The 246202-nt window shown below is 39.1% G+C and overlaps 28 protein-coding genes, 2 long non-coding RNA genes, 2 other non-coding genes and 2 pseudogenes across 38 annotated transcripts; 16 read left to right on the top strand and 18 right to left on the bottom strand.

Annotated features, from left to right (window-relative positions):
- Positions 1–1032: 1032 nt before the first annotated feature.
- LOC102699457 (boron transporter 1-like) lies at positions 1033–5732 on the bottom strand. The gene is made up of 12 exons (XM_006664046.3): positions 5318–5732; positions 5024–5106; positions 4705–4897; positions 4459–4597; positions 3632–3797; positions 3324–3490; positions 3059–3232; positions 2846–2941; positions 2634–2771; positions 2215–2534; positions 1755–2019; positions 1033–1610 (listed from the first exon to the last, which is right to left on the bottom strand). The coding sequence occupies exons 1-12, from the start codon at positions 5419–5421 to the stop codon at positions 1320–1322; spliced, it is 2136 nt and encodes a 711-aa protein (XP_006664109.1). The 5' UTR covers positions 5422–5732; the 3' UTR covers positions 1033–1319.
- Positions 5733–26944: 21212 nt separating this feature from the next.
- On the top strand, positions 26945–31231 carry LOC102723003 (protein NPG1-like). Its single transcript, XM_006664045.2, has 5 exons — positions 26945–27302; positions 28478–28733; positions 28838–30048; positions 30363–30510; positions 30674–31231. The coding sequence occupies exons 1-5, from the start codon at positions 27081–27083 to the stop codon at positions 30988–30990; spliced, it is 2154 nt and encodes a 717-aa protein (XP_006664108.1). The 5' UTR covers positions 26945–27080; the 3' UTR covers positions 30991–31231.
- A 138-nt stretch (positions 31232–31369) lies between these two features.
- LOC102722726 (disease resistance protein RGA5-like) lies at positions 31370–36659 on the bottom strand. Its single transcript, XM_015842696.1, has 3 exons — positions 36636–36659; positions 34509–35317; positions 31370–33635 (listed from the first exon to the last, which is right to left on the bottom strand). The coding sequence occupies exons 2-3, from the start codon at positions 35315–35317 to the stop codon at positions 31700–31702; spliced, it is 2745 nt and encodes a 914-aa protein (XP_015698182.1). The 5' UTR covers positions 36636–36659; the 3' UTR covers positions 31370–31699.
- Positions 36660–40209: 3550 nt separating this feature from the next.
- LOC102709135 lies at positions 40210–43295 on the top strand (annotated as a pseudogene).
- Positions 43296–45101: 1806 nt separating this feature from the next.
- Positions 45102–53019, top strand: LOC102708859 (nuclear export mediator factor NEMF). The gene is made up of 14 exons (XM_006664585.3): positions 45102–45291; positions 46141–46253; positions 46354–46450; positions 46552–46676; positions 46859–47462; positions 47620–47805; positions 47888–48181; positions 48707–48859; positions 50136–50290; positions 50452–50557; positions 50638–51567; positions 51641–51725; positions 51984–52340; positions 52445–53019. The coding sequence occupies exons 1-14, from the start codon at positions 45187–45189 to the stop codon at positions 52636–52638; spliced, it is 3504 nt and encodes a 1167-aa protein (XP_006664648.1). The 5' UTR covers positions 45102–45186; the 3' UTR covers positions 52639–53019.
- A 112-nt stretch (positions 53020–53131) lies between these two features.
- LOC102722446 (psbP domain-containing protein 1, chloroplastic) lies at positions 53132–57011 on the bottom strand. Its single transcript, XM_006664044.3, has 3 exons — positions 56853–57011; positions 54270–54679; positions 53132–53461 (listed from the first exon to the last, which is right to left on the bottom strand). The coding sequence occupies exons 1-3, from the start codon at positions 56956–56958 to the stop codon at positions 53243–53245; spliced, it is 735 nt and encodes a 244-aa protein (XP_006664107.1). The 5' UTR covers positions 56959–57011; the 3' UTR covers positions 53132–53242.
- Positions 57012–67015: 10004 nt separating this feature from the next.
- Positions 67016–69388, top strand: LOC102708580 (transcription factor JAMYB-like). Its single transcript, XM_006664584.3, has 3 exons — positions 67016–67600; positions 67743–67872; positions 68658–69388. Exons 1-3 carry the CDS (start codon positions 67336–67338, stop codon positions 69184–69186), a joined length of 924 nt encoding a protein of 307 aa, XP_006664647.1. The 5' UTR covers positions 67016–67335; the 3' UTR covers positions 69187–69388.
- Positions 69389–73828: 4440 nt separating this feature from the next.
- On the top strand, positions 73829–76600 carry LOC102708301 (putative pectinesterase 63). The gene is made up of 5 exons (XM_015843041.2): positions 73829–74323; positions 74455–74644; positions 74775–74981; positions 75623–75867; positions 75974–76600. Exons 1-5 carry the CDS (start codon positions 73908–73910, stop codon positions 76137–76139), a joined length of 1224 nt encoding a protein of 407 aa, XP_015698527.2. The 5' UTR covers positions 73829–73907; the 3' UTR covers positions 76140–76600.
- A 2749-nt stretch (positions 76601–79349) lies between these two features.
- LOC102722168 lies at positions 79350–80525 on the bottom strand. Its single transcript, XM_006664043.3, has one exon. It carries the CDS (start codon positions 80398–80400, stop codon positions 79756–79758), a length of 645 nt encoding a protein of 214 aa, XP_006664106.2. The 5' UTR covers positions 80401–80525; the 3' UTR covers positions 79350–79755.
- A 5436-nt stretch (positions 80526–85961) lies between these two features.
- Positions 85962–91563, bottom strand: LOC102721886 (intermediate cleaving peptidase 55, mitochondrial). Its single transcript, XM_006664042.2, has 13 exons — positions 91458–91563; positions 90050–90154; positions 88979–89242; positions 88808–88900; positions 88447–88653; positions 87782–87885; positions 87593–87659; positions 87415–87522; positions 87226–87318; positions 87049–87139; positions 86886–86956; positions 86555–86683; positions 85962–86440 (listed from the first exon to the last, which is right to left on the bottom strand). Exons 1-13 carry the CDS (start codon positions 91503–91505, stop codon positions 86324–86326), a joined length of 1497 nt encoding a protein of 498 aa, XP_006664105.1. The 5' UTR covers positions 91506–91563; the 3' UTR covers positions 85962–86323.
- A 1136-nt stretch (positions 91564–92699) lies between these two features.
- LOC102708021 (rhodanese-like domain-containing protein 6) lies at positions 92700–96177 on the bottom strand. 2 transcript variants are annotated; one of them, XM_015843323.2, is made up of 9 exons: positions 95664–96177; positions 95419–95580; positions 95216–95321; positions 94935–95136; positions 94747–94828; positions 94539–94621; positions 94307–94439; positions 93996–94167; positions 92700–93658 (listed from the first exon to the last, which is right to left on the bottom strand). In XM_015843323.2, exons 1-9 carry the CDS (start codon positions 95844–95846, stop codon positions 92934–92936), a joined length of 1848 nt encoding a protein of 615 aa, XP_015698809.2. In that variant the 5' UTR covers positions 95847–96177; the 3' UTR covers positions 92700–92933. The 2 variants fall into 2 exon arrangements, with proteins under 2 accessions (XP_015698809.2, XP_040385758.1); XM_040529824.1 differs by having other exon boundaries at positions 92701–93658; positions 94935–95133.
- Positions 96178–97793: 1616 nt separating this feature from the next.
- Positions 97794–99466, bottom strand: LOC121056007. Of its 3 annotated transcripts, none has more exons than XR_005812943.1 (3): positions 99215–99466; positions 98545–98933; positions 97794–98379 (listed from the first exon to the last, which is right to left on the bottom strand). It is a non-coding gene; the product is annotated as an uncharacterized LOC121056007 (long non-coding RNA). The 3 variants fall into 3 exon arrangements; XR_005812944.1 differs by having other exon boundaries at positions 98707–98933; XR_005812945.1 differs by having other exon boundaries at positions 98712–98933.
- Positions 99467–100304: 838 nt separating this feature from the next.
- On the top strand, positions 100305–102967 carry LOC102721603. The gene is given in 5 exon segments (XM_040529492.1): positions 100305–100640; positions 101341–101472; positions 101474–101546; positions 101677–101754; positions 102246–102967. Coding segments are annotated over 5 exon segments (1065 nt in total). The 5' UTR covers positions 100305–100355; the 3' UTR covers positions 102743–102967.
- A 1612-nt stretch (positions 102968–104579) lies between these two features.
- TRNAG-UCC lies at positions 104580–104651 on the top strand. Its single transcript has one exon. It is a non-coding gene; the product is annotated as a tRNA-Gly (tRNA).
- A 1008-nt stretch (positions 104652–105659) lies between these two features.
- On the bottom strand, positions 105660–108339 carry LOC102707737 (probable glycerol-3-phosphate acyltransferase 3). Its single transcript, XM_040529879.1, has 2 exons — positions 107512–108339; positions 105660–106765 (listed from the first exon to the last, which is right to left on the bottom strand). Exons 1-2 carry the CDS (start codon positions 108337–108339, stop codon positions 105869–105871), a joined length of 1725 nt encoding a protein of 574 aa, XP_040385813.1. The 3' UTR covers positions 105660–105868.
- A 12203-nt stretch (positions 108340–120542) lies between these two features.
- LOC102721323 (probable prefoldin subunit 3) lies at positions 120543–124902 on the bottom strand. Its single transcript, XM_006664040.3, has 6 exons — positions 124689–124902; positions 122177–122234; positions 121978–122049; positions 121129–121248; positions 120947–121048; positions 120543–120853 (listed from the first exon to the last, which is right to left on the bottom strand). Exons 1-6 carry the CDS (start codon positions 124859–124861, stop codon positions 120785–120787), a joined length of 594 nt encoding a protein of 197 aa, XP_006664103.1. The 5' UTR covers positions 124862–124902; the 3' UTR covers positions 120543–120784.
- A 3784-nt stretch (positions 124903–128686) lies between these two features.
- LOC102721035 lies at positions 128687–135662 on the bottom strand (annotated as a pseudogene).
- Positions 135663–141541: 5879 nt separating this feature from the next.
- LOC102707456 (probable serine/threonine-protein kinase SIS8) lies at positions 141542–149152 on the bottom strand. Its single transcript, XM_040529424.1, has 13 exons — positions 148222–149152; positions 147003–147444; positions 146254–146878; positions 145021–145061; positions 144864–144932; positions 144383–144483; positions 143888–143966; positions 143344–143442; positions 143192–143260; positions 143074–143123; positions 142909–142990; positions 142285–142379; positions 141542–142181 (listed from the first exon to the last, which is right to left on the bottom strand). The coding sequence occupies exons 1-13, from the start codon at positions 148629–148631 to the stop codon at positions 142052–142054; spliced, it is 2292 nt and encodes a 763-aa protein (XP_040385358.1). The 5' UTR covers positions 148632–149152; the 3' UTR covers positions 141542–142051.
- A 7341-nt stretch (positions 149153–156493) lies between these two features.
- LOC102707180 (phosphoinositide phospholipase C 2-like) lies at positions 156494–160709 on the bottom strand. Its single transcript, XM_040529556.1, has 8 exons — positions 160158–160709; positions 159726–159922; positions 158690–158825; positions 158376–158612; positions 158061–158284; positions 157607–157724; positions 157079–157318; positions 156494–156973 (listed from the first exon to the last, which is right to left on the bottom strand). The coding sequence occupies exons 1-8, from the start codon at positions 160491–160493 to the stop codon at positions 156680–156682; spliced, it is 1782 nt and encodes a 593-aa protein (XP_040385490.1). The 5' UTR covers positions 160494–160709; the 3' UTR covers positions 156494–156679.
- A 4695-nt stretch (positions 160710–165404) lies between these two features.
- Positions 165405–169900, bottom strand: LOC102706904 (pentatricopeptide repeat-containing protein At2g31400, chloroplastic). Its single transcript, XM_006664579.3, has 4 exons — positions 167585–169900; positions 167110–167323; positions 166281–166465; positions 165405–165926 (listed from the first exon to the last, which is right to left on the bottom strand). The coding sequence occupies exons 1-4, from the start codon at positions 169546–169548 to the stop codon at positions 165653–165655; spliced, it is 2637 nt and encodes an 878-aa protein (XP_006664642.2). The 5' UTR covers positions 169549–169900; the 3' UTR covers positions 165405–165652.
- A 2097-nt stretch (positions 169901–171997) lies between these two features.
- Positions 171998–176525, top strand: LOC102706622 (solute carrier family 40 member 2, chloroplastic). The gene is made up of 14 exons (XM_006664578.2): positions 171998–172334; positions 172979–173183; positions 173270–173333; positions 173566–173690; positions 173762–173851; positions 173968–174147; positions 174347–174421; positions 174504–174605; positions 174686–174794; positions 174878–175024; positions 175100–175206; positions 175291–175404; positions 175495–175799; positions 176216–176525. Exons 1-14 carry the CDS (start codon positions 172195–172197, stop codon positions 176217–176219), a joined length of 1767 nt encoding a protein of 588 aa, XP_006664641.2. The 5' UTR covers positions 171998–172194; the 3' UTR covers positions 176220–176525.
- A 5405-nt stretch (positions 176526–181930) lies between these two features.
- LOC121056066 (probable N-acetyltransferase HLS1-like) lies at positions 181931–183965 on the top strand. The gene is made up of 2 exons (XM_040529877.1): positions 181931–182197; positions 182970–183965. Exons 1-2 carry the CDS (start codon positions 181931–181933, stop codon positions 183963–183965), a joined length of 1263 nt encoding a protein of 420 aa, XP_040385811.1.
- A 3420-nt stretch (positions 183966–187385) lies between these two features.
- On the top strand, positions 187386–188273 carry LOC102706347. Its single transcript, XM_006664577.3, has one exon. It carries the CDS (start codon positions 187386–187388, stop codon positions 188055–188057), a length of 672 nt encoding a protein of 223 aa, XP_006664640.2. The 3' UTR covers positions 188058–188273.
- Positions 188274–188332: 59 nt separating this feature from the next.
- LOC102706065 lies at positions 188333–191011 on the top strand. The gene is made up of 2 exons (XM_040529876.1): positions 188333–188384; positions 190334–191011. The coding sequence occupies exons 1-2, from the start codon at positions 188333–188335 to the stop codon at positions 190951–190953; spliced, it is 672 nt and encodes a 223-aa protein (XP_040385810.1). The 3' UTR covers positions 190954–191011.
- A 3777-nt stretch (positions 191012–194788) lies between these two features.
- LOC102705778 (eukaryotic translation initiation factor 5B) lies at positions 194789–197854 on the top strand. Of its 4 annotated transcripts, none has more exons than XM_015842936.2 (7): positions 194789–194956; positions 195128–195709; positions 196066–196666; positions 196775–196875; positions 196962–197042; positions 197126–197253; positions 197347–197854. In XM_015842936.2, exons 2-7 carry the CDS (start codon positions 195155–195157, stop codon positions 197471–197473), a joined length of 1593 nt encoding a protein of 530 aa, XP_015698422.1. In that variant the 5' UTR covers positions 194789–194956; positions 195128–195154; the 3' UTR covers positions 197474–197854. The 4 variants fall into 4 exon arrangements, with proteins under 4 accessions (XP_015698422.1, XP_015698420.1, XP_015698421.1 ...); XM_015842934.2 differs by having other exon boundaries at positions 195147–195709; positions 197347–197853; XM_015842935.2 differs by having other exon boundaries at positions 195131–195709; positions 197347–197853.
- Positions 197855–198129: 275 nt separating this feature from the next.
- TRNAP-AGG lies at positions 198130–198201 on the bottom strand. The gene has a single exon. It is a non-coding gene; the product is annotated as a tRNA-Pro (tRNA).
- Positions 198202–198352: 151 nt separating this feature from the next.
- On the top strand, positions 198353–201113 carry LOC107305469. Its single transcript, XR_001551670.1, has 2 exons — positions 198353–198413; positions 200639–201113. It is a non-coding gene; the product is annotated as an uncharacterized LOC107305469 (long non-coding RNA).
- Positions 201114–201900: 787 nt separating this feature from the next.
- Positions 201901–203227, bottom strand: LOC102705493 (ocs element-binding factor 1-like). The gene has a single exon (XM_040529920.1). It carries the CDS (start codon positions 202629–202631, stop codon positions 202173–202175), a length of 459 nt encoding a protein of 152 aa, XP_040385854.1. The 5' UTR covers positions 202632–203227; the 3' UTR covers positions 201901–202172.
- Positions 203228–210674: 7447 nt separating this feature from the next.
- LOC102720566 (DNA replication licensing factor MCM7) lies at positions 210675–215846 on the top strand. Its single transcript, XM_006664039.1, has 15 exons — positions 210675–210815; positions 210932–210999; positions 211112–211171; positions 211280–211509; positions 212059–212236; positions 212627–212749; positions 212853–212942; positions 213167–213309; positions 213400–213577; positions 213681–213872; positions 214205–214377; positions 214474–214677; positions 214839–215004; positions 215089–215310; positions 215416–215846. Exons 1-15 carry the CDS (start codon positions 210770–210772, stop codon positions 215518–215520), a joined length of 2178 nt encoding a protein of 725 aa, XP_006664102.1. The 5' UTR covers positions 210675–210769; the 3' UTR covers positions 215521–215846.
- A 211-nt stretch (positions 215847–216057) lies between these two features.
- On the bottom strand, positions 216058–218391 carry LOC102720288. Its single transcript, XM_006664038.3, has 3 exons — positions 218057–218391; positions 217098–217213; positions 216058–216571 (listed from the first exon to the last, which is right to left on the bottom strand). The coding sequence occupies exons 1-3, from the start codon at positions 218165–218167 to the stop codon at positions 216223–216225; spliced, it is 576 nt and encodes a 191-aa protein (XP_006664101.1). The 5' UTR covers positions 218168–218391; the 3' UTR covers positions 216058–216222.
- A 2185-nt stretch (positions 218392–220576) lies between these two features.
- LOC102720006 (RNA pseudouridine synthase 1) lies at positions 220577–223260 on the top strand. Its single transcript, XM_006664037.3, has 2 exons — positions 220577–220947; positions 221977–223260. The coding sequence occupies exons 1-2, from the start codon at positions 220593–220595 to the stop codon at positions 222660–222662; spliced, it is 1041 nt and encodes a 346-aa protein (XP_006664100.1). The 5' UTR covers positions 220577–220592; the 3' UTR covers positions 222663–223260.
- A 7-nt stretch (positions 223261–223267) lies between these two features.
- LOC102719722 (DNA-directed RNA polymerases II, IV and V subunit 9B) lies at positions 223268–224802 on the bottom strand. Its single transcript, XM_006664036.3, has 4 exons — positions 224531–224802; positions 224358–224433; positions 223753–223911; positions 223268–223659 (listed from the first exon to the last, which is right to left on the bottom strand). The coding sequence occupies exons 1-4, from the start codon at positions 224557–224559 to the stop codon at positions 223579–223581; spliced, it is 345 nt and encodes a 114-aa protein (XP_006664099.1). The 5' UTR covers positions 224560–224802; the 3' UTR covers positions 223268–223578.
- A 5019-nt stretch (positions 224803–229821) lies between these two features.
- LOC102719441 (GTP-binding protein SAR1A) lies at positions 229822–233428 on the top strand. The gene is made up of 3 exons (XM_006664035.3): positions 229822–230089; positions 231080–231211; positions 232745–233428. The coding sequence occupies exons 1-3, from the start codon at positions 229961–229963 to the stop codon at positions 233063–233065; spliced, it is 582 nt and encodes a 193-aa protein (XP_006664098.1). The 5' UTR covers positions 229822–229960; the 3' UTR covers positions 233066–233428.
- A 3492-nt stretch (positions 233429–236920) lies between these two features.
- On the bottom strand, positions 236921–237965 carry LOC121056017 (expansin-A26-like). Its single transcript, XM_040529672.1, has one exon. It carries the CDS (start codon positions 237937–237939, stop codon positions 237151–237153), a length of 789 nt encoding a protein of 262 aa, XP_040385606.1. The 5' UTR covers positions 237940–237965; the 3' UTR covers positions 236921–237150.
- Positions 237966–246202: the final 8237 nt, after the last annotated feature.

The raw sequence follows: 246202 nt of genomic DNA, 5'->3' as shown, positions 1-246202 counted from the left end.
TACTTCCATTCCACATTATAAGATTTTCTGTACTTGGGGCTAGATTTATTTATGTGCTAATAAATCTTGACACATATACAAAATGTATACATTGATACATGGATTAATTTAGACAGACCCAGAAATTCTTATAATATGAAACGAAGGGAGTAGTAAAATGAACAAGTACAGTCAGAAACTGTATCCAGTAGCAGTGTAACCTTGCAACTCAATACAAAAGTAAATACACAATATATCTCACACCTAATGCCTTTACCAGCAAATTACTGCAGTGGATGTCCTGTAAGTAGACTCAGACAATTGGTATGTCCCTATGCAATGCAACCATCTTTCTGTCTGAATCAGTCAGGTGTCATCTTATCTTGTTTTTTTTTTCTTTTTTTTTTGCATGCGCCATTGGCGGTGAAGTTCTTGAGCCTAGAATTTGTTTGATCAACTCTACATTGCATTATTGCCCCAACTCACAGTTTATCATTGGATTTCACGCTGTTCACATCAGCACTGAACTTTATATTCTGAAATAGATCAATTATTCAGTACATGTCTGAGAAACATGTCATGATCAGGACGCTTAAAGAGAAGTTACATATCACATTATTGCGATGAATCAAGGCGAAAAAAATCATCTAGAACCTAGTTACTTCGGTAGCTTGAGATTTTATAGCATAACTTTATTTATTGGTTACATAAGGCTCAATCCAATCAAGCTAGAGGTTTTCCTGAGTTCAGAAAATGAAGAAAGCTACTGAATTGCTCTTTAAATATCAAGCTTAAGCTTGTTACTACTCACTAATGTAGACAGCTAACAAAATGTTTCCAAATTCTAGAGGAAAATAGGGCTAATAGAGTTGCATATGCTCTCAAGAAGCTTTCATCTTTTATACAAGAACAAATATACACCACACATATCTCAGCTCAAACAAATGGACAAGCACAAAGGATTCCCCCTCTAAACCTGTTTCTTTTAAAGAATTAATGAATACAAATAATTGTCAGTATGAATGAAAGATCATCCACAAGTTCCAATCGAAATGTAGCAAATGAAACTCCAAAGATTTCCAAGTAGTCACTCTAATATTCTGGTCGTTCAGAGATTACACATATGGTGCTCCCTTAAATCAGGAAACACATGGAAAAAAGGGGAAGGCTGATATGCTAATGCTAGAGATATACATAAACATTCTCATAGACTCTCATACTTGATACTTGCTCACAAGACATCTCATATAGCCATAGGCCATAGTTATACTGAAATCATTAGTATAGCAGCTGATTTCAAGTAGTTGCATAGCTTATATGAGCAATGTAACATCATTGCTTCACTTTGGTGTTGAGCCTTCACCCAACTTCGATGGTCGAGTTTCGCCAGTCCTTGGGCTGCTTCTTCCCCCTAGAGGGCTGCGGTCATGCCTCAACTCGGTGATCCGAGGGCTATATGTGTTCTCAGAGATACAAGGGCTGCGGATGCCTTTAAGTTCTGACACTGGTGTGCCACCTGAGCTGGTGATCTTAGGACTGTTCAGGCGCTTGATTTCACCGCGGCTTCTAGTGACAATGTTGTCAAGGACTTCTGCACTCTGGGTGCGTGCCAATGCAACATCGATATCTTGCTGAAATTTAAAATGTTTTAAGTATTTTAGTTTCAAGTATGTCCACATATAAAGATCTACTCATCAGCTTAAAGCCTAGAAAATTTCATGTTTGTGAACAAGTCTGAAATGCTTGTCAGATAGATTACGAATTCCACAACTCACCGCGGCAATGAATGGTATGGCTGGTGACTCTTCGTACTCTGCTGCATCCAGATCAGTCAGATGTGCACCTTTGAAGAGCTTTGGGAGGATGTACTGCCTGACTGGAACCAGCAGCATGATCATGAGGGGGAAAAGAACCCCGGCAATCGGGATCCATGTGATCCCAAAGCAGACGAGTAGATATGTTGTCTGGAAGAGTGTGAACATGGCTATCGTCTTGAATGGCACAGTCTCGACAAACGTTGTGTGGTACTCTTCTAACACCCTGTGAATATTGGTATATGATAAGCATTTTAGTCAGGTCCAGTACAAAACTACCTACTGCTTGCAAGACTAGTTTATACATCTGATTGTATATGCATGCTTTCTTGTGTTAATTAGATCATGTCCTACTCTGTACATTTGTGAACGTATGCATGTACAGTAATAGAGTTAATTTGCTGAATCAAGATGAACTTACTTGTATCTTCTGCTGGGAGCAGTGAAGAGCAGCAATATCCTCTCCCAGAATTGGTTTCCAGGCAAACTCTCAATGGCCATGAAGGCAAAGTAGCCCCATAGGACAGAAGTTGGGATCTTTTTGAGCAATGGCATAGCAGCGACACAACCCCCAACCATCATGGCCTGGAGCAAGTTGCTCAACCTTTGCTCCTTGACCTCAATAGGCAGCAGGTCATCGATTTCTTTCTCTATGTCAAAGATCGTCTCATCAATTGGCGCATCAATGTTGCCCATGCTTGAAGCCATTTGGACTGTTGAGTCCTTGAGCTCATTTAAACCCTACATTTTGTACAAATTGAACATTAATCTCACTAACAAGAACTTGATTTCCTTTACACAGAACTATGAGAAAATAGTCCTGTCAGATTTTGTGCATACCTTGACTGACTGTTGCTGGTAGATCAGTGGTGTCTGCATCTGCTGGTAAGCTTCCTGCATGCTGCCATAAAGTTGGCTCAAGCTCACATTCTGGCGCATGCTTTGTCGGGCTGTGGCTACTAGTTGGTTGCGGAGTAGCTGCAGAAATACGTCATGTCATGCAAATGAGAAATCTAACTATACTCTATTAACAGAATTTTTTCCAGTCTTACTTGATGTTTGAGAGTAGCCAAGCTCTTCGTGTGCATTGGAGACTGCGGAATGACACCATTCGCCGGAGGGATACCAATAAGGCCACACAGTAATGTCTGTTGTTCAAGAAAAGTGACTGAAATAAGATAATATGCAAGGGAATTTAAACTTGTTAATAAAAATTATGGTCACATCCATTATCTAAAAAAAATTATGGTTGCATATGTGCATACCAGGAAGCCCAGGAGAAGCAAGTCGTAATGAAAAGATGGGGGCTTCCTCAAATTGAACTCCTTCTGCTGAGCAAGCTGAGAAGCGACACTGTGATCAAAGTAGTACAGGACAGCTATCATCGTTGCTGGTATGAAAGCACCAAGGATGTAGAGGAGTGGTACATTTGGCATGTCCTGCTCATTTTATTGACATTACATTAGAAAACAATTGATAAAGATTGATGTTTCAACTGAAGACTGAATGTTTTTTTCAGTGTCAATATACCTTAATGACTGTCCAATTATCATATGCACCAGGGGACCATGGGTTAGGGCTGAAAAGGCGCCGCGGAATTCCTTTTGGAACACTACTATATGGTATGTAGGAAACTCCTGTCCATACTAGCACCATCAGTGGGACACCGTAGTCCGCGATGAAGCCACGAAGCCAACCTAAGGTAGAATTCATGTGTCATGAGGGATTCAGAACTGGACCAACTGAAGTTCTGAATATTCATAGGCAGCACAAGTAAAAAAGAAAATTCACATGGCATCTGCAATTCTGCAGGGCTAATAACCGTTCCAAATGCATACCTGTCCCATAGCGCCATGATCGAGCCTTTCTGCTCCGCAGTGCAGTAAGTAGAAGGCCAAACGACAAGACAATAGCAAACATTCCATTGGCGAATCTCCAAGACGGAATAAACTCTAGTGCCTTTCTGTTCTCCCTCTCAGGGATGCGGAACTCATCAACAAGCCCCTGCAACCAACGAAATGTGAGCCTCCATATCCAAGTGTCTACTGTCTACAATGAATTCAACTAGCAAAAAAGTAATTCTGATACTAGCTAATTTGCAAGTAGGCATTCATATTGTTCTATACTTAAATTGTTTGGACTTTAGGACAAGAATATTCATTTGCACCAATGACAAAACATTAGAATCACTGAAGCCGGAATTCGGGGACATCCCCATTGACTTCCATGTGCTCCTCAGCTTCTGCACATGTATTTGACCAGAACAGCATATTCCCCACCTAGTTGGTTGATTCAGCTTGGCTAGAGTACTACACAACTTATTACGGTGATTGTTTAGTGATAATTAGCATATTTTGTCATTAACTAGTAGTTACAAATTTTAAATTAGTCTTAATTAGGGATAATAGATATATTTTGTTTAATTTGTACTAATTATTATAAGATCTATGATGATTAATTATATTATTATTTATTTGTAATTCAATATGCTCATTCTATCCAACCAAACAGAAAACTGGATCAACGTATCCCTGAAAAATATGGATGGTAAAGCAAGCCATACCGAAGAACATATCTTCCCAAAAAAGTGAAAAAAAAAGAAACTACACGGCTTTCTAGCCCAAAAAGTGTCCTGAGACTGAAAGGGCTGCATGCAAGCACCAACCTTGATAGCCTGCTGCATGAAGAGCATTGCAATCAGGAGCCCAAACAGCTCGCCCGCGATGCGGGTGAACCGGTTGATGATTGAGGCCGCGCCGAGTATCGCCAACAAGAACAGCAAGATTGCAGTCCAGACACACACCCTGCAAAGACACACACAAGAAACCAAATGAAACATGATACAAAATGGACCAATTTCACATCAATAATCTGCAGCAGCAGCAGCAGCACTGGGACAAGGATGACCTACCAGCCGGTCCAAGCAAGGAACAGCCCCCGGCCAAGGTCAGGCCTGTCCTTGGCAAAGTTGAACATGAATGTGTACATGAGCACCGTCGGCTCGGCGACTCCGAGGATCAGCAGGGGCTGCCCTCCAAGAAAGGAGTGGATTATGCCACACAGGGCTGTGGATGCCAATGTCTGCACTGCTGTCAGAACTCCATCTGCCCACAAGGCCACAACCATTAGCACCAAAAATAAGCTTCCTTGTTTTTTCTTCTGCTCATTGATGTCATTAGGAGTAACCAAAAATCAAACACAAGAAACAATTTTTTTGCTACTCCATTTACCAGTGTTCCTCTCCAATTGCTCTCCGAACGATATCACCGGTATGGCCGAAGCGAAGAATATGTAAGTGGTCGGCGCAAGGATCCTAAAAACAAAAAAGCAAACCAAACAAAAAATTCTTCATTTCAAGATCTTGGGCAGGAACCTAGTGCTCAAACAATGAAAAGATTATCTCCGTTTCAAGATCTTGGAACCATGGGCATATAAAAAAAATGTCTACTCCTCAAGAACACAATGCAAGCTGAGATTTTGCAGCTTTCTGCACAGAGCTACAGTGGTGGCAAACTCGTTCGTACCTGATACCGGCACGGAACCCTCCGGTCCAATCCTGCCTGTAGCACTGGAGCCTCCCATGGAGGTCGTTCTTGATGCCCCGGAGGGGCACGAAGCTCTCCTCCATTTCTTGGACCCCAAAGTGCTTCCTTTTTTTTTTCTCAGACAAACCAAAGATCTGAGAGCTGTATTCAGATGTCCAACCCTGGGTGTCAAATGAGGACCCTGCTTACATGTTGCAGCAGATGCAACAGGGATGAAATGCTACCAATTTGCAACCCTGCAATGCATTTAGCGTGGATCCATGGAGGAGGAAGCTGGAGCCAATGCTACAAGGGCAACAAGAGCATGGGGTGTGCTAGCATAGGAAGAAGCAAAGATTTGAGTGAGCAAGGCAAAGCTTAAGACTTTCAGAGTCTCAGAGGGCAATGGATTGAGGTCGAGGGCAGATATATAGGCAGTGAAGTGGATGGAGTAGAGGCAGCTTCACTGTCAGTCCAGTGACCTCTAGAAAACAAGTCATGGCACAAGAAAAGTCTTAAACTTTTGCAGCTAAAAAAATTTGTAAAAGTGCAGATCAAGAACTGCTCAGGGGAAAGCTTGAAGAAAAAAAAAAAAGCAAAAGCACGACACAAGAGGGAGTTGTCGAAGCTGAGTGGGATGACACGCAGCAAGTACCAATGTAGCAAGCATGGCTTCAATTCTTTTCTGTGAGAGATGCAAGTGTTTTTTAAATTTTTTCTAGAGGTGTTATCAGTTCAATTGTATTACCTTAATGCAATTGACTGAGTTTAATAAAACTTACATGTGTTTTTCTGGAGAAGTGAGATTTGGAGATGTAAGCTGTAACTGGTCCTGTATCAACTGTAACAAGGATAATAACAAAAAAAGGGTTAAAAAACCATTTCTTTTAGGGTTTGGGTTTGGTTTTGGTTGCATTCGGAGGGAGGGCAGTGCCAGTCCAGCTCTAGCTGTCCGTCTGTCTGTCTGAGAGAAGGAGCCAACCAGCTTCCTTGACCATTTTATTAAACAAAATAATTAAGGAAAAAAATTAACTTCTACATGTGCTTTTGTTCCTAGGTATATTTGTTTTTCGCTCAGCTATTTAAGTACACATTTTAGTTTTTCAATGAATTTCATAAGAAGGTCTGAAGGTGCGAATATTTCAGTTTTCCAAAGTAGTACTGACAATTCTTTCTTTCAGGTTCAGAAGTGTGCTCCGGGTTGTTTTCCTTTTCTGCGTTTAAGGTAGAAAGGAAGCAGCTTTCTGAAGAAAGTTCATGTGCGTTATTATCTTTCCACAGCTAAAATTTATGTATTTATGCTTTAAAAATGGCTACTAGTAAACTTTCTTTTGGTAACTGAATGACAGCATGAGATCACATGAATATTGTTGTGAATTACTACGTATGAAGTTACCGTATATACATGAGCTCGGTCACAATCTGATTATTGACATCTGAAGAATTGACCAAGTGACAAATGTTCTTTCTCACCAACATTCTGAAACGACATTTCAGTGGATGCATGCAAGTTCAATCACTAGTTAATTTTTCTGATGTACCTCTGAAACAAGTATAGTATAAAAAAACATGCTTTTACCTATTACCTGACATTATGATGAAGTTTATGACCACAACATCGTACTATTCAGATACAAACAAATAGAAAAGATGGTGCTACTATAGTATAGTAATATAGTAGCATGATTCTGATCCTACCAACTGCTACCTGATCAGTCACAAGTCATAGTTGGCTTCAGTATGCCACATGCATTAGTTTTTCTAATCCAGTACTTACAGCTCATAGAAAACATATATACAGAGGTGGTGACTGTACTGTAGCTTGATTCTGAACCTACAACTGCTACATTGATCAGCCACAAGTTCAGAGTTGGCCTCAGTATGTCACATGGAATAGTTTTTCTAATCTAGTACTTACATCTCATAGAAAATAATGTGCACAACATGGCAGTGTGACATAGGATCTCCTTGAAACAAGTATCCTGTTCATGGATGCATGTGTATCCCTCCATTAAGAAATCAAAGTTTATTTTTTTTTCAGACCCCCAAAAACTGAAGCTTGATTCATTTTGTGGATCACAATGAGTTGACCTTAACTTTGTCCCTGCATATGCATGTACAATTATATTACTGTTGCTTTCGTGTGCAGTCACGGAGCATGTTTTTCCAATCACATTAACTTGGTTTTATTTTTTTTTCTGAAGTAAATTAAAAGCAGGTAATTACTGTTGCCTGATGAGGAACTAATCACTGTGTCCACTGTGCAGTCAAATGGTGCTACCTTCGACCAAATATATCGAATATATATACACTGTATGGTTTGAATGTGCAGAAATTGTACCGGTCAACTTCCCATGGAATTCTTTCAAATCATTATTGTATTTTTATAAAAATATTTTGTATATTGCTAAAATTTTGTGGTCAAAGTGGCACTTCTTGCAAATAAATAAATAAATGAATCTTCTTGTTAAAATAAAAAATAAAAAGTATATTCTTATTATTAAAGGAAGCTTTTTTCAAAGACAAGCAAGTAGAACTTCCAGCCTCAGCATCGATCGGTTACCGAAGAAGAAATTACCTATGGATAAATAAATTGAAATATGAACTTTTTACTTCAAATCACTTTGAAATATATTACCAAAGAAAGTGCCTATGGATATACAGAACCAAAGTACACTTATTCCAACTTTTACTTCTAAATAAATCTTGTGCCAAGTACAATTAACTAGTGGGGGTTCTCTAGTGATCAATTGATCATGTCACTTTGGTTAAGTCCAAGCCTGACGTGTGCTTAATTAACACAGAGTACAGGGGGTACAAAATATTGCTACTCCTTCTGAATTTTTCTGATGGTGTAGGGTTGAAGTACTTTGTCTGACGGTTTCTGAGGTCATGAAATATGGTACTTGTTGACAATAAACCTACATTATTTTAGCATTAGCTAACTACTCAACTTGTAAAAGTAACTGACAGTAGTCTTGTTTTTTGATGGGTAGTGACTAACAGTAGTTATCTGAAGAACTAATTTCTTAGAATAATAATAAGAGCCAATTGCAAAGGTATGGGCTTGATGATCTAGAAAATAACTAGTACCAAATTAAAGGTAAATAAGTATAGTTTTCTGAAAAGTTAAGTAGGTCATATAGCTTTGCTTGTATCCTAATCCCTCCCAAGATATGCACACCTCACCCTAATTAAATTGCTCGCGAAATTTGCACCTAAAAAACAATTTGAGCCCATGGTTTTCTAAAGAGAGAGAAAAAGAAAACTAAGAGCTCACTTTAACAGCATTTAGTTTTAAGAGCTCACTTTAGCAGCATTTAGTTGGCAATATCCTGCACACGTGCAAGTGCTTTAATTGAGTTTTCTTTTCTGACAGGAGGCCTGTAGTTAAACTATGATTTTCAGGGTCTTTCATAAAAAGTGCATCTGAACTTTGTAAAATGCTACCCTAATTCTTAAGAATGAAAAATGCAGCTTCCACTGACATGAAAAAGAGCTGCACTGGCATGGTTAAGCATGATATCAGCAAGGCTAATTAGTTCATTTGGTGAAAATTTTCATATTATTGTCGTCTATCATGACACGATCAAACTAACTAAGCAATCTCAATCAAACTGAGCAATCAAAAACCTCTTTTTAGGGGAGTAATTTAGTTAACGATCCCACTACAATAGAATGTAGGGGTGAAAGTGGTCACGGAAATTCCTGATCTACCGTCTATCATTTTCGAAAATTACCGACCGAAGAAAATGGAAATGGTTTGGCAGAAACAATAAATGGAAATGGTAAATAATACAGAAATGATATTATAAATGGTTTTGCTATTTAACGATTGTTTATTGGTAAACAATATTATTCTGGTAATTATCGTTTATGAATATGGGAAAATACTGTTTTCCCCAAGGCCTATGCCCAAGCCAAAACTCAACTGCTCAACTATGGTTGATAAAATGGTGAGAACTCGAGGGACTGAATGGCTGGCCATATGTGGCTGTGAATCATCCACTATGCAATACAGTGACTATTATTGTCTAGTATCTCTTATATACAGTTATATCTTGCGTACTTTTTTTATTTACGTATCTTGTTTTATCATGGTTTATGGACCTATCTATCGCTTAAATATCGTTGGATTCTTGAAGTTATTATTAATTTAATATGAATTTACTTTATTTTTCGAAACGAACTACTTGTTTGGTGTATTCCGACATGTTTCTGATCGAATAATTTTATTTCCAATACTGTTTCCATCCCCGGCTTACCATTACTGATTCCGTTCCTGAGAAATAATACGGATGTGAAATTTGTTTGCCTGTTTACCGATTGTTTCTGACCATTTTCATCAATTTGACTATTTATTTAGGAGAAGAGAAGCCTTCAGTTATAACACTGGTACTGCATTTGTTTCATGCAAAGTTAGATGTCTACAGTATGATGCAATGAAGGGCAAAATTTTCTTTCATCAAAGAAAGGATGCATGTACAGTGCTAAGAGATATCTCATAGACAAAAAGGAAATGTTACCCCATTTTTCTTTCTGTTGTTCATTATAGTCTGTACCATTGTCAAAAGCTAGCATTAATTCTAGGTCTGTATCAATGCCATTGTAGTGAATACTGGGTGCTTACCTGCCAGAAATATCAGTGCTTACAATCTTGCATAGTTGGATGGATAAACTATTCCATTCTTGTGTTACCTACTCTATTTGTTTGGCAAATGGTTTTATCAGCTTAAGTTGGCATTCCATATGGAGTGAATGCTCCTCATCTGAGTGAACCACTACACTCCAAACTTCTCTGATGCAAACCCAGCTCCATGATTGATAGATAGTTCAGTTTGCTTCTGTTTCTGTTCCTCCATTAAGATCCACATGGGTTCCACTTGCGCTATGAAAATGCAGAGTGCAGAGCAGTTCATGGATCATATATATTGTCTTCGAGTGATTGTATCATCTTGATGTAATCATCTGAGATTAATAAAAGCTTCCTTTATCTTAAAAAAATATATTGTCTACTTCAGGTGCCTACCAAGCATATACCAAGTTAATGGGGGGCAACCTTGTGTTATTATGTAAATGTTGATTGCAAGACTGGACAACTTTTGAAGTTGTAAAGCTCTCTTTCTTTGTCTTATATGATTACTGAACAATCTGCCGGCACACTTTCATATTGGAAAAAAAATGTCCGGGAAATCGAAAGAACGACAGCAAACACTGGGTGCACAATTTTTTTGCATTTTTCTAGCAATTCTTTTGAGTTTTGAGGCCTATTTTTATACTGATTCTGAAAGCATGACAAAAGCATCTAGGATACCAACTCAGGATTCCACAAACCAAAAGTGTGTTAGTAATTTTCACTTTTCAGGCCGGTCCATTTCACCCTTTCGGTCAGATAAGACATTGGGCCTGAGGTAATTGCTGATCTTTTGGTGGGCAAGAACATAGCAGCATGCAGAAAAATCTCTGATCAGGAGCTCCATGGAGAAACTAGTATTTCAGATAAAACGATGAACCGCACCATAGCGGTTCATCTTGCCCAAAATAATGCTATTCATCATTTTTCGTCTCTGCTTTATCACTATAGGAGGAAGATTCATCGACAATATTTTCCATATATGAGGCTAACTTGACGATCTGATATGGATTTGGTGTGAGATATTAACTTCTCCTTCTTGGAAAGATATTCATATGAACCATTAGAATTTCACAAGTACTTACACTAGTTACTTTGATAATTGGAAGTTTTCAATCAAAAATTTGTGCTTACAATGAAATACTTACATTTGTATCCTAGTATGGGATCAAAATTTGTTAGAAAAACCTTTTATATTTAAGTCAATAATTGAGCTAAGGTGGCTAGTGGCCTATCTGTCAGCAACCACCAAGTGGTGTTCCTGTCATTCGTCCTCATCGCCTAGCAAACTAAAAATTGAACAATCCTTCTTCTAAGTGATAAATCTAGCAGAACAAGCAGGCTTAATAAAAAAGATCATATTGCTTGTACCCTTATCTTACTTTGGAAAGATGGCACAAAACAATTTTTTAGTCTCATATCTTTACTATCTAGAGCAAGCTAGGTGGTTACTCAACTTTATACCTAAAATGCAATATGTCCCGAAAAGGTGAATGAAGCAAAACAAAGAGTAAGTGCCACAAGCAAGGATTGATGGTCGCAAATCAGTTCAACCCAAATCATGAACAGATTTATTTGTATTTCTTGAATTATTATATCTATTTGCCTAACCATTACAATTTGATTGTGATATATGATTACTGCAAAAATCTTCCTTCTTGATAAATTGGTATGCGAGGCATTGTGTATTTTAAAAAATGATATATATAATGAAAACAAGACTCCTTAAGCAAATTCATGCTAGAGAAATATATACATCTTCGTTCATTGGATCGACAAGGAAGTAGGTACAATCAACCTAAGATATGGTTGTAAAATAAAATGCCCTCATAGGATCACCTAAGCCTCCCTGCATATCCTATGAGCAAGATAATATATTAAAGACTATAGATGATGTTCAATGTCCTTTAATAATGTTTATTTCCAGTTGAGAACTTGAGAGGTTGTACGTAGTATCCAATAATGAAGCTTTGAGCTGGACATTGACTATTACACACATCACTATGTCTATGAGCATTGCTGTTCATCATTAGATTAAGAGCATTTTTCCCATCCTTAAGGAGGTACTATGTGGTACCACTGTTTTCTATATAAAATTTGTTACCTTCTAGTATCTAAGGTACAAAGAGGTACCAAATTTTACATACTCCCTCTGTTTTATAATGTAAGATGTTTGACTTTTTTGTTTATAATGTTTAATTATTTGTATTATTTAAAAAATTAGACAAAATATCATTTATTTTGCTTGTGACTTACTTTATTATGAAAAGAACTTTAAGCATGACTTGTTATTTTTTTATATTTATATTAAATTTTTGAATAAGACGAATGGTCAAACGTTGCAACCAAAAAAGTCAAACATCTTATATTATAAAACAGAGGTAGTAAAAAACAGTGGTACCTCCTGGTACTTTTTCAAAGATAGTAAAATTGCTCTTAGATTAAACTGCTGTCAAGTTAAAAGTATTGCATCATCTTGTAAATTCAACTTGATCATGTGGTACTGTCAAATTTAGAAGAAATTTCCCCATGATGATGAAGGAGAGATCAAAATATTGACCTATGGTGATGTTGATGCAACCGTTTACGTTTATTTGTCTTCTGTGTACAAGGTGTCTATAATGTTCAGATATGTAATGTAGCACCGAAAGATAATTCACTCAACCCCTCCCACACAGCCAAAAAAAAAAAGGTTTTTCCTGGAAGAAACACACAGCTCATCCCTAGTATTTTCTGTAACCAATCCAATGCCCATACCTTCCAGACATTAGAGGAATATTTCTGTCTAATAATCATTTATCTAATGTCTGGAAGGTATGGGCAGTGGATTATTCCTCTAATAATCATATGATTGTCAAAGTAAACAATATTTTCTTGGCAAGACTAGCATATGCCATCTATTTTACAGTTCTTGGAAGAAGACCTTTAGGTATCTGTCATATCAGGTAGCATAATGACATAGAGTATGTATGCTGCCTCTTTTTTCTTGCTGTATAATGCACTCCTGAAACCTGTGGGTAGGTTCATGCATAATTCGGTGATCTGTCTGACATCCATGACCAGCTTCATTGTTTTTCCCTTCTGTTGTCAGATTATTGAGCCATTTTCGCTAACTCTACACAACCATTTGTCATGAGTGACACAGTAGTATACCAGTGCTATTGTCATTTCCATGTAGGGTAATACATGCAGAGCCTATGGCAATCATGTGCTTTAGTAGAATTTCCTTTTTCCTTCGGCTTCAGAGATCAGTGATAAATTGACAACAACCTGAACAGACAGGCAATTCTGATGTGAATCAGATTGACAATTTAGAAACAATCTCATTTGCTTTCTACGAAATATTAATACTCGGTCTCAACGGTACGACACTGCTTTTGTCTGATATCTGGTTTGTCGACAAATCAAGGCAGATGTACAAGAGCAAATGTCTTCATTACACGGTCAGTTGGTAATGATGTGATACTTTGTGCATGAAATGGTTTGAATTATTTTCCTATTCTCAACACCTAAACTAAAGCCTAATTTACTGCAAGCTTTTTTGGCAGTGGCTGTAAATGATGGCAAATCAGAAATCTGACGAAATCAGTACTTGACAAGAAAGAAAGCTCAAAGCAGTTCTTTTTCTGAAAGCGAGTAAAGCAATATCTTCTTAGGATACTTATCTATAGGCTTTTATTTGTTGATTGACACATCCATAATCCAAAGATCACAGCAATGTAATCAGGAATTGCTGTCACTGAGTACTATGATTTGTTATGATATCTGGAATTTCGACAACGAAACAGTCTAGTCTTGAGTGCCAGGAAACTAAAGCTGATAGTTTAAATCACTCACACAAGACATTTCAAGTCCCAGGGCGTGACAAAATTCAAGATGAATCCCATCCTAACCTAACAGTGTCTCCGTGAGATTATTCTGAATTCTGATAAGACACAGATGAAGCCAAAATGGAGATGGAACAGGCCGGCTGGTAACCGATCAGGCACAGGGCCATGCGTGAATGATCACTATATGTCATCTAACCCAATTGTCTGGTTCTTCATCCAAGGAATAAATAGCATATAGGCTTTTGATTCTTGCAATTGCCTGACCTAACGCTACTATGCGTTTATCTGTCGCCCCTGCGAAAACTGTAGAGGTTGTCGCTTTAAAATGCAGCACACCAATGCAGAAAAAGTGATCAGTCCTTCATTCTAAAAAATTCTGATCTTTAAATGCATTGAACTCTCTGGCATATGAACTGTGAAAATTGTTTAGATGCCATCCCCTTTGACAGTGTTGCTTCACTTCAACCAGCTGCTGCAATGTAAACGAAATTCAGGGTACCACTTCTTATTTACTTATTCAGTTTCCCCCTGTGATATCTCACTTGAAATTAAGTTCTTGGGCTGCACATATACCATGTATGTGGTAGTTATCCTACCTAATTAAACCACATCAGTATCTACTAGCTGTATTTAGGAGTAAAAAAACATGAAAAGTATCCGGCTTGATCTAACAAACAAACAAGTCAGAGGCGTTCATGAATATAAACATGGATGGAATGACTTGAATGTGTTTAGCATGATAGGGACTGGCATCCTCGTGCAAAAGAATGCATAGACGAAATGGAAGCGTCTCCATTATCATTTTTGTCAGTTTATTTGCAGATGGGAAATTGAAAACTTGAGTAAAATGCAGAGATGGAATCTGACCAACTTTGATTGAACATAATGCATGTGAGAGTATATGGTAGCTAGAGTCATATTAGGATAGGGTTGATTTGTGCGGGCTCCTTTCATATTTGTAATCCTTCCTTATCTTCTATATTTGTACTTCTATATATATCGGTCTTCAAGGCTCAATACAATGCATGCAATATTCGCAGTATTTTCTCTCCTCTACTGTCCAACGGTGCGATTACTGAGTAAACTGCATGCCCAGGACGAAGCCTGGAGGAGCAGATTGACCATCGTCGGCGCCGGTTGCCCCTGATGCGATTACATTACAGAGGAGAGAAGAATGGAAGGTCGTTTCTTGAGAAGGGCTTAATCAGTGTTACAGAGTCCTGCATAAAACGTACTCATCCGGGCACATCGGATGGTTAACGGCAGTCACCACGCCAAAAAAAAAAAGAAAGAAAATGATTTTTATATCAAGTCATAGAAACAATAGTACTCTTCTAGTGCAAACGATACTGATTTATATTTGAATTTAATTTTACTTAGCTCTTATCCCTTATCGTGTCGTGTCTTAGATGTTGCAAGATATGGTTTACTTGGCTTTCTTTATTTAATCACATGCCCTACTTTGGATAAGCGAAAACGGTACTCCCTCGTTCAAAAAATATGGGGTGTATTAGGCTTCATAACGACTAGGACTTTTATTAACTATTACTTTGTCAGATTAAACTTTTTATGAAATAAAGTGGACGTTATTAAATTCTTATTCAAAAGTACTTACTTATGATTAGATTTTTCCCACCAAATGGATCTTAGTAAAGTAAATTTTGGTCAAAGTCTTATCCTAACGAAACCTAATATGAATTATATTTTTAATGGGGAAATTTATGGTCCTTAAAAGGTATTTTGAAGTAAATTTTTAGCGTAAAATTTTGGTTCCTTAGGTTACCTAGTACTCATAGATACTAAGTTAGTTTTTACATGGTACCTAAGTAACATTTCAGGAATAGTAAAGAAAATCTTTTGAACAGGTAGAGTAGTAATAACATGTAAATTTGTAATAAGGGCAACTGATTTTTTATTCAAGCCGTGTATAATCAATTGCACGGACAGGGAGGGAGAGAGAGGACAGTGTTTGAGACGAATGCATGCAAACGCCAACATACAAGAATATGACAGGCTCATCTTTTCATTTTTTATTATGCCTATAAGCTGAAATTTGAATTTTTAACTTTAAATTTAGAGTAAATTTTGAGATTTTTTCATCGCAGTTTATTTTCCAGCATTGGCTTTTAGATTGCTAATAACACACTTAGAAAAGTTTTTGTTCATAAATTATATTTTATTTACAAATTCATTTAGCATTTTTTCTAAATAAGCTAAACAATCACCCCCTGAGCATCCCAATGCAAATGAGTTTGTGAGAGGGCACATGCCTATTTAGATCTGAGATGTTGAAATGGGACCGGTTGCTACACTAGGTCAAAGGCATCAAGCGACACATAGTTGATATATGCATCGAGGCTAATGAGCAGAATACCATTGACATTTAACTAGTTAATACATACCATTATTGAGTAAATTGCTTCATTTTTTATACTAGCTAATCAAAAGTTAATATTAATGGAACTGAACATTTGCACCAAGGTTCGTCCAACCTGTAATATAAGGCTAACAAATCAAGCCACCCTTTAATATGCTTTAGACATCTCTCTAGCAGTTTTGTATAGATATAAATTACTCAGTATCTTATTTTCTCGATAGATTCATCGAGATTTCTTTTTAATTTATTTATCAATATTGTTTTGTGGATGAAGCATGGTTTCAAACATGTGGCAATGTTGCTAGTTTTTACTAAAAATGTTGACCAACATTCAATATATGGATCATAGGCAAAGCATTCTGAAGCTATGTGTTTACAACGAGATGAATCTTGTTTGGCCTAAAATAATTGAGGGTGATTGTTTGGCTTAGGTAAACAATCAAATGACATATTTACAAATAACAAATTTATGAGTAAAACTTTTTTTTTATACATGTTCTTGTATTTGGCCTTTTCATACATCGGTTAGCTTCTTTTCTTAACCGAATATACTTGGTCTTCTCATTTGGAAAGTATATGCCACTTTGGTTAGTTCTTATGAGCTTCATCTGTTTGATTTTCGTTGCTAACTAACCTTAATCACACATTACACTGTTTATTGGATATGATCTAAGTATCAGACCATTCTCACCGGTTGCATCGTGCTTTCCCTAAGGTATCATGCTATGCCAGTAGGAATCAAAGCATGCAATTTATGCTTAAGTCTTCATCATATCTATCCATCGCTTCGTGGTCTCGACTACGACAAAGTCTTCTATCTGTAAACCAAATTTTTGTGTTAACAAATACCGTATTGTTTATGTATATAAGCACCACACCCATAATGGATATGACTCCAATAATCTAACTGAATACATTGTTTAGTATATTATCCTATCAATAATTTTCTGGCATAAATCACGCTCCATTTGGTTCATTCCAGTATCCCACTTCACATCAATGTCAATAATTTCACAACTTGTGTTGATGGTATATATGCTAGCAAATCAACTATTACACATAAATAATTTATTCGAGCTTAATTAGTTGTACTGTAAGAGTTGCGAAGAAGGTGTACAATACACAAGAGGAGGTATAAGTATCCAATCCAATCTATCGCCTGGGTGTGGTTGTTACTGCTGCATTCATTTCCAATGAATTCTTGTTTTGGTTCTACAGAAATGATGCTAACAAATTGAACACTTCATCGAACAGTTCATTCATCCATAGCTAAAATTGATGTGAGTTCTACATGCATATGTCGATGCGTGCCCCCAATATTTTATTATCAAGCAATGTTTGTATGACTTGGTTGAAACAACTAACTACTATTTAATTAGTATCACTGGTATGGATAATTAATTTAGATCCTCGCCTTATTTTATAAATCTACGTTATTTGTCGAACATTATTTTTTAATTTTAGAATTAAACCCTCCAAAAAATTATTTTCAAATCTAAATATTTTGGCAACTGACATCTGGCTAGCGTGACAAAATAAGATTACCACACTAGTCTAGATGACACGACAATATTATTTGGCCACGTCAGTCTCACTGGCATGATAATGCAATTTGGCCATTCCAGACAGGGCGACATGACCAAAAATGTTCTTATTTGTCAACCAGTTTTGGAAGGATTTGATTTTAAAATTAAATAACAAGGTTCAAAAAATAATAAAAAATCCTGCTTTACCCCAGGACCAATGTCTCCCCAAACTAGGTACTTCATTTTAGACTTTCAGATGGTGCTTGCATTCTAGATTCATTGATCTCTAATAAATATTAATATGCTAGATTTTTTTAGTCTTTTTTTAGAGAGAGGATATAAATACATTTCCTTAAACCTCACCTGCATTACCATAGCTACTGCAGAAGTTGTTGATTACTTGAAGTCACATGCTGAGGGCGTTTCAGATCACTGCAAAGAAATTGAGGGATCGATATATCGTGTAGTCAAAAGATGAGAATTTTTTACGGTATTTTTATTTTGAATTAACTTACCATGTGGTATAGATAAAAATCTTTCCTGCAAACATATATCGCTCCAATATAGTACACGTTAATTTGAGTGCCCATATGAAAAAGAAATGTTTTTGAGCACATGCTTGTTTAGATTCAATCCAGATTATCTAATGAACATTAAATTATATTGGTCATTGGCATTGAATTGTCACTGTTATTTAGGATTCGCTTGTTCTTAAACGAATATGAGAATATCGATATACAACTTGTAAGCAGTATGCTTAGAACTCCTCCATGCTGCAATTTTGTATGGATCTTTAGTTTAGTTAATTCCAATATCTCATTTTTTTAATACATTACATTACTTACTTCTCATCGAATTCATCGGTGTCATCTATTGATGCTTAATAGAACTCTATGCTACAAACTTGTATGGATATTTAGTAATTTGGTTTATTTCACTCCAATATCTCGATTTTTAATACATTACATACTTTGCTTATCAAGGAATTCATCAGTGTCTTTTGTAGATCGATAAGCTAGGGCAAAGTTGGTCATGGTTGAAAATGTTAACAAGCACCCAATCCCCAATGGTCATTGGTTTCAGAATAAGCAAGGCAGCTGACCATGTGTATTGAACGAGGGAAATTCTATTTGGCATAAAATGGTAAAAGCAATGAGGCTAAAAAATACGGGACAAACTTTAAAAGAAAAGTTCACTAAAATATATAGAAAAACTAGAACAGATGAGTATTATTGTGTCACTAGCAGAATACCCATGCTTTTCTATGGAAATGTATTACAAAATATTATAGGATTTTTTAAAGTAGGTTGATAAAACTTGCTATTATCTAACATTTATAGACACTAAGTACACAAAGATGGTTACAGATCTAAGAGGTCTATCTGTTATGCAGTAAATCTCCATGCTTATTTCATAGTCTGCTTGGTTCACTCTAGTGTCTGACATGAAATATCAGTATTTAATTTCACCCACCAACCTCAATGTTTTTTTATTATCTATGAACTGATAAATTATTATTACACAAGAAAGAATTTTGTATTATCTAAGAACTGATAAATTATTATTACACAAGAAAGAATTTAGTCAGGTTTGGTTAGTAGAAGCATATACCACAAAGTTTTGGAGGAGGTGACAGTGTTACTAGAATGAATTAAATATCCAATAATCGAGGGGTTGTGGCTGAGTTAAGTCTTGCCTCCCCTCTCTCCATTGCCTCTCTTCCCTTTCTAGACCCTCACCTCCCAGTCCTCTACTGGAGGAGGAGCAGCAGATTCAGTTGTGAATTTTTCATTGTGGATTTATGCTGAATCTGTGATTGTAGTTTTGGGAAGTTTGGTGAATTGTCAATTTGTAGGCTATGAATTTTCGTGAATTGTGAATGTGAATATTTGTAAACGTGAATATGGAATATTTATTTTTGTGTGTATGATCTGATTGGATTTGAGATTGTAACTGGAACTTTTTATTTTTATTCTTTTTTTGGGGAGGGGATTGGACCAAAAAATTGATGAGTTTTACAGGTCTTCCATGGTAGGCAGTCACGCCAAACATGCAATTTTTTTTGTTACCTGCAGAAACCCATTTTGTAGCAGGAACAGCCTGCCGGCCATCAGTTTCCTGCCCACCTTCATGTCTGGATGAGCACCACAATGCATAGTGCAGCAGGTACAATGCCTGAGGCGTGAAGGGCACACCGTTAAGTCATGCCCCCTCTCTCTCCCTCTCAGAATGCAACTTGTATTTGTTTTATTAGTGTAAAACTTTCATCAACAATTACTTTCCTAATATATCATTTGTGTGACATAAAAAATGTACATAGTTTCTCAACACAAATCTAATGACATCAACTTTAGGCCATAAAAATTACATCCTAATAAAGTAATTATTAATAAAGCCTCATTTTAACAAAACAATATATGTTTATATTTTGAAATATAAGTAGCACAGTAGTACTGATATAGAATTTCTCTTAAGTTATGGTGAGATAATTACTGTACAACTAATCATATTATTCGCCAACCAACGTAGCGCATCTATAGTACTAGTGAATATCTTTTGCTTCCATCGCTAAAATCTTTTTAATTATGCATCGGATTTGAAATCAATTTGAACCATCATTTTTTATTTGAAATATATAACAAAAATAAGTCTAACATTGAAAATGTTTATAAATTAACTATTATTTGAATATTCTAGTTCTAGCCATGGTAGAGATGTGCATCAAACAATCACAAACATTATTCATAAATTAGCTATTATTTTAGTATTTCAGTAATAACTATTATGAAGATACACCCCGCAATCACAAACATTTTAATTGTCTATATGGATAGTTCAATAAGCTCAACCAGCATATTCATACATAGGCTGTTATTTAAATTTTCTGATACTCCCATGTGTCATAACACATGTTGATTTAGATGTCTGAATAAAATCAAACAATTCAACTAAACTATAAAATATGACTAGCAATCTAATATCCTGTATTAAAACGGATACTTGGATGGGGTGTGTGGCAGTCCATTTCTATCATCCATGATTTACTTAACTATCTGGCTTGGTTCACTCCAGCATCTCACTCATTACTCCACCTCACCTTAAACTTCAATTTCACCACATGTAGTATATTTTTTGTCACTAATCATCTAAATATCTTTCTCACTAATCATCTAGATAACTTTCTAATTTATTAATACACCTGTAAGAATTTATGAAGCAATAGTTCAAAGTTCTATGAGCATAGTGTTCTCAACATGCTCTGAATGCATTGTGTTAATATAGGACTGAGAGGAGGGTGTAAATACATCCAATCCACGGTTGCATGCATGTCCCATGAATTATCATTTCCTTAGCCACAACGCCGTGCATTGCATGGGCTACTATTACTAAAATTATATTTTTTTTATAATTAGTTACTAAATTTTATTTATTTTATGTATACACATTTTATATTTCAAAAGACAAAATAAGTTTCTTATAGTTCCAAAAGTAAAATTAGTAATCCTCATACACACATATAAAGTCCATCCTAATTTTTTTTCCATTATTGTATATGTTTTAATTAGAAAATTAATAAAATAACCCAAAATTACTTGTTGTGGAGTCTCGATCTAGTATTTTCTATGATTTAGTTTGGATTTTTATAATTAATAAGTATCGACTTATACTCGACTTGAAATGTGGATTACAATTTTTTCATGATTTAATAATGTTGAGGTTCAAATTAATAAATATCAAGTCATACATGGTTAAGATTGACATTACTCAACATTTGCTAAGTTTTTTTCATGATTTAATAAATTCTAAATGTAACATCCTCGAAATTTTAGGGTAAAATTTTGCGAAAATATTTTAAGTTGTTGTTCTTTGTTTTTGTCAAGTTGAGCTCTTAAAACTCATTCTATTTCTATATTTATCTTATGTAATGGTATGTAATGCTATTAGCCTTTTCAATATAGCTCTTATGTAATGCTATTAGCCTTTTCAATCATTGTAAAGGTCACTCAGAATGCAATATATATAAATTTTATATTTATCTTAGGATCTTTTAATTGTTGTGTACGTATGATACTATAATGACACTTGCCGTTGAATCATCATCATCACCTAGTTTTACTTCTTCACTACATAATCTTGTTCTGACTTTTCCATCTCTGCATACATTGAGGGAGCAAATTATTACAGCCAACACTTACATATATTAATTGATTTTTTTAATTGAATTAGTAGTTCCGGATCATCCCTTCTCATGAATTTCCCTTATTCCACCATTTGTTTGTGTTTCATCAATCTGTAAATATAACTTAGCCAGTGGCATCTGCAAAAGCTGGTGTTGATATGAATGAAAACAAAACTGAAGCATCTTTGTCAAATAATATTTGCAAATGGAGATATTTCAGGCAAATTAACACTCCCAGTGTTGTCCATGCAATGAAACAGGAAGTCTGATCTTCTTCTTCCATCACACGCTCTTATTTGCTCTTGCTGACTGAAGCTCGAAACCTTTCAGGCCTGATCTCATTTGTATATGATCAATTTTCACACAGCCAGTTATCTTTGTGAATTAGCAATTCTAGCCCCCCAACAAATAAATCTGCAGCAAGCATTAATTCCAAGATAATTTCTCAGCTGAGTACTCAAGAAATGTCCTACTTTAGCTTTGACACAATTGAAAGACACCTCAAATAACAATGTCACTCTTACCCAACTGAGCCCCTAAATACGATACAAATCAGTGTTTTGCTAGACCATCACCTTCAGCTAAAAATAGGACTCTGTGTGGCCAAATGGTACGCCTTCGTAAACAAGTTATAGCACGAGTTGTTTTAAAAAAAATAAATATAAAGAATGCAAGAATTTTTTGTTTTTAAAAAAGAGTAAAGTACATGACCGGTCCTTAAACTTATGGCGCGGTGCCACTTAGATCCATAAACTTAAAAAATGCACGTTTAGGTCCATGAACTCATTTTAATATCTAAAATCATAGATATGGATGGTACATTAAAACGAGTTCATGGGCATGTATGGTACATTTAAAACAAGTTTATGGATTTGGATGATACAATTAAACAAGTTTATGAATGTGAACATATATTTTTTAAATTTATAAATCTAAATGATACCGTATACCAAATTTAAATACCGACCATATATCTTACTCTTAAAAAAAGACGAAAACTCTGCTTGTTTCCTTCCACACACACCAGAGTAGAAAAGCAAACCACTGGATGGGCCTCGCACCGGCCCAGATGAAACCCACGATCTGAGGTGGCCCCACTCACCCAGGTACTGACACGTGGGCCCCAGCATTTCCAGCGGTTCAGACGCCTGCTCAACGCGTGAGTCGCGTGACATGTCAGCCTGCAGACGTGTTTGCTTCACTGGCGCTGAAGCATGTTGTACTACGAGCAAGTTAGCCAACTATAATTTAATAATTAATTCATATAATATATCAATATATGGTCTCATATGCCATATACATATTTTGTCTCAGAGCTCGTGTGTAGCTGGCTATAAATTAGTAGCTCACCTCTCTTCTTTTTTATATCTTTAAAATATACTTATATTTAGCTTATAATCTGAACCTGCTCTACTACCTGTGTAGCCTGTGTGCACAAATGTCGAGGCTAAAAAGAAATGCCAGCATCACATGTTTAAAACGGTTTGAGAGCCCATCTGTGTGCACATGTTTATTCATAGCTTTTTTTTGAACCGCCGAACGACATATATTTTATTAAAAAAATTATACTAAGGTTTATCATCTCATATTCTTAAAATACTTATTACTAACTCTGCTCCAAAATAAAAATCATTTTTCAGTTTTTTGATACAATGTTTAGACTCTCCATCTTATTTAAAATTTTTTACGATTAATATTTTATTAGATGTAAAACATAAATAGTACTTTATGCGTGACTAATTTTTTAAAGTTTTCGTACAATTTTTTCAAATAAGACGAATAGTCAAACTTTCAACATAGAAAAATAAAAAATAAAGTTATTATGGGACGATGGTAGTAATTATTTTACTGTGATTTAATTTATTACTAAATATATTTTAAGTATGCATATAGTCTTTTATATGTTTATAAATAATTTGAACGAGACGAACTTTCCAACGTACATCCAAAACTCAAGAATAGCGAATAAAAACCAAAAAAAATAATTATAGTCCTCCATCCAAAAATTATAGCTACATAAAATAAAATTAATTTACTCTAGACCTACTAATCAAAATATAAGTTAGCAAATTTTAGGACAGAGAAATGATCAAACAAAACCGACAATTGCCTCCAAACAAAATACTGGCCAAAGAATCACTTACCTTAATTAATGCCCCCAATAATAACCTCATTTGACACATTTCCATTTCACTGTGGCCTTTTTCTCTTGCCTCCCCTCTGACAACACTCCAGGCTAAAACCTGACGTTGCCTGACGCATGGGACCCTGTACTGAAAAGCTGGGAGAAGGTGTGTGGGACCCACCGGCCTGTCTCACAATCTCCAATAAAGCGTGTGGACCGTTTAGCTGGTGGGGCCCACCCTTCTGCGATAGAGAGAGAGCTCCAGCGAACTTGCACTTGCCCCATCCAGACAATTTGTTTGCTGTCCTCGCCCCAAGAAATGCTACATAACAACCCAAATTTACCCAGCAATATCACATGGTTGACTTGCCTCGGTGATGTATGAGAGATTTGATTTTTTTTTTGTACTTCAGAAGTATTCTAGATGGTCTCATATATCATACCCATGGGTATTAATATAAATAATTTAATGATAAAAGAATTATCAAATGATCAAATTTGTAAGCTAATGTTCAAAATGAACTACTGTGACGACAAAAAAACACTTGAATGTACTTTAAATTTTAAAATTCAAAATTTTCATTATAAAACATAAACCAAACGATAAGGAGAGTTGTTGTGATCAAATTTTTGCACGGTGTTAGAGTGGATTTCCATCCATAAATAATCATGTGCTTGCCTCTACCCACTAGAACATTCATAGTTGCTCCCATTCTCTGGTTCTTGCTTTTCTCTTTTGCTTATCCTTTTAAGTTAAAATTAAAATTTTTAATCTTAAATTTATAGTAGATTTTGGGTTTTTCCATCGTTTATTTTTCAATCTTAATTTTTAGATTTTAGATTGATAAGAACATGTATATAAAAGTTTTATTCCCAAATTATTTTTTATTTGTAAATATATCATTTGATTTTTCTTAATAAACCAAGCAAATCACCCCTTATGGTCTTCTTAATAAAGCCTCCAATGTTTACAGAGTGACTTCTTTAGAGTGTTTTGTATTTCCCATCGCAGGTTACCTTGTTTGTGATGTATCAACAAAGAATTGTCTCTTGGGTTGTCAATGATCTAAGTTGATCAGCAGTGCTGAATTTGAGGTCCAGGTTACCGGTTTGCTTAATGACATTGGTTTGCTATTCTATCATAAGAACACAAACGATGTCTGTTACTCGTATTCTATTATTTTTAAAAATAGCACAAATAGCTACCAACTTAGACTCAGCAACTACATATCACAGAGTTCGTTTTTTGTTTGCTTGTGGCGGTTTGCTGGCAGTTGTGGACTGTCAGAAATGATATGGTGTTTAGAAATTTGATTACTAAATCTCTTATTTCCATCCCTGAGAGGTGGTTTGTTTCTTATTAGAGTGGAAATCCTTGCTGAAGGAGGGCGAAGTCAGTTTATTGGAAGGTTGATTGAAGCGCTCCAGTTTTTAGTGAGAAGATTCAGGGAGACTGGGACATGTGTTGGCTAATGCTTTGTTGTTTTTCTATAGTTCTGTTGGTGTAAATAGATGATCGTTTTGGCCAGCTTTTACTGCTATGCTTTTGGATTGTAAAACTGGTAATCCCGGCATACTCTGTGTATTTTCCTGAACCAGCTTTAATGAAAAAGCAGGGCTACGACTTTTCTCTAAAAAAAATCTTAACCCAGCAAAATCATACACAATTCTCTTTTGTTAACGGAGATGCTTAAAATCTGACATTGGTCTAACTGAAGCGATCACAAAAAAAGGAAAAACGCTAGAAAAAAAAAAAGAAAAACTATACGCATCATCTCCGGATGGAGGGAGGATGCCAGAAGATAACAATGAAAAAATGACAATGTTGACACCTAGGCTGAAGCAAGTACTACTTGAGAAAATTTACGTGTAAAACGCAATTACAAAGTCCACAGTAGAGACCACTAGAAACCTACTCCACCACGGGTATTTTTATTTAATGCAATTGATTTAATATAGGTTTATTATTATTATTATTTTTAAATTTTGCATAATTACACTGTTTGGTCAAATATATGGAAAGATAGTATTGCATATGACACATTCTAATATTTCGAATTTGAGTATTAAATATTCTATTGTATTTATTATTATTATTAAATATATTTTAAGTATAACTTATAATTTTGCATATTTACACATTTTTTAAATAGAAAATGTTCAAGCTTGTATCAAAAACAACGTCAAATAAAAAAGAGGTACTATATTTCTTCGCCTAACGATGTATAGAAACATTTTTTGAAAAAATTACTCATCCGTTCTTAAAAACTAACAATTTTGACTAATAGTTGCCCTTAAATTGTTATACCAAAGTAAACAAAATACTTATCCTCATACTTTAGACATATGCTATTTTAAAACTATAGCATCATTTTTAGTGTAAATATTAAAAGAAAACACAAGTGCTTACAGCATCTACAAGATGTCTAAAATTGATATCTAAAACCAAATTTTGGAAATTGGACTAGAAGATTTATCTCTAACAGGTTGCCAAATGCATTTCTAATATTTACTCATGTCTAAAATTACCTCAATTGTATCATAAATCTAGAACAAAATATGTGTTCCTAAGACAGGTTATTTATTTTTAGATTTTTGTTGGAAGAGTGTATAATTTTTATGTCTAATATTTTTTAGATGAATCCAATACAAGTTTTTAGATAGTAAAATATTAGTATTATCTACTCTTAAAGTTCAAAAGAAATTCAAGAAACGGAGAGAGTATATAACTGATGTGTTTTTGGCAACAGAAATATCCTTCTATTTATCATTTTGCAAAAATAAACCTAGTGGAAGACACAGTTTCAATTAACCGGCAAATTTCTCGCAGACGGTTAGAAAATGTACAACGTGCCGGCCAAACTCGAAAAAAAATATACAAAATCTAAATAAAAATATAATTAAAAATTAATTTAAAAAAATTGGAGCTCCAAGAATAGAAAAGCCAAGGAGCCCCATGTCCATGGATCTCGCCTTCTCCTCCTCCTCCGTCTCCCTCTCCTAGCCAAGAACGACCCACTCCCCCCCGCATTGCCGTGGGGATGCTCGCCGGAAGAGGCACTGTGCCGCGGCGTTGAGGCGGGGGAGCGGTAATGGCTGCGGCGGCGGCGGAGTCGGACAACGGCAGCGAGGCCAGCCCCACCGCCGCCGGCGCCGGCAGGGACCCGGTCGCGTCGCCGGTGAAGGCGAAGGCGAGAGCTTTCCTGGAGCTGGAGGCGACCAGCGCGTCGGAGTCGTCAGAGGCGAAGGTCGACGACGGCAACATCCAGGAGGCCGAGTCGTCGCTCCGCGAGGGGCTCTCCCTCAACTACGAGGTTCGCCGTCGAAACCGAACCGAATCGAATCGAACTCGACGCTCGCTTCTTCTTCTTCGCTTGCTGGTTTGATCGCGAGGCGAAATCGTGCTTCTCCTGGAGGAGAGGGTGGGATGGGAGGATCGAATCCTTGGGTCAATGCGTCCGTGTTGGGTTTGTGGGGGGGGGGGGGGGGGGGGGGGGGAGATCGGTGGCGCGACGAATGATAGTTGCGCCAAGTTTTGCAGAAATTTCTCCCATTTCCGCGACCGCTTCGAGGATTTGGCCATGTGAAGGGCGTGATGCCCATTTTGATGCGAAAGCTTGGAGGCAATACGGCGTTGATTTGGTTGAATTTAGTAGCAGCATTTTGATCGAATAACGAGGAAATTTCTTTCTAGAAAAAAAAATATGAGCCCTTTTCTTTTGATGTGATGTAGGGTTTGTGATGTTGTGGAAATGGTTTTGTATGTCGCTACTTCTGAATGTTGGGTGGAGGACGGCTATATGGATCTTCTTTGAGAGATATTGGTCTTGAGAGCTTGCAGTAAGGGATAGCTTTGGAGAAAAAAAAGAATATTTACTTTGGAGACAAGTAGACAACATCGTTGGTTGATGGTGTAACTGTATTTCGTGGATCATGGATTCATGGTTCTTTCAGTGGGTTTTGGGGGTAAAGTTGAATTGCTGCAAATCTATTCTGACATTAACTAAAAAATATCAATGCTTTGGATGAATTGATAAGAATTATGTAGCATGGACAATGTGTGAATTGATTGTGAAAATGGTTCATCTGGCCGTGATATGTTCTCTGTTTTAGTCTTGTTGGAGGCAAAAAGATGTCATTTATTTTTGTAAGTTAGGATGACCAACTGTGTGCTCATTTCAGATTCTAATGTTGAGGTAACCTTCTTTATGGTAAAATTTCTGGTAAAATATTGTGCCCGGCGCCCTGGTAGGGATTCAATTGGACATATTTTGTTTGTATCTTTGATAAAAGTAGGGTCTTGGCACATATCTTTATGGACATTGGCCATGATTTGTTTGTCCAACACATACTACAATGCTTTTGTCCACGATGACCAGAAGCAAAAAAGAATAAACTCAAAACTTTTTCTCAGCAGCTCTTTTAAGATTCAGTTTTTTTTCTTGATATTTGCTTACTCTGGGTTTTGTTTGTATGCTTTCAATTCTAGGAAGCAAGGGCTCTCCTAGGGAGACTAGAATACCAGAGAGGCAACGTAGAAGCTGCACTGCGAGTATTTGATGGAATAGATCTTCAAGCTGCTATCCAGCGCTTTCAACCATCCCTATCAGAAAAGCCACCCTCAAAGCGAAGTAACAAATTACGTTCAGATTCATCAAATTCAGGATCACAGCATGCCGCTAGTCTTGTCCTTGAAGCCATCTACTTGAAGTCAATGTCTCTTCAGAAGTTAGGGAAAGCAATGGGTATGAAATGCTAATGCTTTTTGACCTAGATGAAATGCTAAATTTCACTATGTAATAATTTCTGTCCATGCATATCTTGACCTTTTGAATCCATTTACTTGCAGAGGCTGCTCAACAATGTAGAAGTGTCCTTGATGCTGTTGAAAGCATTTTCCAACGTGGCATACCTGATGTCATGGTTGAACAAAAGCTTCAGGAAACTGTAAGCAAATCTGTAGAGCTTCTCCCAGAACTTTGGAAGCAAGCTGGGGCCTGTCAAGAAGCGCTTGCTTCTTACAGGCGTGCCCTTCTTAGTCAGTGGAATCTTGATGATGACTGCTGCACAAGGATTCAGAAGAGATTTGCTGTTTTTCTGTTGTATGGTGGCGTGGAGGCTACCTCCCCAAGCTTGGCTTCACAAACTGAAGGATCGTATGTCCCTAAGAATAACTTAGAAGAGGCAATCCTTCTGCTCATGATAATATTGAAAAAATGGTACCTTGGGAAGACTCACTGGGATCCATCAGTGATGGAGCATTTAACATTTGCATTGTCACTTTGTGGCCAGACATCCATTCTTGCCAAGCATCTCGAAGAGGTTTTACCTGGAATATACCATCGAACTGAAAGATGGTATAGCCTAGCTCTTTGCAATTATGCATCTTCACATAATGAAGCTGCATTAAATTTGTTAAGGAAGTTGTTAAACAAGAACGAGAGTCCTGGTGACATAATGGCCCTGCTGTTGGCTGCTAAGTTATGCAGTTCAGATTATTCTCTTGCTTCTGAAGGAGTAGAGTATGCAAGGAGAGCTGTTACAAATGCTGAATCATTAGATGGTCATTTAAAGAGCACCGCGCTCCATTTCTTGGGAAGTTGCCTGGCTAAGAAGTCTAGAATTGCTACATCTGATTACCAAAGATCTCTCTTGCAGACTGAGTCTTTGAAGTCACTCAGTGAAGCAATTTCTCTTGATCGTCACAATCCAGAGTTAATATATGACATGGGGATTGAATATGCTGAGCAACGAAACATGCATGCTGCTTTGAAATGTGCAAAGGAGTTCATTGATGCAACTGGTGGATCTGTTTCTAAAGGTTGGAGATTACTATCGTTAGTTCTTTCTGCACAACAAAGGTATTCAGAAGCAGAGGTGGTGACTGATGCTGCATTAGATGAGACCACAAAGTGGGAACAAGGGCCATTACTTAGAATAAAGGCTAAACTGAAGGTTGCTCAGTCATTGCCAATGGAAGCAGTTGAAGCATACCGTGCCCTTCTTGCCCTTGTTCAGGCACAAAGAAAGGCTTATGGTACCGTGAAAAATGGCACAGAGGTTTGTATCCTATAATACGAAATAGTAGCATTTAATTCCACACAAGTAATGTGTACTTTAGTGTAAACTAGTAAGATTTATTTGAACCATGTTTGGTAACCTTGTTATCACAAGATAATGAAATTCTCCAGATACAAAACCCTTATCTTTTGCAGTTTGTTTGCTAGAATAAGAGTCTGATATTCCCCTGATGCAAAACTCTGTCTGCGACCATAACAACTTCATCCTTCAAATTGTCTCATGTTTTTGCACAGTACTTTTCATCAACATGCCCTATCTGTTTTGCCATCTCATTCTTTTTCAAATTCTTTCAGGAGGTTGATGATAAAGTGAGTGAGTTTGAGGTTTGGCAAGGTCTTGCCAACTTGTATGCTAGTCTTTCCTATTGGAGAGATGCTGAGATATGTTTACAGAAGGCCAAAACCCTCAAATCATTCTCTGCCACAACGCTTCATGCAGAAGGTGAGAAATGTTTCAGTATGTTGAAATTCCTAATCTACTTCTTTTGGAATTTTCATGACCATGTAATCTAGGAATCTATAAACTGAGAAGTTGGAAATATACCCCAAGTCCTTATCATCATACATCCTGGCACCATCATCATGATTCCCTTATTCCCATCCAGGTTACACACATGAGGTGCGCGAGCAGGTACAGGATGCCTTGGCAGCATACTTCAACGCAGTCTCAACCGAGCTAGAGCATGTGCCGTCGAAGGTATCCATTGGCGCCCTCCTCTCCAAGCAGGGCCCCAAGTATCTTCCCGTGGCGCGAAGCTTCCTCTCAGATGCGCTAAGGCTCGAGCCGACGAACCGGATGGCTTGGTTCTACCTAGGGAAGGTCCACAAGCATGATGGCAGGCTAGCTGATGCTGCTGACTGCTTCCAGGCAGCCTCAATGCTGGAGGAATCAGACCCAATTGAGAGCTTCAGATCACTCTGATGGGTCATCTTACTGCAAGAACATTGAGGTTTTCTTTTTTTTTTCGCGGGTTATTTTTCTCTTCTCATCTTCTCATATTCTACCCTTTTTGGTACATAGCTGGGTGGAAATGGAATGCCAGCTACAATGTAACTTGTATCCGTTAGGTGCCAGTGTGCTTGTCACGCTGTTGTTGGATATTTGACAAAATGTTGTAATTGACTGCTAAATCTGAGTATATCGGTATATATAAGTTGCACTAGAACAGTATTGTTGATTTTTTTTTGGCAGATATTCTCTGTTTCACATTATAAAATGTTCTGTCACTTTCTAAATTTAAATTTATATGCATGCTAATGAATTTGGACACCTATATAAAACTTATTCATTGATCCGTCGATAAATCTAGATAAGTGCAAAACATCTTATGCATTGATATAATCCATTGCTATATAAATACTAATGATCCGTATATCCACGACGGTAGCGTCGCTCCTCGCCGAAAAGATGCTCTTCAAGAATTGTTTGGTAAATTTATACATGTGCATAAAAAAAAAGTACATTTTAGCTTCTTTTAAACAAAAAAAAAGAAGAAAAAAAGATTGTCATCTCCTTTTTCCTTTGGTACTGATGACAAGAGACCTGAACTTCAACACCTTGTTTGGATGTCCTCTTGTCCCATGCCATTCTCCTCCTGTTCCTCCACCACCATTTTTTCCTCGTCCCATGTTCAAATTTCGACCGTGGGGCGGTGAGGAAGCAGGTCGGCCGTCTTCCTGATGGCCTTCTCCAGTGACTCCACCTGCTGGATCGTCGCGCCGCGGCAAATGATCTCGACAACAAGCTGTCTAAGGGAAGAGAGGTGCTGGATGCCAAAATCAGTGCCAGTGCCAGTGCCTGCATGGAATGGAAGATGAAGCTTCTCAAGCTTTGGCATGGAGCCCCCTTGGAACATCAGCCCTGACTCAATGCTCCAGCAGGTGAGGTAGAATTCCTTCAGGCACATAAACATGTTGGTGTTCATGATGAGTCTTTGTTTCGGAGCAGCCGATTTCGACGTCAGCCAGAGGCACAGCAGTGCAGGTAGGTTTCCCAGGATCTCCAGTGCTTCCTCTTCTATTGGATTGAGGTTGATATCTAGGTAGGTGAGGTTGTCAAGTGATGCAATCCAAACTGGGATTCTAGGGAAGTAGTACCACATTGCCATCTGAAACTTCTGGAGGAGATGTGGGGTGGGGAACCAAGAATCCAGCAAGAAATCTATGGAGTATTTGAAACCACTCTCAATGCATAGAGATCGAAGGTTCAGTCTGCCCAGCTTGCAGAGCGATGACACCAAGTTATCAACCAAAGTTTCAGTCCCGCCATGAATATCAGAAGAAATGCACCAGCGCAGCCCAAGAATCCTCAGTTTAGTCAGACTGCCCAGCTCCTGCAAAGAAGACACCATGCTATTCCTGCTAATTTTGATCTCTGATAGCTCCTCCAGAGCACGCATACGCCCGATACCTTCAGGTAATTCCAGATTACCGATACGCAAACATGTCAAATTTTGCAGTCGAATTATACTTTTGGGTGATTTTCTAAGTTTTGTTGACACCAGATCTAGAGTCTGCAAATGTTGCAGTTCTCCAAGTTGTTCAGGAAGTGCACCAATACTTCTTACATTCAGTCTCAGGTACTTCAATTGAGAAAGCCTCCACACATGCTCCATAAAATTGCTCTCCATATCTTCACCATGTTCTATATCAAGTACCCACAGAACCCTGAACTTTGAAAGGGAAGGCATTTCTTCAGCATACCCAAAGATACTGAGTGACCGACAATAGGAAATGATTGCTGTTGGTGGAACCGTTATATTCTCTTGGGAGTAATAGCTGAGAGAGAGCCGGCGAATCTTACCTTGCAGCACTGATTTCTGGTTTTGGTCACCAAGGAAAGTGGAAAAGTTTTCTTTAATAGACTTGGATGTAAGGAGATCAAGAATCATATCATGGATTCGGCATGAATCGACCCGGCCATCATACCGGAATTTCACTGGTTGAATCATGCTTCTGTTCACAAGGTCATTAAAATACGACTCACCTATTTCCTCCAAATCTTGCCCACCTTCTGCATTAATGAATCCTTCAGCGATCCATCTCTTTACCAGATGGTCTCTCTCAATCTCACAATCTTCTGGAAATATACATAGATATAGTAAACATGTCTTCAAATGGTGAGGAAGATCGTCATAGCTAAGAGATAATATCCTTCGCATCTCTTCTACACTGGGATCTTTTTCCAGTGTTGAACCAATCGAATTATGTACCCTCTCCCATTCTTCTTTGGTACTAGCTTTATTAGTCAATAAGCTAGCTATGGTAATAATCGCCAATGGTGACCCACTGCATTTTTTCAATATTTCGTAGGAGAGTTCTTCCAAATGAGGAGGGCATATATCTTCTGTGCCAAATATTCGTTTCAAAAATAAATTCTTTGCGTTGGCTGTGCTGAGAGGCATTATTTCATAAACATGGTCATGTTGAGGAGAGCAACATGACTTAGCTATAGTAACATTGCGTGTTGTTGTCATTATTCTGCTTCCAAAATTATTCATAATCAAAGCACACTTGATAATCCTCCATGCTTGAATGCTCCAAATATCATCAATGACAATGAAGTACCTACCATATGAAATTACAAGTGCATGCTGTTTAAAGTTATTATGAATTAAAGTGTTACAAAAAAGGAAAATGGCCACCTCAGTGCCAAATGTTATATATTATTAGGCATTTGGATATATGCCGTAACCAGTAACTTTATAAAAGTATAATACTTCTGTACCGCACAAACAATAAATAAAACACTTATGTAATTCACTTATGATATATGTACTATCTCCGCTTCACAATATAAGACTTTTTAGCATTATCTAGATTCATATGAATGTTAATGGATCTAGACATATATATATATATATATATATATATATATATATATATATATATATATATATATATATATATATATATATATAGATGAATCTAGGTATAGCCAAAATGTCTTACAATATGAAACGGAGGGAGTAGTCGTTAACAATTAATGCAATCCAATTGAGGGGAGCTTTGAAATGCATGTAAAGCACAACTACAAGAATGTATATGTTTAAGTATAATATTTCTGTACCGCACAAACAGTAAATACAAGACCTATGTAATTCTCTGTTAATGGAAAACAATGGCACCTCACTTCTGATTTGGTTCTATAAACAAGTGAAATTGTGGACTTATGTAGTAGTTAACAATTAATGCTCCAATTAAGGGAAGCTTTTAAATTCCTGTAAAGTACAACTACAAGAGTGTGTATGTTTTGCATATTTCTAGATGCACAAAAGCACCATTATGTTTTATATTTGATTCGTAAAATATAGTACAAAAGTAATAGAGTATCTTATCTACATACACCCATTAAATCAAACTACTGTTTTAGCTGTTAAATGAAAAAGGATATTGAATAAAAGATGATGCACTATCAAATACAGAGAACCATTAATGTACCTCTTGTTCACTAGAAATCCTCTGATTGAATCAATAAGCTTTTCCTCATCCCATATATTTGTGCTATCATACCTTTGCTGGCTAATTTGAGAGAGTATGTTCCTCAGAATCTTTTTAACATCAGGCTGCTGTGACAGAGAAACAAAAGCTTGACACTGGAACTGACCTTCCAGCTTACGGTACACCTCGTTTGCAAGTGTAGTTTTACCGAGACCACCAGGACCTACGATGGATATCACCTTTAGTTGCTGAAATGATGCATCTTTTCCTTCCACTATCAACTTGACAAGCACAGCCCTCGGCATCTCAATACCAACAAGCCCTTCTGACTCAGTATACAGTGAAGGCAAACGAGGGTCAATTGCCCTTGTGATGCCAGGTTCAAAGGTACGCTCATCAAGCTTATACCTCATCCGCCGCTTGCTTGCATCTTCAATTCGTGCCTTGAGTTCTTGGATTTGGTTGGCGATTCGACGGCGCACCCTCAGCGCCTTCAGTCGTTGAGCCACCCTGTGGACAGGCCCTGCAGCCTCAGCTATGCCAATACGGTGCAGACGATGCATGAAATCGTCAATACAATCCTCAATATCATAAGACATCTCCCGTACTTGGTTTCTCCACTCCGTTTGCACATCGAGGACAGAGCCTTCCTCTGCCAGCCTCTGAAGGAGGGCGTTGATGCTGCTCAACTCATCTTTCATAAACTCCACCTCCCTCTGTAACCCTTTCAGCTTTGTGTACTCCTCCCCAAGAAGGGCACTGAGCTTGATGATGACAGAGGTCATCACCCCTGTCAAGGCACTTGCCATCTGTTGGAAGTTCAATCAGTTTAATAAAACCCATTTTCATAGGACTAACTACAAAATAAGAGCATGATTGAGAAATACCCCAGCAGCAGCAAGTAGCACATGTATGCATGATCATAACAAGATTACCGGAGAGCTAGATCACAATGGAGATCTACAGTTATGCATTTGTCATCAAGGGTATGAATAATAATAGAAACAAAAATAACCTCAATTGTGCTATAACCTTGTGTCTACCACTAAGCCGGAAATGGTTGCAGAATTTAGCATTTCGAAAAAAAAGCTAAGATGGAAGCATCTGGTAACTTGTCTTAGGCCAGATGTACTGTAAAGATATATGTTATGCTATTCTTAATGAATAGCATAAGGGTCAGCCTTTTCTCAAGTATGGTAAGGGCAGCATATGGTATTCTGGTCCCTATTCAGTGATATTAGCATGTGCAGCTTCGTTTTTCTCCTTTTTGGGTGGAGTTCAATTTCTGGCATGAAAACTTGGTCCCTCTGTGATATATTCGGCAGCTTAAGAGATGAGCTAGATGGATGATCAAGTTTAGCATCATGGACTATACCTCATCCAGCTTGTGCTTTGAGAAACATGATACAGGGAATCACCTAATGGTTTCTTAACTGGCCTGGAGGACCATACCCAATGCCTCAACATGGCAACTAACTCTCTGAGATAGCAGAAAAGGAGGTTATTATCACTAATTATCTTGACAGTGTGTATTGAGAGTCAATCAGGCACTGTCCAAGTGTACGCATCCACCATCGCAATTGGAAGCTGTCGATGAAGGTTACAATGTTATCATCAGTTGTTTATATCAAACCATGTAATGTGCTCCTTGTTTTCTAGTGTAATTATACGCAGCACATCTTAGGGGGGAAAATATGAAACACCAATAGTGTTCAGAGTTCACTGTGCTACAAACCCACATGACCCACCTGCATAATTTTAGCACCAAAAGGAAAATCTCTTACACATGCCAAAATGAGTGAACTAAATATGCAAACACAGCATTGCATCGTGTACCCAAAATCGGTTGCCATTCAAATGTCCATTGCAATGTGATGAAGACTACACAATCAGAGCCAAAGTGTTGGCCCAAGACTATACACTACACAAGCATGTCATGCCTGTTGAATAATCTTGGAGTAGTCCAGACTCCAGACTAGGTAAGGCATGGCATGCGCTGTTGGCACCAATCAAATTTCAGTAAATTCAATCGAGATAAACACCATGTTTCAGCAAAATTCCATTTTTGAGATGAACATCAACAGCACAGAGTACTAAACGCATATTAGCAGTCGAGAAAAGCCTCACCTCCAAGAGCTAAGCAACCTCCCAATCCACTGAGCACACGCAGGAGTCGGTCAGGCGAGCCGGCCCGGCATGAACGCGCAGGCAGGAGCGAGCCGCGCCGGCGGCCGGAGCAGGCGCCGCGAGGGGAGAGGAGGCCGCCGTTCGGCGCGGCGGCGAGGACGGCGATCGGAGGGAGGAGGTGGAGGGTTTTCTTGGCGACCCCCTGCCGCCGCCCATTGCAGCAGTGGAGTGTTGGCAGGCAGCAAAGTCAACCTGCCCACGTTGCCTTGCAGCTCGCTTTGACTTTGATTCCCTTTTGGGAAATGGGGTTATAGGCGCGTTCGAAGCTGACTAAGCCGCCCCCCTCTAATCAGGGTAAGTAAAACGAAGAAAATCGTTACTACATTCAATTATTAATTTTTATAAATTTAAAAAATAGGTTAATTTGAATTTTTAAACAACTTTCATATAAATTTTTTTAAAAAAAATATCATCTAACAGTTTGGGGGAAGCGTGCGTACAAGAAAAAAGGAAAAATTTATTCTCCCTGGTTAGCTGTGAACGGGGTTTAAAAAGATACTGTTTATATACTCACTTCACTCCGGTTACTTAATTTCTTATACAATAATGTGAATATGTATGCTCAAGTTACAAAATATAAAAACCTTATCAAAATTAATATTATATTCTTTAAATTATATCATATATATATTGTTCGATAGTATCCTGAATTTCTGATCCTACTACGTTAACCAGATTAGTAATATGTATAAGATTTTCTGCTATGGTTTAAATTTATATATCTGCTAATAATTTAGATATATATATATATACATATATATATAAACCTTGAAACTCTTAGATGGATGAAGGATAAAAAATGATCTTGCCGAAAATCCCTACTGCGATTACCCTGATAATCCCTACGTTCTATAAAATTAATGTCATTGTCTCTTCTCTCATAAAGCCACATCACTTTAATTGTTTTAGATACATCAGGTATAAATCAAGCTACATCATCTCAATTGTTTTTAGCCTTAGAATGATACATCAAAGATGTAAATTAAGCCAAATTATCTCAATTGTTTTTACCCTTATGATGATACATCAAAGGTGTAAATTGCATCTCTTTACATAATCTTAATTGTTTTTGTCTTTCGATGATACATCGAGAGTTTAAATTACATCTCTTCCCCAAAAGACACAACATACAACCCAACGATTTATAACATATGGATAATAGATAAAGACATAAAAATATATAAACACATAAAAATCATATATATCATATAGTAGGTAAGAAGATTCTTTTAGAATTCATATCTTCACATTGTTTTCCCGCAGCAATGCACGCGATAATAATAATAACAATAACCAGACTAAAATTGGTTCAATATACAAAAATGGGCCCATGAGTCGAGAGTAGCCCAAGCCCACCCAATGCGACTTACCGGCCCACTCTTCTCGACTTCTCTCTCACTCTCCGGCGAGCCCTCCCCCGCCGGCGCCGGCGATGTGCCACCCGCCTCTCCCTCACTCCCGCTCCACCACAGACACCAGACGATCGGTTGTACCTACGCGCGGCCCCTACACCACCACTACCCAACCCCTCGCCTTCCCCCCAACTCCACCGCACCGCGCGTACGTTTGTTCCGTGAATTTGCCCAGGTCCGTGGCTCCCGTCTTGCCGCGTTCTTGGGGGTGTTGCTGATGGCGGTGGGCGGCTCGGAGGAATCGGTGCATGCATACTCCCCTACCACCACCTTTTGTTTGCTGCCGTGGATGTGGTGATTTCCGCGTGATGATCTCCTTAGGAGGCTCCATTGGCTGGTCCTGAGGTGGGCGGTGCAAGGAATCATTAGGTTTCCGCATTGTTTGTTTGTTAGATTAATCCGCGTAGTCTTCTCGCCAATGGGTGGATTCTCTGGATGTTTTTTGACTAGGTAAGTATAGGTGATTGGATGATGGTGCTGTCATGCTTTCTTGTTGACGGCTTGACTGTCCCTGGATCTGCACATCTTATGAAATTTCACACTAAGATCAGTGTAACATACTTTATTTCTTTCATCTTGACAAAACTGGCAAATCTTGAAATATACTTTGCCCAATTGTACAGCTTATTTTAGTTTTTATATGACTAGAAGTGGTTCTGCTGAAGAGATTACCTGCTCACGCTGGTCAAGAGATTTCCTGTCTGCAGTCAGTCATCTTGATTTTCCTGCATGTGTGCCTTTGGTTGAGTAATTTATTTATTTTTTATTTTTGCGGAAGGGAGGTGAGATCTCCCCCATTTCATTAACGAAATGAAAGTAGATTGACAGGCTGCTGAACACCGACCAGAATTACTGCTACAGCAAGCACTAGAAAAGAAAACATCACAAAAGAGACTAGTTCCTCCCTACAGATTATGATCTTTCAAACGCCACTAGTAACCAACAAAAGCTTCAATTCTTATGTAAACATGTACATAGCTAGATTTTTATGCTTGACTTTCATGTTTTTCAGTAGAGGAATTAGGAATGCACAATCTATGTGCGGAAGCTAAGTATTAATATTACCAATGTGAAGGACCGTGCCATGTTCCTCGAAGATGAGACTGACCAGCTAACCACTGGTATGGTATTGGGTTTTCAAACGGGAAATTTCTAGTGTCTCTTGTCTTGCTCTACAGAAATCCATATCCTGTTTCCTTTTCCTATGTATATATTTGCTGACTTCCTTTTTTCTTTGATGTTCAGTATGTTAGACACTTGTACTAAGGTTGTGTTCGTTTAGGGTGAGAGGGAGGGTTAGTTATCTGGCCCAGAAAACGTAGTAATAGATTAGTACATAATTAATTAGTTATTAATTATTAAAAAATATAAAATAGATTAATATGATTTTTAAAACAACTTTCATATAGAAAACTTTTGCAAAAAATATACCGTTTAGCAATTTGAAAAGCATGCGTGCGGAAAACAAGGGGGATAAAATAACTTAGACCCTCGGCCGAACACGGCCTAAGAGAGCCAATTAGTGTGACCTAGACCAACCACCACAGAGGTAACTACTTCTTTCCAAGTATGAACTTTTGTTTAGGGTTGTCCATACTTATACACATTAGACCATCACAGTCATTTTAATTGACTACACTGTTAATTAATCTTTTGAAGTCTGCTCCAAACCTGCCCCTTTTGTTTAGGTTATTTTTCTATGTTCTTCGGTTTGTTCCAAAGAAAACTAGTACAGGTAGACGTTTGGTCACATCTCTGCCTTGAGAAGTACTAAGGCTCTAAGTGATGCCAACATATGTATTCACTAGGTAGACTGACTAGATAGTTTTGAATGATGCATGGTATGACATCATTCCTCCACTTGACTAATTTTCTAACCATGCATTTCTATTATAAGCAATTCACACTTGATTTCTCCTTGACAAGTTTTATGATTTTTTTTCTAGTGAACAATCTGATTTTGAAATTTAGTCTGTCCTGTTTCTGCACTTTTGTGCCATAACAATATAAGATGCTCCAGGCACCCCACCTGCTCACTCCCTCCATGCTGTTCACTTTGAACAGTCATCCTAAGTATGTATAAGAGACCTCATTGCCTGGAACATTCATAGTTGAGAGGCATACCATACCCAAAAGCAGAGAGGGGATGGAAGCTGTTGTAGGCGCATCACATGGAGCTATAGGAGCCCTGCTGTGGAAGCTGGGTGCTTTGCTCTCTGATGAATATAACCTTCTCACTGGTATGAAGAGTGATATCATATTCCTTAAAGCTGAGCTTGAGAGCATGGATGCTTTCCTCAAGAAGCTGTATGAAGTTGAGAACCCTGACGAGCAGTCTAAGTTCTGGATGAAGGAGGTAAGGGAGCTGTCTACGATATTGAAGACATTATTGACATTTCCATGGTCTCCCTTGGTTATGAGTCCAATTGCAAACTCAGTGGCTTCAAGGGTTTTACCGGCAGGTGCATGGACTTCTTGACAAATGTCAAGACACGCCATTGGATTGCCAAGAAAATCCAATACCTCAAATGTTGTGTTATAGAAGCTAGCAATCGGCGTGCAAGGTACAAGTTCGATGGTTATGTCTCCAAACTGAGTAGGACAAGAATTGACCTTCGGTTACCAGCATTTTACACAGAGACAACAAGGCTTGTTGGAATTGATCGGCCAAGGGATAAACTCATCAAGATGCTAATGGGAGGGGACGATGCATTGTTGCATCAGCTGAAGGTGGTCTCCATCGTTGGATTTGGAGGCCTTGGAAAGACTACTCTTGCAAATGAAGTGCCAGGAAGCTTGAAGGACAATTTAAGTATCAAGCTTTTGTGTCAGTGTCCCAAAAACCAGACATTAAGAAGATTCTAAGACATGTGCTCTCTCAGATCTGCTGGCGAGAGTGTATCAGCGATGAAGCATGGGATGAGCAGAAACTCATCCACATGATAAGACAATTTCTCAACGATAAGAGGTATGTGGAATATTTTCATCACATGCCTACCCGTTGCTCTATGATATAACACCATCAATAAGTTATGCATTGGTCTCCTCATGTTAAACCCAATTGATAAAGCATCTGATCCTTAGGATAATTGCATGTATACTTGCTTATTACTACTACCCGCTTGGTTGTCGCTTTAGCAATACCTATTTTAACTTTAAAATTTGTGATAGGTATTTCATTGTAATTGATGATATATGGAGCACTTCAGCATGGAGAACAATCAGATGTGCTTGTCCTGAAAATAACTGTTCCAGTAGAATATTGACAACAACACGTATCATCTCAGTTGCTAAGTCTTGTTGCTCACCTCACCATGACAATGTATTTGAAATAAAGCCTCTTGGTGCAATTCACTCTAAAAGCTTATTTTTCAAACGAACATTAGGTTCTGAAGATAAATGCCCTCTTCATCTGAAAGATGTTTCTAATGCAATCTTGAGAAAATGTGGTGGCTTGCCATTGGCAATTATCACAGTAGCTAGCTTGCTGGCTAATAAATCTAGTACAAAAGAAGAATGGGAGAACGTACATAGTTCTATTGGTTCAGCTCTTGAAAGAGATACAGATATGGAAGAAATGAGAAGGATATTATTTCTTAGTTATGATGATCTTCCTTACCATTTGAAGACATGCTTGCTATATCTAAGTATATTTCCGGAAGATTATGAGATCAAGAGGGATTGATTAATAAGGAGATGGATTGCTGAAGGTTTCATCCCTACAGGAGGGGTGCATGATATGGAGGAAATTGGAGAATGCTATTTCAATGATCTTATCAACAGGAACATGATTCTACCAGTTAAGATCCAATATGATGGTAAAGCTGATGCTTGCCGTGTCCATGATATGATTCTTGATCTCATCATATCCATATCTGTCAAAGAAAATTTTGTTACCTTATATGGTGATAAAAATCACAAAATGATGCAACAACATAAGGTTCGTCGCCTATCCCTCAACTATCATGTTCGAGAAGACATTATGATACCATCAAATATGATTGTTTCTCATGTTCGATCCCTTACTATCCTTGGATATGCTGAACACTTGCTTCCTCTTACAAATTTGCAATTCCTGCGAGTGTTAGATGTGGAAAATAAAATGGTGTTGGAACATGATTATCTTAAACATATACATAGGCTTTCTCAATTGAAGTACCTGCGACTCAATGTAAGAAGAATAACAGCACTTCCTGAACAACTAGGAGAACTACAGAATTTGCAGACCTTAGACTTAAGATGGACACAAATAAAGAAATTGCTAGCTAGTATCATTCGACTACAGAGATTGGTATGCCTAAGGTTAAACAGTTTAGAATTGCCTGAAGGGATTGGAAATATGCAAACTCTACAGGAATTATCAGAGATTGAAATCAGCCACAATACATCAGTTTATTCTTTGCAGGAGCTGGGAAATCTGAATAAACTAAGAATTCTTGGGCTGAATTGGAGCATCAGTGATTCAAAATGTGATATGAAAACTTATGCATATAACTTAGTCATGTCCCTCTGTAAACTAGGCATGCTCAATCTTCGATCTATACAGATCCAAAGTTACCATAGTCTGTCCCTTGATTTCTTACTGGATTCTTGGTTTCCTCCTCCTCGGCTCCTTCAGAAATTTGAGATGTCCATAAACTACTACTTCCCCAGAATCCCAAAGTGGATATTCTCACTTGACTACCTCAATTACCTAGATATCAATATTAACCCAGTGGATGAGGAAACATTCCAAATTCTTGGAGATTTGCCGTCCTTAATATTTCTTTGGATATCTTCAAGGGTAGCAACCCCTAAAGAAAGGTTAATTATCACCCATAATGGATTTCAATGTCTGAAGGAGTTCTACCTCACCTGCTGGGAAAGCGGGACGGGCCTGATGTTTGAATCAGGAGCCATGCCAAAGCTCGAAAAGCTTCGGTTTCCATTTAATGCATGTGATGTTTGCCATTTGCATGGTCTTATGGATTTTGGCATTCAACACCTCTGTTCCCTGAAACATATCCATGTTGAGATTGTTTGTCATGGTGCGAAGCTTCAGGAGGTGGAGGCCTTGGGAGTGCTGTCAAAAGTGCAGCTGACCTCCTTTCTGATGAGCTTGCTTTTGAAGTAAGTAGATGGGATGAAAAAGAGATCATCGATATAGACCATGAATGGGCTGAAGATGATTTTTGATACCATTAATTGAAAGCATAGCACAACACTGAGGTATATTATTTCTTGTGTTAGGCCATAACAATTGGACTTCTTTTATTATTAGTTTTTGGGGATAATTGAATCCATGCCATTATAACTTGTCTGTTTTGAAAAATATCATTACTATTCGACTAATTGGAAGGATGTCATTACAATTTTCCAACTATTCGAGATATACCACTGCGTACCTCTTCGGTGCACTTTTTTTAAAAAAATGGACCATATTACCCTCTGTGTTGTTCACCACTCTCTCTGGAAGACTGTTGCAAATACAAAGGGTAATTTGGTCCAAAATTTTTTCTAGTAATTTTTTTGGTCACATTTCAGCATGTCTTCTCTAATTAAATTATCCTTAAATCCCCTTTGTCCTAAGTACTGATACCTGTTTTTTTTTTCAGTTTGTAATTTGAAATCCTACCATTTTGGTAAGAGGATCATTAATTCTTATACTACAGACTTAATATGTGATATTCTTGCATCATCCATTTGAATTTCTACTTCGGACTGATTTGAAGGTAGTCAGAATGATGAAGTTGGCTGTACTACTAATATATCGTTTTGCCCCAGGAAACACCCTCACGCCGAAAGGTCTGCTATTTCTTCGTCTTTCTTCACTGAACACAATTGGTAGCAGAAGGGAGACTAGTGCGACAAAGTATAATTCAAGGGTTGTATGCTGCTTCTATGTCAGTTCTTGGTCTTTGTTGCCCCTAGTTACAGTCCTGAAGCTGCTTGAATTCAATCTGCTGTAATGAGCCTTGTAGTTGTAATCATCTTTACTTTACTAGTAGAAAGTATCACCTTAAGCTGCTTTTGAATTCAAGCTGCTTTCAGGTGTATAATTTGGCTTAGCTTTGATCATGGACTGCTAGTTTCACTTTTATCTGCTTGTGTCTAGTGCAGCCGTTGTTTGGGTTTTGCTAAATATTTTGGGCATGTTGTAGTAACTTGTAACAGCTATCATGGTTGATAGCGTCTTTTTTCCCCCTTCATTCCATGTAATATTGGGACAAAATTGCTTGGAGAACTGTCCTGTGAGCATTATTTCTTCGTGTGAAATATATAAAATGCAGTGTTCTGTATCTGCATTCTACCGTCTATTTAACTAATACCATGCGCTATATCTATGTGCACAGAGAAATTACTTCTCTTTTTTTTTCAAGTAAAAAAGGGACCTTTCTCTTGTGCAAATAATCCCGCAGTTTTCGGACATTAATACCAAAAAGACCCTATGATGTGACTTATTATTTTTATGAGAAAATACATTATATTTATTTTCTGAGATTACATCCATACAAACATATACTACGGTCGAGTTCTTTCTTTCCTGTTACTAATCTAGATTTATCTGTTTTTCGCACACATGCTTATTGAACTGATAACTTATCCGCTGCCGAATGCGGTCTACCTCTAGCTGAGCAGCTACAAATAAGTGATGTTTTGGACATCGACATACTCACCGCAGATAAAATCCATACAAACACATTCTACCTCTAGCTGACCAGCTACAAATAAGTGATGTTTTGGACATCAACATAATCACCACAGATAAAATCCTTCAAAAGAAATAAGTAATATTTTGAAACTACATTTTGGAGAAAATTCTACCCCCACTTTCAGAAGTTGAATTGAAATATCGAAGGTGATATTCATCTTCAAACTTTTTTTTTTGAAAGTATCAGATGTGGATTGGGCCGTGAATGCTTTGAGATTCGGGCTTGGTGGGCCTGGGCCGTCCAGATAGATAGCCCACGAGCGAACACCAGACGCCTCGGCTACCCGATCACGGCCGGCGGAAAGACGAGGAAAACCTCGCGACGCCTTCTCTCTCTCCCCCACGGAAACCTCGACGGCGGCGGCGGCGGCGGCGAGAGGCGGCGGAGATGGTGAAGGCTCGGATGAGCACGGCGGACGTGGCGGCGGAGGTCAAGTGCCTCCGTCGCCTCATCGGGATGCGCCTCTCCAACGTCTACGACATCACCCCCAAGGTCGGTCGCCCGCTCGCCTCCGGCCGGTAGCTCCTCCACTCCCATCTCTCCACGGTCCTACGGAACCCTAGGCGCTGCCGAGTAGATGGAATCCTTTACCCCCTCGTCGGCACCCGAGTAGATGCAGCGCGGCGATCAGGCTCGATGCGATGCCTCCAGTTCCTCCCTAATGGGGAACTCAAAAAAAAAAAAAAGTTCCTCCATAATGGGGGTGATTTGGGAGCTGCTGCTGCTGAGGCGGCGGCTGCTCTGGGCGTCACGCTTGCGGGCTTTCCATTCCGGCTGGGACTCGTTGGGGTTGGATTGCTGGCGGCCTGTCTCCAGCTCTGGTGGCACTGGGCTGAGTTGCAACAACATAGGGTAATATCAGGGTAGGGTACATCTCTGCTCGGCGTGCTGCGTCGATGCCCGTTTTTTTCGGGTGTTCTATGCCATTTCCTTGTGATGTTGGCTGGTGGTAGTGTTTGATGCTGTCGGTTCATTTCCTGCCTCGCAATATCGCCGCAATGTTGGGTTCGTATGGCTGACTCTAGTAATAATTTGATGAGATAGTGCTGTTGTGTATGCCCTAGTAGTTTGGGAGATAGCATGATTCTTTGGACTAAATCAAGACTTAGCTACGACTTGTTCATAGAACTGTGGAATATCATTCCAGCAAACCATTTTCTGCATATACCCTAGTGTTCTGGGAGATAGCATAATTCTTTGGACTAATTCAAGACTTAGCTAGTACTTGCTCATAGAACTGTGGAATATCATTCCAGCAATACATTTCCTGCCAAGCAACTGCAAAAGGTTTTACTGCATTCCACCAACCTGTTTTTAACTATTATTTATTTACTTGGGCAGACATATCTTTTCAAGCTGATGAATAGCAGTGGAATCACAGAGTCAGGAGAAAGTGAGAAGGTTTTGTTGCTGATGGAGAGTGGCGTCAGGCTGCACACCACCCAATATGTCCGGTAAGATGTTAGCAATGCTCTCATTGATGTTTGCAGTATACCCTGGTGTCCTTGTTTGACAGCAATAGTGTCTAAACCCTATGTTTTTCTATTTCTGCAGTGACAAGAGCACCACACCATCTGGTTTCACTCTCAAACTACGAAAACACATTCGTAGCAAGAGACTTGAAGATGTCCGTATGCTTGGATATGATAGGGTACTGTCCTCATTTCTATTATTTTAACTTAACCATTTCAAGCTTGCAGTGTTGAACTTCTATTGGTTGGCATACTTAATGATCTCATTTCAACTGGGCAGATTATCCTGTTTCAATTTGGACTTGGCAGTAATGCACATTTCGTCATTTTAGAACTGTACGCGCAAGGAAATATACTTCTCACAGATTCGGAATACACAGTGATGACACTACTCCGTTCTCACAGGTCCATCTTTTAATTTGTACAGTAATAAGTTAAATTACTCTATCATGGAGGAACTACTACTTTATTCTGTTGTACTATAAAGTGCCAAAAGAGTAACAGTAATTCCATAACCCTTCATCTGATCCAATTATTCTGCCTACTTTTGTTGTATTTATACTTACCGTCGATTTTATAAATTGCAGAGATGATAACAAGGGATTGGCTATCATGTCACGCCATCGCTACCCAGTAGAAGCATGCCGTCTTTTTGAAAGGACCGACTTTACAAAGTTAAAAGATACAATGATGATGTCTAATGCAGTTGATGACAAAGGATCTTCTCAAGCTACATCTGGTTCAGTTGATGGTCAGGAACCTTCTGTATCGCCCAATGGAGTGCCAATTACTGATAAATCTGAAGAACCATCTACGACAACAGGAAAGAAAGCTTCAAAAAATAAGCAGTCAGGTTCAAATGCAAAAGTTAGCAATAATGCTCAATCAAATAAATCTACTCTAAAGACACTTCTTGGGGAGGCATTGGCTTATGGACCTGCGCTAGCTGAGCATATCATATTGGATGCTGGGTTGCTTCCAAGTACAAAGGTTGGGAAAGATCCACAGGGCAGTCTTGATGATCACACTATTCAGTCTCTGGTAAAATCCATTTCAAGGTTTGAGGACTGGCTTGTAGATGTCATGTCTGGCCAAAGGATCCCTGAGGGGTACATCCTCATGCAGAATAAGTCTGCTGCAAAGAAGAATCTCGCACCCTTGGAATTTGAGGGGTCTAGTGCTAGTCATAAGGTCTGCCTGTTATTTTCACTATGCTTCTTTTAGTACTGTGGAATTGATTGCAGATTGCTTTCTTTTGTTTAGTGTATAGTTTGCTTATGCAGTAGAACATGAGCCTATGGTTCATTTTTTCAAGATATTGTTTTATTTATCAACATCTTATGTGCAGATATATGACGAATATTGCCCTATCCTGTTGAATCAATTTAAGTCAAGGGAATACAATGAGTTTGAGACATTTGATGCTGCTTTAGATGAATTCTACAGCAAAATAGAAAGTCAAAGGGTGAATCAACAGCAGAAATCAAAAGAGGAATCAGCAGCACAAAGGCTTAATAAAATTAAATTGGATCAGGTTTTTGCATTCATAACTTGGAATTTGTTCTTTATTCCAGTATCCTCATAGCCTCATGTCCATGGTCCAATCTGTCATGCAGGAAAATCGAGTACATACATTGAGAAAGGAGGTTGACCATTCCGTCAAAATGGCAGAATTAATTGAGTATAATTTAGAAGATGTGGATGCAGCAATTCAAGCTGTTCGTGTTTCTCTTGCAAACGGAATGAGTTGGGACGCCCTTGCTCGCATGATTAAGGAGGAGAAAAAGGCTGGAAACCCAGTGGCAGGCCTAATTGATAAGCTTAGTTTTGAACGAAATTGCATCACTCTACTGCTAAGCAACAATCTTGATGTTATGGATGACGAGGAGAAAACTGCACCTGTTGAAAAGGTATGCTGTGCAAACTCCCTAGTTTGCATCTGTAATGTTGTCCATATTGTATTATGTAATCTGAAAACATACTTTATTCATTTAAATTGATGCTTCTCTTGGTTAACAGAAATAGATTGAAATATCTCTATTTCTTGGCATTCCATTGTATGAAATAACATTATTTGTTTTTAATTGGACTACTTTTAATTGAAATTCCATCTACAACATAGTTTCCTCTACTATTATATTAAAATATCATTCACTATTTTGTGTTGCCTAGCTAAAACAAGCAAATTGCAAGATCCTTATCCTGTTTTGGCATGCCAAAGATTAATTGGATAGATAGTTTACTGGTATTCAAAGCTTTAAACAAGAGATTGAATGTGGGAATGGATGGTAATGGATAAATGGATGATGATTGATGTATGCTTTATTCCAATCTCGTTACAATTTATACTTTTATTTTAGTTGTGTTGACTTTTTACTTTTCTGAGCAATGTCCTTGTGTTGTCTTATCCCAACGTCATTTTGAACTTCTTCTAGGTAGAGGTTGATCTATCATTTTCTGCTCATGCAAATGCCAGGCGGTGGTATGACCTAAAGAAAAAACAGGAAAGCAAACAAGAGAAGACTATCACAGCACATGAGAAAGCATTCAAAGCAGCAGAGAAGAAAACACGCCTTCAACTTGCTCAGGTTTCATATAATATACTCTTGTAACAAAAAAAAATATTTAAGGACATTTCCTTCTATTAGAACATGTGGATTAAATTTTAGGTTGTTTTTGGCACTGGGGCTATTTAGTTGGTGCCAAACTTTTCCATACCTGTGGCAGGCAAGTCTGATCAACTGAGGCGAGCATTTGGTTCTGTGGCATGGTAAACTTTTTTAAGACAGCTGGGCACTTTTGAACGCCTTTTTTTTTGACACAGCTTGCCGCAGTTGTGGCCAACAAATTTTTGATTTTAAAAAAAATATTTGGCATACAACACTTCGTCAAAAGTTTTGTGGCAAAGTGCGGTTGCCATGCAAATTGCCCGTCAGCCCATAAGTACTTAAGTGTGTGTAAGCTAGTCTCATGATGTATCCATGGTTGGCATGGCATCACCGAGAGGGCTGAGGTTAGGGAGGATTGCTCTAGAAATACCCCCTCGCCCCTTTTTTTATTTGATGCTGTTGACTTTTGGATCTATGTTTGACTATTTGTCTTATTTAAATCTTTTGTGCAAATATGCAAAATTATAAGTCATTTTTAAATTTCCTTTAATAATAAGTCAAGTCATAAAAAATAATTAATAATTATACATTTTTTTAATAAGACGAATAATCAAACGTAGATCAAAAAGTCAATGATGTTAAATAAAAAGAAAATATGAGGGAGTACATGAGAGGGACAAGAGAAGACACCTGGTATGGATGATGGGAAGGGTTTTAGGAAATGAACAAAGCAAGTGGTAAGAGGGAGATGTTAGTGGGGGGTGAATGTAGTGAATTGAATGGGGCATCAATTTTCAGAATTTTGTTGCCCAGGAACCCGTTTCAGAATTTTGTTTAGCTACAGGTCATCAATTTTCACCATGTATGCACCCCCATAAGTTTAAACATAGGCACCTGCAGCAGCCCAAACTTGGTTGGAAACAGGGTAAAGCAAATGAGTGACACTCCTCTCCATTTCCTTCTATCTCCGCCCCTTTGAGAACTATGAATGTATATTTCTCTAGAAACAAGGCAAAACTAAATTGTTTGTCTGTTTTTCGTCTTGATACTTGATAGAATATATGCAATTTTCATAATAAAAGGCCAATGAAAAATTTATCGCCTTTGACCTGCCCTCCAAACCATGCATTCAGATGTCTTGCTTTGTTTAGACTTTGGACTGTTGTTTTATATGCCTGCACATTGAAAATATTTCATCACGAAATTGAATTACATTATTATTTCATAAAAATAACTCGATATGCTGATATTGCAGGAAAAAACTGTAGCTGCAATCACTCATATGCGCAAAGTTCACTGGTTTGAGAAGTTTAATTGGTTCATCAGCAGTGAAAATTATCTGATTATCAGTGGCCGAGATGCTCAACAAAATGAGTTGATCGTCAAGCGGTACATGTCTAAAGGAGATCTGTAAGTACCCTTGTCACCCACAGTTGCAAACAAATTGATTGTACAAAAACATAACCTCCATTGTTATGGCTCTACGTTTTATAATTCAGTCATATCATATTTGCATTTAGTTCCTCGAAGTCCTCGTGAAAGCTGCTTATTTACTTTGCATCTTTGAATAGGTATGTGCATGCTGAGTTACACGGAGCTTCCAGTACAATCATCAAGAATCACAAACCTGATAATCCCATTCCACCATTGACATTAAACCAAGCAGGATCTTTCACTGTGAGTCCAATATATTATTATATTATTCCTAAAGATCATGTAAGATTAGGCCTGTTGATCCTGCTCTTCTGTTGTTACAGGTTTGCCACAGCAAAGCATGGGACTCAAAAATTGTTACCAGTGCTTGGTGGGTGTATCCTCACCAAGTTAGCAAAACAGCTCCCACTGGCGAGTACCTAACAGTTGGTAGTTTTATGATCCGTGGCAAGAAAAATTTTCTCCCACCACACCCGCTTGTTATGGGTTTTGGTATTCTGTTCCGTTTGGATGAGAGCTCGTTGGCATCCCATCTAAATGAAAGGAGGGTCAGGGGTGAAGATGAGGAGGCCATTCCTGATGTTGAAGCAGAGCCACAGAAGCTGGAAAGTAATGCTGAATTGGATGACGAACTTGACAGTGATAAGGAGACAGGCCAGGAGAAACATGATGATGAATCAAGCTTGAATAATACCAATGTTAACAAAATTGACAATCCTATTCCTGCTAATGCTTATATTACAGATAAGGTTGACTCATCTGAGCAGCTTTCTGAAATCCAAACAGTGGAAAGCAGCACTACTTCCACTTCCAAGGGACAAACAAGTGATTACTCTGTTTCATCACAACTTGAGGATCTGCTTGATAAAAATCTTGGTCTTAGCCCAGCTAAGGTGTTAGGTAGAAGCTCTTTGCTCAGCAGTAGTCCTTCAAGTGTGGCAGAAGACACTGATGATCTTGATACAAAGAAAGCATCAATAAAAGAGAAACCTTACATATCTAAAGCAGATAGAAGAAAACTGAAGAAAGGCCAGAATATTGGTGGCTCTACCAGCGATTCTCCAAATGGTGAAGCCATAAAAAAACCTGGTAATTCACAGCAAGAAAAAGTCAAGACAAACGAAGACAAGACAAACACTAAGCCTGCTAATCCTAAAGTAAGTCGTGGACAGAAGGGCAAGCTTAAGAAGATTAAAGAGAAGTATGCAGAGCAGGATGAAGAAGAAAGAGAAATCCGGATGGCTTTACTTGCGGTAATTGCATCTCCTGTTTTCTTTCCAATTTTACTCCTTACACTGTTGCAATGTTTAACTTTTCCTATGATAGTCCTCTGGAAAGGCCTCACAAAAGGACAAACCTTCAGAAGATGTAGTAGATAGTTCCACTGCAGCACAATCAAAACCATCAGCTGGTACTTTCCACATTTCCTCATTTTACACGTCCTTTACTGATGGCTCCAATAATCTTGTGCTTATAATCTTATTACTGAACTGATCCTTGTCATAGTTGACCCATCTTTACTTGAGATATTTGTAGTTTATTCATATAATATTATTATATTATTTTATATTTTGAACTGTAAAGGCAAAAAGAGACTGGTCCATTTATCGTTTTTTTCATTGTGTAGTCTCATGTCTCAACTCTCAACCGTTGTCTTTTACTCCGTTAGGTGAAGATGACAGATCAAAAATTTGTTATAAGTGCAAAAAATCTGGACATCTTTCTCGTGATTGCCCTGAAAGTACATCCGAGATGGATCCAACTGATGTCAATGTTGGTAGAGGCAAAGATGGTAAGGATAGAAGCAGTGCCCCTGCTGGTAGCAGCGTTACCATGGATGAAGATGATATTCATGAGCTCGGTGATGAAGAGAAAGAGAAATTGATTGATTTGGATTACTTAACTGGAAATCCATTACCAAGTGATATTTTGCTCTATGCTGTACCAGTCTGTGCCCCTTACAATGCATTGCAGGCATACAAGTATCGTGTAAAGATTACCCCAGGCACTGCAAAGAAAGGAAAAGGTACATACCCATATCTGAGGGAGCATGGTTTTGCTGTTTCGATTTTTCTGTCTTTCACTCTTTTCCACCTATGGTGTTTTGATGCCTAAGTATGTTGACTACAGCTGCCAAAACTGCAATGAGTTTGTTCATGCACACCACTGATGCCACAAACCGTGAGAAGGAGCTAATGAAGGCATGCACGGACCCTGAATTGGTGGCTGCCATTGTAGGGAATGCCAAGATCACCGCACCCGGCCTCACTCAATTGAAGCAGAAGCAGAAACAGAAGGGGAAAAAATCCGCGAAAGAAAACTAGTTCAAACCACCACGATGACCAATCACCAAAGTTTTGAATCACCTCAGTTTCTCTCAAGAAAACATTTTTCTCTGAAGATAGTATGCAGATGTTATGATATGTTGTCAGGTGCATCTGGAGGGAGGCAACATATGGATTATCTTTCGTTCTTGTAAAGTTTCAACATCTCTTCGGCATTCATAGCCATAAGACAGGATGTAATGTAACAGATACGGCAGCACATTGGAGCCAATTAACAAGCTCATACGGAGGTACGCTTACAAATGGATGTCGAGCCCCCTTCTGGAGTGTCTTGTGACATACTAAAAAGCTACAAAAAAAAAAAACTGTAAATTTCACCTGAGAACAGCGGCCAAATTATTTGCCAGAATTTGACATGCATTTTACTGATTTTGGGTTTCAATTTTTGTTCCTCACATGAGCGTCTTACACACAATGTACAATATCAGGATGATCCAAATTATACAAGACAACCAAAAAAACGAAAAGGTGAAAGAACAATAATAGAAGGAAGGAACAAAGAATCTGCTATACAAAACTTCCTGCTTTCCACTGGACAAAGCACACTGCCTGCTGATGTTCTCTGTCTGCATCTTGCTGCCTGCTAGGCCGTCTTGATGACCCTGAAGGAGTCCATGACTCTCCTCAGGTCACCTTCTTCCTCCTTGAACACCTGCTCCGGCGACTGCAGCCGGAGCTCATACAGCCGCTTGTTCTCGACGCCGAGCACCGACAGGTAGCGCCGGTCCCATTCCAGCCGCTGCACCCTGTCCTGCGGCATCACCGCCAGCTCGTTGTTGCTGGCATAAGACTTTATGTTCACCTGCAAAATTCAGTTGTCTGAATGTCCATGCATGACAGGGGGTGTTTAGCTAGGGAAAAAAAAATTCAAAGTGTCACGTTGCATGTTTGATCGGATGCTGAAAGAGATTTTTGGACACAGATAAAAAAATGAATTTCATGCTCGTCTGAAAACCACGAGACAGATCTTTTGGACCTAATTAATCCGTTATTAGCACTATAACACTTATGGCTAATCATGGACTAATTAGGCTCAAAATATCCGTCTCACGATTTTTCCCAGAACTGTGCAATTAGTGTCTTTGTTTAATCTATATTTAATGCTCCATTTAGGTGTTCAAAGATTCGACGTGATGTTTTTAGGAAAAAAATTTAGGAACTAAACAGGGTCAGAACAAAGAGTTTGGGGGGGGGACTAGTCGGATTTTTTTATTAAATAAACCTTTTTAGCAAGTAATTTTATTACTAAACCACTGGACAAAATTGTTTCAAATCTAAACCTTTTGGCCATGCTAGTATTGCTGGTGTGGCAAGACAACGCTGAAATACAGCCTGGTCGACGTGACAGTCTTGCCACGCCAATGTTAGTGGCGTGACAAGACTGCTGTCATACCACCGATAATGGCGTGGCAAGCCGTTTTGCCACGCCAATGTTGATGGTGTGGCCAAAAGATTCATACGGTGAAAATATTTTCTCTAGAGGTTTAGTAATAAAATTATTTATTAAAAATGTTTAAAAAAAGAAAAATTCGAACTAGTCATGTTTGCAGGTTGATTCTGTATTTCTGTGCATTATGTGAATGGAATCTTGCATGGTCTGTTTGATTCACCTCAACCTCATAGTAGAGCTTGCCATCATCGGCGACCTTCGATGACGCCGACAGGATGTCTGAGGTCCGTCGAACGCCTAACCTGGTTGACATGAACTCTGTCAGGTACTGCTGCAGCACTCTCTCCGCAGCCTTCTCCGGAGGGCCAAGATCTTCGACCGTCATGTACTTCGACGACGACGGAGACGATATCTCGACCGACATGTTCTCGTCGAGGACGAATGGGTCTCTGAAGAATATGTCGGCGCCAGCTCCACGGACCTGGATCCAGCTTCTGGGGTAGAGGAAGGTGTAGCCGTCAAATGTGTCGATGTACTCCCTGAATGTGCCACCGGTTGTCTCAGCCAGTGCGATCTGTTTTGATCCGAAGAGGAAGACTGCTGAAGTGGATAGCACATTCCTCCTGGGAACTGCAAGAATCTTTAGTTGGGTTGCAGTTTGCAGAAGGGGAAAAAATGATTTTATGATGATATGCAGTAATCAAGGCAAGGATAATCATATCCGAAATTTCAAATTTTGAGATAGTTTCATTTTGTACTAATGCCAATCTGGAACAAATTTGCAGATAAAAGATAGTAGAAGACAGATTTCAGATCACAGGAAGATCATTAAGAACAGGGTTCTAGACAAGCTACTACAGGGTACACTAGTTTACTTCAGCATTTAGTATGCAGTAATAAAGACAGGCATAGAATAGTGACTTATGTCGTATCACCAATTTTCTTATGTAGGAGTATCATGATTAATTTATTAAGAAATTTCCTTATGCAGGAGTATCATGATTATGCTTACAGCTAACCAATGGAATCTGTTTTCATCAATCCTATCAGTAAACAGCCTGGCATGTTGTCTGCATAAGCCTACATACACAACAGTATGCAAAATTGTCCTAGGAAATACAGTACTATGCAAAACTGAAAATAAGTTCACGAAAGAAACACAATAACTTAAAACTGTCAGATTGCTATGGACGGTGATTAGAGTTCAATCGTCTGAACATTTCAACAAAGGTGGTACTTAGTACATGATTTTCAACAACAACGTGTTGGGTAACAAAAGAAATTGTCACAGTACAGCTCGCATCCTAGGATGTACAGCCTTACACTTAAAGGTGTCGCGATACGGCTACTAGAGTCAGACTTTCAAACACGCAGGCTCCTCTTTTGAAAAACACAAAAATATCTTGATGATAATCAGTCTACTTAGTCTAACTCATGAGCTGTAACAACCCATCTTAACTAAGAAGTGCTGAACCTGTCCTGGTCAGTTCACAGCAAATCAACGGCACACCAGTCATTTTCAATTGCACTCTGAACTAAAGCGTGCATTGAGAAGGGTCTTTGCAGAAAATCTCAATCACAAGCATGCTGATTTGACTCCATAGTTCTGGTGACAACACATCCATGTGTAAAATTTTACTATCAAAGAAAGCCCATCATAACCATGTGGAAATTCCATTCAGAAACAAAGTCAATCATAAGCATGTGGAAATCACATCCAGTAAAGAAGTCTATCATAACCATGACAAAAAAAAAAAAATCAGCCATGAAAATAGCCCATCAAATTAGAATTGCTTCAGCACACTGACAGTAGTGCACCTATTCCACAACTTAACTGTGCAGATGTTCCAAAACTGTTGGTGGCGAGCCATAACCGAACAGGAAACAAGAAAGCTAGTATTGACAATTTCAACACTGATGCACTGTCAAGGAAGCAGCAAGGCAGCTCACAAGGCAGTAGTTTCAGTTTCAGGAGCCAGTAAACATTTAGGGAGGACGCACATCGCGCAAGAAACAGCAATAATAAGCCAAAGCAGCGACCAAGAACACCCTTGATCAAAGCTGCCAACCGTCTAGACGAGTGATGCATGGTGTAAAAGCATCACATCAATCAATGGGGGCGACCATTTGGTTTTCTTAGGAAAAAAACCAAACGATATATTTGCAACCGAAAAATAATTTATGAATATACCTTTTATACACGTGTTCATAGCGATCTATAAGTCAATGCTAAAAAATAAACTACGATAAAAAACCAAAACCAAAACCAAATCTAAATTTAAGGTTAAAATCCATTTTTTGACTTATAAGTATAAGCAAAATCGAAAAGACCAAGGTGAATATCTGTGGAAATTTGACATGAATTCCAAGCTTAAGCTTGAGCTTAAGAAGAACCAGCATCAGGACTCAATGATCATGATTCCAAGTCCAAACCGGTCAACCTACAGTTACTGTTCAGACTTTGTGAGTGCCCTTTCTCTTGCCAATTTCTTCTACTCGTTCAAGATTAACTACACCACCTGAGATTAACCTCGTGGTTAAACCAAGACCAAACTGAGACTCAAAGCTCGCGAATAACACCATCTACGCTCGTTCCACTTCAGCCACAAAATCAGAGAGAGGAAAAAGAAACCAAGAATCAAGACTACATCGTCTGCTCTTCTGCCACTTCAGTCAAAGATTCACAGAGAAGCAAAAAAAAATCCTAGTAAAGATCAATTCTTGGGAGCTGAAACCCTCTCTCTCTCTCTCTCGCTCGCTCTCTCCACGCTGTTCTTCCTCGCGAGTCGCGTCACATACGTACCGGGGCGGCTGGCACAGCGGCAGGAGAATCTCGCCGCGGCGCGCGGGGGCGCGCGGGGGCAGGGAGGGCGCCGTCCTCCGCCGGCGATGGCGGCGGCAATGGGCATGGCCGGAGCTGAGCTAGGAGTGTGGAGTGGATAGGAGGCTGATGATTAGGGGAGGGAAGCGGCCATGGCGATTGGTGGATTTTCGGGCAGGTGGGCAGCTCGTAGGAGATAGGGTTTGGGCCTTGGGCTCTGGGCTTTGGGCTTTGGGCTTTGGGCCTCAGTTAGGATATAGGTCCAATTTGGTTAATTACATGTTGTCAAATCATTTCTCCTCTATTATACAGCAGTATCTAATACTCACTTTGTTTCGTATATTTGCCTATATAAAACTTAATTTTGTCTAAATTTATATGAAGATTAATGAATATATAGATTGATTAGGTATGTGTTGACCCAAAATTTGTACCAGTGTGATGCAAAAATCATGCTAGCACGCGAAGGCCTTGGAGATATCAGTCAATTTGACCTATTCAATTGACAAGAAATATAAAGTGAATAAATTAAATGGTCGATCGGCCAATGGGCCGATAGGACTAGTTGATTGACCTATGAAGACTGTTGTAAGACAATTAACTATGTTATTGATATAAACGCAGTGAGTGCGGACTGACAAAGATCATTAGCTATAACTAACTGATAATCGATTAAAATCTATAAATTATCTAACCTATCTTACTAGGAGTAATTTTGATAGGTCGGATAAAACCGACGTAGCTTCAAACTACATTTAACAATGTCAGATTAGATACTAAATATACTAGAATTTATTTTTTTCATTGTAAATATGTCGTTTGGTTTTTTTCCGTAAAAGTATATATATATATATACACACACTTGATTCATGGATGAATCTAGTAGGGAAAACATCTTTTAGTATGATACGGTGGAAGTATATATATAACACATAACATTAATGAATGAATCAATCCACACTGGATCAGTCATTCTTACACCATGTAACGGAGACACTAGCACATTTGAGTCGATCGTCGACTAGACAAATTTACTGATAGTGAAGAGTGAAACGGCCGGGGAAAGAGAGAAACTTACCGCGTGTTCTGTTTAATTAGTAACCGGCGTGGAAATCGTAGCTTAGATTCACACTTTATCAATTAATTATTAACAAAAAACTTAAAGATGGTATTGATAAGAATTTTTAAAACAACATTTTTATAGAAACTTTTTATAAATAATATACCATTTAGCAGATTGTGTGCACGAACGCATTGTTTCGATTAACTAAGGCTTAATAATGACTCGTAGAACGGAAAACACGTCAGTCAGCCTTCGAATCAAATTGTGATTTCTTAGCATACATGCATGCAATGATCTAATTAGCATGGATTAACGACAAACAATTGGTTCAAGAAATAATATTTTGTACAGGTAGGTGTTTTTTTTTTGACGTGAAAGCACCTAAAACCCCACATATATTGGACTCTATATTTAAACATACTCTTAACACATGTGAAGTAAAAGGATCAATGGAAAGGCACTCTTAATTTTCCTGTCCACTTCGAGTATTTATTAGGGTGACAATCTTGACAAAAAAAAGTTGAGCAAGATAAGTACCCAAAGCTTCTTGCTTGAGGTGTTGACAACTTCTCATACTCTGGTCCTCATTTTTCTTTTGTTTTTTAATAGTTGAAATGACTTAGCTAGTAATGATTACAAAATAATTTGTAGATAAAAAATTTTATATACGTGGTCTTAACGATCTAAAAATAAATAATAGAAATGATAAAAGCCTAACATCAACTCTAAATTTAAGTTTAAAAAATTTTAGTTTTGGCTTATAAGTACGAGTACAACAAAAGATGAGTGGCTCTCCATCTTGAAACAATTTAGCACTTTAAGGTAGATAAAAACCGTTTCCTATGTTTAAATCTGTTTGTTGTAATGAGTTTGTAAAATTATAAGGCTGTTGGACTCCTTATTCTTAAGTCGTTATCAAGTCAACACGTGGTAACAGAGTTTAGGCTTAGTTGGTTTGTCATGGGAAAAGATTTCCGGGCAAGTAAAATGAAATAGTATATTAACATATGACTAATTAAGTATTAATTATAAAAAATATAGTAAAATAGATTAACGTGGTTTTTTATAACTTATATATTATTTTTTAAAAACTATCATTTAACAATTCGATTAGCGTGTGCACTTACGTAAAATAAAATGAGAAGTTAGCAACGCCAGCAACCGGATGCAGCCTTAGAAACTATTAGCTCCGTTTAATATTATAAAAGTTTTATAATATGGTAAAAGCTTATCAGTCTGGATCGATCGATGCAAGGACCGACCAGGAGAAATATCTATCGACTAGAAAGTCCAGAAGGTTATGATTCGAATTTTGACCTCATCGATTAATTGTTACCAGTCAAATTTTAGATTTTTAATTTAATATTTCTTCCCTAACTAACCCCTTATCTAGAGATATGTCATGGAATGATTTCACTCAAGCGAAATAATTGAAAACAAGAGTGTTAGTGTCTAGCTAGTTACTCATAGACATTCTAACCAACTTAATAGTTAATACAATGTATCTAACTAGGTTCTAGAATATTTAGTTGGTTTGGTTGGACACACATGCAATGTTGTACTACATAAACAAAACATTCAACCCCTAATGATGTTTTGCTTTTTGACAACATCTGCTCATACAAAACCCTCATCGGGCACTAGACATTACTAGTCTACTCCAACATCATATACAATTAATTCCTAAAGTTGAGTCAAACTGATCAGCAAAGCAATTAAAGAAAGTAAAATGTTTATCAGCAAAAAAAGGTGTTACTTAGAGAATTAATCTAGCTTACCAAGTAGAGCTCATATCGAACACAAATTAGGTCAAATTCTGGAGCTGTTGCTTCCATAGAGGACAGGAGATATGGTTGGAAGCATATGCTGCATGCATGCCTGCCGTTCTTGCTTTCCTGCGTTTCCACTGTTAAACTAATTAAGTTCAAACTTATCGTCTCCAGACAGTGACTGATGTGTACTAATTGAGACATCGTACTAATTAAATTGATAAATAAACAAGATATTTCATCACTTCCATAACCACTCTAGCAGGCATGTTAATTATTACAGACTATACAGACATACTTTAATTCCAAGCATCTGAACAGTATGTTTTAAACAGAAACTCAACATTTATTGTACAATTTTCTAAACGACCTTTTTACTTTCTAGTATTTAATTTATTCATTTATGTCATTTAATAGTTATCATAAACTCAATTTAATCTATCGTGCATAGGCACTAGACTGCGTTCTTTCTTTCGAGCAGATGAAGATTTTCTAACTAGCTTGTGTGATAGATATTTAATGATATAAATAGAGAAATTAACGGTTACAAAACTAAAAAAATCAATTTAAAAAGATGATATGATAAACTTAGCACCATTTAACAGTTCAGAAAATATGAAAATAAAAATCAATAAAAAAAACCGAGAAAATACGTAGAAAGAGCACAAAACTGGCCTTGCATCATTAGTTAACCAACTTAGGGTGTACACATTTAATTGATTTAATCCATGCATGCTAATTAAAGCACGCGCACATTGAATTAGCTCGCGTGCGTGCTTCAATTAGCAATAGAAATGGCGGCCGTGATTGATGGCCGGCTAGATTATATATATTACCTAGCTACCTAGCTTAATATATCTTGTGTGCATTGATCATCTTGCAGTTCTACACTATATTAATTATGGATAGATCCTGGGCTAGCTAACCTATCATCGCCAAAAGTTTAGTTCAATTTGTAATTAACAAAAGAATCTAATCCAGTTGATAATATATTGCTTCACTTGTCTCAAGCACGCCAGGTCTGAATTAGTGTCAAATATAATAGTACTCCTATATGGTTGCAGAGTACCTGCCAATTTAGGTTGTTTGTGCCTCGGTCGGAATTAGTATATGATTTGAAGTCAAAACATTGGAATTCAAATCACGGATGTACGGATGTACGGATGATGTTATGTTTGTGTTAATTAGTCCATAATTTATTTAGGGCTCGATTTGGACATGATTAATTCCTTCCTCTCTGTCTAATCGAATGTTCTTAATTATACACATCACCTTTGTGTTTCAACGGATGACGACTTTGACTTTTTCATATTTAACTATTAGTATTATTAGAAAAACTTATATAATTATTATTTATTTTATGATGATTGGATTTATTACCAAATGTATTTAAATGTTAACTTAATTTTTTTTACATATGTACATACATTTCTGAATAAAATAAACGGTCAAACTTATAATAAAATAAAAAGAAGGCGTCGTCATTTAAGATAATAAGGAGGGAGCATATGTCGCAATTTTGTGAGTCATGGTATATTATATACCTTGTGACGTGATAGATAGTTTCTTTTATAGAATGGAAATCAATCCAACCTCCTAGTAATTGGTTAATTTACTGCATTATCCAAAGTTTAATTTTATAGATAGTACAGCTCGATCGCAAATACATCAAGGGCTTCTCCGTTTGAATGAATTTTAAAGAAAATTGAATGAATTGTGCTGTTTCCAGTGAAAGTCCTATATGAAATTCTCCCAATTCCGAAGAGAGGAGCACATGTATAGATAAATCTAGACATAGTCTGAAACGTCTTATAATATGAAATGAAGGGAATAGTCACATTAAGCAAAAGGATGCAGTAAACTATAATTACCAATATTCATGCTCTTATATACTCATTAGAGTGATTCCACGAGTTTTGTAGTTATACTGATGTATATCATGAGAAATGTATACTTCGAGAATGGCTAAAAGTATAGTCAAACTTTATCTAAAACAATAACAAGTTAGATTGTACTCCCTTTTATAATTTGAGGTCTTGTGCTTTTATTATATGTTAAACTTTTTTAAGTTTAATTGAGTTTGGGGAAAAACATATATTAAATTTTGAGTAAATTTTAGAAAATTATTGATACTTTGACTAAACCACAAAACTAAAAACACTTTACATTCTGAAGAAAATGGTTACCATTTATAAAATTTGACCAAGGAACCATCTAGATTGCCTTTGCTATATGGTCAAAATGATATTTTTATATGACTAATTATTTTTTAATTATATGTGGCGTACCCATTAACAGTGGGACATCATTGATGACTTCATTAAGGTTTAAATATGTTGGCTCGGTCTTTTAGGGAGTTCATCCAAATAGGTTTACTTAGAATTGAAACACAATAACCAAGCTTATTACCAGAAGTGGGTGAATGTTTGGAACACTAAAAACCAAATCTTTTTAGTAGAAATAAAAAGAAATCTCTAACCTGATGAAACCATCGCCGTCGCCAAAAACATGACCCAAAGATGCGCTATAGGTAGATCAACTTTATTGCATTAAGTTATGTTTATAAAGTGCATACACAACACTTCTTTCAAACTCTAATTTCCTCTCTTACAAAATTTATTCCTCTAGGGCCCAACCCGTCACGCACACCAAAAGCTCTATCACCAACTCGGAGTAAAACTCCTAGTCTAACTAGGACTCAATCTCTCAATTTTCAAATCAACCACAAATATACAGAATCCGAATACGGTAGCACACACCTTCTTTTTCTCTCATTTCCTCTGAATTTCTACATGATTTTTCTGTTGTTTACACACAAAACATGTGAATCTCATTACGATTCTATACCCACACGGTATCCATCCTCTGTATGTCACCTTGTATTAAATACCATCACTTGGTATCTTTGACCATTCGAATCTTAACTCATCCGTGAGCCTAGTCCTGATCCCATCGTTGATCGATATTGATCTTCAAGATTCCTGACTCTAGTCTAATCATATCACATAGCATCCCAACCGTACTAGACCTTGGTTCCTCGCTGAAACTAGTCCTGGTTCTTACTATTGACCACAAGTCTTGCACACATAGAGATAAACTAACCGTTTCTGGATATAGATATCGCAACGTAACATATATCGGTTACACACAACCATACCAACATCACAAATATTTTTAGGGCAATTTTATTAATAAATCAATTTGCAAACTAAGTATTCATCCCAAAATATTAATCATGACTATGATCTTACAGTTTGTATGTGTGTAGGGATGAGTGTTTGGGTGTGTATATGAATTGCATAATTGTAGTACATTGATCTGTCATAGTTGCCCATTTTGATGAATAGATGATGGCAGCGGAATCTTAGCCTGTGGCCAGCTGCATATTGATGTGTACTCAATCAATTTGTGCATGTATGTAGATTGTAGAAAGTATACTTTGGGTAGATAAGAGAAAGCAGAGGAGATGCAGCCTTACATTGGATCATTGGATTGGATGTGGGTGAAGCAATAACACATGCCTTCCCATAACTCAAAAGATGAGAGCATTATTCCCTTGTGATGTGACATGCATTCAATTTCATGCCTTTGTATATACAGGATTGAAATCAATTAATTTATTTGTTGGTGTATATACTTCTCCTATGATCATGCATGCTAACTTACATATCCAAAGGAAACAACTAAATATCTTGGATTTGAAACTTAAAGGCTAATTGGATAATGTAATTGTTAAACAATGCAAGCACATCTAGCTTACCACTTATGGAAAATATAATTAACTTGTTGGCAGCCTAGTTTTGGATCCAAGTAATAATGTCTGGCCAGCTAACATTATTGAGTTAAATTCACAATCAACTAATTGAAAATAGGGTTAAGCTAAGAATGAATACATTACCCTCTCGCACGTAATTTCTATCAGGTTTAAAGGATCAATGAGTATTATTGAAAAATTCAAATAATCCTGCACTACAAAAGTTAGTCACTACTAAATCTTAAACACAATTAAACCATATATACTAATCAGCTCCCAACTATATGGAGCCATTTCAATAATCAGCCCCCTAATATATATATGGTTTTAAAAATGGCAGTGGCAATATAGAGCCCTATCTTTTCGCTTACTTATTTTTATAAGTAAAAATTTGAATTTTTAAACTTAAATTTAGAGTTAATTTTGGGGTTTTTTTATGTCAGTTTATTTTCTAGCTTTGGTTTTAGGTCAATAACAAGACATATATAAAAATTTTATTCATAAATTATTTTTTATTTACAAATATATCATTTGACTTTTTCTCCAAATATACCAAACAATAACCCCACTTTGCTTATCCGGATCCTCTCCCATACTCGCTCTGTGCCACAAGAGATTGTATCATTTTACAAGAAAAAAAAGAAAATAGAAAATTAAAGCAAACCATTCTGCAAAAGGTAATAGTTGAGGGAATAATACAAAAAATTATAGGTCGCAAATAAACCAGTAAAAAATTGGCAGGTGGAGAAGAAATGAATACAAAAGTTGCTAGATAGAGAATAGAATATTATTTTGGGATCATAATTTTTTTATATTTTCGGATAAATTAGAAGTGTAAAATCTCTTCCCTTGAACGGAGGGAGTAAATACCTACAGGTGGATAACGATATGCGTTTGCTAGCTATTTTTTCACCACTAGATCTGGAATGTGCAGCTCAGATCAAAGCACTACATGTTCTGTCGTAGAGTCCTCTCTGGTGCATTCTAATGGTAGTATTAACTAATCTTAATCATTGATTAAAAATAATATTTTTATGCTTTATTAATTAATTGATTAGTAGTATTTTGTATTTTTTTTTGCAATAAAGATCACAATAAAAAAGACAATATTAACCCTTCATATTTCTACTACATCTAATATTGTTGTTAGTATAATTTAATCACAGTTATCCGATAAAAATAGATCAATGATGTGTCGATTAAATTCTTCAGCCATTAGAATGCACCAGAGAACACCTGTCTATTCCATATAGTCAAATTAGACAATATAGCTACACTAGATTTAATTTGTACCATTATTTGGACTAAATCACTCTATCAGACTCAGTTTAATGTTGATATAGTGATTCGTTATGCTTTACAGCAGAGGATCTGCACACACATATTACATACATATTACATATAAGGACGAGTCACTTTAGAAAAAATATTGCATCACTTTTATTCTCTCCTAGCCCCTCTATAAAAGCAATAAGTAACCAACCATTTATTGAAATCGTCATGATACATATCAATAAAAATAAATTATAATTATTAGCAGGCAAGCTATATAGAAAAGCATATGAAACACTTTTGTTGTTGTTATGGCTGCAACCAGCTGTTCTTGATGTATTCCATACACATGTGGTAGTTACTATCTCCTAGCTGGCCGCCATGTGTCTCATGCATCCAAGAAATGTAAAAGTTGTTGCCTCTCCTATCCATTTCTAGCATCTCCAGAAACCTAGCTTTTCCCTTGTGTCCAATTCATCTCTCTCTTTCTAGTCTCTCTCTATATAGATCTCTCTCTGTCTACGGCTAAAAATTGTCATGGGCTAGTTGAGAAAAATCATTTGACATGGCCGTGTAACTGACTGAATTGAAAGGTATTGCAATATGTGTACAGCTAGTGCTCCTTAATTGCATTGTTCACGTGGCCACTCATATGTACATCGATGGGCTAATTAAAAAGCAAATAATTAAGCTTAGAAGGTGTTAGAACATCAGTATGATGTGAGGGGGTGAAGTGATTATGTTTTTATTACATGGCAATCGTGTTCGAGAAAAAAATTAAAGCACAGCATGTGCCAAAGGATGAGATGTAGTGGAGAGGGGGAGAGAGAGAAAGAGAGGAGTGGATGTGTGGTTTGTGCTTGGTTGCTCACATGCATGGGCAAGGGGTTAATTGATACTCCTATAGCAAACCTCCTTTTTTGAGTGGTTGCAACATCTTACCAAAATGGTTTGAGCAGAGCTCACATGCAACATCAATTATTATTGGTCTTTAGTTTTATACTTGTATTATGGAAGAGGTAAATATGTTTAGTAAATTAATTATGTGCGATAGTATTATCTTTAATGAACTCGTGGAGTATATGGATATCGAGTAACCATATAGAAACATAACCGGCTATGGATAGGGATAGGATGGATCTAGGATATATGAAATAGACTAGAACCCAATAATATATTATCTTGTATCCCATGATAAGGTATAGAGTCTCAATCAAATAATAATATCTAAAGATAAGGAATCTGAACTTGTATTCGGTTAGGTTCTTTGACTGGTAACTCTTCTCTTTCTCTTTTGCATACCATCGTATACCATCGTGCTTATGGTCTTATGTGCCACCTCTAATTTATAAAACATCAATAGTTGGCATGCATGCTAGGTATAGGGGGCAGTGCTAAGATAAATTTTGACAGGTATGATGAACCATAGACGACATTGTTGGCACCGCTTTCATCTACTACAAAAGGTCACGGGTTCATCACCATGGACCGCATCTGCCTTCGCCATTTGGCTTCATCACCTTCACGATCAACTGCACTTGCCACCTAGTGATGGCCTGGTTTCTATGCTGATTGCATCCACCAACATCGTCAGGCTCCATCGTCTCCACGTCGTCTGTCTCCCTCGTCGCCACATGGTGAACTCACTGAAAGTGTTTTATAATTAGAATTTATCGTGTCCAATTGGCTCGCTTGTTTTTTTAATAGACGTTACAATTTGTACAAATACATATTTATTCTTATAAGTATTGTGCATGTGCGTACAATGTGATATTAGATAGATTATCAATTGTTTTATGTGTTTATTACAAATGGTAAGGTATTAGGACTTGAAGTAAAAAAACTGTTATTTTTTAAAAGATATTTAGGAAGACGTACTGCACACGAGAAGAGAGACAGAGATTATACAAACAACCTCGTTTATGATGGGTAGGTAAGAGAGAAAATAGTACTTCTGTAGACACCGTTGACTTTTTTATCCATGCATATTTGATCATTCGTTTTATTAAAAAACTTATGTGATTATTATTTATTTTTTATAATTAGAATTATAACCAAATATATTTTAATTATAAATTAATTTTTATATATTTACATAATTTTTTAAATACGAAAATATGCAAAAATCAATAACATCGTGTGTTAAAATTGTTAAAATACGATGTGAATACATACATGTGATACGACAGTTCTGAAAGCTTATCAACTCAACTTGTAAACAACTTCCAACTTATAATGACCCATTTTTTTTGTTGCAACTACACTAGCTAGTTATCGATGATACCGATATGCAAATATGCAATACGTCAACAATCCTCTCTCTCTCTTCGAAGACTATCTCTCTCAACACACACACACTTCCATCACATGCTCATTCTTTCTCTCTCACACTACACAGCTTTCTCTCTCCATCAACACTATAAAATGACAGTTGCCAAGTGCCATTGCTCTCCCTCTAATCCAACTTCCTCTCTCTCTCTCTCTCTACAACTTCTCAGCTAAGCTAAATCTTAGCTAGCTATAGCTGCTGCTTCTCTCTCTCTCTCTCTCTCCTCCCAGCTCTGCTACTGCAACTGCAGCACGTACACCAGCTAGGTCGGGCCGGCCATGGCGTCGTCGCAGAGGAGCAGGAGCGTCGTGAGCAGCAGCTCCACGACGGCGCCGGTGGTGATGGTGGTGCCGCTCGACGACGACGGCCCCGCCCAGGACCTGCTGATGCGGCCAGTACAGGATCAGGAGGAGGAGGAGGAGCAGGAGTCGGCGGCGGAGGAGCTCCGGCGCGGGCCGTGGACCGTCGACGAGGACCTCACCCTCGTCAACTACATCGCCGACCACGGCGAGGGCCGCTGGAACTCCCTCGCCCGCGCCGCCGGTACGAAACCAAATCAGTTGATCGATCGATCGATCTGACCATGATCATCATGAGCTGCATGCAGCTAATCGAAATTTGCTGCTTGCTTAATTGATGATCGATCTTGATTTTCTTTGAATCAATTTGGCATGTTTGATTGAAGGACTGAAGAGGACGGGGAAGAGCTGCCGGCTGCGGTGGCTGAACTACCTCCGGCCCGACGTCAAGCGCGGCAACTTCACCGCCGACGAGCAGCTGCTCATCCTCGACCTCCACTCGCGATGGGGCAACCGGTAATTATTATTATAATAACATAACCCATTACTATTCTAAGTTTATATATATAAATAAGCATCATGGAATTGGCTAGATTAATTAACTGATGCACATATATATAAATCACTAATCTAAGTTAGTTTAACAAGCAAAAAATCCTCTAAAAATTTAGTGGAAGATATCAAAAGGTTTTTTCTTTAAAAAAAGTATTGTAACTAATTAGATTAGTTAGTTAATTTATGCACATATAAATCACTATATCAGGTGTAATTTAATCATAGGCACACACTAGCTGATCTTGATGGCCGTCAATTGTGGACCATGCTGGTGTATGCACGTCACCTGTCACATGCTGTATTTGTACATGCATATACATGTGGCCACACATACACACATACTTTGACACAATAGATATGACACTGTAGTACAAGAGATTTATACTAGGCTAGCACAGTTCATATGGTACAAGTCTCTTCTAGCTACAGAAGAATATTATGCTTATGCATGCAATGAGTTAATTTGCAAAACATGGGGAGAGATATATGCATCAGGCTTAGCTAGGCCGGCTAGCTAGCATGTACAACCAAGATGCCTCTCACTTTCACTTAACAGAGTGCATGAAAGCTGTACAGGTTTTAAAGCTGCACGTCTCTTCCTTCCTTCCACCTCTCCCTCTCTCTACATCTTCACTACTCTAGTGCCACACATACCTTAGCTTATGTTAGCAATTGTTTATTTTGTGATTCCCTAACATGGATTTTTTCTAATTACATTTTGACCTCTTTGGAAATTCGTTCGTTAGGTGGTCAAAGATAGCGCAGCACCTGCCGGGGAGGACCGACAATGAGATCAAGAACTACTGGAGGACTCGGGTGCAAAAGCACGCCAAGCAGCTCAACTGTGATGTCAATAGTGCTAGGTTCAAGGACGCCATGAGGTACCTATGGATGCCTCGTCTCGCTGATGTAGGACAGGTTGGTGATTACCATGGTTACACCACTACCACGAGTGATGTTCATGGGATGCCAGTGATGACACCATCGTCATCAGACTCGTTCGCAACATCAGAGTCATACGATGGGGCTCTTTATGCAAATGTGCATAAAAATGAGATCGTCAATGGTGGGGACTACCAGGTGCAAGGAGCTACTCAAGGATATTGTAATTCTGAGTCAGCTACCCAAGGATATTGTAACTTTGAGTCAAAACAACTTCATAATCACGGACATAGCCAATTTCAAGACCCGGATCTTGTTGGGTGGGTGCAAGGCTTTTCTGAGGGTCTTTCTGAGAATTTTTGGAGCTTAGAGGACATTTGGAAGATGCAGTGAATTTTGTGTTCATACTGCAGCAAGCTGTATACACAAATATATACATACAATTTATGTTGTCAAAAGATAACTTGTGTGGAAGAAAATTTAGAGTTAGTTTATTCTAACTTCAAAAGTTAGAAAGTAAAGTTTTTCTTTTTGATTTTTTGGTGTATCGATGCATGTCAACGGAATATGTCTGTATGTTGCACAAGAATGTAAAACATATAAAATATATATTGTTATTAATTAATTAAAACTTAATTTGAACACTTACTATTGACTGCTTTCCCTACCTTTTTCCTATCAGTTTTTGTATGTCAAGGAAAAAACTTATATATTGTATATCCTAATATTGAGTTAATATATATTTTTTGATCTCCCTGCCGCCCTCTCCCAAACTCTACGTGATATGTGCTAAATCTCCATCCCTCTGTCTTTCTCATGCACTTATGCAGTTCAATGATCTAATGTTTTTATGTAGTAGCAACTAGCAAACTATATTATTATTGAGAAATAATATGACTCTATTTATCTTCAACTTGCATGAGCAATATATCATTTTCATGAAAACACAAGATACAGATAGGGAACACACTATGGCTGCATTCGGATAGAGGTTAGTTATCCGGCACGGAAACATAGTAATATATTAGTATATGATTAAGTAATTATTAGTTATAAAAATATAAAATAGCTTGATATGATTTATAAAAACAATTTTTCTATATAAAATTTTTGTAAAAAGACACCGTTTAGCGGTTCGGAAAGTGTGCACGTGAAATACGAGGAAAACTGGGTTGGTAACTCGGAGAAGAATGCGGCCTATATCTGCATGCGGTGAATGCATGATCCATGCATCTTCCCACCACCTTCTCTTGTGCATTCCTTCTCACATCAATTATCTATTAAAAAATTAGCAAAGGATAAGATAGGCAAGACTTTTCCTTAATTTGAACCTACAGAGACTAGATATATATTAACATTTATTTTGTTTGTATATATAAACACATGACTTGTAGCTAGTCCCAAAGCCAGCTGCATTCTTCAGTTAGCTAGATTCTTCTAAGATCATCATCATCTGTTCAATCTCTACTAAGTTCCATTCTCCAACCACGTGGATGGATCCCCAACCTTAGCCTTTTGGTTCTAAGATATCAAAAGGTTATTTTCCCCAATTTGTGCAAGGCACTAGGCATGTGGTGCAAACAAAGAATAAGCTGATCTCTCTAGTGACATCAACTATAGATTAATTTGGGAACAATAAAGCTTACTTTATGGGCAGCTTTTAAGAGGCTTTTTTCATGGGCCAAGAAAAGGAAATATATAATAAAAAGAAGAACCATCTCCATTCATATGGAAGCATCAAAGCATGATGCGAGCTGCAATTGCTGCTTGAAAGACGGCTGTTGTGTTAGGGTTAGGCACATGGATGTCATGCACTTGTCTTGTGCTTACGTGCTTCATCACCGATATCGTTACTTGACCTATAATTGATTATTCTATTTGCTTCATATTAAAAAATCACTTTGGGTTTATTCTTAGTTAAATCTCTTTAAATTTAATTAAGTTTCTAAAAGTATAGCAATATTATCAACTTTAAATAATTTTACTAGAAAAATATATTCAACGGTAGATTTAATAAAAATTATTTAGCATTATAAATGTTAACACATTTTTCTATAAGTTTGGTCAAATTTAAACAGGTTTTCATTAGGATAAACACAAGGTGACTTACAATATAAAATGGAGTGACTAAAATATAAATATGCGCACAGCCTTATCATGTGTAGATTTCATCAAATCATCGTCATTTGAATAAATTTTGGTCAAGCATAGGATTCACTGGGGTTGTTTCAAACATAGGATTTTGGAGAACTGTTATGGTTCATGTGCCCCATAAGAGAATTTCCCAAGCATATATGTGGAAGGAAAATGCAAGATTGATTGGCCATGGTACATACTCTAGCAGACTTGAGCTGCAAAACGTTCAACTTTTCTTTTGATGAGGACTTTGTTCTATTTTTTTTCCTTTTATAGCGCTGATTTTTCTATAGACTAGTTGAATGTCTCTGTGTTTTGCAAAGGATAAAAACATATTATGTTATTCCTAGAATAAATAGAAAAATATTTTTCATAAAATATGTGACCATCGTTTTTATATAGAAAATATCCATATCAATTTGATTTTATGTAAATATCCATCTAGATTTGATTGATTTTTAACATTACGAAGTTAAAGGGGTAAATTATAAAAATACAATGGGAGTAGACGGTGGATGCTTTTATAGTAGTAAAGATGAATGTATGTGCTTTGGAAAGGATAAAAACATATTATGTTATTTCTAGAATAAATAGAAAAATATTTTTCATGAAATATGTGACCATCTCTTTTTTACATAGAAAATATCCATATCAATTTGATTTTATGTGATATCCATCTAGATTTGATTAATTTTTAATATTACAAAGTTAAAGGGGTAAATTATAAAAATGCAAGGGAAGCAGTTGGTGATGGCAGTTCCACTGCCAGCAGAGGCTTTTACGGTAGTTAAGAAAATTTTCGTGTAATAGCAACCCAACAACTACATGAAAAATGAGATAAAGGTACGTAAATAGTGAATGACAAGGAATAAAGAAATATTTTTTAACAACGATTCATGTAATAATCTAAATGATGATGCTAAATCATTTGCATCTCATATTTTCCTTCTGTTTATACTTATAGACTAAGATTTAAATTTTAACCTTAAATTGAATTTGATCTTAGTGTTTTTCATCATAGTTTATTTTCTAGCATTTGTTTTTAGCTCGCTAAGAACAATGACGGATCTAGTCAACGATATTAAAGGGTCTAAATAAGTTAGATATAGTTTCAACCCCTTTCTATCGAGGTTTGCCATAAATTTTGGGGTCTTCGTGGGTTCTAGTGGCTTTAATGGGTTAGTGGGGTCTCGAGCCCCTGCCGCCGCATGCCAAATTCGTCCCTGTCTAAAAACACATATATAATTTTTTTTTATAAATTATTTTTAAATTATAAATTCGTGTTTGAAACAATCACCCTCTCTGTAATCTCACATCGATCCTAGATCCGTACACCCTTTGAATTCATGGGTCTCATCAAGGAGACCACTATAGCTCATCATTTTTTTCCTTATATTAGTCGTAGTATTTTCTTCATTATTATAATTAACCCAAAAGTTACACTACGATGTTGATAAAATTCTACAAGTATACATGGTCGTTGCGTGTTGGTGCAGACGTGTGGGGCCCACACACCTGTAATCTGACGTGGGAAAAAAGAACAGCACGTGCGTAATTAAAAACCCAAACCTCCAAAAGCACACACGGCGACGTCTCGATCGGTCGGCGGTATTAATTAGTAAGTCACTTTGGCGAGAACAAAGATTAATTAATGACGCTCGGCTTGCCACGTCACCACCCCCTACCCCGCACATCGCGGGCCGAGCTGGGCCCACCAGCGGCCGCATCGGCTGACACGTCAGCCTACGTCGCACGGTCAACGGTCAATGTTATATTATTGTTTTGTGTGACCTAATTAACGTGCTCCTGGTTTAATTATTTTGTTTAATTCATTAGGTCATTCTCAACCCAATGACTATAACGTGTCCATGACATTAAATAAGTTGTCACGTAGGATGAAAAATGATATGGCAAATGAGTAAATAAGAAAAAATAATAAAATCATGTCTTGCATAAGACATGATTTCTACACAAAATATCATATAAAATAAGTAGCATTAAATTGAAGTATAAAAAAGTGGTATTTGTATTTAGAAGAGTAGTGTCTAGTACTAGTTTTTTGATGATGTGCATGCATGTTCTACGTCAGTTGTAATGTGTATATATACTGGTGGTAGTTAGGCTAATTAATTATTATTAGTTAGGAGCTTCTAAATGAGGAAGCGTTAATCATTGGTCCATCAGCCACGTCATTAGGACTAATTGATGTACCGGCATAATTATCACTAATAGTGTCGTAGCTTGAGGGCATGTACAACACCTGCCTGCTTTGTAGACGGTAGCTTCATGAAAAAAAAAGGTCCTCAGCTCACCTCGTAGATGATCGTTCTGTTGTCTCGCCGGGCGATGTGACAGCTCATGCTCTAAGGCAGAATAGACTAGTATGACTATGTTGTACAGCTTGTCGACAATGAATTTTTAATAATTTATTTATCGTTGATCTTAACTGCAAAAGACATTAAATAACTTATAGACAATTAATAAAACAGAGTATGGGTTGTATGTCTTGTTTTTTTACCTGTCTATATGATAGATTCGAGACGCTTATAGATAACCACCACCTGTGGATTGAACATGCCCTAAGTTAGATTTGTATTGGCAATTTTTAATGTGTTTGATTCATCTGTATGCAGTCCATGTACTTAATATTGATATTCCTAAATTTTGTCCCCATACCTGTCCAAAATAACACATATTCAATCATGGGCCATAATTTTCTCTTACATATTGGGCCCATTTTAGGCTGCATCCTAAAATTAAGCCATGTGAAAGGCACCGGCCTACAAGGATTAAGGAGAACCATTCCAATGACAACTCCCAAGATAGTCACACAATCATGAGATTGCACTTATACAAACCATCTACAAATTAACCATTACATCACAATTAAGCTAATCAATGCATCAAAAAAATAAAAAATAAATAAATTTATACTCTTCTTTTCCTTGAGAGATTAATTTGAACAATCTCTTGGTGAAATGGAGAAGGGTGTAGGTATTAGTAGTAGTAATAATTATTCACCTGTTCTTGCAGTATTTGTTGTTCTTGTGGTGCTCCTAGCATCACCATGGCCGGCCTCGTCGCAGAACCAGCAAAATACCTTCACCGTCAACCCCGCCGCCGCGAGGAACAAGGCGGCGAGCTCCGGCGCCGCCGGCAGCTTCAGCGAGTTCATCACCGAGAACGTGCAGCACTACGTCCTCAGCGAGAGGAAGTACGCCAGCAAGGCGAAGGCGTTGGACGCGGAGCTGTCGGCGGCGGAGGCCGGCGCGGCGAGGTACGTGGTGAGCGCCGACGGGAAGGGCAGGTTCAAGACCGTCGGCGACGCCGTCAGGGCCGTGCCGGAGAAGAACAAGAAGAGGGTCATCCTCGACATCCGGCCTGGCACCTACAAGTAACTAATCCTCCATTGATGACAAAAAGATTGAGATGAGACGACTTTGGATCATCGAAAGATTCATTAATTCGAGCATTTTGGTGAGTGAGATCGATGGTTTCGAATCATGGCGTACGTGATCGATGCAGGGAGAAGGTTCTGATCCCGTACACGAAGCCGTTCATCACGTTCGTGGGGAACCCGAAGAGCCCGCCGACGATCACGTGGGACGACACGGCGGCGACGCGCGGCAAGGACGGCGCGCCCGTCGGCACCGTCGGCAGCGCCACCGTCGCCGTCGAGGCGGACTACTTCATGGCCTCCGGCGTCGTCTTCAAGGTAGTACACCTACAGACGCATATATTCCTCTGACGTCCGATCGATCGATCGACCGTACATACATGCATGAACTCACGCACGGGCACGAACGTCGACGACGTCGTCGTCGCCGGCGACCGGAATGGAGTAGAACCACGCGCCGATGGCGGCGCCGGGGCAGAAGGGCGGGCAGGCGGTGGCGCTGCGGGTGTTCGGCAGCAAGGCGGCGCTGTACAACTGCACCATCGACGGCGGGCAGGACACGCTGTACGACCACAAGGGCCTCCATTACTTCAAGAACTGCGTCATCAAGGGCAGCGTCGACTTCATCTTCGGCTTCGGCAGGTCCCTCTACGAGGTAGCTCTCTCTACGTATAAATATTTGATGCAAAATATGCAAATTTATGCGAACGGGCTTGTAGCCTACTTGTTATATAAAACCTTAGTAGCACCTGAGATCCTGGGTCCTAATGGCTTTGTGCTTTCAGTGGGAGACGATGCATGCGTTGATCATATCTTTTTTTTTTGAGAGGGTGCATGGGGTAGTGTATTTTTTTATAAAAATTTTCTATAAAAAAGTTGTTTTAAAATTATATTAATCTATTTTATATTTTTTAATAATTAATTAATAATGTACTAACATATTACTATGTTTTCCGCACGGGGTAAGTTAACTTACCCACCCCATCACCGAACGTGGCATGAGGTCAAGATCCTTATTACTGTAGGCATGAACGGATCTAACGTAGAGGTGCTGGAGGCTCGAGGCCCCACTATCCCATTAGATCTACGAGAGCATCCACTAAACCTTATTTAAACTTTTACTGACACTAAACCAACCTCTAACCTTTTTAAAGTAAACCTCTTGTATTCCAAAAGGAATTATCCCCAAATCATTTCACCGTCCAGTCCTTGCTAATTAAACGTCCGTGAGGTAAACGTAATCATAATAACGCTAATCAAAACTCTATAAATAATTATTTATACCATATTGTGTAGGATTGCACGGTCGTGTCGGTGACGAGCCAGGTGGCGGTGCTGACGGCGCAGCAGAGGAGCAAGAGCATCGCCGACGCCATCGACACCGGATTCTCCTTCCTACGGTGCAGGATCACCGGCATTGGGCAGATCTACCTAGGCCGGGCGTGGGGTGACTCGTCGCGGGTCGTCTACTCCTACACCACCATGGGCAAGGAGGTCGTGCCGGTCGGCTGGGACGGCTGGAACATCCAAAAACCTGAACAGTAAGTCACAATCTCTCGACCTGAATAATAACCATACTTTTCTAGTGACGGTTTTCTTATTTGAATTTTGGAAATTTAATTACTTTTGTTGCGCGGGAGCATGCAGTAGCGGGATATACTACGGGGAGTACAAATGCAGCGGGCCAGGGGCGCTGTCGAGCAAGAGGATCGGGTGGTCGCTGGTGCTGAGCGACGTCCAGGCCAAGCCCTTCACCGGAACGCACTTCGTCTACGGCGACTCCTGGATCCTGCCACCGCCCAAGACCACCTAGACAGCTATATATATGTATATTTTGCCTGAGCTAACATGTATAGGGAACCAGTCAAATACTGCCAAGGCTATAAGTGGACCAGTCTAACAACCTGTTTATTTATAGATTAATTAAGCGGGTAACCTATCGAATAGCCCACTTAATTAGCCTATAAGCGGGTTGATGGGTATGTGCACTTATACCCCTAAATACTAGTACTCCTATTATACGGGGCTGCCCCCCTACAAGGGTGAGACGAATTTTTCTCGCTGTTTGTGATAACCGGACTTACTGCTGGAGCGCGGTAGCAAAAACCGCTCGAGTTCGGAAGTAATGTAAAAAAAGAGCAAAAGTTTTGGTAAAATCCATCCGGTTACCATGCTTAATGCACAGAAAAGATAACCCCTAGCTTGTTGTTAGTAAAGGAGACTTTGGATATGAGACAAACTTCTCTATCAAATGAACCTCTAAGTACTATGGTTACCAGACTTGCTACATTGAATATGTCGTTGTGAAGTTTTTTTATTTACCTAAAACCCATGAAGTTTCCTAACTTTTTTATGGAACAGCACATGTCATTGTGCATCACAGAAATATTATCTCCCGCTTCCCTGGGATGAACTTCTTCAACCCAATCGGGGGAGGCAGTTTTTAGCACACGGGTGTAGGTACACCCGTTGCTTGCATGCTATCTAAATAGTTATAAAAAAATATGAAAAAATTTAAGAAGATAGTTTAATATGAGTTATATCACTCTATCAATATGCAAGTTTAAATTCAACTTCGTAGAAAAAATAACAAAAACAATTATGAATATGCGTATATTTAGTTTCAGTTTTGTTTGTTTTTTTTGCTACAACCTGTAGAAGTTGAATTTAAACTTGCATGATTGTGGAGTGATATAACTTATATTAATCTATCTTGTTAAATTTTTTTATATTTTTTAATAACTATTTAGATTGCATGTAAGTACACGGATGTATATACATCCGTGTGAGAAAAACTATTTTCCCCCAATCAGGAGCTTGTGCAGTCACATATGTAAGGCCTCCTCTCCGGCTCATACTACGGCCCACCAGACCCATAATATCTGACTCTCCCCCTCCCTCCGAAAGCTAGGAGGAGGTGAAGTGCTCTGCCTTATCTTCTTCTTTGTCTCTAGCGTATCTCCTACTAACAACATTGTTGTCCTCGGTCTCTAAATTACTCTGAATGTCACGTCCCTATCACTAACTCCACAACACTGACGTGGTCAAAAGGTTTATATGGTGAAAATATTTTTCTCCGAGATTTATTAATAAAATTATTTATTAAAAGGTTTAAAAATAAAAAAAAATCTCACCACTCTCCCTTCCTCGAATGCTATGGCTGGGGAAAGAATGGGAGGGATGTGAGGGGTTGGGGGATTTTTTAGGGGTTTCTAGATAGGTACTGTATCGTCAAGGATTAAATTGTAATTATTTCAGCATTCTTTATCATGGAGGGGGTAAATTGTAAATGTTTTGCCTACGTGGATTGTCACGTCGGGAGTCAACCTAGGTCAAATAAGATTTGGACCCGCTACAAATCATTAAACGAAGATTATGGACCTAGATATGCAGTTTTCAAGTTCATGGACCTAAGTGACACTCACTCTCAAGTTTAAAGACCGCTCGTGTATTTTACTTTTTGCTAATTATGGATTAATTAGGCTTAACAAATTCATCTCGTGGATTAGCTCTTATTTATGAAATTAGTTTTTTCATTAGTCTATATTTAATACTTTAAATTAGTATCCAAACATCTAATATGACATGGGGCTAAAAAATTCAGCCCCATCTGGCTATATCACTCCCATGGCTTCGGAGCACTTCGGTTAGTATCCCCAGTTCCACATTAGGGTGATCATGATTATGCTATAAATACTTAGATTAGTAGATAATATAATCTACACATCCCTCTAAACTGGACGACAAAACCCTCTCTTCCACCCCCCCCCCCCCCCCCCCCACTCCGAGACACTAACATTTAACGACCTAGCCAGCGTCACCATGAATCAAATTCAACTAAAATTACTAGGGTTTCTTGTGACCGAAAACCTTACAACTCCCATTAAATATTGTACCTCGTCATTATAACAATTAATAAACATGGCAGCTTGTCAGTGTGACATGTGAGGTGTATAAACTCCCAAACATATTCCTCCAATACATCTCTCCTACCTCCTCTCGCTCCAGGGGATGATTGTTCAACTTATTCGAAAAAAAACCAAACAACATATTTATAAATAAAAAATAATTTATGAATAAAACTATTATGTATATGTTCTTATTATCTAAATTACAATCCTCCAAAATCTATTTGAGCTTAAGGCTAAAAGTTTATATTTTAGCTTATAAGCATAAGTATAAGCGAAAATACGCAACGAATTTACAGCGCCAAAACTGTAGCCAGTACAGAAGTGAATTTCTGATTTTTCTGGTAGAACAACTCTCCCAACCGAGTACTGACTACTGACTGGACTACCGCCGAGTACAAACAAAGAGAGGTATATATGAACACTTTGGCAAGTACGTATAGACAGTCTGTAGAACAGGTCACCTGCATGTGTAGCAGTGGCACATAAAGGGAGTAGATCTGTATATATGTACAAAGTGGCCCAACTTTTCGTGGCCAAATTTTGAAGTCTAAAAGTTAATTTTACAGGTTTTTTCGTATTTTATTTTACCATAGATGTTTTTAAATCATTAAAAACATGTATATAATAATTATTTTTATTAAAATTAAACCGTAGCTAGGGATAAACATACGCATGGGGTGATTGTTTGTTTTTTATATTTGAAAAAAATAATTTATGAATAAAAATTTTATATATGGTTATTAGTGATCTAAAAAGTCAAGACTGGAAAATAAATTTCGATAAAAACTTTAAAATTAACTCTAAAATTAAAATTAATTATTTAAAATTTGACTTATATGCACGAACAAAAGAAAAAAAAACGGGTTGAGAATGTATCCCTGAAATCCACCATGGATGAGCAGTAGAACAAGGCAGTGAGCGAGACATTCATGCATGACAGCAAAGATGAGGAGGAAAGTCCAGGAACACATTCAATTCAATGGTCACCTAATAAACACCAAGTTCAGAAAGACAGAGAGATCTACAGATACAGTCAGAAAAGGAGAGGGAAGAAACAGCATGCAATTAAGAAGATTATAAATTGAGCTGACAAATTACTGTTCCAATTTATTTCCATTTGCTTGCTGCTGCTACCCTCGAGTAAATGAAGCTGACAGTACGTGTACTGCCCAGTGGTAGCTGACGGCATTAATTAATTTGCCTCCTTTGAGTACCAAAATATAATTAAATAATATTTCCATTGCTCATATCAAAATATAATCTCACCAGATGATGATAATGATAATACATGTCTCCATCGATCATTTTCTTCTATATATAACAGCAGCAAGAAAGCAACAACTTCTTATAATTAATTAATAAGGCAGTGCATGCATGCAGTTGCAGATTATTCAGAACCAAATAATGATTAATAGTACTTAATAATTTAGCATCTCTGCTCATCTGAATGTATGAGATCAGTGTGATGATCTTTTCTGACGATGGTGATGAGCCTGAGATGTGTCGTGTCGATCATCTTCAGTTCTTGGCTGTCAGTGCCTCCGCTTGTTGCACCACCTGATCCTTGTTCAGCTCCTTCATCTTCTCGTCGATCTCGTCGACGGCGGCGTCGCCGGCGGCAACGTCCTCCTTCTCCTCCTTTGCAGCTACTGGCTTGTCCGTGCCGTTGCTGTCTTTTTTGGCCGCTGCCTCGACGGCGTCGCCGCCATTGGTGGTGTCCTTGGCGGAGGTGGGAGCAGGGGGGGCCTCGAAGGCCTCGACGGGGAAGCAGCGGGAGAGGCCGCCGATGGCCTTGCAGGTGAGCTTGCCGGTGGGCGGGTCGTCGACGCAGATCTCGTGGAGGGTGACCCAGATGAGGAGCTCCTTGGCCTTGACGCCGGTGATCTTCTTGAGGCGGCCCTTCTCGGCGACGGCGGAGACCTCGGCGGCGTAGGAGACGTGGCGGCCGGCCTTGGCGAAGTAGTGGTCCACCTTCTTCTTCTGCTTCAGCCACACGAATCCGGTCTCCTCCACGTAGCCGCACTCGACGATGTCCCGCAGCGGGAGGAGCCCGCTCGGGAGGCCCGTCTCCTCCAGCAGCAGCCGCGTCTTCGCCTGCCCGGCCTCGTCGCCGACGTACACCTCCGCCTTCGCCCTCACGTCGTCCGGGATCGTCAGCGTCATCCTCGCTCGGTCTCTCTCTCTCTTTCTCTCTCTCGCCGGCGCCGGAGAAGAAAGGCTGTGTTTTTTGCGTGTGTGGTTACTTTTGCTTGCTTGCTTGCTTGGATGGTTTGAGAGCTGGGGTTGTGTGTGCTTATATAAGGCTACCTCAATAACACCTTCTCTCTAGTAGCCTCTCACTCTATGAAGCATATTATTTTTAATTAAATTTTATTGGAAATAAAAATGTCAATGTGGTTGGGAGTTGGCACAAACTTGTTGAATGTCGTTTTATCATTGGATTTTTCTTTTCAGGGTTAATAAGGCATTGTCTTAGCCACTTGATATGTCCACAGGTAAATTCGAAAGCAATTATGCGTGTCTAGCACATGCATTATAGAAAGGTTTGCTATAAGAAACTTGACTATGCTATTTTCATTTGTCTGATAGTCTTATTCTATATAATAATTATGGCAGAAGTTAATTTATATGATTGCCGACTATAAAACATTGTACTGATTTTCTTTAAAAAAATAAAAGGTATATGTGCTAAGTCATCTACTCCCCGTCCCAAAGTAAACCAATCTTTTACTTTTTACCTATAATGTTTGATTCTTCATCTCATTAAAAAAATTATGATTAACATTTTTGTTTTTATTAGATGATAAAACATGAATAATACTTTACGTGTGACTAATTTTTTTAATTACTTAGCAAATTTTCAAATAAGACCGATGGTCAAATGTTGGATACGAAAACCAAAAGTTTGCCTTATTTAGAGACGGAGGGAGCACCGGCTAAAAAGTAAGTTATATTGGTTAACTAAAAAGATACACTAACGATATTCTTATACCTAGAGGGAGTGTATGTGCATTAAAATAATTTAAATTACCTAATAGTTGTTTTGATATCAAAAAATTAATATATATCGAAATTACCTGTAAATCTATTTTTTTTTCTACCTGGAAGCTCATGACAGTAACACCTAAAATGCAGTGCATATGTACTGTATGGTTGCTACGAATGGAATTTAGATTGCGCAATTAAAACATCTATAGTCCAGTCACAGTAATACATATGCATTTAAAAGGATCAATTTTCTCCTTGTAGGTGCTATTCGTCTTAAAACTCATATGTTCTATCGATCACGTTTGGACAACCCATTATCACCAAACAGTTGCGAAAATAGACCTAATACATTCAATTAGGTTCACTATAAAGGAGAATGTGATGTAACCGTAGACCGTAGTACGTTCTTAACTAGATGATGCCCAATGATTAATTTAGTTGACTAACAAACCCCAAAATGTTAAATCCTTTTTAAAAGAATCAAAGTAATATTGCTACCTACCAATGTAAATGCTCTGTTCTGACATTTTAACCACTCATCCTTTTAAAAAAACAAAAATATAATTGGAAAAAACAAAAACAAAAGCATTTTTGCTACACACCTCAACACAGAGATGTCTAGAATCATAATTTGAAATACTTATAGTCTGACGGAGATAATATACATCCTAAATATAAGTACGAAGTTTTTCGTTATGACTGGACATAGTTTAACTTTTTTAAATTAATAGCAGTAAAAAAACTAATCCGGTTGTCCAGAATCATTAGTACCCAAATGATCCGAGGAACTTGAACAGATGCATTCGAGTCCTGAGTAAAAGAAATTGTATAACGGATTAGCAATATTAAATCCTGTTCCAAATTAGAATGTTTCCGTGGTATGATACCAGCAAGAAATACCAATTGCAATACTTTCATTTTCTTCAACCGTGCAGTCCCATCCAACGAAAAAAAAAGAAGTCCAATCGATAGCAGTATTGATTTGTGATCGGACGGGTAGCATTGGTTTCAATTGGTTGGGAGGGTGTAATGACGACGGCCTGTGCACACAGCTAGCTACCTTCGCCCTGTAGTTTCCAAAAACTTTCATCACATCCAATTTTTTAGACATATAAATGAAGCATTAAATATATATGATTATTAAAATTAATTATACAGTTATACGGGAAATCGTAAGACGAATCTTTTAAGCCTAATTAGGACATGATTAGTCATAAATGCTATACTACTAATAACGGATTAATTAGACTCAAAAGATTCGTCTCGCGATTTTCAGATAAAATCTGACATTTATTTTGTAATTAGAGTACGTTTAATACTTTAAATGGATGTCAAAAACTTAATTTAACGTTTTTGCAAAAACTTTTTGTAAACTAAACAAGACCTTACACTGTCCCTTTCGCTAGCCAGGCTTCATATTATCGTAGAGGTCTTTGAAACTGTCGTCTGGCGAAACACGATTATCCCACGAATCATGAATTTTTTTGACAGTTTCTAGTGACAATTGTCGTGGTTTTCACGGTGGTCAGACATTTGGCTTTGCAAACCCTACTAATGCTAGCTACCATAGCTTGAGCAGATTATGTTATCGTGGAGATCTTTGAAACTGTCCTCCAACGAAACATGATCACTATGTGAATCATATTCTCGTGGTTTTGGCGACGGTTCCTACCGCCGGTTTTGCAAACCCTGTTAATGCTAGCTGCCCTAGCTTGAGCAGATCATGTCACAGCAAAAAAAAAAAAAGTACACGTCGTCTTGCCCTGATGAACGGACAGGACAAGAGGATGGTGATGCAACGGACGGTTGGATGAGAAGACCTTTTCCAGATGCTCATGAGCCTCACAAAAAATGGCTCATAGTTAAGTGGAGTGGTACTGTTGCCTCCCCTGGTGTTTCAGTCTCAGCAGCTGTCGTTGCAACCGTCTTCTCTCAACCAACAAGCGCATTGAATTCAGTTGAAACCGTTTCTTTGCCGAAAAGGAAGCATATGTGTCCGAAAAAGCTAACAATCTTTTCCAAGTTTGCGGCTGTTTCCTGTGAAATTTCTTTCATTTCAAGAGTGTCAAGGTGACTTTGATTTTGAACACCATTCTAAGGCCCTAGTTCCCAAAAAATTTTCTCCAAAAACATCACATCGAATCTTTAGACACCTAAATAGATCATTAAATATAGATGAAGCGAAAAACTAATTGCACAGTTACGTGAGAAATCGTGAGAGGAATCTTTTGAGCCTAATTAGTCCATGATTATTCATAAGTGCTACTGTAAACAACATACATTAATGACGGATTAATTAGGCTCAAAAGAATTGTCTCGCGGTTCTAGGCGAGCTGTGAAATTTATTTTTTCATTCATGTCCGAAAACCCCTTTCCGACATCCAATCAAACGTCTATTATGACACCAAAAAATTTTCATTTCCCTAACTAAACACCCTCTAAGGTTATCGGATTGATAATAGTCGAAATCTTAATCATTACGATTGTAAGAGCATCACTAATAATCCCCTAAATTTCTTCCAATTCCCAAGTTAGAGAACTTTAGGTGAAAAGTCACCCAACAGATTCTCTAACCATATTCCTAAGGACTGGGGTTCTTCCCCGTTAAAATCGATCTCCACAAGTAGAACCACCCTCGCTAACTGCTTGATCTAGGCGCATGTTCCAAATGTTACCGTCTCCACTTGGTTCATCGCACGGTGGGAGGTGGAGAAAAACAGGTTTATATTGGTAGTTTTATCACGGCCGCACCTTTTTAGTTTTACAAATTCAATTATAGATTTTTTTGAAAATTTCAGAAAGCCTTACGTTATGAAACGGAGAGACTAACCAAATCTGTCCAAGATATCCTTAGGAGCATGCCGTAGCCCTAATAATCCTAATGCAAGATGCAGCAGGTGAGAACAGGGGAATAATTCCAGTGCATCAAATGCAACCCTCTGAATTCTGGTGCTGCAGGAAGAGGCAGGCATCACAAATTCAAGAGGAGAGAGATGCATGGATTATACGTAGCAGACAATACCTGTTAAATGTTACTGCCTTCTTTAAACTGTGGCAGTGAAGCAGAGAGATTCATCACATCTTTTCCAGTGTTTCAACTAGCCATATGCTATCATGTTGACCACCCCATCTGTGAACTGTCCATGGACCATGGTTGGTATGCGTACTTGTAACTTGGTTACTATAAGCTGTTCCTGCATTTGTGGCCACCGGTGGCCGGCAGCTGCAGGAGCTAAACCTAAATAGCTTAAAAGTTACTCGTGATTCGATCCACGTCTATCAGGATACCATATTTTCTTAGCATATTACCATAATTTTACAAAGAGTTTACCAGATTTTTATACAAATCAGTTTAAATTATACATATAATTAGCGACTTATGACTTATCGGGACACCCAGTAATTTATTTGCGGTGGACGTGGTGGATTGAGAGGCCCATGACTGCTCACATGGATACAATTACGAGAGCATGAAGCAGCAGGTGGTGCTAGCAAATCCTGCATGCGTTTTCGGACAACGCAATTTTCTGCGTGCCAAATTTAAGGCACCATGCTCAATAACAGCGCCAACGTGCCGCTGCCATCACCTGCTGTTTCCTCCATCCAACATGGAGCAGCCAAAGGCCCTCTTATAGTTATGCATTCACCCGTTAAATCAAATCTTTAAACATATGTATAAAATACTAAATGTAGTTAAAAAATAACTAATTGTACAGTTTAAAAGAAATTTGGGAGACGAACATTTTGATCCTAATTAGTTTATGATTAGTCATAACTGCTAAAGTAACTCACATACGCTAATGATAGATTAATTGGGCTTAAAAACCGGCTCGTGGTTTCATGACATCCTATGTAATTAGTTTTTTAGTTAGTCGCCGAATAATCTTTTGACATCTGATATGACTCTCAACCTAAGAATTTTGGCAGAATAAACAAACCCCAAAGAAAAGAAATTAAAAGACAAAAAGAAAAGAAAAGAAAAGAAAACCTAACTAACCAGATACTGATCCATTCATGGCTGCCTTGCTGTTGTTCAACTGCCATCTCACAGCTTGATGGCGTCTCTCTCTTTCTATCTCTAGGGTTTCTTTCGGCTAACCGCACCTGACGACGATGGTTAACCGTGCAAAGGTCCAGGCAAACCTGCACTAATTAATTACTTTGCCTCGTCTGAACGGTGCCTAGCCGTGTGGAGATTGACCACTGATCTTCTTGTTTTTCTTTTTAAAGAAAATAAATTGTAATTTGGAGCCTAAATTATTGGCCAATAAACGATTAATCACTCACGAAAGATACGAGATTTAACGTGAAAATCCTTCTAAAATAGAAGAAAATCATTTTGGGAGAAAGAAAATCCCAAGCATTAGCTAGTAAATATCTTCACCATTACACTGTATCGGATGAGATTACAGTGCTCCTGCCCAAGCCGCTTTACTCCAGCGAAGAGACCTTTATACAAGCGGATCACAACTCAACATGTTTCACCTTGGTATATATATCATTATTAAGGTTTGGATATTAGCCAAGGCTAGAAAAGTCGTTTTGGGTGGCCCGAGCCACCGCTTGACAGATTTACCTCATCCAAAGTAAAAGAAATAATAGCTTTAAGGGTACCCAAATGCAAATTTTAGATGATAAAAGATGACGCAAAGTGTAATTTAAAAATTTAAGCAGATTCTCAATGGCATTATTGTCGTCTGAATTTTTCACTTGTATTTTGAGGTGCCAATATCATGGACAGAAAATGGGTCTCTTTAAACCATAAATTTCGTGCTTTTGTTTCTGTGTTCACGCTTTTGATTCTGTGACCGTCTGAATTTGTACATCATCTGATAGTATGTTACAAATTTCGGTTCTGACATAACTCAAAAAATATTTGCAAACACTGAAAACGGTTGGTTTTTCTCATGAAAACCAGTGAAAAATCCGTCCCACCCTGAGACAAATATGGCGGTTCAGTTTTTATTTACCAGTTGAGGCCTGATAGTCCCGGTTCATCTCCCAGGTTTGATGAAGAATGAATGTCAACCGGAATTGGATGTGAAGATCCCCGGTGGGAATAGGGAAGATCAAATCCAGACAGCATTGTCTGAACTTCTCAACTGTAGGAGGCAGCTCTCAGCTCATGGGCATCCATCATGGAGTTACTACTACTTCCCATGTTCATAAGGGTGGTTATGTGAGAGATCTCCTTCGGCACCGACGCCGTTAGGACCTGCAACCAAAGCCCAGGATGATGATGATGATGATCCTTCAATACCTGATGGAAGCATTTACCAATCCAAGGTCCAATCTGTACTAAAGATAGAAGATTGGAGAGAATAAGTACCTCGTGGCCGGACTCGGTGATGAGGACCTCATCCTCTATCCTGATTCCGATGCCCCGGTACCTATCCGGGGCATTCTCTTTCAGGATCGGCACCGGTGGGATGTAAACCCCAGGCTCGATAGTTATTATCTGTGCGCATAACAGGATTTCTCGTCAGCATTAGAACTTGGAATGATGTGAAAAGTTGATGATTTGGTTAATTTTGGTAGAACACAGTGCTTAGGAAAATTGGGTTGGGGGTTAGTTGGGAATTGTATCCAGTTGCACGCAAAGAATAATCATTAAGAGGATTAAAAATAACTAGACAGAAAGGAATGAAGCATCTACTCACAACGCCTGGCTCCAAGGGCTTGTCCTTGCTAAGCTTGACAGAATCATGAATATCCATTCCTAACGAATGACCTGGAAGACAGCAAGACAGAGAGTTAAGCTGGTCCCCAGGGCCCAATCCCTTGCATTCAAGGCCAAATGTTAATGGACAGAGTGGTAAGAACCTATTGCTGTTGGATTCAAATAATTGTATTGGATAGATTTTCCCTTCTCTAAAATTCCAAGTTCTTGGAAACCCTTAATCAACATCCTTACCTGCACCCAAAGATTAGAAAGCTTGGATCTTTTGAATTTTTGTGAAATATAAAAAAGTGAATTTACAACTGATGATGTGATAATACCGAATGATCATGTATCTCGTTAATGCTTGCACCTGGTTTACAAAGCTTTATGCATTCCTTGTTTGTCTCCAGTATCAGGCTGTATAGTTCTTCCTATGGTCAAGGTGTGGATTTAGAACAAGTAGAGAAATATAAATTGTTAACTGCTGTATACAGATCTAGCACATAAATATAAACGTGAAAACTTACCTGAGCAGGTGAAAACCTGCCACAGGGTGGCCATGTTCGAGTCAGGTCACTAAGGTAGCCATGATACTCACAGCCAACATCCATGAGCAGTAGTTCACCTGATTTGACCTGTCAAATAGCTAAAATTAACTTCACAAGAAAATAGCTCTCAGATGTGCAACAAGAAAAGTCTGTTTACCCTTCCATCGTTTCTTGAGTAGTGTATAACACTGCCATTTGCTCCACCACCAACTACAGGATGGAACCTAATGCATGCAACAAAAGTAAAAGGTGAATCATCCAAGCAGGGACCTCGTATTTCTCATGCTTATGAATTTAATTAAACAACATGCAGTATGTCAGCCACAATATGGTAATATATGCTTACGCCATTCTCTGGGCACCCCTCATTTTGCACTCATACTCAATCTTAGCTGCCAGCTGGCTTTCCTCCCTGTGGGTCCTTGATAGCAACATCGTCTGTAAAAGAGACTGGCCCGGTAGAGAATATGATGTCAGTACATAGAACAATTATGATGGGCCAGCGATAGAGTATGTCGCTTGCAAATTTAGCTGCTTCGTCTTATTGTACAGCTTGTGTATTGCATATTGTCAGCTTGAACTAGAAACTCTAAATGCTAATATATCAGCACACCTGTTTTTAAGGTGGTCTAGTTGTAATCCCAAATAATGGTGTGGGCATATGATGTGGGGGTAAAGGAACAAATGGAGCCATCCAGAGGGGCAGGGGAATAAGTGCAATATGGTGTCATGCACAATCATGAAGAACTTGTATGTCCTTACAAATTACTCCATGTGTATCACACTGTCAGCTATCACATTGGCTAAGGAGTACCGCATGTGCCTATCTAGTTCTGTACCAGCAACCTTGTACCCTCATCTGCCACAACTAGCAGCACACTTCTCTACATGAGATATCAGAAACATTTTACTGTTTTTTTTTCTATCCAAGATTGGACTCATAAAGCAAGACCCTAAAGGCCTAAACTCCTAAGCATGTGAGAAGGATAAAATAAAAGGTCAACCAAATACCTGAGAAACAATAGCTGCTGATTCTCGCATCAACCCAATTTCTGATTTTGACTTGATCCACCGCAGTTCATCAGTGTAATATGCAATATCTTTTACTTTATTGTTGAGTAATGCCCTACGGAAGCATTCCAAGTTCTTATAAGATGGCGAAAGCGTCTTTACATTATGATATACCACTTTTGACTGCTCAACCATTTCAGGGAGGATCTGCATGTTAATGGTAGTTGTGTCAATAGCGCGTCATTCAGTGATCAACAGAAAACATCTAATAAAGTAGTACCACTAGAGGAAGGTAACGATTAGGAGGTAATAACTACTGCTTAAAAGTAGTAGGGGTAAAATAATGGTAATAAGAGGTTACCTTTTGCATCTCACTAAGTGGAAATGCTTTGTCCGCCTTGAAGAAATTCTCAGCTGCCTCAACTCCAGCCGTCTGACCTTGCCAAACTACATCCTAGCACAAGATTACAATTTCTAAGAATGATGCAGCTTAACTAGAAATGTTATTGAGGAAATAAGAGCTTATCACTACCTGCTTACTTGTATCCGGCATGAACATACATAAACCAGTTCCCTCACTTAAAACTGCCACACCACCAGGTTGTGCACAACCTGTAATGTACAGATATTCACCATTCTGTCTGAATGGATATGGCACTACATCAGTCATCATCTGCGGCTCTGCAGACGCAATAATGGCCAAGCTCTTCTCAGGCAGAACCTCCAAAAGCTTTTTTCTTCTGGAGATGTACTCATCGCTAGTGATACCTGGTGTAATCTCTCCTTCAGCTAATAACTGGTTCATATTGTTACAGCATTTTAAAATAACTCTTAAGTAGAATTATCTTGGGATTCTTGCAAGCACACTACCAAACTATAAAAGCAATGGAAAATAGCATATATATTGTTTTGTTTGTTGCAACTGGGAAGACAACAAGTATAAGCCTCATTGGACCTAATAAGGCTTGATTCTAGCCATTGAGACTTGCCAAAATAGGTTAAGCCAGTTTATAAGCATCTATAAAAATTATAATCCAAAGAGGACACATTCCCAAAAATTCAACTTCTCAGTAAATAGGACTTATGAATAAGATCTATAATCAAGGAGTAGCTTTATCTGACTAAAAAAAATGTGGAGGATATTCTTTATTATTGTGCACTAGTGATTATAAATAATTTTTACCAAAAAAAATAAATAATTTTGTAATATGAACGTTGTCATAGGTAATAAGCATGCCAACAAATTGAGTTGTATCACCTCGAAAAAGACACTGAATTAGCAATAGCAGGTTTGGTTTGCTTAGCCTTACCACCCAAAACATTAATATTGTAATAGTTTCTTAGATGACTGTTTGGTTCACTGTCACAGTTAGGGTTTCACATACTTACTTATCCCCATTGGCACAGTACTTACTGCTACTCTTAATTTTTGTTTCCTAAAGTTAGCCAGAAACCAAATAGGCCAGGAATGTCTAAATATCATCAAAAGAACTGTCTCCAAGCTAAAATTGTCAACTATCAAAGTAAACAAACAAATTATAATGTCACCATAACAATTTAACACGATTGGCTAGTGCTATTGTGTTATCCAAGAAGGAAGTACCTCAGGATGTGATTGGGGTGTTGGTTGCCCAACATCGACAACTCTGGTGTTATATGCAACTCGTTGAACCAAATTTTGAGAAGCCGATAAAAACCGAGGCGTTGCCTGCATGCCAATTCCGGTGAAGCATAAAACACATTTCAAATTTTGAATATTGCACCATGTAAAATCTTCTTTTGTTCATACCACACACGAAATAATCAATGAAATCAAATCAAGTATTAAGGTCACAAAGGAAATTCGTCAATTATCATCAGGAAAGGAAACCGATGGTCACAAGCAATTTTCATTTTTCTAATGTCGTTCCTCTTAATTAAGGTGACAATAAGGCTAAGGCTGCATTCGCCAAGGGGTGTGAGTTAACTTAACTCCCTTATTTTCCGCGCGCACGCTTCCCGAGCTGCTAAACGGTGTATATTTTGCAAAAATTTTCTACATGAAAGTTGTTTTAAAAAATCATATTAATCTATTTTATATTTTTTTTAATAATTAATAATTAATTAAATATATACTAATCTATTACTACGTTTTCCGCGCCGGAGTAAGTTAACTTACCACCTCTTGGACGAACGCGGCCTAAGGAGATGCCAACAGAGCTAAAAAAGGAGGGGTAATAATATCCACTATATTCTGAAAAGAACAGGATGAGACACATGCGATTAATCTAAAGCAACCATCAAATCTCAAAGCATTACTAACAATTTGACACGGTACAGTGGATTTCGCATCAAGAACTCATAAAACTGAAGACTAAAGCACCTCATAATATATCATCTCTAATATACTATCACTACTTACTTACCTACCAGTTACCACTTACTACCCATCAAAAGAAGTCAATACCAATCCAGCTACAGGCACATCTAGTCATCTAGCTAATAATCTGTCATGTCATGCAATGGAAAGAAGTATAACAATTTGAGCATAATGTTACACTAAACTAAGGAGTACAACCCAGAAAAATTAACAGACTGAAATTATCACCTACCCAGGCGCCAACCCTTTAGGCTACTCCCAATCCAATTCAGACATAAGGCCATAAGCGACTAAACAAAATCAAAGGCGGAATCAAACGAAGTGAGCCCCAAAATCGCATCTTTAAGCTGCTGCATCCTCAGCCAACCCCGCACAGGGCCAAGAGAAGCTCACACGAAAATAGCATCGTCAAGTAAAGGCGACGCCGACAAGCAACGGCTACCTACGACGCTTGGCACTTGAAAACCCTAAAAAACAATCTCTAAACAAAATCAAGAACAAGTTTCTTATTAAAAAAACAAGAAACGGGGGAAGCAGCAGCCCACACAAAATCCCCACCTAGAGAATATCTAAACCACAGCAAGAACAAGTAAATAAAAGAGAGGAATTTCGGGGGGGCGTCCGACCAAGAGTGGCTGGGCTGAGTACCTACCTCGCTCGATCGCAGACTCCTCCGCAGGAGTCGCAGCGCCGCCACCATGGCCGCCGCCGCCGCCGTAAACCCCTCCTCCCCTTGCTGATGCTGGCCGTCTCGTCTCGCCGTGTCCGAACGCTTCATAGCCCAACCCGACCCAACCAAATCATATTGGCTGCTACTAATTGGGCCAAATTTACGCGCATTTTGGGCCGAATTTGTTCTGGATTTTGGACGTAATTGCGGGCCGAGCTCGCCAATTCTTTTGGGCTGGATCAATGGGCCGAATTCAGCTGCATTTTGGGCCGAATTTACAACCACTTGAGGAAAATTTTGGGCTGAATTCACACGCACGTCTACTTTTGTACTTTTTGGGCTAGATTCATACAAGTGCTTTTGAGCCGAATTTACGTACACTTTTGGGCTGAATTCACAATCAGTTTTAGGCTGAATTTGGAGGTACCTCTGGCCCAAATTGAAATGTGATTTTGGGCCGGATTCCTGCATTGTGTTGGGTCCAAATTCTCAAATGGTTTCAGGCCGAACTCGCAAACATTTTTGGGCCAAATCCACGGGTATATTCACCATGGAATTTACGAGTACTTTCAGCCTCAGTTTGTGATTTTAATTTGTGGGCCAAATTTATGCACATTTCTGGGCCGAATTTTCTTCGCACTCCTAGGCCAAATTCACACAAACTTTCGGGCTGGATTATATTGCAGAAACGTGGCACGAGTTCATCTGCACTTTCGGATCAAATTCAGCTGCGCTGCACGGTCGACTACAAATTTAGGTCAACTTAGGGCTGAATTTCTAGGACCATTTGTTCCCAATTTACGTGTGTAGTCGGCCAAAAATTAGCTGCGCAACTAGAAATGAAGAAACTGTAGCAGGGATTGGTATTTGCTGAGTAAATTTGACAAAATAAAACACAGATTCTTTAAATTATATAATTTGAATTTCAGACTTGAAAGCATTATAGTTTCACTAAAATTAAGCATGAGCAAAACAACATATTAACTATCAAAAAATAATTTGTGAGTACATATATATTTTTCGTGATTTAAAAGCAAATACTAGAAAATAAAATACAATGAAAGAACTCCAAATTAAGTTTTAAAGTTCAAATTTTGACTTAAAATCATAAGTAAAAGATAGGATAACTAGATTTTAATAGACTTTAGACTTTTGTTGCCCAGATATAATTATTCTTAAGAACCAAACATTATAATTCGTTTTTTGCAGGAAAAATATTATAATTCAAAATTGATCGACTATAAATCAACAGGAATGCTTGCATACTCTTAAAACAACAAATTTCAAAGTGGGATAGCAAGTAGGCTGCAAAACATACAATCAGCAGGGTTCTATCATAAGAGACAGACTGCCGAAGCAGTGAAGTAGAGACGATAATACGACACATGCATCAAAGAATGTCACAAGTTACAACTTACAAGAAAAGCACATTGCCTATTTGCCTTATTTCCAAACAATTCAAAGAAAATTGGACAGGAATCCTTTAATTTGATCAATATAGGGTGGTCGAGTAGGAATTATATGGCCCATATCATGCTCAATAATGGAGCAACAACCCTTATCGAATCGATTCGCAAGTTCAGTGCTTGCCATGTTTGCTATCTGCCTATCGTGACCTTCACCGTTGCCAAAGCAATGAAGAGAGGGGAGCCTAATTATCTCACCGTCGAAACCACCAATTGGTGCTGGATACCCTGAGCAGAACATCCCAAACCTGAATTTCAGGGTGCCACAAGTCTTCTGCTGCTGTCTGCAGAATAAGGCTGCCATGGCCGCACCTTGGGAAAAACCAAGAATGCCATCAATCTTCCCCATCTGAGAGAGAGCATTTTCAAGGTACGCATATGATTCCTCAAATCCAACGGTTTGTTGTTGATATTGAAGAGGGTCAAACAGCGCATTGACAATCTTCCAATCTTGCTCAGTGTCGCATGTTGAGTTGGGAGCAACCAGCCATGCAAACTTTCTCTTCGGTTTGCTAGAAGGCAATGAAGATCTATCAGAGTAGTGATCTGGATTTGGTCTGTATACAAATGAAAGCTCATGTGGAGCATCTATGAAGACAAGTTCGGCAATGTGTTTTAGCTTCTTGGCAAGTGCTGATGTTCTCCCCTTAAAATTTGATGCATTCTGACGGAAACCATGCAGGCAGAGGATCTTTAGCTTCCTGAGCTGGTCACTGCCTGTACAGAATTTCCACACATCAGAGGAAGCTCATCCTAAAGAAGTATGAGTACATATAGTTGACTTGCATACTGAAGTCTGAAGTGAATGGAAGAATACAAGTGTGTGCTCATTCAAAATAAATAAAGAGAGGTTAAAATAACATGGAACCACATGAGGAATATTAAACCTCTACTTTGTATGACAAAAGTACAAAGACAATTTTGACCTCATTAATGAACCTTTGCTTCAAATGCCAAGATCCTTCTGTAAGATTGGCTTAAAATATGGGGATACTTGCTCAGAAAAATAGCATATTATCAGGAGTGTGCAAAAGCAAACTGATACAGACCTTACCATTACTCCTGGGAATTGTAGAGGCTGCAATTTGATTAATAGTCGCTGGTCTTCCAAAGTCAGAAGAATCTATTAGCTCTGACTCTGTTTCGCAATCTTGTCTTAGTGATATTTGGCAGCACTGCTTTCCATTCTTTTGGCACAACTCACATACATACTGCTTACTGGAATCCTGGAGAAGAGAGAAATTTAATGGACAAATGCCGTGTCAAGGAAACGTGTATTCGAATAACCGAAGTTGAGATGCCAGTCACTAAAAAAGTTACTGTAGTCTGTAGGGAAAGCAATTTGAAATATCGGATTTTACCAACCTGACATGTGGAGCACACTAATACCAGCATTCTGCAATGGCTACAACGACACCGAGAGGAATAGTCATCGAAAGAAGAACCACATAGCAAACAAGTTCCAAGTATGTTCTCTTTTAGGCTTCCCACGGAAATCCTGATTATCCACATCAAAAAAAATTAGCAGTATAGAATCGAGGAAATTATTAACTAAACAGTTGACTGAACAGTATTAGGTGACAGATTGAGTAATCACCTATGGTCAAATACAAAATTCTTCCCTTCAAAATAGCCACCATCAGGGAATTGCTCCAGATACCTCTGGATGCCACCATATAACTAATGCAAGCATAAGAAGAAGTGAATAATCAGTTGCTCCCAAGCAATGCACACTACTAAAACATCCTCAAAAAACAACACCATTTTTGGAAGTGTTAATTTACCGATAAAGGGGGCTGCAATACCTGGAATACATTCTCAAAGCCTTCACCTTTCGAGCGGATATAAGCTGATGCCATCTCACACCGTATACCTCCTGTGCAGTACCTGAAAATACCATCGGTAGTTTAGGTTGATCACTTCACAGATGCCAGAGTCTATACACAACAGCAATTTGCTCAACATTTAATTTTCATGATGCAGTTATATGTACATCATAATCGATTTGCCACGGAGCTTCTCAGCATGCTCATCTATCCACAGTGGCAGGTCACTGTATTGCCTGATTTCTGGATCTAGTGTTTCCACGTTTGGTACATGGAACTTGCCAATCCGTGTCTCATAAACATTTCGCGCATCCAAGACAACCACATCACTCTTTTCCGCGGGTGGTTCAGAATCTGAAGTAGTTCCTGCTATAACAAAACCCCAGCTTAACATTCAGCCATCAATTTTATCTAGACAATCACAACACGGATTTCAGAATCCACTGACCGACACTTTGGAGCACCGAATGGAACTCGGCAGCTGACAAATGTCTCCCGGCACATGTAATCTGAGGAGTTGCCAACGACGGGTTTGAACAAAGCGTGACCAGCTCCTGCCAATTGCAAGAACAACACAACTTTGTAATGTGAGCCGCTAATTGAGTTCCCCAATGGGTGGTGAGACCATTTGCCGGCGAGGGAGCAGAGAACCTTCACTAGCCGAACGGAGAGCGAGGTGAAGCCGCACTCCCTGGCGACCCTCTCATCGACGGGGTCCTCGCAGGAGGCCAGCTTGAAGTCGGTGCCCTCGAACAGGGCGTTGGAGCTCATCTCCGCGACGTGCTCCTCCAGCGCCGCCATCCTCCCCCCGAGCTACAAAAATGCAGCGGCGTCACCGAGGAGAACAACAAGGCGTAGACTTTCTCGACACAAAAAGGAAATCGAAGGATGCTCACCGTGGCGTTGACGCCGTCGGGGCCGACGCGGACGCGGCCGACGAGGGCGAGCGCGCGGCAGCGGGACTCGTACAGGGCCGCGAGCGCCGGGGGGTCCGGAACCTCGGCGTACTTGTAGTAGAGGAGCACCCCGTATCGGCCTCCTTCCCCCTCCGGCCCCGGTGTCCGCGCCGCCGCGTCCATCAGTGCCTGGACAGTGGACGGCCGCCGGCCGGCTGCACTGCTGCAGACTGCAGCTCGCCTCGCTGGCCTCTGCCTGAGTCCCCTTGCCGGCGTCGCCGCCTCCTGCTTGCTCAGGCGCCGACCGTTCGGCGGTCGCCCGTCGGCCCCTCCGGCCCTCCCGCTAACGCGCTCGGCTCGGCGGCTCGTCGGGCCGCCAGCTCGGCCGCACGACGGCGCGTCGGCGGGCCGGCCGCTCCCGGCTCGCCTCCCCGTCCCCGGCTCAGCGGCTCCGCGCAGGCCCGCTGCCCCTCGCCGCCTGGCCGCTATGCGCTGTCCTGCCGCCCCCGCCGCCCCAACCAGTCTCTCTCCCCTCCACCTCCAGCCGGACCACGGGAGCAGCACTCCACCTCTCCTCCTCACATTAGGGTTAGAGATTGTTGGGCCGAATTGACGCAATCTTTTGGACCGAATATAATGGACCGTTCTTATTTGATGGGCCTTCTAGTAAAATTAGTGGATCGTTCTGTCAGATAGGCCCATGTACAATATGGGCTAATTTGATGTAAATGTGATGATGGGCTGAATTAACGCGAACTTTTAGACCGAATATTACCAGCCTTATAATCTTTTGGGCCTTACGCTCACCACTTGGGCCGAATTGTCGTGATAATCTGGCTTAACATACGTGGGCCTCCGGTAAAATTGGTGGGCCCATCTGTGAAATAGGCGCATGAACGACATGGGCTGATTTGATGTAAATATGACGATGGGCCGAATTAACGCGATATTTTGGACCGAATATGATGGGCCGGAAGTAAAATTGATGGGCCCAACTGTGAAGTAGGCCCATGTGTGATATGGGCTGATTTGTATGATGGACCTGAATTAACCCAAACTTTTGGACCGGATATGATGGGCCATCAGTAAAATTGCTGGGCTCATCTGTGAAATAGGCCCATGGCTAATATGGGCTAATTTTATGAAAATGGTCCAAATTTACATGAACTTTTGGACCGAATATGATGGGCCGTCCGTAAAATTGGTGGGCCCATATATGAATAGGCCCATGTACGATATGGCCTGATTTGATGTAAATGGGCCAATCTGTGAAATAGGCCCGTTAATGATATGGGCTGATTTGATGTAATATCATGAGCCAAATTAAAGCGAACTTTTGGGCCGAATGTGATGGGCTGTCTGCACATTTACTTTTGGGTTTTGGGCTGGATTTATACAAGTGCTTTTGGGCCGAAGTTACATTGGATTTTGGGCGGAATTCACAATCTCTTCTAGGCTGAATTTATTGGTATCTCCGGCCCAAATTGAAATGTGCTTTTGGACCGGATTCCTATATTCGGGCTGAATCCACGGGTACATTCACCTTGGAATTTACAATCCAACTCGTAAACACTTTTGGGCATGGAATTTTCAGCATGAGTTTGTGATTTTAAGTTGTGGCCAAATTTATGAACACTTCTGGGCCGCATTTTAAGTGCACTCCTAGGCACCCTTGACTACAAAATTAGTCAAGTTAAGGGTGAATTTCAAGGACCATTCGCTCCCAATTTACGTGCACTTCTTTACTAGGCCAAAAATTAGCTGCGCAACTAGAATTGATCAAACTGTAGCAGGGATTGATATTTGCCGAGTATATTTGGAAAAAATAAAACTACAGATACTTTAAATTATATAATTTGAATTTCAGACTTGAAAGCCTTACAGTTTCACTAAAATTAAGCATTATATAATTTGAATTTCAGACTTGAAAGCCTTACAGTTTCACTAAAATTAAGCATGAGCAAAACAACATATTAACTATCAAAAAATAAATTGTGGGTGTGTGTGTTGACTTAAAAACATATGTAAAAGATAGTATGCCCAGATTTTAATAGTATTGACTTTAGACTTTTGTTGCCGAGATATAACTATTCTTAAGAACCCAACATTATAATTCGATTTTTTTGCAGGAAAAATATTATAATTCAAAATTGTTCGACTATAAATCAACAGGTACATAAATTGCATACTCTTAAAACAACAAAGTTCGAAGTGGGATAGCAAGTAGGCTGCAAAGCATATAGTAGGGTTCTCTCAGAGACAAACAGAATGCCGAAGCAGTGAAGTAGAGACGATAATACGAGAGATGCATCAAAGAATGTCACAAGTTACAACTTACATGAAAAGCACATTGCCTTATTCCCAAACAATTCAAAGAAAATTGGACAGGAACTCTATGATTAGATCAATATAGGGTGGTCGCGTAGGAATTATATGGCCCATATCATGCTCGATAATGGAGCAACAACCCAATCGAATTGATTCGCAAGTTCAGTGCTTTCTCTTTGGTGTGCCAGATGGCAATGAAGATCGATCAGATTTGTGATCTGGATTTGGTCTGTATACAAATGAAAGCTCGTGTGGAGCATCTATGAAGACAAGCTTGGCAATGTGTTTTAGCTTCTTGGCAAGTGCTGATGTTCTCCCCTTAAAATTTGATGCATTCTGACGGAAACCATGCAAACAGAGGATCTTAGTTTACCGAGCTGATCACTGCCTGTACAGAATTTCCACACATCAGAGGAAGCTCATCCTTAAGAAATATGAGTAGATATAGCTGACTTGCATACTGAAGTCTGAAGCGAAGAATACAAGTGTGTGCTCATTCAAAATAAATAAAGAGAGGTTAAAACGCCATGGAATCACATAAATAATATTAAACCTTGGCTTTGTATGAAAGAAGTACATAGATAATTTTGACCTCATTATTGAACCTTTGCTTCCAATGGCAAGATCCTTCTGTAAGATTGGCTTAAAAGATGGGGATACTTGCTCAGAAAAATAGCATATTATCAGGAGTGTGCAAAAGCAAACTGATACAGACCTTACCATTACTACTGGGAATTGTAGAGGATGCAATTTGATTTATAATCGCTGGTCTTCCAAAGTCAGAAGAATCTATTAGCTCTGACTCTGTTTCGCAATCTTGTCTTGGTGATATTTGGCATCACTGCTTTCCATTCTTTTGGTACAACTCACATACATACTCCTTACTGGAATCCTGGAGAAGAAAGAGAGAAATTTTGTGGACAAATGCCGTGTCAAGGAAGCCTGCATTCGAACAACAATCAGTAGTTTAGGTTGATTGTTTGACAGATGCCAGTCTATTCACAATGGAAGGTTGCTCAACAGTTGGTTTTCAAGAAGCAGTAATATATACATCATAATTAATACAGTTAGTTTTCTAAGAGGGCGTTGGAGCTCAGCTCCGCGACGTGCCCCTCCAGCGTCGCCATCCTCCCTCCGAGCTACCAAAATGCAGCGGCGACACCGAGAACAACACGGCGTCGACCTTCTCGACACAAAAAGGTAGTAAATCGAAGGATGCTCACCGTGGCGTTGACGCCGTCGGGGCCGACGCGGACGCGGCCGACGAGGGCGAGCGCGCGGCAGCGGGACTCGTACACGGCCGCGAGCGCCGGGGCGTCCGGCACCTCGGCGTACTTGTAGTGGAGGAGCGGGGGGTCCGCGCAGCCGCGTCCATGGCTCTCCGCGCCGAAACCCTAGCCCGTCGACGGCGGCGGCGGCGGCGGCGAGAAAGGAGAGCTTCACGTGGACTTGTTCTCGCATAATCTCTTGTGGGCCGAATTACACCGAACATTCGGCCGAATATGATGGGCCGTCTGCACATATGTCCGCCTTCAGTAAAATTGCTGGGCCCGTCTGTCAACTAGGCCCATGTACGATGTGGGCTGATTTGATGTAAATATGACGATGGGCCAAATTAACGCGAAAGTTTGGGCCGAATATAATGGGCCGTCTGCACATTTCAACCTTGTTATTTGTTGGGCCTTTTAGTAAAATTGGCAGGCCCTTCTGTCAAATAGGCCCATGTACGATATGGGCTGATTTGATGTAAATATGATGATGGGCTGAATTAACACGAACTTTTGGACCGAATATGATGGGCCGGCTGCTCATTTCAGCCTTCTTATTTATCGGGCCTTCTGCTCACTACTTGGGCCGAGTTGTCGTGATGATATGGCGTAACATATGTGGGCCGTCAGTAAATTTTCTTGGGTCATGTGTGAAATAGGTCCATGTATTATATGGGCTGATCTGGCCTACCATATGTGGGCCTTCAGTAAAATTGCTGGGCCCATCTATAAAGTAGGCCCATGCACGATATGGGCTGATTTGATGTAAATTTGACGGGCCGAGACTGAATCTGATGGGTCGTCTGCACATTTCGGGCTTCTTATTTGTTGGACCTTCTGCTCACCACTTGGGCCGGATTGTCGTGATGATCTGGCATAACATATGTGGGCCTCCAGTAAAATTGGTGGGCCCATCTGTGAAGTAGGCCCATGTACGATATGGGCTGTTTTGATGTAAATGTGGGCCCAAGTGAGATCCGGCCCATCATCCACCTTATCCTCTCTCTCTCAATCACGTCGCCCATTTCGCTCCGCGTCCCCCACCCAAAACCCCGGCAAGAACCTCCTCGCCGGCTCGCCGCTCTTGCCGCGGACCATGGAGGCCACCGCCGCGGCGCGGCCGCTCGCCCTCCTCCTCGCTCCGCAGCCGCAGTCGCAGCTGAGGCTGAGCTTCCCGCGCTTCTCCGCTTCCACCCTCTCATCTGCATCCGGTGGAGGCGGGGAGTGTCGAGGGCGACGGCTGACAGTTGCCGCCGCGGCGGCCAAGAGGAGGAGGGGGAAGGGCGGGGAGGACGAGGACGAGAGGGTGGACACGCACAGCTTCGCGCCCAAGGCCGGCGAGGCCACCGGGGCGTTCCCCGAGGCCGTCCTGCTCAGAAAGGTGCGGGCTTGCTTGCTGTCTCTCCCTCCATTCCACCTCGCCGGCTCTTCCTCCGGCTGCTCTTCCTTCTCGCCGCTTCCTGGCTTGAATTTGGAGAGAGAACGAACGGTGCTTGCTTCTGAGTGGCGGTAGATTCAAGGGCTACCGGGTCGGTTTGCATTTGCATGGTCGCCTGAATGCTTGAATTTTACTTTTAGTATTTATTGTAGCGACTTGTTTGATATGCGTTTTCTGTGTTTGGATAGAATTGCATAATTAATCTAGAATGGTGGCTCCAGGGCTGACTTAGATTTTGCTGTTGTTGACCCAAATTATATAGTCGATGCATTAGGTTGTCTAATGGTTGGTACAATGTTGCTAATTATGGTTAGTTGCAAGTTACAACTTATAAGATTCGTCGATATGGTATTAGTGCATTACCAACGTTGTGAATATCTGTACAAGCTATGGCATTTCTTGCTTAGCTAAAACTCTGTTGCTCACGGGGGCATTACTGATTTTCACCTGTTTACTAGATTTGGTCATATAGCTTTCAACCTCAATATTATCAGAGCATGTTGTCCTTCATCGCTGACTGGGTTCTGATAACAAAAAATGCTGTGCCCATATGTTTTAACATATCTGATATTATTTTAATTCATGACAAATGAGAATGAAATTGATGGTTTTTTTCTCTTTTGTTCCGTTGGTTGTTCTGCAGAAAATGTTGAAAGAAGACGGCCAAGTTGCACCTGAATTTGCTGATGCAGAAGAAGGTGGTTTTCGTTTTTCTTTGATCCTGTTTTTTTTTTCTTGTGGTTCATGCAAATATTTTTTAACCAGTCTAACCCATTACATTTTCTTTTGCAGAGAAGCTATATGCGTTTCTTAATATTGAAATGGAGAGTGATTTGAATCTAAAAAGAAGTGAGACTCATTGCCTTTCCTCATTCACTGAGATATTTTTTTGCTGGTTTTATATATGTCCTGTCCATTTGCATTATTATTTATATGTGGTAATCTTTGATCAACATGATTAAGTCTATCCCTTGTGTAGTGCGGCACTATGAAGTGGTTTACCTAATTCATGAGGATCGTGTGGAAGAAGTTGAAGACGTTGTATCAAAAGTACAAGGTGCATTTCTCAACACGCCTTTCTTGTACAGCTGTTCTTTTATAAAAGTAAAAAAAAAAAAAAAAAAAAAAAACTCTCCTAAAGATTTATGCCAGTCACCTCATGGCAACAAACATATTCATATAGTTGTAGTAGTGTGCAACTGCAAAAACAAGATATTGGGTATTTCTAGCTTTCCTTCCTTCAAAAATTGCTATATGTTAGCAGAAAAGCCTTATCCATTAAGAGATGGAACTTCAAGAGCAGCTAGGTCTAGAGGGAAGTTGTGGATAGGAGACTCTCTCAAAGAGTTAACCTCAGTCACCTCATGTCTAACAATTATAGTTGTTAGAGCAATAGGATTTTCTGTGTTTCTTTGATTGATCAGGAGTGTGTATAACCTTTTTTGGGTGGGGATCAGCCAGTGCTCATAAAACATTCTTTTTTTTTTGTTTCAGCCTTTTGGATCTAGCAGTTAATTACTGGTACAAATGATATTATTCTCTATGCAGATTTTGTCAGAGAGAAAAAAGGAAGGATATGGAGGCTTAATAATTGGGGACTACGCAGGCTTGCTTATAAAATAAAGAAAGCAAGGCATGCCAACTACATTTTAATGAATTTCGAGATACAGGCAAAATACATTAATGACTTCAAGACCCTGCTAGACAAGGATGAGAGAATCATTCGGCATCTTGTGATGAAACGAGACGAAGCGATTACTGAAGACTGCCCTCCCCCACCAGAGTTCCACACTCTGCGAGCTCAACAGGATATGGATGACGAATATTTTGATGATGAAGATGATGTTGAAGAGGAGCAGGAGGAGGAGGAGGATGACAATGGTGAACTGGAATCCGCTGATTACCATGATGATGATGCTGAAGCTGATGACGAACCTGAAATTATTCTCGTTGATGAAGTCGAGCGTGATGACAACGAAAACATTAGAAGAAGGAATAGGACATTGAAAATAGAGAAGTATGCAGCCGAGAAGGTCTTGAGGTAACTTAGATTAGATGTCTCTGCTTTCATTTAGTGTAACACTGCCCCCTTATTCCTATACAAAGGACCACCTATATCTATATGATTACAAAGTAATCTCAGCTGAGTGCATTCCCTGTACCATGGACCACTGTTTTGATGATGAGATAAGTTCTTTCTTAGGTGTTCCCTTGTATACCTGAAGCTCATGTTTCCAATTCTGTCATATTATTATGCTACACGTACTACACAGTACACACATGATACCTTCCACTCTAGAGGATCTTGTTGGAAATTAATTTGTCTTGAGAAAGTAGTAGTCAAATTGGATTTGACTAAGGTGCTTTAAGCTGTCACTAGAACATGCATGAAGATTGGTAATCAGCTAGCAGCAGTAAAATGCTATGTTGGCAAGGAGTAATTCAAAATGAAATTTACTAGATAGCTACTTTTGATCTATAAACATAAAAACCACGTGTACTGTAGCAGATCAGTTATTGTAGAAGCCAACCTAAAAGTTCTGCAAAAGGTCATATACCCCTTTGTAACAAAGGTTTTGGCTGGTGCACTGTAAGAAAATGTAGTTCCTTTGCCATACCCCGATCTCTTGCTCTCTATCCATGCCATGAATGAATAGAAAACCAACAGATCTTTTATGCCTATATTTACATAATAGGGTTTTCCCCCCAAAACGTATTGATTGAATATGCATATATGTAATTAGCCTTTATCCTATATGTTCTTGATCTCTTGATATCAAGTATACAATTTCCATACTTTAGGAAGTTGTTTTTATATTCATTTTGGGTTTTACACCACATTTATTTGTCATCCCTCGCAACATAAGGTATTACCACAATTCCCTTTTCCTTAGCAGAACTGGCTCGACAAAATCGCCTATTTTTGTTCTCCTCCTACCACTATTATGCAAGGATTTCGACTTTCTTTCTGAAATTGGGATTTCTGTCCTTTGTCCTCGGCTATAGCTGAGGTCTGATTTTATAAATGCTACCTATAACTTTGAACCCATTGGCGTGCTACCTATGGACTCTTGATGACGTGGACGACACCACAGGCAGCTGGGAACTGTGTTTCATCAAAGCTTAAGACTGTTCAAGAGTTTATTGTAGTTCTCCATCACATGCTCAATAAATGTATGAATGGAGTGATCCATAACTAGCATTAAGATTGGGAATATCATGCATTCATGTTTTTTTTGATCAACTGGTTTTGGAGATGGTCAAGATTTGCTAGCAGCCATGGAAAAGCTCATATGTGGATCATGTGAACGATCCTTTTTTGCATGTATAAACGCATATATCCGTTTCTTGCTTTGTATCATCTCGATGAGTAAAATACACGGACGGTCCTGAATTCCTGATACCGAAGCTTATGCAGATGTGTTATTTAGGATAGCTTAGAGGTTACCTTCTTTTGGACCTTAAACTTTTTTAGATAATTTTTAGACCTTAAACTTGTTAAATGTACCATTGTGACCCCAAATTAGTATTTGTGCAGGGTCCTGTACTTCTCCTTCAAATGTGACTATGTATGACATCGACTCTTCTTGATCACTCGTATGCTCACCTTTATCAACTTTTAATGATCAGCTCCTCCCTGTAGCTAATTTAATCAAATTATTGGTGATTTACACATCTATCTGTCCTAATCAAAATTTGAAGAGCATTAGTTCTGAAAGACTGAAGAATTGAAATCAGAAAAAAAAAACACCCTATTCTCTGCACCTGCAGTGTGCAGGTAATCTGTTGAACTGTTCTGACCTTTGTCCTATATATAGATCATTCCTGCTTAATCTCTTAGATCCCCGACAAGAGATTGCTTTTTATCAAATGATATGAACAGCGTTTGTAGTCCAACGGTTAGGATAATTGCCTTCCAAGCAATAGACCCGGGTTCGACTCCCGGCAAACGCAAGCATCGGGGAAAATGGAGTTTCATGTCGTCTCTTTTTTTATTTTTTTTAACTGTTTACTGCTTGGTAAAATTGAGTGCATGAAAAATGTCTGTGTACCTGTTTAGCCATCTCTTATGTTTGAAATGCAGCATAAACACATGCGCTTTATGTGTGCAGCATAATTTAATATTGACACTAAAGAATAATTAGTTTAATTAGTTATAAATAGGAACACATATTTTAAGTCTTGGATACACCAGGGGTCCTTCTTCGCTTTTAAAATGAAATGAAAAGGTCAAACAACATACTTGTAAATAAATAATAATTTTTATATAAATTTTTATATACGTGTTTTTAGCGATGTAAAAAGCCAAGTCTGGATATTAAATTGGATAAAAAACCTAAAATTAACTTCAAATTTAATGTTAAAAATTTTGCTTATAAGCAAAAGTAAAAGTGAGATGATGGCTATGTCAGTTTAAGCTCTACTGAGTTTATTTTTCTCTATTCTTTAGTCAAGCTTCATGTGCAGGTTAGAGAAACTACACCAGCATCAAGACTTAAAGTATTATACAAACTAGGCCTAGGCCCTGTGTTTCCCTCTAAACAACCTAGAATTCCCTTTTTCACGCGTACACATCCCGAACCGCTAAACAGTGTATTTTTTACAAAAATTTTTTATAGGAAAATTATTTTATAAATTAAGATTAATCTATTTTTTATTTTTTATAATTAATTAATTATATACTAATCTATTACCGTGTTTTCCACGTCGGTTAACAACCCATCCCCAAATGCAGCCCTACTAGTAGTACATCACATAATATAACGTCATTAACTTTTTGATATACATTTAACCATCCGTCTTATTAAAAAATTATAGTTATGTTGTTGCAATTGGATCTATAACTAAATGTATTTTAAGTACAACTTGCATTTTCACATATTTACATGAATATTTTAAATAAGATGAACTATCTCGTGTGTAACAAAAAGTCAACATCATCCTCTATTAAAATAGGGGGAGTATTATAATACCAAAACAATATACAAGGAACTCAAAAATTATAAATATAATTAATAAAGAGAACATTTACGCTGTTTACAGTATTTGCTTTATTTTACTTCTGTATTTTCTGATGCCTCTAGGCATACAGTATTGACTCACTCTCTTTTCAGATACCTCGTTCACTGACGTGTGGGCCACACTCTATCAGCGTTGCACCGGCGCTGAGCTTAGCCGTCGCGGCGGCGGACGACGCCGTCGTTGCCGGCGAGCATGAGGTACTTGTCCTTCCTGGTGAGCATGGTGCACTCGTAACCGAGAGCCTCGGCCAGCCGCCGCTGCACGCCGTTGGCCAGCTCGGTGCTCGCCACCTTCCCTTCCCTCACCGGCGTCGTGTCTACGGCGGGGAGGAACTCCACCGTGTAGCACATCCTCGGGTTGGCCATGTAGTAGAGAGCGTCCATGGACTTCCACCCGCCGGCCGTCGTGCCGTAGAACGTGGCCGTCTCGGCGGCGAGCGCGACGGGGACGACGCCGTCGCTCAGCTCGGCGAAGAGCGGGCTGAAGCGGAGCAGGTACGGCTCGCGGCAGGTGGTGCCCTCGGGGCAGACGACGACGTGGGCCCCCTCGTCGAGGAGCCGCTCCATGGCGGCGCCGTCGTGGGCGCGGTCCCTGGCGAGGCGCACGGTGGCGCCAATCGGGGAGATGAGCTCCGAGAGGCGGCTCAGGCTGTACGACACGGCGCGCACCGGCCGGTCCAGCGCGATGGACACGTACACCGGGTCGATCAGCGTGCGGTGGTTGCACACGTACAGCTGCCCGCGCCGCCGCCGCCGAGGCTCATCGCCGTCGTCTGCGCACGGCGGCGGCGAGCCCCTGAGGCGCCAGGACTGGCCGGTGGCGGCGAGGATGAGCGTGGCGACGCCGTAGGGGAGGGCGAGCGCGACGGCGAGGCGTACCACGGCGAGGGCGGAGCCGAAGGGGAGCCAGACGAGCATGGCGGCGGCGGCGAGCGGCGTCGGGAGGAAGGCGAGGCGGCCGTCGTGGAAGACGAGAGGCCTCGGGTACTCGCGCCGCCGCAGTGCCCGCCATTTGCTCTTCTCCTCGCCGCTCACCACGTACACCTCCTGCCAAAATTTTAAGTTTGGTTTTATTACAAGTCATTTTGATTTTGTCTTAACACAAACATTTTGTTAGGTTTGTTAGGTGTATAAAAATGTATGACAGTGTTTTCAACCCAAATAAATATACTTTTAAAAAATATATTCAACAATGGATAGGATGAAACTAATTAATTTGGTATCGTGCGGTGTTATATAATTTTTATATAAAATTGGTTAAATTTGGAGATGTCTGAATTTATAACAAGCTTAAAATAAAACAGATGGAGTAATACTTATATAGTCAAATTCCAGCACTTTTTATACATACATAATAATCTATGAATTCAGATCTCCATAAATATTGGTTTGTTTTTTAAAAATTGCATGCATCATATTCTCAACACTTAACGAACCAGGGTAGATTTAGTATGGGGCGGCCGAGGCTCAAGCCTCCGCTAGCCCCGTAAAATTTATGTGAGACCACACAACCCTACTAATACTTCATAAAATTTTATAATAAAAATTAATAAAATTAAAGATAAAACTTTGACTTGTTCAGGCCTCTTTAGTCTTATTGGCTAGATCCGTCACTGTTATTACTTGATGCTTATCAGAGTTAACAGTAATCACCAATAAAGCAATTTTAAGGATAATTGTCAAACTTAATGAGGCAATTAAAGGATCATTGTCAAAGCTAATGTGGCAATTAATGGTCAAGGCTATACACGCCGACAGCTGAGAAGTTCTTCCATGGCACCGGCGGTTTTTACCTTGCAAAATGACACCAAAGGAGTCCGAAGCAGATCCATGGCTTCTCCGGACAGCCCCACGACGTCGTCGACGCCTTCCATCGCCCTCCTCACCTCCGGCGCAGACGACGCCACCTCGCCGCCGCCCTCCATGAGCCCAGTGTAGAACCCCCAAGCCACCTTCATCTCCCTCGCCGCCACGACGACGGCGGCGCCGGCCGCATCCGGCGGCGTCAGGTACTCCTTCAGGAACGGCTCCACCATCACCCTCGGCATGGCGCTGGCCCACACCACCGCCGCCCTCCTCGACGACGACGACGACGGCGGCCGCCGCGTGACGGCGTACTCGAGCGCCTCCTTCGCGGCGTCCTCGAGGAGCCACCGCGGCAGCACGGCGCGCCCGGCGCGGAACCGCGACTCCCTCAGCCCGCAGAAGGCGACCGCGGCCATGGCCCTCACGGCGACGTCGTCGTCGCCGCCGCCGCCGGCGCCGGCGAGGAGGGCGATCACCGGGTAGAGGAGCAGCAGCAGCAGCCCCCGCAGGAAGCTCCCGGCCTCGACGGCGACCAGCATGAAGTAGGGGAAGAGCGAGGAGGAGCGCCGCGACGACGACGACGACCGGAGCAGCAGCGCGCCCTCGACGTCGACGACCAGCGCGGTCGTCGGGGCGGCCAGCCGCGCCGCGGGAGGGAGGCGCCTATGGACAGTCACGGAGGAGACGTCGGCGCGCGGCGGCGGAGGCGCGCCGCCGCCGCCGACGGCGACGTGGAGGAGGAAGGAGAAGACGGCGTGGAAGAGCTTGGTCTTGGCCATGGCGTGCGTGAGTTCGTGTTTGCACTCCCAGTGCATATATAGAGAGAGAGAGAGAGAGAGCTAGTATAGCATAGTCGTGCATGCTAATTAATAAAGTTGTTTCCAAATTAATTTGCCATTACTATCTCTTTCTGGTCTTTAATTCAAAATATTTTTATTGGAGTTGCACTCCCTTAAATACGGAGTCGTGCCAATAAAATTTAAGAAAACAACAATTATAGTGATGAAATATGTTTAGTCGATATAAAACTGTGCACTCAGTGTTTTTAATGCATATAGCTTCTTTTATTGTATGAACTATTTTAACCATCAACTAAATATTTAACACTTCCACTCCAGACTATGCCGACAAAGCAAGGGGCAACGTTTCTCTGACATAACTTTTTTCTGATTTGATGGCTAATAATGTAGCCCGATAATTGTAGCTCATGTATCAACCTCTTCTGTGTTAGGAGAAGTAAAGTCAGATAATCTTGCATTATGATTTTGACACACCTTCGCCTCACTATAACTTGGGACTGAAAGAGAAAGGACCTCAACTTGTTCGATTGACCCAATACCGAGCCCTTAACTTTTCCAAAGGTGTTTAACGAAGGATAATTTTAATTTATTTTCAATTGCTTGCACGACTCTCTTGGAAATGTGAAAAATAAATCTCCTCGTTAGGAATGGCCTATGTACTAGCTAGGTCATTGTACTTCTTTCTTTTTAGAAAATGAGTTTAATTAATGGTAATAAACATGATTTGGCCCTAGATTAATTACTTAAAAGCAAGAGACTGTTTTCTTAAATGTTCTAAAAAATGGAATAGTGGTTAGAATAGGGCAAAATGGAAATGTGACTTAATTCAGATTCTCGTTGAACTTTTACTCGACAGCTGGTTCGACATGAGTTTTATTTTGTTTTATGATAAGCTATTTATTCTTAAACAAATGACATTTAGAATGTGTACAATCAAATGTTGAAATCCTAATTCACTAATATATATGTGTCAAAGGCGTGTTGTCATATTTACCATGAAAAATGATTTATACGGTCCTACGTAGTATAATGTTTTAAACATTGTTTATGAATGAATGATCAGAAAAATTAATCATCAAACATTCAAACAAACTTGTGCTTCTCAAGAATCTCTTGTGTCAATGATATTCTAAACAATAAGTATAAATATTAGAATGTAGGAGCTGTTATATGTTAAGTTGAATGTACGATCCTCCATTTTAAAATATAATATGTATTTTGTTTGGTTAGGATAAGACTTTAATAAATTTACTAATATATTGTTTATGTCACAACAATACAGTCATAATAAAGCACTTCCCAACCCAAAGCTAATAACTTTAATTTTGTGCTAAGATATTCTATTAGTAAATTATATTCTTATTTAATAAAACAAATATGCCTCATATTTGCATAGAACCCCATAGATTCCCGAGAGGAAATGTGAAATAAACTAAAGGGTACGTATTAATGTAACGATGAGACAATTAAGACATATATATATGGTACTTCCTTTAATCAATATTAACGTAGTACTCAACTTTACTTAATTTTTCTGATGACAACTGAACCCGTGCTAACCAAATGATTGTAGCTGATTAATTGTTTGACTATATATGTATGTACGTCAGTACATCTGCATGCATGCTTCTGTTGCCACACATGCTGACATGCATGTGCTAATGTATCTAACCAAATAATTAAGTAGTACCTTAATTATTTGGAAAAGGAAATTAAGTGTTCTCTTACAGTATTTTGAGAAGTACCAGAACTCCTCTATTCAGTTTGATAGTTCTTGCTGTTTTAGACAAACGATACGGTCTTCTGAATTTATTTTTAACTATGATTTTCTATTAAAAATATACATAATAAATAAATAAATGTTTATTTATATTAAAGGACACTTTATGAATCACCTATACATGTTGTCCTAGTAATTTCAAATTATATATTTTAAAAGTTATTTATAGTTAAAGTTTTACAAGTTTAGCCATACTCTTGTGCTAGAATTATGTAGCTGGAGGGGGCACTGCCGACAAAAAAAAAATGAGAAATTCTCAAATTTATGCTCTGTCATTAGTTTCTGCTAATACCTCCAAGAACTAATCATGTCCATGATAGAGATCATCCCAAGTGGATTCATGCATTTACGTTGAGTGGATTTTTTCTTTAAAGAGATCAACTTTATTAATTTGAATGAACCAGTGTTCATACAAAAATTAGGTGGAAATTAAACTAATTAATTAAATGAAATTCAGATCAGTCCGCAGCTAGAATATATAGCATGGGCAGCTGATCAATCGGAATACAGTTTAGTTTAGTTGCAGTTTTAGAAGTTGGTTAGTGGTCGATCAGAATCTAAGATGGAGAGTCCTGCAAGTTCAGTTCTTTCATTATCTAATTAACAAGTTCAATTCTTTAAAAGGGAAAAGGAGATAGAGAATATGGGAAGCAACATGAAAGCAAAACTAAAGCACGCATTATTCTTGGTAGAGAAAAAAAAAGATCTTCAGCCATATTCAACATGTTTTATGATTGATTTATAAATTAGACGGAAAATGGTCGACTGATCTCTTTCTTTTAGATATCGAAATAATGGCTAGGAGTTTTGGCATTCATAAAGAATGTGACTGGGATAGGTTACCATATATTGTGCAATTGTGCATTTCTCATTATAGTGATTAATTCATTTTTCCCGAAGATTTACATGATAAAATCCAGTCAATGATTTTTTTTGGTGATAAATTGATTAATTTCACCATTAACGTTGATTCATCATTCATAGCTTCTTTTTAGGGAATACACAGAAGGTTTATTCATCATTGAATCAGAACATATAGTGGCGGATCAGCATGCTAGAGCCACTACACGTTGGATCCACGTAGAAAATATGGGAGAGGGAAGGGGAAGAAGAGAGTGATATAGAAGAAGAAGGCTGGCGGATCCAGCATGTTAGAGCCCCTACACGTTGAATCTTCATAGAAAATATATATGGGAGAGGGGAGGGGAAGAAGAGAGGTGAGAAAAAAGAAGAGTGCCAGCCATCCTGAATCCGTCGCTAACAACATCGATATGTTCTTACAATTTCCTATGTCGTCTACATCTACATCTGTTTACAATTTAGCGACAATCTTTCCAAATTCCACTAATCTTGCATGGCTACTAATGACGTGCGCTGGTCCTCCAGGGAATGCCCATGCTGCTATGATGTATCTGAATTGGTTTAGTTCATGGGCACTAATAAATGAGTGGGTTAGTTGAGATTCTTCTCTAGCTTCTAGGATAAACCGTACGGTGATGGCAGCATCAAGCAACTAAATGACTCATCAAGTCAACATTCCTGTAGCTCATAAAAAGCCATTTTATGGCTCAACAATCATGTTATATGGCAACAAGGCAAAAACAAGCCAGGTGGTTACAAATTAAATTGATGAAATCAGATTTAAAAAAAATCAAAATTACAAAATGAATTTGAAGATTGTGGCTGATATTCGTTCACATGCTTATTTTGTGCGTGCTGGAGTTGGTCAGTGTTAGTTCTGAACTTATTTTTTCACGCATCTCTTGCTGCATTTAAAGCCGTACAGCCCCTTTTTCTGTTTTGTCTCTCTCTCAAACTCTATATATATACAGACAGACATACATATTATATACACACATAGAGAAGGCCGATACTACATCCGTTTCATATTGTAAAACTTTCTATTCTTGTTTAAATTTATCAATTAATGAATTTATATAATATATATATATATATGTGTTTAGATTCATTAGCATTTATATGAATCTATACTAAGGCTACAAAGTCTTACATCGTGAAACGGAGGGAGTAGTACATTATATTAATATAATCTCATTGCACTATTTGTCAAAAAAATAAAAATCTAAGTTTCACACTGTCCTCTCTAAAATGAGTTCATCGTGACTATCAAACAAATCAAACTAAACTAATGAGGTCGGTCCTGTGATGTGTACCCACAAAATCGTCATAAATGCATAGGTGGTCATCATTTGGTTTTTTAAGTTTAAAAGTGCAATGATATATTTACACACAAAAAATAATTTATAAATAAAGCTTTTATATACGTATTCTTAAGGATCTAAAAAGTAAAAATTAAAAATGAATTACGATAAGAAAACCCTAAATCAACTTATAAGATTAAAAATTTAAATTTTAACTCGTAAGTATAAGCAGAAATGAAAAGACGGTACTGGTGATGTTTAACCACGTATAGATCCGCTGATAGTCCACTGTATACATGAGAGAAGAACTTAGTAATATGATAAATTTAGAACGAGGGGGTGATTAAAAAGTCAGATAAAATATTTATAAATAAAAATTAATTTGTGAATAAAACTTTTATATATGTATTCATATAGATCTAAAAGCTAAGTGTCAAAAATAAACTATAATAAAAAACTTTAAAATTAATTTTAAAGGATGAAATTTAAAATTTGGTTAATAGATATAAGCAAAAGCGAAAATATATGACGCGGGTAAGACGATGCTGTGAGTAAACAACAGCAAGAGATTGACCAATTAGCTAATGCATGCCGTATTAACTGCATAAGCAGGCAGGGATTGCCAACTCAAGTTCAAAATTAATCATGATGTGGCTGCACTAATCATTGCTGCTGGAGCAGAATTTTCATATTACGATAGAAATACCGACATTGTCAACCGCCTCTACACGCTTTCAGAGAAGAGAATCCTGCAGGTTTTTGTCAGTTTGGTTGACAACAAGAGTGATGCTGGGACAATTAATATATTGGAAGATTACATCATTAGTTCAATGAAGGAATTTTCTGGTCATCCATTTAAGGGCCACTTTTGTCTAAGCTAAGTATGGTTTGCAGCTTATGGTCAAATATTAGAGAATGGATTGGGAAGCTTCACATGGCCTGTTTATTTTGTCTAATCTTTTTCACTTATGCTTATATCTATAAAATAAAATTTAAATTTTTAGCCTCAAATTTAAAGTTGTTTGGGGCTTTTCTATTATTGTTTATTTTGCAGTATTTGCTTTTAGATTACTATGAACTTATATAAAAATTTTATTACTAAATTATTTTTCGTTTACAAATATAATGTTTTATTTTAAAAAAAACAAACGACATCCACCTTTGAATCAACACCAATGTGAAAAAAATGAAGCCAAAAAAAAAACACCATCAACGTTAAATTAGCATATGTATTCTTCTGTGCTAATTGTTGAATAGATAAATGATTGTAATAACCATTATAAAGTTGAAAAATAGATTTAAAACTTTATGCTAAGAAATTCATCGAGAGATATGCTATACATTAATTATTCCTGCAGAGGATTACCCAAGGCAAAAAATGGGCATATGTTGAAGAATTGCACCACATACTGATCTGGAGGCTGGAGTAGAATCGTTCAGTAGTCTGGCCAACAGTGTCAGGTCCTATTTGCGTAGATGAACTATGAGAAAATTTTTTATTAAATAAACCTTTTTAGCAAGTAATTTTATTAGGGTGCGTTTGGTTCATGGTCAAGACTGGATGGGATATGACGATCCATATTTTGTTGGATATGGCGATCCAGTTTTTTATTTGGTTGAGCGAATATGGCGATCCAGTCTTTTGTTTGATGGTAGGGATGAAGATGGATTTGGTGATCCTTTTGTTTGGTTGGAGAGAGTACGATGAATTTGTAGATGAGTATAACTCCCATCAAATTAATACACAATACAAAACATAAAATCAAATTAATACACAATACAAAACATAAAATTTTCAACAATTCACTTTCTCCATTATAAATATACATAGGAAAAAGAAAAAAAAGAAGAAATAAGAAAAAAAGGAAGAAAAGGCTGGATCTGGGCGGCTGGGCCGCCGCCGCCTCCTCCTCCCCCCGGCCGTCGCCTCCTCCCGCCAGCCGCCGCGTCGCGCCTCCTTCCCCGGCCACCGCCGTCGCCTCCTCCCCACGGCCGCTGGCGCGCTCGTCTTCGTCGCCGCCTCCCCCCGGCTGCCGCGCGCTCGTCGTCGCTGGTGCGCTCGTCGCCGTCGCCGCCACGCTCATCGCCATCGTCGTCGTCGGCGGCCAGCTCATGGCCCTGCTCATCGTCGCCTTCGTCGGCGGCGGCCAGCTCGTCGCCGCGCTCGTCGTCGCCGGTTAGCTCGTCGCCATCGGTTAGCTCGTCGCCCGCTCGTCGCCGTCAGCCAGCTCGCCCGCTCGCCTACTCACTCGGGCGGCCAAATCCGACCAAATCGGCCGGATTCCTCCATCCGGCATTTGGGGGAATATTCCCCCCGGGCCGTCCTATCCCACTCCCGCCCACCAACCAAACACCTACAAAAAATGGACCGTCATATCCTATTCATCTAAAACCCCCCATCCAAACACATCCTTACTAAACCACCGGGCAGAATTTTTCTATAACTGAACCTTTCGGCCATGTCAATATTGGTGGCGTGACAAGAGAACGTTGCCACGCAGCCTAGTCAGCGTAGCATGGCATAGGAGTCTTGCCACGCCATTGTCAGTGGCGTGGCAAGACAATGCTACCGTTTTGGCACGCCAATATTGGTAGTATGGCTAAAAGGTTTATACGTTGAAAATATTTTCTCCGGAGGTTTAGTAATAAAATTATTTATTAAAAATTTTTAAAATAAAAAATTCGAACTATGAGGGAGTGAGTATATTTAAATAAAAATAATTTATGAATAAAAACTTTTATATACTTCGCCGGTCGGCGGTGTGGACGACGAAGGAGAAGAAAGGTTTGCGTTTTAGGGAGGCCGGTCAACTATTAGGGGCCATTTAGTGTGAGCTTATTAAGCATGGTCTGTTTGGTGTCCAACTGTCTAAGTGCAGCATCAGTGTGAGAAAGCGAAGAAAAGGTTTCAGTACACACCACTGTACACGTACTCCCTCCTTCCAAAAAAACATACTCCCACCGTTTAATAACGGAAGATATTTCATTTTTTTACATGTAACGTTTAACCATTTCTCTTATTTAAAAAATTATATAAATATCATTTTTTTCTTGTGACCTACTTGTTATAAAAAGAACTTTAAGCATTACTTTTTATTTTTTATATTTCTACTAAATTTTTTAATAAGACGAATGGTCAAACCTTATATAAAAAAGTCAAACATTACATTATGTTATATTATGAAACGGAGGTAATAATTCATAAGGATGAATCTGAACATAGCCATCTTTAGGAATTTGGATTTTTCTTTTGGACGGAGGGAGCAGGCCTCCTGGGTATAGGTCCAAAAATATGAGAATCAACTTAACTTCCTCCTTTATTACTAACTCTAGTAGACGCATTTTATCTGTTCTGATTTAGTTATCATCGTTAATTATCATTGTGTTAAATTTACTATTAATATTTTATAAAAGATTAATTTATGGTCAGTAATCATATGGTTGTGCTTGTATACCATATACTCCGTCTATGTTTTTATTTGACGCTATTGACTTTTAAATCTACGTTTAACCATTTATCATATTCAAAACTTTTGTGTAAATATGACAAATTATAAATCATGCTTAAAGTGTCTTTAGTAATAAATCAAATCACAATAAAATAATTAATAATTATGTATTTTTTTAATAACACGAATGGTCAAATGTAGATAAATAGTCAACGGTATCAAATAAAAATAAGTAGAGAGAGTTTTTAAGGGACAACTAATTTATTGACCATGCTGTGAAGCCTAACTAACAAAATGATCATATCTTTTCAGTTTGCTTATTTGACCTTCGTTTCAAAAAAAATAAATAAATAAACCAACCGTCTAACCCTATTCCGTTAACCTTGGCTGACAGTGTTAACAAAAACAAAAATATAAATTAAAATATTTGAAATATATGTGACACGTTATGGAGATATTTGAATTATTTAAAATACATTTGATATGTTTTGCACAGATTTGATTTATCAAGAATATATTTCAAATTTGTGCATAACGTATCAAATATATCACAAATATAATTCAAAATTCTCCATAATGTATCACATATATTTCAAACAATTAAATTAGAAAGTAGGGTCAAATAAGCAAAAGCAAAGTGAAAAAAACTAGGATCATTTTGTTAGTTGTGCTTCAAAACAGGGTTAATAGAGCAATTGCGCTTTTTATATATATATATAGGATGAGTGCCCAAAGTTAATAAAAGAAAATACAACCTCCTTTTTATTTATTTGAAACTATTGGCTTCTAGAACTATGTTCGATTATTCATCTTATTTAAAAAAATTATATAAATATTTAATATATAAGACATGTTTAAAGTACATTTAATAGTGAAGAAACAACATCAAAATAATTAATATTATGTCTTTAATAAAAAATATCAAATGTTAATTTCAAAATCAACGATATCAACCGTTAAAAAACTAATTAGGAAGTAGTAACTAGTGATAATCATTTGGAAGCCGAGGTAACTATTTTGCCCACAAGGCACAAGCACTACTACGAAAAATTGTGCACCCCTTCCAATTCTTTTTGACTTGAACTGCCTCGGATATATACTTTTCCACTAAAGTTTTTAACCTACTATTCCATTTTCCACCAATCAACTTCACCCAATTTAATTTCACCAACTCTATAATACATTATAAACCTGAAAATCCTTATATTCTACAATTAACATAGAGTATTGTTTATTACTCATGTTCGATCTTACTAGGTGTTCGTGCGTGGCAACGACATTTTATTAAAAATATCATTAACAAATATTAATGTTATTTTTTTGTATATATATCGTCTCAGAATTGATGTATATACTTTTCACCAACACACGATGCATTGGTTACCCAATCATTTTTTCTTCTCTTTTCGAGAGAGTAAAGTCTAGTGGGTGCTTGGTATGTAATTTTAATAGTCGTTTTTATTAAAAAATATATATAGTTTTTGACGAGGTGGGTGGCAGATTTACCGTCCACACTCATATTTTATAAGAGTGTAGATAAACAGAAAAAAAAGCCATGCGAAAGCATTCACTGTAGGCCTTCATCTTTTGTCTTTTTGCTAAAAAATTCAAACGACATATTTGCAAATAAAAAATAATTTATAAATAAAAAATATATACATGTTTTTAACTATTTAAAATAAAATGCTAAAAAATAAACTACAATAAAAATACTAAAATTAACTCTAAGTTTAATATTGAAATTTAAATTTTGACTTATTAGTATAGGCAGTAGCGAAAAAATTGGCCCATAAACGCTGTTTACAGTCAAATCAAAGCAGTTAATAGTTGTCGTACAGGAGCAGCTGCCACCTACAAAATTACGATATCAGCATTATCTTTTGTTTCAATTTATACTTAAAACCAAAATATGATTTTTTAATCTTAAATTTAAGGCAAATTTTGCTACAAGAGTTTGTGTTCTTTGCCGGTGAACACTACAAAACAAGATTGTATTTCGGCAGAAGAGCACCATAAAAAAGTTATAATTATTCACTGGACAACGGTGATATTATTTTATAGTTTTCGCTGGTTTAATTTGAGAAAACATGACTAAACTACTAAATGTCCTTATACGAGGATGACGTCATATAAAGGATCCATTTGTAGTGTACCTACAGTGGAACTGGTTCTTGTCTTCCTCAGCTCCTCCGATGAGAGCCTATTCTCGTCGTCCTCCTCCGTCTCCGAAATGAAAGAGACAAGCGTATTTTTATTACTTTTACTATTTTTCTCTCTCCAAAACCAGTGGAAAGTATAAAATAATGTCGTCGGTGTCCAGTGGCTAATTACTATTTTTTTACGGTGTCCTCCGACCAAATCACGATCTTGCAATATCTTATAGCAAAGAACGCAAACTTTCTATGTCCTGTAGTAAATTTGTCCTAAATTTAAATTTAGAGTTGATTTTAGTGAGAGTTTTTATCATAGTTTATTTTTCAGCCTTTAAGTTTTATTCACAAATTATTCTTTGTTGGTAAATATTAAAAAATAAAATACGATAAAAAAATACTAAAGTCAACTCTAAATTTAAGGTTAAAATTCAAATTTTAGCTTATAAAAATGAGCAGCACCTAAAAGATGAAACCGAGCATCTCCAACAACACTCCAATATGAACTCCAAAAATCAAATATTGGTATGAAAAGCTAAAAACGTACTTTAACCGTTGCCCAAAATAGCTCCCAATTTTTTTAGCATCCCCAAGCACCGGTATTCTTTGAGCCAAATCTAGACCACCTAATGGGACTCCCAATCTCACTATTCACGCTAATTCTTTTCACCGGCACCATTTTTCTGTCCACCACAACACCACCGGCGCCATTTTTTATATGCTCATGTCCTATCTATGGTTATTTATCTATCACAAATTGTAAAAAAAAAAGTATAGTTTCTCTGTTATAGGAGAATGACATATAAGCACATATAAATAATTATTAGTTTTTATCTTGTAAATATCTATAATCCATCATATTCATTGTTCAATACTTAACTAAAATTAGATCATATTTCTGTCATTCTAAACTTATCCAAAGATACATATGCTACAATGGGTGCATTGATATCACCTTCTAATCATTCTAGTGGATCGTAAACTTAACTTATTTGATTTGGTTGCTCATATGTCCTACATTGTATGTATGTGTTATCAGATTTTCATGCATACAACATTTTGGTCTAGCTAACAGTAATTTCTACATGGCCGACTAACAAATTTTAGGAACCAATTTTAGGGCAATTGTTGGAGTTAGGACATGTTTTGGGGGCTAAAATATTTTAAGATGACCCCAATCTAAGATTATTAGGGACTGATTTTTATGTATTTGTTGGAGATGCTTTACCCGGTCAAATCAAAGCAGTTAATAGTTGTCCCGCAAGAGCAGCTGCCAACCTACGAAAAATATGAGTCATATCTTTTAATTTGTGCGTCAAAAGATAAATTTTTAATCCTAAACTTAGAGTTAATTTTAGATAGGTTTTTATCATAATTTATTTTTCAGTCTTTAGAACACATGTATAAAAGTTTTATTAATGATTATTTTTTGTTGGTAAATATATTGTTATAGTTTTTCTCTCAAAAAGCAAAAGGATGGCGTTCATTACTTTAAGCCTTAACTGTTGACTCAAGACAACATAATCAGCATTAACACCAGATGGCTACTAGTAAATTCTAGTTGGTGGTTCATACGTAATTTTAATAGTCGTTTTTTAATAGATAGTTTGTGTCAGTGATGAGGTGGGCAGTTAGATTTACCGTCCACCCTCGTTTTATAAGAGTACAGATAAACAGTAAAAACCACGCGAAAGCATGTCACTATAGGCCTTCATCTTTTGGCTAAAAAAATCAAAAGATATACTTACAAATAAAATATAATTTATAAATAAAAAGTTCATATATATGTTTTTAATTACTACCTCCATTTAATAATGTAAGATGTTTGACTTTTTTGGTTATAACGTTTGACCATTCATCTTATTTAAAAGTTCAGTACAGATATAAAAAAATGACAAGTCGTGCTTAAAGTTCTTTGGATAATAAAGTAAGTCACAAGCAAAATAAATAATATTTTCATAATTTTTTGAATAAGACAAATGATCAAAAATTACTGCAAAAAAGTCAAACAACAGAGGGAGTATCTAGCAAATGTTAAAAAAATTAAATATGATAAAAAATACCAAAATCAACTCTAAATTTGAGGTTGAAATTTAAATTTTAGCTTATAAAAATACGCACCCCCGAAAAGATGAGACCATAAGCGCTCCTTACCCGGTCAAATCAAAGTTGTTAAAATAGTTGTCGTGCAAGAGCAGCTGCCAACCTATATTCCGATGAGTCTAATCTTTTCATTTCTGCGTCAAAATATAAATTTTTAATTCTAAATTTATAGTTAATTTTAGAATTTATTTTTCATCGTAATTTATTTTTCAGTCTTTAGAATTTTTTCAATCCTAAATTTGAAGTTAATTTTAGATAGGTTTTCATCGTAATTTATTTTTTAGTCTTTAGAACACGTGTAAAAAAATTTATATTTATAAATTATTTTTGTTAGTAAATATGTTGTTTTAGTTTTTCTCTCAAAAAGCAGAAAGATGGGGTTGGCATTCATTACTTTAATCCATAACTGTTGACTCAAGACAACATAATCGGCATTAACACCTGATACCGACAACATAGTCGGCAAAATTGAGCATCTCATGCCTCCTGTTCTAACCTTGCTCAGGTTGACATTGAACGGTACACATCAATTATAAGAGAACTGCAAGTATTCAACCAACCAACTAACCATGTCTTCTAAGAATGATGATATATTGCTCCTCGAAAATATGTTCAATCAAACGAGGAAAGACGGCAAGCAGTCAAAACCGATGTGCAACTCAAACTTCTACTCGCAACGGAGTTCCAATCATCCAGACACCATAAAAAAGAAACCTTGATATACTGTTACACAATAAGGCGCCAACAAAGGGCACACGCTACGCTGGACTAAACTGCCTGGCTGAGGTTGGTAAGAAGTACAAAAATGTGGCGATCTCATTGGCTGGTAGCCTGCTTGCTTCTCCGTTGGTGCACGTCCCAGTTGAACACTCGGGCAATTGTAACCTGACCAAGATGGCATCATGGTTAGGATGCTCAACCAAACAGAATTTATGAGTTGAAGCCTTGAAGGAATCATAGGTCGGATAGCCAGTTTACCTGAGTGATGGTTTGCTGGTCCCGCAAGAACTGGAGATCAGCAACAAGGACTTCTAAACTGGCCTTGGCATTCTCCAGATTCTTTTTCAGGAGGGCATTGGCCTGTAAAATATAAAGGCGTGAGGGAAGAAGCTAAAGCAGGAGGGAATGTGAATTCAGATGCTTGGTATGCCGAAAATAACCTCGTCGCAGGAGTACTCCAGCATTACATTTGCACCCAACCATAGGCACACAGAATCGGTGTCCTCAATTTTTGCCCGGGAGTAGATCCCCTCGGATAATTCAAAATCAGCAGTGAGTGCCTGCAACAAGTTATTTGGAAGTCATGACACTTGGCTTTTAATAAGATGACCAGTCTGTTTAGACAGCACTATGATTAGAACCCCGCATGGTTGAGCCTTAAAGAAACTATCAATAACTCAAATCTCTTCCCCATATACACATATAAAAACCTTGAAGAAGGCTAATTGTCATTTTGGTGCTTACCATTTGTAGTAGTTCTAAAAAATTCATGCACATTGCCACTTTGGTTTATCGTAAATAACATTTTATATGCTCTAATATAACATAGTTTCCTGTTTTTTATAATCATGTAATAAAAAAATTATGCACTATATATTATTATTTATCAGTCACTCAAATGTAAAACTAACATACACCAGACATTAATATGATGCTATGTCACAGTAGAACAAAAAATGACAATTAGCACTTTGGCATTTCTCCAATATATGAAAGCACAGTTGTAATCAGCAATCTACATTTAGGGATAACAGGACAAGGTGATAGCTAAGTGTATGGTGTACTTCACCAAACATAACTAACAGAAAAGTGTTAAAAGGGTAAGTGAAATATCAAAGTTGAATATTTGATGAGCATAGGCATGGTACTGTATTTCATCCGGTATCCAGGACAAAAAAATTTACGTGCATAACCATACAGAATTAAAGCATTTTCTGCTAAAAAGAAACAAACATCCCAATCACACCGCAAATACATTACTGAAAGATGACCTCAAGGAGTGTACAAACCTCACCCAGAGCCCTTTTAGCTTGTAAAGTCGCAACAATATCCAAGCACTTCTCAATATCAGGAATTTTCGCCTGTGGCAACAGAATAGAAGATTAGTTAAACACCCTAGCTTCAGCACCCATAATGGACAACTATGTATACAAGTTGCATAAGTCAGTTCAATGAACAAGAAATCCATAAGTTTGATTGTATGAGCACCTGAAGATCCCTCTGTTGCGCTAGAAGTTTCATCTCCACTATTTTATACTGCTGTAGCCTTAAAAAAAAGGGGGGGTAAATAATGGATTAAATTACTCCTTAAATAAGGCACAACCAAATAGAAGTGAAAGTGCACACAACAGATAAGATTGTGCCAAGACTGCTAGATATTTCCAAACAAAAAAAATTGAAGAATTTGTTCTCAACTATGTACCAAATATCTGTCCAAATGGGCATGATCATTTTGACACCATAGATTTTCTGTTTGTCTTTACAAAGCTAATATAAAGTGCATGAGAAGAATCAGCTCTACACATGAAGTAGCCTAACAGAACACCAAATGACAGATCACACAGAATTTCCAATATACACTGAAAGGGAAATACTACTTAATAGAATGTCATGCTCAAAATATTATGAATAAAACAACGAACTTTTTGCATGTCCTAACTCCTAAGAGTTTACGTAGTAGCAACTAGGAGTGATAGGCTAGAAGATAGCTCGCCACATATTATATCATTCAACTAGCTAAAATACCTGTGCGTTGCCATGGATAAAAATGCACTATACACGTGCTAGCATTGTTTGGAACAAGTTAATTATAAGATTTTTTAAAACAATTTTATCCCTGCAGATGGCATTGAACGGTAAACTTGTATAGTAGAGATGAAATACGATATTAATAATATGTAGAAGGACCATTTTTTTAACATTAAATGGCATGGAGTATAGATGTTATACTTATATGCATTTTGGAGAGTGTCTTTTAGTGTCTTTCTAGCTCTCCGAGTGGAAAGTGGTTTTTGTAATGTAATTTTGCTTCTTTCATTATAGCTGTCCTTTTATGCAGCCTTGCAATGTAATTGAGAACAGCTCTTCTGTGGTGCTTCATCTTATCAGTCTAGAAGTAACAGCAATTTAAATCTGAGCTATTGATTGACTGAGGTTAGTTTTGGCCTAACATAAATATAGCTAACAAGGAAAACAGCTAGGTGCTAATTAAGTTGCCACCGAATCTATTTCTTATTATGTGTTCATATCCCATAATGTGATTTGCATTTTTCAGTGCAAACAAAAAGTACTGAAAGAAAGGGTATTCTAGCAAGTGACGAGGAGAATAGTAAATTTTTTGACCAAAATAGATGGAATTAATTGTTTTTAATATCTCTCCGTTCAAACAACATTTCTTTCTTTTTATATTATCATTAATGATAAATGTAAATGTGTAAAGCTATCAATAACTTTAAAAGGTTATAGCTGGTCAAAGCAAACAAACACTCTCCATATAAGGTTGCGCGACTTTTTTTAAAAAAAAATCCAAATCAGAATAATTGGTCAGATGTCTACGTATGTATGCCATTATTAACTTTAAATTTGTAAAGCTATCATTAACTTGTTATAGCATGCCTTATTAGTATTACTTGAAATATTAGCAATAACCACAATATTCAGTGACAGGTTAAAATGAGCTTTATGACAAATGAGAGAGTTGCTTGGCGTTTCAATCATGGGACAGTTAATTTCCACATTGATCGAGATGCTTGTAGCTTTGACGAGAGTTTAAGATCCCAAGAAGGGAACAGCCTTTCCCAGATCAAGCATGATACAAGGGCATAACAAACATTGCATAAGCTGCAATACATAATCAGCAATTTCATTGAACAATGTGTCTTTGACAAGAAATCCAGCTATCGTCCAAAACCAGCTGGATGCATTGTTTGCAAATGCAAGCACCGCCAACTCGTGTACCAATGGGCATCACCAACAAGGCAACAATAATCAAAGAAATCGATCCGTTGGTGCTAGACAATCAAAAAAGGTATGCACACTCAAGGGCCGTTGCCTAATCAAATCGGCAAACAGGTAGGAGGGGTGAAAACGGTCACGGAAATTCCCGATCGACCGAGCGCCGTTTCCGTTTTTAGCCAGAACTTGTTTTTTCTAAATTCTGTCAGCGTCAGTATTGTAGTCAGACACCAAACAATTGATCCCTGACAGACCCAACGCCATTTCCGTAGAGGAAATGCTACGGATTCCGTCTGTGTTCACCCCTTTGCCAAACGTTCTTCAATAACAAGGAGGAGACCGAGGCTTGAACTCAGAGATCCAGGCAAAGGAACCAATCACAATCCCTTCAACGCCATGCCACCACCAAACCCTGCAATCCTCAAGTTTCGCCTCCAGGACAGGCTAAATTCCCGAGGAACTCGCCGGTGATAGATCACGCGGCGACATAGACGATAGATAGATCCAAGGTACGCGCGCCGGCAGTACGCCGAACCTCCATCAAGCGCACGGAGACGCCGTCCCATCTTGCCGATCCATCACCAACCAGACGAGGAGGGGGAGTGCTACCCCCCCCCCCCCCTGGCCCTAAGGATCCGCCTCGCCGGCGGCGAGCCCACCCTTCCACGGACAAGGCGCTTCGGGAAGCGCGCCAAGGAAGAGAAGAAGAGGGGGACGCGTCGCGAGACTAGCTAGCTACACAGGCTACCACTAGCTATCTATCTACCTTTCCTGGAGGAAGGCGAGGCCGGAGTTGACGTCGAGCCCGGCCTGGCGGAGGTAGGTCTCGACGTCCTCGACGAAGGACGCCGCCGGGATGCCCCGCCGCTCCGTCACCCCCTGTGGCGTCGCCGCCGCCGCCGCCGAGGAGGAGGAGGAGGAGGCCGCCGCCGCCGCCATGGGAATGAGAGAAAGAGAGAGAGAGAGAGGAAGGAGAAGGCCCAGATGGAGAGGAATCGCGTGGCCCAAAGTAAATGGGAGGGGTGGTCGCGGCGCCGCTCTCTCGCTGCTCGGTGGGGCCCACCTCCCCGCCTCTCTGGGACTCGTCCTGGGCTCTCTCGGCCCGGCCCAAGTAGACCGAGTTCTTTCTTTCTTCTCCTCTTCGTTCCTTTATTTTGCACGCGCAAGTTAGTATTGTGAAAGTCAGTCGCCCTAACCGTTTAATCAGCCATATATGCGGAAACGGTGATCGATCCATACCGTATCGTTAAGTCAGAGTAACAGTAAATTTCGGTACAACTATAAACAAATGACACGATTAATCGGTCATATTTAGTCTAATTGGTCTAATCAACATTAAAGTGTGTTTATTAAACTATTGTAGGCTCGCAGCATAGCTGCACTCGCTTCTATGGGCAAGCTTAGTTATATTAATATATTGTTATTTGTATTCTTTAAGCAAATAATGGTGTTTTCATGTTATACTTACATAAAAGTATAAATATAGCTGATTAAAATTGTATAATCTCCATCAACTACAACATTAACATAAAAACATATTCGTTGTATAAAATATGTATAATTCCATTTAATTATCCATATTCCGACTAATCATTTAACGGTACCGTCCGATATCCATATTCCGTCTTTCACAACACAAACATGCGCTTGCCGAACTGCTAAACATTATGTTTTTTTAAAAAAATTCTATATAATAGTTTCTTCAAATATCATATTTATTTATTTTTTAATTCTTTACAACTAATAGTTAATTAATCATGTACTAATTGATTACTACGCTTTTCACGCCATCCGTCCGAACGTGACTGTAATCGTGCTGCGTCTTATCTGTGTCTCGTTCAAACCAAACGAGTAAAATTCAGAGAAGTATTTCCCCCACTATTTTGATAAATGATGTCGTTGATTTTTTACATATTTAACTATTTATCTAATTTAAAAAATGTGTAATTATTATTTTATGTTTCTTTCTATGTTTATCCTAGGCAATCAAATGATAATATTTAGTAATATTATGACCAAGAAATACATCGGTGGTTTTAGCCGTTTGATACCATTCTATTTCTTTTCCCTGAAGAAGATGCACCAAACAATCTCTGGATTAAGGTAGACGCTCTTTAAATCCGGAAGGACATTAATTATTTCTGCCGCAATGTCAAGAGCATCAATTGTGCTACGTAGCTATGCTTTTTTCAGAGCGATACATGCAACTCGTGTGAGTTGCCCAACCTCTTCGATGTCTTGGAAAAAGCACTCGTCTTATCGTTCCATATTTGGACTGCATTGCGTCCCTTCACCGGCTTATTACACAATTTGAACACCCGACCATGGAAAATGGTCGCGCAAGAACCAGCCAATTTCAAGCTTGAACTCCTTAGTGTCCCCTATGAAAGCCGGTGCACCTGAATCTAAGGTCGTGTTTAATTCGCGAAATGAAAATTTTTAAGTGTCACGTTAAACCTTTGACTGGATGTTGGAAAAGGTTTTCGGACACGAATGAAAAAAAATGAGTTTCATAGCTCGTCTAGAAACCGCGAGATGAATCTTTTAAGCATAATTAATCCGTCATTAGCACATGTAGGTTATTGTAGCACTTATAGCTAATCATGCACTAATTAGGCTCAAAATATTCGTCCCATGATTTTTCTCCTAACCGTGCAATTATTTTTTTCATCTATGTTTAATGCTCTATTTAGACGTTCAAAAATTTGATGTATGCTCGTGGAAAAAATTGAGAACTAAACAGGCCCTATATACCCTCCAACCTGATGGCAATTGAGGACATACATCATATATATAGTTAGAGCAAGTTAGCTCCAATTCCTGTATAACCAATCTAATAGTCAATTCATACAATAGTATATAGTTAGAGCAAGTTAGCTCCAATTCCTGTATAACCAATCTAATAGTCAATTCATACAATAGTTACCTATAAACCATATACTAACATGTCCCACCTGTTATACACATACTGTGTTGAGTTCATGCTGTAGCTGGCTACAAATCTGTAGCACATTGCTCTTCTCTTTTCTCTCTTATCTCATTAAAATATGTTTACAGCCAGTTTATAGCTTGCTATTGTACCTGCTCTTATAGAATAATTTTCACAAGTTCAGTTTTGCAAATTCTATCCAAAAGGAATATACTGAAGTTCTCAACAGTTAACGTAGGATTGAACAGGCTTTCACAATTCAAGCATCCAGACATATATGTCTGCTCTGCATTGCTACACCATAAAGTCATTCGTGTGCACATCACACAGCACTACACATCAGCAGTGCAGTATCCATACCGGCAGAATCTTTCTCTACTTGATTGACTTCAGAGTAGCAGATCAAAATCCTTCAGCTTGAACACAGTAATAAAAGTGTGTAACAATACCATATTAGCGGAACGGGATCCCCTGCAGTAGCATGGTGCTACTAAAGGAGGCTACATTACGGTGCATTTGGTATACCACTCAACCGTTGGATCAAAACGAATGGCTAAGATTTATCATTACAATATCAAAAAGTATTTTGGATTATTGTTGCTACAGTATTTTCTGTATTATTTATGGCATTGATTTACTGGTCTCCTCACATGAACAGTGCTTCTTTGCATTACTGCAGAGGATCCGGACGCTTTAGCGTATGCACTGTGTTCTCCGAGAAAGAATTCCATAGTGACTATATCATAAAAGTGCGTGTTGCTTCAGCCTGATTCCATAGTAAATATTTCTCCAAGAAAAAATTTCAGGTATACTGTACTGTGTTGTATGGTACGGTAAGACCTACGATCACTTCAAACTACTTTGAGTGAAGCAATCCATCTCATATACTTCTCAGGGGTTTGGAGGGTCTCAATGATTTTTCCATGTAGGAATAGTAATAAATAATAAATAATCAATGTTCTCATGCTAATAAACTTGTGCTTCAAATATAGATCGAATCCTGGATGCACAGTCAGAGTATATCTCATACCTAGTACTGGTGTTGATGAAGTCCATCGCAAGAAATGTAGTCCGATGTACATGAGCCTGCCCAGCCACAGACCCATCAAAACGCTTAAAGGTCCAACCATCTGTAGGAGAATCACGGCGCAAACCTTGTGCACCAAGATGACTGATCGAGACAATGTTTATCATGTCTGGAACATACCAAACTACATCATCAAGAATTAATTATCCCATTGCGATTCACAGACCCACGAGCCAATGCTGGGAAAGGTAGATGTTCAGGTGACATGCATGGGTTGAACCCAACAATCAGATACAGGTGAAAGATTGCTAAGTAGGTCCAGATTCTCTGAGACGTGATGACACGCACAAACTATAAACTTGTTATAAACATATTTTAAAAAGATAAAAGAGGAGAGAGAAGAGTAGTGAGCTATAGATTTATAGCTAGTGTCAGCACAAACTTTAAGACACAATGTGTATATAACAAGTATAGATAGCTACTATGAATTAGCTATTAGAGCAAGGCTAATAATATAGCCAATAAGCTGGCTATAAGACTCTTTGTAGTCTTCTCTTAGCCCACCTATATAGTAATTAGCTCTTATGATTAATGCAAGACACATATGTCTCTCTCACAGAGTTTATTAATTCTTGTGTTCAAGCTAGCTATAACATTTATTCTGTCCGTTCTACGTTACGAGACTTTCTAACATTATCTAGATCTATATATGTGCTAATAAATCTAGACACATATATAAAGTATATGTATTGATAAATGGATGAATCTAACAAACCCAAAAAATCTCGTAATAGTTATCTCTCGGTACCGTGCGGTTTCTCCCCCAAAAACCATGACGATTACTTTCAAATGTTTGGGTTCAAATTTCCATGGTTTTATAGCGATAATTGTGATTATCGAACCTCCACCTGTCACGGTTTCGGCCTCCTCCGCGATTATTTTGCAAACCCTGGATAGGATAGTGTGGATTAGTATGGGATTCATGGTCTGCACTGAACATTTCCCAGCAGCAGAAATGGTTGGCTGGATAAGTTTTGGATTGTTCTAACAGTGTTCTTCTGAATGCATAGAGAATGATGCAGTGGATACCCCTGGAGAAAGGGGGGCTCTCAACTCTCCCAAACATCTCTTCAAGAGGAGATTCTCTACAAGCCTGCTCTTGATATTTGCAGCCAGTATTCATTGATGAGTTCCTTGAAGAAGGATCCTTCAGTCTCCATCAGTTTTTGAGGCTGATCATACTCGACCATTTTCCCTGCAGGAGATTAGCAATTTAGCATGGCTATGAATGGCTGAATGAAACATTCATAGGACATAAGTTGTGCAGATATATGACAGAGCAACCTTCTAGCATGTTTTATGTTCCCTGCATAAGAGTTCTCTTTCTAGTTTAATGGTGGACACATGGGTATACTTCAAGGGAAGAGAATACAGGATGGAAAAGCAGATGCTTACATTAATTTGTACCCAAAGAAAAATTGTCTCATGCAAATTTTTCAGCTTTCCATATAGTCTATTATAGAAAATGATTGATATAGCATGACTTTTGGAGATTTTTTTTCCCCAAAAATCATTTCTACGGTTCAAACCCAATCCATGAAAACATCAATGACCTTTTAGATGCATTCTTACCATCATTAACAACAAGAACCCTGGTGCAGTCCATCACTGTTGGAATCCGATGTGCAATCGTAATGACGGTGCTGTCTTTGAATTCTGTCCTGATGATTTTCTGGATGACAGCATCAGTTGCATTATCAATTGATGCGGTAGCCTCATCAAGGATCAAGATGCGGCTTCTTCGCAGTAGGACACGACCCAAGCAAAGTAACTGCCGTTGGCCCATGCTCCAGTTTGATCCTCCTTCCACAACTGTTGGACACAAAAAAGGGAAATGCATTACAAAAATGGAACTGTTTGTAGTTTTCAAAAGAAAGTGAAACAAGTTTATATGCAGAACTGGGAATGAAGTGAAAACACACACCAGGTGAATCCAACCCTCGCTTCTCCTTGATTACTTCATCAAGTTGACATTTTCCTAGAACCTTGCCAATCATGAATGTAGAAGTACCTATTTAGCTTTGAATAAACTATTTATGGTGAGAAAGGGAACTGGGGAACTATTACTTAAATTGTGAAAAAGGAACAATGCTTTCTTTCTGTTAATCTAAGGTTCCAAACCTGAACTTGTGAGATTTCTTTCTAGGCAAATTTCAGTATATTGGTTACACAGGTAAGGCTTGCAAGGTACTTCTTGAGCATATATAGGAGAGTCCAATAGCATTCAAGAAGTGATGCATTTCATTACATATTTTGTCAACAAAGAGATATACAAATGTATATTAACTAACTTTAATTAAAATAGCACCCAAGAGGACAACAAATGTCCGATCACTTAGGCTGTGTTCTTTAGCTTAGTTTACTAACCCATATTTCCTGTTTTTCACCAGCACATTTCCCAAACTGCTAAACAGTGTGTTTTCTACTAAAATTTTCTAATAGAAATTTTTTTTAAAAAATTCATGTGAATATATTTTTAAGTTTTTTATATATGCTAATTTGCTGCTACGTTTTATGCACCGGTTACTAAACTGGCAAAAGACACGGCCTTAGAAGCATTCTATCTTGGGTATATAGTTTGAAATCTTTAAGCATCATTTCCTACAGAGAAAATTAGATTGTTTCGTCGATCAATAAAGTAACTTACAGATCGATGTGACTTTGTGAGAAACTGAGCATGCCTTACTCCCTCACTTCCGTAATTTTATCGTTTTGGACAATTATGTGATCAAACTTTTAAAACTTTGACTATTAATACTTTTTAAAAATGTAGTTTGAAATTACTAGCACAACATGTATAGATGAGTCATAAACTGTAAAGGAGTAAATATTTATTTATTTATTATAGAAATTTTAATAGAAAATCGGTCAAAGATAGATTTATGTGTTGTTTTCAAAGTTAATTGTACATCATTGAAAAAATATAAATATCAAAATTTAATTACTACATATGAAGTACCTACCTCCCAGATTTGTTTGTCTGAGAAACGCCCTTGAGGATCCAAATTGTATCTTATGGAACCATTGAAAAGTATAGGATCTTGAGGAATAAGACCAATTCGAGATCGTAAGTCATGTAAGCCCATTGTTGCAATGTTTTGATCATCAATGATTATTGTTCCTCCAGAAGGCTCAACAAGCCGAAAAATTGCATTTATCAAAGTTGTCTTCCCACTTCCTATTCTACCAACTATCCCAATTTTATCCCCACCTTGAAATGTGCAAGAAATTCCTTCAGTACTGGAGAAGCATCTTGAATATATTTAACCTGCTGAAATAAATATTGATCACGCTTTTGGAGTATGCAGAAGAAGTTTGCTTTTTCATCTTTCAAAATATGATTATGAACACTTGATCTGATGAAGTCATTATTGATAAAGTTCATTGATAATGCATTAGAAATTAGTTTGTCCACACTTGCCTCCAAATCATCAAATACCATCTTACCAACTGAGGGCCAATCATCCGGTAGTTGATTATCTTCTACAATGTCCGGTGCTTCACTCACAATATCCATGAACTGGCTTAGCCTTTCAACAGAGATTATTTGGTTTGCAAGCGAACACTGATTTTGAATGGAGAAGAGGAATAGCATGTTTAGTGAAAGACCATAAGAAAACACCATCCCTGCAACACCTGTAAAAGTGAAGACAAAAATTGACAATTATGAGCTTTATATGATGAAGAACTGCATGAATAATGTAAACTGTATGATTGCATATGGACAAAGAGGGAGTTAACTAACTATAACATTCGCTATGATAGTGTTTCTTTGATCTCACCGGAACTTAAAGTTCCTTGTGGAAGAAGAGTGATGACAAAAGCAGATGACGAAAGAATAGCAGCAGCCATTATCTCCAAGCGTTGAGTCAACCACTCAGTTGCAGCAAAACAGTGAAATGCTGAGCTTGCATTATTGTCAATAAGCTCCAAAAGTTTTGCAGAAAAACGTTCTTCATGCTTAAAGGCTCTTATTGTAACTGCTCCTGAAATTGATTCAGCAAGGTGATTGGCAATAAGAGACTTTGTAGTGCCATTGATCCTCATCAATTCCTTTGAAGAGGCTAAGTAATATCTCTGCAGTACAATATTTCATCAAGACTATTAATATGAAGTGATTTTCTAAATTCATCAAGAAAGACTAGGTCATAAAAAACAAATATTAAACAAACTGACCTGCAATCTGATAGCCGTAACGATTACGGGTGCAACAACAAACAAAATTGGCCAGGTAAAGAAACATAATACACCCAAATTGATATATGCATTTAGTGTGGCACTAATACTGAAAGATAAAGTGAGTGGGACATCAAGATCAATTACATTTAAATCAGAAGATACCTGAAATAAAGAACATATTAGTTGCCACATAAATAAAATCATCATGAATCAAAATATCAAATTGGGTTGATAGATAAGATTTCATCCAATGTTGATTACTTACTCGGCTAAGTATCCTTCCAATTGGAGTGGAATGAAAGAAAGACAATGGCGCACGAAATAGGGCAGTAAGTAGTTGGGAAAATAAAGACCTTGATGTCTGTAGACCAAGATCAACTGCTAACAGAGCCCTAAATAGTAAGAAAATGACCGAACAAATTCCAATGGCCATATACACCAGAACCAGATTCAATGTGCTTACACTGGGATTTTGGACATTGGCTGCAAGCCATGAATTCTGTGCTAATTGCCCAGATGTGAAAGCAATGTTAGCTATAGCAACAAGAATAGAATACATGTAGCCCCTATTCTGGCCCAAATACATCAAATAAGGCTTCAGACGAGTGTCATCAATTTCCCTCTCTTCTCTTCTAATCACTTGACTAGATTCTGCCTTTTTGATGGATTCTTTTCCTTCATCATAAACAACAACGTTCTCCCTTTTGAAGGAGCACTTATCTCCATTGTTATCCATCATGTTAACATTTGGAAAGTTGGCGGCACCTTTATGAGCATTCACAAGGTTCTGGAATTCTCTGGAAGATGATAGGAGCTCTTGATAAGAAGCAGCATGTACAATCTGTCCTTGGGACATTAACTGCAACAAAAAACAGCTTACTGTGTTAACAAAGGAGCAAAGTAACCAGAGTTCGTTGTGCATCATATTTCATTAATCCAAGAACCAAAAGGTACATCTTGCAATTAGCCCAATAGACTTAAGCAAATCAAATCTCTCATTGTACAGTAGTCATATATATTAGTGAACAAATATAACTTTAGTCAATATATATGTTAGATACAAATTGTAGTATTACAAGAGAGTACTTTGAAAAATAACAAATGCAAGTCAAATACAAGGGAAATGTGAAAGAGAAAAAGGCAACCATGATAAGAAGTGCATGCACTAACAAGTGACTAGCAAAAGCTAAAATTACTCTATAAGCCCCTCTAATACTTTTTTTTGCAAGTAAATGATTCAAGGGTGGATGGGAGAATAACGAAACGGACACGATCATATGTGATTATTTTTTGAAACTAATTATATTTGATTATTGAAGCATCATGACAGTATCAAAATGTAAATTGCTCAACAATGCATGAGTACTTACTAAGTTACTAGAACATATTATATGTGATTATTGTGGCATCGATGGTATCAGAATGCAAATTGTTCAAGAAAGGCTAAATACTTACTAGAACAGAATCAAATGCGTGCAAGAACTCCACTTGATGTGTTACTAGCAGAACAGTCTTTTCTGACAAAGCTCCCATCACATATTCCTGCAATAAAACTGAACTTTAGATAACCCAGAATGCATGCAACTTAACTCAGAAGCCTGCCAACAGCCAACTTACATTAAAAAGAAATGTAGCAGTATGTGCATCAACGGCGCTGATAGGGTCATCTAAGAGATAAATATCTGCGTCGTGATACAATGCTCGAGCTAATTGGATGCGTTGCTTCTGCCCTCCACTAAGATTTGCTCCTCTTTCCCCAATTTGAGTAAGGTCCCCAAAGGGTAAAATTTTGAGGTCATGCAGCAGTGAACACAGCTTAAGAGTCTCTTCATATCTTGGCTTGTCCATGGTAGAACCAAAAAGTATATTGTCCTGCACAGATCCTGTTTGGATCCATGCGTCCTGAGAAACATATGCTGTTTTACCACAAACTTGAACCTGCAATTATGCTCAACAAATTAAATTAGTGTTTAATTAGAAAGGAAATATAACAGCTTACACATATGGGCATACCGGTAACAAATAAAACTAGCATTTCATTAATCGAAAACAAAAATCAAACAAAGTGGTGAAGTTTAATGAAATTGCATTGACTACAAGTTAGTTCATATTGCAACAAAATAGAGTACATCATAAACGTATAACCATGTTACAAGAATGTCATATATATACATAAGTTGATGGTAGAAAAGGAGGTTAATAACAGTATGATAAATTTGATATAGGGAACAGCAACAATATACCACTCCATCTGTCTTTGGAACTTCTCCCAGAATAGCTGCCAAAAGAGATGATTTTCCAGAACCAACCTCACCACAAATTGCTAACTTTGTTCCTGATTTCACCATCAAATTAATATTCCTCAGATTAGAATTTTCAGAGCTATTCCACGAGAAACAGACAGATTTAATCAATATAGGATACTGGCTAAGTGCACCATACTCCATCCAAACTTGATCCTTTTGTAGCTCAGATGCACCCAAAAATTCGTTTATCCGCGAGAAGGCAATCCTTGCTTGAATTACAGAGCCGATGACATTTGGAATATGGTTGATAGGGTCCTGCACGAGACGCAGTGCAGCTACAAAGGTAAATACATTGATGGGTTCAAGTGGAACTCCTAGAAAGTAGCATGCTAAAAATGTTGCAGCTGAAACAAGTGCAGGTGATGCCCAGAAGAGAACACTAGTATATGCTTTTCCCAGCTGAAATGCTGACAACCATTTCAGCTCCAACTCCCTAAATTCTCCTATAACACCCTTGAAATGGTTTTCCCATGCATAAAGCTTCGAGATCTTCATGTTTGCAAGTGACTCACACATGGTTTTCAACCTCAGATCTTGAGCTTCCATGAGTTTATTTTGAAAATTTTGCTGTTCCTTGGCTAGAGGAGCATTCAATAGAACAGTCAGCACTATAACAAAAACAGATGCTATTGTTGCAGGACCAACAGCATTGTACAGTACTGTCAAGGCAATACCAAGCTGTAGTCCTGTAGTCCATGTCCGATGGAACCAGAAAGGGAATTCCCCAACCCTGTATGCGTCCACTATGAGATAGTTCATTATCTCCCAAGAAGAATGTGTTGTGCTTGCAAAACATGATAATTTCTGCTGCTTTCGGTAAATTACAGCTGACAAGAGTGACCTCACTTGGATACCCACTCTTCGCGTGCGAAAATATCACTGTCTCTGGGCTAGTGATTCTAGGCATTTGGAGAAAAGAAGTCCAAGAACTATAACATGACCTTCATGCTTGAAAGCTTCTTTCCCTGAAGATACATTGATAAACTCCTTGAGGAATAATGGACCAGCAGACAGAGTGAGTACCTTGAGCAATGCAAAGAACCCAGAAACTAAAATCTCCCTCTTGTAGCACGAGACGATTGCCCAGGAAAGAGATGATTGGCTGGCATTGATTTTGTTCATGAGCATTGTGTATTGTGTGCCTGCTTCATCCTCAACATCCAAAGAAGGTATGTCTGTCTCTTCAAGAGGCGTCCCATAACCCTTCTTAATCAATGGATTCATCCACCAGAACGACATCTTGCTGAAAAATCTAGCCTTTGCAAAAGGAGATAATGATCTCTTGGAATCGAAATCTTGGCGGCTAGCTTCACTGTTTAGCAGGCTGTGCAATCCGACTGCTTCGTAGGCTGCATCAACTCTTTCATTAGAAATTAAAAAAATGCCTTTTTTAAAAAAAAAGAAGGTTTAGGTATAATCGAATAACAGCAATTGCCAAGAAACCTCATTTGCACACTTAATAGACTAACTCAGGTTCAGAAGAGATAAATCCTGTAATCGTATACAATTTAAAAACAAACTCTTGGGATTCGATGAACTAATTTAGACTCTGATCAATTGCTGACAAAGACAAGGGATCGCCGTGAGAGAGAATTCACCTTGCGTGCCAAGTGAGACGGCTAGCCGGCGGCGACGCTGCGGCTGCGCGCCCGCCGCTCCCGGGGAGCAAACCACGGAGCCCCGCGATGCATGTCGGACACGAAGGCGGCGACTGCTAGCGGCGAGCAGGAGCCGCCGCTGCCTCGTCCCGGGTGGCGGTCGGGAATGCCGACGTCGACGCGGCGCGGCGGGAAGAAGCGATCAAGGAGGAAGGGCGCGCCGGCAGGAACCGCCGCTCCTCCTCCTCCTGCTGCTACTACTACTACGGCCGCGCCCATCTCAGCCGCAACCTCGACGACGGCGAGCGCCCGCCGGAGTTGAGACGCAGCCGACTAGCTAGCCGAGGGAGGAGGTTTCGCCGCTGGAGAGAATTTAGGGTAATGTTTGGAGAGTTCTAATAGCTACAGTGTCTTATGAAATATCATTTTTAGAAATTTAGAATTTCTTTCAAATAGTAGTGAAAATATATAGTTGTAAAATTTTAAAATGTGGTGCGGTGAATTTGCTACCTATCCCACCACCAACTCTCTCCTATTTTTTTTAAAAAATAACTTAGCATATATATCAGACCACTTTATTAACTCTACTTAATAATACACTAATGATATTTTTAATAAGATCACATTGCAACGTACGGGTAATATGCTAATTAAAGCTAAGAAAAAATTAGTTTTCTAGATTTTAAGAAATTGTCTTTTCACCAAAGGTTTCGAATAATCTTACTCTTCTCAAACAACACCATGAATCGAAGGCGAAGCCCCAAAGAGCCCTTTTGCAAAATTATTTTGGCCGTTGCCATTACTAGCGATGTTTTATTACCGAGTTCTTTGTAAACTACATTCACATCTATTTTTGCTTATATTTATACTTATAGGCAAAAATTTAAAATTTTAACTTTAAATTTGGAGTTGATTGTAGGGTTTTTCCATCATCGTTTATTTTTCAGTCTTTACTTTTATATCACTAATAACACATATGTAAAAGTTTATTTATAAATTATTTTTTTTAAATATAGTATGCCGAAATAGCGGCTAATTTGCAAAGAAAAAAAGTTAATTTTATCCCCTTGAACTATTCCACCCCTAAAGTTTTTAGCTTTGTTTACACCATGACTATTGAAATGCTTCACTTCGGTTTTTTTTATGTCTGATTATATAGGCGCGTTCGCAAGATGCTCAATGGGCTATTCTCTTGTCTTTTTCCGTGCGCACGTTTTTAAACTATTAAATATTATATCTTTTCTAAAAAATTATATAAAAGTTGTTAAAAGAATCATATTATTCCATTTTCAAGTTTAAAATAGATACTACTTAATTAATCATATGCTAATGACATTTCTCATTTTACGTACTCTGGGTAGTTGCATCCATACCTGCTCTTGCCAATGAGCCCATAAGCCATACTCCTATTTAGGGGGTGTTTAGATGGCAAAAATTTTTGGTAGATTATCACATAGAACGTTTGACCAAATGTTGGAAGGAATTTTCGAACACAAATGAAAAAACGAATTTCACAGCTCGCTTGGAATCCGCGAGACGAATCTTTTGAGCCTAATTATGCTGTCATTAGCATATATTGGTTACTGTAGCACTTATGGCTAATCATGGACTAATTAGTCTTAAAAAATTCGTCTCACGATTTCTCACATAACTGTGCAATTAGTTTTTTGGTTTATCTATGTTTAATGCTTCATTTAGATGTCCAAAGATTTGATGCGATGTTTTTTAAAAAAAATTTGGAAACTAATCAAGGCCTTAGCACTGGAAGTTCGGCAATATGATACATGCATTTACAACTTACGTCTCAAGTCTCAACATTTTTTATGATTCTTAACCGTTGTTTACTTATATCGGAATCACATAAGACTTATTTAAATATCAAGATTTTTAAAGTTCAAGAAAAGCGTTATAAAAATGTTCTTTTAGACTGATACTGGGAGTGGCCTAGAAAGTCTCAACTTAAAATACCACTTGCATAGAGAAAAAGGGAAAAAATAATGTTGTTATGTAGTCAAACGAATCGTTTTTAATTGTAAGGGTAAAACGAGCAAAAAAAAAGAAACAGTTTAAGAGTTAAGTTATTCCATGAAATAGTTTGAGAGAGTATAGACTCCATTTTTCTTTCATTTGCAAAATATCACACAGTCAGTCACACGTAGTCCTCCGTCACGGGCCGGGTAGCAATGTAGTATTTCATATTATAAAATGTTTTGATACTATATTATTGAAACTAAACACATAAAACATATGCATTGATTCCTCAATAAATCTAGATAAAATTAAAATAATTTATAATATAAAACGAAATCCCAATTGATGTTGCTCGTTGCAACTAATCAAAATCCTTTAACACGACTACACGAGAACGATGTTCTTTGCACCAGGATGTCATCACGAGCTAAGAATGCAGAATTAGGTGACTTCAGTTTCTTTTTTCCGTTACAAACATCAGATCTGATTCTGCTCCATCGGTTATATATTATAAGATGTTTTAGCTAGATTTATCCATGAATATATATGTATTTAAATCCTTAAAATCTATATAAATCTAGAGAAAACAACACATCTTCTAATGTGAAACAAAACTAATATCTATATTATCTCTATCAAAGGCTGGTCGGTTAATCAAAGTCATCCTAGCTGAAGTGGGAGTAAAGTAAAACCCATATTTACCCTGAGAGAAGATTGACTAAAAACACATGTCCTCGTGCATCAATTAAGCAATGCAAGCCATATATACAGGCATCCAATATAAAGACAGGACAGTAACAGCAGTCACATACATACTCACATCCATGATATAACGTAGTAGGAACACATATCAGGAGAGTGCTGAGCAGTGATTAACCAGTAAGTACACCCACTCATATCCATGATATGATCCATGTGGCAACAGGAAAAGAAGAAGTGGGTGTGAGCAAAGTAATTAACCAAGTGCTCACAAGTGTTTAGCAGTGACCACTAACAGTACAAGTGACCTTTACCATAGGCTCATATAGACAAAGTATTCCTATCTACAATCCGTGTACATTGATACCAAAAGAAAACTAACTGAACTCTATCTATCTCTCCTCATCTATGGTTGGTTAGCCAGTTTCTTTGGGAGCAGTCCAGAGGTAGAGCTGGCCGCCGGAGTGAGCTGCCCTGCCACCAGCCTGCTGCTGGGGGTCATCCCTCCTGACCACGGTGCAGCCGTCAGCAGGGTCGAAGATTAGTAACGTCGAAGCCGCTGTCAGTGAGCTGGTTCAGCGAGAGATGACGTTCTGGGTGAGCCCTGGGACACAGGAGACATCAGGGACAGCTAAACTGCTGCTCCTAAGGAACCCCCTTGCCCTGCACTTGCAGCAGATCGCCGGTGTGCGTCGGACAGGAGGAACATGTCGCCGGCCGGTCATGTGTTCAGGGGCATTTGAGGCGAGGTACCAGGGAACTCCACTGACCAGGCAAGAAAGAAAATGTCAGGTCGTTTGCAGTATAAATATTGCTTATTAAGAAACTGATATATATGTAGCAACTGACCGCGATTGTGTGTAGGAAAACAATGAACGATCAACCTTTGGGCATGCATGCTTCCATGAAAACGCATATATGAATATTCAAATTAATAATCTAGCATGATAACAAATCAATCAGGTAAGTTGTTCTTTTACCTAATGGTGTTGAGAAACTCGAACTTGCGCTCATTGTTTAAGCAATTTTATCATCCTTGAGAAGGTACCAAGAGATACTATTGTTTTCTATATAAAATTTGATACCTCTTAGTATCTTAGGTACTAGAATATACCAAATTTCACATAAAAAACACTGGTACTCATTGTTTAGTTTAGCCTCTGTCCTTTGTCCCCCCACACAATATGCCAAACAGCATCACCAGCATTTGAGCTGTCTTTGATGGAGAGCTCATCGCTGGGATCAAGTATAGAAGCTATGAGAGCACTGTTCTTCTTCCTGTCAAATAGCAAATGAACACAAGATATGCAGTAAGAAAGGTCTGAACTGACAATGAAGCAAAACATAAAAATTAATACATTATCTAGGGCACTACAGTGGTAACATCACACTAATAATTAAAAAAAGCTATATAGAAGATAGAGACACAAAGTGCAGATGTGCAAAAGCCTATGGTTCTTAAAATATTTTTTTCCCTTGAATTACTCGAACCATCTTTATTTTTTTTGAGCAAGAAGGCAGAGGAGACTCTACCTTATATCTATTTCATTGATAAAATGGGTTAGTGCTACAGGTTTGTAGAAGTTACAGGGAGAAGAGGAAGAAGAAGACTTGTACAAGAAGAGGAGCTTGTAGCTTTTTAGGATAACACGAAGAAATAAAATAAGAGGTAAGTCTAGAGGTATTGATTGATCCATTAGTTCATCTTTCTTTTGGTTTCTTTTGGTTGCGTAGTTAGCGCGATGGCTCCACAAATTGATGGTTTATTTTGTAGTCAGTATTTCTGACAATAACTGTATGTGTTGGTCAAAAATCCTATTGTTCCTTGCTTTCCAAAGTGTGTATGCGCATGCCGCGAACCAAATTGGTTCTATACCCTTGGGTCTACTGTTTTGTTCAATTACTGGTTCCAGAAAATGCCTTGCCCATAATTGAGCTGGACGTGTTGGCCTGTCTTGATAGATTTAACCTTGCCCATAATTTTGTCGCTGCTTTGCATCTTAGTATGATATGGTCCATTGTCTCTAGTGTCAGACAAATGTCACAGTGTGGGTTATCATTCTATTTCTCCCTTGTCATGTTTGCTTGATATTTAATCTATCTCGGAAAGCTAGACAAAGGAACATTTTGCAGGTGTTAGGTATGACATGCATCCAGATATACTCAGCTGAGCGCCAAAGTGCTCCATGGTAAGTCTGGCGCTCAGCTGAGTATAGCAGGCCCATTTAGGAAATGCACGGAAATATTAACAAAGCCTGTGGAACAATCTTTGTGATTTATCTTGGAATTTCCAAAGTTTATGTTTAGGGATAAATTTCCACCTGAATTACTGTTCAGTCATTTACTTCAATTCATAGATACTCCCTCCTATCCATAATTCCGACAAGGTTGATGTCAAACTTTTGGTAAAATATTTAGCTTGAAAACACCAGGAATACATGTAAAGATTAGTCTTTAAAAGTACTTAAATAAAAGCCAGATATTTGTTTATTTTATATATATATATATATATTATAACATAAAATCATAATCAAAATAGGTTTGGAGACTATTTTTGCTCAAAATAGTACTTTTTTGGAGAAACTTTCAAATGCTTGACTGTTGACACCATTGATTTTTACAAACTTTAACTAGTAGAATCTGTTTATTAAAATATACAAGTAATCTCTTATCAGAAAATTCATAAAATACTTAAAAGCGAAAGTCATATGCTCAGATATAAAAAAAATGATATTGCGACTTGGTTTCTCTAAAAGGTGACGTGGCATTTCTTAGATAATATTCAAATTACTCTGGAATTAAATAGTGTTAAACTGAATGCACAATTCCATATTTCTTCCCTCCATAATCGAAGCAGCAAGAATGATGTGGTTGTCATTGGACTCTGAAGAACATGGTTACAGTGACAGGAAGCAGAAGAGTGCAGAACAAAAAAAAAAAACAAGTTGAACCTTACAATGCTGATGATGCAACTTTCATGCATGATCAGGACCAGCAACTCTGAATACAATTTGGTTGTCGATCATCATCGCCTTCGTGTTACAGAATTCAAGCTTTGATCAACATCCGACAAGGTGTTAATCAGGAGGGGTTGTCATGGAAGAATTCACCAGAAGTGCCAGCCTCAGCTCACTACTCTACCTTGGTCAGGATTCTGAAGCTGCTGCAGGTTGGAACTGAACTTTCAGGCCAGGGAATTACAGGAGGCAGCTCCTCATCTGCACAATCTTCAGCAATGGCTTGTATCAACCAGCAGCAGCAGCAGCAGCCACACAGGTGTGATTGTGAATCCTGATCAGGCTAAGCATGTCGCTGTACCGCCTGCGAAATTGTCGTTGATAGATCATTCGTATGGGATCTTCATTCCTCAATGCTGTTCTTCGCAGCGGCGGATGCATTTCGCTGCATCTGGGTCTGGACGTTGTACTGCCTTTGCAGTTCTCGAAGTCTCTCTAGAAGTTGTTGGAACGATGGCCGGAGTTGCGAGTCACTGTTCATAACAGGGAAAAATAAGCCCATTAAAAGCCACAAATTTAAAAAGATCAACTTTTGATAAACTGTAAAAACAAAGGCGTAAAATAAGCAATGCATACGTTTCCCAACAATTCAGGATAAGTGATGTCCACTGAGGATCTGTTTCACTAGGAATCTCCAACCTGTGGTTCATGAAACCTACGGCACCAATGACCTGTGCAAGAAACGGTTTCACAAATTAATATGACCATCGTCAAAACATTTAAAAGCAGCACATGATCTCAAAAAAAAAAAAACGAAATGAGTTAGTATAATGCACAAACATGATGGGCCACTCAGTAAAATATCTCTCTTGGGAAATTTCTGGTATACAAAATTACAAATTCAAAAAGAAAAGAACTGTTTCTTGCAAGCCCAAAGTTCAATTTTATGCGTGAATAAGTATACCAGCAATTACTATTAAAGAGATAAGCACAGACGAAGTCAACTAAGCATTGATACAACATCCATATGCACCACCACCATCTCTTAGCTCATGTTGTACCGAAAATACGAAATGGAAGGAAAAAAAATCTAACCAACCAAACATGGTTAATTTTATTTCTTACATCTATGTTAACTATCCATCCTAATTAATTGTTTTGTTAAAAATAAATATTGCTCTTGACAATATAGTGGTCATAACTGTAACCGAACATATGGTTAAAATAAGTTTTTATTTTAATATAAACAAAAGAACATACCTGCATCGAATTAAGATTTTCCCAGGGTATCTTCTGAGTGACGAGCTCCCACAGTATAACCCCATAACTATAAACATCAGACCTACATTTAGCAACGGTAAGCATTAGTAATCATTTTTTACAAACATGGTCTAGGAACTTTGATTGGGACTGTCCCCAACTTACTTCTCATCAGAAGGCTCATTCCGCAACACTTCTGGAGCCATCCATTGTGGCTGGATATGAAGGCAACATCAATAGGAGAAATTCTTCTGCTAATCACATTATGCATGCTTATACTTACCGTTCCTTTTCCAGTTTTTGTTGTGAGGAATGTTTCACGCTTGAGACGTGAAAGACCAAAGTCTGCAACCTGATTGAGTCAGATGAATGTGAGGAGGCAAGCCAAAAAAGAAAGCAAAAAAGGTCTGGAATGCAAATTAACTTTATCGTTACCTTCACAGTCCAGTTCTTATCAACCAAAAGATTGGATGATTTTAAATCCCGATGAATAATTGGTGGGCTGGAATGGTGAAGATAATTCATGCCCCTTGCCTGCAAATTTTTTTAAAAAAATAAATTAACTAACAATGACTAATGAAATATATATGTGGCAAAAATATGTCGAACGCAATAAAAACTATTAATATACAGGCAAACAAGAAGTTCTAATATGAAGTAAAATCAATTTGGCCCCAAACTATTCGCTGAAACATGTGTGGTTTTTATTACACGAAATGCTGCAATTCAGCTTCTACATGGTCTCCAAAAATACAAAATCAAGTTCATGCAGCAGAATCACCTTTTAGATTCTTTTGGTAACAAAAAAAAGGCAAACTCGTATATTTGCATTTACTCAATGTCACTTAGACACTGCAATCCAAAAATGTTTCGTTGGTTGCCCTATCATTTAGGGTATCTTGTACTAAACCTTCTATTGATGAAGATCTATGACAAAAATCCATATATTACTTCTGTTTCACAAATTGAATGAACTTACAATATCTAAAGCCATGTGAACACGTCGTCTCAAGTCCAACTTGGTATTGTTTCTTTGAAGTAAGCGAAACAAACTTCCACTGCATTTGAGAAACAATGTGATGAAAAAGGAGACTTAGATTAAATACTCTGCATGAGTAGAAGAAAGGGTTGGGTGGTAGTCACAGACTATTTAAACAACAAATAGAACCAATCCAAGTAAAAAGTTTTGAAAATCTTGATTTACTACTATGGTAGGCAATACTTCTGTTGTACTAATAGGAAAAAACATTTGTAAAGAGTATTTTTCCTCTGAACCGAAGCTTTCATCCCAGGTCAAACACTGCACAATTCATGATAAAAGAATGCCCCCACTTCAATTTTTTCCTCTCTTGTTTCCATCACTATCATTGGAATATGCTGCTGGTAGCAAGTAGCATTGCAAGAGAGCAATAACCACATGATAGTAACCGATAGGTCATTCAGACTCTACGCTTTTAAAAGGTAAGAAAAATACCGCGGGAGGAACTCTGTTACGATACAGAGACGTTGTGGAGATGTAACCGCACCCATGAAGAGCAGTATATTAGGATGCCGTAGCTTCTTCATAAGGGATACCTTCACAGATGCAGGATGACAATACATTCAAGAAGTCAGAAGATTTAAACTGAAAGTAACAATTTCTCAAGCAAAAACATGTTTTGTTTTTATGTTTGAGAATCAACATCAGAATATTCAAAACAAAATGGTATGTTATGCTATTTACTTATTTCTATATTTATTTAGATCAATATGCTTGGCAACAACGGCAATGATAGATTTATGGGAATCCTAAGAACCTGAACTGGCTTTAGACTTCCAAGTTTTTTGAAGCCTCTCGAACTATGAAGAAAGCATCACAATTTTGATGCTGATCAGATTAAACAACTGGAAGAAAGTTAACTGGCAAGACAGACAAGATTTATTTTCAGATGCTATAGCTAGAGACGGAAATCTACCTCTTGTCGAAAGGTCTGTATCACTTCTTCTGAATATTCTTGCTTAGAGAAAACTTTAACAGCCACATCCTGAAAAACATACCACATAAGAAGAAATTAATCAGCAAAAGCAAACAGGTATCATTTATTCATGCAACAATGGAACAGTAGAACATACCGAGCCATACCACAAAGCATGATATACTGTTCCACACGAACCTGCACAGATCATTGAAAGGACACAGTTTAAAAAGGCATTCAGCAAACAAATACTCCTTCCATTCCATAATTTAAGCATTTCTAGAATTCAAATTTTTGCCACAATATAAGCATTTCTAGACCAATTCCCATGATTCCAATAATTCCATAGTCAATCAGATACTTAGAAAGGGAATATAATCAATTCAAAATTCAAAAATTGACCATGGAAGTGACTACTGACTAAAAGGAAATATTTTGACATCTCCGTAGTCTATGCTAAACAACCTAGAAATGTTTATATTTTGAAATGGATGTAGTATAAACCACTACAAATTGGAGTCCATTTTCATTGTTAATATGATTTTACTAATGCTTGCACTACTTCCAATTCTGAATTTAATATACGACTTAACAACTGATCAGATGATGGCTTCACTAAAAAAAGCTTCAGCTCCAGAGTTTTTAGGCTAGACAAGGATAGATCCTGGAATCAAACCAAATATAGTAACTTGACTAACGAGGCTTATTTGAAGCTTGAAAGGAGTCCAAGCCTAATAAGTGTCTGGAAAGTTCAATAGCATCCTACTTGGGAAATGTAACTCCATCTAGTGTTGGAGTCCTAGGGATTGGTCAGTTAGAAATTCTGATTGCAAATTTCAAAACATACTAAAGCTGATCCTATCCAAAAAACCCCAAAGGTCTAGGCTCTCATTAGAAGTTAAAGCAACTATATAGTTTGGTTCTACTCAGGTTATAACTAAGAGCTTCAAACCAAAATTCAACAAACAAGAAGTTAAATTTGATATTACAAGTTAAGGGTATATGCCTATATGGTGAATATAACTGTAGCTAATAATATTTCCATGATATTGTACTTTTACTAATTTATACTAAGGTAAAACTATAAATAGTAATGATGGACACCACATCTCGAAGACCACAAAATGATAATAACATTTTTTAGAGTTTAGATATAACAGAAGATCAAGTGATAAACGTTGTCTGATAAAGAGGTTATGCAACAGATATAGATTTTATTACAAGATGAAGAGGAGAGCATCATAGTTATTCTGAAATAAATTTTTGCAGAAAAGACAAACTTTGAACAGGTACTATGGAAATTATGAAACTGTGCATAAAATAAACTCCCATACAATACAAATATCTACTACGGTTATAAGGAAGCATTCAAAAAAGGAGAAAGGACTACCTTGACCTATTTGTTCTCCAATGACAAGGTCTTCCCACAGGATCTCATAATCCAAACAGTCCGCTTCATGATCTACTTTGTAAAGAGCACTGCTATTAGTACTGCCCGTGCTGCTTGCACTACTTGTGCTGTTATTGTTGAAAGAGGACCAGGAACCTGATGCCTCGTTTTTGTTAGGTTGGTTATATTCAGCACCTTGACCATCTTGAGTTATGGCAGAATCAGGAAATTTCTGATGATTCTGGCTGCTATCTTGCTCCCCATGCAACCATGGCCAGGCCACTTGATTCTTCACATCAGGTCCATCATTCTCCCGCCCCTTCCAAGGCCATGATATCCCTTTCTTGTTCAGCAGTGCCTCTGCCTTTGAACTCAAGATCTTGTGGAGCCCTATTTTTCCTTCTGATTCATCACTGTTTGCTTTGGTGGATTTCCCAGGGGAATTCTCTTCGGTAGCAAAGGCTCCACGTGGTGCATCCCCTCTTGGCGTAGTTGTTCCAGTTGATGTTGGCTCCTCCTTTGTATCACGATCTGAACAATGACTCTCACCACTACCACCTTCCCGCTCCATGCCATTCTCATCAGTCCTGACTCGAGAACGAACTTTATTTGTGACCTTCGTAGCCTGTGTTGTTATCTAAAAATCAAAAAGGAATATGCTAGCACAAACTAAGAAGAAATACTAAATGTAGACAATATTTCATTGCAGTTCACATTTATATCTAATGTTTGCGAGAACAAAAACTCACCAAATTTGTTATCTTGGAGGCAATAGTAGACTGCAAGGGTTGCTGAGAGTCAAATGGGCTTCTGCTCAATAAATTGGATTTGCGGTTGTTGTTGCTGCAACTAGCTTCACAAAAGGGCCTAGATGATTCTGGATGGGGCCTTGCAGAGATTGAAGGGCTACTGACTATCTCCTCCATTGTGCGCAAATCAGTCGAAACACAAACAATGCCCACCAAACTGCCATCCTCATCATAAAAAGGAGTGTTGGTGGTAACGGCTGAAAATCTATCTCCTGCTTTGTTCTTAACTGGAAACTTTCCGGTCCAACTCTCACCCAAGGAAATGCGTCGGAAGATGTCATTTACAACATTAATATCACAGGAATCAATCAGCAGCATGAGGCCATCCTGACCAAGTGCTTCTGATGCTGGATAACCATACAGTTTCTCTGCAGATCGATTCCTACATCATAGTAAATGGGAGGTTTAGTGTGGACAAAGGATAAGAAAAGTTCTGTACACAAGTGCAGACTGCAAGCAAATGTCATGCTTATGTAGCAAAGTTGAGGAGCATGCATGCGCTTACCAAACTATGTTTCTGATATAATGTACATGTAAGGAGTGCTTTAGATCCACAAGCAATATGCCTCAAACAACATTGTATATCAATTACATATAAGCAGTGCTAACTTGACAGAGTAGCGCTCAGATCTTGACTACTGATCTAGAGCCACTAACTCAAACAACAGTGGAGAAAGTGACTTATCGCTTTGTTATGCCATACCAAAGTTATAAAAGCACTTCAAAGCTAAAATCCAGATATCCAATACAACATTTCAATTAATTTGACTGAACAAGGGCTAAAAAAATATAGTCTTAGACACATAGGGTTCGATACTGCTCCAAAAGACACACATAGGGTTCGATACCACTCCAAAAGCATGAGAGATACCTTCAAGTACGTAACTTCGCATACGCATGAGAGACCAAAATCAAATGCTTTAGAGTCTCTTCTAGGGTCAGTAGTTCTTCAAAGTCCAAAGAGATAAACAGCCTATATCTCAAGGTGATACATTTCGAACGCCAATTCGCGAAGTATTTATGACCACTTCATTTAAGCATAGCAACACTAGGATCACTAGAAGCTGGATACATCATCAACACGGCATTTCCCCAAACATTTGGCATGCGTTCTCTTCGGCACAAAATAAGAAGTAATGAAAAGCTTGGAAAATCTCACCAGTATATGATCCTCCCATCGAGGTCAAGAATGTGGACGGACTGCCCCAGCGACTGCAGCGCCCTGGCGTACTGCTTCTCCGTCAACCCGCCGCCCGCGGCCACCGCGGCGGCACCGGCAGCACGGCCCTCGCGCTGCAGCGGCGACGAGTGCGGGAACGACGCGGAGCCGCGCGCCCAGGCGCGCGGGCCCCCCTCGAACGCCCCGGGCAGCCGCCTCGCCGGCGTCGACGGCAGCGGCGGCGCGCCGCGGCGAGGCGACACCGACTGCGACCTCCTCCGCTCCGCGGCGCTGCTTCCGCCGCCGCCGCCCACGGGCGGGATGAGCTTGGACATCTCCTGCTTGAGCTGCGCCTGCCCCACCTCCAGCTCCCGGATCTTCTTGAGCAGCTCCTCGCCGCTGGACCCCATCTCCGGCGACGCCACGCCGCCGCCCACGAATCGAGCTCGCTCGCTCAACCAAATCAAGCACGCCGCGGCATCACCACGCCACACGCCCCTCCCGACCGCTCCAAGGCCGCGCCCTCCGACCACTGCGAGCTCGAAAGGCTGCTCCTTTTTTTCTCCCTCGCGGTTCCCGAGGCAGATTCGAGCCCAAATTGGAGCAAGAACTCGAGCAAATCCTCCTCCCGAGATCCCCCAGTTGCAATATCTTGGGATTTCTCCGCCCAACCAACCCAAAAATCGATCTTTTTCCTCTCCAGAAACAGTTCTTGGCTTCTTCTACCTTGACAAGTACAGCAAATTGGTGTGGAATCTATCCCCAAAAGAGAAGAATTTTTTTCTCTCAAAAATAAAAAAAATAAAACACAAAGAGAGAATAAAATATAGAGGAGACAGAGAAATTAATAATGAGGTATGGGGAAATGAGATGACTTGGTGAGTTGTTCTTGAGACTTCTCTCTTGTGATTGGTGAGCTTGGCATTAAGATACTACCGTAAAAGAGGCTGCTTTGCTCACTTGCCCCTCAGGGCTATACTGTACCTCAATTTTTGCATCTGAATTTTTGGAGTTTTGTAAAAGATAAATAATTGCAATTTATTTATTGGGTGTTTTCTCATTGTGTTTGTTTCTTATTTATTTTTGTTTCTCTCACTATCTTTCTCTTTCTGTTGTGATGATCCACACAGGGCCTGTCTCTGTCTCTATCCATCTACCTTGCTGCCAATGCCAACCTGTGTCGTCAGCTTTGAGAAAAAGATATGGGAAAATTGGTTAGCTTAGACCTCGTAACAAGTTTCCAAATATTTTTTTAAAAACATCACATCGAATTTTTTGACATCTAAATAAAGCATTAATAGATGAATTAAAAAACTAATTGCACGGTTACGAAAGAAATCTTGAGACGAATCTCTTGAGCCTAATTAGTTTATGATTAGCCATTAGCACATGTTGGTTACTGTAGCACTTATGGCTAATCACGTAATAATTAGGCTCAAAAGATTTGTCTCACGATTTTCCCTATAAATATGTAATTAGTTTTAATATTCATGTATATTTAATGTTTTATTTAGGTGTCCAAAAATTTGATGTGATGTTTTTAAACTAAAAAGCCTAAACTCTCATGCAACCTATTTTCAGACCAAAACTTTTTTGTCACGCTATCCTGCCTAATATAACAGTGTTATTTGGCTAGAGCAACGATAATGACGTGGCAACGTTATTTAGCCATATGACATAAGAATATTGTCATTACAGCATAACCAAATAATTAAGATCTAAGATTTTGTTTTTGGAGTATTTAGTTTTAAAATTAAAAAAAATCATTACTCCATCCATATAAAAATAACGTGTAAGATGAATGTATACACACAGTTGTCACTATTCATTTCTATGATTTGTATCTCAGACAAAGGACGTACATAGTGTTACCATCGTTTTAGCTTGGGTTATGGTTTGGCTTAAAACGCTGTGAGGCCTCGTCTTTCCGCTTTTATTTATTTTTATAAGCTACAATTCAAACTTTTAACTTTAATTTAAAGTTGCTTTTAAAGTTTTTTAACATAGTTTATTTTTTAATATTTTATTTTTAAATTTCTAAAAACACATATATAAAAAGTTTAATTCATATTTTTATTTACAAATATAATATTTCACTTTTTCCTCACCACTTGCTTGTTTGGTGTCTAGAGCCGTGACATGCCTTTTTACAAACAAAAAATAATTTATTAATAAAACTTTTATATACGTGATCATAGCAATCTAAAAGCTAATATTAAAAAATAGACTTCGGTGGAAAAATCTCAAAATTAATTTCAAATTAAGATTAAAAATTTAAATTTTAACTTATAATCAGAAGTAAAAACCAAAAGATGAGGGTGAATCTCTTTTTAAGAGAGACACGATTGTGGCTGCTTGCGTTGGTGAATATATATTTCCTTCGTCTAGCAATATAATTATTTATAGTTTACTTAGCAGAAAATAAAGTTATAAAAAACTACAGTGCCATTAACTAGATATAGTTAGAGATATGAAGAAATTTGAATGCGAGATAATTGATAAGATAAATAGTACAAGTATAAATTAAATTCTTAGACAAAATTTAAATGCTTAGAATGCTTCTATTGTTGTACGGAGGGCGTCCATGTTTATTCTTTGTAAAACTAATATATGAGTGATATTAACCTTGTATTTTTTTCTTGTCCAGACACAATTCCTCTCAGAATTCTTGAACCTTGGGAATTTACTGTTCTTTGAAGCGTTTCCCGGAGTTTGATTTTTTTTAGGTGCTAAATTCTGTTTATGCTATTCTGTTTTTCTTTATAGAAAACTCACTTTATGTTGACTGACCGTTGAATTTCTTATTTTGCTTACAAGCAGTACGAACAATCGTCCAAAAATTGGTCAGTTGGACTAATCTCTTTCAACTGTCAAGTTTAGCATATTCTCTCCGATACCACTGGACAACAAGCAATCATTGACTTTGCATCCTTACGAAGCAATCCTCTCTTGCTTGTCTTGGGCTTACATGTACCTTTTCATAATGAAACTCATGTAATCTGAATATGATAATTAACAATTCAACTAATTATTCAGGTTATCAGCTGATTATCCTAGGAAAAGATTCAAACTAACCATCCGACAAAACCACAGGATAAAAATCAATACCGGAAACAGACAAACCTCCTCGAAACATGGTATTTTAGAGGAATTTTAAGGACATAAAATTCATTCCAATTTTAATTAATTCCCGTAAAAAAGTATATAAAATCACTGCGTCCAAAGATCCCTAAACCTTATAATAAATAGCTCTAAATCATTTTTGGGCATGAATTGTCACACTCAACCAGCATACTGACTTAACTAGAATTCTAGGCCATTGATTATTTCCCCCCTTTTGACCACCCCTCGTGCAAGATGTCACCTCAATCACTGCACAACTAATAATTTTCAGCTGCAATTTGGAGGGTTTTTGACCAGTTTGCAACTTTGCATGGTTGACAAATTGTCATGCAAAAGTATCCCAGATAATTAATTATGTTGCAAAATGGACCACGAAACACTGGCCACAGACTGCAAATGTGAAGTCCAGCAGTGGAACACATTGCACTGTTCTTCACCACTGCTTTTTTCCAGCCATCACAGCAGCACTTGAGCTGCCACACACACACAGAGAGAAAATGGGCTACAGCCACACGCTGTTCATGGATGAAAGATGTGATCTTTTCATCTTTGCATCTTGAACAAAGCTGGCATCTTGGAAAGAAAGCAAAGGCCATGTCATCACGAGCAAAAGAAACTCTGGGGAAAGCTATGGTGGCTGCAGCTGCTGGAGGCATGGATCCATTCCATTGGCAGTGTAGTTCTCATCAGAGAAACCAAAAGGAAAGAGAACACAGGGCCTTGACTGGATCTCTCAATCATAAACTGCTGCTGTCAATGGCAACAGATCAAACTCTCACTCAGCCTCAGGATTAGTGGTAAGCACAGTGCCTGCTGAATGTTCAAGGCAGTTACATAGGACAAAAGTAGAATTAATTAGTGGCAGATAAGGCTTGGTGTTATCAGGTGGTATCACTTGCTCGGATGCTTTTGGAGTACTTGGTGGCTTGGTGCCGTCATCTTTAGCTTTCCGTTTCACCTGCATCTTCATCAGTAAACCTACCTATATTCAGTAAAACCTACCAGTTATGCAATAAGGCAACAGATTTGGGTGTATGTTTGGAAATATTTGCTCCAAAACTTTCAATCAATTGTGGGGCATAGCTGTGACCATGGGCATATCTATTTGGCTATTTCCAGTCCAAACATATGTAAACTCCTGTTCAATTTCAAGTTATTTGTAAAATATCAGTATCTCAATCCTGGTATCAAATATTAAATGGAAGTAGTACAATTTACAGAGAAATGAACTTCAGGTTAGAAGATCTGAGTGTCAATTTCAGGTAAAGTGGTAACTAAACTCGTCCTCTCTTACAGAACACTGTACTGGACCCGTACAAATAGAAGAAAAACAAGCAGCTGTGGTAAGACTCCAGTGCCTACTCATCTTTTTTTAGATAATGTAAGTTTTATTGAACTTAATCAATTTCATCAATTTCATCAAGGTGATACGTCCGAAGAACACTTTCTACCTTTTCTGCCTCTACATAGTTAAGATATATATAGCCAAACACATCAGCAAAAAGGAAAAACAAATATAACAGAAGTTGGTTAAAGACCATCAATCCTAAGACTAGATCGTCACTCATGTCCTTGGTTAAAACACTCCCGGACTATATTCTCTAAATATTGATACGCCGCAATCATTAAGTCCCACGAATCAGGCTTCTTAAGAATAACCCATATACAGAGCCAGTGTATGATAAAAAAATGACCTGCAAAAGAGAGGAAATAATCTTTTTATTAAAAACTACGTCATTCCTACGTTTAACCAAAGCGACTGTAGCATAGAGCTACTGTAGCGTGCGCTGCTGTAGCACACGTACGCGTACGGGAGCAGCATGCAGTACGTGCCGTTGTTGGATTTGGTTTCGGTCGGACGTGCGGCTACTTGCGGAGTCCGGGAGAAAGTCAATTAATTATTGGGTATTTTGAATTCTATTTAGATAGATTACATTATATATATATATATATATATATATATATATATATATATATATATATACCGAGAGGTATGTCTAGGACGGTACCAGGCGTAGGGCAGTTTGGGCTAGAGCCTCACGCCTGGCCAAAAAATTTATTAGAAAATTATTATTTTTTAGTTAAAATTTAATAAAAAACTACATTTTATTTTTAAGCCCTAAGCTTAGTAAATTTCTGGTTCTGTCTCTGGGTATGTCCCTAGTGTGTTTTTGTGAGATTTAGAATTAGAAAATTAGAGAATAATTGTTGATTCTAGATTGCCAATTTTGAGAGGGTGTTGTTAGTGTGCTTTGTAAATGTCAGTTGATACAATAAAGTTAAAGTCATTCGATCTAGATATCTACTGTTGTTTTTCTGGATCTCGACAATATAATCGGCGGCATAGGAGCGGTGTAACCAAATGTAATTTTGTTAAGCAACGTAACGTAACCAAAGGTAATCTTTTATTTTCGCTAAAAGATATTTTGGTTTTTGGTTCTACGTACCATTCACCTTTTGATAGGTATGGTTAACTCTGTTTCAATTCTACAATTTCTCCAAAATGAAAGTTTTCCCAAGTCAACTGCTGCTTCGTTGTCATACTTGCTTTGACAATTGAGATTACCATTTCAGGTGCATCCTGGAGAAGAAATGCAAGAAGATGCCAATGAACTACCAACAGTAGGATCGACTGAGGAATAAAATTGATTTAAGACAGCAGGAATCCTCAACAGGCCTAATGTTTGACGTACAGATAGGTTAAAGCTAACGGTTGCCCTCAATAAGATCAATACTTCAACGTCTTCGTAGCGCACCATCCTGGGTATTTAACTTTTTATCGCTTTTAAAAATGACACATAATATATTTGTCACTCGTTGTCTATGACACACTCATGTGTCTATGACATGTGGACCCAATGACAAATATGTTAACGTTATTATAAGAGCGGCAAAAAGTTAATTATTCCTCCACAGCACATTCATTGCTCTCTCATTGGGCATATCATTTCTGGCATCATGGTAATCTTTAGAACTCAACTGTTGTGTAGCAGCTGCATTTCCGGCAGACAAACATCATCATCTGGCATTTCTAGATTGTTTCTATTACCAAATTTTGCTGAATATGGCACAATACTTTCTGACAAGTGTTGCTACATATAACAAACAAAAGATAAGGAAATGAAGGGGTCAGAATGTTGAGAGTGCTCTCACTAGTAACAGGCTGCACTGGAACATTGGAAGCAACAGAGAAATTATTTGGAAAATGGTAACTGCTTTGTTAGAGGAGTCTGCTTTTTAGATCCACAGGCAGTTTATGCCAAGGCGATCCCACGAGTGAAGAAATGTTTACACTAAAGCACCTCAGAATTTCTTTGAGTAGCATCATCATGTGATACTGGAGCTATTCCCTAAAATAATTCATCAAATAATGAGGTTAAAGTTTTCAAAAATGATCATTCTCATGAAAACAAAATATTCTCCCAAAAAAGAAGAATCATATAGGAAATACAAACTTAAGATACTGCATAAATTCAGTAACGTGAAGTGCTGAAAGTCAATTCCGAGAATTTGTGTCTACTCAGTCATACATTTTGTAAGATGGACATCCCTTGTTTTGTACTCCCTACAGTTTGAACAAGGACAGAGTCTCCAAAAAACAACTTTGGCCACAATTTTCTAATTACGATATTATCGAAATATCAACAAATATATTATTTATTTATTTTATTGAAGTAGTTTTTAAGACTAATCTATACATATGATCTTCATGTTCCTAAAGTACATATTTCAAAATAATTTATAGTACAAATTCGAAAACTTCAATACCAGTCTTGTCCAAAAGATAGTTATGTGCAAACTGGAGGGAGTACAATTTTCACATCACCTCATTTTCCACACGCAATTACACATAATCAACAACAAGTACTTTCATAAGCATTTTCAGGCAATTAATTTGAAATTAGCAAGTAAGAACTTAACACGGGGTAGAAATCTATTGATACCTCAAACTCAAAGTGGATTGTAAAAATATCACCATATTTTCATAGCACAAAGGAAGTGCCAACAACAACAAATATGTATTAAAAGAGAATAACAGATTACCTGGGCAAAATATCTAACTGAAGATGAAGGCATTGGAAGTCCTGATGGTTTAGCAGACATTGGTGCAGGGACAATAACAGAACTGGGGGTGGTTATTATTTTGTGAATATGGTGAAAATGTTTTGCATTTCCCAGAACAATTGGTTCTTCATAGGTGGCAGTAACCAAAGAAAAAAACAGATAACCAGAAAAGGAAAGAGTAATAAACAAATAAATAAATAAATATGAAGGAATTGTTTTCCCGGGAAATGAAGAAATGTGAACAAAAGGAATTGCCAGCTCTTCTCGTCTGATGATCACTCTGAAATCTGAATCTGAATCAAGCAATGGATGCATTGCTACTCTGAAATTCAGATGTTTACGTTTCCATTTGTTTGGAGCGAAACAATAATTTTTGCATGACATGATGGATAATTGGATTGATGACTTGGCAGTGCACATACATGTATCCATATACCATGTGGGATTGGTCACCGTACTTGTTAAACCACGTGGATAAGCCTGCCTGTTATTACTAAACTAGTTTTTCTGGCGATAACGAAGAAAAGTCACTTAGCAGTCCAGCCACCATGATTAACCGTGAACATTTCATAACAATTCAGGGGTATTCCATTGTCTCAAATCATCTAAACTAAAGAGCACAAAATCCGAATCAACTAATTGCACAGCACCCACTGTAATCAGAGAAATAAATTTCCTTCGCAGTTTTGCTATTTATCAGTCACCTGTCTTTTCTTATTTGTAAGTCACCTAAACTTGCATGATGCATACCCTAAATTTGTATAATATAAAAGGTGCAAATTTTGTGTAAATACAGTGCAACTTTTAGATTTTTTATATTCTACATTAAGCTAGATGCGTTGTTATGATAATCAAGATCAACTTTTTTGTTTCATATTGGTAAGGATCATACCAAAATATTTTTTTTAAAAAAAAGGTTTTCGTCCCAAAAGAAAGAAGGCAGAGTTGGGATTTATCGGATTTTTGATATAGTGGTTTTAAATGATCAATAAATTAAAAAAACCATTCACCTGATAAACAGATGGACCAGCTTCACTGACTAGAATACTAGATATAGTCAACAAAGTTGTACATGTATGTATGCTCCTAAAACCATGCTAGCTTTATTATCATTATCAAGACATGCAAGATGCATGCACGATTACAACAATAGTACATCTACACCCATAATGCATATATGCAGCAGCTGAAGAAGCCTAGAGAGCTAGCAAAATACATCACTGGTATTCTGGTTTGTGCAGCAACACTAGCTAGGTAGGTAGGTAGGTAGCTAGAGGAAGTCGAAGCGCATGAGGAGCCTGACAGACTTGTACCTGTTGCCCCGGCGATCATGGAGAGGCACGGCGCGGATGCCCTGCTTCAGCTCCGACACCGGCAGGCATGTCTGCCCCCCAAAGTCATGCTTCTCCGACATATCATACTCATGGACCTCGATCCTCAGCACAGCCAGCTCTGGTACCGTCAAAGGGAATGTGAACTCCTCGTTCCACACTGGTACCCACTGATCCTCGATTGTCTGAGTCTTCTTCATCACACAATCTGCCCGTACTCCAGCGATCCCCACCTAAATATTTGTATATGCATTCACCATTCTCATTATTCATTCACGTTTTATCTTGCAACCTAGTAAATAGAAATTTTACGGTTTTCGACAATTTCACTTGCTTACCCTAGTATAGAAATCAGGTGGAGAGAAGGTGTCAAAATGAGTTTTACTGAAATCCATTCGCCATCCATCTCCCATATATACTTTCACCTTCAGAGTTTTCTTCACAGGCATACTTGCGTTAGGATCAAATACTTCACCATTTGGACCTGTTCTAACCAAGAAGTCAGGCTTTTTGACATAGCCACAGCCTCCATTAGCTCTAAAAAATCCTTGCATTAACCGGAGTGCTTTGTCATGCCCCTGAAATATGAAAAGCAAGTCAGAACAGCGTTCACAACAAATTGCTATCTGCTATAATTCTACATGCAGTTTACATCCACGTCCTGGTACAAGAACTAAACTTCTCCTATACTACTAGAGCGATTTATGGAGTACCAGATCAATTTACATTTGAATGCATTATGTTGACAACTGAAACACCAAGTTCAATATATGAAACATTCAAACCACCAAAAACTATGTGAGGATAAGAGACATGCATGGATAAAAACTACGGTGATTTATGACAGTTGAGAATTGTCATCCAACCTGCATGTTAAATGCAACCATCTGAGCACCATGAGTCCAGGCATTCATTGGGTCATAGTTGGAAGAATTAATCCTTGTACCCTTCGGATACACCCTGAGTATATTCTTCTGAGTGAACCTGAATTATATTAAACTGCGTCAGAACAGCACTTGTCTGATGGCCAAGGAACTGTACCAACTTTATGAAATATGAATGTAAATTAGTTTCACCTATATGTTCAATCTCCAGCAATGTTTGTTGACTACAATCATCAAATGTAACCACATATGTACTTTTGGAACATTAAAGACTAAAATGTAAATATATACAACAAAACTAAAAACACAAGTAATAAAAAAGGACCTCATTTGGTTCATTTTCCCCAAAACATTCATTGTTTTAAATTAGCTGACACTATCTAATGTTCATATGCACTGTACTTCAAATATAATCATATGAGCAAGTGCAAATTACCTTATAACATCGGCACCATGAGAAGCTGTCGCTTTAGCTAGCTGTGTCTCACTCAAAGAAAGGCGCCTGACTTTGTCAGGATCCACCTTAAGTGCATCCCTCAAATGGCCTTTTGGTTTGCCAGCGTGGATGGTGATCAGATTCCTATACTCACAAGCAGTATCCTGCTGAAATTTGGAGTCATCCTCATCAGAGGAATCCTCATCTTGATCATCCAGTTCATCCTGTTCACAACAATTAACTTGCTTAATTGATGACTTTTTTTTCTTTCATTATAGCATGAGTTAATGACTTCAAAAGACAGTGATTGGATACCTTTCCATCAGATTCTTCAGCATTTGAATCTATTCTTCTCAAGCTTCCTTCCTCTGCCAGATTAGTTATGCCAACATTGATATTTTGATTATCCTGAGATTTAAGAAACTTCTTGTATTCTTGTGGTGGTTTAGTTGAGATGATTATTTTCTTCATTAGAGATTCTGGGGAAGGAAACTCATTTACTGGGTCTGAACTTGGGATGAAAAGGAGATCCCCAAATGTTTTGACGAGCATCTACAATTATTTGGAGTCAGAAGTGATGGTTTTTAAGCACAAAAATGTAGAGGAAGATTTCAAAAGGTAAACTTTACCTCAGCTACTTTAGCTTGGAGATCTGGTGTTAGGTGATCCTCAAGAGTAATGACGAGAGGATATGGTGAAGAACAAAAGGCATATTCTTTAATGGACTTCAAACATCTGATGATTTCTACAGGTGCAGTCAATGTCCTTTTAAATACCAAGAGAAATACTCATCAGGATATATATTGAAAAATAATATATGGTTGCAAGCAACATGAGCTTTTTGACAATTTTTTTTTGACAATTATTTACATGACAAACTAATAAATACAAAAATAGAATTGACTATCAGCATTGAACTAAAAAGCTAAGGTCAAAATAGAGTATTTGTGAAATTTTACTGCACTAATAGTATTATGTATGGAGATAACTTTCCTTGTTGATTTCTTTTAGAGGGAAATTGAATTTCCACATTAAGATTTGGGGTTGCAAAAAAATTATCTTGAACTCTTAATATCCTAAAATATGTAGGAATTAATGAATGACACAACGTTCAACACTAAGTACAGTTCTATCAATTGTTTTCAAAAGAAAACGAGTGCAACTTTCTACCATACAATTGCGAACTATTTCCTTCGTTCCAAAATATAAGGAATCCTGCACGCTTTCCAAAATGCAACTCTGCCCATACGATTTGAAAAAACGTACAAAAAACCTTATATTTTGGAAAGGAGGTTGTATCAAATTGCTTCTCAAATGATTGGCCATATTAATCTGCTCTAGTGGACTTTTAATTGAGGAAGTTTTCTCGTAATTACTACAAATGTCAACACACTAAGTAGCATGAATTTACTATTGTGCTACTGGCCTAAAGAAAAGTCATGTCCTAGTTTTTTTTAAGGGAAAAGCCATCTCATAGTTGACTTTTTCTCCGAAGAATACTCACTTGTTTCGCAAAAATCTATTCAAAAAACAGAGTCAGGCCCTGAAGATCATTTCTTAAAGGAAGAGATCATGAGTAGTTCTGAGCATATATTTCAACTTGCAAGGTAAGAAAAGAGAAAGGCTTATTATTAAGTCAATGTGTTAAGCAATAAGAACTCCCACCCCCCATGAAGAATGTCGACGTTGTTCTTTGCAGAATTCGGCCACATATCGAGTTCAATCACCCTGACACCCCTCTGCAATGCCTTGATGATCGGGACGTCGCTGGAGTCACTGTTAAGCTGGTTTCCAGTTAAGTAGGAATTATGCCCCGTGTATACGTAATAGTGCGAAAACGGCGCTGACATGTCATGGTGAACCTGGTGACAGAATTGAAATCAACCAAATCAGTAAAAAAAAAAAACACGGCCGAGTACACTCTTTGCATTAGCCGGATGCTTTCTTTTGCTATTTTTCTTAACAAAACCGATTATCAGATGCTTTCATTTGCTTAATCTATAAGACTATAACCAAAAAGAAAGTAACTTTTGAGAGCAATTAGATAGAAAAAAAATGCCTGCTTTCGCAGTAAAAATGAGTAAAGTGGCGAAGCACCTGGGTGGCGATGGGGGGGTTGAGATCGGCGGAGAAGAGGAACCCGAAGAAGTCGTCGAGCGACGGCGCGGGCTGCTGCCGGGGCCCGACGAGGCGGGAGGCGATGCCGGCGGCGGGGGCGGTGAGCAGCGGGAGGATGCGGTCCACCTCCTCGGGGGGCTCCCCCTGCACCTGGGAGAGGAAGCGGCGGAGCCCGTCGCCGCCGCCGCAGCCGCCGCTGGAGGAGGAGGAGCACGCGGCCTGGAAGGCGGCCCGCACGTCGGGCGGCGGGTCGGCCGCCGGCGAGCGGAACTTGCGGGTGAAGCACATGCAGTACTTGTACGCGTAGCTCCCCATTCCTCGCTCCCGATCTTGGGGGCTTGGCTTGGCCTCCGGCCGCCGCCTCAAAGTCGACTCCTTTCGCAAGCTAATCAACCAATCAATGGAGCGAGCATTCCGCCGAAGAGGAGGAGGAGGAGGAGGAGAACAAGCGCGTCGTTGTGCTCTCCGCGTCCGATGCGATGCGATGCGATGCGGAGGAGGAAGGCGACGACGACTCGGTGGGAGTGGGCTAGTCTGGATTAACTCCTACTAATCAATCCTGATTGATTAACTAATGGTTGGATTAATCAATTAGTTTTGGTGGGGAAGCGGGGCTAGTGTGTGCAGGCACGACGGAGGGGAAAGCGAGAGAAGGAACCGTTTGAAAAAGATGGCCTTTTTGCGTCACAACCCCTCCTATCCTGGCGAATTGCTACACACCCAACCAATTGTAAACTGCTCCCTCTGACTTAAAAATATGAGTAACTCTAGCATTTAAAATTTATATTGTAGTATGACTTCAATCATTTTAATGATTTCAATCACTTTAGTGATTTCAAAGTCAATCGAATGTTTAGAAAAAGAAATTAATCTAATCAATTTAAAAATCAAAAATTGACCACCGAAGTGACTAAAAAATATTTTAAGATCTACTTATTTTATGCTAAATAACATATAAATGTTTATATTTTGGTACGGGTGTAATAGCCCTTCTTCTTCATCGTCATCTTCTTCTTTTTATTACTTTTAGTTCTTATTGTACTACCAATGTCACGTACTTCTAGATTATAACAAGTCCATGCCACCGTGAATAGGTTGTACGTACCTTTTATGACTAGAAATGGTTTTGGGAGTGTTTTATCTGTTTGTTCTTCTGCTTATATTACTTATGCTCGTGTGGGTGGGAGGAGGGGATGAAAGCAAGAGTAACATTCATGTAAATTGCATCATGTTTATAGTGAAAGATTGTCTAATTAAATCTCATATAGACGGGTACAGTATCCAACAGCTTGGTTTATGTTTTTCTTTTTATCTTACCATATGTTTTTTTCATATTTTTTTCTCAAGATAGAGTAGTTGTGTTCATAGCATGATAGTGAGGGAGGACGATAACTACATTTCACGGCAGTAGAGATATAGATTCTTAGAGCCATATTAGAGAAGACATGCATCATTTTAGAGATAAATGAGGCCAAGCCTAACGTTGTCATGACACCGTCCCAAATCGCTATCGAACGACTTAATTTGAGTTAGATTAAAAACCCAATGTATGTCACCCACAGTAACATCTTTTTTGCTAGTCACATATCATATTTACCATGCATCTCGTCTTACCAACACAACAACTAACTTCATGATCAGCACCTCCATTGAGGTATAAGCACGCTAGATTGAATGAACATCGCAAACCTAGAGACATGCTCCCTTCTGTCCAAAAAGAAAATCAATTCTCCGGTTTTCGTGTCTAACGTTTGATCATCCGTCTTATTTGAAAAAATTTTAGAAAATTAGAAAAAAAAAATTAGTCACACGTAAAATACTATTCATAATTTATCATCTAATAAAAACAAAAATAGCAATCGTAAAAAGAAATTGAATAAAACAAAGAGTCAAAAATTATAGGTAAAAAATGAAAAATTGGTTTATTTTGGGACGGAGGGAGTACAGCACAAATATAGTGAGACAAATAAATGCTCCGAGGGCTCTAGGGTTGTGAGTGGCACGAGAGTCCCTCAAAACATTCTTATACAATTTCAAAATTTATAAATACAAGTAATCTCCCACCGTATGTTAAAAAGAAAAAGTACTCCACCACCCTAATTATTGATGTTTTGACGCCACAAAGTTGCTTTAATATATCTTTTCACCAACACCTGAAAAATGACCTGCAATTGTTGTGCCATTGCTCCATTAGCTGGCCCCTTTTATATGTACCTGCTTTTGAGCCTTTCACATTAGCAAAGCATATCTTTCTTTTTTGCTAGTTTATGTTATCTCTGGATGAAAACGCATGTGCCCCAGTATAACTGTTTGAAATCGTAGACCATTTTCTTTTTTGTTTTTTTTTGTTTTTTATTACTGTATGTGTTAGTGCATTTGGAAGTGTGTGGCTCCAAATAGTAGCTTGTAAACACTAAAAAATGTTAAAACATAATATAACAATCATAGCATGCATAGTAATGCTCTTCTTGGTTTATCGGTCACGACAAAAATTTAAACTTTCAAACTTAATTTAGAGTTGATTTATGAGGTAATCTATTTTGCAGCGTTGACTTTTTAACCACGAATCACAATTCAATCAAAAGTTTGCATATTTTTTTGATTTGTTTCATTCATCCTTCTAGCTTAATCAATTTAATCCAAAATTACAATCATTGCACCTTGAGCATGTGCGGTTAACATTGAATGGGATATTGTGTTGAAAGAGCATGGCCCCCATAAAGGAAATTACTGGAAATATATGTGGTACTTTGTAAACATGCATGTGATCGTGGAGATAAATAAGACAGAGGAGGACTAGAGACGTGGTGGTCATCGTACTGGTTTTTTCCAGCATATTCACACACAAAAAATAATTTATAAATAAAACTTTTACGTATTTGTTCTTAGCAATAAAAAACAAAGCCTAAAAATAAGCTACGATGAAAAAAATTCCTAGAATGAACTCCAACTTAATGTCGGGACTTCAAATTATTTTTAAGCATAAGCAAAAGCGAAAAGTTCATGTATTTTTATTCGGACCTCGATCAGGGAATCACTGCAAATATAAATCACCGACCCCGAAGAAAGTACAAATCACCTAGTACAGTAATATTAAAAGAAGACGTGAAGCCAGTCGTTTAAAATAAAATGAAACGGCGAGATCAACTAATCATGCTGTGATTGGAAGCAAAAGCAAAGACTTTGATCTGGTATTTGTTTTAGATTCTTGCGAGTTTGTTCATGACTTGGGACAACTAGATCAAATTAAATTCAATGTGAAATTAACGATCATGACAACACATGACACTGTGCTTGAAATTTGATATCTGACGTTGATGACGCTTGGGCAAATCCTACCAACTTAATCTATACAAAATTCTTACCAACTTAATTAAGTACTACACTCACCTAATCTATACAAAATTCTTACCAACTTAATTAATACTACACTCACCTCGGTCAAAAATATATAGCGTTTGACATTTTCAACGATGTTAGTGTGTATATAATTTTGAATATATAGGATCCGAGAGGATACATACGGCACTTGTTATTAGACTGAGTTTATTGATCATACAAATTTTTGAGAAATTATGAAAGTATTTTTTCAAGACAAATCTAGGCATACCATTTTTATGTTTTGAAACTAACTATTTTATATGTTTTTGCGGTCAGTTTAAAAAGTTTGACCAGATTTTCTTCAAAGCAGCAAATGTTGATGAGCAAGGGTGCATACAGTACTAAGCTATTGAAATCTTCAAAATAATTAGAGTAAATTTCACAAAAATACATGTACATTGAATAAATTATCACAAAACTACATATCAACAACAAAATTCTCTAAAAACAGTAGATTTAATGTCATGTATCACAAATTATAGATGTAGGGGTGAAACTATCCAAGACCTATAAGTTTTAAGTTCCACTATTATCTTTCTTTTTAAGTTACAAAACTTGTAGTTCTGAGGTAAAATTGATTATACAATTCCTAACTTTTTAGTTTTGATAAAAAATACTGTTAAATCTGTAGTTTTATAATACATATCCTTAAATCTGTAGTTTTGTTATGGCTTGATTAAAATATCTATAGTTTTGTAAAATGTACTCAAATAATTATGATATCCAATAAGTATATAGTAAAGTTTATGATATTCAAATATAAATTAATTACAAAACGAAGTGCACTCACCAAGAATTTTGATTACTTTTATTCCCCCGGTCATAAATATCTGTGGGTTCTTGTTTGATTTTCAGGGAAAAAACTCAAACACAAATTTGCAAACAAAAAATAATTTATAAATAAAACTTTTATGTGTGTGTTTTTAGCGATCTACTGGAAACTACAAGTCAACATGATAAAAGAGAACTTAATTTAAAATTTAAATTTTAGTTTTATAAGTATAAGTACAAACGAAAATATAAGTGTGCTGATGTCCAGGACCAAATTTGACTTCAGGCATCAATTTTATATTAGAATAATTTATAAATCAAATAAATTTATGATATTATAATAGTATCTTTAATTTTATTATTATAAATTAAACATTTGAGAAATAATTGTCAGAATTTTATTATTTTAACTGAATCGTGTCCTAACATCGTAAAAGTCATATTTACGACAAGGGAGTACTTTGTAACAAACAAATGACCTTAGCTTTTTAAGTAAAGAAGAATAAAAAAAACAAATATCTTGGCAAGTAATGAGAGAACTGAGAATTGTGCTGACTTGCAAAAACCCGAACGTTATTTGGTGTTTGGATTCTGCAACTGGTTACCAGCTTACCATCGAATATATGCTCCAATGGAAGAGATGGTGTTTTGCATCTTGAACAAAGAAGGCATTCTGGAAGGCATCAAAGCCATGTCATCACAGAGCCAAAGACCACCGTGAAAACTACCACTTCTTCTCCGCATATGATTATAAACCAAAATTTAAACTTTTAACCTTAAATTTAAAGTTAATTTTAAGGTTTTTTTCACCGAAGTTTATTTTTCAGTATTAGCTTTTGGATCACTAAAAATATATACATAAATTTGTATTCATAAATTATAATTTAAATTTTCAACTTTAAATTTAAAGTTAATTTTAAAATATTTTACCAAAGTTTATTTTTCGGTATTAGCTTTTGAACCACAAAAATACTTTTGGCTTTTAATCACCCCCTGTGGTGCCCGGAGGTATCAGTATCAATTCCATTGGCAATGTAGCTTTCATCAGACAAACCAAAAGGATAACACAAGGCCTTAACTGCATCAGATTCACTGCTACTGCCAGTGGGAGCTGATCATATGATACCTCAAGAGAGATTCTGGTATTCTTTTTTCCTCTCTTGATGAAAAGGAGTCAATTTTACAACATTTGCTGGCTGACAGTAGCAAGATTTTAGCAAAAGAGGGCTAACCGCTGCGCCTATGATACACTACAAATCTTCTGAAGATGATGAACTGAAAAGACGAATAATTTTGGAAGGCTTACAAACACAGCACAAACACTACAACTGCAGCGCCTGTAACCTGGGCACCAGATGATTGGGCGACGGGCTTGCTGCTTGCTGCTGCACCCGCTCGTCGTGGAGGAGGAGGATGTTGACGGTGCCGGACTCCCTCAGCCAGGCCGCCACCACGGCGCTGGGCGACACGAACCTGCCGATGTTGAATCGCTCCACCTGGAACGGCGCTCCGATCGAATTCAGGAGCGCTTCGATGACTCGCCGCAGGGTGCTTGCACCGGCTATCCTGCTGTGCTTTCCCCATCCCGTGAGAATGCTGCAGAGACACGCAGAAACTTACGCTTTAGCACACACAACAGGTTCCTTTGATATCCTGCAACTCTAGATCCAACCTTGCGGGCATGTGCATCCCCATCTTTTCGCTTATGCTTATAAGCTAGTTGGATTTTCAAACTTAAATTTAAAGTTGATTTTGGGGTTTTTTCACCGAAGTTTATTTTTCAGCTCTGGCTTTTAGATCGCTAAGAATATGTATATAAAAGGTTTATTCACAAACTATTTTTCGTTTGCACATATGCCGTTTGGCTTTTTCCAAACAATCACCTCCATGATCAATGTGACAAAGAAAGGGAAAAAAAACAAACTGTTCTTGAACTCGAAGATCACGCACCTTAAAAACTCAGGCATAGCTCGTCCTTCAAAGACAATTGACCGCACATTCAGGAGCCAGGCATGAACCATTGCTTGAGCTGCACCACATGACATAAGGTGCAGGTCCAAGCAAAACTCGCCCCATGTGTTCTCCCAGACACGACGATTTATCCCTTCAAACACAACTTGCTGAGCCCTTCGCCTCTGAAATATGGTCAAGGGGGCAGATACGTCAGACAACCACTAATTTCAAATAACTAGCATACCGAGCTATCAAAGGAACACCAACAAAGAGCATTTCGCTAAGTGTTCATCTGAAAACAAGCTTTGAAGAAATCATCATATTTGTCCTCACACTAGACAGACACTAGGCTTTCATAGTCTACTTGTTGGACCATCAGCCGTAGTCAAAATTTGAATTTTGAAATTTAATTTTTAGAATGGATTTTAGGCTTTTTTTCATGTTAGTCTATTTTTCAACCTTGGCATTTAAACTGTTAATAACAAAGAAATAAATGTTTTATCCATAAACTATTTTTGGTTGCTTCATTTATTTTTCTATGGCTTATCATCCAAAACTCAAACCATCAGAGCCTAATACGAGCAAACAAACAAAATGCCAGTAAATGTAATAACTAATATCTATGGTGTTTACAAAGGATATGAGATGAAAAATAACAGAAAACCTTGAAAGCTAAATGTAATAACTAATACTGCCATGGCACTATTATTTGAAAATGAAACAAGTATCTTGAATAGCTGATTACCACAAATATTAGCACAATATGGAGGAAATTGTATTATTGGGGTAAGTTTAATCAATCAGACGAATAGGAAGCAAATCCTACCTGGCCAAAATGCCATAGCACATCAGTGAGTGCATTGTAAAAGGCAGAGGACGTTGGGGAGTCCATGCGTCCTAACTGATTAAAAAGTGACTGTGCTTGTGACCAAACTTCTCGAGAACCCACCAGAAGCCCATAAGCAACACCATAGACAAAGTTATCAAACAAGCGAAGCTGTTCCAGTAATAGAGCTGCATCTTCAAAACTATTACAGCGACTGCAAAAACACGATCAAAGTGAGCACATGTACAACAGCATGGCTTCCTAGAAAAATACAGGCTTGTCTTGTCTTTTTCATATATTTTTTTTTGGATAAAATGCATGTGAGATAAAGATGGCATATCCAGCTAGTATCGAACAAAATGAGGGCATAATGTTTGACAGCTGCAAAAATAATCCATACTGAAGCTAGGCATTTAAGTTGCTGGGCAAAACATTACTAGCATCAAAGGTTTAATAAAATAAGATGAAAATGTACCTGCAAGCATTCAAGATTGCAGAAAATGTTACAACATTTGGCCTTACACCCTGCTGGACCATCTTCTGAAATAATTCCAGGATGAAGAACAGTTCCTGAGACCTCCTCATCCGGATTTCAGTTGCAGGACGCCCTCCTCTAGACATTGGATTAACAACCCTAACAATTTGGCCACCATAAACTCCAACAATTCCCATGTCCCCAACTTCAGGATCATCCTCCGTGATAACCTTTGACTTGCCAAATGCATCAATTATTGCATTGTAGGTTACCACATTTGGTTTGATACCCATCTCTGTCATATCATTAAGCAGAGATAAAGCCCACTCTATCAAACCATTCTTCGCCAATGTATCGATGAAAGAGCTGAATAGGACAACATCTGGCTTTAGGCCAGACTCCTTAAAGTCTAAGTAGACATTGAATGCATCTCCATGCATTCCTGCCTTTGAATAGATATCTATCAAAGTTGAGTAAGTTAGTACACTAGGAGCTATACCCCTTTTCCTCATATCTTGAACAAGTATAGAGACAATGTCCAAGCGTCCCTGCTTTCCGTACCCATTAATTAAAGAGTTGTAGGTGACAGTGTCCTTCTCAATCCCCAACTCTTCCATCTCATCACAGACATTAGCAATTTCGGTATACTTTCCTGTCTTCACATAAATAGCCAGCAAGGTGTTGTAGCAAACTCGGTCCAGTTGAATTCTCAAAGACTTCATCTTTTCACACAACTTGAGTGCCTCCTCGTACTTCTCTAGCTTGGAATATCCATCGATCAGTGTACTGTATGTAACAACATTTGGCTTAACGCCTTTCGCTTCCATATCCAACAGAACCTGCATAGCAAGCTCCATGTTTCCACACTTGCAAATTGCATCAATAAACGTGTTGTATGTGTATATGTCACGACCGATGCCAAGATGGATCATTTCATCAAAGACGGCACGGGCATCTTCCAAATGCCCTGCACGGCTACATGCAGCCAGAAGTGAATTGAAAGTCTTCCGGTCTGGACAAAGGCCATCCTTCAGCATCTGCCGGAAATAACCGAGTGTGAACCTAAGGTCGACGCCCCCTTTACCACATGCATCAATCACCGCATTGTAAGACACCGTGGTAGGTCGTAGGCCTGCACCTTTCATCAACTCGAGAACCCCCATGGCCTCATTCGCAAGACCACTCCTTGCATATGCTGAAATTAGAGCTGAATGAGCAAACACCGTGTTGCCATAGCCCCCAGCAACGCCAGCATCAAAGGCTCTCCTTGCAAGGTCTGATCTGCCCATCTTGCCGAGCGCGCCAATGGAAGCAGTCAAGAGCTTGCCTTTGTCGACGGCGCCATTGCCAACAAGCGGCAGTGTGGCGTGGAACACCTCGAACGCACGGAGCGCAGACTTGTCCCGGTCGCCGAGCTCCCGGAGGAGCTGGCAGTAGTCATCGGGAGCAACCAGCTCGCCTCGGAAGGAGGCAAGGGTCGCGCCAAGCGCGCGGCGGTCGTCGGGCGCCACACGCAGCAGCCGCTCAACGCAGCGCCCGGCGGCGGCGGAGAGCCCGCCACGCGCGCCGCCCCGATCCTGCGTGCCCGCGCCGCCGCCGCGGCTGCGCTTGGAGATGTTCCTCGTGGAGCGCGCGCGGCGGAACTCCGGGCCGAGCGCCGCCGCGGCGCGCTGGGGATGATGATGACGATGTTGCTGCTGCTGCTGCACCACCCACGGCGCCGCGGGGCCGCCGAAGATGGGGCTCTGCGCGGGCGGGCACGCCGCCCCCGGGAACGGCGGCTGGCACAGCGCCGCCGCGGCGGCCGACGCCGGCGCCGGCGCCGAGGCGTGCAGCCTCGCGGTGGCCGTAGCCGCCGCCGCCGGCGCCGCCGCGGCGGCGGCCGTCGCCGACGGGTGGTGCGACGCCGCCGCGGCCGCCGCAGCGTGCGTCTGCGACGGCGTGAAGTGCGTCGGCGTCGCCATCAGCACCACGCCTCCTCGCCGGACTCCCTCCCCCCCACCGTACCCAAATCCACCACGGCGACCCTACAACTCAACCCGATCAAACCAAACTCCTCCCAAATTCCAGCCACAAGAATCCAATCACGGGCTCCCCCACATCACCACCACCACCACCAATACCAATTCACCAAACCAAGAACAGCTTTCACCTCTCCGGCCAAGAGAAAGCTCCAAAAAGGCCGGGGCTTTCACGGCGCCACCTCGCGCTGACGGCGAGCGATTTGGACGATAAGACGGGGAGGATTAGGAGGGGATTGGATTTCGCGCGGATTCGATTGGATTGGCTGGCTGCCAAGAACGCACGGCGCCCCGCGTGGGAGGAGGAGATAAGACGCCGGAGCAAGCAAAGCAAGGAAAGAGAAGAGGACGAAGAAGAAAAAAAAACAATTCCGAGATCTCCTTTTGCTACCTTGCCTCTTCCGTTTCTACTCTCTGACTCGTGGGTCCGGAATATGTGTGCCCCACTGGCAGTGGGCGATGTACGGGTAGGGGAAGGAGGGGAGGTGTTTCTGTGGATGACATGTGGGCCAGGTGAGGGGAGGCCAGGTCGGATGAGATGGGTGGCTACGTGGCGGTCCGCGTGGCCATCGAATTGGATGGCCGAGCCGGGCGGCTGACACGTGGAAATGTTATGGCCACTCGGGTCATCTTCGGTGGCTGCACTTTCTGTACCTTTTTTAAGTGGATTTTCCAGAGTTTATTTTTAATGAAAGCTAAAATCAAATCGGTCCTATTGGTCACGAGGAGTAATCGTCTTTTTTCTTCCAATCTAGACATTGTATTTCTGTAAATTTTAAAAAATAAATTGTTTTTCGACCAAGATAGTAGTAGAAATTCAATGTATATGTCCATTTGAGATAATAAAAGGGAAATTTGAAATCAAAATGGTCTTAATACTCATTGCTGCCTCCTCGAAAAAAATTATCACTTTACTGGACACTCTCTTATCTTATCGAGGATCATAGATTAAAAAAATGAAAAAAATAGAAAAAAACAGTAATGTATAGATGTTAAGTTAGGATGAGATATTAAAAGCATTGGGGTGTACAGTAGACATAATCTAATATACAATTATCAGTTTCTAAGGTAATATCTACACTATATAGATGAATTTAGACGACTGGACGAAAGTGACTATCCGAGCATGGACGTATGAAGTATGCTAGCTTCACTCCAGAGAGAGACAGACAAATTAAGGTAGCTAAGCTATACGGAGATCGAAGATTATTCACCATGCAAATGTGCATATATATCTTCTAGAAACCAAACGAACACGTACGTACGTGTACGACTGATCGAGTTCATGAAAACAAGAACAGGACGAAAAACTCGTGAAAAAAGGAAACGAAATTTCATCTAGCCGGTGAAATTTCAAACGCACAAACGTGGAGACATCCGGATCACTGATGCTTGGGCTACGTTTTGCAAAAGTGAAAGTGAAAGATGCTCTTTTAGTTGTGGCCACAGAAATGATTTGTACTTTTCTGTTTTCTTTCCACGAAAAGATCTGGATTGATAATAGATCATTTAAACTTCGTTTGTACTCTCCCTCTCCTGCAATAAGTCAATCTTTAGTGTTTAGATTTTGTTCTACAATAAATTACTAGTTTCTATCTTCTTGTCGATTCCATGTTGATCTGCTAATAAAAAAAAATCTGTTACTCCGATGTATTTTATCTATTCACACACTAATATTTTTCCTACTAATGATAAGCATTTCCACTCTATGTTAACTATTTCTTGGAATGCTAATATTTGTTTTATTTTGGTAGAAGGAGTACATACATTAGCGATGAATTGAAATATTAGTAGAAGGCTTTTAACCATATCTTTCTCTTGCTCGTTATCGATCACATGTTATTATAGGCTCGTAGCCATACCTCCCAAGCTCCGAAGCGTCACATTTTTTGAACTAAACACAACCATAAAAACTGAACATTGTAGAAGAAAAAAATACTCACACTACTGTTCGCTTTTCAGATGAAATATTTATCTATTTTATAACCATTATCTTCTCTCCTATAGATTTCCATGCCATCTCATTGTCCCTGACACAAAACTTGGTATGACCATCCCACCACCGCCCTGTGTGTCAAAAAGATCACTTTGCGTGTGCTCTAACCCTTATCTATGAGAAAATCATCTTCTATACAACGACAAAAAGAAAATAAACAGTTTCAAATTGTCAGAACTCTTCCAAAATGTAGCATTCAGAAAAATGAAAGAAAACAACTCTCTTGACGAATATCCATTTCAGGATGCACCAACACACCTCTTGGGCTCCTGGGCATCGCTACCCATCACAGATAGCCGAGAATCCTCCACCGTCGGATCGAAGATCCGACGGCCACGATCCCACCATATATCTTCTCCTACCTCTCTTCCTCCTCACTCCCCCCAACCCACCAAGTTGGCAACTTGCCGCCGGCCTCCACCCCCCGCCTCATCAAGATAAGGCGGGAAACGAGCCCGCGGCGGGCCGGCCCAGCGCTGGGGGGGCGCACTTCCAGAAGCTTCCGGAAGCTTCGTCCAGGCTGCAGCCGCCGGCGGGGTCCCCGGAAGAGGCTTCATGCATGAGTAGTCGCGCCGCCGCCGTAGAGGAGCAGTATGGGGATGGTCACCGCTGCCGCCGCCCTCCTCGCCTCGCCGCCGCGGGAGACGCGCCTCGGAAGGCGGCGGCTTTACCCGGTTCCGGGGCTGCGGCTGAGGCCGTCGGCCTGCTGCCCCCGCGCCGGCGCGAAGCTTAGGTGAGTGGTTGGTTTCTTGCTTGCTTGCTTCTCTCCCGTGCTTTTGGGTGTTTGAGAGGTTTGATGCAGTTGCATGGTGCGAGCTGTGGTGAGCTTTGCATGAGAAGTTTGTGCTGGCCGCTAGGGAAGACACTGGAAGGGCGTGGAAGTGTGGTCTTGCTGGGAAAGTTTGTTCCTTGGGGTTCTTGATTTGTTGTTGGTGATGGTGAGGAGAAGAGATAGCAGTTGGGATAGCTTTCGCTTCTTTGGAAGCTTGGCATAGGAGCTAGGAAGTGCAGTGGTGTTGGTATTTTAGTTATGTGGTTGATTTCTGTTAGGATTGGTGTGTTCAAAACTTCAAATGATAATGACCTTGTAAGATAGGGTGAAATTACTAGCCAATAAAAAGTGTGGCTTGATGATCGTGCTACATAACAGATCTAAATGGAATTTCCAATAGTGAAGCAGTAGAGTATTACTGTATTAGACCCTTTGTTGGATTGCTGTGTGTTAAGTCAGTGGATTGAGCTTGTGCAATGTTGCTGTTGTCCTTTTCTTCTGATGGTTTAACTAGTAGAATAGAAATAGGAAAATAATCTTTGATTGGACTGCCTTTTAATTTAAGTTCCGGCAAAAGACCAATGGCATGTTAAATATTTTGCCAGGTTAAGCACTTTTGTCCCAAGGTGTTACATAACAAATGTTGAGGTCGATGTTAGTACTTTAAATGAAGAAGAGGCTCTAGATGATCACCCGCCACTATTGCCAGCCTGCGCCATTCCGGTTGTTCACCTGCGAGATGTCCCGGATTCTAGTCCCTTTCCCCTTCATGAGAGGGCACCCCATCCTACTGATTTTGAAGAGCTGCCCGTATGGATCTTCTTTCTTTTCCAATGCTCTTTTGTCAGGTACCATTTTTGTTTGGTCCTCTTGTGACAAGTCTGTGTGTGATGCAGGTCTTGTCTGAGGGCGAGCAACATACCTTGGCTGCCACCCCTGCTCACCCTGCTGGATTGTATGGTATGTGAGATTTTCTGGATCGTGTCACTGGATTACCTTTAAGCACCGTTTAGTGCCTGCACTCCATACTGTTAATTTATGTTGTCAATACTGCACAGTTTTTTTTTTTTTGACTAAAATGCAGTGGTTTGGCTGCATAAGCAAAATGACCTGCAATGGATTATTTTTACTCTTAACATATATCTATCATGGAGCTTTGAAGAAGTTTAAACATTGTGTGTGATTGATGCAGCTCTATATGCTAGCTATTTATTTGGTAACTTGGTGGAACAACTCTGGAATTTTGCTTGGCCTGCTGCACTGGCAATTCTTCATCCAAGCTTATTGCCTGTGGCTATTGTTGGTTTCTTCACAAAGGTATTCACCACTGCACTAGATTCAAGAAGTGCCTTTTGTTTCAATAATCTTATTTGTTTTATGGTATTCAGCTTTCAGTATTTATTGGGGCCCCAATAGTTGGTAAACTTATGGATCATTTCCCTCGAATACCCATGTATACAGGATTGAATGCTGTCCAGGTGCTTGTCCCTGTCGCCCCTTATATTCTGTATATAAAAGCTGAATTTTCATAGGTTCCAGAATATTGCAAAAATCCCGAATTGATGCTTATCTTCTATGTAACCTGGTATGGCAGGTAGCCACTCAGTTGATATCAGCTGCAATGGTCATCTATGCTCTCAAGAATGTAACCAGTGCATCTACCTCAACCGTGGTTCTCAAACCTTGGTTCATCGCACTAGTGGCAGCTGGAGCTATTGAAAGGCTTGCAGGATTGGCACTAGGAGTTGCTATGGAGCGGGATTGGGTTGTGTTGGTAGGGTTGCTTATCCAGATATAAGTTTTGTAGATTGTGTATTCCCACCATAGAAACTCCGTGTCATGAAATAAAACTAACAAATGCAGAACATAGAAATGGAAGACTTGACATCATAAAAACTCTTCAGATTTTAGATTTGCTAGCTATCTTTTATTGGCTCTGATCAGATTTCTCCCATGGCTTTTTCTCTATGAAGTTAGCAGGAACTAACAGGCCTGTTGCATTAGCTCAAGCTAACGCAGTGCTTAATCGACTTGATCTTCTTTGTGAGGTGAGATGTTTCTAACATATTCAAAGATTTCATATCAGTACATTCTTTAATTATCTTAATAGTTCATTTGGTATGATTGCAGACTGTTGGTGCTTCAGTTTTTGGACTTCTGCTGTCCAAATACCATCCGGTGACCTGTTTGAAGATTGCTTGTGGTCTAATGATATGCAGTTTCCCTGTTTTGGTATATTTCATGCCCCTTCTTAAGTTGAAACTTGAATCACCAGATGTAACACACTAACAAGTTTCTGCATGGACTTTCAGGTTATATTGGGTCAAGTAATTAACAAATTCTCCTGCCATGCCCTTGATTCCTCTAGAACCCTCAGTGATGAATCTATTTGTGCCGACTTATTAGATGTCCGTAAGATTGGTGAGGAAGTTAGATTGTTGAGTTGCTTATTTTATTTCACCTCTGTAGAGTGTAGATGGTCTAACACTCTCTTTAACCTTCAGTTCAAAATGGCTTGAGTGCTATCAGAAATGGCTGGAATGAGTATAAACAGCAAACTGTTCTACCTGCAAGTGTAGCTACCGTGTTTCTAAATTTCAATGTAGCACTGGCTCCTGGTGCAATAATGACTGCGTTATTGATGCATCGTGGTAGGTTCACTACTCTAGCTCAAATTTGAAACTCCTGGAAAAGTCTGTAACATTATACCTGTTGATAATTTATAGGTATTAGTCCGTCGATTGTTGGTGCTTTTAGTGGATTGTGTTCTATCATGGGCCTTGTTGCAACATTCATCTCCTCAAGCTTGGTGGAAAGAGTTGGAATTCTGAAGGTTGGACTTATACTTTCTTACTTCAGTTTATTTTTATTCTGTTGCAAACTTACAATTTGACACAAGCGTCCTATGTTATACCAGGCAGGAGCAGCTGGATTGATAGTTCAAGCTTCACTCCTGTCAGTCGCTCTCATAGTTTATTGGACTGGTTCTATTTCTCAGCGAACACCTCTACTTATCTTCCTGGCTGCTATTGTGAGGACGAAGTCCCAAGTACACATTTCCCATTTGATAGACTTAAACTAAACGATAGTATTAATCCATGTGCATGTTCCATATTTGCAGGCATTATCTCGGTTGGGGCACATGTCATATGATGTTGTGGGTACACAGATTCTCCAAACAGGAGTTCCTGCTTCAAAAGCAAATCTTATTGGTGGAATGGAGGTCTCAATTTCAAGCCTTGCAGAATTGGTCATGCTCGGTATGGCTATCATCGCAAACGACGTCTCCCATTTCGGTTTCCTGGCAATCCTGTCTGTGTCATCGGTTGCTGGCGCAGCATGGATGTTCTGCCAGTGGTTGGGAAATCCTACAGATGAGCAGAGGGAACTCTTCATGTTTGATCCCCACTTCCAAGTTGAAGCAATGTAAGTAATAGTCATCATCCATGCACCATGCTATCACCTTGTTAAGAAAGATACTAGAGTTGTTCGCTCAAAAAGTATACTAGAGTTCAGAAGTATCTGACTTCTACTGATACATAAATATCTGTGAAATACTGAAATCGCTGGCAAGAACTTTATGCCATTCCTTTCCCAATATACCATATGATCTTGAATATTGAAATTGCAAATACTAAACTTTAGAGAAAGTGCATTGAGCAACCCCAAACACTTGATATGGTGTACAAAACATTACATCAGTCCTCCACTCATTGTGCAAAGAAAATATGCATGAAAATTGACAACCATCGAGGATGGCACCTCAATAATTCTATGGATGAATAGAACTCATTTTATGTAGAAATTAAACTTACACAAAACACCACTATCTCATCTTGCAGATAATGAACAAGGCATGATGTTGGGAAAGTTACATGATCCATGTGCTTGGCGTCAGAAGAGGGTTTTCAATGACCTGAAGATGCTGTCACACTTTTGATTCAATACAATACAATACACACTTATTAGGATACACTCATTTGGTACTGTTAGCCCCAGCCATGCGTAGAAATTCAACTTGTACAACCATTTTGTACAGTGCATCTACCATCGGCTTAGCTGTTTGTTGTAGCATTTGTAGTTTTGTAGGTGATGTAGAGTTCCATAATAACAATCTGTTTGCAATAACAACATCAATAGCATTTCCTCTCTTTCTCTCTCTCTTGAAAATTCAACTGTATATCATGATGAGTTAACATTGTCAAGCACTTTTGCTCTTAATCAACTGAGGTACTGCCAACATGGAGCTTATGGATCAGCTGGTCATTAGACACTTGCACAGGTTGTAATTTGTAACATGATATGAGCATAAGAACATAAGATGCCTCCCATTTCAATCTAGCCGCTCAATGTCTTCACTGAAAACTGTCACCGCATCAAGACTTTTTAAGAAGTGCTTGAAAATCTTTCATGTGAATATATGGGAAAAAGAACAGTAACCCATCCAAGTTCAAATATATTACTTGAAACCAGCAATTTAATATGTGAACATACAAGACTAATAAATAATGAGTACTCACCAATCAAAATTAAATTGTATTCCCTACAAAGGTAGAAATTAAGGCCCAAATTAATTCCAAAACAGTAGATACCAAAATGAAACAAAAAAATGTCTCCGGACTCTGGTCATCCAACACTTGTAGAAAATAAAAAGGGATTATCATGGCCATTACCCTATCGAACATGACATGAATACCAAGGTTTTTTACCTATTATGATTAAAATGCCCTTAGGATTCTCTCAGTATTTGTGCCGGCTGTATATTTTTATTGGATATTCTAGAGATTTGTTTCTTGGGTTAGTGGTGCTCTACAAGTTTCAATCTCTGTAACATGGATCCTGGAGGAAGGGCAAAGGAAAGTAATACCTCAAGAACATAAATTGGCAAATGGCAAGTAGTATCTTTGAACATAGAATGTGACCAAAGTCCAGACAAGTAAACATGAATGTAGGGACATGTTTGCAGGGAGCGGATCTAGCATGGGGGCGGCAATGGCTCAAGCCCCCGCTACCCCCGTTAAAACTATTAGAGTCCCCACTAAGATCTCCTTAAAATTTTATGGCAAAGATCAATAAAAAAGGAGATTAAAACTCTATCCAACTTGTTCAGACTTCTCTAGCCTCGTTGGTTAGATCCGCCACTGTGTGTTTACTGACCTAAGGCTTACAATACAAATATCAGATGTGGGAGGGTGAAATGAATGCTTAGTACTATTTGCGTTCCAATTTCGAACACAGAGAATATATGGGATAAATTGTATCCTCCCTTATGTATTCGCAACTTATGAACATGATAAAAGATTGATTAATCATCAATTGTCAGCCTAGGATTAATATGTTAGTATTGGAGATGCAAATAGATATCTGTCCCTGAATCTGATTTTGAGAAAAAAAAAGGATAGGATACATGATAAGTGATAGGATATCCAGCACTGTTTGTACCCGATTTCGGCTCTGAAGAAAATGCGGGTTATGAACTTATGATATAGGAAGAGTGCTATCTGACCCGTACCCGATTTCGGCTCTGAAGAAAATGCGGGTTATGATATAGGAAGAGTGCTATCCGACCGTATCCAGCCTGATTACACCAAACAATAGGCTGTTATGAAGATACAAACAACAGTAGTCAATTTGTGTAAAATTTGGTCATGTTAGAGTGATTGCAATGGGGCATCTCAGATCATGTTGGGTGGGGGGAGGGGGACCAACCATAGGCTTATTGCCTTGTTGGACATTCATCTTTGACAGCTAATCTGTGGGTGATACATGATATTTGGATGGCTGCTTGACCAGCTGAATGAACAGTACTGGTCAGTGGTCACCCTTCACCAGCTGTACCATCATACATAGCGAGAAAATGCAAGGCACTATTGTTTGCTAACATAGAGATGTAAAATTTCTCTGGAGCCAAGATATTTAGTTGCAGTTACCTAGGAGCTTATTGTTGGCACATTGTATATAAATGTGTTGATATTATATCACAAACTGTTCAACTATGATACTACCTTTTACCTATTTCAATTGTTTCATGAAACATTGCATTCAAGATGTCTTAGGAATTAGGGCTCCTTCAGTTTAGGCAATCACTCACTCTTGTCAATGAGCATTTGCATTCAGAGTACATATTGAAACTCTCAAAGATGGGTATGTATTGCAAAACAGAATCATTTGTTACTCAAAGTTTTCAAATTTCAAGTCAAGTAGTCAATCCTGATTGATGCATGTGTTCCTGATCGGTTTTGCCAACTTGCAATCATGTCCTGGACATCCTGTTTGAAACTGATGCTTCTTGCATGCTGAGCAGTATAAGAACTAAGCGTGGGGAAGCGATAATTAGTTGAACATCAATTCAACAATTGAATCTCACTGTTGAAATAAGAATTTTGATTGATGCACTGTTCTTGAAAATCGTCTATGCCAGAGCGATTCTCTGCCACTTCCCAGTGAATGTTCTCATTATGCAGGCTAAATTCTTGATGATGAGAAGTGTTTCCATCAGTTAGCCACTGTAGAAAGTCCTTTGAATAGTTTTTTCTTTTCATATATAGGGAACACGCAAAAGCCTTGCATATGAATTCATTGGAGAGAAGGAAAACAACTTTTGCGCAGGCAGGAAATCAATTTCTGAAAAGTTGAACTCCAAAGACACTGTGCCTAATCGCAATCGTCAAATTTGGTCCACTGTTTCTTCCTTATTGGAATTTGGAACAGCAGAAATTGCGGCGCTGCAGCAGGTTTTCTGTTCAACAACTCATCTGTACTGCTAGCCATGAAAAGAATTTAACTGTAGAATCAATCATTCTAGTTTCCTACCTTCAAGGTTCCCTGGAAAACAAGATCTTCATATCAGGCAACAAATATGGCACAGCATTTTGGCAAGACAAGGTAATCTTTTTACAATTGTTTCCTTGTACTCCTATTTTTAGATAAAGGGAAAGAACAATATAATTGTGTGATAGTGCTTTCAGATAATCATCAACGACTAACTTATGATAGGTCTTCAAATCTTCAACAGTTTCAGAATTCAGACCAGAAATAACATTCCGGTTTATCCACTGATTCTTAAGGAAAAGAAGAACCTGTTCTTGATGTTAACTGCTCCAGGTCAGAACAATTTTGTTCATTATCTTCTTCAAAACTGAACCTCAAGTCCTGAATGGGCATACAATGAAATCTGAGAAACAATCATATTAGGATGAAATCAGACCCCAGTGATGGTTTTCTCCTTTGCCATCAACGGTTAAATTGGATAATTGGGTAGGGTAAATCGTCAAATTGTCACAAAGCAAGTAATGCCTGAACAAGAATTGTAGGACCTGATGAGCGTAGTTCAATTGATAGGATGTGTGAGTGTACATTGGCACCTCCATTCGGCTTCGGTGTCTATTTCTACCTCCGTTTCAAAATACAAACATTTATGTCTATGAATCTGGAAACCAGAATGCTAATATTTTGGATCGGAGGTGGGAATTTGATACCAAGGTCCTCCTTGGGATGCTTTGTTTTAAACATGATTTGCACTTTACAGTGACAAAAAGATTACCAAGGGTTGTGCCATCAGGTCAATCCATGCGACTCATTCAAAGAATGTAGTGCTGCTTAGCTGCTTTTCGTCAGTTTTTTGGCATAACTTTCAGAATGTGACTGCAAAGTAAGACAGGACAGCTTCACATCACATGCATAGCTGCGTGACTGCATGGAAAAAGGACTTACCTGGACTTTACACTGCCCCACCTTTTTCAAATTCATCTAACCAATATATGATGTTTGATGAATGTGGCATATAACATCAAAATCAGTACTCTTCAATGGTAACATATAACTTCATAAGCTGCAGTCTGCAGAAGTGCAGAACTACACTTGTCGGTAACTGTAAGTACCATAAATACTTCCTTGACAATCTTAGAGATTTGAAAGAACATTTTTTTTTCTTTGCAAAAAGAAATAAAAAGAGATTATTTTGTTATCATTCTGACATAGACAACCTCTTTTCCATTCACACTAACTATACTTCTTCAAAAGTGGTATAACTATATATTTTTGTCAAAAATGGACAGAAATAACATACATGTGCCAGTGAAGAAACTAAAGCGCAAGCTCGGGTTAAGGCTTCCAATATCTATACCATTGAAATGCATAAAGTTTAGACGCAATCAAACTGACGATAAAATAAAACCAATGTGAAACACTGCATACTGCTCATTACTCACAAGTAAATCAAATCAACCAAATCTTGACACTGTGAATCTGACTCACAGTGGCAGTATACATTTTCAGGGAACAGTAGCCAGACAAAATAATATGCAGATTACAATTACTTATCTGGATAATCAGTCTGACTAATAAGCATAAATTAGTCCCAGTTTACATTTATTTATCCTTTGTTTACTTTTCTGATGCTTCACTGTGCAGAAATAATTGAAATCACTAAACTAAGTCTTAGCTGTCCTTGCAAAAGTCTCAGCTGCAGAAGACATTGACAGTCCGATTAGTCTGACACATTAAACTGCAAGTACAGTTTCTTATCAGACAATTTGCATCAATACCAGTCAATTAACTGATCAAAATGACATTCCTGCGTGCAACAAACTCTGCTGCAAATGAATTTACAGCTCTATCCTGGCCAATTGTTGGAGCTCTGATCTTGATCGTGGGCCGTCAAAGGGAGGCCCTCCTGAAACTGAAGCCGATTGATGGGACACCAGTAATAGCCCACTGCATCAGATCATTCATGGTGTAGACATCTCAAATCACAAACTTTTGCTGCCCAAAGCAGGATACACAGCATAGTGCTCTGCCCTCCAGTTTTTGACTGTGTTTGACCAAGCTGCGAAGGTGAAACTTTTACATAAATCATGCTTAATATGTTCACAACTCTTCTGAAATATGAGCATGCTTCATACAGCATCCAAAATATGGCAACTTGTTTAAATGCTGCAGGTAAGATTAAACTTCCTATATCCAATGCATATCAGTTGCTTTATCTGTAATTCTGTAGCATAACAAATTGTGTAGGAACAGATCGTTTCAAGAAGACTAAGCTGATTATTATCATGAAAATGCAGCTATAAAGTACATCATGAAAGAAATATTTCTGTTTGTTTTTTCAAGCAATCTGAAGATTTCTGGTTATAAAGAAATCACCAACTTATTTCCGTTTGTCCAATAAAAATTTGATTTCTGCATTCCGAGGCATGCATTTAGACGCATCTAATATGGGCATGACATTTCGATGAAATAGTTCATTCCAATAATTTTGTTGTAGAGAAACTAAATGAACATCTTTGTGGAGTAAGTTGCACTTACTATAACATAACTAAAATTGTGTATTACCAGCTGTGAGGTTGCTATACAGAGATACTGTAACATAGATAAATTAGCTAGATTGCAACTTCAATGAGAAAACAGTTTAGCCCTTGTGTCATTAACATGATCACTATTAGAAAAAAATCTCTGATTAGTTCTTTTGCTGTGATCTCTATAAGAAGCAAAGGTGGTGCATATGAGCAGCCTCAAGCCAACATCAAGCATTTGAACTACAATTGGAAGGACCACAGATGACAAGCCATCCATGTGCTGCAAGACCAAGCAAGGGCAGCAGCAAGAACAGCAAGAACATGGCTCTCAACGACGGTGCCACCGCCATCGCCATGGCGAAAAGCGAGGTCTTGGTAAGGGAGTACGACCGGGAACGCGACATGGAGGCGATCGAAAAGCTCGAGAGGAGCTGCGAGATCGGCACGGGGAAGGGTTTCTCCATTGTCACCAACATGATGGGTGACCCCCTGTGCAGGATCAGGCTCTTCCCACTCCATGTCATGATGGTATGTTTCTAAGCCACACATATATTTGCATACACAAATAGGTGAATTTGTGATTTTGTGTGTTTGCTTCAGGTGCCTAGGTAGCTGCCTAGCTAGATCTTTGATAGACAAGCTTGACATAGTCATAAGCTAGCAATGATATCTGTAGCCTACAATTCTATAACTGCCCTAAAGAGTGATCTTCATAAGCTAGGAGTTACTTTTTTTTTCACTTTAGGCTTTACATGCCAAAATATGGAAATGGAATGTTTGTTTCACCACACTGGCTACTTGCTAATGGCACATTTACACAAGGTATTTAGCTAGATTGTTAAAGCTAACATAATCATATGGATCAGGTTCATGCTTACATGGTAATAACCAAGTAAGTCTTGGACTGATCTTAATTGGGGATTACAAGTAGGTCTGATCATGCCTAGATGCTTATAAGCAAGAGGTGGCCCTCATCTTGGTTATTAGAGATGATGCTAATAAGCATGATTGGATTGTTATGTATTCAAGCATGTTGATAAATTGTGTGTCTTGCAGTAGAGATCAGAGATGTAATCCATTTCCATTATATTAAAAAACATGTTCATAAGTAGGGTTCAAAATTTCGGATTTTTCCGTGGGTCTCGACAGCAAGTGTCTCCAGCACTAGAACTTTCAAATTTGTCTGACTTTAGCAAACACCTGTTCAAAATTTCAAATTCACTGAAAATTCATTAAAATTTAAAATTTTGTGAATATATTTTTTCTGCATCCCGAAATGTAAAACCATGTTGATAAGTAGGTAGCCGAGGTCGCCGGTGGAGAAGGGAAGGAGCTCGTCGGCGTGGCGCGGGGCTGTGTCAAGCGCGTCGCCACCGGCCTCGGCGGCGACGACGGTGGCACCGTGGCCGCCGGCTACATCCTCGGCCTCAGGGTCTCTCCCTTGCACAGGAGGAAGGGCATCGGATCGAAGCTGGTCAAGTCCGTCGAGGCGTGGGCGGCGCTCCACGGCGCCCGCCATGTCGTCGCCGCGGCCGACGCGACCAACGCCGCGTCGCGAGGCCTCTTCGTCGGCCGGTGCGGCTACGCGCCGGCGGCCCGCCTGTACATCCTCGTCCAGCCCCTCGCCGACGTCAGGCCGGTGGCGGCTCCCAGGAGCGACGTGAGGATCGAGAGGCTCGCCGTCGAGCAGGCAGCGGTGCTGTACAAGCGGCGGTTCGGCGGCGAGCCGCTGTGCCCGTCCGACGTGGACGCCGTCCTGAACGCTGCGCCGAGCCTCGGTACGTGGGTGGCGCGCTTCACCGGCGACGGCAGCGACGGCGCGTGGGCGTGCATGAGCCTGTGGAACACGTGCGCGTCGTACAGGCTGCAGATGGTGGCGCCGCCGCCGAGGCCGGCAGGCGGCGGCGGCAGGGCGCTCCTGGCGCGGATCGCCGCCGTGGCGCCGACGCCGCCGTGCATGGGCGGCGCGGGGGCCGGGACGCCGCGAGGCGCCACATGCGGCGAGTTCGGCTTCGTCCTCGCCTACGGGATCGACGGCGAGGGCGACGCTCCCGCCGTGCGCGCGCTGGTGCGCGCGCTGTGGGCGCTCGCCGCCGTCGCGGCGCGCCGCGTGGGCGCCGAGTGCAAGGCCCTCGTGGTCGAGGCCGCCGCCGGCGACCCCGTCGCCCGCCACGTGCCGCGCGGCCGGCGCGCGTCGCGCGTCGACGACGTGTGGCTGGTGAAGGCCGGCGGTGGCGCCGCCGCGCTGCCGGCGGGGAGGACGAGGCGCCGGTTCGTCGATCCGAGGGACTTCTAGAAACACTATCCGGGGGGCGCGAATTCGAGCTCCTTTTTAAATTTGGTGTGGGTTTCGTTGTAATTTGCAGAATTTTCGTAATTTGCTACGGTATTCATCCAAATATCCACGAATTCAAAATCCTTTTGTCCGTCCACCTCGTGCATTACTCCCTCCGTCTGGGATTGATCAATGCTCAATGAAAACCACAAAATCTATATTTGTTTAACCTGCGTATAACAATGTGAGCACGGATTTTATCGGAGCTCCAACATATTTGGAGATAAAATAATTTGTGAATCAAACATTTATGTGTTCTTAGTGATCTAAGAGTAAATGCTGAAGAATAGATTATGAAAAAAAATCTCAAAACCAATTTTAGATTTAAGATTAAAAATTTAAATTTGGGGTATAAGCAAAAGCAAAAATATAGGGCCATATGATGGTAAAACGTGTGCACGCAGAGAGAGTTGTTGTGCATGGCGCTATGTGGCTTTGATGCCAGTTTTGGCTTAGTTTACCAAACCGTTTTTCGGTTAGCCATGTGTCCTAATCTAAGTCAAAAATAGTCTCAAAGTTGTTTGAGGAGGTTATCTGTCTGGTATTGCTAGTTGAGGGTGAAAAATGTTAGTTTTCTAGGTTTAGGGGTTAGTTCGTACTTGCACAATAGTTCAAAGAGTGTAATTTAGTTTTTTTCCTTTTTTGGGGGGGGGGGGGGGGGGGTGGTGCTCAAATTTGATGGGTACTCACTTATAGTTCTTGGATATCAAATAATTCAAATATAATTTCATAACTGTCTGTTATCTTGTTTTCATTTGAAATCTTGGATCAAGTCCCTCTCCCCATTTTATTCTATTCATGATTTAAGCCTTCCTCAATGATTAATTATTTTACCATCCTCTTTGCTATATGCTATGGATCAATGACAATGTTGCATTATTTACCCAAGTCATTTTGACGACGGCACTAATCTCTCTTAGGAAGCTAAGACTTAACCCCAATCTTTTAGTCTATATCTGATAATCAATACTTTATATATGGGCAAAACTTTATGTATATGTCCTTGATAATTTAATAGCATGGGAAATGGTGAATATGGGTTAGCATTCACATGACATCTTGGATGATCTATGTGATTAGCATCATGAATGATTTATATGTGATTGGTCGGGTCTATTTAATTATGATCATTGACTGGGTATAATTGATACTGTTTTTTATATTAATATATAGATATAGAGATAGGTATAGATGTAGATGCATAAATAGATGTATATATAGATGTAAATGTAGATATAAATGAATACTACGAAGATAGAATAAGGTTAAAAACCTTGAATGCATGGGAGACAACACATGTAAAGAATAGGATTTTTTTACTTTTTAAACCTTTTTAATAAATAATTTTATTACTAGACCTTCGGGGAAAATATTTTAACCGTATGAACCTTTTGACCATGCCACCAATATTGGCGTGGTGAAACGGCTTGCCACGTTATTGTCGGTGGCGTGACAGCATTGTCTTGCTACACCACCGCAAGACTGCTACGCCATGCCACGCTGGCCAGGCTGCGTGACAGCGCTATCTTGTCACGCCACCAACACTGGCGTGGCCAAAAGGTTTAGTTTTAAAAAATTTTTGTCCGGTGGTTTAGTAATAAAATTACTTGCTAAAAAGGATTATTTAATAAAAAAATTTCAAAGAATAGACCACTAGGTGCAGTCAATCAAAGGAAAATGTGCTGACTATGTATTTAATTTGACCTCACCTTTAAAGATTTCTGTATATCTTTGATAAGGCTACATTTCTATGTACAGTCAACAGCGTATAATAAACCGAGGCTACGTATACCCCGAGTGCACAAAACAAAGGTCAATGTTCAGTATTGTTAATTAGGCCACTACTAAGCATGCATTAATCAAAGTTAACCATCAAAGTATTCCAAAACTATATATTTAACACCAAAATTATCCTAGAACACAATTTTTTAAAGCATTTAAAACATTGTATGGTAAACTAGAGATTTAACTTCAATTTTATCGTAGAACTATAACTTTTGTAACTGCAAATAAACAATAGTGTAAATGATCTAAACTCCAATATTTTTAATTCTGTGATAATTTGGTGCATATCTAATACGCTTATTGAATTTATAATTTTGTGATGGTTTAGTCAAACAATCTATAGTCGTGAAATTTACTCATCAAGCGAAGACATGCATTTTCATGACATGATACACATGAAAAAAAATGCTACCTCCATTTTTAATATATGATGTTTTGACTTTGAGGCTCAATGTTTGACCATGTTATCTTATTAAAAAACTATGACAAATAATTAAAATATATATTCTGTTTGAAGTACTTTTAGAAATAAAACAAGTCAGAACAAAATAAATGTTACTTCCAAAAAAAATTAAATAAAGCAAGTGATTAAATTTTATATCCAAAAGTTAAAACGTCGTATATTTAAAAAATGGATGGAATCTGTCAAAAACGAAATACTAGAACACGAATTTAATCTTAGCTAGCATTTGTGGCATTCTGTTGCTACAATTGATCTCCACATCAATACCTCCTACATTCATCGAAAAGCAATTGATTAACCATCAAAGTTCATACTGACCCAATTAGTCCAATTCCTTTCCTCTTCCTCTCCCTTGCAAATCGCTAAACAGTGTATTTTATAAAAATTTTCTATAGAAAAGTTACTTTAAAAATATATTAATTTATTTTATATTTTTTATATAATTAATAATTAATTAATTAATTATATACTAATCTATTAATACGTTTTTCGCGTCGAATAACAAACACCCCTTTTACTCATAAACGAACGTGGCCTTAGTCCAATTCCTTTCCTCGTAACTAACATCCCTTTTACTCGTGAAGGAACATGGTCTTAGTCCAATTCCTTTCCTCTTCCTCTCCCTTGCAAATCGCTCAACAGTGTATTTTATAAAAATTTTCTATAGAAAAGTTACTTTAAAAATATATTAATTTATTTTATATTTTTTATATAATTAATAATTAATTAATTATATACTAACCTATTAATACGTTTTTCGCGTCGAATAACAAACACCCCTTTTACTCATAAACGAACGTGGCCTTAGTCCAATTTCTTTCCTCGTAACTAACATCCGTTTTACTCGCGAAGGAACATGGCCTTAGTCCAATTCCTTTCCTCTTCCTCTCCCTTGCAAATTATAATAAACCTCTCAATCTTCTCATTCATGACAATGCTACCACCAGAATGGCAAAGTTTGGCACCAGTTCACCACCGGCCAAAAATGGTAGTTTTTTGCCACTGGCCACCATTGCCCCCACTTTTCCCGGGAAAATGCAGAGCCAACCAATCCCCTCCTTTCCCTCCATATTCAAATAAATACCTAAATTCCGTCACATTGTTGCACAAATTTCCATCTCTCTCTCGCCATGATGAGGCCGCCGCTTGTCGCCTGCGTCCTCCTCGCCGTCGTCGCCGCGGCGACGCCGGCGGGCGCGGTCTGCGTGCCGCGCAACCAGAAGGCGCCGGGGAAGCCTGGGAGCCCCGGAGGAGTGCCTGTCCCGGCGGCGCCGAAGCTGACGCCGCCGAAGCCAGCGACGGCGCCACCGTCGACGCCGATCCTGCCCGGCCCCGGCGGCGACATCGTGAAGGCGCTGTGCGCGAAGACGAGCTACCCGGTGGTGTGCCAGATGACGGTGGTGCCGCCGCCGGGGTCGTCGGCGCAGAAGCTGGACGCCGCGGCGGTGCTCCGGCTGGCGATGGGCGCGGTGCGTGCCAAGGCGGCGGCCGCCAAGAAGGACGCCGGCGCGATCGTCGCCGACCCCAAGACGTCGCCGCTGGCGCGGGGCGCGCTCAAGGACTGCATGGACTCGTACGACGACATCGCCTACAGCCTCGACCACGCCGACCAGTCCATGGCCGCCGGCGACAAGGACACCACCGGCACCATGCTCGACACCGTCCGCACCGACGTCGACACCTGCGACCAGGGCTTCGAGGACCGGGAAGAGCTCACGCCGGTCATGTCCAAGCAGGACGCCGAGCTCGCCAAGCTCGCCAGCAACTGCATCGCCATCGCCGTCGCCGCCGGCCTCCGCCACTAGATGGCCGTCGACATGATCCTATTCAAGTATATACTCCTATATAGCACTAGCAAAGAACCCTAGACTGTACACCATAATTACTATGCTAATGAGCTTCGTTGCGTCTGAAAACTGTGTACCAATCCGTCCTTACAACTTAATTACACCTCATAATGTTAGTGGATTATGCATATTTTGATTTTACTCTGTGCCTTCTTCTAAAGTTTTGCAAACTTATTCTTCTTGATGTTGTCTTTTTGTCCCTTTTTTTGTTGATGATAATGTGGGTGACAACAATGACATTTTACAAACCTCTCAAAAACAACAGTTTTGCTAGAAACAACAATGGTAAGCGGCTCTTTTAATTGCCTGTTCTAAAGAAAGTCCTGAACATTGGTATCTGCTCGAGACTAACGTGCGTTCTTGAGTTAATCATCCTGAATTTGTTGTATTGCTTTTTCCCTGATAGAGATGGTGCCCCTCCATCTTTTGGCTTTTGCTTATACTTATAAGCGAAAATTTAAATTTTCACTGATTTTGAAGTTTTTTATTATAATTTATTTTTCAGCCTTCACTTTTATATCGCTATGAACACGCATATAAAAGTTTTATTTGTAAATTATTTTATATTTGCAAATATATCATTTGGTTTTTTCTTTGCAAACATCCATGTTGTCTATGTATACTTGTTCAAAGTTTGAGGATGATGAACCTATACGGCAAGGCAAGATTTCATATTATCTTAGCAAATATGCAAAAGGCTAAAGTATGATTGCAGTAAGAAAATAGAAAGAAAACGACGGAAAATGGATTTAAGAGGATGGTTGCTTTGGTTCACTACCCTACCAAATCTTTATAGCCGAAATCTTGCAAACTGTGTCTCTACCATTTTAAAATTGTACAATGCATGCATGTGTTTGGTTTCCTATCGGTATGAAGCCATATTTTGAAATGAGAAAAGAAAATTCTATATTAGTGCCAAATGTACATGGATATTACCAATTATTTACTAGCTTCAATCTAACCCAAACACATTTACTATTTAAATTGCAAAATCATTGGTAAGGTATGTTTTCGTACCAATTCAAAATGGCCCAAATACTAATAATTGCACAAATATGCATGTTCACTTGCCATTATCGGACAAATATATGAAGAACCTAGGGGTTCCCTTTATCTAACAAATATATGAAAAATTATTGTTTTCTAAAGAGGCATTTGTTTATGTTTTCTAAAGAGGTGTTTCTCTCTTTTTAAAAGGACGTATTTAACTCTCGTCTCGACACCAACTAAGTATCCATGTTTGCAGTATCACGTGGTTGCCTCGCGGATCACGGTTATCATTGCGACCCTAAGTTTTCGAAACCCGTGGATTTTTCATGGTTACCTCGTGGTAGAAATAGGTGTGGGCTGGCCATTGGTTAATTTGAAACCGATTCTAGTTCAACCAAATAAAGTAAGTTTTATTTTTGACATATAAAATATCTTAATTCATTTGATTAAACTAGGCCCAGCCTTGTATTACTCGTTTGACCCACGTCCATTCTTACCTTGTGTGTGTGTGTGTTTTTTTTTTTTTTTTTTTGTAACGGTGAGTTGTTGAGGGGGTGGTAACCGATAGCAAAACAATAAGAAAAACATGCTAATAGCGAGTACAGTAAAGTGACGCAGATGGACTATAAGAACCGACACATTATATTTGTGTTTAGGTGGATGAGAGATGAGGAGAGAGATGAAAAACATGATACAAATTTGTAGTAGTTACAATATAGATTCTAATAAATTTTATAAAAAAGATAAGTAAGTCATGCACTTATTCCATAGTATGTATGTATATTTATTATATTGACTATAGATAAAGTACTAATTTTTAGAGCTAATTGTTATTCCCTTCGTTTTATAACGCAAGATATTTGACTTTTTTTCTTGCAATGTTTGACCATTTGTCTTATTTAAAAAATTATGAAAATATTATTTATTTTACTTGTGACTTATTTTATTATCAATTATCAAAAGAACTTTAAGCACGACTTATTATTTTTTATATTTATACTAAATTTTTCAATAAAACAAATGATCAAACGTTAAAAAAAAACTCAAACATCTTATATTAGGAACTATCTATTGATTTTGCTCTAAGTATAAACGGTCGTATTTATGAGCACCAACATTTGAATACTGATGAGTGCGGAGTCATGCGCCAGATAAGAAATTTCTGAAAGATCTTTGTGGAATGTCATTAATAAATACCAAATCCATCACACTATTACACACAATTTAAGCACCACTTCTACAAGATCCTCTCTTTCCATCTCGCTTTGCTCTCCTCACCATGACGCCGCCGCTTGTCGCCTGCGTCCGCGTCCTTCTCGTCGCCGCGGCCGTGGCGGCGTCACCGGCGGGCGCCGTCCGCGTCCCGCGCAGCTCGACGCCGATCGTGCCCGGCGGCGACATCGCGAAGGCGCTGTGCGCGAAGACGGACTACCCGGCGCTGTGCCGGGCGACGGTGGCGCCGCCGCCGGGGTCCGCGCAGAAGCCGCCGCTGGACGCCGCCGGGGCGCTGCGGCTGGCGATGGGCGCGACGCGCGGCAAGGCGGCGGACGCCAGGAAGTCGGCGGCGGAGCGCCTCGGCGACCCCGAGACGCCGCCGCTGGCGCGAGGCCCGCTCGGCGACTGCGTGGATTCGTACGAGGACATCGCCTACAGCCTCGACCAGGCCGAGAAGGCCATGGCCGCCGGCGACAGGGGCACCACGGGCACCATGCTCGACGCCGTCCGCACCGACGTCGACACCTGCGACCAGGGCTTCGAGGACCGGGAAGAGCTCGAGCCGCTCAAGCCCAAGCAAGACGAAGAGCTCGCCAAGCTCGCCAGCATCTGCATCGACATCGCCGCCGCCGCCGGCCTCCGCCACTAGACGGTCGTCACGTCACGGTCGGCGATGTGATCATCCTGCACTAGCAAGAAACCCTAGACTGCACCTTAATTTTGCTGTGCTAATTGAGCTTCATTGCGTCTAAGAACTGTGTCTCAAATGTTAATCTCTCAATCATGAAGCTTTGAGCATTTGCTTAATTGCACTGTACGTGGTTACAAGTTCTTGAGTTAATTATCATATTGAGTTTGCTGTATTTTCTTCCGACAGAGATACCATCTTGAATTTAAGGCAGGATTCAGATTTCAGAGGAAATATTAATGCTGGCAGAAACTTGCCACACGGTCAGTTAAAAAGTTCATGCATGGTGACCACAAGCTGATTGATCATCACGAGTTTGCTGTATTTTTTCTGATAGATATCACATACTGTCTACTATGTACTCCGTTTCAGGAGGATGGATCTCTACATGAAAACAAGATTCAGGTTTCGGAGGAAATATTAATTCTTTCTTCAACAGCCATGATCTTTTGCCTTTGCCTAACAAATATTGAAATATATATATGAAGAACTGAATATCCCTGAAGAGTTAACTTACCCTGATACGGAAAACATACATAATTAATTAATTAATTAATTAGTAATTATTAAAAATATATAAAATAGATCAATATTATTTTTTAAAACAACTTTCCTATAGAAATTTTTTACAAAATATACCCCCGTTTAGCAGTTTAGAAAACGTGTGCGCAGAAAACGAGTGAGATAAGTTAACTAGCAGTGCAGCCGAACGTGGCCTAAGAGATAGATGCAGTTGTGTCTTGTTACCTATGCATGCATGATATGTGAAATGACAAATGTTGTAAGATATCATCTATGAGTTCAGTTGATTTAAGATATTAGACGCAAAGCCACTAATTCCCTGAGATATGATATGGAATTCTCACGCATGTCACTATGTAATCCAGATACATCCAGATAGTACTTACTGATAATCAAAGTAATTTCACGACATTAAGGCATCAAGGATAATTGACTTATCGATCATCATGTTGGTGAATGGGCTGATTTGCCCGATTCATATCTGTAATTTATTTCTGCATACTAGTCCGTTTGTTTATTTTGTAAAGCTTGTCCACCGGTTTTAATACATTTGTAAGTTCCACCAATTTAGTATCATATGTATAAAGAGATGACACAGAGATTTCGAAGAGTGTAGAGAATTTTCAATTCATGCATAAGTTGAACTTCTTCTCATTTGTATAAGAAAAAGATTTTCAATATAGTTAACCTTTTGATTTTGATGTTCTCATTACTCACAAAATCATGATGGCTATAACCATTAAAATTAGTTTTTTAGTTAAAATGATACATTTTTTAATTTAAGTGAGATGGTATAATAGAGTAAAAACGATGTTACAAACTAAATTATTTATAGACACATTTCAAGTAGCAGAATTAAGAGATTATTTGAAACACATCAGAAACAATACACAGTTCACACATGTAAAGGTGTTAGAAACTTGAGTTTTTACTGTTAGTGAACTGAACTAAAATTAATCAAGATAAACCTTGACTATTTAGTTCCACATGTGTTACAACTTATGACCTTTCTTTCAGTTTACTCCAAAATCTCATATCACGAGTAATATATGAATTGAGGCGTGAAAGAAATTTAAAAACTTCTAAATAGGCTAGGAAACCATGTAGACATATATGCTTTCGATTGTGCAAAGAGTTTATCGTGTGTGGGAGGGGGCAAGAAAGAACAAAAAGAAAAACTTCACACGACTAATGAAATAATACGTATGAGTCTAGGATGTTACATAAATCGTGAGCATAACTAATAGCTAACTCCACTAACATGGAAAGCATGAAAAGACTTGCACGCTATACTTATTGCTTGGGTGTTGGATATAATCAAATATTAACGTAGACAGAACGAGATAAACATTGTAATTGTTTGGCATTCCTCGTAGTGTTGTGCAATTGTCCATGTTTTCAACTGAAGTAGCTAGCTAGCTTGTTTATAGGTGTACAGTTAGCGATGTTCTTTTGAACATCATACTATTTTTCATGCGAACTTTGAAGGCTAATCGGAATTGCAGAACAATATCCGATAAAAATCTTATAATACTATGAGTGTGCTTTGCAAGTCATATCTACACGAATAACAACTGATTTAAATATCCAAAATGACATTAGAAAAATATAAGTTTTGTCTGTAATATCGGAAAAGAGTATAAACACCAAGAGCCTTGTACAATAAAGAGATAATATTGAGGTCTAAAATACAAGAGAGTCCCACAGCGAAGAAAATTAGCAAAGAATTACGCTCTTGCCCCTACGCCCTCCATTTCTACTTGTTACCATATGTTACGGTGGCAATGCTTTGACAGGGGATGATTGCAATGGCAGAGGCGATGTGAGTCTTCATATAGTCTCTTCTGGACAAGCTTAAAATCGTTGTATCTTGCATAGATATAATCAAGTGAGAGTAGGAGTCCATCTCTCATCGTGGTATGTGTCTAATTGGCTCTCACTCAAGCCGATGTCCCAAAATTTCAGAGGTGTTAGCTGGTATTACCTTGTTGTAAAAGATTTTGATTTTTAAATTATTTGATTGTTGGGATAACTATTCTTCAAGGGTATACACAATTAGGTTGACTACTATAATTTTTTCTTTAAAAAACTAGATGAGGAACTTTTATATATAGAAAGTATTTGCACAGAATGGATTGTCAAACAGCTTGAAAATAGTGTCCACAATTATCTAAAGCCCTAGTAGGAAACAAATGGGATGTTGATCCACATGCATATATCCACCATTTTGAGCAATTCTTTCGTGTGTGTGCTTGGTTGCTAATATTGTTTGATGTTCACTTAAAATCAAATTCTCTTAGCACGTTCCGCCGATAAACATCTTGGTCTAAATCAAATAAAGAAAATAAATTAAACGTAATATTTTCATACTAGTTCACTTATATGGCAATATGAATGTACGATATTATTTTAAAAAAATAGTTAGGTCTTATTTTTTGAAAAAAATAGTTAGGTCTTATTTTTAAAAAATTGTGCTGCTAGTTGTAGTTACCCCTTCACATCTTAGATACAGAAACACCACTATACTTGGTTCTGCTCTCACCTAGCAGGAAGTATAGATATTGTTAAATCATATATGAATAATGTAACTATGTATGGAGCGTGTCTTGCTTTCTGTCGGGTAAGAGCATAAACATGTAAAGTGATGTTTCTATACCTTAGATGTAAAGAGAGTAACTACACTTGATATTAAACCTAATTATATATATATACATATATACATATATGTATATATTTACACACATATATATACACATAATATATATATACATATATATGTTCTGTTGCAGTGATAATTGAAATTAATAAATAGTTAACCAAACAATAATGTGGATGATTAAATTTGGATGAGCTATGAAATTCGTTTTTTCATTCGTATCCGAAAACCCCTTCTGACATTCGGTCAAACTAAATAGTTCACGAAAAAAATTGAATGTCACACCGAACATTTGACCGGTTGTCGGAAGAGGTTTTCGGACATGAATGGAAAAACGAATTTCATAGCTCGTCTGGAAACGGCGAGACGAATATTTTGACCCTAACTAATCCTCGTTAGCACATATGGATTACTGTAGCACTTGTGGCTAATCATAGACTAATTGAGCTTAAAAGATTCGTCTCCCTATTTTTTTTCCAACTGTGCAATTAGTTTTTTATAAATATTTAATAATCTGTTAATGTGTTCTATGTGATTTGTTTGGGAAAAAAGTTTTTGGAACTAACAGGGACTAAACCAGGCATAAGGAAAAAAATCAGTCAACTGACAAATTAGTCAGTCCCAACAAGAAAAAAAAAGGAAAAGAAGAAGAAAAAGAAAAATAAAAATAGAGAGAGAGGTCTCGTCTCCTCCGTCGTCCTCCCGCGCGAGTTCTCCCGCCGCCTGCGCCGATCTCCGGCGAGCAGGGCCGCCGTCGTTCCTGCTGTTTCCGTTGCATCATCACCGGTGAGCATCCGTCCATCCGTTACGCAGCCACGTCCTCTCTGTCTCCTCTCTCTCTCTCTCTCTCCACCCACGCACCTTTTTTTTCCCCTGGAATTCGCATGAACCCTAGATAGGTTATCTTCTAGATCCGGAAGCTTTTCTCTTGATTTGACTTAACGTTGATACTGACAGCAGTTTTGTTCTTCCCAAGAAGCTTCCATGTCCCACGTTAGATCCGCCGCTGGCGCTCCTAGGTTGGATAATTCACTCACGAGGAGGCGCCGGAGCAGCGGCACGCCGAGGCGGCCCAGGCCGGAGAGCAGCCCTGCGGCGGAGAAGCCAGACGCCTCGTCTTCGTCGTCGGCTGCTGCCGCTGCGGCTGCTTCAGATGAGGATGCTGCCAGCTCCGACGGCGAGGTCCCAAGGAGGGAGGTTCATCTCGACGGCGGCCCTTCTCCGGATCGTGCCACCGAGGGCGTCCTGTCCCCTGCTAATCCGAGAGGCTTGCACAAGACCAAGGGGAGCAACCAGCTGCATTCAGAGGGATCAGTTGGTGGTGGTGGTGGTGGTAGTAGTAGCCATGGCGCGCGTGTTATGACGGCGAATCATGAGCCGTCGACCGGTGATAAGACAAGGAAGTTGAAGCTCAAGATCGGTGGAATCCGCCGCAGCGCGCCTGCCAAACCGAGCCCCGACGTGTCGGATTCCAGGTCCTTGCCTGCAAAGCCCCCGCGGCCGGGAGATTTACAGCAAAGGCAAAAACATGGTAATAAGGTACGGTACCAAATCATCCGTTTCATTTGTTTTGTACTGTACTGGAGTAATTTGCACCTTGCTGAAGCATTAATTGGTTTAGAGCAAAATTGCAACCCTGTTGAAATAATTTTCTGCAATGGAAAACTAGTCGATGCTGCTAGGGCATAAAACAGAGACATGTGTGCATATGGTTTCTAGTAAGATTTGTTTTTACCTCCAATCTAGGTTGTATACCTCTGCTGGTCATTCTTTTCCAATTTATGGGGGCCATTCTTTTCCAATTTGTGGGGCTTATGGGTTCTTTGCAAGTTTCCTCTGAGTATTTGCTTCAACATATGATCTGTAATGATAATTGATGAACTATTCACTTTCAGGCTGAAGGCACAAAAGATTCCAGTAGGCTGCCCTCTTCACGAGACAAGAAAACCAAAAAGGAGAAATCAATTGAGGATGCATCAACTCCAGAACAACCCGCGAAATTTCAGAGAGAACCATCTTCAGATCCTGTCCGGAAGAGTAGGAGGCTTTCTAAGAAACCCATTGTGGACAGTGAATTAGATGAGGACTATGATACAAATATTGTTGAAGATCTTGGAACTTCTGAAGGCACAGAAGTCCATACTCGTGAGCCTACAAAAAAAGTTGGAAGTAGCTCTAAGAAGAATACCACAAAGAAAGCTAAAAGTAGGAGCACAGCGTATGAGATCGATAATGATTTTGTTAGTTCTCGATCAATCAGGGATAGCAAGAAAAGGTCTAGGGAATCTACTGATGTTGATAATACTGAAGAGGAACCTGCATCCGACAATGAGCTTGATGCAAAAAACAGGAAGCAAAAGTCAGTCACGGAATCTCCTTCTAATGTCAGAAGTGAGCCCTTGACAACACGTCGCCGTGCCCTTCAATCATGGATGGATGGGAGCAGCAACAGTGCTATTGAGTTCCCTGATGGTTTACCATCAGCTCCTTCTAGAAGTATAATGTCTATCCGAAGTTATCTTTTTCTCCATTCTAGCTTGGCTAGAAATGTGACGCCTTCAGTCTTGTGCTGATTTGCTGTGATTTGTGTCTCTGTGGCTCCAGGCAAGAAGGATAAGCTTTCTGAAGAGGAAATGCATGCCAAGAAGGCAGAGGCCGCTCAGCGGCGCAAGATGCAAGTGGAGAAGGCTACTAAAGAAAGCGAGGTCGGAGAAATTATTGCCTGGCTTCCTTATATGCATGTGGTTAAAGCTTCAATTTCAAGGTGTTCCCAGCGTTGTTAATCTTGCAGGCTGAAGCTATAAGGAAAATTTTGGGCCTGGACTCAGAGAAGAAGAAAGAAGAGAGGAAGCAAAAGGAGCGAGAGGAGAAGGTTTATTGCATCATTTGATCAAGCTATTTTACCATCCTCGTCAGTATGGCTTCTGAAATACCATCTTTTCTTTCCTCCCTCAGGAGAGAGCAGCCAGAGCTCAAACTCTTCCTGGAAACACCATCAGGTGGGTCATGGGGCCATCGGGCACCGTGGTTTCATTCCCAGAAGAAGTAGGCCTCCCCAGCATCTTCAACTCCAAGCCTTGCAAGTAATCCTCACATCTTGTGCATTCTTTACTAACAAAATAACTTCAGAAATGTGCTTCATGATGCATCATCACTATTTTCTGTTCATCACGCAGCTACCCTCCCCCACGAGAGAAATGCGCTGGACCGTCCTGCACGAACGCGTACCGGTATAGGGACTCCAAGCTGAACCTCCCCCTTTGCAGCCTGAAATGCTACAGAGCCGTCCATGGGAATGCCTGATTGGCAGGACGCTGGCATATTCGCTGTTTTCGCGATCAGTTCTGTTCTGTTCTATATACTGGTGGATGTAAGATAGGAAGATTACCCCTCGCGATGCATATCTGTAGTTGAGATGAGTTGATAGAAAAGATAAAGCTGTCCAATAAGCGCCTGCATGCATCATGTCTGGCTGTCTTCGTATTTACATACATACATGTAGATCTGTCTGTACAAAGATTTCATACTGCAGCAATCTGTGTTCAGGGCTTGTGAGCAGATGTACTGCTGCTGCTGGCCCCTGATGCCTGTTTTGCAGACATATATTATGTAATGTAATATGCATATGGAGAAGCAGAATAAGTTGTAGGTATCTAAAGTGGCTGTTTCATTTCTTCATTCAGTTTATGCATACAGATTATTAAGAAAAGAAGGTAATGAAAAATAACCGTCACGGCAGGTACAGAATCTGCTTGTAATTTGTAAAAGAGAGACAAAAACTAACCGTTATGGCAGGTAAATAATCTGCTTGTGAATTGTAATCGGTGCAAAAGTTTAACAGAACACAAATCTGAAGTTTGCAGATGTTCAGTAAAAAAAATTGAAAATTTTTTAACTGAAATTGTGCAAAATAGTTTGCAAAAGTTCAGTTAAAAAAATGAAATCGAAGACAAAAAATGGGGGCATTCCGAGAATTGAACTCGGGACCTCTCGCACCCTAAGCGAGAATCATACCACTAGACCAAATGCCCTTTTCTGCTTTCAAAGATTCCCAAATTCTATTTCATGCAGGCCGCTAGTGGGCCAAGTGGCAGAGGCGTGGACTGGGCTCGGCCGCGAATTCGAGCCCCTTTTAAGGGCCTTTCCGCAAAACGCCCACCTCCACGCATAATAGAAAAAAGCCTAAGGCTTCTTCCTCTCGCGGCGGCGGCGAAGGCGTCTCTCCTCCTCCGGCGGCGACAAGGTCAGATCCCCCCTCCTCCCCGCCGATACGCTCTCTTGTTTCCTATTGCTCGCCGCCATCCTGCCCCGTGCGGCCGCGCCGGACCCGGGCTCCCTGGCGAACCCTAGGTGTTTTTTTTTTTTGTTATATGCTTCGTGGGATCGTCTGGATCTGGTTTCTCGGTGATGGAGCGGCGTGTTCGCGTGGGCGATCCGTTTCCGGTGCGATGTTTGTGGGATTGAGGCGAGAGGTTTAGGTTTGCGTTAGGGGGGGTGATGGGGTTACGGGATGCAGCAGGTTACGGCATCGGATTTGGTTCGATTCGCGTTGGGGGATTTGGTTCATGGGGGACTCCGGAGTCGTCTCTGTGGCGATTGGTATTCGTCAACCGCGAAGCACCAGCTATTAGTTCGAATTCGTCTGGCGAGTGATGGAATCGGTTCGTCTCCTTGTGCGAATTGGTTTGGGGGGATTGAGGCGGGGGGAATGGGGATTGCTCGCTGCAATGCAATTGTAGGGTGTGGAAATGTTAGCGTTGGGGGTGGTGGTGATGTTCGTTGACTTTGGTTGATGTGCCCCTTCTGTTGACCATGTGAATCCTCATCATGGAAGAGCTCTGATGAATGGCCACTTGCCAAGTAACCTTAGACATGGAGCGGCTATCTCTGCCATTTGGGTGCCCATGATCTATGTGATTCTGCCATTCTGTGCGTTGTTCATGGGCTGCCCTTATTCTTGGGTGCATACCTGGGTTCTGTTATGCCTCGTGTGATGTCATGTTCTATGTTCAGTTGCCTTGCATATTAAATGGCTGCCGTAGTATGTATCTCGTGTCAAACTTGTTCTTATCTCATAGATAATAGGTCTTAGGATTTGAGAACATTCATGCAGAGTGCTATCTATTTGCTGAGCACTTGCATATCGATATCCTTGTGACTAGCGTGCATCACAAGAATTTGGCATGATAGTGCTTTCTTAGTAGTTTCGGATGTCTCAAAATTGTAGAAAACCTATACAATCTCCAAAACAGTTAAGTGCATGACAATTGGATGTGCTGGTTTTCATTTGATGCTTGTTCAACTTATAAGATTGGTTCAACATCATTTTGATTCCATTTTAACTGTGGTTATGCTGAACTGATGATATGTACAATTGGCGAGCCATCAACTGTGAAATTGTATGTTCTGTTAGCTGTTCCATAGCAAATCTCTTGCTGTGATTGTGGTATGTACTGATGATATGTACACTTGAAAATTGCCTTTCTGCTGGTAACCTGTGAACTGTGGATGAGGTTCCATAGCAAATCTCTTGCTGTGGTTGTGGTATGAATCTCTCCTAATGAGCACATTAGCCACAAACGTATGCACATGTGGTAGAGCATAAAGTCAGCTAATTAAAACAGCTTCACTATAAGCATACAAAAGTTAGCTTGCTGGTGTTTCCTTATCCCAAAACAGAGAAATTTCTAGGTTGTGTGAATCTATCATCTGGGGCAAAGCAAGAAATTCCCAATGCAAACCTACAGTCCCATGTATTTATCATGTAGCCTTTTCTCTGTGGCCTGCTATTGGCAATAAATTGCCCTTTTCGCTGTATTTGGCCTTTTTGAACTTGACTTAACTCCTAAAATTTGTACTAAGGTTGAAGAAAATGACTTACTGCTACTTATTAATTATAGAGACCTAATATACTAATGATGCTTCATCGCACAAGTCTGATGTTGTCATTTCTCTGGTTTGGCTCAAGGCTTCTTGTTTGAACGATGTGTAATTGAACTGTCATTGTTGCATATGCTAGGATTATGATTTGGTGAGAACTTGTGAAGCTATTTATTTCATGATGAGTGATATGGACATTCCTCCCAACAAATTTGCTTCGGATCATTTGTGGCTATGCTTTCACTCTTTGGATGATTGGGAGATTAGGTGAAGGGATACTGTATGCATTCATTTTTGGGCAGAGAAGCAATTATCAGCCCTAAAGACTGGCCTGTTTGAGGAAGCTTCTCTCACCTGCAGCTTTTCCCAAAAGCTGCTTTTGCCAGAAGCTGCTCCAAACGGTCCATAGCTTCTGAGAATCTGTAGTTACAGATTCTGGAAAATGAACTAAGAATATAACGTTTGTTGCAATTTACTCGTCACCTTTGGAGGTTTGGAATAATCATAGGTCTTGCTTTCCTAGAGATGGTATTCTGTCTGCCTGTTGCTCCTATGAAATCAGCTCACAGAATCTTGTTTTTTATGCAGGCATCCGAGCTCAACAGCAAGCAACAAATGGCAGGTGGCAGAATTGCACATGCTACCCTTAAGGGGCCCAGTGTGATCAAGGAGATCTGCATTGGGCTCACTCTTGGGCTGGTCGCTGGTGGCCTGTGGAAGATGCATCACTGGAACGAGCAGAGGAAGACTAGATCATTCTACGACATGCTCGAGAAGGGTCAGATCAGTGTTGTCGTTGAGGAGTAGATCTCGTGTGTCAAATCTACTTCTGATCTTTGTGTCTTTGTTTTTGCAAGTTGTTTCTGAAACTCTCTGGAGAGCATGACAAAGTGAGTGCCGTGGAGATTGTCATGAAAATAAGCATAGCAATTTGAGAACATTTGATCTAGTTGAAAATTGCTTCTTTCCTTGTATTATCTTTAATATGCCTTTCATACATGTCATAACAGCTTCAGGGATTCATACCCTGGCATTAATCTGATTTAGATTTTTGTTCTCTTCATGTCATCATTTGAGGTTGTGATTAGGCCCATCCTTTTCTGTGTGGGCGTGATGGTGGGAGTTGGATACCTAATAAGTCATTTGGAAATTAATAGGTGGGAGTTGGATACCTTATAAGTCATTTGGAAATTTATTAATTGCGTGTCATTGTGAGTGGAACAGGCACAACATCACTCTTGACCTATAAACCGGTCATGTTTTATTTGGTGATGTCACTGGTTTGGCCAAGATAAGTTTTTAAGGTTTTCATGTGCTTTTCACCATCGCTTTTGCATGCATCATTGATCTGGTTCCTTCCCTGTTTGATGTCATTTTCATTTTGCTTGCTTACATAGCAGACATTAACAAATATTACTTGTTTATTACTGGGCTTATCTAAAGTGAGCCGCTGTGTATGCTGATGCTTTTGGTGGACAGCACCTCCTTTGTCCCATGAAAACAGAATATTTTTCGACCAAGTTGGTTTAATCTGTTTTTGCTTAGATGTCAAGCAAGAAATCATAGCTACATATACAAGTGTTATTACCAAGATATCAGACAGAATCGAGGAAAAGCATTGGAACTGAAGAGAGTGAAGATAGCCTCTTGTTTTAACACTTATAGGTGTACTTCAATTCCAGTTTAGATGTTTATCTAACAAAAAGGATTGATCTGTTCATCTTTAGGATTCCACCTGTATTGTTTTTGTTCTTTTGCAAGAGCCCATGTGAAGCTGGATATCTGACAGATCCTTCAGCCAACAACTCACTCAATGAGACCCAAGACCAGACACAGACAACACATGACCATCAGATCTTAGATGAATTTCCAGCACAGAATTTTACATTAATCATAATGACAACAGGAATGATAGGGTGATGACACATATAGTAGTTGATGAAATCACAAAACACAAACAAGAACATGATGAACCCTTACAAGACTCACATGGATCAACTTATTCAACCAAAGCAACAGCAAAATCAACAGGAGGAGGAGCAGCCAGCAGATTTAAGCCCTGATGAAATCCTCAATCAAGGCAGATTTAAGCCCAAGAAGAGATTTTTCTTGATCGGTCAGTTCAGTACTGGAGCAAATGGGCGCCGGCAATGGCGGCGGCGGGGCAGGGGATCTGCCATGGGCGGAGGAGCGGGTCGTCGGGGGGCCCCTCCTCCTGGATGTCCATGGCGACGCCGCTGAAGTCCTCGACGACGCGGAGCACCTCGTTGACGCTGCGGAGGCGGTCGCCGAGCTCGGCGGCGCGCGCCCGGAGCACCGTGTTCTCCTGCTCGACGCGGACGTACTGGCCGGCGATGTCGCCGGCCCTCGCCGCGATCCGCGCGTTGTCCGCCTGCAGCCTCGCCACCTCCTGCACCAGCTCGTCCAGGTGCTGCTGCTTCCTCAGCCGCGACCTCCTCGCCGACTCCCTGTTCGACAGCCTCCTCTTCTCCCTCCGGTGCTCCGCCCCCGCCCCCGCCACCACCACCCCACCGGAGTCCCCGTCCGACCCCGCCGACCGCGACATCGACGACGACGACATCACACAGCTGCTGCTGCTATTACAGATTATTTATCGCTTCTCGAACCAAGAAGCAACCGAAGAAGAAGAAGAAGAACACGAAGAAGAAGAATACACGGCTAGCTAACTACTAGTACTAAGCTGGTAACAATGGCGGATGGCGGCGGCGACGGTGAGGGGCCAAATTATGAGATCACATAAAACCAGTAGAGGAAGACGACGGAGAAGGAGTGGAGGAAGCAGGAGCGGCGCAGGTGGCTGGCGATCTTCATAAAGCTCAGAGATTTCTCCTCTGCTCGCCGCGACAAACCATGGCCAGCGAGCTCAGGCCCTCCTCCCTCCAGCGCAAATCAATTCCCCCAACAAATCCCACCACAAAATTTGGATCTTCCTCCCCTCGCCGCCGGCCAAGATCCACACCCAACACAAGAACAGCACCACAGCCCAAGAACAACCTTTGATCGGTGTTGATCAAAGAGAGAGGCCGATCTACTCGAAACCGACGGAATCGATCGAGCAGAGAATCGAGCAGTGAATGGAGGGGAATGGATCGGGGAGATGGATGAGATGAACTGCAACCACCCAATCGGAGGAGGAGGAAGAAGGGGGAGGGGATCAGGTTCAGGCTGGAGGGGTTATTTATGGCTGAAGCGAGGGCATTTCGGTAAATTCAGACCCAGGGGCTGTTTTGGTAAATTGTGCACAAAGAGATTGTTAATGCTAGTGAATTTTTTTGTGTGTTTTTTTCCTTATTTTTTTTGGCTAAGGGGGTGTTAAGTTGGGGAAATAAAAATTTTGGGGTGTCATATCAGACGTTTCACCAGATATCGGAAGGGGTTTGCGGACACGAATGACAAAACGAATTTCACAGCTCGCCTAGAAACCGTGAGACGAATCTTTTGAGCCTAATTAATCTATCATTAGCGTATGTGGGTTATTGTAGCACTTATGGCTAATCATGGATTAACTAGACTCAAAAGACCGTTTAGTTTTTCGTTTTATCTATATTTAATGTTCTATTTAGATGTCCAAAAATTTGATGTGATGTTTTTAGATGAAAATTTTTAGGAACTAAACCGGGCCTATGAATGGATGGATGGAGGAGAAAGAAAGGTGGAGGAATCTTTACTGGTCTGGTCTTGGGTGGCTTTCCATGGCACTGTGGGGATGGAAAGGAATGCAAAATGAAAATGTAGGGGTTGTTTTCATTGTGATGGATGGATCCATTTTCTTAGGGTTACCAAGGGTGGTGTACCAGGGTGCGTGAAGACGTTACTTGGCGCTTGGCGGCTTGTAGGGTTTGGTAGACCGTGTTACGTGTCTGATTGGTAGACGTGGTGTTGGTATTTTATTGGTGTTTCCCGATGGTGTATCTCATGGGTTTGGATTTGCGTGAGAATTTACGTGTGGTTACTTATGTATTATTGAAATATAGTTTTTGTAACAACCTTTTACTAGTTGTTCAATATGTTATTTCCGCTTCTCTTCTAATTCAGATTTTTTTTCTTCGTTAAGAGAAATTTTAACATGTATTTTCAGTATTATTTTGACTTATGCATGTTTGTAGTGTTTGCTGTACATTTTTTTGTCAAAAAAGTAATGTTAGTTTTTTTAGTCTTTCCTTGATTTAAGCAATTAATTTAACACCGTCCAACATTTTTTACATGAAAGTTGTTCTTTGGAGTAAAAAAAGTTAGCGCTCGGATCGTAAAACTTATTTTAGTTGGAGCGATTCTGCTTATAGACATAAAATTATACGCAAATTATTTATCGTGGTACAAGTGATCACTTGTAATAATAATATTATCAGCTCGGGTGCACGTACCCCTTGTGTAGAGTTGTGGGTGTTTTTCCCAAGAATGCCCCTGCAAGGAATCTTGCACTTTTCCAAAAGTGCAATCAGAGCCAACTAACCCCAAGGTATGAAAGGAGATTTCTCTTGTACTTGATTAGATATTTTTTCCTTTTCTCTTCCAGGCTAAGTTACCCAGCATGAATTTAGCCAAGAATTTAGGGTTTAAGTATGTTTTCAAGTTGTTTTGTTGAAGATCAAATCTTAACAAATGACAAGTATGCACTCAATTTTTTTTCTAAACACTTGGGTATTTTTTTTCTTAAAAAAACTTACAAACGGTTGTATAAATGGCTACAAAGTCAATATAGGGAATTTTATCAGGTCATTCAGTTATACTAGATATGTCTCAAAATAAGTTTATTTTTTAGTTTTTTATATAATGTTTAACTCTTGTCTTATTTAATTTTTTATAAATATTTTTTATTGTTATTAGATGATAAAATATGGATAATACTTAACGCATGACTATTTTTTAAAATTATATTATAAATTCTTATATATAAGACGTATGGTGAAACCAAAAAATTGAAGTTTTTTGAGCACGGACTGAGTATAACTTAGATTACTACTTGGAACAAGAATTACGTCCAAATCAAGGTAAGTATGAATACATGGTTGATGGTGATATTTTTGTACAATAGCAGTCAGCAGGCATCATCTAGGTTCATTGTATATATACTCAATGTGCCATAGTACTTCCTGTTCGAATTGAAGTGTTCCAACATTTAAGAACACATTTAATTACTACAGATGTAGGATAAGTACCAAACATTTGTTCAAGGAAGAAATGACCCATAGCATTTCTCCCCCTATCTGAAGAGGCTCAGGATAAATTAGAAAACCACGCTGGCATGGTTGCATCTTTTTTTTTTTTGGTTCTGTTAGAACAAAATGCTGAATATTTCAGTTAATCAAAATGAAATGCAGAGGCAACCACATTCCTCCCTGCATAATGATATGTGTTAGCAGACAAGATAGATCTGATGGAATATAATCATCAACAATAGTCACATCAAGAAGTTAGCTGAAATATAAACATTTCTGAAATGCACACAATTTGACTTTTTTTTTGCTAACAGTTCAGTATATTAATCATTAATTTTTGAACCAAACTTCTAAGAATTTTTCTACCAAAACCATATATAAGAATGAAGAGGACATCATACTCACTCTTATCTCCAATATTTTGTTAATGGCTTCACATGACTTCAAGAAGAAAATAATTAGAGAGAGTCTCTCACTCAATTCATAACCACTCAAAAAATGATATTTAGGAGAGGAAGAACCTACACTCCACCGTCCAAGCCATAACAATAGTATTGTATGCATGCACTAGACCACAGACAAATACATGAGCTGGAAATTTTCTTCTTGTTTCATTAATTTTTAGTAAAAAAAAGAGAGGCAAAAAAAAAAGAGACAAACGTGGCCACCTCTATTATTTCATTGTGCAGGGTGTTTTGTTTGGGCCTAACATTGTGGGCCCCACCTTGCTTGAATGTGATCCCTCCATGATTGCTCATATGAAGGAACATTTTTTGACATCTTGTGCATAAATTTTGTGCAGAATATGGTTCTGCTGCAGTGAATTGTGTCTCAATGATTGGGGTTTAATTGGGGAGAGAAACTGAAAGAGATTAATGCAACTAAATGATACCTTAGGTAGCTAACTAGGGAGATGATTATCACTTGTATAAGTGTGGCAGTTACTTAGGGAGATACTTAACTATCACTTGTATAAGCATATATGGTTTGATTGCAGTGTTAGAGGGAAAAGGGCATATTTGGTTATACTCCATTTACAAACACTCCTCGGTTTTGAGTGAAGGCAGATAAACTTAAACCATTGACTTTGAACTGATATTTAAGCAAATAGATTTAAATTCAACATAATAGTTAAGTGCTTTCAATTCCAAATCTAATCATATAACATTAATGCTAAATAGTTAGAGTATTTAAAAAGCTTTGCTGATCAGAGTACGAACTCAAAATTAAAACTGACAGTTATTTGTAAATGGATTGGGTAAATTGGCTCATATATTCAAACCACGTTGAGCTCGTTTTGAAATTTGGTTTGTATCACACAATGCTACAATGCTAGCGGTTCCTGTAATATGACGTTTATTTTTCCACAACAGTTAAAAGCCCTAAGGGACTATATAGAGACCATATTTAGATTAAGATAGAGCATTTTTTTAGGAAAACCAATAGAGCAATATTCATATATTTTTTTCAAAAAATACTGATAGCTCATAACTTGTCAAGTATTTTACTGTACAGTAAATTATCCAAATAAAACACTGGCTATCTAGTCCTCCTAAACAATTACATAGTTAAAGCAGAATCACAGTGTTCTTCATTCATACAATCATACTTAATACTCCATTACTCCTAATAAAATTCACTTCATAAAGTATTCATATGATAAAAATGATTTAACAAACTTCAAAAGCCAATGTCGGTGGGCATCCATCGATGCATATGCTGTGGCCACATGCTCCTAAACTTTAAAAAAATCCTCCTGTACAACGAAAGAACCCCCATTGCATATGGTTCACAGGTATATTCTACAATGTATCATTCTTTTATTTATGGACTTGTCAGAAAAGCAATACCTCCTCATGTTTTGGCCTGTTGATTGGTCCACATAAGAGTGGACAAATAAATCCCAAAAGAAAATTTGATGCAAACATGGCACCAATAAATCGGTATCCTTTTCTCATGCCATATCTTTGTCATATATATATATTTTGCAGCATGATTGTAGAATTTTAATCAGGTAAACACGCATTGGTTATGCACATTGTGATCCCACTGAGAAAATGGAAGTATGTAACCAAGAGCTAGCTGATTTTTTTAAATTTAATTCACAAAGTAAAGTGAAGATTGTACTGTTGTGGTAACACTATGAACTCACTAAAAATTCAAAAATGATTTTTAGTCCTTTTGCTTGATGGTAAGATGTGCTTGGATGACAAATGATGGCCTTAAAAGAAACCGCTATAAACATTGTATTTCAAATAAACATATATAGTGCACAGTTGCAGACTGGTTGTCTGCGAGTGTACTTAATTACTGCCATAATAGTCTTCTTGTAAATGCAGATTGTGTGTTTTCAGACAAACACACATCATACTGAACTTCTCCCCTGCAAATGATACCCAAAGATTTGCCTTCATTAAATATGAAAACTGTTTAATTCTCCTCTATAAGGAGATGAAATTGTGTTAGGTAATCTAAATTCCATGGGAATACCATGGAGGTGACCTAACAGTTTACTGTAATTCAAACTCCAAAATGAGCACCATATTTCTTTCTGAATTTCTGAAACCATCTGTCCCTTAGTTATTGAATGCCTTTCAGTGGAGGCCTTATTGGTCAAACAAGTTGCTTCATGTTAGAAATGGATAAGACCAAGAAGGAAGAAACTAAGAAAGATCTAGAACAATGAAAAGATAGTAGAAAATGAAAGATATTAATCAGACATGAGAAGGAGTATCCCAATTGACCACCAATTCTGTTGGAGCTAAAACAGTCAGCTGCTATTTTCTCTGTCAAGTGTCAAATACAGTGGGAACTTCTTTTTGTTTTCCTAGCTCTCCTTTTTCTAGAACACCTGTTTATATTGATGCAGCATGGGCACATAATGAATATAATAACACCTGATTACAAGAGGCAATTAACGACATGGTAGGCAACTCATTGTGGAAATGGAAAGTTCTCAGCAAGCAGAGTATGACACCTCTTTCTACTGCTATGTTTTAGTACATGGTTTTTTTGACTTAATTTTCTTATGGTGCAGCCATCACTCCAGAGTAAAAGCAAGCGCCCTCTCTTTTGGTTGTGCTAAAGGAGCTTTGCTAAGCAGCCACTTAGACACTAACTTCTTCTTTTCTCCACAAAACCACACTTTCTGTATTCTTTCCAACTGGCATTCTTCTGATCAAGAAGCAGAAGGAAAACCTAACAAAAGGATGAGAGAATATGAAACAAAAACAAAAACAATGATGATCACAATCTCCATGAACAAAAATAGGAAGCTCAACTTTAATATACAATCACACAACTAGATCAGCAAGTTTGTATTATTAGAGACCATCAAGAAATCAGTAGCCCTAATATAATTAAAGAAGAAAAATGTCACACTGAAAAGCCCATGCATGAGCAAGAACACCTAGCTAGAGCTTAGAGAAGGACCAGGAAAGCAGAATTAAGAGGAAATTAAGCAAAGGAAACTTAAAAAGTCAGGTAGGCCATGACTTGTCCCTGAAAAGATCACCATAAACGTGGTTGAATCCAGTGGCCACTATGGCTTGTTGCAATGCACTATCTGCACAATATCTTTCTTTTTCAGACACGTTTAAGGTCAGGTTTAACTTCAGGAAGGGTCGCTGTTTTAGATGCTAACATACTATACTGAAACCTATTTTTTCATTATCTAGAAGTAACAAACATTAGTTTGATATACCTTCTAATTGTCTGTTTGGGAACTCAGGATTTTATGAAACAACCGATGAGCAACTAATCAGTGAAAATGTAGAAAAACTGGGTTCCATATTTTTAGCTTCTAGTTAATTTTTCAGATTAAAAAACTATTCTCATAATCCGAAAGAAGAAGCTACAACTCTTAGAAGCTTCTCACATACAACCAATATCCTTTGAAAAAAAAATCTAAGAAATGCTATTGTCAAATATCTAGGCCTAAGAAATATCATCGACGAATATGAGTTTTATGAAATACTATCATACAAACGATTTTGTCTAAGAAATATCATTGTTGTTAGGGTTCCGTCCATCTCGCGCCACTAAATACATGGTTCATCTTACAACACTTAACGGAGGACCGCTGACGGAACCCTAACGACTATTGCATTTTTTAGACAAAGTAGTTTGCACGATGACATTTCGTAAACATCATACTTATCGATGACATTTCTTAGAATTAAATTTTTGTCGATCGTATTTCTTATATTCTCTCGTATTGCTTCTAATATATATTTAGGGCTTTTTCGGATCACAGGAATTTTACATAATTTTCTTCAGAGAAAACAGTTCAATTCCTCCATTTTTCCTTTAAAAATCCTTCGAAAAGACCTTTAATTCCTTCGTATCACAACAAGTGAGACCCATGGTTTTGGAAGTCTCAGTGGATTTTGATTGCGATCTCTCATGTGCATGCATTATCCATGTATAGGCATCCAAGTTTTATCTTGTTTTCTTTTCTTTTTTTTTTTTGGTTTTGACAAATCGACCAACTACCCTGTATCATGATTTTATTCGATTCATGGATGGATAAGATATTACGAGGTAGACTGAAGAATGAAGTTGACATCTAAGGATGAGGCTGTGGAAAATATCACTACACTCCACAAAAATAAAAATGTACATGAAAATCGTCTGTAAATCTCAAACCACTGGCTGCTGCAACATTAAGACAATTGCCATGGATACTTGTTGAAAGAAAAATCCATGCTTATCCATCCTTTTCTTTTCTGGAAAAATACAATAACATCACATGATCTCATCAACTTTACATCCATCATTGACATTGTGTGTCATAATGATATATATATTCATTGCATATTATCTCTCGATATTCCTAAAATATACGTAATCATACCATAATGGGAGATATGGAACGACATGTCAACATTTTTTCCCTAAAAAATTAACTGACGAAATAGCCAATAAAATTCCTCTTAAGCATCTCCAATAGACTATTCATCTCACTTGTCATACTAAATTTTAACAATTTTATATAAAAAACATCCTCCAGAGACTATGACTTGCCATAACATTTAAATGACTAAATATGACTCCTTAATGGCCAAATCTAAGAAGTAATTCTCCCAACAACAAGATTGCTATCCATGGGTCCCGATGGGACCCACCAGTCATCCTCCCCTGCTAAATTTGGAGAGTGAGGATGAAAAGTTTGTTTTAGTACATATTAAATTTTAAGTTGCTAAATTTAGATTTAAAGAGTTAAATTTTATCGATTCTCTTGAAGATGCTCCAAGAAAAGCCAAAGTTGAACGAAAAAATAGCGATACAGTCTAGAACAATACTGGGCCTAAAGCTCACCAAACATCCAGAACAAAAGTAGCCCAAGTAATCGAGGCCCAACTAGGCCCACCGAAGCTTCCCGCCACCGCGCCCTCTCCCTTCCCGCCAAAACGCTCCCCTCTTATCCCCCTCTTCCCGCCATTTCCCCGAACCCTCCCAAATTTCCCTCCCTTTCTCACTCCTGCCCCATCCCCATCTCCTTCCCCCGTCTCCGCCGCCGCCGCCGAAATCATCCGCCATGGCCGCCGCCTCAACGAAGATCATCGACTTCGCCGCGGAGAGAGGTACGTCGCCCCCCCCCCCCCCCGGGGAACACCTGTGTTCTTGGAAGCTTCCAGAACAAATCCCGTGGCGCGCGGTTGTGATTCATGGCGTCTCTCTGTGTGATTTGTCTCTGCAGCGCTCGCCAAGGACTTCCTCTCCAACTTCGCCGGCCCCCGCGGCGAGCCCAAGTACCTGAACATCCTCGTAATGCTCTCCTCCTCGTGTTCTTCGGACGAAAGATCTGAATTTTTGAGGGCTAACTGTCCACCGGTTTTTCTGATCTAACTACTGTTTGTTGGTTTCCCCCCAACTCCAGCAAGATGTCGCGAACAGGAAGATCCGCGCGGTCCAGATCGAGCTGGACGACCTATTCCATGTACGAAATTTCTGAATCCTCATCTCCCCCAGATCTAATTATTTTACATGCGAGTGCAAAAATCTGATTTTGTTTTTTTGGGTGTGGATTTATCTGTGATTTGCGCAGTACAAGGATGCGGACGACGAGTTCTTGCAGAGGGTCACGGAGAACACGAAGCGCTACATTGGCATATTCGCGGAGGCCATCGACGAGCTCATGCCGGAGTCGACGGAGGCGTACGTCGTCGACGAGGACCGAGACATCTTGATGACGCAGCGCGTCGATGAGGGGGCCGATGGTGGCGCCGACGGCACCGACCCCCTGCAGAAGATGCCGCCGGAGATCAGACGGTTCTTGTGAGTTGTGACGCCTCTGAATTTCCCGTGGCACTTAAAGTTGTTTCTTTTGGTAAAATTGGCCTGTTTGATGTGATTTTCCTTTTGGTAGAAATGAATGGTGGCTGTGATTTATACAGAAAGGAAAGTAGTATTGCGTGTTTCAACGTTGTGCAAGTGAATTGTTGCTGAGATTACATGATTTTGATGGTACTGGTTGAGATTACATAATTTAGATGGTCCTAGACTGCCCTGTCCCACCTCTGTCCTAGGAACCGAACACTACCTAAAAGATGCTATTGAGCACAGTTTGGTACGATAACAACAGTTGGTGCATGTTCTGCAATAATTTGTGCTTCCATAGATTTTGCGATAATGTAATGCGAGTATGTGACAGAGATGCTTGAATGCCACAGGAATGTTTGCCATCTTATATTCAAAGCTAAAATTCCCTTTGTGCTTAATTGCTTATTATTTCTGTCCTTAAATATATTGCTTATTTATGCACTATAATTTTGTAGATTTCGTGTTGAACTTTTATCAGAATATGAAGTGGTTTTTATATTGCAGTGAGGTCTACATCAAGGCGTTCTCAAAGGTTACTCCACTAACCATTAGGCAAGTGAAGGCATCCAACATCGGGCAGCTTGTCAAAATATCTGGGATTGTGACTCGTTGCTCGGACGTGAAGCCCTTGATGCAAGTTGCTGTTTATACATGTGAAGAATGTGGTTTTGAGATATATCAGGTATTTCATCTCTTCCAGGTTCTTTTTACAATATGTTTTGATGCCTATGTGTTCTGTATCAATTATTTGCCCCTTCTACTATTGGCTCTTAAATGATTTTCCACTCGATTTGTCACAGATGTATGGTTCTAGGAACCACATATATGACTCATTGAGCCAACGCGGTGGCATATACTTTGTTTTAGATTTTAACCTATAATCCTATAATACTATAGCATGTAATTCATTGGATGCTATTTTTTGCTTCATGATAAATTTAATTAATGTACCACTGTCCTACCTGAGCTGTGAAGCTAGTAGTTTCTATTTGCTGAGGTATATTTGTCGGTGCCTTCTGGAAGAAAATTTCTAGCATGATTGTTTACATAGTGTCGTTCTGAATTTTGACAGGAAGTGACTGCTAGAGTATTTATGCCTCTCTTTGAATGTCCATCTCAAAGATGCAAGCTGAACAAAGCCAAAGGGAATTTAATCCTTCAACTGCGAGCATCAAAATTTCTGAAGTTTCAGGAGGTTATATCTCTTCACAATCTGCGAACAGGATTCTCTTCAATGGGGAAAAACAAGTCTTATTTAGGCATATTCCTAAACGTAAAACTGCAACATTTCCTTGTAGGTGAAACTGCAAGAGTTAGCAGAACATGTACCAAAGGGTCACATCCCACGTTCTCTGACTGTTCATCTTAGAGGAGAACTGACGAGAAAGGTACATCAAGTTGCAACTTTCCATTGCTTTAAGTAGTGTTCTTTTCATAGCTTTGGGAGTGGACCATAAAGTTGCTGTTTTTCCATAACATCCACTAGTAGATTTGAACAAGATTGCCTAATATTTATGTTTTTCGTTTGCTACATATCCATTAGCTTAATATTGCTACATGAGCGCTAAAAGCTTACAGGAGATATTTACTAATGTTTCCAAGTACTTACCAGGTTGCACCTGGAGATGTGGTTGAGATGTCAGGCATTTTCCTCCCCATGCCTTACTTTGGATTCAGAGCCATGCGTGCTGGATTGGTTGCTGATACCTACTTGGAAGCAATGTCTATCACCCATTTCAAGAAAAAATATGAAGAGTAAACCATCTCAGCCTATTGCCATGCAACCTATTCAGCTTGTCTCAAGCACCATTTGACATTACGAATTTGTTGTAAAAATTATTGCAGATATGAACTTAAAGGTGATGAACAAGAACAAATTGACCGGTTGGCTGAGGATGGTGATATATACAATAAGTTGGCAAGGTCTTTGGCACCTGAAATATTCGGACATGAAGATGTAAAAAAAGCACTGTTGTTGCTACTTGTTGGTGCACCTCATCGAAAGCTCGTAGATGGCATGAAGGTATGCATGTTGTTGTATTACTGTGAATTGCGCCACATATATCCAATAGGAAAGCTTTACTCCAACTCCTTCCATGCTCAATGTTAATCCTCTTACCGTGCAGATTAGAGGAGATCTGCACATATGCCTAATGGGAGATCCTGGTGTTGCAAAGAGTCAACTTCTAAAACATATCATCAATGTTGCTCCTAGAGGAGTGTACACCACAGGGCGTGGAAGCAGTGGTGTTGGTCTTACAGCTGCCGTCCAGAAAGATCCAGTTACAAATGAATTTGTTCTCGAGGGAGGAGCACTGGTAGGGTTCAGATCACTGTATTTCTTTACGCTGCTAGCTAATTATAAGAAAGCTTGGTCAGTCAGTTTAGTGTTTACTAGTGTTTACATGAAACTATGCTGAAGTCCTGAGTTGAGATGTTTAGAAAATCTGCTGATGATCATGAAAGTTGCTTAGACATCAATTAAGATTTCACAGTTGACTTTTGCTGATGGCAAACATATCATTTTAGTCTTGTGAACTGTACTTAACTATGCAAACTGTAATAATGTAACTGAAGCACTTAATTGGGAGTATAGCACAGCCTGCAAATCCCTAATGGTTAATTTCATTTGCAAACTTTTGGGTTTCAGGTACTAGCAGATATGGGTATTTGTGCAATAGACGAGTTTGACAAGATGGAAGAGTCAGACAGGACGGCAATTCATGAGGTCATGGAGCAGCAGACAGTTAGCATTGCGAAGGCTGGAATCACCACCTCCCTTAATGCAAGAACGGCAGTTTTGGCTGCTGCAAATCCAGCATGGTAAGACTTGATACCAATGTTTTCTTCTTCCCAGACTACAGGATAACAAAAAGGATATATAAGGTTGTAACAATGCCATTGCTTTTGGCCATTCAGGGGAAGGTATGATATGAGGAGGACCCCAGCTGAAAACATCAATCTACCTCCAGCACTTCTGTCTCGTTTCGATCTCCTTTGGTTGATCTTGGATCGTGCGGACATGGAAAATGATCTTGAAATGGCAAGACATGTTGTTCATGTGCATCAAAACCTTGAATCACCAGCGCTGGGGTTCACACCACTTGAACCATCAGTTCTTAGGCAAGTATACTTTCCCCAGGGTCATGTAAAACACTTTGCCATTATCTGAAAAAATTTCCATTGCAAGTTTTCCTTTTTTTGAAGCAAATCTTGAAAATTATGTGACAGATTGAAATAAAAGATTCTAGGAGTTTATGTTAACAATCTTGATCTGATCACAGGGCATACATATCTGCTGCAAGAAGAGTTGTTCCTTCTGTTCCTCGAGAGCTTGAGGAATACATTGCAACTGCCTATTCGAGCATCCGCCAAGAGGAAGCGAAATCAAATGCACCACATTCCTACACAACTATCAGGACTCTTTTGAGCATACTCCGTATATCTATTGTAAGCAAACTTCCATTGTTTTTTTGTGTAAGATGAAGCATATGAATTCCTTCTCACAAACACAATGGTGCTTGCTTATTTCAGGCTCTGGCAAGGCTTAGATTTTCAGAAACCGTCGCTCAGAGCGATGTCGATGAAGCGCTTCGGCTGATGCAGATGTCAAAGTATTCTCTGTACTCAGATGACCGCCAGAGGTCTGGATTAGACGCAATTTCTGACATATATTCCATCCTGAGGGACGAAGCTGCAAGAACAAACAGCATGGATGTCAGATATGCTCATGCCCTTAACTTGATCTCAAGAAAGGTACAGTTTCTGAATACATCAGGTGGTGCCATCTCTACAGCTCACTGTCTCCTAATTTCTGACAAAAACAATCTTCTGCCTGTATGTGTGTGTGTAACATAACAGGGATACAGTGAGGCTCAACTGAAGGAATGCTTGGAGGAGTATGCATCCCTGAATGTTTGGCAGATCCACCCAAACACCTTTGACATCCACTTCATAGATGCATAAGGCAGGAAGAATCGATCTCATCTCCTTCAAAGTTCTAACAGCCCATGATTAGCTCAATGATGGAACATCTAGAGAATGAAGCTCCAAGAGCTGTGACCATGGCTAGGGAGGCCATTGATCAAGGTCTAACAAGACTGTAAAAGTACTAATGATCTTACACAAACTATCTTTCTCATTCTCAGTGATGTTATTCTGGGTAGATGTAGCCTGTGAGAAATGTATTAGTAGAGGGAGATATCGTTATCAATTTCCACCTTGTGAGAAGCATTTGGTTGTTTAGCCATATTCTTGACTCTTGTTCAACACTTGATACCGAAATGTATGTACCAAGTTGTGTTTCGTGTCTGGCTTTTATGTTTTCAGACAACACTGAGGAAAACAGACAATTTCAGAAGAAAGTCAATTTCTATGTAATCACCTAACTAAATATACCTGGAGTTCAATTTACATCTCACCATTGCAATCAAATAGTTACAAGGAAAAGATTGCCGTTCACAAAGTTTTTAGTAGTATCTAGGAAAAGGATAAGTCAGTTTACACATTCAGAATGAGTTAGCTATACTGGTTATTAGTCAAGTCATACAAAGTTAATTAAGTCATCCAGAGCCAGTGCACAGACATAACTATAAAAACACAACACTTATTCAGCCCATAGAAAAATCATTACATTTTCTAGTTGCTCTCCTCAGATCCTTAAATTTTCTAGTTGCTCTCCTCAGATCCATCGAGCTGGCTTGTAACACCACCATTTGGTCTAGTGCCTGCACCGCCCGCACCTTTTGTAATGGTGTCAGCATAGCGCCTCTTCCTTGATGAAGATGATGTTTCCGGGGTATCCAACTCCTTGCTCTTCTCACCATCTACAGGGATGTTGTTTATTTCTCTATCTTGATGAGAAAGAAGAGATGCGGAAGGTGGAGGTGGCATCATGTCGATCCCACTGAGGCGGGAGAATACTTTCTCAACAGTGTCAGGGATCTCTTTCCCGAGTCCATCAGTGTCAAGTATCAGATCCCAGACTTCCCTTGAAGCTTTCTCAAGGACTGGATTTCTGCATTGCATAAATCTGTTAGGAATACTCTAGTTCTCTCCCTATTATGAACATGTCCTGCTTCAGGTGGTGTTGGACAAAAGCAAAACACAAGTACTAGATAATTGAATAGCGAATACATGTATTTTGGGGGGGTGCATGAGTTGAAATCTGTGTCAGCCAAATGCAGGACACGAAGTATACAGCCAACAGCCCAACAACAGATAAGGTACAGGCGTACAGCAGAAAACCACATACAGCCTGTCTATCCCTACTACTGACATGTGAAGGTAGAATTACTACTTTCAGAACAAGAAGCATATGTTACTGTGAACTAAAAACAGTCAAATTAATGCAAGTTTTTTTCCAAAAACAATTTTGCTATGACATAGAAAAATAGACACGCATATAGAGTCTAGAGTTGTGCACGTTAACTGCTGAGATTCAAATCAAAACAAATCAATGTTCTCCAAGTTTTTTATTGAGTTGCTCAATGTGATGATGGCATAGTGCATAAATAAATCATAGAAGAAAGATGGGTGCTTACTCTAGTTCCTGCCGAAGTGCATCAAACAATTCCCTCTTAGTCTTCTTCTCAGCTCCAGGAGTGTTTAGAACTTTGCTTTGCTCGACCATCATCATAGTATTATTCTTCATATCCTCCTGAAACCAAACTCAGAAAGTTCATTGCAAAGTTCCTATCACTAAACTAATAGTATGACTCTGGCATAAAAAGCAATGTACGGAAGCATCAAGCAAAGGCATAACATCAGGAGTTAGTGAAAAGCCAGTATTCTACACTGTTAGAAGACTTTTTCCATATTACGTATCCATACACATGTAAATTAAAGCAAACCTATAATTTTATAAATCACTGTGTTAATTGACAACATTGTTCCTAAATAATCTGCTGACAATGGGTGATAGAAAATATAAGTTCAGACATTCACATCACCGTTCAAATCAGTTCCCTGCTATAAGTTCTCGAGGGGTTTTCCCTAAAAAAAAGAAGTTTTCGAGTGAGAAAAAGAAGCTACCCCCATATGAACTGAGCAACAATCACCGAAGCAACCAAAACTAATTAACTGGAGCAATTCAGTCACATTTCATAATCCCACTGTTCTTATCTACTCCAGCCAATTAGGATGGAAAAAAAGAACATGGCTCCAACTGCTTTGCAAAGCAACAGGGTTGCTTACAAACTATCACATCTCCTAGTTAGCGCCAACCGCTCTCCGCAAGAAGTAGCTTTAGCTATGCAATTCTTAAAACTTATAACTGAAGTGAATTTTAACATAATAGTAGAACAAACAGCAGCCGGAGAAACGTCACGCCGCCGCTGCCGCCGATTGCCATGGCAGGGCCACTCATTACCGGTAAATTCCCACCTGAGAACCTCGGCGTGGTCACTCTCATCCCGAGCTGACGAGAACAAGATCACAAACAGAACCATGCATGGATCGGGAGAAGGGAGACGGCGATGGTGAGCAGCTTTTGCGTACGTACGTTGGCCTTGAGCTGCGCGATGATCTTCATGCGGAGCGCGTCGATGGTGCCGTCGTTCTTGAGCGAATCCAGCACCTCCTCCGGCCGCACCACCTTCGACGACGACCCCATCGCCCCCCTCCCCCACTCCCCCCAAATCGCACGCCCGCCGCCGAACCGACCGACCCACCTCCTCCCGCTAGCGCGCGGCGGGCGCCGGCTTCGCTGGGGATTCGAGGAGAGCGCGCGGGGGGAGCTGCGGGCTGCGGCGGGAGAGGGTCGCCGGAGACGGCGGCGACGGAGGCTAGGGTTCGGTTGGGGAAGTGTCCAAAAGAGGAAATTAAAATGATGGGATGACGTTGTGTCCGTTTCCAAAATAACTATGATGGTCTTTAAAATATACTCCTTTGAGGTTTCAAAAATGTTTGAATTTCTTTGATTTGATTTTTTTGCAAAATTAAATATTTTTGGCAATGTTTAAAGTATACTTATATTATTAATCATTTCCATTCAAAATTCTTACTATTTTTATCTACATGTATCTTCGCACCTATCTCTATTTCTCATTTAATAAGGGGTACTCAACTTTACTTTTAACCTCAACCCCTTAACCCCCGATAAATAATATAGAAATATTTATATTTTTGGTATGGAGGCAATACTATCTTTTAAATGTGATTTTCTACTTAGATATATAGATATATAGTTTTATTCGAGTATTTTTAAGACTCCTATATTGATTGTCATAATGTTTTAAAATTAGATATTTTAAAAATATTAATAGTCAAAGTTTTAATAGTTTGATCGCACTCTTGTCAAAAACGATATGAATTATCGAACCAAAGGGAGTACCTCTCACGCCATCTAAAAAAACTCTCACACCTATTCAATTTTTGACAATTTAATTTTGCTGTCAAGACAAAACAAATCAATTTTTTTTAATTTTGTGAATCTTTTTACACCTTTAATTTTAAAATTAAATTTCACCAAGATTTATTTTTAGGTATGCATATTTTGATCATGCCACCGCATCTAGTTTAACTAAACAATATTAATACACATGATCTATTTTAAGGTTTGTTGTCTGACCAAGTATGGAACTCGGATGAGGAAGGTGACCAATGCTCTCCAACCCGACCGCAATATAATTATTTAAAGAAGAAAATAGAAGATGTTTCACATTAAACTGTAATTTTACTAAACACGAACAAAATGAAAATTTTGATAGTATACTCGCTGTTTATATCCAAATTTATCATTTACCCCCTACGATATGACAATAACCTTGAATAACACTACATGTTATCAGCACATGGGATACATGTGCTAAATTCTTAAATCTTGATTAAATCTTATATTATAAACAGTTGAAATTTAAAAATATTTATAGGATCAAATAGTCAAAGCTAAAGTTTAAAGATCACATGAACATGTATTTAAATAATATATATACTCCCTCTATTTTAAAAGACTTTATTTTCAGACTACGGGTTGGCTGGATGGATGTCTCATGTTACCACACCACAATTGCGGCATGCTACACCTCTTTAGACCATTTTGTGTTTGTTAACCAGATGTTAGCACGTCGCAAGAAGTTTGGCTTGGATGCAGTGCCTTGCCACGCTATTTATCATTGAAAGTGTTGGCTCTGAATCTTTCGCCACACTTATGGCACTGCCGAGGGTAAGACTGAACAATTAGTATAACCATCTATAAAAAGCTGATCCAAAGTAATAAAGGTAAAATGAAAGAAATCTCTTCATTACACGACTAGAGAACAAAATGAAGTATAAGAAGCAACATAGATAGATGGTCTGCTAGAGTGAGACATCAGAGAGAGAAACACATGAGATCTTATGGTGACGATTTCTACAAAAGTGCTAGGGTTAAAAAAAGTAGAGTAAAAGAGAACTAGGTAAGGAAGATATAACGAATAAAAAAAACAAGGTTTGGGACCCTAGAAACAGATGCTTTGACTGGTAAGGTCCTTAAGAAGACTTCCGATCTTATTATCAATTAACTAATTCGTGTCTTTTTTAGTCTAAATGTTTTGTTTATTACCCCAACCATACTTTTAAAAAGTTAATTAAATAGGGTGGCTATATCCATCTTTGGATATAAAACAAACGCATGCCACGAATCTATATCGAATTAGAGTAAGTTTAGATATAAGCAACCAAACATTTATCTTATCTACTTTTGCTACAACTGTAACAATTACCAAACAACCATCTTTTTACCACAAGTTAGTTGTGGCACACTTTTAGCACATGCCGAACCTGTAGCGTGTCAAGTTATATAACTATAAGAAGTTTACTCTTCACCTTTTTCAAACTCCAATATTTATCCTCATACTTTACCAAATGATAGTGCAATAATTATGATCACTAAAAAATTGAAATATCTATGAAACAGTAATAATAAAATCTTTATCACCACCCGGGCGAGTTTGGTTTGGTTTGAGATGTTGCATTTGGCCATGATGAAAATCGCATAGTTTAGGGACTAAAATCAACTTTTTTGCTTGCTTGGATTCCTCTTCGTTGGGATCTGAAAAATGACGAAACTACCCCTCCTCCTCTCGCCCCGCGCCGCCACCGCGCTGACCACGTCCCCGTCGCTGCCACCGGCGCGCCGCCTCGCCGGAGCAGCAGACGCCGACCAAGCGCTGACGATGTCGGCGGCGGAGGCCGGGGAGTACCCGGTCCCGGTCTCCCCGCCCTACCCGGCGGTGTCCAAGGACGTGGAGCTCCGGCGCGCCATGACGGCCTCGGCCCGCTCCGCCGCCTACTCCTCCGCGACCGTCGTGTTCGAGGACGAGTGGCTCGCCGTCGTCGACAAGCCCGCCGGCGTCTACTGCGACGCCCTCCTCTCCGTGCTCCCTTGCCCCGGCAGCTCCGCCGCCGCGTCAGGTAATCCCGACGCTTTACGTCGTTGAGCTCTAGGCGGTAGCTGCGCTGCGAGATTGTGCAAATGAGTTGCTGATGAGCTTGTGGATGGTGATTTCATGAGTTAGTTGTTCATGATTTGAGAAAAAAATGCAGTTGCGGTTGATTTATTAGTGTGTCTCAGTGTGTTTTGTGAACAGTGGCATCTCCTAGTGTTGAGATATTTAATGATAAACAATTTGCAATGCCGAACGATTCCTCCTCTAATTCATCTGGAAGAACTGCAAAAACATATGCTCTCATTTCGAATGTGAGAGCAAATCCTGGAGACTAGTCAGGATTTAGGAGGATAGCATTATGGTGATTTACAATTAGTTGTTTGATGGAGTATGCAAGTTTTACTATTAAAGTTGTATTCTTTAACTATTATTACTGCTAGAAATTGTCTAGTGATTGTTATTACTTGTTCATCAAACTCGTTGGATATTGTTGGATCCACCTTGAATTGGTTTCGTGCTTTTCTGTAATTGCAGTTGTTGATTCTCATTCTTGTGCCAAGTAGTTGTAATTTGGAATGTGAGATTAAATGACAGCAGTGGGGAGGGAGGGAACAGAGAGTGTGCCATAGGATCAAGTTGTTTCTCAGTATTGATTGTAGTAAATGTGGATCATACTATGGGGCTGTATCAGCTTGTTCTCATAGGAATTGTTTGTCAGCTGTGTTTTCTAATATTCTTGACTGAAAATATGATTACACTCCATGACATTTTGCCCATCTGGACTCCATAATTTGGTGAAATGAATGATTTCCCACCAGTTGCTGTAAAGAAGTCTTCCTGGTAGCGTTTTTCTTTAATCGTGTCTATGTTGGCTAAGACACTCTAATAACAGAGATAGTACCTTGGTGTACTTCTTTCATTTAGATCTTCAACATTTAGAGCCATGGGTTAAGTATTTGTTTGAGTCCTTGTTTCTGTCATGCTCAAGTATTTGTGAGTTTTTATGCTTTGCTGTCTGTAAGACTGTAACTAAAGGTAGATCTTTTACTTACAGGGGACACATCAACAAAACCTAATCTTCACCTTGCCAACAGGCTAGACCGGGATACCAGTGGCCTCATGGTCATTACCAAATGCAATAAGGTTGCTGGGAAGCTAGTGAAGGCATTTACAGAGCACGAAGTTAAGAAAACATATCTAGCACTTTGCATTGGATGCCCACCAACATGGGAGAAGATTAAGATATGTTCTGGCCATGGCCGATCAAAACACGGTGCTTGGCGTGTGTACGCAATGTCTGATGTTGGACGATCACTGCCTGGGGGTTCTGTTGTAAGGGACATGAGTACCCAATTTGAAGTGTTGGGAATCAATGGTAATTGCCAGTTTAGAGAACCATCTAATCTTGAAGTTGACGAAATAGAGTCTATTACTGTACAGGAGAAGGCAGCTGACCTGAATTCAAACAGTGATGTGAAGAACAGCAGCATGATTTTAGTTAGAGCCTATCCGCGAAGTGGACGAACACATCAGATTCGTCTACACTGCCAGTATCTTGGGATCCCTATCAGAGGTGATGTGAAGTATGGTGGAGTTATTGAGTGGAATGGTGTGGATTATGATGGCCATGCATTGCATGCAGAGAGCTTGTCATTTGTACACCCAGTCACTGGATTGCCAGTCACCTTCCGATCACCTCTCGCTTCTTGGGCGAATGAATTTATTTCAACAATGGAATGAATTCTTTTTAACTTTTTGTAAATCGTGATGCATCGCCTGCCAATTGATGCTGATCCCCTTTTTTTTACCAAGAGCACATCATCTCAATTGCTCATATAACAATGCCCTCCAGAAATGCCTTCATGCTGGTTTTTCATGGGCATCACTACATCAGCACTTTGTGAAAAAGGCTACCAGTCTTCAACTACTGATATGATTACTGTAACACAATTTTGCATTAGAGTTTAGAGTGCTGCAACTGTAACCATGAAATACCTTTTGTAGCTAGGGAGATTCAGCTTGTTATTAGAGCATTGCTCCGATGTTGAAAATGTAGCCAAGCATGCATTTTGAATCATATGATATTCGACTGTTGAGCAGTGCATATACACATGTGTTTCAAACATCCATAATTTTAGGATCCAGATCTAAAGGTGCTCTTCAGTAGTCCCAAAATTGAATGTTTCAGTTATTGAGCCTGAGCAAAGACTTCTTGTGGTTGAAGACTGCACAATTGTTATCCCTTGGCAGTTATTGCTTACAATGAAATTCTTGCAATCAGATTTTAATGGTCATACGACTCTCCAAGTTTTGAAACAATTGCTGCTCATCGTGTGCATGAAAATACTGCAAGATTGTCTACTCAAAATTACTGCAAAATTGCAGATGAAACGAAACACTTAAGAAAACTGTCTCATCCACCCTTTGTTTATAAGGAACAAACCGGACTACCACAGGAATGTTTATCCTAGTAGACTTTGATTGTTTTCCTCCTGATGTTACTGAAAAACATTGATGCCTGAATGTATTTTTAAAACTTAAACATACAATCAGTCCATGCTATTATGGAAAGATCCCTTGGATGGGAAAAAAAAAATCATGTCTCTCTGATCATTTGCTTCAATGAGTTTCTTTTCTTGGTTGACTAAATATGATCTCATTCTCTCCATCTATGACCGCAGCTCGGGTTGCAGCAGACGAAGAACAGCGTCATCCCTTCCTCCCCTCTGGCAGTGGCCTGCAGGACAATGGCGTCATGATCAGGTTTTGTTCAGAATTTCATACTTGGCATCTGAATTAGACTGAATATGTGTTTGTCACTTGAATTGACCTGGAAGAACACGGCTTCGCCATGGCCGCAGACCGCGCACCGGACCGATTTGGTGCGAGGGAGAGTCGGATCACCGGCGACATCCTGGAGCACCTGGGTGAACTCCCCAGCGCTGTGGTGCACCACATTACGGTAGACACAGTTGTTGTCTGCAACCTCCTGCAGAATTTTCAGCATTGCATTTTGCTATGGGGTTAGAAGATTCACAATTTCCTCTTCTTAATATGATGCCAGCAATTTTGCTGTGGTCTTTCAAAAAGGAAAATAAAGATACACAACTTTATTCTACATCATAATCTATCAAATTGCATGCAAAAGATGATTCATTTCCTAATTTTCTGAGTTAACTGACCTCATTTCTACTTCTAAATTTAGCTCATCTCAATATAAGATCAATCTCAAGGATTCAGTCTCATGTCTTTCAGTTCAGAAATAGCACACCACCCCTAAAAATCTGTGGACTATTGGATTGAATTGCTCACAATCTTTAGCCATTCTAGCTTCATCTATGGCATATCCTCTTCTAATACTGCTGCAGAGATCTAACAGGGTGACAGGAGGTGAAATTTTGCTGGGAAGAGAGGAGATGATGAACAAGAAAGAACCTGGTGGTCACAGTTCCTGCAAGCATAGAGCAGAATCTTCTGGTCCCTATCCTCCTTGGGATACAGTATGTTGTTACTGCAAAACCAAAAAGGGCACCAGATCAATCTGTCACCAAAACCTTCAAACAAATCATCAGCAAAGAGATGCAACACGCATCAGGAAATCAGCTCACCATTCACGGCAAAACTTCATGGTACTCATGGCTGCTAGCTTCTCCTATGACCTGACCTGACCTGACTTGGCTTTGCCTGTCTGCCTGCCTGCCTGCCTGCCTCCTTCAGATCTTTATATTCTCTTCAGTGGTGAAGCTGAGCTGAGCTGAATCCTATTCCTGTTCCTTTGTGCTTTGCAAGAAAGGGGAATATGGAGAGGTCTGAGGAGACGAGTGAAGAAGAAGAAGGGGCTAGTGTGAAGGTCGAGTAGAGTAGCCACCAATGGCCTGCACATTGAAAAACACATCCTGGAGAAGGGAGAATAATAAATGAATAAATTCTTTTTTGTGGTGCAAGTTGCCGAGGTGCGGTGGCTTCATCGGATTGTTTGCTTCTGCTTCTCTTTGATGCTGTCTGCCTGCCTGTGGGACCACCATGACATGAGAGAGCGAGCGCGCACGCTTCAAATTTTATTTTAGTTTCCAATTTTTTTTCAAAAACATCGTATCGAATTTTTGGACATATAAATAAAGCATTAAGCATAGATGAACCAAAAAACTAATTACATAGTTATGGAATATTGAGACGAATCTTTTAAGCCTAATTAGTCTATGATTAGCCATAAGTACTATAGTAACAACGTGTGCTAATAACATATTAATTAGGCTCAAAAGATTTATCTCGCGGTTTCTAGGCTAGCCGTGAAATTTGTTTTTTTATTCGTATCCGAAAACCTCTTCCGATATCCGATCAAATATTTGACGTGACACTTCTCTCAAAAATTTTCTCAATCCAAACACACCTAAACTAGATGACTCCTTGCTGCTGATATGCATGCTAAATATGTCAAAATTGATAAATCAATATGTTTGTTGTGAGATACATTGATAAATGAAAATGATACAGAAGACGATGATTTAGCACGCTTGCATATTAATCTTTAGAATCTATAATAAATTATAGATGACGTGACTTGCTTACATAAGCTTTAACTATAACAAGTAATGATGTGACATATTTCATGTTGAGTTTATTTTTTCTCTTTGTATCGTAATAGTCGCTTTTTATAACTGGAGTAAGAAACACTCCTTTCCTTCGTGTCTATGAGCACTATTTCAGCTGCTACTTACTACCTACCTAGTATAAGCATTCCTAAGTTTCTCGCGGTGATTAGAATGTGTGACGAAAGACTAAAAGACTATAACTCTTCTCGATAAACATGGTACGAATAATGAAAAGAGTAAGTGGGAATAAAATGAGAAATAATTGATGTGATAAATAGTAATAAGAATAGTGTCAGAAATGTTTATATTGTAAAACAATATGAGTATAAATTACCGATAATTTTAACTTTTACTCTAAACTATTTTTTATTGTTTTGGTTATGTTGCTTCAAGAGCTATTTTGGCTTCCAGTTAATACACTACAAACAGTTTCAAATTCAAAATCCACGGCAGGAACAGTTTTGTCACGATCTCATCATGGTAACTACACGATTTGATGTTAAAACCATCGTACGTTAAACTAATAAAATTATAAATTCAAGGATATTTCATTTAAAATTATCAGTTATCGATACTGATTTCCAATGGTAAGTCTGGTTAGCGATGGTTCCGTGAGCCTTGGCTATGACTATGAATTGTGAACTTGTCATCAGCCATGGTAATCTACCTACTGAACAACTGAATGTGAATGAGGTTTTGTTGATGTATTGGACAGCCTTCGGTGCAAGATCTTCCAACAATCCAACGTGTTGATCTTTCAACGAAAAGAGGAGGATCTTCCAACGCCGTTGCATTGGTGCTTCTCCGTCACATTTTCAGATCTGGTCAGACTGACAATACAGGGTGGTCAGAGTTAGACTCGTCACTTCTGATTAGTTCTCAAGATCATTTGTATCGAATCTTTAAACATCTAAATGAAGCATTAAATATAGATAAAAATTAAAATAATTCTAATTAGTACATGATTAGCCATAAATGCTATAATAACTAACATGTGCTAATGATGGATTAATTGACTCAAAAGATTCATATCGCAGTTTCCAGGTGGAATCTAAAATTTATTTTATAATTAGACTACATTTAATACTTCAAATGTATGACCGTACGTCCTGATGTGACTACTTTTCTAAAAAATTTTGATAACTAAACGGGACCTAATTATGAATGAATGGATGAATAGATTATTGTATAGTTGAAAAATATAGTTAAATTTACATATAAAGTTTTTTTTTAAAAAAATCATATGGTTTAAGAGCTCAGAGCTCAGTAAGAGTGCACATTTATCCATTCATTGGAATGAAAAATAGAGTATTATAGAGAAAATGAACTCTGATATATTGCAAACCTAAAATTAATCTTTCCACCAAATATGTAAGGATTTTTTCCCCATTTGGTTTGTTAGAAAATGTAAGGAATTATATGATCATGAGACAAATATTTATTCTCTTAATATACTAGTTTATTCCCCGTGTAACATCGTCCGTGCTACTCTAATTTATCCCCCAACTATCACTTTTGTACTTGCTTGTACTTGCTTGGTTATTTCCTGCTCCATCCGTTCTATATTATTATAAGACTTTCTGAGTTTGCTTAAATTTATTCATGTATCTATATATATGTTTTGTATATGTGTCTAGATTCATAACAGACATATAAATCTAGACAAAACCGAAAAGTTTTATACTGCGGAACGAAGGGAATAAATCATCATCTGTTGTACTATGATTTGTCATTATACAATTTCCTTAGTTTTTTGTAAAAATGGCATAATCCCTTACTCCCTCCATCCCAGAGATATCAACTTTTAGATTTGAAATACATAGACTATATCTAGATTCGAATTACAAGTTCATTTTTGTACATACATTATATCTATATTTGAACCCACAAATTTAAATTTTAGAATAAATGGAATATATATTTGGACTAAGGGAGTAGTGTATAACCACTAACCTTTTGTCCGATTCAACATACATGAACGGAACATGGTGTACGTACCCATAAATTTATTGAGAAGTAAAATAAAGAGCAAGTTCCAACCATCTTTAATTTTGTCCACATCAGCTACTTATGGATTAAAAGGTAACATATATAATATATTTCCTCTAGTATGTATCTCAAATACACCCTAATATTTTACTCTATTTATTTTCTATTAACGCATTGTTATATTTCCTTTATCTTTCTTAAAGTTTAGGTGGAGATTGCCTTTTGCACTAGAGGTGGCCCATCATCATATATTAGACTAAGTGTTTAGAGGCTTAAAATACTTTGCTCTTAGTATACAAATTTGCTTGATTGCAACGCAACTATGAACTATGCAATTAAGCATGAGGTGGTGGACATTTGCATGTGATCTCCACTTTCTCCAGCCAATGAAAGTGAACCTCGGACGATTTTGCAAGCTGTCCAAAAAGAGACTGCAGGCTGACGAAAATGGAAGAAGGATCTAGAAGTCTTGGAAGAAAAGTATGATACTCTTCCTGTCTCTACGAATGCAATAATTACAACTCGCTACATTTCATATTATACATTTAGGGGGTGTTTAGTTGAAAATGAAAATTTTTCGTGTCACATCAGACGTTTGACCGGATGTCGGAATGGTTTTTCGGACAAGAATGAAAAAACGAATTTCACGGCTGGCATGGAAACCGCGAGATGAATCTTTTAAGCCTAATTAATCCGTCATTAACGCATGTGGGTTATTGTAGCACTTACGACTAATCATGTACTAATTAGGCTCAAAGAATTCGTCTCACGATTTCTCATATAATTGTGCAATTAGTTTTTCGATTTATCTATATTTAATACTCTATTTAGGTGTTCAAAGATTTGATGTGATGTTTTTGGGTGAAAATTTTTAGGAACTTAACGGGGTCTTATAAGTTATTTTCTATTTTAGATATTTTTTTTTCAAATCCGATCTAGTTTATAAAAAATAGTAATGTCTACGACACCATATTATATCTATTAAATATATAATTGAATATATTGTTATGGTATATTATTTCGTGTAAAAAATATTACTATATTTTTCTATAAACTTCATTAAATTTAAAGAGACCATTTAGTTCAGAAGAGATTTGATTTAGAATAAATATAAAATGACTTATAATATAAATATGAAACGGACAAATAACAGTAAGACGACGACCGTTTTCATGCTGTATTCTGCGAGAAGCTTTGATCGCAAGCCTTCAGTTTGCTGATGATAGGTTGACAGCGTATCACGTGTCAGTTTAATTCCTCGTGGTTTTACATATGATCCCAACACTAGCTGTACCTGATTTTGTTAGTCAAAGTAGAGAAAAGTCAAGGCATGCCTTTGACGACGGTCCAATATGGGTAAGAAAATCGGATGCTTCTTCGTAGAGGCTGGTAAGAAGAATATGCGTGTAGGTATTCCGTAATGAATTCTCCTGACCAAGTTAAAATATGGAGTTTTAGGTCATTGGATTATGTTTGTTTCTGTTTAATTGTACGAGTTAATTATAAGTATGCCCCAAATATAAACCTTCGAAATCTCAGTCATGGATTTTAAACCCGTCTTATTCCTCCTTTTGTATGCGTGAATTTTATAGAATTTTCACATGATTTGATAAATTTCCTTGTTTCAAAGCAAGCATTAGGTTGCTCAGCGTACCAAACAATTCAAACACAAGTGAACGGGATCTTGTTAGTAGACGATTAGCTTTTTTTTATCTCATGTGGATCTCTCTCTCCCTTCTCTCATTTCTCATTTCTCGATGGATCAAGACGAACATATAACCCTAGTATGGTAAAATATGAGGACGAAGCTAGAATGAAATATAGAAGCGTGTCACCTACTTGTTTTAAAATGCTTTGAATGAAATTTGGTCTGCTAGAGTGTCCGAGTTTAAATCAGAGAGGTTCATACGCAGTGAAAATACACGACCTCTGACTTATTTATTTTAACCGGTGAGCCATGGGTCTCTTCTTCGTCTTATTGTTACCGTATTTTTAAGTACGAGATCTTGTTCTCTAATTGTTTTTGCCAGACAAATAAAAAATATTTTAAGCCATATAAGAAAATATTAAGTATGTCCAAAATTGAATAAATTTTTTAAGTGTACTCACATCATTCTTGGCAAACATTTAAATGTGAAATCGGTCTTCTTCTCCTTCTCTAAAGTGTGAAATCTGCGAGCTGCTGCTGCACCTGCGGTGTCATCATCACTTTCTCCCAAACAACAAACCAACTCCCACCCACCTACCCACACCTGACGGCTGGGCCCCACGTGTCATCCTCTAGGCTCCACCGTATTTCACCAGCCGGAGGAGGGGGGCGCCGCTACGTCACCACCATTCGCTCGCCTCGCCTTGCCTCCCTTCCAAACGGGTCCGCGTCAAGATCCGCTAAGAGCTGCTCTCTTTCTTCTTCTCCACTTCCGGCGAGGAGAGCCGGCGACGCGGCGGCGGAAGGAGATGTTCCTGGTGGACTGGTTCTACGGCGTGCTCGCCTCGCTGGGGCTGTGGCAGAAGGAGGCCAAGATCCTGTTCCTCGGCCTCGACAACGCCGGCAAGACCACGCTCCTCCACATGCTCAAGGACGAGGTTGGTTGGCTGGTTGGTTGGTCATGAGGGATTAGGAAAAGAAAAGAAAAGAAAAGGAGGAAAAAAAATCACTCCTTTGTTTCTGTGTTGATTGTTAGGTGATCTGGATGCGGGTTCGATTGGAATGATTATGCTTGGTTGATTTGTGTTTTTTTTGGCTTTCCTTTTTGTATGTGGAAAGATTTGTGTTGTTCTGGGGCTTCTGCTGTGTGAGAATTTTGATGAACTTTTCTGGTTTGAAATGGATCGGTAATTTTCATTTTTTTTGTTGTCGGTGGTGAAAATTACGATGAGTTTGGGGATCGGGATGGGATGCATCCACGTAATCTTGGAAGAGAATTTGTGTTTCTTTACCTTGAATTCAGCAAATCCGATTGGTGTATCCTTGCATGCGCGTACTTGTTTTCTTGATTGGGCCATCAAAAAATTCGATGTCTTTATGCTTGTAATTCTTCGTTCCGAGGGGCAAGAATTCACGTGGATTTCATCTAGAGGGAAAAAAAACCCCCCTTGTGGGATTCGATACTTGCTATGGAGAAGAGGAAAGATCTTTAGATTGAGGCTTAGATTATACCTCCACCTAACCCATTTTTGGGTGGGCTAACTTTCTACATATATAGCGTGGTTTATCTTGGTGATGATAACAGGATGTAGAAACTATACAGGGTTTATTCTGGTAACTGAGTTGCGCTGGATCGGTTGCAATATCTGGCGATGTGCCATGTTACAAGAAGATTCCATGCCTGGGTTTTGCAGTTTACAATCTGGTGCACATCCTAGTCTGGAGAATTTATATCTGATTGCAACTTCAGTATTTTTGACCAGTTATCCATATTAAAATTTTAGGCATTCTTTGTTACTAAGTGATCCTATCCAGCAACTGAATATATTGAAGCTATGCATGGAAAGCATATGAATGTTATATGTTTTTGCTTCTGGTTGCTGAATAAATTGTTTTTTTTTTTTTGGGATTTCTGTTCCTTTTGGCAGAGATTGGTGCAGCACCAACCTACACAATATCCGACTTCTGAAGAGCTGAGCATTGGGAAGATCAAGTTCAAGGCATTTGATTTAGGAGGCCATCAGATTGCTCGCCGTGTGTGGAAAGATTATTATGCCAAGGTATCACCTTCATTGTTAATTTTGTATTTGTATTTCTGTAAAGCATAAGTCAACGAATGATCTGCCTGCTTATTGTTTCTTGTCATGTGTGTTTGATTTCTGGTGATATATGCCATCATTCAGTACTGCTATAAACTTATGAAATGCAGAAATTACTTCTGTTAGGCTGAAAAGGTGTACTAGAGGTCATTATCACGGATAGTATTTGGCATTGAAACACTAGAGTATGTGTGTCTAGCTTTTTCTGTCACATGTCACACCAGAAGCTTATTGATGAATTTTCACCAATTAAGTTAGTGGGGGTTATAGTGCATAAAAATACAAGTATCCTAGTACATGCTGCCCACCATGGTGTAGATATCAATCTTGTAATATTACACAAGTGGTATGTGCAATTTGGCAATCTAGCTACTACTGTGAAATGGGAGATTTGCTTTAGTATGTTTCTGTCAAACATTGTCTTTTGAAACACTAGTGTTCTTCTGTTTTCCGGTACCTCGGCTTGTGGCTAGCATTTTGCCCCATGCATCATATATTCTTTTTCTCCCCAAACCACATGTTACTGTACTACTGTTCTATGAGATAGTGGCTTTGGTTTAGTGGGTCAAGTGGTGGATATTCCTTGTTTATATGATAGAATATGCTGTAAAAGAGACTATGATATACAAAACATTTGCACTTGGAAGTCGCAACAGAATCATTTTGGTGAAACAATTGAGTCTCAGGGATTAATTTTGTTAGCCAGTAAAGTGTTACTCTCTCCGTTCCAAAATATAACTATTTTTAACATTTAAAATATTTCCCCACCTACTCATTCTTCTTAACCAATCACAACCCTCTCCCATTTAATTTCTCCACCTACTTCCTCTTCTCAAACTTCTTCCATTCAAGTCCACCTACTTAATATTTGTGCTGAACTCTAGAATTTCTTATATTTTGGGATAGAGGGAGTAGTACTTTGGTGGAATGTGGGTTTTTTTTTTCTGCTTGTGCTAGCAAGGGACTGAATTCTGAAGGAATAATTAGGTTCTAATATGGAGACATACAAAGCAATTATATTCAAAACTTCAAATGATGTTATACACCAGATCAGCTCAACAGCCAAATTGATTGGAGAAGACTCGGTTAAGGTCACACAACTAGGGATGACCTGAGTAGAAATATCTGTGTATCTTTTAAGGCATAAGATGTTACTGTTTACTTTGAAATAGCTGTTTAAGTGATAGTACTGTCCACTTGACCAGTTACGTCCATATCCAGATCCGAGATTTTCAGTTATAGTATTTATCTTTGTTGACATATATGAGTATAATAGTTCATCTATAGTGCAATGTCATAAAACTTGGTAGGTATGGTTGGTTCATAGTGTCATACCGACTTTAAACTTTCAGTTGTGCAAATCACATAGAAAATGATAATTAATTGGTCATTTTGAGGTACTTTATGCCTTTGTTTCTACTTATGCTGGTGCACCAGCAACTATTCTGCCCTCTACATCTAGCTGATGCATCTTAACATCCTTCCTATGATCAGGTCGATGCAGTGGTCTACCTCGTGGATGCCTACGACAAGGAGAGGTTCTCCGAATCGAAGAAGGAGCTCGACGCCCTCCTCTCTGATGATTCCTTGGCCACTGTCCCGTTCCTGATCCTGGGGAATAAGATTGACATCCCCTACTCCGCGTCGGAGGAGGAGCTCCGCTACCACATGGGGCTGAGCAACTTCACGACCGGCAAGGGCAAGGTGAACCTCGGCGAGTCCAATGTGCGCCCTCTGGAGGTGTTCATGTGCAGCATCGTCCGCAAGATGGGGTATGGCGATGGGTTCAAGTGGCTGTCACAGTACATCAAGTAGGGTGGTTTTGCTGGAAAAAAAGAAGTGTTGAAGCAGTCATCATACTCCTGTTTCACCTTACAACAAAATTGAGTTAGGAACTAGCTAGCAAGCTGGTGTGGTCATGGTGGTTCATGGTTCCAGTACATATGTGATGGAAACAGCGAAAGACTGGAATTTGTCTTAGATTTTTGTTCAGTTAAAGAGTGACTCTTAAAGATACAGAAACAACTTTTTAAAAAGCATTCACTGGTACACATATGCCTACTACAAAGTCTGTTTACATGTGTACCTTGGCAGTTTAATATGTGCCATGGTCATCCCAATTCTGCGTCCAAGTCTGCAACAAATCTATATATGATGGTACCAGGACGTCTTGCCCTATTCTGTGCTCACATTTTGTTGCAAAATTGCTTTGGTCCTTATTACAGATCAAGATCCTTTCTCCCTGTTTGAACGGCGTCATTGTTAAAGCCGAAGAAAATGGACATATGAAAAAGTGCCATTTTTTCTCACTTCAACACTAAGGCTATGTTGCATTTGCAGTACATTGATGGCACTATTTACTCTCTGGGCTAGATTACAGGTACACTATAAATAGCTGTAGGGATGATTGGTACTCCCTTTGTTCAGAATGTATTTCTATTAATGAATTTAAACATATATATATATATATATATAAATAACTTTAGATATAGCTCGAAGGTCTTATGATATAAAGCAGATGAGATTGACAGTTATTCACGGGACACGACTTCTCTCATGGCAGCTCTCTGTTTTGGGAGGGGCTACAGAGAGTGAAAATGCGGTTCTAGAGAGTGAAAATGTGGTTCTAGTTGATACTTATTCACAAACCAAAGATTCAGAAAACTGATATCAAAAGCTTTGGAATCATTGTTGTCCCAAGATCGCTCCCCAATTTCCATTCCTTTCTTGCACTACCAAGCTTGCCTTGCATTGCATCAGTGCCGCAAGAAATTTGATATTGTGCCACTGCTTAAGGTTGGATTCGATGGCATGCCATCTCACAAATGGGCTTTAATAAAGAGTCACGTTTAACTGGGTGGTTTTCAATCTTTGCCATTTTAGCTCATTTATGTAATTTAGATGTATTTTCGGCAGAATTTATTAAACACAGGACCATTTTGCCCCTAGCTTTGTGGGTGAACTATCGATGCCGGCTCCTCCTCACTAGCCACGCGTGCCGGCGCCGTCCTAGCTCCGCTAGGGTTTGGCGGCGCCTAATGCCTGGTTGGCGGCGGCATGAGGTGGAAGGGACGACGAGATCGGGGGAGGGAGGGAGGATCAGAGTCTGGCATGAGGGGAAGAGACAACGAGATCGAGGCAACCGACGCCGGTGGTGGCTATCGGGGGGCAGCACAGTAACAAGGAGAACAACGGCATTTGTTGATCCCTTTTCTATTCTAGCGATCTCGGTCTCGTCGGGGAAGAAAGAACGAGACAGGGAGACAGGGGCAAATCGGTCCCTCAATCCCAAAATTCCACTGAAAGTACACCTAAAATGCATAAATGGACTAAAATGACAAAAGATCGAAGCCCACCCAGTTAAGTGTGACTCTTTATCGAAGCCCATTTGTGAGATGACATACCATCGAATCTAACCTTGAGAAGTGGCAAAATCTCAAATTTCTCGTGCCTTGCTTGTTTGAGTTGCTATACCTAGCTTTGGTGCAGTTTGTAGCATCAATACCAAAGTGCCCTCTCTTCTGTTGGTATCGGCAGAAAGAAATCAAGAATACAACAATGGCTGGTTGTGGGCAGCGTGCTAGAGCATCTGTTGGTATCGGCAGAAAGAAATCAAGAATGCAACAATGGCTGATCGTGGGCAGCGTGGTAGAGCAGATACAATAAGCAGACTACAAGCCAACTATAAACATATTTTAAGGTGATAAGAGAGTAGAGAGAAGAGCATCGGACTATAGATTTATAGACAGCTGTACCACGGATCCAAGACACGTGTGTATGCCAGGTAGGGCCGAATATTAATTATGTAGTATATAACTATTATATGAATTGACTATTAAGTTAGTTATAGATAATTTATAGCCAGCAGTTGGCTATTAAACTTGCTCTAAGACCCATTCCTTAGGAACAGGAGCACTGCTTCGTGTACACAGCCAATAACCAGCAATTAATCCACACAGGAACGAAAGGCGAGGAGATCGAGCGAGCCATGGAGGCCACGATGGTGAGCGTTGGTAGGTACCATCTCCAAAATATTCTATCTCGAGGTGAAAACCTAGCTAGAAATGTTACCACTTTCTTGCGGCCGTCGTGTTGGAGTTTTTTTAGTGATGCCCTTATGAATTAGATTTAATGATAACAGTGGTAATAAGATATAGACAAATAACTGATCTATAACTCAGCTGTATTGACCGTTGGTTTCATAGATCTTTTAATTGTTTAAGGAATACAAGAATTATTACACGACTTACAACCTAACCTGTCAGGAGAGGTCAATATATCTTTAAAATGGTATGCCTTCCCTATAGTCTTCTTGTTCTTATAAGTTATTAAATTATAATTAACGGTTATTAGTTGTAGCTTCTACAAAGCAAAAGCAAAGAACATAATATATGAATTATCTCATCTCGGGCTTATCCCTGATGAACGCCTAGTCACGCTGGATACCAAGTTGCAGTCTTGCAGAGCATCCGCCTCTGCCACAGTGGATTTAGCATAGTTAGCGCTCCATTGAGCTCTGACTTGCCGACTCTAGCTCAGCAACAGGCATGTTATTTCCTCTACCCCTCAATTTCGATCTAGATCGAGTCATTCTAGAATTTTTTTTATGAGAAATTCCCATGTATACCTTAAAATTTTAGTTAATATCTCTTTTATATCCCTGAATTTGCTTACCTATATACTCCAAAAATTTGTTTTTGATCCCTTGCATATTCCTCCCGTTAGTTGACTGTCTGATTTCTATAAAAATGATGACTTTAACCTTTAGATAAACATAGAAATTTATGAATTATATTATTGAAAATATAAAATTTTATTGTATGAGACTATTAATAGTTATGAAAATATAAAATTTTTCAAGCTTATATTCAAATCTAAATCATAAAGGGCATTAAAAACATTTTCCACCAAACTTAACCGTGAAATAAAGAAAAATACAATGACAGGGTATAAAAGAGATCGAGTGAGTTTTCAATGATATACGGGAAATTTACCCAATACTCATCATAATTTGGTAAGCATTACCATCGCCGAAATGGCGTGCTAGCTTGGGTTTGTACTCATCATGTATTTTAATAAATGTCATCTTCTTCAAAAGTTTTCTTGCAATTGTATAAAAAGTGTAAGGTATAATTAAAATATATTTATTGATCGATGATAATTACATAAGTTCTTCTAAAAAATCAATGATCATACGTAAAAGAATCAACGATGTTATTTATTAAAATAGACAGAAAGTGATAAGATAACGACAACGGTGATATCATAAGGAAAAGCATGTGGTTGTTATCTCCCAATCGAGCACAAACGCAGGAGCTGCTTTGTGTCGCTTGTTGGCCCATATCGGCCTCACTTTCTATATGTGAAACGGGCTAAAGAGGCCCATACAATATTGCTAAGACAATGACACCGTTACCCTTTCATCACATGTAAAACCGTATTTTTGGGACGATTTACATCCAACTTTATATGGACCAACGTCTATCCAAGAACACAAGCATTTCCCTCTGTTTCCGTCTTCTTCTCCGATGGCAAATCCTATTCCTGGCGATCTTGCGTCGAACTAATAACACAATTCATTAATCCTACGATGAATCTAGAATTTAGCTCAGAATATACCTGTCCAAAAATTATCGTATACAATAAATCTATTTTTAGTAAATTAGTAATAATTATAAAATTAACATCGTACACACAATAAGTAATAAGTAATATGTATTCATATTCAGGTGAGTTTTTTTATTAAAATACATATATATAGACCGATAGATACCAGATATACCGTGCTATGCTAGGACATACGTGACATACCTGTAGCTCCACGTTAATCCATGGCATATCACAACATAGATGTTAATTACGAGAAGCATTATGCCTGCCATGAAAATGGCGGCTTCGATCTAGAAGTTCTTGGTGGCCTGGTACGTTTTATCGAATTGCCAGTCGCGGGGGAGGACGTGCCACGACGTGGCCTTGCGGTGGTCGCCGGTCATGACGCGGAACGTCAGCGACTCGCCGGTGAGGTCCACCTCCGTCACCCACAGCTGGCCCCAGCTCCGCCGCATCGCCGTCCACTTCACGCGCTTGCTGCCCTTCACCAGCAGCGCCGCCACGTCACCGGCGCCGCCCACGTTCGTCACCGTCACCATGCTGTAGTGCGGGTTCCCGGCGATCGTGTACGTGATCCCGCCTCTCCTCGCGCACGCCACCTTGCGGTAGGTCACCGGCACGATCCCGGCCTTCTCCTCGGCGATCTGGAGGAACGCCGGCATGGTGAGGTCCAGGTGCTCGCCGGACTGCCCGCTGACCGCCGGCGGGGCCTGGTTCGTCGCCGTCACCACCACGGACTTGCCCTTCTCGCCGCCCTTCACCTCGTAGCACGCGCCGCACCCGGCGCCGCCGGCGAACAGCGCCGGGCTCACCGCCGTCGTCAGCGCGCCGTACCCGGGTGCCAGCGCGCCCTTGTACCCGCACGCGCCGCCGTCCGTCGTGCCGGAGCCGTCGCGGCCGCCGTAGAACGTCGCGTGCCCGACCTCCCACGGCCCGCCCTTGAACTTGCCGTGGTTGACGTGGGGCTTCTTGCCGCCGCCGCCGCCGCCGCCGTCGCCGGCCGCGACGACGACGACATCGGCCAGCAACAAGGCGAGCCCGCCGGCGGCGAGCAGCAGGGATGCGAGGAGGTGCGCCATAGATCGTCGACGATGAACCGGACATGCATGGGTGATATATAGCCGGCCGGCAACAGCTTCGTTCGACCATTTTTAGATGCATGCATGCATAGTGCTTTCGAGCGCGAAAAAAACTTGAGCTAGCATGCATGCCAATTCAGTTTAATTTTTCCGGAGGTAACATGAGCTAACACAGTTTTCTATATAAAATTTGGTACCTTTTAGTATCTAAGATACTAAGAGGTATCAAATTAATTTTATATAGAAAATAATAGTATCTCTTGGTACCTTATCAAAAATGGTAAAATTGTTTTTAACAGATAGCGTCGTTAACCGTTTGCGCCCGTTTCATTATTCATTTTTAAAATTTTTGTACAAATATATGAAAATATAAGTTATAACTAAAATATATTTAGTAATATATCCAATCACAACAAAATAAATGATAAAAACTCGGATATTAGGAATGACCTAATATCAATTAAATAGCCAGAAGTGAGGCTTCGAACCCAGGATTAGTTAAATTTGTTAATAGCATGAATGGTAAAATGCGTGCTAAAATTTAATAGATTTATTTATTATACTAGGAGGAGTAATTTTTCTTCATTTATATATCTCCCCCAATGATGGTTGTTCATTCATCTAAAAGATATATTATTTTGAAAAAAGACCACCAAACAAATGTGCTTGGGCTGTGATAGCACGATGCTCCACGGGCCGGCATGACACGGCAAGCATGACCGGGCAAGCATGACCGGGCTGGCCCTGATCGGGCCAAAGACACGCTCTAACTATCTCACCTATGAACACTGTGTTGACTACCTATTTGTTGCTACTAATCTAATTATTCTCATTTAAATGTGTAGCAAATATTTGATATTGTATATGATTTGAATGAAAAGCAATTTTATAGTACTTGAGTAGCTAGGTGCTGAGAGATACCAAAATTTTAGCGTAAATTTTTGGTACCTCTTAGTAGGTACTAAGAGGTACCAAAAATTTACGCTAAAATTTTGGTACCTCCTGGTACCTTCTTAGGGACGGTAAAATTGCTCTTGAATAAAAAGATCATCAAATATAAAGTTTTAGATCTCATCAATATCTACAGCTCTAATATAGGCATTCCTCCATCCAAAGTCGTTTGAAAAATTCAAAAGTTCATTTTTCAAATAGATCTCAACACTATAATGTATATTTGGTGATGCAAACTATATCAAATAAAAATGTTGATAATTATAACATTATACATCTGGTTGAGTCCTGCAACTTTCATATAGGACACATTTCCATCCAAGGTGATTTACAAATTTGAAATTTTGTTTTTAAAAATTAGATCTAATCACTTATAATGCATATTCAGCAATGTAAATGATCTCGAATAAAAATAATTTTAATGATAAAGTTTTAGATGTCATTGAGATATACAATTAGAACATGTCTCCATATCTAAGACTGTCTATAAAATTTCAAAATTTGAATTTATCCACTGGCAGTGACGGACCATCACTAAAACTCATCAGAGATAAACATTACTTGGTCATAACTAAAGTCCATCAGAGGCATGTACATGGCATCATGTGTGATGGGTCATATACTCATACCACTATAACCATAAGATAACATGTTATCTGGGCTGGGCATGCATTGTTGTGACCTGTTAAACGTGACCTACGCTTACCTCTGTCGAATGAAGATGACGGTCCGTCACATGTAAGGTCATACCAGTACGGAGCAAGCAGCGCAGCCTCATCTACAACGAATATTTTCACAATTTGTCAACGTAAGGCTATCTATCACGAGTCAATGTGGCTTGTCACAACTAACTTGTCATAGTTATAGGGATACGTAGTAGTGATGGAAATACACAGGAGAGGAAACCGGCCGGCACATCGCATGCCTGTACCAATCAAGCGCATCCACACAGTGGGCGTGTTCGAAGTTGACGTGGCCACCTAGTCTAATCAACGCATGTAAAACGAAAAAAGCCATTAGCACATGATTAATTGAGTATTAGTTTTTGCAAACTTGAAAAATAAATTAATCTGATTTTTTAAACAACTTTTATATAATTTTTTTTTAAAAAAATACATCGTTTAACAACTTAGAAAACGGGTGCACGAAAAAAGAGCGAAAAGTGTCCCCCTTGTCGGTTTCGAACGTTGCCAGTATACACAAAGCATGTCGCTAGTTTCAATTTTACCAAGCAAGTAGGCACCAACATATGTACAGATTTCCTACTTACCTTGTTATTTGCTGTACAGATTAATTCTTCCGGCAGCAAATAGGAAGGTAAATCAGGTCGACCGCTAGCTAGCTGTCGTTTTTACCCATCCGAATCTAGTCCATATATTTAGATCGATATACTACAAATTTGTAATTATAATTAGATACCAAAAGAATAGCTGGACCACACTAACACTGAACCAAAAGAAATTACGCCGGGGCATCCGTGCCAATTTTCTAATACTTGTCAAACCAGGCATCCGTCCGCCCAAAACATGCTCATATTGATTGGCAAACTTCAGACGGGGTACTTGGGCAGAGGAATCAGAATTTTAGTACTCTCTCCGAATTTTTTTTTGACGCCGTTAAGTTTTTATCTACGTTTGATCCTTCGTTTTATTAAAAAAAATTATATAAGTATTGACTAATTTATTATGATTTAATTTATTACTAAATTAGCTTTTTAAGTATGATTTATAATTTCGTATATTTGGACAAACTTTTTAAATAAAACGAATGGTCAAACATAAATAAAAAAGTCAACGACATTGAATAAAAAACGGAGAGAGTATTTGTCACCAACGCTAGCTAAATGCACGGTGTTTGATAAACTACCAACGCTAGTAGTTAGCTATACTATTAAACTTGCTTTAAGGCTATTGAGATTCACCGTCATTTTCCATATAGAAAAAACTCCCACTAAAGACACACCCCCATGCAATAGACGCTACTTAAAGTGGGACCCGCAATAATTTTTTTAATCAACACACTCTCTCCACCTTTTCACCTCTCTCTCTCCACCTTTTCCACCTCTCACACCGAGCGCCATGGCAGCTGCAGGTGTAGGAGGAGGAGGCGGCTGCGTGGCGGCCGGCGGATCAACGTCACGGCGGCGCGGATCGATGGTCCGGCGGCCAGCGGCGCCCGTGGCTACGCGGAGATCGACGGCGCGGCGGCCGATAGCGTAGATCGATCTCGGCGACGGCGCGGCGCGACGGCCGTCGGCGCTCGTGGCTGCGCGGATCGACGACACGGCGGCTGGCAGCGTATATCGAGCGCGGTGACCGGCGGCGCTCGCGGTGGCCGGCGACGATAGCTCCCGTCCGCCAGCGCTGCGCCGCGCCGCGTCCACCGTCCCCGTTGGAGCAGCAGCCTGGGCGGCATCCATCCGCGATATCAAGACAACCGGTGAGGCTCCATTCCTCCCTCTGGGTGTGGATTCTGACGTGTTCTGACGAGGAAGCCCGTCGCTTGCACAAGACGCTCGAACCCTGCAAAAGACGCGTGGTCGATCGTCCATCTTCTCTCCTCCATGTCACGATTTGTCAAGCTGGAGTGCTGAAGCCATTTGACACCGAGTTTGCACTGTGAATGGCCTAACGAGCTTTTGGATCCACCCAAAGATTCTAGCAGCAGTAGATGAATATTTTGCCACAAATAAACTAAGGCCTGGTTTAGTTTGTAAATTTTTTTTACGACGACATCACATCAAATGTTTAGACACATATTTAGAGTATTAAACATAGGCCGTGTTCGGCTGAGGGGGGAAGAGTGTAAGTTCTCCGGCACGGAAAACATAGTAATAAATTAGTATATGATTAATTAATTATTAATTATTAGAAAAATATAAAATAGATTAAAATGATTTTTTAAAACAACTTTTTTATAGAAAATTTTTATAAAAAATACACCGTTTAGCAGTTCGGAAAGCGTGCGCGTGAAAAATGAAGGCTCCTAGATATCTAACCTGGCTGCCGAACGGGGCCATAGTCTAAACGAAACAAATTCCAGATTTCATCTAGAAACCGCGAGACGAATCTTTTGAGTCTAATTAATTCGTCATTATCACATATTGGTTACTGTAGCACTCATGGCTATGATTTGGCGTTACTGATCATAATTATCACATGATGTGAGTGTTACAGTAACTCACGCCAAATCATCATGTGAGTGTTACAGTAACTCAAGCCATTACATGACGAATTAAGATCAACATTATCACATGATGTAATGTTAAATTTTAGCAAATTGTCGCTATGGATTAATATGTGATTAAAGACCGAATCAAACAGGAAACATGATGTTAACGCCAGATTTTAGCAAATTGCCGCTATGGATTAATATGTGATTAAAGACCGAATCAAACAGAAAACATGACAATCGGATAGAAGACCAGGCAGAATACGACTCGGATTCAGCCGATGGAGTATGGATCGGATAAGAAATAGAGTCCGATTGTGCCTAGAGTGTTACAGATAGATCCAAGAATAACCAGAGTCCGTGTAATTCAATTTTATCTATTAGCCAGAGTTAGTTTAGATTTTCATTTATCTCTAAGAGAGTTAGAGTCCGATCGGGACTTGTGTGTTAGAGATAGAATCTATCTCGAAGTTTGTTATTTCTTTTTATCTATTAGGAGTTGTATGTCGTGTCCAACACGGCCTAGCCTCTACCTGAGGTTATAAATATGTATGCCCCAGGTCATTGTAAATCATCTACATCAATCAATAGATCAATCACTCTCGGCGCATCGCCACCCTCCTAACCGAGGTTTCAACTCCGGCGGAACTTGGCACCTGACGTGGGGCTGCATCGTCTCGATCTCCGACGGAGGGGTAAGTCCTACGTTCCGCCGGGCCACGGTAATCGTTCGGCTAGATTAGAACTGTCTCGGTTCGGTCTGATCTTCTAATCTAGTTGTGCGGTTGCTAGTTATCGTATCAGTTTCAACTTGGATCACTTTTGTGTTTCGAGTTGATCTGGTCGATCACTTTGGGCGATCTACGTGGGTTTGATATTTGTTGTTTGACATATTTAATCTAGTACTGTCTCGGTTAGGTCTGATCTAGTAGATTGCGTTTGCCAGATGGTTTATATCATATTGATGTATTTTGTTCATTGTTTTATCAGAGTACCAGCCGATAAGTTACCAGCCATCGGCTCATTGACTTGATAGTAATCTAGATCTGTTTAGTATATATCCTGACATTGCTAGGTTTAATCTTGAACTGTCTCGGTTGGGTCCGATCTTCTATAATTATTCTTAGCAATCTGGGGTAGGTATTTTATAGATCTTGGTTGTTTGTCCGCCGTCTATAACCGATGATTTTTGCCGATCTATATACTTATCATGTTTACATCAATAGAGTAGCCGATTGCTTTACTGTATTATTTCTATACCAATCGACTTGATTTAGTTAGATCAGCAGTTATTTATGTTATATCGGCTTATGAATTACATGCAAATAACTCTTACATTCTCTTATGAGATTTCTAGCTGTGTGACCCATGTGTTTTTAAATTTCTCCGTATATAATTGTCAAGTATCTTGTCACCACCGCTATAATCCTCTTTGGTGTTCTCGAGGTTTATTGGATTTATCATTGCTTATCAACGTGCTCGTTTCTTGTGAAAAAGCATTCATCCATTATATAATGTATATATCTTTTCATAAGACATTCTAGAACTATTCACACATCGTCTAATTAATTAAAACTCTTATTGAGTTTAGCATTTTTGGCAAAAATATTATATATTAATCTTATTAAAGTGTCATATAGGAAGCCGTAGAAATATTAAATCAATACTTCAAATGTTTTTTAGATCACACAAAAGATCTACTTATTATTTTATTAAGAAAGAGAAGAAAATATGGACGACACTAGAGTAACCATCCACGAAGGATAAAATAAATATTACACAACAAAGAAAGTAAAGCAAACTAGTGCATTAGCAGCACAAACCTAATAAAGATATCATATAGCCTAACAACTCCTGATAGGTCCCAAATGGCGTTGTCATTAGCGATAGATTGTAACTCTGTGTTTTGTCTTAAAATTTTACCCCACTCTCTATCCTTCTTTTTTTTCTAACGTAAGAATGATCACTACCTACTAGTTTAGCAAGACAACGAACAATGAGAATAGATAATAATAGGAAATTTCCAAAAACAATAAGAAGAGAAAAAAAAGTTATGCGTATATTTTCAATTGGACATAATTTATATACAAAGAGATTCACTTAAAGAATAAGATTGTACTTTGATTGGCAAATGAAGCCAACGCTCTATCATCAACATAAATAGCACATCATGCGTACTATAACTAGTGTTCCAATTGCATTTGCTCCTTGCCATTTAGAGTGCACATTATACACTTTTAGTTTTGGTTCTCTCAATCATCTCATTGCATCATATACTTGAAATAAAGTTAGCATTCCATATGTAAACAGTGCGCTATCTGTCGTTCCTCTCTGATGAAAAATACAATTGTATATATAGTGAGCAGTGGAGAATCACACCTGCATGGGGTAAACCAGATGAAATCGGCCATGAGTTTTGTGAAAATGTGGATAAACTAGCAAATAAATGGTGTGAATGCAGGCTAGATTTGTGTGAAAGAACATGGAGGCGGTATATATATATATGAAAGGAATGCATGGTGCATCTGATACAGTAGATCATCTAACACATGCGTTCTATGTATCTAGCTCCTTCCATTTGGAGAACAATCGTGTGATGGGAATGCAGTGCTACATATTCCTATTTAAACATAAAACAATTCCACACCGTACGTTACTGAATATATATTTCTGTGCAAACTAAACGTTCTGACGGCTTGGAAGTTGAAACATGCAACATTGGTGGTTGCAGCACAAATTAAGAACTGGTCATCTGATTCCAGAATTAGTCCTGCCACAATTCATGCCCTCATTGGCATATGCAGCCAGCTTTGTAGCCTGAAAGCAGCATTCTGCAAGACACAATTCTCTTTATGGCTTCTATGTTTCCGCTGCCTCTGTTTTATATTATAAGATATTTTAATTATTTCTTTATTTATTCGTGTATATATATATATATATGTTATGTGTATAGATTTATTAGCATATGTATAAATGTAAAGAAAACTAAAGCATCTCACAATATAAAATAGAGTTAATATCTTTTATCGTTGAATTTTACTGAGAAGAATAGAAGTTGTATTAGAATTATGACTTGATATATATTCAGTTGTCAAGATGGGCGAAGAAGAAACAACCCAAGTGCCTCAGCAAAGACTATAGAAATTGGGACAAAAACCATAGGGCCTCATATTTTCGCTTTTACTTATAACTACAACAAAATATTTTTTGCAAACGACGTGACATGAAACTTACATGCGGGTGAATCATTGACCGCCAGCAAAAAATAATACAAGTGACTATTAGATTATACACCACCTGTAAAGATGATTTTTACGGGTGGCCCGTAAGGAGGCCCACCTATAAAAGTACACTATTTTTATAGGCAGGTTATCTTACGGGCCGTCTACAAGAATTATTTTCATGCGGGCCTGGCCGTCTTCAAAAATCATTTTTGTAGGCGTGGTTCTTCATGGGCAGCCTTCAAAAAAATCATCTTTGCACCTGGGGCAAAAATGACATGTTTACCACTTATAAGGAGGAGATAAGATCATATCTCTATCTATCCCACTCTTATCCACCATCTCTCTCACCTCTCCATGCACTGCTCTCACCTCTGATCCACGCTCTCTCTCTCTTGGTGGCGATGAGTAGCACACATCGGCTTGAGGACAGCGGCACAAGGATTCGGCGGGGAGGATGATGGTATCGCGGGGATCCTAATATCCTATAGAGGTGCCGATGAGCGGCCCGTGGTAGGCAAAATTTTGGCTTATAAGGTTGAAAAATAAACTACAATGAAAATTTCCAAAATCAGTTAAAAAACTTAAGGTTAAAAAAATAAATTTTAGCTTATAATCATAAGCAGAAGAAAAAAAAAGATAAGACGAATAACATTGGAGAAGTTTTGGAGTTCGTCACCCTATGCAACCCGAATGTCCTTGAGAACATTCATCTCTTTCCCTAATATATCTACAATATGAGGCAATGCTGGTGAGACACATTTCTTTACTGTAAGAGGCTTCCAACAATGATAGTTGATCCCACCATCGGTTTAATTTCGGTCCTTTCATCGGTATGTACAAATTACAATCATGGTGTACGTAGTACTACAAATTGGGAAGAGTTCATGGATGTTTGGCTAGAAGGACCAAGTTCTTCA

This window comes from Oryza brachyantha, chromosome 12 (genome assembly GCF_000231095.2).
Source record: "Oryza brachyantha chromosome 12, ObraRS2, whole genome shotgun sequence".
Lineage (NCBI taxonomy): Eukaryota > Viridiplantae > Streptophyta > Magnoliopsida > Poales > Poaceae > Oryza > Oryza brachyantha.
The sequence above is the reverse complement of the archived record's forward strand: the minus strand, read 5'-3'. Positions and strand labels throughout refer to the sequence as shown.

What these genes read in the sequence shown, in the direction of transcription:
- LOC102719441 (XM_006664035.3), top strand. Translation starts at nt 229,961, where the DNA reads ATGTTCCTGGTGGACTGGTTCTACGGCGTGCTCGCCTCGCTGGGGCTG. An exon ending in TCCACATGCTCAAGGACGAG is followed by an intron (nt 230,090 to 231,079) that starts GTTGGTTGGCTG and finishes TCCTTTTGGCAG; the next exon opens with AGATTGGTGCAGCACCAACC. An exon ending in GGAAAGATTATTATGCCAAG is followed by an intron (nt 231,212 to 232,744) that starts GTATCACCTTCA and finishes TCCTATGATCAG; the next exon opens with GTCGATGCAGTGGTCTACCT.
- LOC121056066 (XM_040529877.1), top strand. Translation starts at nt 181,931, where the DNA reads ATGACAAGCCATCCATGTGCTGCAAGACCAAGCAAGGGCAGCAGCAAG. An exon ending in TCCCACTCCATGTCATGATG is followed by an intron (nt 182,198 to 182,969) that starts GTATGTTTCTAA and finishes GTTGATAAGTAG; the next exon opens with GTAGCCGAGGTCGCCGGTGG.
- LOC102708859 (XM_006664585.3), top strand. Translation starts at nt 45,187, where the DNA reads ATGGTGAAGGCTCGGATGAGCACGGCGGACGTGGCGGCGGAGGTCAAG. An exon ending in TCTACGACATCACCCCCAAG is followed by an intron (nt 45,292 to 46,140) that starts GTCGGTCGCCCG and finishes TTACTTGGGCAG; the next exon opens with ACATATCTTTTCAAGCTGAT. An exon ending in AAACTGCACCTGTTGAAAAG is followed by an intron (nt 48,182 to 48,706) that starts GTATGCTGTGCA and finishes AACTTCTTCTAG; the next exon opens with GTAGAGGTTGATCTATCATT.
- LOC102721323 (XM_006664040.3), bottom strand. Translation starts at nt 124,861, where the DNA reads ATGGCGGCGGCGGCGGCCTCCTCCTCCTCCTCCTCGGCGGCGGCGGCG. An exon ending in CGCAACAGAGGGATCTTCAG is followed by an intron (nt 122,050 to 122,176) that starts GTGCTCATACAA and finishes CTGTTGCCACAG; the next exon opens with GCGAAAATTCCTGATATTGA. An exon ending in CTAAAAGGGCTCTGGGTGAG is followed by an intron (nt 121,249 to 121,977) that starts GTTTGTACACTC and finishes AACTTGTTGCAG; the next exon opens with GCACTCACTGCTGATTTTGA.
- LOC102722446 (XM_006664044.3), bottom strand. Translation starts at nt 56,958, where the DNA reads ATGCCCATTGCCGCCGCCATCGCCGGCGGAGGACGGCGCCCTCCCTGC. An exon ending in CCGCTGTGCCAGCCGCCCCG is followed by an intron (nt 54,680 to 56,852) that starts GTACGTATGTGA and finishes AGATTCTTGCAG; the next exon opens with TTCCCAGGAGGAATGTGCTA. An exon ending in AGCTCTACTATGAGGTTGAG is followed by an intron (nt 53,462 to 54,269) that starts GTGAATCAAACA and finishes TGAATTTTGCAG; the next exon opens with GTGAACATAAAGTCTTATGC.
- LOC102699457 (XM_006664046.3), bottom strand. Translation starts at nt 5,421, where the DNA reads ATGGAGGAGAGCTTCGTGCCCCTCCGGGGCATCAAGAACGACCTCCAT. An exon ending in ATAATTGGACAGTCATTAAG is followed by an intron (nt 3,233 to 3,323) that starts GTATATTGACAC and finishes TAAAATGAGCAG; the next exon opens with GACATGCCAAATGTACCACT. An exon ending in TGGCTACTCTCAAACATCAA is followed by an intron (nt 2,772 to 2,845) that starts GTAAGACTGGAA and finishes GTATTTCTGCAG; the next exon opens with CTACTCCGCAACCAACTAGT.
- LOC102707456 (XM_040529424.1), bottom strand. Translation starts at nt 148,631, where the DNA reads ATGGGGTCCAGCGGCGAGGAGCTGCTCAAGAAGATCCGGGAGCTGGAG. An exon ending in CAAAAACTGGAAAAGGAACG is followed by an intron (nt 143,124 to 143,191) that starts GTAAGTATAAGC and finishes CTTCATATCCAG; the next exon opens with CCACAATGGATGGCTCCAGA. An exon ending in ATCCTGAATTGTTGGGAAAC is followed by an intron (nt 142,182 to 142,284) that starts GTATGCATTGCT and finishes TGTTATGAACAG; the next exon opens with TGACTCGCAACTCCGGCCAT.
- LOC102708580 (XM_006664584.3), top strand. Translation starts at nt 67,336, where the DNA reads ATGGCGTCGTCGCAGAGGAGCAGGAGCGTCGTGAGCAGCAGCTCCACG. An exon ending in CTCCCTCGCCCGCGCCGCCG is followed by an intron (nt 67,601 to 67,742) that starts GTACGAAACCAA and finishes GTTTGATTGAAG; the next exon opens with GACTGAAGAGGACGGGGAAG. An exon ending in CACTCGCGATGGGGCAACCG is followed by an intron (nt 67,873 to 68,657) that starts GTAATTATTATT and finishes TTCGTTCGTTAG; the next exon opens with GTGGTCAAAGATAGCGCAGC.
- LOC102706904 (XM_006664579.3), bottom strand. Translation starts at nt 169,548, where the DNA reads ATGGCGACGCCGACGCACTTCACGCCGTCGCAGACGCACGCTGCGGCG. An exon ending in GCAATCTTGAATGCTTGCAG is followed by an intron (nt 167,324 to 167,584) that starts GTACATTTTCAT and finishes GTGTTTTTGCAG; the next exon opens with TCGCTGTAATAGTTTTGAAG. An exon ending in GCTATGCCTGAGTTTTTAAG is followed by an intron (nt 165,927 to 166,280) that starts GTGCGTGATCTT and finishes GTGTCTCTGCAG; the next exon opens with CATTCTCACGGGATGGGGAA.
- LOC102708301 (XM_015843041.2), top strand. Translation starts at nt 73,908, where the DNA reads ATGGAGAAGGGTGTAGGTATTAGTAGTAGTAATAATTATTCACCTGTT. An exon ending in CCTCCGGCGTCGTCTTCAAG is followed by an intron (nt 74,645 to 74,774) that starts GTAGTACACCTA and finishes GGAATGGAGTAG; the next exon opens with AACCACGCGCCGATGGCGGC. An exon ending in TCGGCAGGTCCCTCTACGAG is followed by an intron (nt 74,982 to 75,622) that starts GTAGCTCTCTCT and finishes CATATTGTGTAG; the next exon opens with GATTGCACGGTCGTGTCGGT.
- LOC102720566 (XM_006664039.1), top strand. Translation starts at nt 210,770, where the DNA reads ATGGCCGCCGCCTCAACGAAGATCATCGACTTCGCCGCGGAGAGAG. An exon ending in GAGGAGAACTGACGAGAAAG is followed by an intron (nt 212,943 to 213,166) that starts GTACATCAAGTT and finishes AGTACTTACCAG; the next exon opens with GTTGCACCTGGAGATGTGGT. An exon ending in AGCTCGTAGATGGCATGAAG is followed by an intron (nt 213,578 to 213,680) that starts GTATGCATGTTG and finishes CTTACCGTGCAG; the next exon opens with ATTAGAGGAGATCTGCACAT.
- LOC102706622 (XM_006664578.2), top strand. Translation starts at nt 172,195, where the DNA reads ATGGGGATGGTCACCGCTGCCGCCGCCCTCCTCGCCTCGCCGCCGCGG. An exon ending in TATGCAGTTTCCCTGTTTTG is followed by an intron (nt 174,606 to 174,685) that starts GTATATTTCATG and finishes ATGGACTTTCAG; the next exon opens with GTTATATTGGGTCAAGTAAT. An exon ending in ATTAGATGTCCGTAAGATTG is followed by an intron (nt 174,795 to 174,877) that starts GTGAGGAAGTTA and finishes TTTAACCTTCAG; the next exon opens with TTCAAAATGGCTTGAGTGCT.
- LOC102707737 (XM_040529879.1), bottom strand. Translation starts at nt 108,339, where the DNA reads ATGCACTGGGAGTGCAAACACGAACTCACGCACGCCATGGCCAAGACC. An exon ending in CTTTGGTGTCATTTTGCAAG is followed by an intron (nt 106,766 to 107,511) that starts GTAAAAACCGCC and finishes AAATTTTGGCAG; the next exon opens with GAGGTGTACGTGGTGAGCGG.
- LOC102722168 (XM_006664043.3), bottom strand. Translation starts at nt 80,400, where the DNA reads ATGACGCTGACGATCCCGGACGACGTGAGGGCGAAGGCGGAGGTGTAC.
- LOC121056017 (XM_040529672.1), bottom strand. Translation starts at nt 237,939, where the DNA reads ATGGCGCACCTCCTCGCATCCCTGCTGCTCGCCGCCGGCGGGCTCGCC.
- LOC102721886 (XM_006664042.2), bottom strand. Translation starts at nt 91,505, where the DNA reads ATGGTGGCGGCGCTGCGACTCCTGCGGAGGAGTCTGCGATCGAGCGAG. An exon ending in AGGGGTGCCCAGAGAATGGC is followed by an intron (nt 87,660 to 87,781) that starts GTAAGCATATAT and finishes TGCATGCATTAG; the next exon opens with GTTCCATCCTGTAGTTGGTG. An exon ending in TTTGAATCCAACAGCAATAG is followed by an intron (nt 86,957 to 87,048) that starts GTTCTTACCACT and finishes GCTGTCTTCCAG; the next exon opens with GTCATTCGTTAGGAATGGAT.
- LOC102720006 (XM_006664037.3), top strand. Translation starts at nt 220,593, where the DNA reads ATGACGAAACTACCCCTCCTCCTCTCGCCCCGCGCCGCCACCGCGCTG. An exon ending in CAGCTCCGCCGCCGCGTCAG is followed by an intron (nt 220,948 to 221,976) that starts GTAATCCCGACG and finishes TTTTACTTACAG; the next exon opens with GGGACACATCAACAAAACCT.
- LOC102706065 (XM_040529876.1), top strand. Translation starts at nt 188,333, where the DNA reads ATGACATTTTACAAACCTCTCAAAAACAACAGTTTTGCTAGAAACAAC. An exon ending in TTTTGCTAGAAACAACAATG is followed by an intron (nt 188,385 to 190,333) that starts GTAAGCGGCTCT and finishes CACTTCTACAAG; the next exon opens with ATCCTCTCTTTCCATCTCGC.
- LOC102723003 (XM_006664045.2), top strand. Translation starts at nt 27,081, where the DNA reads ATGGCTGCGGCGGCGGCGGAGTCGGACAACGGCAGCGAGGCCAGCCCC. An exon ending in GAAGTTAGGGAAAGCAATGG is followed by an intron (nt 28,734 to 28,837) that starts GTATGAAATGCT and finishes ATTTACTTGCAG; the next exon opens with AGGCTGCTCAACAATGTAGA. An exon ending in CCGTGAAAAATGGCACAGAG is followed by an intron (nt 30,049 to 30,362) that starts GTTTGTATCCTA and finishes AAATTCTTTCAG; the next exon opens with GAGGTTGATGATAAAGTGAG.
- LOC102706347 (XM_006664577.3), top strand. Translation starts at nt 187,386, where the DNA reads ATGAGGCCGCCGCTTGTCGCCTGCGTCCTCCTCGCCGTCGTCGCCGCG.
- LOC102705778 (XM_015842936.2), top strand. Translation starts at nt 195,155, where the DNA reads ATGTCCCACGTTAGATCCGCCGCTGGCGCTCCTAGGTTGGATAATTCA. An exon ending in AGGCTACTAAAGAAAGCGAG is followed by an intron (nt 196,876 to 196,961) that starts GTCGGAGAAATT and finishes TTAATCTTGCAG; the next exon opens with GCTGAAGCTATAAGGAAAAT. An exon ending in AAAAGGAGCGAGAGGAGAAG is followed by an intron (nt 197,043 to 197,125) that starts GTTTATTGCATC and finishes TTCCTCCCTCAG; the next exon opens with GAGAGAGCAGCCAGAGCTCA.
- LOC102708021 (XM_015843323.2), bottom strand. Translation starts at nt 95,846, where the DNA reads ATGGACGCGGCGGCGCGGACACCGGGGCCGGAGGGGGAAGGAGGCCGA. An exon ending in AATTTTGTATTTGACCATAG is followed by an intron (nt 94,440 to 94,538) that starts GTGATTACTCAA and finishes GTGGATAATCAG; the next exon opens with GATTTCCGTGGGAAGCCTAA. An exon ending in TAGTGTGCTCCACATGTCAG is followed by an intron (nt 94,168 to 94,306) that starts GTTGGTAAAATC and finishes TCTCTTCTCCAG; the next exon opens with GATTCCAGTAAGCAGTATGT.
- LOC102719722 (XM_006664036.3), bottom strand. Translation starts at nt 224,559, where the DNA reads ATGAGTACCATGAAGTTTTGCCGTGAATG. An exon ending in GCAGGAACTGTGACCACCAG is followed by an intron (nt 223,912 to 224,357) that starts GTTCTTTCTTGT and finishes AAAATTCTGCAG; the next exon opens with GAGGTTGCAGACAACAACTG. An exon ending in GCGAAGCCGTGTTCTTCCAG is followed by an intron (nt 223,660 to 223,752) that starts GTCAATTCAAGT and finishes ATTGTCCTGCAG; the next exon opens with GCCACTGCCAGAGGGGAGGA.
- LOC102705493 (XM_040529920.1), bottom strand. Translation starts at nt 202,631, where the DNA reads ATGTCGTCGTCGTCGATGTCGCGGTCGGCGGGGTCGGACGGGGACTCC.
- LOC102720288 (XM_006664038.3), bottom strand. Translation starts at nt 218,167, where the DNA reads ATGGGGTCGTCGTCGAAGGTGGTGCGGCCGGAGGAGGTGCTGGATTCG. An exon ending in TCGCGCAGCTCAAGGCCAAC is followed by an intron (nt 217,214 to 218,056) that starts GTACGTACGCAA and finishes GTTTGGTTTCAG; the next exon opens with GAGGATATGAAGAATAATAC. An exon ending in GCACTTCGGCAGGAACTAGA is followed by an intron (nt 216,572 to 217,097) that starts GTAAGCACCCAT and finishes TATGCAATGCAG; the next exon opens with AAATCCAGTCCTTGAGAAAG.
- LOC102707180 (XM_040529556.1), bottom strand. Translation starts at nt 160,493, where the DNA reads ATGGGGAGCTACGCGTACAAGTACTGCATGTGCTTCACCCGCAAGTTC. An exon ending in ACCCCCCCATCGCCACCCAG is followed by an intron (nt 159,923 to 160,157) that starts GTGCTTCGCCAC and finishes TTCTGTCACCAG; the next exon opens with GTTCACCATGACATGTCAGC. An exon ending in GTCGACATTCTTCATGGGGG is followed by an intron (nt 158,826 to 159,725) that starts GTGGGAGTTCTT and finishes GGTATTTAAAAG; the next exon opens with GACATTGACTGCACCTGTAG.
- LOC102722726 (XM_015842696.1), bottom strand. Translation starts at nt 35,317, where the DNA reads ATGGCAAGTGCCTTGACAGGGGTGATGACCTCTGTCATCATCAAGCTC. An exon ending in GGATTTCTAGTGAACAAGAG is followed by an intron (nt 33,636 to 34,508) that starts GTACATTAATGG and finishes TTCATATGGTAG; the next exon opens with GTACTTCATTGTCATTGATG.